The sequence below is a fragment of the Pongo abelii genome, chromosome 8, assembly GCF_028885655.2.
Source record: "Pongo abelii isolate AG06213 chromosome 8, NHGRI_mPonAbe1-v2.0_pri, whole genome shotgun sequence".
NCBI classification, from domain to species: domain Eukaryota; kingdom Metazoa; phylum Chordata; class Mammalia; order Primates; family Hominidae; genus Pongo; species Pongo abelii.
In genome coordinates, this window is record NC_071993.2 from 125,041,172 (window position 1) to 125,325,242 (window position 284,071).

Below are 284,071 nucleotides of genomic sequence, written 5' to 3' on the forward strand. Positions count from 1 at the left end.
CGGATGGATCACTTGAGTAAGGAGTTCGAGACCAGCCTGGCCAACATGGTGAAATCCTGTCTCTACCAAAAATACAAAAATTAGCCAGGTTTGGTGGTGGGCGCCTGTAATTCCAGCTACTCAGGAGGCTGAGGCAGAAGAATCGCTTGAACCTGGGAGGTGAAAGTTGTAGTGAGCTGAGATGGAGCCACTGCACTCCAGCCTGGGTGACAAGAGCAAAACTCCATCCCCCCCCCACCAAAAAAAAAAAAAAAAGAGATTGCAAACAGGTGGCCCTTAAATTTTTTTGGTTAAAAAGAAAATGAGTTAACTGCCAACATTTGGAGATCATATTTCACATAATCTGTATTATTTTCAGTTTCTCTAGAAAGATCAGGTTTAGCAATCTTGGACTTAACATTCATTTCCGAATGGCCACAATGAGCTGGAGCTGAACAGCTGTTGCTCCTTTTTAGTGGAAAAAAATGAGCTCTCCAGATTGCCACTGTCCTCAGTAATCCCTATTCTTTTCCACTCCACCTGCCCTATCATCCACTGTACCTTCCTGGCTCTGTAAATGTTTGAGTTTGCAATTCTTGCACTAAGAGTTGCAGCACAAATGAGAAAGTTTGCTGGGAACTGCACATACCCCCCCGTCTCACTCTCAATACACTTTTCCATCATTTGCCAGAGTATAACAGAATGTAACACTATCATAGCAATAATCTTTACATTGTTCTAATTTTTAAAAATTACGTGCAAACTTTGGTACTAATGTTAGTGACCAACCATACCATACCTTACATCTGACCACAACACACCATAATTGAAATCCTCTGACAGAGAAATTTGATTTTGTGCTTCCTAGCATAAATTCGGCTTTTCAGTATGCCTCAGAAATGATGAAACCACTGAACATTTAAGAATCAAATTTTAGGGTGTGAGGACTGTAAGCTCAACATTAAGCACTTTTAGTTCATGTAATTATAGGTACATAAATACAAAATTAAATATTGCTTATAAGTATTAACTGTATAATCATAAAAATACAAAAGTATGAAGTTGTGGTATCATGTAAAATTATTTGAGGAAAAATGTCAAATGTTGGGCATTTAGGTCACAAGCCCTACATGAAAAATGGCCACCTTAACAGACTCATAACAGCTCTCTACTTCCAAATTACTCCAAATATTTTTGTCTCAGCAGAGTAAGGAAAAAGAAACGTGTATGCTGTGGGCAGGTGGAAAGAAGAATCCAAAGGAGATGTGCTGGGAGAAGTAGAGGGACAGGTTCAACAGGCCTCCAGAAGGGACTACAATTCCAGAACAGAAAGGGGTTCTGGCCTGCTGAGAAGTTCCTTGTGCCAAATATGTATGATTTATGTCTAAGACTACACATGGTTCACGTCCCATAATCTAGAATACAACTGCCTAATACGCTGCCATAAAAATGTACCCATACATTGGATGGAGAGGCATGCACTTAGACTGTTGTGTTGAGGGGACTGGACTTCTGGTAGATGCTGGAGGATAAGAAGTGGTGAAAAATGCTACCAGGTTTACCAACCCTATTCTATTTTCTTCAGTACCACAAAGGGTTTTCTTACATTTCCTCTGAAAGCTTGTGCATTCCCTACCTTACAGGGTTGTTGTGAGAAATAAAATAAAGCATAAATAGGAAGTACTCAGCAGAGACCTTAGCCTATATATAAATACTCAAATATCATTTCTACTAAATCGTAAGCTCCAGCCCTATGAGAGGATGTCTTATACGTAGAGGGCATCCACACATTTGTTGAAGAATGTTCACTTGTACTTAAAAACTACTCTTTTGAATGGCTTTTCAGAACTATTTTCATAGTAAAATAAGTTTGTATGTCTTACAGAATATGTGCTACATTACACCAAACAAGAGGCATCCTAGGTATTTATTAAAAGACAAGGAGGACTCATATATAAATCCATTATGGTAACACCATTGTAACTGTAATAAATGTTGACAACTGAATTAAGTTTAAACACTTTAATCAACTATAAGTCACTAATCATATATTATATAAAAATTCTGATTCATGCATCAGATTACATAAATTATACAATTGTCACATTATACAATGCTTACATACTTTTGAATTTGTAGCTGCAAAAATGTATACAAGTTATGAGAGCATTTACTTAAGAAGATAAGTGTTATACTCTTCAGTTATAAATAACGCTTCTATCTTTCAAATACCCACTAAATATATGCATTTCTAGATCTGCATCATTTTTTTGTACCTCAAAACACAAACCATCTGGAAGCTTCGAAGATTAACAGGCCCACATGTATCATGTATTAGACTTCAACTCCACTGTGAGAGTGCAATTTTTGATGGATAAAATAAATGGAATGAAACATCAACTCTATTTTAATGCTTGAAGAGCTTCTACACCTCTTATTAAATATATCAGAAAATGCTTCATATGCAGATTAATTAGCTAAGGTGCTACCAATTGCATATTAAATACTTCCAATGATTGCATCTGGATTATTAAAGTTCTACATCTGTGCAAATGGGGGCTTTCCATGTGTGCTGACAGACCCTTCTACATACCATCATGGCCCAGCAGCACTGTGATCCTTTCCCTTACTTCAAAGGGACCAAGTGAATGAGCATGCATCATACTTCACTTACACATACACACAAGTGACATCTACCACCTACAAGACATATGAGTACATGAACATCAAAAAAGTTTCAGCTTGATTTATAAATCCAAGGTAAATTGCTTTTTCTGAAAAGCTACAGAGGAAAATAAAAGCTCTAGTGTAACATTTACTGTAGATATATTAGACAACAGTTTTTTTGTTTTGTTTTTTTTTTTTTAGATTCTCTTTGTTAAAGAATAAGCACCCTTCCGGGGATGGTAAGCAGGGAGGCGTGGTGGTGAGGGAGTTGCTGGAGGAATAACACGAAGAAAACAAGTCTGTCACTAATGAGCTTAGTTTTACTTAGGTTTCCATTCATGAAACCCTTTTAAATACAAGGCAACGTTTTCACAGCTGGAAAATTACAACTAAATCTTGATTTACCGCCAAAAGCAATAGATGTAGTTATGTATAATCTACGGATAATACTACATTCAGGGGACAATGGCAAAACTAGGCTCAATGCAGAACATAGCAGCAAAAAGCAATACTTAAACGTTTTTCATGAATGGGTTACATGTTGTTTTATCTACAATTCTAAGATATGACCCCGGTATTCAATAAATGAAACTTGACGCGTAAGTGGTAGGAAGGTATGTTCAATATTTTTAAAGCTGAATTTTAGAATTGGTTATAAAATAATACTGCTTTAAAAATAATAGCAGAAATAGTTTAATTATGTAACAGAAGTACATTAGCTTAAGATAGGCTTGAGATAAATATCAATTCTGTGATTTTAAAAAATCCCCTTGTTGGTAGAAGTGTTTTGGGCATGCATTCTTGAAAGCATAAAAGCAAAAATAAACTCTATAATCTAGTGTATTGTGCATTATTTAATAAGCACATATATTTTATTTCCATTTCTAAGCAACTAACAAAATATATTAGAATACCTAAAGTTACGTTTTGGAAAAATAAACTAAGGTGACCTTTTTGGCCTCTTTTTCTACAACGTGAGAAATTAAAACTACTTTGCACTTCTGCCCAAACACAGGAAACACTGATATATTTACTTGGGAACTCATTTTTACTTTTTGTTTTTAGTTTATTATTTTGACTGATTATGAAAATATGCAGTAAGTTTTTACTCTTGGTAATGAGTGAAAATCCACAAACATTAGAACAGCAAATTTTCAGGCAGTGATGAATGTATTAATAGATCCAGTTTTAAATATAATACTTGTCTCAGATTTAAAGATAAAAATTTTGATTGAGTTATAACCAAATCACTCATGTATGAATAAAGCTAAGCCTCAATAGCTTTTATATAGGAAAAGAATCGCTCCTTAAAAATCAATTTCCCCATAAAAAGAAGAGCAGTACTTGAACCATACTTTTAAATAAGTTCTATTTATGTAAAACATATCCCCAATACAAAACTGACATCTTGGTTCACTCTATAAACAGCAAATTTGGCCAAAGCATATTATTATTGTATCTGCAGATACTGTCATAATACTGAAAACATAGATTTTTGCATTTTAAGAAGTGTATGAAAAGACTTAATAATACTACCAGAGAAAAACAAATGCTGAGAATTTTGTAACATTTAGTTAATTAAAAGTGGCACCATGTTTAAAAAAAAAAAAAAAAAAAAACTACCAAGACCTCAAATGGGAAAATACCATTCTATACCAGATTTTGAGGTTTATTACAGAATCTTGAGGAGAAAAAAATTGATAAAAGCTATTTTTCCTTCTCCATTTCTTAAAGCATTTAATTTTTATGAAAAAAATGTTCATAATTTCAAAATGTATGTTCTTACAGTAAAACTGAAATGTAGAAGATACAAATAACAAGGGGTTTTAGTTTACAAATATGAGCTTGGCCAAGTATTCTCTGATTCAAAATACTAAAATAAGCAAAAAAAAACCCCAAACTATTATATCGGCTTTTTATTTAACTTTCAATGGAGTCTTAACAGAGATTAGGTATTAGAAAAAAATGCAATTCATGGAAAGACTGGGGAATATGTAAGTCTCCATATGGAGATGAATTTTCATTTTAAATTCAGAAAGACACAGATACTCTCGGTGTTTTATAGTATTTCAGACTTTTAAGGCTGAAAAATAAGCAGAAGATTAGCAATATTTTTGTAACATTGCTTGTCAATTTAAATTTCAGAAAAAATTTGTACAAATCATATAAAAATAATCCATGGAAGAAATCAACATTTTGGGGGAGTGGACTTTAAAATAGAACATAATTTTGTAATAAATCAATTCTTAAAGGGTGGATGTGGAGTAATGAATAATGTCATGCTAGTAAAGGTCTGTTCTAAAAACTCACTCTTCTTTTAGTAAGTCTTATTTTGGTTCAAGACCCAAAGGCAACCATCTGCTCTATTATTTATGTAACCTGAAACCAAGCCTAATTCTTCATTCCTGGAATCTGCCCGCTGCTTTGGGTTATCAGACACACCAGGCAATCACATACTTCCCACAATTATTTTCAGATATAACTTTATAATATTTGCTTTGCTAGTGATTTAAAGGCATGCAGAATTTCAACAAAACAAGCTATATTAGCTTATCCTCTGCTTATACTTTAAACAAACTCAAATGTTAAGATAATTAATTCAAATAAATTCATGCTGTTATGAAGTTAATGAAGTCTCCTAAAATTTGTCATTCTTTAAAAAAGGACTTGAGATCATCACTTTTGGGGAAAGAGAAAAACTTTGATGCTAGAATAATATATAGCAGCTCACTTTGAAACCAAGGTCCATGTAGTCAAGAGTGATTTGAAGCAACTTCTCTATAACAAACCATGACAGTAGGAATGATGACTTGTCTTGCATCAATAGAGCACACACATTTTCAAATCAAGAAATTGGTAGCCTAACTTTAGAGGCAATCAGTTGTTTCTAAATGTTCTAAAAACACATGTATATATGAGGTATATGCCTATATTTTATACACAAGATACATGAATATATATTCATGTACATATGTGTATATAAAATATAAACTGTTTTTTTCAGTAGTGTTTATAACGAGCAGTATTCCTGAAGCTAAATATTTCTACAAACTGATTTCTGAGAAACCAGCCACAGCATCAATTCTGCTTTATGAAAAATCTATTCCTGAGGAACAACTCACGTACTTCTGAAGATATTTCTGGGCCTATGGCAGATTAGTGGGTCAGTACCAGCACCTGAGTGAGTCCTAAGGAACCCCTTATTCATTGAGAATCTGGCCCATTTTCAATTTAAACATTTAAATGATTTAGCTTGCTTCAAAGGTCACTCTTGATAGTCTCTGCTCATATTTACAGGTAAAACTACTCTTCACAATAAAGGAGAATATGTAATGAAACCTGATAGTGTAGTCTCTTTCAGTAACAAGTTTTTCCTTCCTTCCTTCTTTCTTTCTCTCTCTTTGTCCAATTATCAATACAATACAATTGGCTTTATTAACTGTTAGAGAATTTGCCAGCTTTCCTGGATGGTTCATATGGCACTCTGAGAATACTGGGCGTTTCTTCCATTACCCTTACAAGGAGGTTGTCGATGTAGTCCTCAAGTTCCCGGATGTGGGTGTCTTTCCTCCTAAGGAGTTCTTTGTGTTTCACCAGCTCCTGCAGAACCTCTTCATAGGTCAGACTACGATACCCTGCAGTGGCATCAAAGGGGTTGCTGTCCTAGAACAAGATAAAGACTGTCACTTTCGTAGATATAACATCTGGGACAAACAGTAAGAATTATCTAGAGCTTCGACTTTTTGTTTTTCAAACCCTGATGAAGTTTTTCGCTAGCCTTGCTTAGAGTGAATGTGACAGTTCACAAATTGGCTAGCCAGTCCTGAGGCAAGAACTAGGGCAGATGCACCAAAGTTTTGACTATAACTCTAAATCCTAAAACCCTTTCTAACATTGTGGGCAATTTCCTAATATCTGAGACTGGTTATATCATGTAAGATTACATTAAGAGATGAAATGTTCTATAATAAATACAACTAAAATAGATGAAAACTAAAGATTTCTAAAAGTTAACTCAGAGGAACTGTAAGAAGCAACTGAAAACTATACACTCGGACTTGTGTCCTTATGAAACTGCTTCCACTGAGCTGTGATTTAATGTTATATGTTTGGCTTCTTAGTGAAGATGGTTACAGTGAAAATCTTTTCTAATTTGCTATGAAAATGGAAGCACTCAGAATTAAATCAAAGATTATCCTTACAGGAAGCCCCACGGGAGTAACTTCTGTTTTAATTTAGAAACAGGCAGAACTTTTCCTCCCCTGAGTAACTGGTCTATTTCTTTCTCCTATAATAATATCTAATTTATCTTCTTTCCCTTTTTGACCCTGGTTATCAGGAAACTCAAGAGTTCAACCATATTAATACTATGGTTAGTATATTTGCATTCTCTCCCATTTCATCTATTTACTTAACTTTATTCTATTGACAAAAATTATTTTTAGGCAAAAGCATAAATATAACCAAAAATATTTTTTAAAAGACACTTACTAATTCACTGTTATTACAAAGCATTCTAATATTAATGTTATAACAAAAGCGAAAGAAAAATATTTCTCAGGAATTTAATCGAGGCCCTGTAACATCATCTTTTATTTATAGTGTATAGCATTAAGAATTTTCATTCTGTAAAACATAATGCCCAATTACAACTAAGCAATTTTTTATTCTTTTTAAATCATAGTTCTCTCACTAAGCCCAACAATTTAAAATGATTTTCACCACTATCTTTTAAAACATTTCCATTTGGCTTTAAGGAAACTTAACTTAAATGTTGAGGAAATTGGTTTTCTTGCTCTTAAGGAATACTATCTAATCTATTCAGAGGAGGATGGGGAATGGGGACTGGTGAATGCAGAATGACCCCCACCCCCAATAAGAATTAAACTTGTCTTTCCCTGTTTTCAGGATCTACTTTAATAGTGCTATGTATTTGGGGGTGTTCAAGAGAAAAGCCAAAGTTTAACTTTTCACTGGCCCTCCCCACTTCCCCAGCCTCTCAGCCCAAGGAACCAGGACTTTACCAGACCAGAGAAAGAGAAGCTAGAGTACAGATACCAATTTGATGCTTGGGTCACTGAAGCACACCCACTTCTCCAGGATAAGTGGAAACATTCAGGACTGAAAAACTTTTCCAATTTCATAGAATCTCTCAGGCTTTGTGGAGAAGATACAGCTTGCGCTAGGCCTTCAAGATTTTGCAGGCAGAAATGCGTAATGGGGCATTTCAAGCAGTGAGCTCTGCTTGTTCAAAGAAGGAAACAAGGCTCAAGGCACAGTGGCCAACAGGTAATCCAATAACAGGTACTCTGTAGAGCATGGCTGGAAAATACTGTACAGGACAGCGAGCAGAGAGGGGCTGAAATGGAAGGTTTGAAATAGACCACCAAGGATGCTGAATGGTAGTATAAAGAATTTTTAGACTTTTGCTATGGAAAATAGGAAGCCACTGAAGGTTTCTAAACAGAGAAAGGATATGATTAAAGCTATGTTCCAGGAAAAGTAAAATGGCAACAGTGGAATCATTTGGAGGGGCTAAGATTAGGTATACGGCTATTGAAATATGAAAGACCAGAGTTAGTAAGAATGAATAGAGAGGATATTAAAGGGAAGTGAGTTTAAATTCTATAAAATATGTCTAAAACAACTTAGTTTATTTTAGCATTAGAAACTGGAAACAGATGTAAGTTTCAGTTATATTTCCCTCATCCTTAAAAACATTTCAAATATTGTTCTAAAACCATTGAAGGACAATTCTAGAGACAAGAGTTGTTTTACTTCTCTCTCCTCTCTCAGATCAATTAATCTTTTATAAGTCTACACACACACACACACGCATACACACACACACTCTCTCACGCACGTAGTTACTAGTTTAATTGGTCATGATATATAGTTTAGAGATACATAAATATTAATTACATTCTTATAAAAGATTATGTTAAGCCGTTTTCTACAGTAAAGAGAAGACATAGTGTAGATTTCGGTATACTTTTGAAATTTCTTAAAAATAAGCTAAAGTTTCTTACTTCAACTCAAGTAATTCTGCATAAATTTAAGAGAGAAAGCAACCTGGGTCTCATTTTCCTTATCTGATAGATGAGATGTTCTCCATGGTCCCTTTCAACTCTAAAATTGTCTGGTATACCAAGTGATTTTTCTAAACCACACTTTAAAAACTAATAAAGTCTAATTAATGTGATTTCACTTTTCTAATAAAACATTTACTGAGAAATTCATGTTCTTGTGAGAATTGAAGGGATTAATGAAAGGAAGCTAAATGGGATTCATTACTGATTAGTTGACTGCTTTATGCTTTTTCTTTATTTAACATAATAAAAGCATCTATTCAAGTCTCTCTAATCTTAATAAAATTACACATATATAAACTGATTTCTCCAAACTAATTAAGCAATGAAAAAGTTAAAAAAAAGTGCACTGTTATATTTACCACTATTACCAGTTAATGTAGTTAAAAATTTTTTGTAACATTTCTCTAAAGACACTGAAGATGAAAGACGTTTCAAAAATTTGTGTTTTGATATAAATTAATGCCATGATATAAATTAATAATCTTTCAAAATAATCAATTATTATTTCAGACTACTGGTCATACTTTATAGCCACACTCTAGAATATACAGATATGTTATTTGGATTATTTTTTTTTTCTTTACAACAATCTAACACTAACGTGTAGACAGATTTCCTGGAAATACATTTCTGTCCTTTTCAATAAATTTTCCGTTTGTCCTTTTATGTGAAAATTTTACCCCAAATTTTAGCATCAAGTTTCTAGGCAGGAAAACATCTTAGAAACATATGTACTATGAACTATATTCTGGAAAAGAATATAAAATAATTAAAAACAGTTTCATGCTGAGTTCCAGATTTTATCCGATATTTGAAAACAATGTAAACCTTCTAATTTTAGGCATGAGATTCTTAAATTGACTGATATACTCCACATATATATATATTTCTGTTTGTTGGTATAACTCCAAATAAAATAATGATTAAGTAATATAAACAATAGAAAATTAAAACATATGCTCGTTACAAAAATTATTTTTTTAAAGAGGAAAACTCTCAGGTAAATATAAAAATTATTTTTTCAAAAGATTATTATTCTTGCAAAAACTTGCAAAATTCAAAACTCTCTAAACTGGCAAAGACCAAATGCAACTTACAATGGTTACTCCAAAGTGCTCAACATTTTTTCTTACAGTACTCCATACAGACAGCACGTATGTTTTTAAGATGTTTTCTTATTTTGAAATTTAATGTAAATTTTTCTTCTCTCTTTCCCTTTTACAACCAACCCTTTCTCATTTCTACCCCACCTCTGTTAAAAATGTCCATATGAAGACGTAGAAGATGTGGACTGGTAAGAGAATATTAGAATTACTACATGAAGTTTTCTAACCCAGAATTTTAAATAATACAGTTTTGCATAAGATTTTGAGAACTGCTAGTCATCTATTTTTGCTTTACACAGTCTAGCCTTTTAAACTAGGAAATGTATATTTTTTACAATATTTAAATTTAAACAAAAGCAAATTATCAGGACTCAAAATAACTGAAGATTTAAAGAAAGGTTGTCCTGGTAACCAAATATTGGTGGGGTACTAACTGACATCCAAGGCAACTGGAGGAGAGAGAGAAAAAAAAATGAAGGCTTGGCATTCTCTGATCATCTCATTATTGTTCTAATGAGGAACTTTGCTCTGGGAATATCATCTCAGCTACTTTCACATCTTTTGTCCTACTCCCTTCATCTCCCTTTCAGTTCTTAATTAGGCCTTAAAGAGCTCACACTGCCCTTTCAACTGGCTACTGCTCCTGTTTAAACACTGTGCTTTCACAGACAGGTGTTGGCACTAGCATATAAGACATACAAACTTAATTACAAAATACTATGTCCAGAGGGAGAAAAAATAACTTGGTGGATGGCTATTATTGGAGAACTTAATGTAAATTACTTCAAACATCTTATAATCTTCAACATAAAAATTTTTGAATGCTTTTCTTCATCCATGATCAGTACGAAGATGCGCTTCCTCCTCTTAATTGTATCTTGCAGTAAATTAACAACACCTAGTAATCCTTTAACTGTCATTTAGAATAGTTAGTATTCCAGAGAAAAATAATCACACATCAAGGATTCTTTTATCACCTTTAAATCCTTTAACTAAAACAATTTTCACATTTTATTTCTTTAAAGAATTCTAAGGATGCTTTTACAGCAATAAATTACAAGATTTGGAAAAGTACATTTACAAGCAATCGAAATTGTAATTAAGGTTACTTAATAAACAATAGCTACACATTAAATCGACTTTTTTGATGTTGCATTTTGAGATTAAGTAACCGCCTGATAGAATTCATTTTACTATCTGATCAAAGGCTGACTTCATATTTTCTCACATTTCTCGCCAGACTGCCATATTATAAAGACTTGAGAATTTATAAAACATCAAAACTTACGAATCATTTAAATAAAACAGCAAAAACACAGTACAAAGTCCTGTGCTTCTGTAACAGTTTCCACAATTTTAAAGATAAACAACTGCGTTTAGAATGGTTTAGAAAATAAACCCTAAACCCACCTTAGCTTCTTCTAGCCATGTCACATCCTAAAAAATAGCGATATGTGATATGGGATTGCCTAAAAAAATTCTTACTATACATCTGGATCACACACATCAAGGACAGATGGTTGAAACAGCAACCACCAGTGTCTTGGAATAAAGCCTCTATTTCTGTTATTCAGTGAGAATTTAGTTTTCTACCAAGAACACTTGCCCATATTTTGGCAAAGTAATTTATTCTCTACGTTTAATACAGTTAGAATTGATTGCAGATACAATGGAACTCTGAACAGAGATTAAATATTGGACTTCAAATACTACAATAAAGTTCAGATTATCTGAATAATCCTTGCAAAATACGTGAGTTGATTTAAGTGGTCGCTACCAATCCTGTTAACATATTTGGTTTTGTTCTGACGAGAAAGATAAGTGTCCTAAAGTATTTGTTCTTTCAAATACTTTCCTGGTTATCTGGCTCTCCTGCCGGGATGCTTTTCCATTGTTGAATGTTAACAAGCAGCTTTATTCTTTCTTCAATCCTTGTCCCAATAACAACAAAAAATAGTCTTTTCTATGTGCTCTTATTTTATAACCACAAATTTGACCCTGACATACAGCTTGCATATTAATTTCAAAAGTCTGTAAATAAAATATGTATATTCTAAATTGGCTTCAGTTATAACCAATTTTGCTTGAACTTTCATAGATCATACGAGTCACACCCTATTGTATATTAAAGGCAAAGATTGTATTTTACTTTCTTTCTCCTAAAATTACTACGCTAAGCTACAATTCTTAGGTAAGTGAGGCAGAAGGCAAGAAGACAACGGCATTTTTAGAAATGTGTGGCAGAGAAAAAGACCGGCTTATTCTTTGACAACCCTCTAACCCCTTCAGCAACTTACCGGGATTTTCCTGAGGTCTTCATTGCTTGTTGGACTCATATGAAAACTAATAAAACACAAACAAATGTAAAAGTGTCATAACTCATGTGGGAGGAAACATAAAAATAGAAAAATTTTAACCAACATTGTAATACAAATTTCTAAAGCCCTACATTATTCAGATGAGTGAAATTTAATCCAAGAAGTAGAAAAAAATCCAGTATTTCCCCAACATTCTTAAAGCATCATTACAATTTCAAACTTCGAAGGAAAACTTTTTAGTTATCAGAACTGAAGAATGAAATAGGAAGTTTCTAAACAGCTTTAAACATAGCACTTTTATCCAGCAAGACATTTTGTAAAACTAATTTGTGTGAGAGATTTCCCATTATATTTACACACAGTCACTCACCTTAGGCCCTCTGATATAAAACTAGTGAGAATTAAGTAAATTTAGGTTGGAAAGATTATAGAATAAAAGAGTTAAAGCAATCTGTTTAAAAATGCCATAAGTGTTAGAAAACTCAGCTTTCAAACATTACCCTATCAATAAGAATAAATTCAGAATTGTGGGAAACATTTCTCTCGTTAATGTGATTTCTAAGTAGCTAGTCTTGAAAATTTAAATACTGAAACGAATCAAAACAACACAGATTTCTTCCATGCAGAGAAGAAAACATCACAGCTGAATGCTATAACTATTTTCTTCTTTGAAACATGTCTATTAGATGGGACTGCAACCAAAAGACGCTAAACTTCAAAGCCATCCGATGAGTAAATATTTCATCGGTGCTATTCAAGTTTAATTTTTACCCAGCACTTAAAGGCATTAGCCTTTAAAACCTTCACAAAGCATTAGTGTCCTAGGAACCTTTTTATTCCACACACAGAACAACAACTGTAAAATATGTATGTTTTCATTATCTGTCCCTTGCCAGTAAAATAACTGGCTTACTTTTAAAACTTTTGATTGTGTGACAAAAAGTCTGGACACTGGATATAATGTTGGTAAAGTATCTGTAATTACGTGTACAAATCCTACGCTCTAAGATGTACGGGGCACACATGTACAACCCCCTCCAGAGAGTTTCCCGTGTAACCAAGATTTCACTGGCTATGACTAAGATTTGAAGTACTAGCTTCCAGAAGTGATTGCTTGCCTTTTCTAACTAGAACTCCTGAGGATAAATTTAGTATTTCAGCAGAGCTGGGTTGCATGTAGAAAGAGTGAAACATGTTTTAAAAACCTACCAAGCACCAGTTAAAGGCCTGTGTGGCTGGCACATTTTTTTAACATCTTTATGGTATTCTGCATGGTCCTGTACTCAAGTCACTATACCAGCAAAGCATCAAGAGCCCACAAAGGAGTGGCTTAAAAGACAAAAACTAAATCCAAAAAGCATTCTCACATAGTCCACCTTAGCCTAGAGTGCCGTGGTAGCAGCTGCTAACACATGTGGTTTCCATCCTCTCTGATTTTCAATCCAAGGTAGCCAACAGGGGGTCCAGTGGGATTAATCTCTCCTACACCATTATCTCACAGCATGTTTTCTAATAGGTCAAGAAACACATTCTGCTACATCTCCCATCTGACTGGGATATTCTAAAAAACAAAATGATTTACACTCAGGCCCGACAGCATACAAGGTGCTTGCAAGCTGAGAAGTGGCTGGACCCAGGTGGTGTGAATTCAAATCCTGTTTCTGCCCTGTGACCTTGAGCAAGTTACCTAACTTTGATTGTGTCTTGGTTCCCTCATCTGTAAAATGGAGATGGCAACAGTATCTACCACATAAGACTCCTGTGAAGATTCAATAAGTTAACTACATGGAAAACACTTAGCACTGTGGCTACCAGATAGAACATTATTTTATTTCATAAATAAAATAATGAAATAATTATTTCATAAACTTTTACATAGCACTTAATGTGTGCCAGAAGCTGTTCTAAGCACTTTACCAAAATTAACTCATTTAATCTTCATGATCCTTACGGTAGTCTTACGGTCCAGTATCTTCCACATCTTCATTTTAAAGGTAAGGAAACAAGTCACAGAGAGGTTAGGTAACTTGCGTGTGGTCATTCTGTTAGTAGCTGCTGGAGCTGTCTGGCTCTAGACTGCGTCCTCCTGTGATACACAGCCCTAGCCCCATTCCCTGTATACAGATTTACTTAGTGAGCACTGGCTGCACTGCAGAACATATAGGCCACATAGATGAATCAGAGAATAACAATGTTGCATTTCAAGAAGGCACACGGTAGAGATGTACTTGTGGGAGGTGGGGGAGAGCACTCTGGATAATTAAATTTTTAGACCTCACAGAGAAATGAAATGTTCTATCACAGCAATTAGTCAAGGAATGCCTAATTCATGGAAAAAGCAGGATTTAAAATGACATCAAGGATATGTTTGGCAGGCTAGACCAGGAGGGCTCTGCAAACATATGGCGTGGCCTGGGGCTGTCAGACAGTAGTGTCGCTGCAGGACACGGAGGAGACTGGCAGCGAGGCAGCAGGGAGCAGGGTCGGCAGGAGCCCATAAAGGTTCTGATGACGCATTCCTCAGGCCCAATCTGTAGAGCAGGAGGTAAGCTTTGGACAATGTTAATCTTTTCTTGTAAATATTTAAACATTTTATATTTGGTGGCATAATCCATCCCATTGTATCCTTGAGATTGAACAGTATTATGACTATATAAATTTCAGTATATGTCTCAGGAAGAAATCACTGAACTAAGAAACAGAAATATCGGTATTATATTTATTGCAATAAGGGTTTTCAAGGAACAACATTTAGGACAAAGATTTTATCAAAATCACAAAACTAACAATATGTAGTAGCCAACGACAGCTTATAAAACTAAAATGCAACTCAATGGCTGCTCAAAAATGCCTGAGAATTCCTAAGAATGCTGAAAATGTCGCAACTCTAAGGGGAAGGGTTTGCAGTGCGGCAAGCCCGGCTACTTCCCATTCTACCTGAGTGATCTGAGCCACTCTCTCCCGCTCCCCACAGTGCAGATCTGAGTGAGAGGCTCTTGTACTGGGTATTGTCTGAAGTCTAAAAGCAGAACCCCTCCCTTGTGGTCTGCTTTATATTCACACACTGACGTGTCAAACACTTGACGAACTCAGTCATTCATGGCTGCCTTTTTTGATCTGTCCTTAAGGGGGAAAAAAGAGTTAACTGAACTGGATTGAATTAGCTTGGTGAAAAATAAAATGTCTCTATTTATTGAAGTGTGGCACCAATTTGTGATATCTTTCTCTTTGGACTGCCGTCCTCATGTCAGACAAGATATCGAATAATCCGGTCTGACTGCTCAGCCAAGCTGCTGACAGGTTAAGGAAAACGGTGTTTTTAATCAGGTGCAAAATAAACCTAGATACACTCACATGTAAAAAGGAGTCTATGTAAAATGAAACTACAGAATTTAAACATTTTAAATTAGTATTTTAAAAGTTATTTTAAATAAAATGACTTACCTTAACATTCTGAAGTTTTTACGCAAAAGCATCAATAGTTTTACTTTGTGATATTTCCAAATATTAAAGAATTTTCCCCAGTAAACTCTAATTCTAAAATTTGAAATGTTTTCAAATATTTCCAGGAATCACTAGTATCTCTTCTACAATATCACTTGTTAATTTACCTCAAAGTTAAAATAAATAATAAGTAAAGAGATAAGAAGTAAATCAGTGAGGTCCTAAAACTGTCCTTTAATTTGTGCTATGGACTAATCTTCCATATATCGGCCAGAAAATAACTCAATCATTAGAGCAAAAAAACTGATCACCACAGTAATCACTATGGCATTTGGCAGTGATCAAAGTGGGTTTTTTTGTTGTTTTTTTTTTGTTTGTTTCTCTGTCTTAAACATATATATTCTTTTGGAACAAGAATACCTAAGGAGGAGAAACTATTCAGAGTAAAAAGCATACAGTGCTTGCAAAGATTTAAAAAAAAAAAAAAACCCTACATAAGAACAAAGATCTATTAAAACTGGTTAACAGTGCTTTTATAAGACAATGCAAACCATAAATTCCTGGTTCTAGGATTTTAAATCTTTCAATGAGAAGTCACATAACAACAAGCTCTTTGGAGGGCATTTAAAAATAAGTATTTTTAAGTATTTAGAGTATTATTACACCTTCCATAATATCTCTTTCCAAACCCCATTACTGCTGGAATTATAAAGCAAAGTTCATTTTGGCCTACACCTTGACTCATTTTGTATTTAAGAAGTGAATTCAAATTAAATGTGAAATCCAGGAGGTGTGCCATCTGGCTGGGAGGAGGGAAGATGAGGAAGAGGGAAGGGGCAGGACAGGAGTAACTTTCTCAAACACCAGTCAACTCCTTAATGTGTATGGAAAATAAGTATAACTTCAAACTATCACAGAAGAACTGACATTAACTATTTTCAAAGGAGTGTGTCCTATTGATCTTAACCAAGTGGGCTTTAGAGACTTGGGGATTCATGGCTGGGCACGGTGGCTCATGCCTGTAATCCCAGCACTTTGGGAGGCAGAGATGGGCGGATCACGAGGTCAGGAGATCGAGACCATCCTGGCTAACACGGTGAAACCCCGTCTCTACTAAAAATACAAAAAAAAATTAGCCGGGCATGGTGGTGGGCGCCTGTAGTCCCAGCTACTCGGGAGGCTGAGGCAAGAGAATGGCATGAATCCGGGAGGCAGAGCTTGCAGTGAGCTGAGATCGCGCCACTGCACTCCAACCTGGGGGAAGAAGCGAGACTCTGCCTCAAAAAAAAAAAAAAAAAAAAAGAGACTTGGGGCTTCACTTTCACGACAAAGGTATATACTGAGAACCGTGACATAATATAATGTAACAAAAATCTTCAGTGAGTCTAAAAGGAGGAAAAGAGAAACACGCCGTGTATTTCATCGATAATGAAGCAAAGAATAACATCCTAAAAGCAACTGTATTTGTTGGACTTTAACCATGGTAACTTTCTGAGCACTTTACATGTTAACTCACTTAATCCTTGTAACAATCCTATGACCTGAGTGCTCTATTTATCTTCATTTACAGATGAGGAAATGGGCACAGAGATGGTAAGGCGCTTATCCAAAGTAACACAGTTAGTAAGTGGCCCAGTTAGGATGAAAGAAAGGCAGCCCCACTCCACAGTCCAAACTCTTTAGTCATAAACTCTACTTCTTCCACAGAGCTGCTCTAAACTGTCAGTTCTACTGTGAGCTCACTGTTGGCTGGTTTCAATGAGTCCAGGGCAATTTCATGAGGCTTCTTCCAATTAGAAATGATTCAGATAAGTCTTAGATTTAGTCTAAAAGAGATAGAATAATGGCTGAAATGCAACAGGTTTGGAAATAACTGTGCTCTTGACTTTGTTTGCCCCTCCTGCTCCACTCTGACCCTCCCTGCACCCCAGCACACTGACCTCTGGAGAGTGTATCACCTGGGCTTGCCCACTGGCTTATTATGTTCTGCCACTGGGAGGCACCTCCAAGAGGTTGGAGCACTGAAAGCATAGGAGGCAGGGTATTTACTCCCCTTCCCCCAGCCCCATCCCACCACCACTCCCCTCCCTCCCTGCTGGGCTGCAGTAGCATCTCCACCTACAGCCACAGCTGCAGCTAAGCATGCAATGCTGGTCTCTGGTGCTGTACTATTCCTTCTTGATGTCCTTAACCCTGCAGACACCTCTCCACTAAACTTCCCTCAATTATTCGTTTTGAGTGTGTCATTTGTTTCCTATTAGGTTCTTAAATGATACATGAATATAAAATAAATGCCATATACCATTCACTTAATAATGTAAAATAATTAAGGACAAAGGTTTGTTCTATTTCTCTATTAGAAAGAAAGAAAGAACCAAAGAAAAATAATTACTCATATGAATTACCTATACTTCCCTTTGCCCTTCAATTTCTGGCTTATGCTCCATAACTACTTATTTTAACTTTTTTTTTTTCAAAATATGCATAGCCTCTTCTTACTTTGTAAATGATAATTCACTGCTAACCTCCCCCCACCCACCCTGCCTACACATACACACACACACAAACTCCTGGCCTTCATTTAACAATATGTTTTTCCAATTCACAGAGCTAGAGTACTTGTGTTCAAAATTATTTTCCATTTAGGATTGCATTTTTAAAGATTCATTGCTCCTGCAGTATGTAAAATGGTATAATTACTCAAGTGACTTGGATTTGAATAATACCACCTTATATTTACATTTTGCCTTACAATTTATAATAATGCATTTTCACAAACTGAATTTCTCTGAACATGTTTCCAAAGGAACAGTAATCAATAAAATCTTATACCATAAAATCTCATACAATCAGAATCCCATCTGATCAATCTCACCTCTGACACCCCTCTCTCCTAGAGACCTGCTGGTGCACTCCCACTATCATCCCAGTTGTCTCCTAATCCACCTGTATTTACTCATCTCTCTCACCGGGACTTGTCGACAGTCCATTCTCTCTTGGACATTCTACCATTTTTATTTTGCCAATCTCTAAACCCTACCAAGTAGCCCTTGCTGACTTTGTTACCTTGACTCATTCATATTCTTTAATCTGAAACACAACTCCCACCATCAATACTCATTGCTTCTTTGACGAAGGCCACCAAAAAACTATTTTCACTAAAATCACTTCACTCTTTAACCTCTCAGCTCCATGTGATACCAAATGGCTGCTCCTTCTTTTTGAAACTCACTCTTCTTGCTATCTGGTAGCCTAAATTTTGTCCTATATTTCCAATCACTCCTTTTCCTTGTTATCTTCCTCTTCACCCTTAGGTGGGAAACACTGGATATTTCTTAAGGTTGTTTTCAGGCCTTTTCTGCTCTACCCTGGAGATTTCATATTCTCTCACCACCAACTACCATCCCTATATGGATGGAGGAGTAGTAAATCTTTTCAACCACCAATCCTTTATCCTTTATAATATCATGCTTACAAATGTCTGATCAAAATCTTAGATCGAATATCCTACCTGTCCCTGAAAGACCAATCATGTCTTTTAGAACAGTTCTGTCTGGTTTTCTTCCTACTCATACCACCAATCTCCTGCACACTGAAGGTGAAGCCTCAGAGACACCCTTCACTCCAGTCTTCAGCTTACATGCCTCACAAATAAACTGCCATGTTCTCACCATTCAGCCTCTGCCACAGAACTCTCATCGTTTACTCCCTGCTCATTTTTACTGCTACCTTTCTGACCATAAGACCAAACTGCCTTCTGTTGACCCTATTGCAACAGCCTCTTCACAGTCTCTACCCATCCCTCCTTGTCCAATCCAGCCTATGCATACTGAATATGGCGTTCTCAAGCTCAAGTCTAACCTCATTATTCATCTGTCAAAAAACTTTTGACCTCCAACCTCCTCCTGAATAATGACTAAATTTCTTAGACTGGCTTTCAAAGTCCACTGGATTTTATCCAATTTACCTTTCCAGACTTATTGCCCATCCCCTAAAGCCGAGGAACAATCTACTTCACTGCTCTAAATTTCATATTTAAGAAACAGAAATGCTACCATCTATTTCATAGAATTAAGAGGGTTAAAAGAAATGAGTATGAAAATGGTTTGTTTGACAAAGTGCTTTTCAAATATATGGTATGAAAGTTTGCTTCTGTGTATCTATCTTACCCCTGGATCCCCTCCCTTTCTACTGCAAGCCACTTAAAGGAAGGAACCATATCTCATTCCTCTTTTCATTCCCAGCATCTGACACAGTGCCAGCATGAAAGATTCCTAACAAAAGTATGCTGAATACATTAATAACCAGTACTTAATAAAAATGTGTAAAAACTGGGGTGAGTTGACTGAGTACATCTATGTTAGGGCAATATAAGTTCCACCAACAAGATACCAAGTCCCCAAAGAGTGGAAGAAATAATTTTCCTGAATAAGAAAGATTATTTATATCTATACCTGATGATACATTAGTGGAGTGTTTTTCAGTTCTTTTTAAGATAGGAAGAATTATTCTCATATTTAAGTCAATAGGAATTAAAGCACATTTTCAAACTGGTGGACTGCCAAAAGAATCAATTCAATTAGCCAGTTTATCCAGTATACCAACTAGGTCTACCAGGATAGGTATTTGACACAATACAGATTAATTAGAGATTTTTCTGGTAAATCCTGAAAACATTTATTCCACAGAGGTTACATGTTGAAGTTTTTTTTTTTAAATGTTCTTTAATAATGCTCTTTCCAAAGCTCTAAAAAACTGAAGTGCCCAAAGAGATTCCACTAGAGAGATTTCATGGGAATCTTTAGCACATTCCAATTACGATTATTATACATGCAAATAAGCCTTAAGAGGCAAGACGAAACTCAATATTTTTTCTTTCTTTTTAGAAAAAAGCAAAAAACTCAGTACCAAATCAAATTAATGATATTATAGATGAAAAGGCTACATTCTGTCTCCCGGGACTGGGCATGTACACCAAAACCTGGATGACAAAACAGAGCCTAATACATAAATGTCTATGGGGATTAACAGTAATTTACTTATTAATATTCTCATGGGGTATCTTTTATGAGCTCTCAGAGGCAAGACAATTAAAAATTGTGGTCAGTGACACCAAAGATCATGGACAGCAAATTCAGACCTAGCTGCTTTTCCATAATGAATAATAATGAATATGTTGTTGGTGAAAGTCCTAGAACTTGAGGATTTAAAGACATCAATGAAATTAAGGCTTGGTTTGACTATTATAATAGTCAATCAAGTCTAACTTACACATTTCTCCTGGTAAAGAACAGAAATAGTGGCTCATGCCTGTAATTTCAGCACTCTGGGAGGAGGCAGGCGGATCACTTGAGGTCAGGAGTTCAAGACCAGCCTGGCCAACATGGTGAAACCCTGTCTCTACTAAAAAATACAAAACTTAGCCGGATGTGGTGGCATGTGCCTATAATCCCAGCTACTCGGGAGGCTGAGGCAGGAGGATTGCCTGAACCTGGGAGACGGAGGCTGCAGTGAGCTGAGATCACGCCACTGCACTCCAGCCTGGGTAACAGAGTAAGACTCTGTCTTAAAAAAAAAAAAAAAAAAAAAGAATAGAATAGAATAGAAATAATTATTTCAAAGACAGTCAAACAACCCACAAATTTCAACATAAAGCCTATGGATTCCAGAAGTTCTCCATTCCTTTAAAACTAAGCTTCTCACCCTTTTTTTTCTCTTTAATATCCCTAATACATAAGAATAAATCCAACAACAAGTGTACAATTTGACATCTCAAGTTAAAAACGCAGATGAATTTTTGCATTTTACTAATATAATCATGTGTCTCTTGATATAAAATGAATATTTTTTTCTCCCTATATCTTTAGGAAACTTGTCACTTTGGGAAGCTGTGTTGTGTTTGGCCTGTTACCCTGAGAAGACCCTTGCCCGCCACCTGCTATGTATCCATTAGTCATCACCATCGTGTGTGTGTGTGTGTAATCAAGTCCTGTTCATTTTAGCAGCAAAACAGTGGGCAGGAGTGATGACAGCAAGGCACCCGCAGGGCCAAACCCAGCACAGGCTCCGCATGTCTACGTGATCAAGACAGACCCAGTGGTCTTGATCAAGCTTTTCCTGCAAGGAGAGAGTGTAAGGATAATCTGGAGAGGTGTGACTCTTCCATGAGGGTGCAAGTAAGGCATCCCTGGTCCCTGTGAACCAGGTGAAAAAAGACAGAAGGCCCACAACACCCTGGCCAAAAGCATCCCAAGCTGGCTCTGTGTGGGCCTACGACAAAGCTATGTTTTGGAGAAGTCACGGTGTCCTCTGGTTACCAGGAAGTCCTCAGGTGTTTAAGAACAGCCTGCAATGAAGCCCCTGGCCAGCAAGCACCCACTTTCCTAGCCCCAGACATCTCTGCAGAGCCTTCAAGGAGGGACATCAAGGCAGCCAGACTTCCAGGGGCCCACCAGTTGGCCACAGGCTCCTACACTTGCTTCTTAGAAGCAACTGCTGGCATGACTGGGGGATTTTCACCACTCTGCAACCCAAGCTGAGAAGCCCAGCCTTAAAACATTCTTGGCAGTCAAGAGTTTGTTTCAGTGGGGCTATTAAATTATAAAATTTTTGCCAGAAAAGAATATATTGTTTTGTGTAAAATACAATTTCCAGGGCCATCCCCCAACAGATGAATACAATGATCTTATTAGAAATTGTACATTATCCTATCCAACTTTCAGTCAGCTTTTAAAAATGTTTCTGCATGAAGAAAAAAATAAACTATTCAAAGAACAGCTAAAACAGGTACCCACTGATTTAAAGAGTGTACCTCTAATACACATTAATATCTGCAAATTTTTTATGCCACAATAATTTCACTATTGTCCTGCTTCTATAAGTTACATCATTAAAATGTTTCACTACAAGAAGTTTTTGTTTGGAATCTAAAATCACACTTAGAAATGCAGTTTTTCTGAGTTCATGTGCACCTCTTCCGATTCCGGCATTATTACGTATGTAACAGCGATGGCACTGTTCTCTGAGTTTTCCTAAAATAGTATTTTCATTACATCAGTCATATATGGAAAACTCTTCATACATTCTATAGAATTAGATGCAAATTCTTCATTCTGGTATGCTAAATTCATACTAATAAGGTCACATCTTTACTACTTCCAACCCTTAACAGTTTTAGGCAGGTTAGGTCCCTGAGAACCACTTCACACATTCATTTTTACCTCTCTACCTTTTCTCATTTATCTTCACCTCTCTGTCTTCACAGATCCATCCTTCGAGACTTTTAGTTCTACCTTTTCTGTAATGCCTAGACTGCCTAACCTTACCCATCTAATCTATAATTTTTATCTCCATCAGCACTTACCAACTGCACCACCCAGGACAGTTATTTACAACTAGGACAATTAATTACACATTCTATATCTACTGCTTATACTTTTAAAGACAGAGACTTTGCTTTGTGCATCCTTTGTATCAGAGTATCAACACAACCCTCACAGAGAAAGAACAGCAATAATACATCTAACAAAGGAAAAGCAAAAATTTCCATCCCTTATCAAATTCAAAAATAAACATCTGAATCTTAGAATGTCACCCTAATATACACTGTCCGGTAGTCTAAAGATGGGAGGCACAAAGAGTTGCCATGATAAGATCTTATCCATCTCTGTAAGTACAAGAGATATTATTCCATAAAATGACATGACGACAGTCTAACAATATTTAACATTCAAATTTTGGTTATATATTTTTTTCTGTTAAGTGAAGAATATTTATTTTTTAAAACCAGGATGACAAAATATTAAAAATACAATGAATATTATTTCTGATATATTAAAGAACCTTGAATTCAGAGACTACTAGAGTAGAATCTTACACTCTTGATGAAAAACAAAGAGGGCACCTGCTCTGACATAGAAATAAAAGAGCCAACCTCCGAATCTTGGTTGGAAGAGAGACACTAGTGCCTGTGTGAATTTCCTAAGGCAAGTGCCCTTTTCCCAAAGGGGACTGAAATGTTCTGAGGAGTTTTCAATAAGCAGCCTTTATCTTTCTTACTATCATAGTCTGAACTGCCTTCTTTAACAATCTAATTTGAGCTCAGCCACCTGAGTTTATGAAATTGTCACCATCCCTTAATGGAAAGCCACAGCTTAGATATCTACCCTGCAATATCCTTATTAGTACTATGAAAGAATTTCTGAACATAAGACTTTGTATCAATATTTACCATAATAGCTTTGCCTTATAAATTTTCTTAATTTATACAATTAATACTTAATTAATTGTATTAATACAGAGAATACTTTTATTTAATTTCAATGTGGTTTTAGTTTTATCTCATCAAAGATTATTGCTGAATATACGTCTTGAAAGATACCAGAAAAACTATCAAGTTTATTACTTCCTGCCAAATGTATGTCCTTTATCAGTTGGTGAAAACCAGAGGCTTCTAAATTCTACTTTTATTTAAGTTTTTTTTTAAGTTGAGAAGATATTATTACTTGGAAAAAAATTCCACCTAATTTATTTAAAGCGACTGTTAAGTATTCTCTAGATGCTGTATATTAAGATCCTAGCAAGGGCTATCGTTTCTGGATGCACCGTGCGTAAAACACTACCCTCAGCACTTTTTGTACAAGACATTATTTAATCTGTCCTACACCAAGGTTATTATCTCCATTTTGCAGTTGGAAAAACGAGGTGTAGAAAGGTTAAGTAAGGCCACACGGCTAACAGAGACTCAAACGCAGACCTGACTCCTAAATCTGAACTCTTAATACTTATCCTATACTCCCTTCAGAATATCCTATTATTAGTATTTCAATGTTTTCATGTTATACCGTAAAACCTTTCACTGAAAGAAGTGAATCAGATGTACTTTCTGAGTCAAATATTAAATTATGTTCAGTATGATTTTCATTTTTAATTATTTGCAGCATTTAATTTCTTTGAAGATAAAAAGTCTCTATGAAACAAATGCACTGTATACTTCTAGTAAACAAAATATGTGACTAACTGGAACACCCCCATTCCCATACCAGGCTCTGTAACAAAGAGTTCATTATACTTCACACAGTGCTGCTGCTGCAGCGCACCCACTAATTGGCTCCTTGGTAGCCTAAAGCAGCAAACATACTTCCTCAGGAACCTACCAGTCAGGGAATGACATAGAATATAGCTCCATGACTCCAACTAGAAAAGAAATGGTAAAATTACTAAGCTGTTAATAAACAGCTAATGATATAATAGTATTTAGTCACTTTTTATAAATTATCCCTTCAAAACTTATCTAATAATTTTCAAAAAGAGCTTTATTGCCATTTACTAAAACAGAGTTGTCTATCTACTCATGCCCCAACTTACAAAATGATGTTCCATGGTCAAGATCAAGCTCAAAGTTCTCCCCATTGAAGAAGCACTTCCCAATTTCCAGTAGAGTGAACTGCTCTCTTCATCTACCTTTCCACAGTAAACTCCATGTACTTCTGTTTAACACAGTTTATTCTGCTTTGATTATAGGTTATTTCTTACATATCCCTCTCCATAGCTGGTGTGGCTAGGACTGTCATCCCCCATACCTCCCCAGCCCTAGCAGAGCTTTACACACAACATTTGTGAAACATTTTTTTCTTAATAGCAATTTGAATTAAGGTATACTCTAAGAAGGCCAAGCTGATTCAACTAATTGCTTTTTAAGTGGTATCAGTACTTTTATCCAAGATTTCTAAGCTTAAATATATAAAATACATAAAGACATTTTATTTGGTGTATATTAAATATATAAGATTTTAATATTTATAAGTATTTATTACATAGCAATATATTATATTTAATATATCATGTCAAAGACCGAGAATTAATCCTTAAAATATAAGTTCAAAGAGACAAATGTCAAGTGTCTGGATCCTAATAGTCTTAGATACCAGTTACATGCAGGTAAGAAAAATCACTTCATAGTTAATTTGTATCACCAGCAGCTATTTAAAACACCTCCACTACAAGGTAACAGTACCACCATAAATTAAATATACAGGAATGCTATCTGTATTTCAAAAGTGAAAGCATTATTGTCATGGGAAAAAAGTAATCACAGATGATGTGATCATAGCGGCCCAACTGGAAATGTTCTAAGCATAGAAGCCTGGAAAAGTAGTGTCCACAGAAGTGAGGGCTAATTATGTAAGAAATAGAAGTTATCCTCTTAGTGAGAAACTAACAAAAAGTGTCCAACAGAGACAAGCTTTGGTCAAGCCAAAACCACCGGAGAGAAATATATTTAGTAATGTCAATGCTAAGGTGAAAGAAACACTTTAAATGCATACATCCACAACCAGTTACTGAAACTTCCACTCTTGTGTTCAAAGAAGCCAAAGTGTTTCGGTGCTGAAAAACAAACTTTCAAAAGCTGCTACTGTTTTCATGCTAACTTGCTAGTCTCAAACAATTCAAAACACCTAATTCCTAGTCTCTAAAAAAAAAAACTAAAACAATAGCACCTCATTAAAAAAACAAAAAGAAAAAATTCAAACCTTTCTATCAAGACTACAATCCCAAGTTTGATTCAAAGACTATAGACCTGACATTGCTGTACTAAATTAAATGGGTTTTAAAATGCTACATTTCATTAAACTTAAGACACCAGCTGAAAACATACCATTGGAATAGTTTTTATTGTCTCTTCTCCCTTACCAGTCCCCCCAGTGCCCCCCTACCCAAAAGCAGAATGGGTAAGTCCCATAATGGGTAAATATTTCTCAAAGATGTTCCCTTCTTCTCCCTCCTCACTGCCAAATGACCTCCATCAACTCTCACTAAAACAATTATATTAACTTCCTAACTAGTTTCCCTGTCTTAAGTCCTTCTTCCCTTTCCCATCCTCTGTCCTCAACAGCTACTTCATGATAGAAGACATTAATTCAATCATATCACAAACCAACTTAAACATTTTCATGGTTCCCCAGTGTCTATACAATGTCCAACCCTTAATATGAAATTCAGACCTAATATTTACACACCTTTTTCTACGAGCACAAAGAGCAGGATTTATATCTCAACAATATGATTTCCTTATATACAGCAAATATTCCAAAAATAATAATGAAAATATCATTTGATTTTCAGAGCTGAAATTCAGAAAAAAAATCATCCTGATGGGCTAGAGTAGCACCACTGAGACAGCAGGTAACAGAATGAATCAGGAGCCTCGCAAGGGCCTTCTTTATATGCTTAACCTTTAGAGTATAACATGTTCTTAATAAATGTTTGCTGAATGTGGGAATTTTCTGAGCCAAAACTCAAGATTCATACTTCAGCAATTTCAAATTTACACAGGAAATAACTGGACCAAATATTTGAAGTTGGGAATATAAAATCTCAGACTTGAAGGTAGCATAGGGGCATGACTGGAGGAACCTGGGCATAACATGTAAAAACCAAACTGGTGCCAGGACCGCGTCTCCTCGCTGGCCTAGATCCTGACTGTTTTAAAGTAGACAAGGAAAGCAAGGTTAATTTGCAATAGGCAATTTTAGCCGACAAGTCACAGGTAAAAAATAAGCTGAAAATAAATGTTTAAGACAATTTAGAATCATACAACTGATGTGTTTCCAATGCATTTTTCTCAAAATATACATGTTCATTAATGGCAATTAGCACAGATAATTAATCTACATGTAACAACAATTAAAAATAATTCTCTCAAATGCTACCTTAAAAGTTAAACCAAAAACCTTACATACTGATTTACAAAAGTCAGTGCACTGGGGTCACTGGAATACAATCTTAATACTTTCCTATCAGAAACCTCAAGAGGGCTTACATGCTGTATCTTATATTTGATTATATCATAACAACCTGTTTTCTTTAACTATTGGACTCGCTACGTGTTATCCGGTGTCCAGTGCCTAAGAGCTCGTTAATTACCTAAACTATATCTCCATAGGTCTTGTTAATTACCCGTCTCCTGTCTCAGAGGACCTTGTTAATAACTTGTACAGTCTCTCTAAAGAGGTCCTAACAACACATTAAAATTAAAGATGCTTTTCTTTTAGCACCTGTCAAGTGCTGTAAATTGAGAAATTTTCACATCAGTTTATTAGCCTACAGTAGTTTTTGTGAATTTTTTTGGCCTGTTTTCTTCTCTCTCAGAATCTTGCTATATCTCAATCTCTCTCTCAAGAAAAAAAAAAAAAAAAAAAAAAAAAACAGCAAAGTTTGTCTTTTTTGTTACAGAGCTTTTTTTGTTTTCAATTTTGAAGACTATAAATATCAATTTGCATTAGTGAGTTAGCACAAGGATGGCATGGCTGGTATCCGCAAATTAACCCACTGGGAGATGCACCAATTAATGAGAGCTATTATAATGAGCATTAGGATGACAAAGGGTAAAAAAGTTTCAAGTAGTATCTGGGGAGTTAAATATAAAAGTTCTAGTTAGTGTTAAGGGAACTAATCACGTTGCATACTTCGTGTTCATAGTCATTGTTTCATTGGATACATTCTGTAAATCTCTGGGCACTAATGGATTAATGGGTCTAAAAATCATCTCAAAAGTTTTTGTCTTCTGTCTCATAAATGAAGGCACAAATTTTCAAGTGTGTAAAAGATTTATAGCCTACCATGAATAACAGGCAAATTATCTTTAATACTAGACAAATATGAACAAAAAGTAAACATTGCTATTAAAACAAATCCTTTGCATGTTAAGGTTTATGATGCCAACGACTGAACTTTAAACTTATTCAGGAAAAAAAAGTCCATTGGGACATTATAAAAATGAAGGTTTAAAAACTATCAATAGGCTCTTTTTCTTTAGGATCATTTATTTACTATACTTTTTAAAAATCAAAATGTAAATTCTACAGTAAACAGTCTTTGACTTTTAATGAACATGTTATACAATTTCATAAAAATGGCTACATGCTTATAAGCTTATGGTGATTTGAAAATTAGAAAGACATTTAAATATACATTCTAGGTAACCAATTTTTTTGTACCTCCTAAGGAAGGTATGACACAAGCACAGACAGGAGTTGACTCATTAAGGAAGGAAAGAAGGAAGAGAGGGGGAGAATCAGGTAGACCCGACCTCAGAAGTGGAAGGCACACTGCCATGAAAAATCACTAAAACATTACAAGTCTGGATCTTAGATACTATTTCTGTACCATCCTAAAAAATAACTATTTGGTGTGAGATCATCTGCTAAAAAGGAGGCAGGCTCTTCCACCAAACATTAAAAATGGAAATACATGCTTTGGAAAATCAATTAATACTAGAAATAATATTATAGAACATACCATTTAGTTATCCAAGAGTAGTTAAGAATTTGCTACATGGCATTCACAACTACCACAGTACAGCAGAAAATAATGGAATGAAAGCATGTTCTTTCTATGAGTCACAAATAGAAGGTCAGTCCCCAAACAAAATTCTCTGGTAAAAATATCTCCCATTAAATTATTACTCTCAGAACAGCTGCCCCCCTAACATCAAACAACAGAAACTCATCACACAGAGTAGTAGGCTTACACTGATTTTTTTAAAAAAATTCAGAATAAGACATACATAAGCAATTTTCTCTAACAGAGAGAAAATCTTACTCTCTCAATCTTATTCTCTCAAGCAGAATTCCCTTCAGTAGGTGGAGTTCTGTGGTCCTGAACTTTTTCAAGGAACTTACACCTCCTTCAAAGAATACACATCATGGAATTTCTCCTCAATTTACCATGGGTAGCATATAAATAGAAGCATATTTTTAAGTGTCATTCATCACTATTGACTCTCAGGTTTTACCTCAATCCTGAGAAACAATTCATCCATAGATGCTATAAATATTTAATAGACTTTTCTGCCTGGTCTTCAATGCTCACTATAATTTAGGGTGCGTGTGTGTGCATTATGTGCGTGCGTGCGTGTGTGTGTGTTTAACCTATTCAGCCATATCTTTTACTCCTTTCCACCATATCTCTGTTTTAGCCAAGCTAACTTCCTTACTGTACCCTCTACCTTAGTTAGGGACCTGCAACCAGAGCTAATATGACTAAGTTGTCTAATTTCAGTACGCATTTGCCAGCACAACTCCTGATCTCCACTCACAATGAATACTTACTGAAAGCTTAGGAAATAAAGTAGTCCCATCCCCTTATCTGTGGTTTTGCTTTCCACGGTTTCAATTAACCACCATAGTCCAAAAATATTAAATGGAAAATTCCAGAAATAATTCCTAAGTTTTAATTTGCGTGTCCTTCTGAGTAGCCTCATGAAATGGTAGGCCATCTGATTCTGTACTGCCTGGGATGTGAATCATCCCTTTGTTCAGTCCCTTTGTTCAGTGTACCCACACTGTCTACACTGCCTGCCCTTTAATTACTTAGTAGCCATCTCGGCTATCAGGTTGCCTATTGCAGTATTACAGTGCTTGTGTTTGAGTAGCCCTTATTTTACTTAATAATGGCCCCACTGTGCAAGAGGAGTGATGCTGGCATATTGTTGTAATTGTTCTATTTCATTATTATTGTTACTCTCTTACTATGCCTAATTTATGAATTAAACTTTATCATAGGTATATATGTATAGAAAAAAAAACATAGGATATATAGGGTTCGGAACTGTGCCTGGTTTCAGAAATCCACTGGGGTTCTTGGAACGTATCCCATAGATTAGGGGGACCACTGTAGGTGATATAATATAGGTCAGCAATTTTTAAACCTGATAGTCAATGGGAAGTTATTAAAATGTTGATTTTCATTTCAGGGCCCACTCACTAAAGATTCTAATTCAGTCAGAGGGGAGGCCCAACAAATTGTAGCTAAAAAAAAAATAATATCCAGGAGCCCTTGATGATCAGCACTGAGGTCATGCACAAATCTAGGTGCTGTGGTGCACCCAAGAAAGAAGATTCTGCACAACTGTTATGAAGCTTACACAGCTTAATATAAGACCTAGTATAATAAACATTGTATAGTAATTACTTCTATATCAGCAGAAATCCAAAGGGAAACACGAGGTTATTACTCAAAAAAGAACACTCAGAGATGAGTTGAGAGTGCACCCCACAATTGAGCCCAGGAATGCAGACGGCATGGCTTACAAGGACCTCAGTGTAGAGACATGGCAGTAAGGAAATTAACTTACCTAGAACAGGTTGGTGAGGAACAGTAAAATAAAACTTGGAAGGTTAAGAAAAGCCTAAAATACAACAAGCCTTAGAACGTTAGAAAGAGGAGTTTGGATTTGGTGTTGCAAACCAGTGGTTCTTAAACTTTTTTGACTAGGGCTTTCTTAAACACAACAAAAGGTAGTATAGCCCATGTGCCCTCCTCAGTAGGATAAATAATGCTAAGTGCTGTAATAAACATATATATATATAAATCTCAGTAACTTATATCCTGTGAATTTATCATTTGGACAAGGGCCACTTGGCTACTCCTCGTCAGGTGGGCCTTCCACTTGCATGCAGAGACCCAGGCTGCTCCTACTTACAGCTCTGCCCATCTCAAAGATCCTCTCCATTCAGCTACTGCAGGGGTCGGCAAAGTATTTCTGTAAAGCCCAAACAATAAATAGTTTTAGCTTTGTGGGCCATATGGTCTCTGTCACAACTACTCAACGCTACCACTGTACACAATAATGACCATAATGCGGCTGTGTTTGAACAAAATTTTACAAAAACTGGCAGCAAGCCAGATTTGGCCTCCAAGCTTAGTTTGCCAATCCCTGGTCTGGGATATGGAGGAAGAGGCAAAATGGAGGATTGTGTTAAGAGTGTTAAGAGGACACTCCATGGGCCAGACCCGAAAGTGGTATACATCTCTTCCATGAACTCTTAAATAAGCCAGAACTTGCTATGTCCTAGTTAAAAAAAAAAAGAAAAGAAATGAACAAATTTGGCTTGGTGAAGACACACACCCATCATTTCCACTTTTAAGTGAAAAATAGCCTGGTGGTAACATTATTTACAATTTATTATTTGTGATATTATTTATAATATATTAAAAGATAATTCGTTGTGAACAAATTAAAAATGGTATAACAAACATTCAGGCATATTTGTTTTTGGCAAATGATATGCTGCAGATAAAAAGGATTACTTCGCAAATTGTGGGATAAACCACATGATAAATTAGTTGACAATTTATTTGATAAAGCATGAAAAAAATTAGTTGATACTGATGATGCTAAACAACCTGTGACTTACAATTAAAAAACAAGACTAGTAGCAATTTTAAAATACAAACAGCTTAGTACCAGTAATAAACTGAGAAAACATTCTCCTGAAGATTACGAGAACTCCAACTCTACTTACTGTATATGTGTCGTAGGAGTTTTGCAGCATGCCAGCGTTGGACAGCATCCCGACTTCTTAGTAGCAAGCTGATTTGGCATCAATGGCACACACAATATTGTAAGCTCACTAAACCCAATTCAGCTTCCTTCTGGGTATACAGCTAAGTCACAGTTCTTCACAGGGTGCAGTGAGGCTGGGGCACGGGTGAGCTCTGGCCAATGGGACATATGTGGAAGTAATGCATACTGCACTAGGCCTGGCACACAGAAATGACCCTCCTTTGATCCTCTCTCTCCTCCTGCGCTGCACTGATCTTGGAGGCCATGTGTTAAATAGTGGCATCACAAGAAGGAAGAAGCCTGCTTCCTGAGAGACTGTGCAGAGTCGGATGAATGCATAGAGCAAAGCACTCACTTTTCCTATCACCATCCCAGTGAACTCCTTTGTGACAACAGTGGGCAATAAACTTTTGCTATGATAAGCCACTGATACCTGTGGTTATTACAGCTGACAACCTACCATAATACGCAGTTCTTAATAGGCTCCAGAAATGTGTTATTTAGATTGAATATTAAATTTTAGTAATCCTTTAGAACTTAGATTTTTAACAATGTTTAGTTGTACATAAAAATGCATACATATGGCTTTATGGATCTGTTTTCAGTCTATTAGAAAGATCTTCACAGCCCACGCAAGCAGGGCTGGAAGTAGGAGGCTAACCGAATGAGAGTAGCATTTCAGGAAACTGCTATACTGTGTGCATTAGGAAACTGGTTTGCTACACTGTGTGCATTAAGAAACTGGTCTGCTATACTGCTTGCGTTTATTCAAAATATCTAATACCTACTACCTACCAAGCATCACGCTGGAGACTAAGGGCAAAAAGAGGAATGAAATGCAGACCCTGCTATCAAACTCTTCATGGTAGTGGGCAAGAAAAGTGAGACTAAGCTATTAGTGAACAATGCCATGCCCACAGAAGACAAGACTTACGTAAGAAAATGCTGCAGCACAGGGAACAACTACCCCTCCCTACAAGAACAGGAAACGCTTCAAAGAAATAGGGGCTTGTAAGAGACTGCAAATTAGTAACTTTGGGGAAAAGTGTTTCAAAGAGCCCTGCTCTTTGCTGAAGTAACCCAAGATAATGCCTAATTTCCTCTATCAGTTTTATGTAAAACTATGGGACCTATTCCAAGGACAGAATCAAAATGTGGTATTTTTTCTGGTTTCCAAAGTGCTTTCTTCAGGCGGACTTTACTTAACATTAAGGAATAAAAAGTCTAACTTCTAAAAAAAAGTGTGCCTTAGTACATTTTAAAATTTTGGGCATAAAGAAAATTCTCCAGTTTTAATCATATACATTATTCAACCAGAGGGTAACAATATGGTTCCTAGGTACCAGCAATCACAAGTGAGCCAGTTCGCTCACCAAGAAGAAAATGCAGTTCCATGGCTATGTATTTTACCCTTAACCTTGTTCAGCATTCTCACAAACACTGGCCACAAGAGTCCAGGAAACTGTAAATAGGTCTATTTAGCACTCCTGAAAAAAATTCACAGCACGTGTCTTAATGATGTGAGTCCATAGCTCCAAAAGTGCATTCGGTTAGGATGTTAATGTGAGAAATTTAAAATGTCCCAGATAGCTGAGGGTTGATAGTGGGAGGAAAAATAGAAATATACTGTTACATAAAGACAACGCTACCTTGGCAATATCCTCCCAAATTCCACTCAAGATAAAGCTGCTTGCCAAAAGTGTGAACTGCACACTCTTCTTGGGTCTATTTATATTCAATTCTTCTTTTTTATAAGATTAACTAGAACTACCCCTTTACTGCAAATGTTTTACATTTACCACACGGATGGTTTGTGATGCAAAAAGAATAACTTCCTAGGAATCCACAAATGTTCTGCCCTCATATCTGGCATCTCATAAATATGAAGAAGAGAAAGTCATAAAATGAAAAACAACTTTTTTTTTTTACATGCTTGCAATCATTTCATACATCACAAAACAGCTCTAATTTTGCTAGAAACAGCCAATAATAATAAAGTAACTGAAAACAAAGCCTAGATGTGTCAAAATGCCACAGGCACTTTTAAAACTGTAACAGCCCACATAAACAGCTCAAATACAGGGCAATTAAAGATTTGCGAATACTCAATAAGCTTTTTTTTTCCATATGCACCCATAATGTAAAAACATTATTTTCCTACCATTTTCCATTTTCTTGCTTTTCTTTTGACTCTAAAATTAGCTAAATTGCCCCATCTCCAAGTTATCTCGGACAGTTGTTTCCAACAACCTTCTGTAAAAAAAAGTTTAGTAAAGGGGGAAAGAAGCAAATATATTTCTATTTACCCATATAAGATTTAATGTAATATGTGAAGTACAGTATGTAAAATACAAAAATATTTTTGAATGGCATATCAAAACTATAAACTCTTCAATAAAATATTGATACCATACGATAAAAATGTTATTTTTCTGGAGAATGGTTTATAAACAAAACAGAATACTCTTTTAAACCATGGCAAATATCCATTTATAGGTAAAAGAAAACAAAAAAGTACACTTCACTTTGAAAACTTTAAATGCAAATTTTTAAAATATCATGGAAGATACATAAGAGAGGTGAGAGGGCATGGCCTAAAAGCGTGATTGATTGTTAATACTCTATTTGTTGTTTCTAGTGGGACAAAACAAAGCACTGTTTTTTAAGTAAAATATAACATGACAATACATCAAACATAATTGTAGTCACCATTTATGGATTCCCTATTTGGGGCCTGGCTTTGTATTATGTATTTTCATTTACCCTCACTGAATCCTATCAAGTGGGATTATTTTCCTTGTTGCAAAGATGGAGATACTGAGGTTTATGGAGGTCATAGCACTTCTAAGCCAGTATTCCCATTCAGGTCTGTACACTCTATATTATTGTCTTGAAGAAAATCTTCTATTACATAGTAAACACTCTAGCATGCTCTTCCAAGATAATTACAGTCATCTCTCAGTATCTGAGAGAGATTAGTTCCAGGATTCCAAGGATACCAAAATCCAGGGATATTCAAGTCCCCTATACAAAATGGTACAGTATTTGCACATATACGCAACCTCCCATATATTTTAAATTATCTCTAGATTACTTATAATACCTAATACAATGTAAATTTATGTAAACAGTTGTTACACTGTACTGTTTTTTAAATCTGCATTATTTTTTCATTACTATATTATTTCTTATTTATTTTTTAAATATTTTCACACCATGGTTGATTAAATCCAAAAATGCAGAACCTGCAAATATAGGGGGCCAACTATACATAAGATGGGAATCAATTTATCTTTTCTTTGCTTGAGGTTTCCTTAATCAGCTATTTCATCGTTTACTTCTGTAAAATCCATAACCATATTTAAATTTATTCCTTAGCATACCTACATTTATATCTATATATGTAGATATAAATTTATATAGATATAGATTTAAATTTAGATATATAGATAAAATTTAGATATACTAAGGAGTAAGAAAAGCACCATTATACATATAACTGAAAACTCAAAGTTGGAAAGTCCAATCTTTCTCATGAGTGATTATTTCTGACTATAAATCATCATATAGATCCCTTGGGTGTACCTACAGAACCCATGAGGGTTACTGAATTCCAATAACAAGCATTCTCATATAAAAACCACTTCTAAATAGCCATTTAATAAAGATAATTAACATCTATTAGGACAGCCATTAATACTGAAGCTGGTATTTTTTAAAGAATAGCACATGGGCTGCTGTTGGTCCTTTCCAGGTAGCCCATGAACGAATCCCTAGAAACGTTATCACCTAAATTTCTGGCTTGAACTAACACCCACTGGCAATTCACTCTCGCCATGTCTCATCACAAGCCGTGTTGTTTTCTCTCTGTTTTGGTGAATTTCTGGCTCACGTAAGTGGAAGTAGACCAGGATAGAGAGTAAGAGTCTTTTATCTTCTTAAGATTAAAAAGTGCAGTTCCAAAAATACATGCAACATTGCCTGGCTCTATAATTTAATTATAGAAATAAAAATGTTTTTCAAATAAAATAAAATGACTTGAAAATATTCTAGTATTTAAAAGAAATATTTGATACTTCCAAGATTTTCCCAAATAGTAGAACTTCCCCCATATTAAGCTTACCTTGAAGATGGCATTATATTTGAAGCCCTGAATTTTGCTGTAAATGGATTGGTTGACTCATAATCAAAATAGTCCTGGCGATTTTCACTAAATGCATTAGGTGATTTCAAGTCACAAGGGCTATCAGATCCCCCATTGTTAAGTTTATCAGATCTTCTGCTATCTTTTTTCCCAGTCACTCTTTCAAACAGGCTAACTTTCTCCCTTTTCTCTCTTTTATTTTCTTTTCTTATTTCAATTGGTTTTGAAAATAAATTCATGCTGCTGTCCCATGTTTCGCTGCTTTCTTCAAATGGATTTTTCTTCCTTGGCAGTGTTGCAAATTTTTGGGGTAATGAAGCAGTCACATTTGTAAATGGGTCATTTTGTCTTCCGAAACACAATTCACCTTCATCCACAATGCTGTCAGGTTGGTTCATTTTAGAAGTATCAAAGCTTAATGTTCTTCTGTGTGGAGATTTGAGACTTCCTACAAACAATTTTGTAGTTAGTACATAATCAGTGACACATTACATCACACTATTTGACACAGTCTGTGTGCATTCTGCTGCTTTTAGAATGAGAGCAATTAGCCACTTAAATGTATTAACCTTCAAAAAATCAAGGAAACAATCTTAAAATGCTAAGGTGTAGCAGTCTGAAGCATAGAGGCTGATAACAACTAGCATATTGCTAGACCATTAGTAATGTATTCAGCTCACAATCATATAAACTACGATGTCAAAACTAGAGGTTCTGGTTGGCACGATAATGTTAAAAATTCTCAGAGACTTTTTCATTAGCATTAAATTTACTTTCTTACTTCTGAACACAAAAGTTTTCTTCTAGGGACTTTATGATGAAATGGAACATTCATTTATGCTCAGGGTTTTGAGATAGTAGAAACAGCAGTAAAACAGGCAGCCAGGCCATAAAAGGAAACTGGCACTCATTTTATTATCATCTAATAATATAAATACAAATGCAGACAAGCTCTGCCTTCAAGGAACTTACCAATTTGAGGTATAGTAGGTACTCAATATTTGATGAATGACAAAATTTGGAAAATACTACAAAGCAACTGCTATTTTGATTTACTAAATTTAGAAATTAAACTTTAAAAACTAAAAGGGTAGTTCAGACCAATGAGGACACAAGAATGCGGCACTTACCACTTTCTGGAACTGTTCCAAAGGAATCTAACTGGTGTCCAAGAAGATGTGTTTGACCTATGGTGCCAGCCTTCAGTTTCTCAGAAGACATATGGGACCCAGATAAATCGGACATTGAATGCGCTGACGAGAGTCGCTGAGGACCCAAAAGAAAAGGCTTTTTTGGTTTGGATTTCATCTGTATTTCACCACTTGAAAATTCACTATTGGCGTCGGGCATGTGAGTACTTGGAATGATTGCAGAAGACGTATCAGAAAATGTTCCATCATTTTTTCTACCCTTCATCTTATCTTTTAACTTTGCAAAAGGAGATCTGGTTTTGTCCTTCATTGATAAGTCAAACATACTTGCGGTCATATTGTTCCTCATAAACTGAATATTGACCTTTATCTCACCCCTGTTTTTGATTCGTTTTCCTTGTTTGGATTCTAATCTAAACCACCTTAAAGAGAAGAAAAAAAAATTGGCTGTAACACATAATAGAGAGGGGATACTGAGTTCTGTTACATACAAATAGCCTTTTAGGTAAAGTAACTATACATCAAGGCAACCTAAGCTCTGAATAAGAATCTGTCAGCCACAGTATTTCGGGCTTTACTTATTGTTTAGTTTAAAAAACTGATCATTGTCTCTGTGATGTAACATATACTAAAGGAATGAATAGGTCTTTGGCAAGTTTGAAAATGTTTTTAGATAATCTTTTCTTTTGTGATTTGAAAATCACTCATCAAAAATTCTTATCAATGCTAGAAGTTTTCCATATGGGATTAAGTGTTGCTCATGGCCTAAGGATATATTTTTTTTAACATTAAAAGACATTGAGGCAGAGACTTTGAAAGAATTCACCAATACAAATTATTTTTGAGCATTATAAAATGAATACTGATGACATTTTAATACAATAATAAATATCTGGCCCCATCCCAAAATATTACTTATGTAAAAGTAGCAAAAGAATTTTGTTAACATTGGAGATCATTGCATATAGCTTGCTAATCATTAAAACAGCATATGATGTCATTTAGATTGATATAAAATGAATCAAAGCCTATTCCTGAATAAAATATGCAAAAAATAAGTAAAATGCAAGAAGTGACAAAAAATAAATCTTGTGAAGTTTTCAAAAGCAAAAAAAAACCTAAAATGCTTCCTGTTTGAATCTATTTGCTTCATTTTACTATTGCTACTGTGACAATACCAAATAAAAATTATTTTGTAAATGAAGCCAAATCTTATGTTTTAGTCCCTTCAATGTATGGCACTATCTGTATTTAAATGATATACAAGAACCAATATTTTGGTTTTATAGTATTTTTATCCATGAGAAATTCTCCAGTTGTCCATGTCACAAGTGGTCATTCCATGGGAAAACAGCCAAAAAAAACTACAAAATCAAGCCTGAAAGAGTTTCTACAATGTTTTCACGTAACTTAGCAATGAGGCATAATATCCATTCCTGCACACAGGTTATTATTTAAATATAGTTCTAATCGAGTGTAACAAATTTTCTTAGCTACAAAGGAACTCTGATCTAATTTTACATTAGTTCTTTCTCTCATTGTTACCAACCGGATATGCCAGAAGAAGATTACATTTACTGTATATCAAGTTGAAATACTGGCACATGATATAAATACTAGCTACATCTTTGCACGTAACATGGAAGAAAAATATTTTCTTGATTAACTAAATTGGAGCAATTCAATCAATTCAGATATAGTTGCATCAAAACTAGCCATTTCTTAGAATATCAATATTTTAAAATACCATTAGCCTGAGACCTTAAACAGAGAAACTCACTTATGTAAGGCAAATGGTAAAATCTGAAGAAACAGGGGCTAGATATAAGAAATGACAGCAATTTCTGTGAAATAGACAACCTTAAATAACATACAATTGAGCACTCAAAAAGCCTGGAAATGAAGCAGATTATACACCCAGTTAACTCAAAGTTTTGGAAAACAGAGCTATTTTCAATAGGGAAAGAAACGCATCTGACGAATAGTATCTCAGAAATACTCTGTAGTACCTCAGGCTTTATAGAATGTAGGTGAATATACTTTGCGAAAAATGTACCAAAAATTTGCAAACAAAAACGAGCATGTATGTAACAAATCAAAGCAAATATGAGTAAAAAAAAAAATCAATTACCCCCAAAATGGAAGGGGGTGGGGGTAGTGGAAATTCACAGACTTTTAGAGATAAGACCAATAAATCATCTACTTTAACATCTTTATTTCATAGATGAGGAAATTGAGGCACAAGGAATGATATGTAACTTCCCAATGTCAGATTAAAGTCAATAAAGAAAAAAATCTAAAGTTGATGAATAACATCTGCAGGAAAATACAAGCTTTCTTATTTGATGAACCACATATGTTAATAAGGTTAACCACATGGCTGGCACATACTGCAGGACACTGTATTTAATAAGGAGACATGAGAGCTGAAGAGAAAGACAATGCAAATTTTCTACTGCTAGAGTATAAGCTCCTGGAAGGCAGTCTGCCTTGCATTAAATGTTTATTCAATTTTTATTTCTAGAACTATATTCTTACAAGTAAGCTACAACTGTGTGTGTGTGTATGTGTTTACATTGTCTTGTTTTTTAGTAGGGAACTGTAAAGACCTATGTAAACCTGAATAAAGCAAATCAGTATTTGACTACTAACTGTAAATACACTATAATGTCCATTCCCCATCCCCCAAAAAAACTGCAAAGAACTTTTACAAATATACTCATTGAAAATGTAGCAATGACAAATAACTTTAGTTGCTTTGTTTTGAAAATGATATAATAGGGAAGTCTTAATGAGATCTTCAAGAATCATTTCGGAGATAGCATTTGTTTTTCCAGTTTTCAGAAAGATAAAACGAAGACACAGCATTTGGAGCTTACTGGATTAGCTGACTTTTTTCACCTCTGGAGTACTGGATTTAAACTGTACATGGCCTCTGTTCAATTTTTAGTGGGCACAGGTCCATGTTCAAAAACCAGCACACATGTGGGAACTATTCCCAAGCAATTGGTGCTGTGTGGTCAGAAATGGGACAAAATTGGCAGTAAGGGTGCCAGAGGCCAGGACACAGGTGCAACGCTGAGACACACACACGTCCTAAAATCTGCATATGTTTGAGTCACATCTAACTCTAGAGACTCTGGTTGTTATTACTTTTCATGAGCATTAAAAAAAAAGTCAACATCACCTATTTCTATTGTAAAAAATCAATGGATATTACACAACAGCATCAACGATTTTAACATTCTATTACTAAACATTGTATTATTTCTTTAAATCTCATGCCAGAACCAATGCAGACATCCTCTAAAGGAGGAGATACAGAAGTTCTCTTCCCAGGCCCGCTCAAAGGGTTCTGGCTCAGACCCTTTTTCCCCATTCCTTAAGAGAGAAAAAAGACATTTATTTTCAAGGTAAGAAAATAAGTAAAGTAATAATTTTAGTTGTCATACTTCTTTAACTATCATGACACAACTGGAAGACAAGCTGTAAATATATGTCTTCAGTGTCAAAATGTAAAAAGTGTCACACCCAGCGGTTTTATAGGATTTCTAAGTCAGCTGGTAGTCCTCATCACTCGAAACAGTTTTCTAAAAAGCACTTGGGAATATGCTGACAAAGTTTAGCAATGGGCAGAATATTAAATATCTTTCTTGCAATATACCAGCAGCTCAAGTCTGTCTCTTACTGGGCCACAGGTACAGCTGTGCTAGAAAAGGAAGCTATTAAATATATTAAAAAACTAGAAATATTACCAATAAAGATACCTCATCAAATACATGGTCCCCATTTATCCACAAATAAAATCTTAAGGGTTTAACAACATATGAAAATCACTTTGAATGCAATAACATCACAAACCCTGTTGATAACATTTAAAAGCATTTTACCCCTAAAGTTCTAATCAATTTTATATAATAGCCAGTAGAGAATTTCTATAAGGAGAGACCACAATATTAGAGTATTACTCATACCAAATGTATTGTAACTGTGATGTTGCCCAGGACTAGGAGTAAAACAAGAAGAAACTGTAAAAGGTTATTTCATCCTCAGACTCCTTGGGTTCACATTTGGGCCTACTTTCACTAGGAAAATTTATGTTTCAGAGAAGGCCTGAAATACATGATCCATGAATATTAAAGTACGATAAATGAAGTGAGGAGTTTGAAGGTGCAATATACGTAATAGTTTACATTCAAAACACGTTAAATATTTACTAAGTGTCACCCAAAATTGGCAATATGAAACAGATTATTTGGTAATTATCCATTTTTCACTTTCAATTTAATAAAGAATCCCTCGGAGGAAACTGAATGCCACTCTTTAGGTATCAAATAATTTTATTATTCAAATCATTGATATATATTAAACTTTACACTTAAAAACTTTTTCTCTCCTTCTAAAATATTTTCATCTCAATTAAATGGTACCATTTTTCCTCCTGCATTCCTATATTTCTGGTCTCTCTACACTTTTACTCCACATATATTAAATCTTAGGTTAAGACCTGATTTAAAATGAAACAAAAAAACTCCAATCAAGAGAAGCCTGAGAGTAGAAATGTACAGAAAAGAACAAGAGAGAGTCGTTTTAAAATGTAAATAATTAACATAAACTTCAAGAAAACTATCGTTATAAGAAAGTTTTTTAAAGAGTAAATAAATTCAGTTATAACTGAACAAAACATCAACACTATTTTGGAAATGGAAAGTCCTCTTAGAAGTTCAACCAGTATTTTTCTCCCACTAATTTCATTAATATAATGTCCTTTTAAGTTTATGGAAGGGGTGCGTATACCTATCTCTAAAAACATATTTTTTTTCCATTTAAGACACAATATCCTAGTGTTAATTTATATTATGGTTTTTTTAATTAAAATATATCTAACTCAAGCTCAAAAGTCATACTGAAAAGACCACTGAAGATGTCATCAAATCATTTCATCACAAAAATTTATCATTCTCTCCATCCTACAGCATTTAATATGGTCTAAACACAATAGCTTTGGAAAACCAATTCTGAATACAATAACTCTGATGTAATTGCAAATTCAAAGGAAAATGTTAGTGCATTCGAAGTTGAGGATGTTTGTACACACTTTTAAAACTTCTTTTTTTTCTAACAGGTATAGACTCCCATCAAGGCGCACTGACCCTGAAAAATGGCTGAGCTAAAATAAAGGCTGTGTTTATAACGTTGAAATGAAATACTGAGTTATAAATCTGGTAATTTATCTTTTGACAGCTACAAAGTGCGACACATCAACATTACGTTGCCAGATTTAATTTCTCATCTTCCATTTCATTGATAATTGCAAGGTTTAAAATCCATAGCAATTTATATGAAGTTCTAGTTGGTCAATACTGTGATCCAGTCCTCTTATACTGAAACAATGTTAACTTACTTAAAATCCACCGCAAAATATTCAATTATTTGACAGATGTTTAACAGAAAGAATAAGGGATCATTAATGATTCCATTTAAAAAAATTTCATCACGAGCGCTACTTTTACTTCAGATTCATGCAAATATGGTGCTTAAAACTGGATCATATTTCAATCCAAAAACCAACGCCCAAGTATACGGATAATTTCCAAGAACAGAAAAACCATAAATAAGACATAAACTCCCCCAAATTCAAAATAAATTACATAACTTACTCTGTTTTCCTTCTTTGTTTGTCCTCAAAGATGTCATTGAGATTGATTGCCACCTGCCCTAAAAATTTATCCAGACCCACCAGGGACCTGTGCATAACTATAAGGAAAAGAATGTATTTCTCTGGACTTCCCTGCATTAGCAATCCAGGTAGCTCGAAAGAGGCCTCCTCCTTCCAAACTGGCTCAAGGGTTTTCTCAGCTACAGAGGTGGAGTACTTTTCCTTGCCCAGCTGAATTATAGTGTATGTGTCATTGGTACCACTTTTGCCTTTTGGCTTCAGATCTTTGGCTTGGAGCACTGTGACCTGCACGTGGGTTGGAAACCACTTTTGGGCTTGCTCGGACAGCATCATCCTGTCCTGCTTTTCTGCACCCGAGTTCACAAGCACAGGCAGTGCCCCTCCCGGAGGGAGAGCCTAATTCCTTAATCACTGCATCCTAAGGACACTTAACGGAGACAGGCAGGCTCAGGGCTCCCCGACTTCCCTATGGCTGATGTCAAAACGCCTCGCGGGGGCAGCCCAGGGGCACGGCCGCTCCGGGGGTCCCCTTTCGTCTGGAGAAACACAGAGGCCCACCATCACCTGGCCGCGCCGTGCAGGCCTCTGCGCGGACCCCTGCTCCTGTCTCCACCTTCCCCAGGCCTGCGGGCACGTGAGGCCTGGCCACCCGGACCCAGGCGGAGGGCTGCGGGGGTGAAGGGAGCCCCCCGCCCCAATTCTGCACCCCTGGTCTCCCGCCTGCCTCCTTGCGGCCGAGCAGCCTCCGCTGCCTCCGCGCCTCCCGCCCGCCCAGCGTTCTTCCGCAGGCCCAGCCCGGCCCGGCTCCTCCTCCCGACCCCGGTAATACGAACCGCCGGCGGCTAACGCGGCCTCGCTCCCTCTCGCAAACCTCTCCCTCCCCCTCCTCCCCCTTGCCTCAGCTCCTCCTCTCGGGCGGGAGCAGGTAGCCAGGGGTGGAGTGGAGGAGGGCGGGGGACGCGGCCGCCCCGGCGCCGGCGGGACGCGGGGCGGGCCGCGGGCTGCAGGACGGCGGGCGCTTGGTTCGGCCTGGCCCGGCCGGCGGCTCCTAACACCCGGCTTGCGGCTGCGGCGGCACTTCCGGGTTGGCCTTCTCCATGTTGGTCTCGGGAACGTGAAGGGGCGGGGCCTCGAGGTCAGGGGTCAGCACCTCCCTGGTTGCCGTGGCGACTGGAGGCGCGCGACGCGGGCGCAATGGCGGGGACTCGGGGCTTGATGCTGCTTGGGCCTGGCCCAGTGGCGGGTCCTAGGACGTGGGTACCTGCAGAGGCCAGCAGGTGAGCCCTGGGGAGGGCTGGGGACCGCTCGTGAGAGGAGGTCATCAAAGACCCGGAGACGCCCCTAACTACGGCGTCTTTGAGGGCAGGGAATCTGTTTTCGCTGTGTCCTGGATGCCCAGTGCCCGGCACGAGCAGGTCCATAAATGGTGTTGGAACGAATCAGGCCTCTTCACTGACCGAAAGGAAACTTTTCTCCAATCTCCTATCCACCCTTCTCTTTCTGAAAAGTCCGTAAATTGACTGAAAATGACATCCCCCACCCAGACGAAGGGCGATAGGGAAGCAAATAGTTTTCCAAAACTAACACAGGGAGTAGAGATGTAGGTAGGCACTGAGCTGGCATCAGAAGACCTGGTTCCGGCCGCGCCTCTGCCGCTATCAGTGTGTGTGACCTTGGCCAAGTCATTTCACCTTCATGAGCCTCAGTGTTTTCACGAGTAAAAAAGCCAGTTCTACCTCATGTCTAAGACTCCATTACGACTCTATGGGCTCAGCGTCAAAAGGACCCACGTGGGGACTCACACTGTGGTAGACTGTGCAGATCATGTGGAGACCATGCCCCAAACATGGGTTTCGAGTTTTAGGAGATAATACATGTGCCTTTCCTAGCACAATACGGCGCATAAATCTCCTTTTGCCCCTCTATTTCTCAATTGGAAGAGACGCTTACGTACTAGCCCTATTGCCATTAATTCTGTTCGTGTCTTGCCTTCCCAAGGAAATTCTAAGTTTTGGGACTGCCTTGTCTATCATGCAGTCCCTTCATAGTGGCTAGCATGCAGCAGACAATTTATTGAATTACTTAATGCCTTTTTTCCCTTTACAAGACTAATTTTGAGAGTGAAACAATATGATACATGTAAATGCACGCTTTTTAACTTAAATGGTCATAAACATGTAAAGTATCGTGTTTATTATTTTCAAGCAAGGTTTAAAACTTCTCATTCAAGGCAGAATTTTTCATCCCTGGGAGACAGTGTATGAAAAGGCCATGTGTGGAAAACAGAACAAAATCATCATACTGCGAATATAGCATCTGGATCCCAGAGTGCACAGTTGTCAACTTTAAAGAGAAATATTCTTAGGGATTTTTAAACAGTACGTTGGAAGAGTCAATGGTGGAATTTCACCAGGATCTCTAAGGAGAAATAATTTGACACCTGAAACTTACAAAAACCAAATAAACATCATGAAATCAAATTTAATTAAGTTTAGAGTTCTTATACATTTTTAAAAGTCTTCATGTCTCTATTAAAGGTTGTAATTAAACAATAGAAAATTAATTATAATAGTGGATGTGTATTTCTGAAGAGCTTAAATTGTTTGGTAAGCTTTATTAATGATTATAAACTTGTTTACAAATATAATTTCACTCATCTCTGAAATATAGCCATCTCTAGGGTAGAAGTTGGCAGCAGTAGTTCACAGCAACGCAATAACATACTCCAACAGAATGCGGAGAATACTCTAAAGGCAAGAGCTGAACAATTGGAATTACTAACCTCTCTTTCTGTAGCACCTAAATTTCTTTTGCGTTTTCCCAACACCTGGCTAGAGCCAAAATTGTTTAGTTTTACTGGTGAAATCAGAAATTATGACTTAAAATTTTTTAAGCCAGAATAATAAAATAACATATTTTTGCCCCCGGGAAAAGCAAATAAACAAACAAACCAAATGAGCTAAATAGAATCTGGGATTGCATTATAATAAGGAAATGACTTCCTATAGAATGTTTTCCTTTTTTGATTATATTAGGAGAATAAAAACATGACAGTGGAGTCAAAGATATGGTTGGCTTATAGTGAAAAATAATGGCAATTACATAAGATCTGGGATCAAAGTGCTTCTCCCAAAATGTTTATTGTTTTACAGTTTTAAAAATTATTTTTACTAATTCTAAGATATACATGGACAACAATTTAAAAAGGAAAGGATTGCGTGTGTAAGGACAGCATACCAGAATTGAAGAGAGTCACTTTTTAAAAAATTATCCTATGACTAATGATACATCCGGAAATGTTTGGTACAATTCCAAAATCAAAGTCTTGGGAAAATAATATATTTTAGAAGGAAAATGCTGAACATTCTAATTTTAAACTGTTACAATGCCTACAGCAATGAATAAGAATGCTTTGACCAGAAAGTTAAAATAGTCAATATTTATTCCCCAGGAGTAGAGGATTTCACAGATGAAAATATTTACTACATGTTGCCCCTTTGAGTCCCATAAGGAGACTTATTCCAGACATTGGGGGAGATTTTCCCTTTGGACAAAGGCATCTCTAAAATCACATCTTGCAAATCTGTTGCAGAACAATGATAATGCTCTCATGTTTAAATAGCCCACCGGGTCAAGGGTGTTAATGCTCCCATGTACATTATGTAATGGATATTAATTATTTTCCAGATGGAGATTCAGAAACATAAGGACAACAAGAAACTTCCCCAAGGTATCATTACAGTCTTTAGACTTCAGACACACACCACACCTCAAATGTATACACAACTGAAATGTACGTAAAATTCATATATATGTACATATGACAAAGCCCCAGAGTTATATTGGAGATACATAGATAGATGATAGATAGATAGATAGATAGATAGATAGATAGATAGATAGATCAATCTCCGCATAACCGGTTGAAAAGTGAAAGAGTATTTGGCAAATTGACTTGAAATTGTTATGGCAATGAACTGGCATTTGGGGATTTTTGGTGATTGTTTTGTTTTGTTTTCATCGCTGGACTGATCAATTTCTCTTCTGGGATTGGGCAGTGTGTGGATACATTTTGTGATGCCCAAGAAGTAACATGGTATGTAGTGTAAAGAGCTCTAGTCAGCAGCCTGGGTCTTAATCCCAGGGCTGCCTATTGCTAGCTACTCTTTAGGGAAGTCATTTTTCTTCTTTGGGCCATCTTGTAAAATGAGACTTTTATAGCAGCCACCAAAGGATCCTCTAACATTTAAAGATGCTACATAGTATATCCACAACGCAAAGAAGCAAATTGCATTATAATTATCTAACTGAATTTGATCAATATACTAAAGCAGATTTCCTTTTTATGTAACATATTAATAAAGAATTCTCTAATTCAGGAGAAAAAAATTATTTTTCAAGATGTCCTGAGAGCTCTGTCTCCCAAATGAAGGTAATTAATGATCACAGAAAGCAAGTAAATATAAGTTTTATTAATAGGCTCTGCATGAGGCAATTGACACCAACAGCTCAAGATTTGGAAGAAATTACATGTATGTGCAAGTGGTTTTGAGCAGCCTTGAACTTTTTAATTGTAGTAATAAACATAACTTCTATCTGTAGTATTTGTAGCTTTTTTGAACTGTGAAAATATGCTGAGATTGGTAAGAATTTACGGAGCAAAATACACATTTGCATATAAGAAGATTTTGTATGGGAACATCTTTTGATTTCCTTTTCATAGTATCATAGTATTCTGTTGTATAATTTTTATTCCTACAACAAAATGCATATTAATGCATAGAACACGAATTGATTTACTTTAACTGGTATATGGCATTGGGTGAGATGAATAAGCCCCATTTGATCTTTTCTCCTTCCAAAGGACATTTAAGTTATTTCCACTTTTTCAATTATCATAAACAATGCGGCATAAACATCTATATGTGTCTCCTATGCACATATGCAGGGATTTTTTTTGATAATTGACGATGAAATTATTGGGAGTTTGTGAATGAGAGTATGGAACACCCATGGGCCTGAGTATTAGACTTGAATTCTAATCCTGGTTCTACAAACTAAGGAGTTATAGACCTGGCAAGCCATATTCTGTCTGTGCCTCAGGGACCCCTTCCAAATCCAGAATTCTCAAATTCCTTTTATTATATTTACTGAGAAGCAGAGATTATTGCTATTGGAAGAGGATTTTGTGACTACTTTGGTATTTGTCTTCAAATTTCAATTGTCTCATCATCATGAGTCTTTTGGAAATCTTCCAGAGCATCGCTGCTTCTACAGATTTAGGTGCGGGTTAGTAAGGGCTGAAGAATTTTGATTATTCCTGCAAGCAATGATGAGCAGAGTTATATAAACTTATCATATTTGTACTCTGTAAACATCTGCTAAATTTTTTATGTTCAGTTAAAATCCAAGACAGGGATATTTTTTAAACAAAGAATAGCAGATTCAAATTATAGTATTTAGGATAGCCTGGAATCCATAAAATTTCTGGGATAATATTTCTGGAAATACATTCATTTAGAGAGCATTAAACTGGTGGGCGGCTGGCAAAAACATTTGGTGGTGGTGGTTTTTTCCTACATGTGAGATCTAGTGTTCTCTGCCTTTCTACTTATTTGATCTATGTTAAAAAAAGTAAAGGACTTTTGTTGTGTTTTGTTTCATTTGTTATATTTTGTGTGTTTGATACAAAGCCTGGGGGAAAATGACATTTTGAGGGATAGATCCAACTCTTCTTGTTCCAGGGCCAGATTTTAAACATTTCTCCTAAAGCAGCTTTCAACTGACCTGAACAATATTTTAGTCCATCTGGATATCTGATCATAAAAGCACTTTGGGCTTAGAACTGTGTGCTTATCTTTTACACATTCTGGGTTAGGTCACCTTCAGTGCACCTATAGGTTGTAATATAGGGAAGAACTGTTGCCAGTATGTATTATAATCATTTTCTGGTTATTGGAATGATCATGGCTGATCTGCATAGCCAAAACTGAGCATGAGATGTTGCTTAGCAATGTATACCTAAAGGAGATACCTCCTTTCAGGAATTATGTAGTATAGTGGACAGAAATCTTCTGGCTTAAACTAATGTTGTATATGACCTTGAGCAACTTAAAGTCCTCTTCCAGAAAACAGTGAATTTTACATTTCTTCTCTCTCCAAACTTGGATCTTGGGTTATCCAGAGTGGCTTCCCGGTAAATTCAAATCAATGAGAAACTGCATTTTACTGTTTTTTTTAAATCAAGTTTATGCAAGATGAGAAGGTATATGGATTGTGCAATTTATGCCTATAACTGTGTTCTTTTAACACAGGAAAATTCAGGAAGTTTTTCAAAGAACCCTATTCCGAGTAAGAAGTGTGTTGCATGAATTTCTAAGGTAGGTTTTGCCCAGATCACCTTTATAATTTCGATGGTCTTCATTTTCCTTTCTGTCTACACTTGGAAATTGGAAAAAAAAAAATGGAGCAAGCTAGCTTTGTAAAAGTGAAGTCTTCTGAATTAGGCACCTCAGGAATTAAGGGCTTGTAACGCTTTCTGAAACAAGATTTGCTGCAAAGTTCCTTGGATGGAGACACTGAACACTGTTGAGTATTCACCCTGTGGTAGATTTTTGTCCCCGGGCACTAATAACAGTGTGACCTTGGGCAAATTGTGTAAACCTTCCAAATTTAGGTTTCCTCATCTGCAAAGTGGGTTGTTGGGAAGATTAAATAGGGGAATCAGGTAAAAGTGCAGAGAGGGCCTGATACATAGGAAGTACTCAAAAGGTGCTTGTTGCTGTTGGCTTGATGATGTGTCCCTTTTTTTCCAAGTACTTACTTTCCTCCTATCTGAAGGCAAAGGCTACACAGCAGTTGGTCTGGACTGTTCCTCACCAAATAATTAAGGATCCTGAGCTGAGGCAGATGCCCCTGTAACCCAGCAATGGAGACCCTGAGTTATTTTTGTTTCAAGCCAAACTCAATGTTATTGGACACTCTTTTTCTAAACAAAAGTAACATAGAATAAGCCCTTAATAGTATTTCAAACCTTCTTTTAAAATTCAATAATGACTTTCTAGATATCATTTTAACAACTTTATAAAAATGAATCAGATCCTCGAGTTGAAGAAAAATAGCTCCTTACATTATATACCTATAAGTAGCAAAATTAGAAATTTATGTAGTAGATCATATACCAGATAGTATTTTAATATTCTAGATTTTCACTTCAGAGAGAATTATGATAAATTTAAAAACAAAAATATAACGTCCTGTGAATCTTACAACAAACATTCTGCTAACCAGTGTATCCATACTCTCCTTCCCTTTCCTCTCCCTCTCCTCCTTTCCCCTCCCCTTTTCCCCTTTCCTCTCCCTTCCCTTCCCCTTCCCCTTCCCCTTCTTCTCCTTCTCCTCCTCCTTCTCCTTCTCCTCCTTTTCCTTCCTTCCTTCCTTCCAACAGAAATGTATTTCTCACAAGTCTGGAGATGGGAAGTCAAAGACCAAAGTACCAGCAGAATGGTTGTCTAGTGAGGGCTCTCTTCCTCCTAGATGACAGTCTGCACTGTGTCCTCAAGGGTAGAAGGAATGAGCCAGCTCTCTGGGGTCTCTTTTATAAAAGTGCTAATCCCAGTCAAGAGGGCTTTGCCAGGGGCCCTACCTCCCAATATTATCACCTTGGTGCTAACCAATATATTCTGACTTCCATTTGCTACTCTAATGTTAACTCTGTTATCTCAATTTTAATAATAATAATAGCTGACATTTGCTGATGACTTGCCTTACACTGCATTCATTAACATCTCAATCTCATTTAATTTGAAGGAGATAAAGCTACAGCCAATACACACATTACCACTTTTTTTCCTATCCTGTTACAAAGAAGGTGAGGTTGTGGGAGAACTCTCTTTAGGCATTGCTCACATCAGGACACTTGAAAAACAGATCCTTCATATCCTTTGGACAACTCTTGTACTTCAGTTGGCTTTAAGCATTATCAGAGCATCCTTGACATGATGCCAGGTCCTAACACTGCTTCAGTGAAAGCACAGAGACAAGCAAAAGATAATTGATCTATTTTGTGCCGCATGACATACTCGATGAGCAGCAACATATACTGTGGTGTTTGGCCTCCATAAACTGCAGAGAAATTGAAATATATTAATAAGCTTTATGCATGGACAAAGGGTGACCTAGGATATCACTGAACTCTTCTGCCTTCATAACCAAATGTCAAAATGCTAATAGTCTGATCCTTGTGGAAAAACGTTGAGTTTTCATTCAGGAGATCAAGACTTACCCACTAACTCAACCTACAGTAGACACTTGCTAGAGAATAAAACACAATAACACATGTAAAATCATTTTGTAAACTGTAAAGAATTTTACAAATATGAAATTTTATTATGGTTTTAGTCTTGTATCTATTAAATGTATACCTATTAGCATGCACACTTTTTTCTTCTAGCATCAAAAGTTACTTAAAATAACAGTGGAACATTTAAAAGCAAGAGAATTCTAATTTACCATCATTCAAATTACGTTAAATCCAACTCAACTTTATAAGCTAAGGAACATGTGAAGGATAAATAAAAATTTGATAGTTAAGATAAATATATGCAGATAAATTATGTGATGAGTCAAATTGATTATTACAGGACAATATACTGTATTAATAAAACAGACTAAATTTAAATGTATTGTGCAATGGCAAACCTAGTGCCTTCTTGGAAAAACATGCCTTAACAAGCTCATGTGGTTGCAAGGTTGATAATATCTTGATAATAACTTATGTTTTTCTTATTCCTAGTAATTGCTGGCCTACTTATGACCTTCTGCCTAGTTTCAGGCAGTAGCTAGGAGAGCTAGACTAACTGCTCCAGAGAAGCGAGGCCAAGGCATGCAACAGAGTCACTTCTCAGCTTTTCCATTTCAAAGTAGACAATAGGGGAAGATATAACAAAAGCCAAAATTTATGCAGTAAAGAAAAAATTGGGGAAGAATGCAATTAATGAAAGACCTACACTACACAAGGATTTCACTGGACAAAGTGAAGGATAGCGAGCTTGTAAAGAAGATCAAGATAGTTGGACAGGTGGAATGTCTCCAAGATCTTTCCACTCACCTCCCCACTTGTTGAGCATGGGAGCTGGGCAAATTGATGATAGACCATCCAGATAAATTTTGGCATCTAAAAGTAAATGTCACTTGCATCTTGTTTCTCAAGGACCTTGAAAGTAAGCAAAGTCCCAGAGCTCCCTAATCCCATGCACCACATTGGTTTGGAGCAGCAACAGTAGCAGTAGAATAGCAGAGCAGGGGGACTCAAGGCCAAGACGGTCTTGATACAGGCAACTCCCTGAGCCTCCTGCCATCAGAGAGGTACCTGAGAACCTCCAAAAATTTCATTTCCCCCTGGAAGGTGAGAAAATGACTGAGAGAGGGCTGATAGACTAGGGTCCTCCAGGTTGGGATTGGGAAAATTCAGAGTATACATGGATAAAGAACCAGGGACTGGCCATGATAGGACCTACACCTATTACTTCATATGACTTGCTAATAGGAGTCAATGCTGACAGCCATAGACCCTCCTGGGCTTCTCCCTGGGGCCTCAATTTCAGTCCAGCGTTTAGAACTTAGTTTTGGTCTCAGGGAGAAGGATAGGGAGATGGAAATTTTACCTGAGTTAAAAAACCTGAATTTATGCAGATATGACATTTTCTCGATACATTTTGACAAGAGTAGAACTAAGGGAATCAAAATAGAGATTATGTTGAGTAACAGGGAAATAGAGTTACAGTTCTTGCCTATCATCTGAGTATACGGCCTGAAATACTGTACCTGCTACCTACATTGTAAGCAAAGTGAGGTCATGGCCAGAGCCCAAGGGTTTGAGGAGCCTTCTATGATGTGATGAGATGGTCTTGGGTCCCCTTTATGGTTAGCTTGTGGTGGTACATTAGGACTAAATGTTCCAGATGCATTAACATAAACCTGAAGTGATGTCCTTAGTGAACTTGGTCTTAAAAATTAAGAGCATTTTGGTTGGGTGACCTACCAACAACATACAGGGAAAAGATACAGGATCTTGGTTGATTCTCACTGCAGTAGACATTGATTTTGTGGTGTAGCAGCTTGTAAAATTAATGCAAATTTGAGATGAACTAATAAAAATATAGTTCATGAAGGTGCCCCACTACTTGCCCTACCTCTCCTCTCCTGTTACAGTAGATCACCCATCTGTGTTCCCCTCTGAGGACTCAGGTAATGGACTTCATCTCTTCTTGTCTTCTCAAGGATTTTGCATCTGCCATTATCCTTTCTCCCTCCTGTATCTTCAGTCGTTTTCTTCTCTACTGGATCAATGTCATCAACAAACAGATATTATCTAGTATTTCTCATATTAAAAAAAAAACTTAACTTGCACATACACCCCTGTACCTCCTCCAGCTACCTTTCTGTTTCTTTTTAGAGCAAAACTTACTGAATGAAAGACTTGTTCATACTTACTTTCTCTTTCTGCTCTTTTTCTCTCGAACATACATCAATCATATTCTTGTTGTCACCCCTCTACGGCTACACATTGTCACAGTCCATATCTTATTTGGCCAATTAGCAGCACCTCACACAGTTCGTCGCTTATTTTTTTATGGATTAGGTAAAATGAGTGTTTACATTTATAAAGCAGGACATCTTAGGAGAACTCCAAGGTTTGGATTGATGGCCTGTTCTATTGTAATATTTGGTATATTATAGTTTAGCGTCATTATAATACATGGTGATAAGTAGTAAAGACTTAACCCCAAAGCTGGCTTACTATGCTTATTTAATGTATTTTTTTCAATTATATTTAAAATATATTTTCTATTCATTCAGTGCATCCACTATAAAATTTATTAGATAACTTGAATGAGCTGCTTCTCCAAAAAGCATGATCGCTAAAGAGCACTCCTAATTTAATAGCTGGAACAAGGGATTTGAAGCTGGGACTTCAGGCATAAATATTTGAGTCTTGGAACTTTTCTCTGGTTTTGTGATATATATAATAACCTAAAATTTTATACACATAATATGTAATATTAACATACTATATGTAATTTCTATGTTTAGTATTATAAACTTCTTAGAAACATAAATACATTGTGGTATACATTGTATACTATTATAAATATAATTCATAAATATATAACATAATCAAACACTATATACTAATTATTATGTTATAGGCATATATAGTTAATATGTTGAATTTTATACATATGTATATAATTTATATATTCTTTGGCTGCAGGAACCTGAGACTCATACCAGTTAATTTGCTTAGAATGGTTTTGTTATATTGATATATGTGGAGCAAAATTAGAGGTATGGAATTTCATGGATATTTAAGCCTAGGAGTCAGTCCTGGGCTAGGTGTCCTGGAGTTTAGCAGGAGTTTGAGGGGTCTTGGCAGCAGGAATTCACGGCTTATACAGGTAATCCACTCCTGACGCGCCTGGCTCCTTCTCCCTATGTCTCCATCTCCTCACTGTCACCTAGTACTCTGTATTTTGGTTCTCCCTCCCAGCCCCTGCCTACTCCTGTTCTGCTTCCTCCTCTTAAGGCTCCTTCTTCTTGCCAGGATTTCTTGTGGCACTGACTTACAGCTTTTAGCCTTAACTTCCATGATTGAGAGGAAGCATCAGCTTTTCTTGAGACAGGACATATCATAGCAGCTCTGGCTCTGTGACCTGTGGTTGGGTGGAGAGAGAGAGCTAGGGCTCTGAGATCTGCATAGGATTTCCCTTGACTTAGGGATGTGGGCGGGACCAGTTCATGTGAATGGAGCTGTGGTAGGCAGATGTGATGACTGACATATAAAACATATTAAAACACAGTCATTGAAAGCTTCTGATGTGGTTCAAATTTCAGGGTCAATCTTCATTTAAGAACAAAAATACATTCTACTTCTCAGTTTAAATGAAATATAGTGTTCAAAATCACTAAGTATAAGCTCTTATAACATAGATGTTGTATGATAGAAGCACATATCACTCCATTTTTTCTATATTAATGTTCGTAGATTTTTTTCTTTCAATTGTTGGACTAATAATGACCTTGCAAATTATAATTGCTAATATGCTCTAGAGTGGAAGGCTTTTCAAATCACCTTCCACATTAATACCTATTTAAATTTTAAAAAACTGAGTTGCATTTGGAATTTCTGGATTTTTCTGTTTGTCATGCAAACATTCAGCTCTGTTCTTTTTATGATAATATGAAATAAAGTAGTTTCTCACAGTAACATTGTAAATCATTTGCTTTCTATTACATGCAGCTGGTTTTGTTACTATAATGATTTTCTATGAGTGCATATTGCAGAACACATAAGATGCAATGTGATATTCCTTTATTCAGAATTTGTATGCAATTATTGTTTGCCTAAAAATAATGAGAAAATTTGGAAATATAGTAATTTATTGTAATACATTTCTTTTTAATATGTATCTACACTGAGGGAAAAAATCTAACTTAAAAAAATGACATGCCATCTTTTTTTGTTATATAGAGTTTTCATCTCATGGAAAATTCAGAATCAAAATCAAAAACAGCTGAGGTAGTTACTCGGGTGCCTTCCTTCAGTTTATTCAGAAGAATATAGGATGAACGGTAAGAATTAAGTAAACCACAAATTATTTTGGAGTGTCTGGTTTATGTTATAAATAAATTTTTCACTGCTGGTTATTTTTTCAAAAATGTTGCCTGTATTTTTGATATTCATTCCTGTGATCTAATGTAAACTCTGTCCTACCAGTTTGGTGTGTTGGTAGTTCATGATTAAACTTTTTTTATTACACTCATATGCTATAAATATTTCTCACTCTGCTCTTTTGAATCTCCCTAAATGGCAATAGTCTTTAAGACATGTCATGGAAAATGTTAAGAGAAATGTCCCACTTTTGTGTTGGTACATATTAATTTCACACCTTGAATGGAGCCTAGTTTCATCAATAATGAAGCATCTACTTTTCAGATGCTGAATTAAAAATTATTTTATTATTAAGAAGAAACAACAGCAACAACAAAAAGTAGAAGCAACAACAACAAAAACAGTCAAAATGAAGTGTCACTGTGACATCAATGTTTTGTTCCTTATTGGTCTTGTCTAGAATTTTAAAAGACTTGATGGTAAATCTACATTTGTTTGTAGTTTAATGAAATCACAGTACATTAGATTTTGGTTTTAAAGTATAAATGTTTGTGAACCTTTTCTTATATACTTAAAAAAAATACTCATATTTTCATTCCTAACTACAAAGGTACCATCACTAACACAGTGCATTGCATGTAATCGGGAAGAAAGAAGATTACTAGTTATTGCCTGTGTGCCACATATATTAGTAGTGTGTTTGATTCTCACTACAATGTTCCGTTATTAGTCTCATTTCCTCAGTAGTTCTTGTGGCTCCATAGAAAGGAGCACAGAGTTTATAAGAGGGGGCAGAGTGGGGCAACATTGCACCAAGAAAAGATTTTAGAGGCAAGAACTGATGGAGAGGGTGATCCCTTAGGAGTGAGACATCAGGTTGGGCGTGGTGGCCATCTGTAATCCCAGCACTTTGGGAGGCCCAGGCGGGCGGATCACTTGAGGTCAGAAGTTTGAGATCAGCCTGGCCAACATGGTGAAACCCATCTCTACTACTAAAAAAAAAAAAATACAAAAATTAGCTGGGCATGGTGGCGGGTGCCTGTAATCCCAGCTACTTAGGAGGCTGAAGCAGAAGAATCACTTGATCCTGGGAGGGGGAGGTTGCAGTTAGCCAAGATCATGCAACTGCACTTCAGCCTGGGTGACAGGGCAAGACTTCATCTTAAAAAAAAAAAAAGGAGTGAGCCATCAGTGATGGAGAGGCCAGCATGATGCTCACTATGACCTCAGAACATGTGGAACCAGCCAGAGCAGCAAAATGAAAAAGCAGCCCTCCACACTGCTGACAATTAAGTAACCAGTTACCCAAGAAGATCCTTTCTCCCTGGAAGTGTTAGGTCTCCAAAGGAAGTAGGGTCATCTCAAACCAAATATCCCCTCCACTTCCTGTCTCACTCCCATTTAAAGAGAAGACCAAGCTACCTCCCCATTCCAAGTCCCTTGAGCTACACATCGAGGGTGAAGTAAGATTGGGCGAGTACTTTCGAGAGGATATAAATTGAACTTTGTAAGCCTGAACAGATATGTATGTGTTTTAATTCCAGTGTGCTCAGAATATTATGAAACCTGTTGAAGATATTGTTAAGGGATGTGTCTACCATAAACCTTCTTAAAGAAAAAACAGAAAAATCTGTAGATCAAGTGAAGCGAAGTTTATTAGATCTGTGGAGTCTTAGTGGTACCTCAAAGTGGGGGAATGAGGAAAAGGTGCTGGGACCTTGGTTGGTTGTTTTAAGGTAGATATTGCAAGGCAGGGGCAGGAGTAACTGGATGAGCTTGGGCAGTGTGACATAATAGCTTTGATCAGTTTAAAGCAAGGTTAGGGGCTTGAAGTGAATCCTCTGAGGAAGTTGCTAGTCTTAATCTGTAAACTGTTTATTGACAGCTTACCTTGGAGAACTGGTTTATAGTACTCTCTTTCAGAACAGCTCTTTTCTGGATCAAGCAGCCATGTTATTTTACTTGGTCTCAGTGTTGTTGAACACAGGGAGAGAGAATTATTCCTGATCTCAGTACTGTTTTAACACGGGGACAAGAAATTATATGAGTTTTAGCTCTCAAATGAGAACGGCAGATTTGTGCAAATCAATGCTAAAAGTGGTGATTGGACAAAAATAAAGCTCTTTTACATTTATACCCCCACTTCACTTAGGCTTTGAGATAAATAAATTACATTATTACCTTTATTTGGAATTGGAAGCTCAAATAAGTTTAAAAAATTGTCCAAGATCACAAAATGAATGACTGGAGGAGTCAGAATTCAAACTCAGCTCTGTGTAAGGATAATCTGGATGAGATATTTGCTGCCCCATTGATTACCTGTGTTGATATGATCTAACTTTAAAGTCTTCCCTTCTCATCTTCCCCCATACCCGCTACTCCAAGGAAAACTTAACCTTTTTTCTTAGCAGAGCTTTGATACAATTTATTTTTTCGTTAAGGGCTTAAAACAAAAACATGCCCTTGGCATGAAGCGTGTTGGTATTTAATTACATACTCTCTTCCATAGTTCTTTGTCTCTTCTTTTCAAAAATATTGAGAAAAGCTAGAAGTGCTTCTTACACTTCTTTTGTATCTCCCAGCACTTAGAAATGCTAAGTACAGAGTAGAGGCCCAAATACTCCATTTAACTGGACTGAATGTTTGCCAGTCCTCCAGTAACAATGTCTCCACTACAGAATTTTAGCTACTATTTAAGGTACAGTTGCTCTGCCAAATATTTGTTGTGAGGAATAAGCAAATATTTCACAAAATGTTCAGGCAAGCATATTACCACTGCAAGCACATTTTACACTGCGAAGTTTTTCTCTTATTTTCATGTTTATGTGTGTGTGTGTGTGTGTGTGTGTGTGTGTGTATGTATATAGTGGTGTCTCAACTGCATCAGAAATAAAGATAAGACTACAGAAACAGAGCAACTGGCATTTCAGTTCTATGTGTTAAAGATGGTTGTTTCAATCCCCTGACCTGTAAAAACAAAGACAGCAACTCAGGAAATAGTGGAGGTTGTCCTCATATATGTTTTTATTTAAAAAAAAAATTCATCTCTTATATCACAGGGTATGGAATAGAAGTGGAGAAAAGTGGAGGGCATTTGCTTTCCTGAGAATGTTCTCTATAACCTTCCTGACCTCCACAGGCCACCTTCAGACCGCCCTTCTCTTATTCTTTAGCGCTACCACAAAGGGTCATGTAATTTGATTTTTCAGTTGGATAAAAATGTTAGCAAGTGGGGACCTTACACGATGTTATTTCCTTAGGTTCCCACATTCATCTAAGGAGAGCCAGAGCTACCACCATTTTGATTAAAATGATTTGCTTTCAATAAGATTCTAAATTGTTTTAAGATGGCGGAACTGAGCACAGGTGGCCAGTGGTCACTGAGTGCTTTCAGTGGTTTAGACGATTCGGGAAACAGTGACAGACTCTACTGTCACCAGTGGGGTGGGGATCATGGTCTGTGTTTTCTTTGGGAAGGCAGAGAAGCAGGTAGAGGTGGCTCTAACCACTAGTAGTCGGTGTGTTGTCCCTGGTAAATACATCGATACAAAAGGGGTATACACATTTCAGACTTGAAAAGCCATCTGTTCTATGCTTCCAGTGCAGATCAACTAGCAGAGTGAAATGGAAAACGAGGCAATTACTCTAGGCACAAATGCCTTGATTTGAAATTACCTAGATCATGTACGCTTGGTATTTTTGTGGTTGTCACTGAAACTAAAGCGATTCTCTGAATTATTTAGCAAACAACTTTATCCATTTGACCAAGTTAATAGACTCAATGTCAAACATCCAGGACATTCAGAAAATATCCAGCTTTGCACAAGGATAATTTTCAAACCTTTGAGCCTGCAATGGGAATAGATTCTTCTACCTTGTGAGTGAAGTGTGTAGCCCTGCTGCTCAGAGGGGACCCTTCACCCCTCCTCCCCACTACCTCTTAAGTCTTCTCTTTTCTTTAGTCTTTCTTTTCTCCACCCACCCGCTCCTTCCTACACAAACTTATTTTGCTTTTCCTAGTTCAGAATGCTCTGAGTTGTGTAGGCAAAACATTTTATCGTTTGATTAAAAAAACTTCTTTTATTCAAGGTCACATTCAAGTTACTGCCTCCAATGTTGTTGTAGTTTTTCCTTACATATTTATACTACCTTTGGAGCTTCTATGTCTAAACTATATCCTTTAAGGAAATAAATTAAAATGAATTTCCCTGAATGGGCTTTGAATGAGCAAGAACTTGTTATTGCAGAACCTCTAGGCCACTTGACTATCACAACCTCCTCAGGTGGGATGGCTAAGAATGTTTAAATACAGAAGCTCTGCAGAGAAATTTCCTCTAACCATTTGATGCCTAAGAAAGAACGAACACCTAGTGTCTAAAGAATGTTACCTGTCCTTCAGCTCTTATCTCTGTTTGGTTTTCAGGGAGTTGGCTTCTAGCCTGATAACAGATCTCGCCCTTACCTCGTGACCTAGCCTTCTGGTACCAGGTCCCGGTTTTGTGCCTTCTCAGTGCCCACTTTCTCCTTTTGTCTTCTTGTTTTGACCTTGGTTCATTAACCTCATTAACTCAAGCTACACAAACCTCTATCAGAGGCCAGGCACACCCCTCAGGCATGAGGCTGCCCCTCCTGGTCTGGCTGCTGGAGCCCTGCTAACTGGGAACAGACACCCTCCCTTGGTTCCATCTTCCTCCATAAGCCAGAGTTGAGTTCAAGTAGGTTAAAGCATTACATTTGTAAATTTGTAAAGGATCAAGTTGTGAAAAGAATGGCAATCTTGTTCTTGGAGACTTTATTAGCCAGTAAATGCAATATGATACATTTATAGGAGTGAAGACCCAAGCTTTCTGAACTTCATTGAGCCAGAAAGATGTGTTTTATTTCATGGAGTTTATGGAATGACTACAGCATAGGTGAGCTTTTACACAGCACCACATTGACTTGAGGTAATCATAAAATAAAAATGGGCAAGGAGACCCTTCAGGTCGAAGTATAATTTATATATACATTTACCCAATCCAATGCAAAGACCCCATACCATATGCTTTTAATTTTTGGTTTAATTTTTAAGCTCTTTTGTTTGCTTTTTTGATGTAAAAGAAGTATGATTAACCTTTTTTTTTAAAAAAAAAAAGATATTTGCTGCTCTCCATAAAACTTGTATTATAATAAAATGCACTGACTACTGTAACACTCATATCAGCAAAAAGTGACACAAGATAGCATTAAAAAGTCCTTCACTGTGATAAAATAAATCAGAATTGTGTGGTAAACCCTTTACAGCTTGTTATCATTTTGCTAAGAAAATAGAGCTACTGGCAGCTTTTATATGGCGAAGCTGAACATAGGCTAGAAAGGTTTTCCAGATGATGCTAAAATCCTCAGCTATATTGACGCAGGCCTTCTATTTCTTGTTATGTCATGAATTTTGGAAAATAAACCTTCGGAGAGGGAAAAGGTAAACATTTTAGGACCAGAATGAACTAGTATAAACTATCAAGAACAAATAGGGTGTATAAATAGCAGGGTTAGAGAATTGTTAGATTGATGATTGATAGATAGATAGAGAGAGAGAGAGAGAGAAGTTTCTTGTTAATTTTGAATCTTTTTTTACATTTATCATAAGCCAGAAAATTAGCTCAGTTAGTTAGTGGAAAGGAAGGGCACAAAGTAATTTAGGTGGTTGATTTTTTAAAAATATTTGTTAATTTTTTTGTTATTCAACTGCTTTTTCCATTTAGAGTGGCAAAGACAAAGATGATACCGCTTCATTTATTTCTATTCTCATTGTGCATTCTCAGCTCACATGAGCCAAACAAATCAAGTCACACACACACAGCATGACAGTCTCTCTGACTCCCTCCTATGTCTTGCCAAAGAAATGATGGTCAAGAGTTGGATGTGCATTCTTTCAGTCTTTTCTGTGGATTTCACGCATATGTTTACAAACCTGTACATATATTGTTTACATAAATAAGATCATAATTTATCTGTTGCGCTTCAGCCTGTTTTTCACTCAATATGCCATGAGCTCTTTTTAAACATGTCACCTTTTTCTTTTTTTTAAAGTGGCTACATAGAATTTCATAGCATGGTTATATCATATTTCAGTTTCCTATTTTACTACATTTATTTTCAGGGTTTCACTGTTATAAAAGTGCTACAATGAATATTCTTGTATATTACTTTTAAAAAAGTGACAGTGTTTCTCTGGGATAGCTTCCCAGAAATGGAATTGCTGAGTCAAATAGTAAGCCTTTTAAAAGTGTTATAGGTTTTACTAAATTGCCTTCCAAAAAGCTTATTTATCTTTTCATTAAATATATAAGCATACCTATTTTCTCACATCCTTGAAAGCTCCTGATATTATAAACATTTTTGTTTTATCTTTCCAGCTGTGGGAGTGGACATTTATATTTCATTATTTTTCTAATATTTATTTACTTAATTATATGGTCAATTGTGTGTTTATTTCTTTATTTACTAATTATGTTTTTTCCTGAATTGCCTATTCCATTTTTTGTACATTTTTCTTTGGGGTTGTTTGTTTTTTCTTTAGTGACTTGTTGACACTTTCTATGTATTTTGGATATTAAGTCTCTGTTAAATATGTGGCAAATATTTTCTTCCAGTCTGTTGCTTTTTTTTTGAGCTTTATTTCTGAATCCTGTTTTAGCATGTAACAACATTGCTAGCACTTAAAATTTCAAGAAAGCAGCTAGCTAACTATTCGTTCAGTTCACAAATTATTTAATTAGTTTTCATTTTACTTATTTATTCAGTTCCACATTAATTATTATTTAAATAATTTTAAAACATAAGCTTGAATTTTATTTATTTTATTCTGAGTTGACAAAAAGTACCTTATAACTTTTTTCTCTTTATTTTAAATGTTTCCCTCCCTTTAGAATGCTATTTCGCATTATCACCTTCATCTCTTAAATTATATCTTTCTGTTTTTTTTTAGAGATAGGGTCTCACTCTGTCACCTAGGCTGGAGTGCGGTGGTGCCATCACAACTCACTTTAACCTTGAACTCCTGGGCTCAAGCCATCCTCCCACCTCAGCCTCCAGAGTAGCTGGGACTACAAACACACACCACCATGCTGGCTAATTTTTGTGTTTTTAGTAGAGATGAGGTCTCACTATGTTGCCCAGGCTGCTCTCAAACTCCTAGCCTCAAGTGATCCTCACACCTCAGCTTCCCAAAGTGCTCCAATTATAGGCATAAGCCACTGTGCTTGCCCAAAATTATGTCTAAGTTTTATCTTCATATATTCAGAGGAAATTATGTCTATTTTTGGCATGTGAAAAGGTACCCCAAATATGAAAAGTTTACTTTAGCACCTGTGGCACACAGACCCTAAAGTGACCCCCAATGAACTCTGCTTTTTGGTGTCCACTCCCTTGTATAACGCCCTCCCTTTGAGTGTGGGCAGGTCCTATGACTTGTTTCTAACCATTAGGACACAGCAATGGTGATGGGCTGTCACTCCCATGATTACATCACATTATATAAGGCTCCAACTTGCTAGCTCTCACTCTCATGCTGCTCATGAAGAAATAAGCTGGCATGTTATGAGCTGCCCATGGAGAGGTCCATGTGGTAGGGAACAGTGGGTGGCCTCTACAACCTGAGGGCCTCAGTCCTGCAACCACAAGGGGATGAATTTTGCCAACAATCTGAAGGAGCTTGGAAGCAGATTTTTCCTCGGTCGGATCTCCAGATAAGAATGCAGCTTAGCCAATACCTTGATTGTAGCCTTGTGAAACTTTTAACAGAGGACCCACATAAGCTATGCACAGACCCCTGAACCACAGATGCTTTAAGGTAGTAAATGTGTGTTGTTTTAGCTGCTAAGTCTGCAGTAGTTTGTTACACAGCAATAGATAACTAATGTAGCACCCACATTTGAAATATACATAGACATCATTAGGAACAAAAATAGTAAGGACTAGAGATTGAATTATTAGTTCTTTGGCACTATAAATAATCATGTTAGAAAAATGTGCTATGGAGTAATACATATAATACTATATGATACAGAAAATGCTTATGTTTTTCTAGCTCTTAAAATGTAGTCTCAATATTTTGCTTTTATATTATTACTGTAATAGAGAAAATCATTAGAAACTGGGGAAAACTATTAGATCAAGCTTTAAAACTCCTGGAACTATATTGCATGAAACACCTAGCATAATTAATTATGAGTCTGGTTATTGGTATTTTACCTGTGCAGACACTGAAACAAATACAGCATCTACTCTAGAGCTTTTAAATGCACAATTACTTGTATGTTTCGTAAATGTAGATCTAAGTGACTTTAAAAAGTGAGAAAACAAAGATCAGATAGTTGTAGGTGTGTGATATTATTTCTGAGGGCTCTGTTCTGTTCCATTGGTCTATATCTCTGTTTTGGTACCAGTACCATGCTGTTTTGGTTACTGTAGCCTTGTAGTATAGTTTGAAGTCAGGTAGCATGATGCCTCCGGCTTTGTTCTTTTGGCTTAGGATTGACTTGGCAATGCGGGCTCTTTTTTGGTTCCATATGAACTTTAAAGTAGTTTTTCCAGTTCTGTGAAGAAAGACAAAAACAAGAAATGGGGAAAGGATTCCCTATTTAACAAATGGTGCTGGGAAAACTGGCTAGCCATATGTAGAAAGCTGAAACTGGATCCCTTCCTTACACCTTATGCAAAAATTAATTCAAGATGGATTAAAGACTTAAATGTTAGACATAAAACCATAAAAACCCTAGAAGAAAACCTAGGCAATACCATTCAGGACATAGGCATGGGCAAGGACTTCATGTCTAAAACACCAAAAGCAATGTCAGCAAAAGCGAAAATTGACAAATGGGATCTAATTAAACTAAAGAGCTTCTGCACAGCAAGAGAAACTACCATCAGAGTGAACAGGCAACCTACAGAATGGGAGAAAATTTTTGCAATCTGCTCATCTGACAAAGGGCTAATATCGAGAATCTACAAAGAACTCAAACAAATTTACAAGAAAAAAACAACCCCATCAACAAGTGGGTGAAGGATATGAACAGACACTTCTCAAAAGAAGACATTTATGCAGCCAACAGACACACGAAAAAATGCTCATCATCACTGGCCATCAGAGAAATGCAAATCAAAACCACAATGAGATATCATCTCACACCAGTTAGAATGGCGATCATTAAAAAGTCAGGAAACAACAAGTGCTGGAGAGGATGTGGAGAAATAGGAACACTTTTACACTGTTGGTAGGACTGTAAACTAGTTCAACCATTGTGGAAGATGGTGTGGCGATTCCTCAGGGATCTAGAACTAGAAATACCATTTAACCCAGCCATCCCATTACTGGAATATAAATCATGCTGCTATAAAGACACATGCACACATATGTTTACTGCTGCACTACTCACAATAGCAAAGACTTGGAACCAACCCAAATGTCGAACAATGATAGACTGGATTAAGAAAATGTGGCACATATACACCATGGAATACTGTGCAGCCATAAAAAATGATGAGTTCATGTCCTTTGTAGGGACATGGATGAACCTGGAAAGCATCATTCTTAGCAAACTATCACAAGGACAAAAAACAAACACCGCATGTTCTCACTCATAGGTGGGAATTGAACAATGAGAACACTTGGACACAGGAAGGGGAACATCACACACCGGGGCCTGTTGTGGGGTGGGGGTGGGGGGAGGGATAATATGTAACAAACCTGCACGTTGTGCACGTGTACCCTAGAACTTAAAGTATAATAAATACGTATGTGTATATATATATATATATATATAAAGCGAGAAAACAAAACCTTCTGTTCAGGAGGAATTTCTGAGTCTTCCATCACCATCCTTTCTCTGCCTTCACCCTATTTGCTGTGGTCACTTCTGTGATTGTCTTTTATTTCACATTGTCCTTCTTTCCCTTTCTTCACTTTTTCCTTTTGCTCATCGTTTATGTAATCCATACAATGAGGTACTGCTTTTTTTTTAGGGTATTGACTAAGGATTCAGCTTTAAAAAATGTATTATCAAATAATGATTTGGTCAGACTCAGTAGTTTTTCAGATTCAGCATGGTAAAAAGTTTGATTGCTAAACTGCTCAAAGATAAATGACTTTATTTCCTTCATGCTCTGCAGACTCCCCTGAGACATGTATTCTGGTTCCTGGCTGTGTCCCTTTACAGTTGCTTGAGTATAGTGCATGTTTATTTCAAGCTTAATAATCATTGCCTTTTCCCAGCCTCCATTCTTGTCAGTTTTGATATGAGGCTTCTTTTCTATAGAAAGGTCTAGCCAGTGACTCCCATGCCACTTGACATCTTGGTCCTCACCATTTCCCGCTTTACCCATGTTTGCAGGTATCTGAATAAATTTCCAGCTCATTTTCCAAACTTCACACAGCACTTTTCACTTTCTGCTTTGCTTCATATTCTGTACCTGTCTTATCTTCTATTATTAGAAGGCAGAATCCCATACTGCTGAGGACTGTGCTTTGCAAATAATAGGCCCTGGATAGATGACTAAGTGAATGAAAAATTATTAGAATTTTTAAAGCATAGTTAATATGCTTTAATATGGATTTTGGATTTCAGAAATTGGTGGAATTATAAGAAAAAATGGGGAGGGGTCTTAGAATTGCCAGTTTTAAATGTTGCTAAGTAAATTTAGACAATCATTTACTATCATCATTATTTCATAAAATGCAGTGCAAAACAAAAATAGGGTTTATAAATGAAGTTCAACGTGCACAAACAAAATTCGGAGGACATAATGTCAGGATGAAAGATTGATCTTTTCTTAAAATTGATAGATCAACTTTAAAATGACTAGTTTACTCTGTTGTCCTCTTCTAATTTTGCAGCAGACATCTGAAATCTTCGTATTATACTAGCAGAGTCTATTTGTTTTAAAAATCACTGAACTAGTCTAACCTTTCACTCGATACAATTATCCTCTTTAAACCACCGTAGATAAGATCTGCTTGTTGCATATCCAACTGTTGGAAAGCTTCCTGTCTTTTGCATGTGACTAGTAGTGGGTGGGAGAGAACCAGGTGGACAGATTCATGTAGCCATCATCATTGTTTGATACAGAGCTGTTGCATCACCACAGAGAAACTCGCTGAGGTACCTCTTTACATTCTACGTTTTACATCATTTATTTTATTTGAATAGAGTCATCGTAAACATATTCATTTAAACTCAGAAGGTGGTGGACGGGATTTTCTGAGAGATGGAAGACAGGCTTTGAGCCACAGAGAGCCACTGTAACGTTTGAAGATTCTGGTGATGGTGCTGACTGCCTGGCCACCTAAGAGGAAGAAAAGTTTACCAACCCATCTCTCGGGCTCACAGTCCATCTCCCATTACCTTTCCCCCTTTTAATACCCTTTCCCCAGCTTTTTTATCCAATAAACCTTTACTGGGCACTATTATGTCTCTATAAACTTAGAAGCTAGAAATGAAAAGATGGAAAATGAAATCCCTGCCATCCACGATTTTCAATTGAGTAACAAGACAGAGACCTACACAGTGAACCACATGTAAGGAAAGGGATGCAGTGCTACAGAAGCATTGAGAAAGCAACCGATTGCGACAGGACAATTTTTACACATGAAGTGACATCTGAGCTGTTCCTTGGAAGAAAAGGGAGAATCAGGAGAAAGGGCGTTTAAGCAGCAGAAACAAAGGCTATAAACACCGGGAGTCAGGAGCGTGCCCTGCAAGCATGGCCAGTGGTCTGCATCAGAACAGAGGGTTACGGGAGGGAACGTGGCTGGAGAGATAGGTGGGAGCTGGATCACAAAGGGCAACAAACGCCTTGCCAAGGAGTTGGGGCTAAGCAGCTGGAGGCCATCAAAAGATTTTAAGTAGGGATGTGATATAATCACATTTTTCCCCTAAAAATAAAGACAATAAAGACTATTCTGGAGTTAGTGTGGAGAATGGATTAGAAGGGTGAAAGACTGGATACTGGAAGATCACTTCAGAGGCTGACTTTCACAATAGCCTCTTCCCTCTAGGAAATAAACTCATCTACCTCCTGGTGAGGTTCAAATTAGGAATAAACGGGTGAGTTCTTTTTTTTTCTTATGAAAAACTAAAGATGAAAGTGGAGATGCCTCACTACAACTAGTGCTTTAATTGCAATTTCTTACAGAAAGGACAGTTCTAAAACCTGTAAGTAACTTAAATTTGATTTTTTTGTCAGATAACTTTTGCTGGGACCTCTTGTATTCAAGCATCTTCATGGGCACTTGGGAGAAAATACTCAAATGCAAAGTGAGAATCTAATAAAATTATTCTTTTTTTGCAGTAAAAATAGCACTTCACTAAAGTGCTGAATGATTATTTTTAAGCAGCAGAAAAAAAAATGGAGAAGGAATCCTTTAATTTCAGCTGGAAAACCTGACTGTTGTTGCTTTTCTACTACTCAATAGCATTGAGTTTTCTTGCATTTATTTGCATCTACCTCTCCAGCTGAGCCACAATAAAAAGCACCTACCTCAAATACCTAGCACTAATGCCTTAATTTGACAATTTGTATATGGTATTCTTTTATTACCCTTTAGGACCTTAATAATTAGTTTTTCTTTAGTGCAGTATTAAAGCATTAAAGGTCATAAATTCCACAGTCACCTGTATCCATTTATTGCTAATTTATTATAGAACATATCATAAAACTTTCCTTGACATATAGGCCTCTTCATAACTATAAATCTTTTTTCATCTGTTTAGATAACTTACGCTTAAGTTCAAGAAGAGACCTTTAGGAGCAAATATTTAAAACATCTATTTATTACACATTAATGGAGCAGGGTGGATAACCATGTGAAGTATTCATTTACATTCAGTATATTTATCACTTCAAACTCTTATAAAGATAAATTTGTTTTCAAGAGGGAAAAATGTTAAATGTCAAGTAGCTGTTTTCCTAAGTGCTTTAAAATGTCCAGCTGAATAAAGCCATCTTTCTAGTTAGGATAGAACACCAAAAAGGTTTCCAATGAGATTAAATTTGTCACTAGTAACCTCAGTTAAGCTTAAAAACTTTGCAAACTTGATAGTTGTCTCTTCAGATGGCAAATGTATCATCTTAGTTGATAGAGAGGCTGTTTCCTCTGTTTCAACTATGGAAATAACACGTTGTAAAAAACTCAGTTCCTGAATGCATTTACCTTACTGCTAAAACTTCTGTATGGATGCATATTTGTGGCACACATATATTCAAAAAGGGAGAGGAGAAAATCAACTTGCTGGAAAATCCATTTGTTGAATGAGTAATTTGCTGAAAATCACATTGCTTCCATTAATGTTGTCTAATATAATCAGTAACCATGATGCATGAGATAGTTGCAACACTCATAGGGACTCTTTTCTCGGAGCTTTCATTGAGCTTTAGTTTTCTGCAGCCCAGTGGTTAGCCAAGCTAGACTATCACAGGTTTTATCATACTCTCACTTTGGGAAATCAAAAATTTTAAAGTAAATATTTTCAACTACAAATATAATTGTATTGAATGTCTTATGATATATAAACAATGGGATGGGTTTTTTTCCAACATATTTTTAGTCCAGCCTTCTGCACTTTTCTTAATTTACCAATTAATCAACCCAATTCAATATGAACATTTGTACACATTTTAAACATTTGAGAAGTGCCCAATGTCTCAAATATTAAATGCACATGAACTTAACATTTTACTGAACTGACAAGTCCACTACAAATGACTAGAGTGAAAAGAATACAGCAGAACTAAAGCTGAACTAAAACCAACACTTTGATAACTATTGAACAGTTCAGCCACACAATTTGCTGAAATCTTGCTTTCTAACAGGGGCTATGTCTTCTTGATAGCATGTTCTACATGCAGCAGTGAAGTGAAGATTCTGAGAAGGGATTACCGTACCTATTGTAAATAGAACTTCAAATTTGAAATGCATTAGCCATAAAGAATTATGCAAGAAAGAGTAAAATTGTTGCAAATCCCTGAGGAATGCAATAAGGTGAATAAAGACACAAATGTAAAATAACTAGAAAGATACAGGAGCTACCATATTGCAAATTAAATTCTGGCCTCTAACTTATTAAAAACAATAAGTTGAAGTTGCTATACCACTTGGGAAATTGGTGAAATAATCTTAAAAAATGCTTCTTTAGCATTTTCAACAGACTCTTTGTCTGTTGAAATAGAAAATGGCATCAAAATCGTTTTGAAAAATTGGTAGTGTATTAGTCTGCTTAGGATGCCATAAGAGAATACTACAGACTGGGTGACTCAAACAACAATTTATTTTCTTATAGTTCCTGTAGGCTGGAAGTCCAAGTTCAAGGTGCCAGCAGGGTTGGTTCCTGGTGACACCTCCCATGCAGCCTTGTGAATGGTCTGCTTTCTCTGTCTCCTTACATGGTCTTTCCTCTCTGTGTGAGCATTTCTGATGTGTCTTCAACACCTTGTAAGGATACCAGTTCTAGTAAATTAGAGCCCCCCATCCTTTTGAGCTCATCTAACCTTAATTACCTTCTTAAAGGCCCAATCTTCAAATACAGTCACCTTGGGGATTGGAGCGTCAATGTACAAATTTGGAGGAGACACAGTTCAGTTCATAACAGTATGAACTACAAAATTCCTATGTAAATTAAAAGTCATAAATCCTGCAGTTACCTGTATCTGTGTACTGATTTATTATGAATTGCTGAAAATTTTGGTTCCTTTTCTGAACATTAAATATTATTCATAAGACTGAATAGTTTTATGATCTCTAGCTTTTGACAAATTTAACTCTCCTGTTAAGCTATAAAAAACATCTCTGATAAATCACCATCCCCGTGATTAATTTACATAAACTTTATGCTAGGCAAAATCATCAAATTTCAAGTAATTTTAGTAAATTTTATAAATTTGGTAAATTGGTGATTCAGAGACTTTTTATTATTTATAAATTATTCAGCCATAGAAAAACATGCTAGGAATAGTCATACTGTCACCAATGTCACAATTGGCAGTAGAAAGGTCTTGCGTATGGTGATGACAAGCTAGAAGAGGTCTCCAGAATTCTTTGGATATCATTTTAAATATCCCTAAGGGCTGGATGGTCCTAAGACTATAAAAGAATGCAAGATTTCATCAGGTCAGATAGAAAATACATTTGCAAATCTAAGGCCTTCATCGGAGCCAAAGGTCTTTAGAATTCGACACATCCTAAAAGTCAAAGAAACGCAAAATTCAAGCAAGGGTTCAAACTGGGTAAGAGTTACAGGTCTCTGTGAGTAAACAAAGAACTAGGCAATGTGAACTCTGAGACCAACTACTTTCACATTAAAAAACTTAATAGCCTTTTTGATATATAGTTCTCTTACCATACAATTCATCCATTTGAAATATACAATTTAGTGGTTGTTAGTATATTCACAGATATATGCTACCATCACTACTGTCAGTTTAGAACATTTTCACCTCAAAAAGAAATCCTATACCCTATAGCTACCTTTCCCCTATCACTGCATCTTTCTCCCCCCAGCCGTAAGTCACCACTAATCTACTTTCTGTCTCTATAAACTTTCCTGCTCTGGACCTTCAAATGAATGAAGTCATATAATATGTGGTCTTGTGTAACTAACTTATTTCACTAAGTGCGTTTTCAAGGTTCATCTATGTTGTAGCACATATCAATACTTCATTTTTATTCTGGCTCCTTTTAAGATTTATTTATCTGTGGTTTTCTGCAGTTTCAATATGATAAGCCTAGGTGTATTCTTTTTGGCATGTATTCTGCCTGGTGTACTTGGAACTCCCTGGGTCTGTAGTTTGGCGTCCGACATTAATTCAAGGAAATTCACAGTCATTATTGCCTCAAATATTTCTTCCATTCCTTCCTTTCTTCTCCTTCTGCTATTCCTGTCATGCACATCATGCACATCATGCACATGTTACATTGATAGTTGTCCTACCATCCTTTGATATTCTATTCCATTTTTTTCAGTCTTCTTTGCCTTTGCTCTTCAATTTTGAAAGTTTCTGTTGACACATCCTCAAGCTCAGAGACTCTGCTTAGCCATGTCCGGTCTACTAATGAGCCCATCAAAAGCAGTCTTCACTTCTGTCACGGTGTTTTGCTCTGTATCGTTTCTTTTTTATTCTTTCCTAGAACTTCCGTCTCTCTGATTACGTTATCCACATATTCTTGTGTGTTGTCTGCTTTTTCCATTAGAGCCCTTAGTATATTAATCATAATTGTCTTAAATTTCCAGGCTGATAATTCTGACATTCTTGCCATATTTGAGTCTGGTTTTGATGTTTGCTCTTTCTCTTCAAACTATGTTTTTGTTTTTTTTTTGCCTTTTAGTATGCCTTGCAATTTTTGAAAGCGAGAGGTAATGTACTGGGTACAAGGAACTGCAGTAAATAGGCCTTTAGTAATGTGATAATATGGTGTAGAGGGGAGATAAAACATTATATAGTACCATGTATGATTCAGCATTGGTCTTTTAGTGAGCCTGGGTCCCTGGGTTGTGAACTTCACAAATGCTTCCCAGTAACCCTGCCAAACTTCCACCGCCGTAGGTGCCATAGAGGGGGCTGGAGTTGAGCATTTCTTTACATCTAGGTTGGTTAGGCTCTGGTAAAATAGTTTCTTTTCAGGGCAGGTCTTATTAAGAAAAACAGAGTGCTCTGCATACTCCAAAATAGTTCCTTTTCTCCTCCCCCTGCCAGAAGCATGAGGGGGTTTTTTCTCGATCTCCACTGTTAGAACCTGGGAATCAGGTTCTTGTTAGAACCGGAAACCAGAAGTTTGTTCATGAGTTTTTAGAGCCAAATAATATTCCATTATATGCCACATTTTGTTTGTCCATTTGCCTATTGACAAGCATTTGGGTTGTTTCCACCTTTTGAATATTCTGAATAATACTGTTATAAACATTCATGTGTAAGTTTCTACATGAACACATGTGTTCATTTCTCTTGGGTGTATACCTAGTAGTGGAATTGCTAGGTCATATGATGACTCTACATCTAATCATTTAAGGAATGACTGAACTATTTTTCAAAGTGGCTGCACTATTTTACCTTCCCACCAGCAATGTATGAGAGAGTTCTAATTTCTACATATCCTCATCAATACTTGTTGTTACCAAACTTTTTGATTTTTTAAATTACTGTAATTGTGATAAACTACATGCCACATAAGTTTTACCATATTAAGCTTTTTTTTTTTTTTTGAGATGGAGTCTGGCTTTATCACCCAGACTGGAGTGCATTGGCATCATCTTGGTTCACTGCAACCTCCACCTCCCGGGCTCAAGCACTTCTCCTGCTTCACCTGCCCGAGTACCTGGGACTACAGGCACATGCCACCACACCTGGCTAATTTTTGTATTTTTAGTAGAGACGTGTTTCACCATGTTGACCGGGCTGGTCTTGAACTCCTGACCTCAGGTGATCCTGCCTCGGCCTCCCAAAGTGCTGGAATTACAGGCGTGAGCCATTGTGCCCGGCCCATATGAACCATTTTTAAGTGTAGTAGTGTTCAGTAGTGTTAAGCACACTCACACTGTTGTACAACCATTCTCCAGAACTCTTCATCTTACAACTCTAAAACTCTGTACCCATTAAAAAAAAATTCCACATTCCCCTGCATCCCTAGCCCCTGGCAACCACCATTTTGCTTTCTGTCTCCATGAATTTGACTCCTCTAGGTACTTCACATGAGTGGAATCATGCAGTATTTGTCTTTTTGTGAATGACGTTTCACTTAGCATAATGTCTCAAAGTTCACCTATGTTGTAGTATGTATCAGAATTTCCTTCCTTTTTATAGCCATTGAATGTATATCCTACATTTTGCTTATCCATTCATTCATCAGTGGACACATAAATTGCTTCTACCTTTTGGCTATTGTGAACATTGTTGCTATGAACATGGCTGTACAAATGTCTCTTGGAGATTCGGCTTTCCTCTTCTTTTTTTTTTTTTTTTTTCAGAGACAGGGTCTCTCTCTGTTTCCCAGCCTGGAGTGCAGGGGTGCAATCCTAGCACTTTGCAGCCTGAAACTCCTGGGCTCAAGTGATCCTCCTCCCTCAGCCTCCTGAGTAGCTAGGACTTCAGGCATGTGACACCACACCCAGCTAATTCCATTCTTTCGGGTATATTCCCAGAAGTGGAATTGCTGGATCATATGGTAATTATATTTTCTGAGGGACTGCTATACTATTTTCCATAGCAGCTGCACTATTTTGCATTCCCACCAACAGTGCATAGGGTTCCAATTTCTCTACATTCTTGCCAACATTTTCTGTTTTTTTAATAGTAGCCCTTTTAATCGGTATGAAGTGATATATCATTATGGTTTTGACTCGCGTTTCCCTAATGATTAGTGATGTTGAGCTCACCTTCATATTTAGAAGTCCATGACATTTCAACCATGAAACAAAGTTCAGTGAAACTCATCAGGGTCTTTAACAAGTCTAGTCCCTATGTGGGCCAAAATCTCTATGCACATGTGACCTAAATTACATGGCATGGTAACAGGTTTCCTTTAGTGGGAAAGAATCTTTTAGCTCTGGGGAGATTTAGAATTAAGTGTAGGAAGGATTGCAATAATTAAAATGGAAGTAATAATATTTGGGGGTTAAGAAGAAAGCTGTTCATATTTCTTATTTTACAAATTTGTCTTTTTGGAATGACAGTCTTACGACTTCAGTTGAAAATTTGTAATTGTGTGATTTTGACTTAGGGTGACCAATTTGTCCTGATTTGCTCAGAATTGTCTTCATTTTAAAATAGAAAGCTCTGTATACCAGACATCTCTTCAGTTAGGGATGGTTTATCACTTTATTTAGACTTGAGATTTTAAATTGAAATGTTACTAAGCTCATATACAATATTGGAGCATTTAAGAGAACTTCAATGTCTTTAAGTTTAATGTACAAGATATAAAACAGCTTCTTAAGTATCTGCTGTAATTTCTATAATTTAGATAATTGAAGTACTTAAAAATATAGAATTTATTAAATTTATAAACAAAGTTTAAATATTTGAAAGTGTTTAATTAATGAGACCAAACATTATTCAAAGCCCACTTAAAAATAATTATTAACATTTGCTATACTTATATACAGACTAAAGAGATTTGTGAGCTGAACTTAATGACTATTTATCTGGAAGACAAAAATCCCATTTCATTCTGTGTTGCCACAATCGAATCTTAAGTTTAAGGTTTTCCTTAGTTAAATTAAACACCCATTGTTTAAACCGAAAACAAATTGAGAAACAGTCTTTTGGGAATATTAAGCTACTCTATAGGACCAAAAATTGGCATCAGCTACAGCTCATGATATTCAAAAATACTTCCATTTAAGGAGTTTCAAAAGGACTCAGATTATCCTGGTAACATGGGGTACATTAATAGTTGTCAAGCAAATCAATAGAACACATTAATTATTGTAACCATATATATATTTGAAATGAAAACATCATTTTTGAGAGTCTGAAGATCAGTTTAAACTGCATTTTGTTGTTTTGAGGAGACAGCTCACCTTCATTGAGTGACATTTTCAGCTAAAAAATGGTCTCAGTACTTTCCTTCTCTTATTGGAGCACTGCCTCCATAATGTCGCTAAAGATTAAACAGGATTAATGCCCATTCTAATAATTTGTAAATATCACTACATTTAAATATTCTAAATTGCTTATACTTAACCAGGATTAAAAGGAATGACCTCTTAAGATTCACAATTTTTTTTTTTTTTTGCTTTATTTCTCTGACAAAAACTGTTTTTGGAAATAAGGTCTATCCTGCAAGCTTTACCAAAGTGGTAATTTCAATAGAAAGTCAAAGAAAACATGACGTCCAAAGAACCACCAAGCTGTAGTCAACAATATTTATAGGCACTCAGATTCATGCACATTCTTTTCTGGCTGCAAAAGGCCTGTTATCCCACTTGGGGTAAGCTAGTCTTGAATACTGATTTGAAGTATCACAACCAGTGACAATTGCTTCCTAGCTACTCCACTTTGTTACATGCTTATCTCTGGAGTATGTTCCATCTCAAGCATGGCTCATGGCTACTGGTCTATTTAGATTGAAAACAAGAGAAAGGCAGCATGTGTCTTCCACTGTAATCTGTGACACCACAGCAGTTTCCCTGGTAGGGATGTACAGAGTAACCCTGCAGAACTCACAGGTTATAGCAAACTGCTGCTCTGTTACCCCAGAGGAGATTAAGTGATGATCTGGAAGACAAAAATCCCATTTTATTTTGTTACCAAAACCCAATCTTAAGAATTAAATACTTCTGAGACTGGGCACGGTGGCTCACGCCTGTAATCCCAGCACTTTGGGAGGCCGAGGCGGGCGGATCACGAGGTCAGGAGATCAAGACCATCTTGGTTAACACGGTGAAACCCCGTCTCTACTAAAAATACAAAAAATTAGCCAGGCACCGTGGCAGGTGCCTGTAGTCCCAGCTACTTGGGAAGCTGAGGCAGGAGAATGGCGTGAACCCAGGAGGCGGAGCTTGCAGTGAGCCGAGATCGTGCCACTGCTCTCCAGCCTGGGCTACAGAGCGAGACTCCATCTCAAAAAAAAAAAAAAAAATTAAATACTTCTGGGGAAAAACCATTAACATTCCAAAAGACAATTTATTATAATAGATATGCTATTACATTTAAGACAATTGCAGCCTTCTAATTCATTCTTAGTTTAAATGTATCATGGTTGAGGGAAAAAGGCTAGGTTAATAATATGAACACATTTTTATCAACACGAATCTGAAATGTTTTTGAAAAGCTTGTTATATAGATTATTAGAAAGGTTAGATTTTCCAAAAGGTTAATATTTATTTTTAACAAGAATGATTTCTTGTATTATGGTTTTAAAACATTAATAATTGCCAGTGGTTTCAAATAGAGTTCCTTTTATCAAGGAGCTGGGATCTTTTGGTTCACTAGACCTCCTTGATCTTAGGCTGTATAAATTGTTTAGTTTTATTTGGTGCCATAGGGACTCCTTCAAACTTATCAGAAGCCTCAGTTTAATACAGAAAAAGAGAGGCTCAGACATGTCAATATAATACTGTTAATGTTTTCCACGTTTATGATTTCAAGGTCAAAGTCAAACCTCTTATTGTATTAATAATAGCAAAGCAAAAATAGGCTTTGTAGTTGTGAATTCATGGTTTTAAAGAATAATTTCCCTATGTTTTTATTAATTCAAGCCGTCCATTGAACCACTCAAGGAGTCCATTATGTATTTGAATGATGTATCTCATACTGTACCTTTAACTTTGGAAGACTATGAGAATGGATATGCGTGTGATTCTTTACAGTCATCAACATAAGATATTTCCTTTGTTCAAAAGTTATGTTAATTAATAACATTAAAAGTTATATTTAGTAAAACAAACTTTAGAGCTTAGCAGTAAAATAATTAAAAGCCAGTTTTCCTCTACTCATTATTTAAAAGAGCATGGTTTGCAAGTTAGTTCATATGCTATGCATTATAAAGCATGGCCATATATTCTGGATTCTTTTACTATCTGATTTGTAGACCCAGCAATAATCAGAATTTTAATAAAAAAGTTCCAAAGAAAACCCAGAAAGCCTCAGCTTACCAAGCCCTTTCCTTTTGAGAGTGTATTGAATCCATGTTCCATTCAGCACTGATTAATGGTAAAACTAAACCAAAGCTGTCGGCGTATTGCAAAAGGCCTTTGCTTGACCAAAGCTTTTGTTTAAAACAAAGCTGCCATTGATGTCCACCCCAGGTGACAGGGGGTGAGAATGGAGTGACTTGGCAGCTTCTTTTTCTACCTGTGGGTCTTGCCCTTCTGTCATTCCCACCTGACACCCTTCCCCACCTTAAACTTGATATTGGTGGATGGGAGCAGGAATTCACAGTGCAGCTAAAATAAAGATGCTCGAAGCTCCTTCTTCTGTATGGCAGACCTGGATTGTGTGCCTCTCAGAGGGGCAAGCTTGTCTTTCCTATTCCCTAAGAAATATATCCTTACCTAGCCAAACGTATTTCCCCTTCCTGAGGGCCTATGCAGGCATGCACAACACAGCAGTGTTCTATGTTAGATTTTGCACCAGGGTTCACTCAGGGTCTGCTGGTGGCTGTGAGAAGAACCTCTCAGCTGGAATGGTTCATGAGTGAATGGTAAAGCCTAGGTTTCAATTGCTTTGGAGAATGGAACATTTCTTAGCTTTCTTTCCTCATGAACTTCATGGTATCATTTGTCATGCCGTTTTGCCAGCTACACACTTTTTTACATAGTTTTGTTTGGTTTGCAACTCACGAATATCAATCAAAGAAGTTGTTTCATTTTTAAGAAATGGCAAAGAATGTCTTGCCTCCTTCTCTTGTTTCATAGGTGAGTTATATGGCATGTGGAAGCTGAGAATTCAAACTCAATTCATGCTAACTCTTTCCTAAAATTAGGAGAACATTTCTGATTATAACTCATCTCCCTATTTACAAGGTCAAACATTTTGACTTGTAAGGAACCAAACAGATATCATGCTTCTGTGTTTGCCAGATTATGTTCTAGAGATATTGATTGGTACATTGTGGTCAAATAATTTTGGGAACAGTGGGTTAAAGAGAGCTAGAGATGTTTCTTTACTGAGTCTTAGAGGCAGTATACCAAAGTGGTTAGGAGTGTGGACTCCAGAGACCCCACTGTGATCTAACTTTTGACTCCACCACTGACTAAGTGTGTGATCTTGGGCAAGTCAATATCTCTGCACCTCAATTTCCTCATCTGCAAAATGGAGTCAGAAATAGGGCATATCTCTCAGGGTAGTTGTGAGAATTACTTCCATTGATATATATCGTATATATATAAAGCCCTTAGAACAGAGCCTGACACAAGATAAGCACCATGTATGCCCTGTATTAGCTATTATTGCTATAATTATTAAGTTTCTAAAGGGGAGATAAAGCAGTCAGCCTTTCCCAATCTTACCTATTTGTCCATCCATCCATCCATCCATCCATCCATCCAATTCTCTTCTGACCAATATAAGCAGCCTAAAGTGAGAGAGAGAGAGAGTTTGAGAAGTAACTAAAAATTGCATCCTCGTTTGTATTATCTATTACTGCTGCCTGCTTTTATTGGGTATTTGCATATTCACTTTTTCTTGCTTTAAAGAATGGATCAGAACACAATTTGAGGGCTATTGCATAGAAAGATTGAAATATTACATTATTTATCAATTAATTCCTGCAGCCTTCCCCAAAGTCCTCTCTCTCACTCGAGAATGGACATTTTGCAAACAGAAATCACAAATATACTAATTTCCTTTATTTATTAACCAAATTTTGTTTGAGTGCCTGCTGTGTGTCAGGGACTGTTCTGGGCACTGGGGACACAGCAATGAGTGAAATAGACAAACATCCCATGTTTTGTGGAGCTTAGATTCTGTCAATAACCAATAAGCAGCTCTAGAAACCAATAATGAAGCCACAATCAAGTCATCAAGTCTGCTACATTTCTCAAGGCTTCTGAATACATAAAAAAAGAACAAAATTGCAAAATCAGATTTCCTAAATGTTAGTGTATTTTAAATGATATTTTATAAATTATTGCTTATAGCACAAAATAAATAGAATAACAGAATATTTCATCTCTTTTAGAAATAATCTCAAAAGTAAAAAAGTTTGAGACCTCAGGTGGGCCATAAGGGGCTCTTGTAGGCACCCCCCAACACCCGTACCTACTTACCTTATCCCACCCCGAACTTACGCTGGGTTTCAGTCTTGGTTAAAACTCAATGAACTAATCTGCCATTTTTCAGCTGAAATAATGAAGGTTTTTTTCCCTCTCAGCCTTTGTTCAGGGTAAATTTCTTAGACATATAGTTTGTTTTTTATCTAGACTAGTTTTTTTTTTTTTTTTTTAGTTTAAGGAGCCTATAAAATAGCATATCAACATTAAAGCCTTACATCAAATCAGAAAAAGACATACGTGCAATTTTTAAAAAATTTTAAAGAGATATAGAGCCATATATGTCTCTGTCTCAGACTAGAATCAAGCACTGAAATATGACACATACGATGACTACAATTCAACTCACTAATGTTTTGTTCCTGACATGCAATTTTGGTACATGATAACATTGAGTAGTTGTTTTATTTTTAATTACAAATATAAAAAATGACACTTAACCAGGCTGGATGTTGGACTTTTAGTTAATTTTAAGATAGGGAAATTGTGAATACACAAATATTTAGTGTGCTTGGTTAATAAACTCAGAAGTATATAATTTTTCTGATATTTTAACTTGTGTTTTCTTCTTTTTTTTTTTTTTTTTCTGACAGAGTTTTACTCTTGTTGCCCAGGCGGGAGTGCAATGGCGCCATCTCGGCTCACTGCAACCTCTGCCTCCTGGGTTCAAGCAATTCTCCTGCCTCAGCCTCCTGAGTAGCTGGGATTACAGGCATGCGCCACCACGTCCGGCTAATTTTGTTTTTTTAGTAGAGACAGGGTTTCTCCATGTTGGTCAGCCTGGTCTTGAACTCCCGACCTCAAGTGATCCGCCTGCCTCAGCCTCTCAAAGTGCTGGGATTACAGACGTGAGCCACCACGTCTGGCCTGAGCCACCGCACTCGGCCGTGTTTGCTTTAGTTATCTGATCGACACTAAGATAAAGCATTTTATATCTTTGGGAAATGCAGGATCTCAGAATTATAAATTTTTAGAGTTAGAAGGGGGGCTTGAAGACCCTCTCATTGGACCCACTCCTTTTACAAATGGGGAAACATAAGACCAGAGTGGGTAGGATCAGTTGTCTTTTGATTGAATCACAATTTTTGTCATGAGCAGAATATTTTATTTAGGTCTTACATAAAATAAGATCCTTGTATCCTACTAAAACCTTCTGTATTATGCATCAAATCATCAAAGTGTCAGTGAACCTGCCAAGCAGAAAGTAATGTTAAGTTTAAAAGTATTAAGTACTTTAAAACTGTTTGCTTTTGACATATCTTTTGGGTCAAATATTCATTTTAAAAATAAAATCAAAACGAAAAGTTTCTGTTTTCTATCACATAACCATTTCTAACTGAATTAAGAAAAAACACAGGGAATAAATGATACTCTTTTCTTTTTCTTTTTCTGCATTTGTACCTGAATTTCTAAATCTATGCTCAAATTAAATGAAATGGGAGGCTGAGCAGTTGCCCAGTGTATTAGACCATTCTTGCAGTGCTATAAAGAAATAGCTGAGGCTAGGCAATTTATGAAGAAAAGAGGTTTAATTGACTTATGGTTCCGCGATGTGTACAAACTTGGCTCCCAGGATCTGCTTGACTTCCAGGGAGGCCTCAGGGAGCTTTAACTCACGGTGGAAGGCGAAGTGGGAACAAGCACATCACATGGCAAAAGCAAGAGAGAGAGTTGAGAGGGAGGTACCATACATTTAAACAACCAGATCTCATGAGAACTTACTATCATGAGGACACTATCAAGCCACTGAGGGGTCTGCCCACATGACCTAAACACCTCCCGCCAGGCCCCACCTTCAATACGGGGGATTACAGTTCAACATGAGATTTGATGGGGACATTCAAACTATATTTTTCTGCCCCTGGCCCCGCTAACCTCATGTCCTTCTCACATTGGAAAATATAGTCATGCTTTTCCAACAGTCCCTCAAGGTCTTAACTCATTCTAGAATCAACTCAATCAAAAATCCCAAGTCTCATCTGGAAATGAGTTCCTTCCGTGTATGAGCCTGTAAAATTAAAACAAGTTATTTACTTCCGAGATACAATGGGGGCGTAGGCATTAGGTAAACATTCTCATTCCAAAAAAGAGAAATCTGTCAAAAGAAAGGGGCTACCGGCCCCATGCAATTTTGAAACCCAGCAGGGCAGTCATTAAATCTTAAAGCTCCAAAATAATCCCCTTTGACTTCATGTGCCACATCCAGGGCACACTGGTGCAAAAGGTAGGCTCCAAGGGCTTGGGCACCTCTGTACTATGGCTTTGCAGAGTTCAGCCCCCAAAACAACTCTCATAGGTTGTTGAGTGCATGCAGCTTTTCCAGGCACAGACGGCAAGCTGCTAGTAGATCTACCATTTTGGTGTCTGGAGGATGGTGGCCTCCTTTCCACAGCTCAACTAGGCAGTGCCCCAGTGGGGACTCTGTGTGGAGCTTCCAACCACACATTTCCCCTCTGCATTGCCCTAGTAGAGGTTCTCTATGAGGGCTCTAACCCTGCAACAAGCTTTTGCTTGGGTGCCCAGGGTTTTTCATACATCCTCTGAAATCTAGATGGAGGCTGCCAAGCCTCCTTCACTGTTGCACTCTGCATGCCCACAAGCTTAACATGGCATGGAAGCTGCCAAAGCTTGTGGCTTACACCCTCTGAAACAGCAGCCTGATCTGTATCAGGGGCCCTTTGAGCTGAGGATGGAGCCAGAGTGGCCAGGATGTGGGGAGCATTGCCCCAAGGTTGTGCAGAACAGTGTGAAGCTGGGGGGAGGGTGGGGGGGGGGTTGGGTAGGGGTGCAGGTGTGAGTGGGGAGGGTGTCCCTGGGCCTGGACCATGAAACTATTCAGTCTTCCTAGGTCTCTGGTCCTGTGATGAGAGGGGCTGCCTCCAAGATCTCTGAAATGCCTTTGAGGTCTTTTCCCCATCGTCTTGGCTATTAGCACATGGCTACTTTTTACTTGTGCAAATCTCTCTAAAAAGTGGTTGCTCCACAGTCTCCTTGAATTCATCTCCTAAAAAAGCTCTTTCTTTCTTTGCCACATGACCAGGCTGCAAATTTTCCAAACTTTTATGCTCTTATTCCTGTTTAGATATAAGTTCCAACTTTAAGTCATTTATTTGCTCCCACATCTGAATGTATGCTATTAGAAGCAACCATGTCATATGTTGACTGCTTTGTTACTTAGAAATGTCTTTGGCCAGATAGCCTAAATCATCACTCTGAAGTTCAAACTTCCACAGATCCAAAGGCATGAATAGAATGCAACCAAGTTCTTTTCTAAGACATAACACAGGTGACCTTTGCTCTGGTTCCCAATAAGTTCCTCATTTTCATCTGAGACCTTATCAGCCTGGACTTCACTGTCCATATCACCATCAGCATTTTGGTTACAATCATTTAACCAGTCTCTAAGAAATTCCAAACTTTATTTCATCTTTTCGTCTTTTTCTGAGCCCTCCAATCTCCTCCAAACCTCTACCTGTTACCCAGTTCCAAAGTCACATTCACATTTTCAGATATCTTTATAGCAATGCCTCATTCCTTGGTACCAACTTTCTGTATTAGACCGTTCTTGCATTCCTATAAAGAAATACTTGAGACTGGATAATTTATAAAGAATAGAGGTTTAATTGGCTCACATTTCTGCAGGCTGTACAAGCATGGCACCGCATCTGCTCAGCTTCTACAGAGGCCTCAGGGGACTTTTACTCATGGAAAAAGGCAAAGCAGGAGCAGGCATGTCACATGGCAAAAGCAGGAGCGAGAGAGAGAGAGTGTGTGTGTGTGTGTGTGTGTGTGTTGGGAGCAGGGGAAGGAACCATACACTTAAACAACCAGATCTTGTGAGAACTCTTTCACTATCATGAGGACAGCACCAAGCCACGAGGGATTCATGTCCATGACCCAAACACCTCCCACAAGGCCCCAACTCCAACACTGGGGATTAAAATTCACCATGAGATTTGGCAGGGACATATATTCAAATTAGATCACCCAGTCATAAAATATAGTCTTAGAATTTCTTTTTTTGTTGTTGTTAACAGGTGTATCTCCTATCATTCTTTAATAAAAACTGTGCCTCAATTCATTATTTCAGTTACTGTGTTAGAGTCTTTACTTTTAGAATAGGATCTCTTGCCTCCAATATTTTGGTGACCTCATATAATTAACGTGCAGTTTCATGGAGGAATGTGAAGTTAGGTAGGATGTGGGGACATCGGGGTCCCTTTCTCACAGTGAAACCACGCTTTTGTAGAACCAACTGCTTACTCTCCCTGGGAGACATGAATGTATTTTCCCCGCTTTGTTGGAAAACAAAGGTTATATGTAGTCTCTGTGGAGTGTGTCAAGGTAAGGGGTTGAAGGAGAGGAAAACATGACAGTGGGAAGGGATGCTGGAATAATTTAAAGCAGAAGGGAAGAGAAAAAGAGAAGAGAGTCACCAAGGAAAGAAAGGCAGCATCAGCTATATATACTCCTGACAAGTGGGTTTGTGCCATGTCAATGTCTGAGCCTCTCATCTTTGTTTGCAAAATCATTCAACTATGGGATACTTCAAACCAATGTTTCCAAAAGTGAGTGGCTTTTAGGTGGCAAATATTTTTCTAAATATAAATGTATCTCAGCCGGGAGCAGTGGCTCATGCCTGTAATCCCAGCTACTCGGGAGGCTGAGGCAGGAGGATCACTTGAACCAGGAGGCAGAGGTTGCAGTGAGCTGAGGTTGTGCCACTGCACTCTGGCCTAGATGACAGAGCAAGACTCTGTCTCAAAAAATAAAAAAAACAGGCCAGGTGTGGTGGCTCACGCCTATAATCCCAGCACTTTGGGAGGCCGAGGTGGGTGGATCACCTGAGGTCAGGAGTTCGAAACCAGCCTGGCCAACATGGTGAAACCCAATCTCTACTAAATACAAAAATAAGCCTGGTGTGGTGGCTCATGCGTGTAAGCCCAGCTACTCATGAGACTGGGGCGGGAGAATCACTTGAACCTGGGAGGCGGAGGGTGCAGTGAGCTGAGATCACACCACTGGGCTCCAGCCTGGGCAATGGAGCAAGACTCCATCTCAAAAATAAAATAAAAATAAAAAATAAATAAATAAATATATCTGTATACACTTAATACATATTATTTCAGAAAAATATATATTATATATAAATGTAATAATCATACATATAATATGCATACATTATATATTCACATTTCATAATATATACATAATATATAAATGTACTTTTAAAATAAATATATAAATATATATGTAACCAGCACATCTATGTATGATAGTGAAAGAAACTTCCCCTTAACAAAACAAATAAATTTAGATTTTTTTAGGAGTCAAATTTGCTAACAAGGATTAAGTAATTCATAGGTAGTGATCCTTGAATATGTCTAAAATCATGAAGATCATATGTGAATGACAAGTTTAGGAAATATATCTCTAAAAAGACCTTCTGTTTATAGGTTTATCTTTCAGCTTTTTAAAAGTTTACCAGTGTAAGGGAGTGATCCTGAAAAGGATAAGGGTGAATTCTTGCCAGAACTGACTTTTTCAAAGTGCGCATGTTCCCTGCTTACCTCCCCACTAACACATTCTAACAGGTCTCTATTTCCTTCCCGGCTCCCTCTGACTGTGCGTGGTGTGGAGGCAGAGGAAACGGCTGAGAACAACTAACTCCAGTAAGGCATTCCTAGTTCATTCAGGTCCAAAGAAGGGAGGGGGAAACAGCCACAACAAAGCAGCCCCCAATACACACACACCACACACACACACACACACACACACACAGAAACACACATACACGCTCACACTCACACAGTTTCTTTATCCACTGTATTGCAGGCCATTCAATATAGCAGAAAAAAAGATCTTGAGACAAAACTGTCTACTTGGAGACATTTTTGTTCAGTTGATTAATTCTGTGATTTTACATTTTTTGAACACGGAAACCCAGGGTGTGGTTCATAATATTTTCAGTCTAGGAACAGCTGAATGAAGTAACAGTCTTTTAAGAAGGGTCCTCAAAGCGAAGCAGGTTCATTTTCTAGAAGAACAAAATCCTTCTGGGCATTTTTGTGTGTTCCATTCAAGTCTGAGATAAATCCAGAGGGGCTTGACAGATGTGATTGTCATAGTGTACTGGGACCAAATTACTCTGGGTGCCAAGAACTAATGTTAAAATAAAATTGGAAAGTTATTTCTTTCCATGCTGCCCCCTTCTCTGAATCTCCAAAGCATTTGTTTTGTAAAATCCTAAGTGGAAACACATTTTGGTGCCATAATTTCAAACAAACCATCTCTTTTTGAACTCTGCAGCCTGGAACACAATAGCATATCAAGTTCACAAAATTTCAGATAAACCACGTTCAAGCTATAAAAATGACCCCCCACCAAAAGTCTTAATTTTTCCCACATCTCCTTTCTTTTTCCCACACTACTTTAAGGAAGCTCAGCTTTGCTGTCTCTTTGGTAAGGGTTGCTGCTGTGGAGACACATGCTGTTGCCCAATGGCTGAATCTATTCATAATTTAGTTTAAGTTATCTTCTCCTGGTGGAGTCATTTTGACCACATTTGCCGTTTTGTGAGGCACAAAGTAGGCATTAGTGAGCAACTGAACACTCAAAGAAATAAATAATTGGATTAAAATTGGAGTGCATTAACTATCATTCACACAATAACTGTTTTATCAACCTGTTTTTACAGCTCTGAGATAGAAAAAAAAGTATTATTGTTCTGAGCTCTGCATTTTGCTTAAACTAGTGTGCTTAAAGCAGTTAAATACTACCATATTGCTTTTTAAAGTCATTTAAAAATACTCTAAGTTCAATAATCCATTGAACATTCAAATGTCACTATTATTATCTATTTATTTGGATACATATGGCTGTCTTTGTTTAACTTGTTGAAAGTAGTACCACATGAAAATAACCTGAATAAATGACCAGAATAAATAAAATGACTTGAAAGTTGCTCAGAATAATTGCAAAGAGAAGCGAGAGAAGCCAGAATAATTTCTCTTCAATCAGGTACCCAAATATTTTATTATTGTACAAATGACTTATGCATATATTATAGTAGCCTAAAAGTTTTAAAAATACGGACATCCTTTAGGGCAAAAAGGTGTAAATCTCTAAGAGGTAGAGTAGAAAACATGATTTATTCTGTTTTCCTAGCATTGCTAGTTTCCAGGTGTTCACCTTTTGATCCAGCTACAGGCAATGATTTTCTGAAGTGGTTTCTGATGGTGTCTGACATCATTTATAGTACTCTTGAACAATCTTGTAATGTGCTAAACTACACCAAATTAAGTGGGTTAGTGGCCAAAAAAGAGTCCAATAGACCCATGGGTATCATGAGTGTTTTGCTACTTGCTGCCTCTTGTATTCACTGCTCAGAGGGAAGAAGTGAAGTTTTTTTGATCCTCTGATAATATCAAGTGGTGGATTTGGTGGAGAGCTATAGAGAATCTGGGACAAGTAGGAATGGACTGAACAGTCTTAAGCAAGTGGAAGTTTACAAGTTGCCAGACTGTGTCCTTTGTAATCATTCATTTATTTATTCATTCAGTCAGTCAATCACCAAATATCCACTGAAGTGCTGCTCTCTGTAACATATGGCAAAATATGTTGTGTGGGAAATAAAGATGAGAGAGATCACGATCTTGAGCTAAAGGAGTTTATAGTGAGAAAGAGAGATGGCACAGAGAAATGAGTTGACATGAAGGCACAATCATGTGTCAACATATAAAGCAATAGCATGTATATGTTCAGAGGTAGGAGAGATTCCTTTCAGCTGGAGTGATCAAGAAAATATTCACTCATTCATATGCCCATTGGTTTATCACATATACACAGTCAGGGACTATGGTAAGCACTGAATACACAACAGTGAAGGAGAGGGTAAGCAGGCAGTTAAAAGGCATTCATCTGATCACTCAAACAATATATATTGAGGGTCTACTGCATGACAAGCTTTGTTCCAGACTCTGGGGGTTGTTTGATGAATAGGCAAAGCACTTTCTCTCACAGAGCTTACATTCTAGTAGGGAAGATAATCAACAAGCAAGTAAATACATAATAATGCAATTTTAGATCATTAATGCTGCAAAGAAAGTAAATTGGTTTAGCAGGGTAGATGATGAAAAGACATGGAAGGCTATTTTAGATTGGATGGCTAGGGAAAGGCTCTGGAAGGGAAAGATCTAACTGATGAGAGAAGTTGGCCACAGAAGACCCAGATGTCATGGCAAATGCCAGTGAGAGGGAGGAGCGTAGGGATGTTGAGGAACAGATAGGCAGCCCAAGAGGTCACCATAAGGGAAGTAGTGGAGGGGAAGCTGGACAGTGGCTGGGGCTAGATCATTTGGGCCCTTGAGTCCATAGTCCAAGAACTTGGGAAGCTACTGGAAGGTTTTAATCAGAATTGTGATGGGATCTGAGTTTAAGAGTTGGCTGGAATTGTTAAGAATGGAAGAAGCAGGGAAACTACTTAGCATGTTGAAGCAACAGTCTAGAAGAAAGATGAGAAATAGCTTGAACTTGTGTAGTAATGGTGGATGCAATGAGGAATAATCAGGCTTTGGGTAACTTTTTTAAATAGAGAGGATAAAACTGATGCATGGCATGTGAAGTGGGAGAAAAAGAGAGGAACCAAGAATAACTCCTATGGTTTTAGGCCTGAAGAACTTGTGGATTTTTGCACACTTGACTGATATGAGGAAGACCAGGAAGAAAATGGCTTGGGAGAGGAAATTAAGAACTCCGTTTGAGCATTATATTGGTTTCCTAGGGCTAATGTAACAAATTACTATGACCTTGGTAGATTAAAACAATAGAAATTTATTCTCTCACAGTTCTAGGAGCCAGAAGTCCAGGTGTCATCAGGGCCACGCTCCCTCTGGAGGCTCTAGGGGAGAATCCGTCCTTGCCTCTTTCAGCTTCTAGTGGCTCCGGACATTCCTTAGTTTGTAGCTACACAGCTCTAATCTCTGCCTCCATCTTTACATGGCCTTCTCCTTTGTGTTTATGTCTTCTCCTGTTTCTTTTAAGGACATTTGTCATTAGATTTAGGGCCCACCTGGATAAACTAGGATGATTAATCTAGAGATCCCTAACTTAATTGCACCTGCTAAGACATTTTTTCTAAGTAAGTTAATGGTCATACTAACTTTATGCATGGCGTTAGGGTTAGGGCATGAACATATAATTTGGGGGCCACCAACTCAATCCCCTACTAGCATAGTAAGTCCAGAGGTCTTGTAAAAGAGCAGGAGTCACCTAAAAAGGAGGCAGGAAGAAAATTAAGACAGCATTGTGGTCCTGGAAGCCACAGAATTTCAAGGCAGAATTTGTGACCGACAGTGTCAGATGTTGCTGAGAAGTCCAGGAACATGAGAATAGTAGACTCATCACTGGGTGTGATAATATGGTGGCCTTTACATGTGTGGTGTCATTGGAATGGTGGGGCTGAAAGGCTTAGCAACATGGATTACAGATAGAATATGCGGTAAAGTAGGAGAGAGTGCCAGAAAGGACGTCTCAATCAAGGAGTACAGCATGCTATGAGAGAAGACAGGAGCAGCCAAGATTTGGGTGGGGAGGGAGCAAGAAAACATTTCAGGAGAACTGAAAAAAGTATTCACTTTTCCACCTAGGTATTCAATATGTCCTTCTCTGTCGAGTTTTTCCCATCCCGAAGCCACCAGAGAGTCTGACACAGACTGCCTTCCCAATTTATGAACCAAAGATGTGGAATCCACGAGCACAGGAAGCATTTCAACACGCTCAGGTCTTCCCCAGCTCCATGTTCCCTTCCAACTAATACTTCATTTCCCATCCCCTTCTTACCTTGAAAGAGCTTCCAACTTCACTGTTTCCATATTCTTACCTCTTCCTGTCACCTCCTTGCTGTCTGTCCTCTACCTCCACCACCACACTGAAACTTCTCTTGCCAAACGCATCAATGATGTTGTTGCTGCTCCACCCAAAGAATCTTTCCTTCCTTCTCTTTCTAGATCTCTTTGTGGCACAAGACTCCTTTGACCATTTCCTTCTTCCTGACACACTTTTTCCGTTTGCTTCTTTGACATTGAGTTCTCCTGGCTTCTGTCCTTCTTCTCTGCCCTCCTTTTCTCACTTCTTTGAAGCCTCTTCTTCCTCTGCTCCTGCATCAAGGGCTGGTGTTTCTATCCCTGGCCTTCTTTACTCCTGACTCTGTGGTTTTCCTCTGGTGCACTCCTTCCCTCTCCTGGCTTTCATTACTTGTCCACATGCTGATGATGCCCAAATCCATATTGCCAGCCCAGCCCTCTCCAAGGCCTAGTGGATATTTGCACTTACAGGTCTGGAACACTCCCTTTTTTGAGACAGGGTCTCACTCTGTTGCCCAGGCTTCTGGAGTGCAGTGGTGCAATCATGGCTCACTGCAGCCTGAACCTCCCAGGCTTTGGTGATCCTCTCACTTCAGCTTCCCAAGTAACTAGGACTACAATCGTGTGCCATGACACCCAGCTAATTTTTAAATTTTTTGTAAAGACGGGATTTTGCCATGTTGCCAATGCTAGGCTCAAGTGATCTGCCTGCTTTGGCCTCCCAAAGTGCTGGGATTACAGGTATGAGCCACCACACCTAGCCTGGACCATTCCTTGAATTCAGCTTGACCCAAATCGAACTTGAAACTTTGCCCACCTCCTCTCGGCAGACCTACTTGTCCTGCTGACCTCCTAAGTAATAAGGCAATCCATAAACAAATCTTGTCAACTATAACCTCTCAATTGCTCTAGGACCTATTCAGTCCTTCCTAAGTATACAAGCAGATTATATTCTGTGGTCCTGTGCCAGTACATTTACAGTAGTTGTTGGAGCTAGCATCCATTTTGATTGGCCAGTGACCCTAGAGCACTGATTGCTCAATATTATTAATATCACCCCTGTTTACCACCTCTTTCTCAGTAAAGGCTGCCACCAGGTATTGCTTGGGTTGGAGCAACACACCCTATGCTACTTACCTTTAGTCACTAATTCATTCACTACTCATCAGCCAGAGTCATGTTTCTGAAATGCGAATTTGTTTATATCTTTGTCCTATATAAAAACTATTGGTGGCTCCTTATATTCTAGATATCTAAAAAACTCTCTTCCTATTTTTTTTTTTTTTTTTTGGACTGGCTGCTGGCTAAATGGGACTCAGCCTTCCTCTAGGTGGAAAAGTGAATACTGAAGAGGCTGAAGATTCTGAGAAGTTGGGATAGGGCAGGATAGCCCTTAGATCCGTGTGAAGGAAACTGCCACCTCCCTTGAAACTAAAAGGAAAAACAAAGGATGATTGCCAAGATAGATTTGAAGGTTATGTGGCAGAAGTTGATGAGGTTACTATCTTGTGTTTTATGTTTTCATGGCCATTTGGAGGAGGAGTGAGACTAGGTGGATGAATCAGCCTTCGGCTCCCATCACTACAGAACTATTCTTGTCAAGGTCACCATGACCTCCAGTGTTGCTGATGGTCCTCATCTTATCAGCAGCATTGGATGCAATTGATTGTTCCTGTTCCTTAAAACACTTTCTTCTGTAGCTTTATCAGATATATTTCGTACATTACTTCAAATAATCTGGGCCCCACTTCTTACTCCAGCCACTGCTCTGGGGGAACTGTTAGATATAGGGTTCAGCTAGCTTTATCCATGTACAAGCTAACCATGTCTTCCTTCTCTTGCTTCCTGTCCTGGGGTTTCCAGGCCACCCCCTTCCTTAGCTACCTAGTGCTGGTGCAATGGGTCAATGAAAATGGGAGGTCAGGAGAGGAAGAGGAGAGGATGTGATGGCAGAGATGGATCTTCAACAGGGGAAGAATAACAGAGACTTCCTCTCACCTAGGCTTATCTAGCTACTGCCATTTAAAGTTGATATTATTCATCTCTTTCCAATAGAATAGAAGCTCCATGAGGGTAGGGATTTTTTATGTCTTGTTCATCGCCCACCATCTAGAACTGTACCTTGCACATAGTATACTTTCAATAAATATTTGTTGAATGAATAAATGATAGAATTAATAATGTGATTTGTTTATGCAGCCATGAATATCATCAAAAGAGCAGTCTGGGTGGAAGAAACAGCTTATTAAGCAAAGGGTGGAAGACAAGCATTTTCAGGTTATGTGTCAAGGGCAAGGATTAGTTGTCCCATGTTGAATAATTTGCTTACAAAACTACTTTTTATACAGAACTTTTGATACACTTCATTGTATAACAGTTCACTGTCCGAATGTTTTCAAACAAAAGCGAGTAGAATAAAACCTGGAGAAATTATATCTGGCACATACCAAAACTGTTGTCCAACGACCAATAACAAAGATGGCAAGGCTTCTAAAACAACTTTTTCCACTTTCTGACTGAAAAGATAATGTAGGATGAATAAATCAGACAAAGTAGCCTACTACTTAGAGAAGTGAATCTTTTACCTATAGCATCCAGATTAACTAACATTTCCCTAAACAACCAAACTTTTCCTCTCTCATATTGCCTGTGCTAACAATTTCTTACGATACTAATTATTGGACTTTAATAAGGATAATATAAATGTTTTTTTTAAGGCAGTTGTTTTTAAAATAAAAGAGAAAATCCAAGCTTCTCTAACTTCTAAGCTATTTTCCAGAAGCCCCTAGTTGTGTTTATTTTTGCTCAGGGACTATCTCAGCTTCGGTGTGGTTCAGAAGTACAAAGTCAGCTTACATGCCCCGCAGAGCTACATTTATGTAAAAAATGGAACACATTGCCTCCAGCTCCCTCACTGGATATGAGGAAGACTCTATGCACTGCTAGGCTAGGTGGCGCTCCTTGAGTTAGAGAACTTATTGGTCGTCTTGGAGGAGGACATGACTGCCTACTTGCATGGCGATGCCTCTGATGAAGGCAGTGCTTCCAAATTGCCCTCCCTCTTCCCTCCTCCCTCCCTCTACATGATGCTTCCCTATCTAACTAGTAATAGATCAATTAATTCTTGAAGGTGCCTGGGGATATTGACCATGCCTCTCAAGGAGGGAAGTACATATGGGTGTTGACTAGAGTTCATTAATCCTAGGGCTAATCTGGTACCTTCCAATGGACACATTGGAGTGGAAGCTCCTGAGGCCTTCAGCAGCCTAGTTGAGTTAGAGGTTATAGAAAAAAGAAAAGAACAAGGATGATGGATAAACTTTTAGCATTTCTGCAGTAGTAAGAAGCACATTGCATCATTTTTAGGGCATTTAACAGAAATTATTACAGCAGTAGCATATCTGTGTCCACCACACAAGTTCTTACGTACATTTAGTTCACAAGGAACATTTATTGCACTTTAAAGTGCTTCTTGGCTGGCATGGTTCTCTTTACTTTCTCTAAGGCCCTAAAGAACACAAGGATCTTCTTTTTGCAATAAGGAATTGAGTGTATGGATCACTCAGTTTGAATGCCAATCAGAGTGAGTCAAACATCTAGCATTTCTGTTCCCCGACCCCATATCTGGAAAATTGCCTCCATTATTCATTTAGTTTCTTTCTGTAGCTAGAGCATTTCTGTATATTTTCACTTGGTTATATAAACGACTTTGGAAGTATACAAGTAATTTTTCAAGGCAAACTGTCCATTTTTGTTGCAAAGGACCTTCCAGAGAAAGCACACAGCTCCCACTTCTTCCTGCCAGAGCTTTTTTAACAGGCAGCTCCAAGATCTTTATCATTTATGTCAACCTAATTTTGTTGATAGCTTTGGTTTGACTGAGAGATGGATACCTCACTTTTTCTGCTGTTCCATTCCTATACCCTACAAACTGAAGGCTTCTCTGAAACAATGAGATCTGCATAGTGTTTTGTTTATAATTCAAATGGACAAGTTGAAAATGTCATTGGTTACTCAGCTACTTATTGCTAGTTTTATTAGGCATGGAGAAAAGGCATTTATATGGAATTTTTATATAGAAAGAAATGAGGATATCTTAGTTTTGTGCAGACACACACACACACACACACACACACACACACACACACACAGAAACACTCATGCTCATTTTAAAGTACTAATGCCAGAGGTGGTTTTAGGGGTCCTTTAGTACAATCCGTTTATTTTGCAAAGGGGAAACTGAATCCAACAGAACTTAATTAGTTGCCCAATACTATAGAACTAATTGGTCATAAAGTCAGAATTAGGACCTAGACCTCCTGAAAGTTTTTTTTCCTTGCTATATAATCTGAAATCTATGAACAGTGGAAATAGAAATCATGACCTCAGATGACATGAGGTTTACTAATTCATTGATTAGCCTTTTTTTGAATGTATTGGATCAATAAAGACACAGATATTCATTCCAATAATTGCTCCTCTCTGTCCGTCTCTGGTTTTAGATGTATCTAAGTAAATGTCCTCTGCATCAATCAGATTGTGGCTCTCATTGTTTCTTGGGTAATAGTGCGACTAATATGCCTTGTTTAGAATGTAATATATATGATATCTGGAAAGACTTCTCTTTGGATTTTTTTTAAGAAAAGAATAATGACTTTTTTATACAATAACAGTTAACCTGGCTCTGTTTTCAAACAAAATGACATATTAGTATCATTTCTACTTAACCATATCATCCAAGTATTCAATTTTCTTTGCAGAATAAAGCACATTTACATCCATTTTGATCATATAAACAAACACATAAGTAATTCTGAATGTAACCATGCTCAGATTTCCTCAGACAGAGAGCTGATAAGTGTTTAATGGCTGGGGAATAATAGGGAAGGAAAGGGAGGGAGACCGTCCTCAAAACTCGGATATAAACTAAAGGGAGAGAGAACAGGTGCCAAAAATATAAAGAAGAGTGCCTGGGTGCACAGAAACTATCATCCTTGTGCAAACATCAGGTTGGATTTATTTATTGAAAGTAGAAGATAAGGGCCATTTTAATTCAGGGAATATCCTACTCTTCAGAAGATTCACCTCACGTCATAGAATACATGGGGATTATGAATTTAAAGATCATGGTAGCTCTTCTCTGATGATGTTAGTTTTGTTCATACTAGGCCATCTTTGTGATTGCTGGAAACTTTCCAGAAAATGTAGTATTTAGGAATTTCAGTAGGTCTTATCTGTATTCTTATGAAAGAGCAGATTATGGTTATTTCTTTAAGCATGTATGTTACATACTTTTAAAAATAAACCGGGGGATTTCCTGTTATGTAAAACATACATATTAAAAAAGGAGGGAACATCGTGTCTCCAGTTAATGTTTTTCCACTCATACTTCTTGTAATTTTTTCCTAGTCATTTATTCCTTTATTTATATGTGGATTAATTCCAAACAAACTGCCTACCATAAAACAATGCCCTTCTTTAGAAACAAATCAAGTCTATATTATACGAAAAACAAAACATATAATCAAAAACATAATAAAATGTAATAAACAAAAAAGACTGATATGGAGTGAAGTTTTGGAACTAGATTTGGAGATAGTTATATCAAAAAATCTGACACATATTTCACCACGACTCCTTTTCTAACTTTGTAAATGAAGAGGTGTAGTCCACATATCATTAAGTTTTCTGAAAGACATTTCTTATCCTAATGTTTTTATGTACCTTTTTGCTTTTCCCCCACAGGTCAAAGATGTTGATTCATTCATAGTGTGAGGCCCAGAAATCTGCATTTTTAAACAAGTACCCTGGACATTTCTAAAGCTGGCTAAAGTTTGAGAGACACTATCCAAGGGAAATTTCTCCCTAACTCTTTTTCTCAGAAGAAAAGTAAAATAAAAGTAAAAATAAGCAGTACCACTAAGTTTCAAGTGATCTTCTCCTAAAAGAAGAAAAGGCCTATATTCAGGCACAAGAAAAGTATATTCTCTTTTATCCATGCAGAAAACAGCTAGTGGTTGAAAATCAACACTTCAGACCTCTTGTCTACATAAAGCCAACTGCCCCTTTGTTTACTGATGTCTTCAATGATTTTACTTAGGTTTTTCTACGACATTTACTGAGTTAGATAAGCAGACACAGATCCAGTCCTTGGAGACTCTCTACTGAATCAGCACTCTTAGCTTCACTGACATAGTCTCTTGGTAGACCTGAAGGTGTATCTTTTCTGGAAAGACTGCACAAAAAGCATTATTTATCTGAACACTGAATTCTGACTTCCTTGCTATTTTAGGGAGTCACTTTAAAACATTTTCAACATTTGCTATTTTGTAGCAAGAAATCCTTCAGAAGGAGGTCAAGTGATGGCCTTTATCTGTTCCCAGCGTCTTGCCCTTGGGTCCTCAGGGCACCCCCTGGACAGCAGCCTTAGGAACCAGGTACAAAGCACAAGCACTGCTGGTCCGCATGGTACAGGAATCACTTCCAGACTGGGCCTTCCCATGGGCTTCCCTGAGCTTCCTGGACTCAAATCATAGTCCTTCTTTTCCTCTCCCCTTTGGACTTGATAACCGCAGTCCCATTCATTTAATCTCCAACTTAGAAATCCAGAGAATGTGAGTCCTGGGATTTACTTTCAGACATCCTCATCGATAACCTTGGCCACTTAGGTTGCTGCAGCCTGTCCCCAGGGAGGCAGTTAGACTGGAACAATGACACAAACAACACCAACAATAACAACAGCAGCAGAAGCAGAAGCAACAATAGTAGAACTAGAAATAATTTATAACATGCTTACTACATGCCAGGCACTAAGTGCTTACCCATATTAACTCAGTTAATCCTTATAACAACCAGATGAGGTAGATTTTCTTATTATCCACATTTTACAAATGAGCAAACAGAGGCACAAGCAGGTTAAGAAACCTGCCCAAGGTTAAACAGCGAGAAACAGAGCAAAGATTTGAACCCTAGGAATATTGCTCGGGAGTCCATGCTGTTACTCATTTCTTTATGCTGCCATAATCTAATATAAAATTGAATAACAATAAATGCATCTTATATTTGTATAGCTATACACATTAATTTACATGATCTTCATAAGAACTATGAAATGGCTATGATTATCCCCATTTTTAAAATGATACTATAAAGGCATAAAATGCTGTATTTATGGTATGCAACCCTTTGGTGAACAACCCGATAAATATTTAATTACTTATATTGATGTTCTTCCTACATCTGAGAAAAATGTTATTTCCATTCCCAAGATGTTAGTAGAGACAAAGATTTTTCAATTTGTCTCCTTGATTTTGTTGGATTATAGCATTAAAGTTAGTTTTACAAAGCCATCTACGGTAACCCAGTAGAAAGGGTAAGCCTGTTGGCTTAGGAAAACTGAATGGCATTCAGTTTCTTCAAAGAAATTTGGGACAGATGTGGGTTTTTACTTCTTCTTCTTCTTCAACAAACCCAGAAGACGAAAAATGTATTTTATTTCCTGTGAAATGCATTTTTCTGTTCATCTCAGTATGTGGGACTGTTGAAGTTTATAAGTTTGGCAGTGTTCTAACGTGGCCATCCTGTTCTCCTTTAGAGACTTATTAAATGTATTTTTTAAATGAAAACAGAACATAGTGGAAAACTTTTTTCATTTTTTGACATTTACTTATTGGTTAGTGTTTTCTACCAACAAGATCTCAAACCAGTATGACAAAACATCCACAACTCATTTCCAAAGGCATTGCGAATGATGGTGCCCGGCTCTTCTGTACAATGTTTGTTTATTTATTTATTTATTTATTTTATTATACTTTAAGTTCTGGAATACATGTGCAGAATGTGCAGGTTTGTTACATAGGTATACATGTGCCATGGTGGTTTGCTGCACCCATCAACCCATCATCTACATTAGGTTTTTCTCCTAATGCTATCCCTCCCCTACTCCCCACCCCCCAACAAACCCCAGTGTGTGATGTTCCCCTCCCTGTGTCCATGTGTTCTCATTGTTCAACTCCCATCTGAGAATCAGTGATGATTTTAGAGCTGTTAACTAATTCTTTTTAGGTCAATGTTGGTTTATTGGAAGGGAAAATTTTTCTCAAGGTTTCTTATACAACAATGCTACTAAATTGCAATGTGGATACTCCACGGGATTTTTAAAAAGTTTTGGTGTGGTCTTGCTTGGAGGCAGGTGGGCAGACAGAATGGCATTTTCCATTTCTTCCTGGATTTAGGATCCTAAGAGATTTTCCCAAGATATTTTCTGGAACTCACGAAGCTCCCTTGGCCTGCTGACTCCACCATCAATGAAACCATGAGACTCTTCCCTGGTGTTCCAATCTCCTTTGATTTTTTGGGCCTATTTAAGCTCTCATTTTCATATCCCAGCTTTGCCTCTACACTCAATATTTTAAAGAGCTTCAGAGTTGACCATAATTGTGTCCTAGTGCATGGAGAAGTTATTCCATTCTCTCCAAATTGTTATCCTGGATGATTGGATTTAACAATCTCTAGGAGGATTTGTGGAGGTTTTAGTTTGATTTCCCTGTGATCATTGATGGTATTTTTATTTTCATTTGCTAAGAAGCTTTCTGCAGTAGAGGGAATAGCTAATCTTGCCATTCCTATCTTTGGCTCATCTTAACTTCCTTCTTATTAAACATCCACCTTTAAATAGTATGATCTAAGAATCATAATTATTCCTATACAATGTGTTAACCAAATCACAGCACAAGTGATAGATGTGATTTAATAGGTAGTGCATGCCATCACATGAAATTCAGTGTTAGATATAACCATATCTAACGCTGTCTTGTTCCTGTCTTGTAGTTCACCTATTAAACCTGCTAGGCTGACGGGGCACAATCTTGGGGGAAGCATGGAAAGAGAAGAGAAAGAATTCTCCGTAGACATGCATGAACATTCATAGGATAGGGAAAAAAAAAGGAGTTCTATAAGCACTTTTCTATATTCCCTAAACTGTAATAGGCTGAACTTTTTGTGCCCCTTTATTTTCTGTTGGGTGCAGGAAAAAATAACTATTCTACAGATAGCTCACAGAAGAGTGGCCAACAACTACGGTTACATAGCCTGCTTTTACACAATTTTTTCCAGAACCCATAAGTTGAATGAAAAGCTCTTTTTTTTCTTTGCTCCACTTGTGATGAGAATAGTTTGTTTGACTCATACCAAACCAAATCAAGCATTTCTGTGGGCACAAAGAGGAATGTGGAGCAAAGAAAGATTTTCTTCCTAAAAAAGAATGTGTGCATGGAAAACAAAATTGCTTCAGATTTCACAACATCCTTTACCATTAAACACTGAAGGCGGTTTCGGGTCAGTCCAATTTCCTTTGCAGATATTTGACTTTAAAAATGACATATTCAACTTTTAAAAATGGATTTGTGTGAAATGATATATAAAAAAATCTCATGGTATATAAGTCATGATGAGTTTCAGCTTATGTTTAACCTCTGCCTCTTCATCTTTAAGAGATGCAAATTGCCTCCAGGCAATAGTGGAAATGTCTTGTATATCTTGTCCTACTTTCTCCAAATCAGCCCCTAAAGACGTTTACATTAGGAACTCAGAGTGATGCTGAAATAAATGAGTTTCTTCAAAAGGCTGACTGCCCCCTATCTAGGAAATTAAAAATCATTGGAGAGATTTTTTTAAAAAAGAGCAATAACAGATAAGTACATAGTTCTTGCTTTCTCAGCCAGCCGTATTAATGCTTTTTAGTATCTCAAATGACTGATCATGTTAACTAGGTGGCTAATTTTAAGACGGAGAGTAAAACTTTTTCTAAATGACTCAAGTATCATACTCTCTCAGTTGTTCCAAGATCTCAGATTTGTGACTGTACTTATTCAACGAATGTCATGCATTTGCTTTTCTCTTCAAGAATGTAACATTACAAATGTCTTTTAAATATGATTTGATGTGAAGCTACAATAATTCTTTGCATGCATTTGAGAACTACAGATTCTGGCAGTTGACTCAGAAGAGCTTCTCTGTTTCCTTAAAACAATGAAAACAATCTCACTTACCTTCTCCCAAGGCTGCTGTGAACACTAAAATTGCGAAAAATCAGATAACTGAGGTATAGAGTGAGTTCTGGATGGTTCTCCAGGGCCCATGGCCATGCTGAACCTGGCAATAACCTCTGGGAAGTGAGAACAACAGGTATCACCATGATTATTACAATTTTATAGACAAGGAAAGCAACACATCATGGAGAAATCACTTGTCTAACATCACTGGGCAGAGTTAGTACCTGAAAGAACCAAGATGCAAGTGCAATGCTTTTGATTCTAACCTCCACGCCCTTTTAATAAAGTTCCATGAGATTCCTTCATAAACTGTAAAGTGACCTATAAATAAGAGGTATTACATGATCAGACCCCTTTGACCTTACTCCTATCTGAGGCCAAACTAGGAAAAGTCAGAGAAATGTTGGAATGTTCCCATTCCTGACTTGTCACTGGATTTTTCACAGGACAGTTCAGAGAGAACCAAAGCAGAAATGGCAGTGAAATGCCAGATATTTGGAGCAGAAAACTCAGCCCTGGGACAAAGGCTGGTCATCCGCTGAGAAAAGAGGCAATAATTTGGGAGCTGGAAGAGCAAGGTCACAAGAAGGAAAGATAGCTAAAGGAATGAGAGACGCTGGGAGGAAAGGAAGGGTGGCCAAGCTGGGACATGGGCTGGTGCAGAAGAGTCTGACAGATGGTTTTCATCACTGAGTTCTTTTACATGATGGTTAGAATCCTTAAAGCGATGGCCTCCCAGGTGCTCTATCTGACCCCAGGTGTGCTGGGAGAGCCTGCACGGATCCCCTCTATCTCACCACTGGCCTTCATGCTCTTTGTCACCAACGCTGGCACCTCTCTACCTGAGGGTCTTCTCTGGTGGGCAGAATCCACTCTGTCTAAGCGTGGGTGGGTAGAAAGTGCCTGAGAATTAAAAACCCTCTCTTTCACTGGATGATGATGTGAGTTGGTGCATAAATACCCCAGTTCCCTCACCCATCAGGGCCGTAATGCTGAGCACATGCTCTCCATTGGCTTCCAGAGTTCCCTTTGGCATTAAGGTCCAGGTATTCACCATGGTCATGGTAGCCTGCTTGATAATGCTCCATGTTTTGGTTAAATTACCTCCCTGTCTGTTTTTTCTACTTCCCTTTTCCTGTTTCCTTCACCTCCCAAATAAACTACTTGCATTAGAGTCCTTGTTTCAAAGTCAGTGTCTGGAGGAAGCTGAACAAGATGCACCTTGCAGAAAGAATCATGGTCATCTTGGGGAATAGCAACATCCTGCAGGGGCAGGACCAGGGACCAAGGGAACTAAAGAAAGGACCAGGAAGATAAAAAGTGTTCAGACCCATGAAGTCTCACCATAGCCAAGAAATTCATTGCAAGTTGTAGGTCAGAGCTGCTGATTGACAGCAGATTGGGCCCAGAAGACATTGGTGACAGAGGCAGTTGAAGATCCATTGTCTGGTGAAGAGTCAGGAGCCACAGGCCAGGCAAGATATGTGAGGATGAGAGGCTCAGAACCTACAAGCAAATGCCACTGGCCCCTGGGGCTGAGGCCAGGAGTATTGAGGTGGGAGAAATTCACTGCTTATTAGAGCCAAACATGATCTTGGTCAGGATTTAATCCATCCTGTCCTGCAGATGAGGAACCGAGGTTAAGAGGACAGATGTCCTACCAGAGGCCAATCATACAACCATTTAGTTAAAGAACCAGGACTAGAATCTACCACTGGTACTTATCCACCACTCCATGCTATACTGAAAATGATCAAATCAGAATTTTGATCCTCAGACTTAACACTTACTTGGAAAAAAGTACCTAGTCCTCTAAAAATGGAAAAATACTAATTAAGTCTTCATTTCCTCCTGCATTTGACATCCACATAGAAGGGCAGACTACATGGTCTAAAGCCTACCTGTTTTAGAGAGTGTGTATAATAACTCTTCATCACCTAATGGGAATGCTGCTGTGAGTTTTAATTACTATTCATTAAGGGCACAGATGTGGTCTGTTAAATAGAATGCTCTAAGTGAATTTCACGATAGTTTTACCAGATTATAAAGAACTTTCAAACACTCAAGAGCCCAACAATTTTGGTCAATACTAATGCTGCATTGTTATAATTTATATTAAATATAACAGGCAATATTATAATAATAATGAATGCTATATTATACATCTGGCTTATCTTTAAATTCAAGTCAAAAAAATATTACTGTTGAACAAAAAAAAGTATCTTCCTGATAAGATCTAAAGCTTGTTTCAAAGATGAAGGCTACAAAGAATTGCCTTCTTGGAGAACTCCAAGGTAAAGATGTAGTAGTCTCATCAGTTTTGTCTCCTTCTTGTAAACAGCTACAAATGTTTAAGGAAACATTGTACCGCTGAGGCACTTTGCTCTGATAAGCTCAGAATTCCCCTCGTATACTCTTTAAGTATTTTACTAAGGCTAGCTCTAGAGAAGCAAGGATGGTCTTAGTAGAGCTAGTTTAGAGTGAGTAACTGTGGCTGAATATGTACACTGTATACACACACACAGCCTGATAGAATTATTTGGAGTATTTAACATACTCTTTAATAATATTATACTTTGTATCTTTAATATCTGTATATTGTGTTCTAAATAATAGTGTGTTTCTCTGTCTAGCTGAATACCTAGACATAAATAAATAGGCTAAGCAACCCAAAACTAGATCCCTGGAAACGGAAGACTGATTAATTTCAAAACATTAAATGTTGAAGGTGGAAGGAACTTGTGAAGATCACTTAGTTCAACTCTTTATGACTAAGGAGACTCAGAGCAGAAGGAAAGGACTTGCAAAGGCCACCCAGTTCATCACTGGGAAGCCAAGTGTCCTGGATCTTAGTCCAGGTCACTTTCCCCAAGACCTGAAGGATGGCTCACTTGTCCTCAGGAACAACAGTGGGTTACTGGCTCCTTCATGGCCATAGCACCTCTCCTAAACTAAACACATCAGAATGTCACTTACATCAAAATCCTCTTGTCTTTTGAAAAGAGGTACAAGTTCATCCATCCTTGTTGATACTACTCTGTGGAGATATTCAGGATCAAAATGAAACTTTGCCACATGGAAAGCTGAAACATTTGTAAAATTGTAGTAATGAAATGCAAGTGAAAGCATTTTGCAAATTATCCTTTACCCTTGTCAAGAGTTCCATTGAGTAGGATATGAATGTTGTCACATCTTTTCAACCAATGGAGAGACAGTCTGATTCCATGCCCAGAAAGCAGTTCACCCATTTCATCTCATTCTCAAAGGGTTTTCTAAGTGCAGGACAGGCAGATCAAATAGCACTGTGGCCTGTTGGGGTTGTTCTGTAAAATAAAGTAGTAGATAAACATCTTTCTCTGTTCACAAGGAGTGTACTACAGTCAGGGTAACCTTCAACACATGGAGGAGGCAGCCCCCTGAATAGCATAAATTCAGAACTCTGGGAAGACCCCATTCTATCTCTCTATATCCACAAACCTCTTGGCTGCCATCTAAGAGGCCACCATTTATATTTCATTTGTCCTAGTTTTATATCCCTATTAATGCACAAATATCTTTGGTAAGAATGACCCAAGATACTAACATTTTCTCCCTTAAACTAAATAAAGCTTTGGAGCATGAGTTTTGATGGGAAAGGAAAAAGAAAGCAAACACAGGAGGACTCTGAGTGGTACTAGCAGCTAAGGAGAAGGGAATATCACTCAGGGAGGGGACATGGTCAGGGAGAGGCAGCGCTGGTGTGGACTCATGAAAGCTGTACTTTTGGTGATTTTATAGCATGTCAGGAGCATGTTCTAACTGTTCTCCAAGCTTAATTCATGTAATCCTCCATCTTATAAAGTAGATGCTATTACAATTATCCCTATTAGAGATTAGGACATAGAGGTAGAGATATTAAGTAACCTGCCCAAGTTTACATAGCTGATAAATAGCAGATTTCAAATATATGCCTTCTGGCTCCAAATTCTGAGCCCTGAAGCACTGTAGTGACCATTCATCTACATTACAGTTTTGTCAGTGTAACAGCCTGGCTGATTTATCTTGTTTTCCTCACTACTGAAACAGCTCTAATAACTCTCCCCTGCCCCCTAGCTGTCTGATAAAATGAGTTTGCATTTAAAGCCCAAAAGCTGCTTAGTCTTGACGACCCTTCCAGTACACTGTTTGCCCTGGGGTGCTCCTTTGGGACCCTTCCTAAGAGAAGCTCTGAGGTTTTGGTAGTCCCTTGGCAAATGGACTTCTCAACAAAGAGCCTAGGAGGTGTAAGACAGGCATGGTGTTGGGTAAAAATGGAGGGCTACCTATTTATAATAGATGCTGGGAAAGGCTGGGCCATCTCTGCTATATGTACTCAGTCTCAGAATCATAACAAGTTTCTTGTCTCTGTGGATGAAAAAGCACCACCCTGGTAGTGAAGGAATGAGCTACTGGCCTTTAGGTTAGAAACACATTAATAATCCAGACTCCAGAATGGGCAGTGCCACTGCTCTGGCATCCTTCTCTCCACAGACAAATATTAAGACTGGGGTTTCTGGGCCATCCAAGGTATCACTTTTCACAAATATCAAACATAAATAATTGAAGAGGCAATGTTTAGAAATGGAAAATGCAAAATCCCAGGTGAATTTGCTGCTTCTGTCTCTTTCTTTGTGCCTGTGCCTCTCCTGAATCTCCATGGGCACATGGCAAGCAGCGTGAGTCATTCTGACACCTCATGTACATCCTTCTAGACATTTGTGGTTTTTGTCACTGTTTTGAAGATGATCAAATAATAGAATAATGAGTTTCAAAAGTCTTTCTTAAACTGCCTACTTTAATGAAAAGATGAAAACCAAAATCTCCATGGATTTAGGAAGAAAAGTCATCACTCTATTTTGTGCAGAATTTACTTATACCCCTGTTGAACCCCTACAAAAGTAGAGAAAAGTATAGCACAATATATGAGATAATTGTCACACGAACAATTTATTTTGATAGTGGTGTCATTTATTAAACTTCCTGAATACAGCCCCACACACAAAACTCTTTTCACATTTATGTGTCATACATAGAATTGAGAAACATTTCAATTTCGCTGATAACCTCAAGTTGGAAATTAGTGATAACGTTCCTTAGCCCCAGTCATAGCTGAACAGTTGGTTAATCAAATTAGGAGGATGAGCTCTGCCTTCACATTTGCCAGTTCATTAAGTTAGATCTGCCTGGTAACCATGATAGCCAGGCTGTGTCATGATTACCTGATGTACCACTGAAACCCAACACATTATACATGTGTTTACACAATTAATTGGTTATTCAATGTTTAAAATAAAAATTCTGAAGAGGTATAAATTATGCCATACCTACTAACATACCCTGGGTAACAGAGGCTCTTCTGCATTAAATATGCCCTAGAAAATCATATTTCATCAATGCAAATGGGGCAGAAAAATACATCATTTTAGTGAGGCCAAACCACTGTGTCAGATGAAATTTACCAAAATGAACAGGTTTTGGTCATCTTACAGCCAATGGGATTGAGAAATAGGATTCACACAACACCTTAAATCCTGAAATGATAGGAGAAATATGGTTGCGTCATGAAATTTATCAGATACATCCCTTTGCCAAGTAAATAAAAAATAAAAAAAGGACAGCAACATTCAACATCATGGGAAGAGAGGGAAGACAAGATGGCAGGGATTTTTTTTTTTTTTTTTTTTCCCAAACTCCACAACGTCAAGGGAAAACAAACTGGACTGTCAAAGCAAATTCTGACAATGCGGAGTGCTGTCCCTGGCAGAGGCGGCAGCTCCATCGCTCTGTTTGTTTGGGCCCAGCCGTGGCTTTTATTAGACTTTGAAGAGCACCCTAACGGTGGGTCATGGGGCGGTCACTACTTATCTCTGCTGTTGTTCCACGTGGCCTCCCTCGGCCGCTATGGGAAGAAGGGAATGGTTTCTTTAAGGAACGGGGCTATTTATAAAATAAATATAAAATCTAATATCCATTATGCACAAATGATAGTGTCAGACAGCTCCGGCGGCTGTGTATTTGCTGGACATCAGCCTTCTTTGAGTATAAATTGCCCCGTACTGAGGAGAAATACAATACAGTTCACCAGAGACTTGGCTGCAAGGTGTAGCCGCTTGTCTGTGGGCAAGTAATGACTTGCGTTTTCAGCTGCTTCTTGGTAAGAGCCTTAGTAATTGGAATCAGTTATTCAAAACATCGCTAAATGTGATTTAAATGGCAAGGATTTAATAACAGAGAAAGAAGCCATTAAAGGGGTTCAAGCAGAGGAGAAGGGAATTCCGTTTTTTAGAGCAGAGGGAGAAAAATAAAGCAATTACTTGATGTAAAGGCCAGAAACAGGACTCCTGCTGTCAGGGAGAAATCAAATCTGTCAGCAATTAGTGGGATCTTAGGAGGTAAAGAACTCTCCAGCGTTGAGCAGTGAATAAGGGGTTAGCAATTATATGAACTGATAAAAGTGTTCTGGTTTCCAAACAGCAGGTTAACAAGCCTTACTTTTTTCATAACTTGATGCAGATGTGATGGTCACACTTGAGGATATTTTTCAGTGGTTCGCCAGGAAAGTTCCTTAATAAGTACGTTGGGCAGCCTGTTTCCATCTCAAACTGTGTTTGTGCTACCTAGTGCAAAAGGATGTGTAGGAGAGCATTTTGATAGCAAGGCTCTTCTTTAATTAAAAAATGGAATAATAAATTCTCTGAATATGCAGTTAAAAAAAATCAAATGAGAAATTCACGTCCCCATGTCCATTCTTCGCATGGGATTGGCAGCTCCTGGTATTTTCAGCATGGAAGGAACGTCACCTGGTATAAAAGAGGCAAACTTTGTATTAAATAAATACATTAACTTTATTATGACATGCTCCTTGTTATCATGTAGTCTTAGGAATAAAAAAAACCTGTGACATATATTTATATACATATGTGGCCTACAGATGACTCCTATAGGGGGTCTTTAAAAATTATTTGGTATTGATGGATATGGGGTGTGAAACTCAGTCTGATATGTGAAGTTATATCAGAAGGAAAAAATCAATAGTTCCGTCACAAAAACAGTTGCAGGCTTTCAATTCAAGGAGCTACTCTGTCTGCTGAGAGAACACTAAGATGTCAATAAAAGCTGAGTATTTGAAATAAGGTCATTTAAAAGGACTGCCCTAGAATCAGTCCTCTTTGACTTGCTGTGAGTGACCTGTTTATGATTTCGTTGATGCGTATTCTGTTTTAAAGACAGAGGCAATTCTACCTGAGCAACAATACTGCAAAGAAATTGATCATCCAGCATATGCTACTGCTTTGTCAGTTAGCAGGAGACAATTAGGAATTTTTTTCTTCCTTTTTTTCCATTAAGAAATTCAATCAATATATTGGAGCATTGAGGACTACCTGCTTTCACTTTAAGCACTTGTATAAGCTAATTGTTAAAAAATATTAAAATTTCCTATCAGTGTATCTCAGGGGATTTCCCATTTTGAACAAAACTCCTCTGACCAGAAAAATCTTACCCCTCCTACCCAGGGCATCTGCTGTGGGTCGGCAGGGCTCCCATTGCTGAAACAACTAAGCGCCCTTAAAGGCCAACGATCATGAAACATCTGTGAACCCCAAAGTGATTCGGAAATGTAGGATCATCAGATTGTGGTTCTAAGGGTGGCTTTTAACCCAGCTCTAAAGTCAACATAAGTTCCATTGCTTTTCTCTTTTGCAACATGACGTTCTGTTTTATATTATTATTACATAGTATATGTATAATATTTACATTAAAATGTTATTGCTCAGTTTTCTTAAATATTATATTCATTTCATGAAAATTTACAAACAGCATCTAGCAGACCTTGTTAGCTAGGGATGAGCAAAAGACATGGTATGAAATTATTAGGTTGGTGCAAAAGTAATGGCAAAAACCGTAATTACTTTTGTACCAACCTAATAGAAGTGAAGGAACATCAGTGTGAGCAGCTACAACTCTGTTCAGAGAAAGAAAGATGTGCTCTTTTGTTGCTGTTGCCAAATACCCCAAATGCACACACCATGTAGACTTGCAAAGATCCTGTACCCTAAAATGAGATTCACTAAAACTACTTCCTGAGCACTAATATGTGCAAGACACTGTGCTGAGTACTGTGTATTCATTTGTGTTATGTTTCAATTACTAAGAAGCTACACAGATTTTTTAAAATACTGACTTGGTTTTTAATTAATATGTATATGTGTGTATAGATTTTGAGCACTGCAGTTTCTGGACTCATTAGTGAATTCCTGATTTTCTTACCATCTCCCATTGTCCAACTACAAAAGTCACTTATCTCAAAAAGACAATGAAAGCAACTGAGTTAAGGAAGTGATAAAGATGAGAAATGCCAGATCAAAGCATCTAGTATAGGGAGATGTTCCAGCAGAAGAGTTTGCTATTTCTGTAGAAGTGTATGGCTATGGTTTTTCTGTGAAATAATTGCCCTAAAATTCTTAGCCACCTACCAAATTCTCACTTTTGGGACAGGTTGATGGGATGCTGGGCTCTGGTCTCATCACAGTGAGGACAGACTCACATTGTATTGGGTTCTAATGATAAACGGATGGATCTTCACATGGTCTCACCCCAGCTGTGCTAGTGGCGGGCTGGGCTTCCTTTAACAAAAAGGTCCTCAGTTTCCTCATCTGGATGTAGTAATAATAACAATTTTTAGCCGGGCGCGGTGGCTCACGCCTGTAATCCCAGCACTTTGAGAGGCCGAGGCGGGTGGATCACAAGGTCAGGAGACCGAGACCATCCTGGCTAACACGGTGAAACCCCCTCTACTAAAAATACACACACACACAAAAATTAGCCAGGCGTGGTGGCGGGCACCTGTAGTCCCAGCTACTCGGGAGGTTGAGGCAGGAGAATGGCGTGAACCCGGGAGGCGGAGCTTGCAGTGAGCGGAGATCGTGCCACTGCACTCCAACCTGGGCAACAGAGCAGGACTCGGTCTCAAAAAATAATAATAATAACAATTTTTGGAATGTCCTTGGAGTTTTCTACATTCCTTGGAAATTATAAAGGATAATACAACCCTGCTAAAGAAAAAAATACTGGAGAAAATAAGCTCTTAAAGGTAGAGAAAACAAATATGATTTTTTTTCTGGATGTAGAATTATCAGGTAATTCCTCATAGGCTTTCTTTATCTAGTTTCTCTTTCAAAACAGGTAAAAAGTGATCAGAGCAAAGACACCTGTGGTGTATCTCAGTAGAATATAGTTGTGAGCAAAACATATTTTTAAAAAGTGCTTCCTGTAACATCACTGGGAAATTTTGAGGTCTTTGAGTCTATGAGGGACATAGTATTGTTCAGGGGAGCATATAAGAAAACTCAAGTGAATATTCTGCATGATTCATCAAGCCAAGCTCAGAATTGTTGCAATCATGTCTGTTCCAACAGTCATGAAAGAATCTTCACTAGCCAGACATAAATATATGGCGAAAAAGGTTCAGGATCCAACTCCCATCCTTTGAAAGCTGCTTGGGAACAAAGCAATTGCCTAAATTGCTTCACCGAGTCCTGGCCAAAGGACGCAGCTTCCAGAGGGTGTGAGCAGAGAGGCCTCTGCCAAAGAGTGATCCTCACATGGATTTCAAAGACACACTGCAGCGGAAGGCCCTCAGATGGGATGGAGACCAGTTGGTGCCCTGTCTTTATGATTATTCAATTTGGCTGTCCTGAAACTGAGGACCGCCCCGATGGGAGAGACTGTGTGAAGGTGTCCTTCTTCACTTTCACTGAACCGGGCAGCATTTGCGGAGCAGTCCTGTTTTCAGGAATCAGCTGTCAGTGTCAGGAAAGAGTGGAGACCATTGCCAAATTAGAAATCTGAAGTGTCCCTGCTAGGAGGCTCCGTGTGCATTTTGACATGTCTGGCTGGCAATTCTTAAAAAAAGTAAATCCTAGCAGTTTGCTGGCGTGACAGCCTTATTCGGCAGCACCAGGGAAGACTTGGTAAACTATTATTGTTTGGAGGTTTGGAGTAGAGAACCTTCTGGGCTTTGGCATAAAATGACTAAGTCACTTCCTCCAGGTTTGTGGAGGAGGGGTCATCTTGCCTTTTACACTCGCTTTATATCCTGTGTTGGGCACCATAGCCATTAGGACATTCCTTCTATTACATGATATGATTGAACTCTGTCTTTTAATTTTATGATTTTGATCTTGAATTACTGATTAATCAGCCTTCCAAACAGGTGCTCACCCACTTGACTGGGGGCAAATCATAAAGAATGCTGGTGCTGCCAGTCTGCATGCGGCCGCGCCTGCTCCTCTGGTTGGGACTGCTGGCCAGGATTGCAAAGTGGAATAACCTGGGCCATTTCTTTGCCAAATGAACTGTTTCATAATTTCTCAGTAGCCATACTGTGTAGAGGACTTGGCTTCCTTGATGCAATCTCAACCTTCGTTGGCGTGGGTGGACTGACAACCTGGTCAGGTGTGTGCATTGAGGTTGCTGCATTTTCTGTGCAGGGTGTTCATCTTTGTACTGTCAAACTCTCAACGACAACCCAGAGATGAATATCCAAAAACCATCTACATTGGTCAGGCACGGTGGCTCACGCACTTTGGGAAGCCGAGGCCAGTGGATCACCTGAGGTCAGGAGTTCGAGACCAGCCTGATCAACATGGTGAAACCCTGTCTCTACTAAAAATACAAAAATTAGCTGGGTGTGGTGGTGGGCACCTGTAATCTCAGCTACTCTGGAGGGTGAGACAGGAGAATCGCTTGAATCGAGGAGGCAGAGTTTGCAGTGAGCTGAGATCGCACCATTGCACTCCAGCCTGGGTGACAGAGACTCTGTCTCAAAAAAAAAAAAAAAAAAAAAAAAACACAAAACTACATCATGAACTTTCCCCTGCTTTAAGAAAGAAAGAATATCTTCAGCATAAGCATTTTTTCATAGTATTTTTCACTGATTTTATTTTAAAAATCTTTCCGTGGAACAAATCTTAACTACAGTATTGAATGGTCATGTGCAATCTTGCTTATTTTCACCTAAAACAAATGTTGATATGTATATGTGAGAATGGCAAAATCTGTGAGATTAAACCGATAATTAAATGTCATTAGTTTCAGCCATTCTTTTAACATGGAATCCAGATTTTTAATAGCTTGTTATCTTTCATTTAGGTTGAATTCTTCTTAGTGTAGTACCTATATTGTGTTTTTAATTGTCTTATGTTCATGTCCAGCCTAGTGATTCCCCCAATAGCCACAGAAATGACCCAAAAACAAATCATAGGAAGTACTTTTTGTTCTGAATTCAATGGTGGAAACTCTGAAAAGTAAATGAGAAAACTTTTATGCAAAACATTATTCATTTTATATGGTCACAAAAGCTTGTTGACACAATATCACATAGCAGTTAAGTAACTTAGTACTAAAAACTATAGAGGCTAATCTGCTCACTGTCTCTAGCTAATTTTATACTCCAGGAAGAGATAGAACATTTTAAAAATGAGTTGTCAAAGTTTCATACATTATGTTGTTATTTTGAACCATCATTGTGGTTTTCTTCTAGAATAAAGCTGTTCTGTAATTCCATATAATTCTCGTATCCAAAGTGTATTACCATTTCATCCCTCTCCACTTTTTCTTTCTCCTGCTAATAGAATCTGGCATCACTCAGAACTGAGTAGGTGAAATGCATATTGCTCAGAATCATCTTCAGGTCAAAGGAGCCCACAAAACGCAACCCAACGAAACAAAACCCACATGATGGAATTTGGGTGTGGCTTGTTAATTGATAGCCCTTAAAAATGTGTTTAGAAACATCATTTTTTATCAGAGGAAATAAACATGGAAATGCTTCTGCCCATCATTAACTAGTTTCTGGAACGTTTCTTTTTACTAAGCAAGTTTTTTAAAGGGTATTTTCAACAACAGGAAAATGCAAATTAGAGGCATTGGTCATTACACAGAAAATAAAAGAGCTGTCAAAGAAAAATGGAACAGGATGTCAATGGCACTGTGGACTAGAAATAGATGGAGTCTCACTATAATGTGAACTGTAAAATTAGGTCGTGGGTTCCTATCATTGTTGAAACTCTTAGAAGGAGAAAGTTCTAAACCACCTTACATGAGAACAAAGATAATTCTGCCTTATGTGAATTCCATTCTTTGGGTAGTGACGGTGCAAAGAACCAGAGTAACTGTAAGTTGGTGGATGTGTGAAGCACAAAATCTGGGTGGTAGCAGGTGGTGACTGTATTCTTGATGTGGTGTTCTGTCCTCTTATATGGGTAGAAAGGTTCAAATATAGTTATACGTTTGCTACCTTACGGTGATGTGATATCTTCCATTATGAAATTCATCACTGACCTATAAATAATCTAAAATTATCTTGATTTTTTAATCTTCCCCCATTTTTGATAAGGAGTCTTTGCTAGCGTATTTTTCTTCTTTCCCTATCTCAAATACTTTTACTCCTGAGTATATATTTGTGAAGTAACTCAAGAGTTAGGATGTGGTCTGTGGCCATGAAATGGAGCAAGATTAGTTTTTCCTTTTTACAGTTCAACCTACAGTTCCTATTATCTTTGCCTTATTAGCATTGTGTTCCAACCAGTTGGCCCAGTGACACCATAACTATATTTAGAGACTGTCAGAGTCGTTTAGAGACTTTGTGTTCCACGTTAAATTTGCTATGACATATTGATAAGTAAAATGGTCCAGCATGGGTTCTGCTACTACCCTATTCACACAGAGCACTTAATTCTCTACACTGCAGTTTTCCTGTTGCAGAATGGGGATAATAATACCTGCAAGATCTGCTTTACAAGTGTGTCCTGATGAACAGTAATTGAGATGATAGGCATTATTATCATAAATAAATTATTAGATGGTATTTTTCATATAGCTAAGAATTGAGTCAACAAAGTGACAACTCTATGTCCAATAAGACAAATTTCACTTAATAAAACCCTGTAATATGCTCTTCCCATTATGTGATATTAATGTGAAAGCTCTAGTGTTCTTACATCCTGAGAGCTTCCCCAAAGGGACACAGAATTATTCAATTGCCATCCATCCCTAATTTTTTTTTCAACACCTAGTTCTATCAAAAATTTGAAGTTGTCACACACAAAGTGCTTTGGGGGTCTGTTGCCCTGCACACTTGGCCCATCTCCATCCATGAACGCCATTCTGAAGTGGTGGTCTTTGTGCCGTTCTCATTGTTATTCCTGGGTGCCATAGTCACTTGAATACTTGAGCAGGGGAAGCAGCGGTCTCCGGCGTCAAGTCAGTTTCAGCTCTTGAGATCTGAAAGGCAGCCACTTGGAGTTCATTACACATTTCTACTCAACACTCCTGCCTTAACATTGTATCACACAAGAATTCTAAATTCATTTTGGCTGCGTTACAAGGCCTGTTTTCTGCCTGGATGCCCAGGTCTTCTTTCTTTCCATTGTCTCTGGTTGGTGTCCAGGAATAAAGGATACTTAACATTTAAAAAGGCAGAATTGTTTGCAATGAAAATACTTCCCGCTAACTGGCACTCTCCGAGAACATTAAAGACCCAAATGACGACAGTCACTTCCTTTGGAAGCATATTTATTTTCATGCATCTTTCCTGGAAAAAAGTTATTTTTTTGCACGTTTTGCTCTTTATAGTTTATGTTTGCAATCCATGAGAACCCTAAGAGAAAGAGAGAATTTCCTAATGCAAAATACCTTTTACTGAATAGGAATTTGAATGCTGATATACCAGGTGGACCCTCTTTTATGTATGAAAACAGAAATCATTTTCTCAAGCTCCTCATGACCTCTTAAGGCTCCCCACCGGAACATGAGTTAAACTATGATAAAATATGAATGCTTTAAAAATATATCCTGACACTTTTTGTTGATAAAGGACATCACCCAGGAATTAATTCACTGTCATAGCAGTGAGTGACAGTGTTGTAAGGTTTAATAAACCTTGGATCCCTCCACTTTTCTGCTTTAGCATGGCATATCTAGAGTGCTCTTTGCAGCAGTGCGCTATTTAGAGACATTTGTCTGTCAGCCTCCCAAAAAGAAAAGCCATTTAACTGCTTTTTTAAGAGGCTGAGCAGCAGTGATCGGTTTTTGGGAGGCAGGAGGGAACCAGGCCTGCATTACTGAGAGTGCATGTGTGCACATGCACACGTGTGTGTGTCTGTGTGTGTGCGCGTGAGTGTGCATGTTGTTTTCCACTGAGAGAAACTAATCTCTTGGCTTAGATCCACCTTGGTATTAGCCTCAGTGCTTTCTCTCCCTCCTTTACTCTAAATCATTATTAAGTTTATTACTTCTTTTTTCTTTTGCTGGGGAAGATTAATGGCTTTCCCTGGGCAGAGGGACCTCTGCCGAGCACAGTGGCTCTATAAATAGCACCTGCTGCTAATTCTCCAGTGCCCGGTATCTCCCCCAACACATCTTGGTCTTTAAACAATTTGTTCAGAAGAAGAAAGCTATGGGTCACTGTGCACTTTGGTGTTACTCAAAATTTGTTTTATGGATAGTGAGTTTTTCTCCAGGAAGTTTGGCCTGGCGGGGCCTTTAGAGAAACTGGCTGTCCCGGTACCTCCCCGAGGCAGCATGCCTCACTAACCAGGCTTGTAAGGATATCACAGAACCTGTTGGACCTGTGGGGGTGGTGCCATGTGAATAGCTTTTGCCATTAACTTCCCCTCTCCTCCTTTTCTAATTTCTTCTCTCTCAGTAGATTTCAGGCTCAGCTGAGCTCTGTGTTCCAATAGCCTGGGGGAGATGTGACTTCATAGAGTTATAAAACACAAAAAGGGAAAATGCTGGGAAAGTTGCAATGCTAAGGTTCAGTGACTTGTGGTGTCAGAAAATGGAATGCTTCTGGACAACACAGATGGCAGGAAGGACCAGTGATCAGCATTTTTAAATCATCTTCATCTTTAAGGGGTGATCATAGGAATAAGAGAACACAACCTATATGGCTCATAGCAAGTGTTCAATACATCTTTGCTGAATGAATGAAAGAATTAATGAAAGGGATGATATTTCTCATTATTAGAAACATGCTTATCTGATATGCTGAAGTCAATGCAGTTGCAAGCAGAGTTATATTACTTAATGAAGCTATGCAACCTGTCAAGGTAAAGGAGAAGGGGAACTAGGCTCTTACATGTAACCTTGAGAGAAATGAATTCTTTCTTCGTTTGGATGTTTAATGAGAACAATGAAAGATCCAAGGATGTTTCTCAGACCTTGAACTTGGTAGACTGGGAGGTCTTAATTTTTTATATGCCAGCTTACTACATGGATTCAAACTGGAAGTTCCCATTCTCTTTGGAAAGGACTCCCATCACCACTCCAACTAACCTTCAGGTCAAGGGTTTTATTTACCCTTGTGTGTGTAACACTTTCTCAGTCTGCTTATTTCATACAATTACACAATAGTGGACCCTGTGTGGTAATTACATAATAATTACATAAATAACAGCATCTTACAGCTGAGAGTGACCTCAGAAATGATCTAGAATAATCATTACCTTTTGCAGATGAAGAAACTGAGGCCTGGAGAGATAAAACTCCTTGCCCAAGGTCACTCAACTCAGCAGCAGCAGAGTTAAACTCCACTCAGCCTTCCCACCAGCCTGTGTCATATCCTTCCCACTATAATATGTTGTCCTTAAAACTCAAATCAATGTCATTCTTGATTTCTAACGTGGCAACGTGAATTCCTTAAACCAATACTTGAAAATTTTTTTAAAAAATATCTCTTAATGTGCTTCATTATAGACACACAGGTAAGAAGCAGAGCTGCTTTTTTTGAAGTGAGGTGGCAGAGGTGAGGATAGGAGACCTGGCATTCCACCTATTGGCATCCATTTCATCTTCTGCCCCTATCCTGGGCAGTGCTGAGGCCAATCCAAGGAGCCCAGGAGATCAGGAAATTTGTTTTAATATCGCTATTTTTGTTCAAGGAAAACCACTTTGTATCTATCGACATAAAGTTTCCAATCAAATGTGTTTAGAGAGCTTGACTTCCTCCACCTCTAAAATTACAAGTCAGGGACTCACAGAACAATATTATGACCAGATAGCACTAAGCATGGCACATTTTGGCTGTTTAATAAGTTTTATTGTATAAATAAATTAATTAATGGTAGCAATGCAATTCCTAAAAACACTCAACTTCTCATTGTCAACTTCTCTCTCCCTGGTCTGTGTTACTAAAATATGTCAGATATACCATTACTAATACATTTTCCTCTTTGTAATTGCCTCCATTCTTACCTGCTTCTCCTTGGAGACGGTGAGTTTCTCAAGAGCAGGACTCTGAACTCACAGTACCTGGGCCACATCAGACACACAGTAAGCTTTAGTAAATGTTGCTTGTTAAGTGAAGAATGATTGAAAGCACCTCAAGCATTTAGTGCTAAGGCAGGGTTCTCAACCTCAGCAATATTGACATAAAGGGGGGGATAATTCTTTGTTGTGGGGGCTGTTGTGTGCATAGTAGAATGTTTAGCATCTTCCCTGGCCTCTGCCCACTAGATACCAGGAGCAACCCCTCAAGCATGACAACCGAAATTGTCTCCAGATATTACCAAATGTCCCCTGGCGGATAAAATTGTCCCTGGTTGAAAACTGCAGTGCTAAAGGAAGTCTTGTTTTCCTTCTTCTGAGTTTTTGAGTGCAAAACAACAATTGCCTACTTTTAATAGGTAAAAATTAGGCAATTGTATTGTTTGAATCTAGGAATTTAATAGTTAATACTGTCAGCCATTAATTCATCCCACCCTGCATATGTTTTACTTTAAGGTAATTTTAGTGGAGAACACAGTGTTTGCTAGTTTGAGAATATCATATTCATTGAATCAAGGAATGTAATGCCATGATTCTGTTGAGCCAGTGGCCTGGGGTTAGCCAAGTACCATAGTTCTAGGATACAGAACAAACACGGCAGCTTCGTATATTCTGTCATTATGAAGAAGTTGGGTTGACAAATCAGCTGTTTTTTCCATGTTCTCCCCTTTTAGATGGTTTCATGGAATGCCCTTATGACTTTAAACAGATGCCCAACCAAATTCTCGTGACTCCAAGGCTATGAGATTTAATGACTCCTGTTTACCTTATCTTAGATGTCACATGATACCTTTTTTTTGTGTGTGATGACAACTTTTGTTTGAGAGGAATAAAATGTCATCAAGTATTTGTCCTTACTAATGGAAGTGGGACTCTCTCTTTTAAATGTAATTAAGAGTTTTTAAAAAAAATCTAAGAAAAATTTTCCTCATCTTCCTCCCAAAAACAAGTACGCAAAATGCAGAAATACAAAGCACAGTTTGCTAGAACAGGCATCACAACTTCTCATCCTTCTCGTCTTCAACCTTAAATCATCCTCAACTTCCTATTGACGATTTCCCAACATCTAGGTCTTAGCCATTTTTAGCCTGGATGTTCTCAAGTACTACAAGCTTCTAAGAGCATTCTTTTTATTAATATCCAAATAAATGGCTCAATACTTTCCCATCCTACAGGCTCTTGGAAGTCAAGCATTCCTGTCCCAAAGTTTCCAGGAATTCATTAATTCATGCATTCATTCATTCAATGAACATTTCTTGAGCATCCTATAGAACCACAATGCACTAGGTTTTCCCTCCAGATTCCTGCTCCCATTGAATTCTCATCTTGCTTCTTCTGGTTGCTATCTTCTTTCTACCCACCTAACCTCAAGTTTGGTCCCTGTCGCTTCTTTATTCTCCGAAGCACCACAAACTTAAGGGTGATGCATGAAGTAGATGTTTATAGAGGTTGAAAATATTAGAGGGGATTGCAATCCTATGCAAGAAACAGCTTAAAATTAAACTGCAGTCATCATTGTTTCTTAAAAGCCCCTATGCCATCCTGTTCCTAGGAATGTCTCCCTGGTCATCTTCCTTCTTGGGGTCTGCTTGGAAAATCACTACGTTGCCTGGGTGTTCCCTCTCCTCTCCTCCCAGATAAGAGAAATCACCTCTCCAGAGCTTCTTTGCTTTCCAGCTTCTGAGAAGCATCTCCGTGCTGCATTGTTTAAGCTTTATTATGTAATGTAATCTGGGCCTTTTGTATCAACTGTCTCCTTCTAAACTTTTAACCACCAAAGAAAGCCCAGAAAAGTGTTTTCCTATACAAAAGATCCCATACCTTTAGCAAGGCAAAACATTAACAGAAGTTTTATAATTTTATTGTCCATCTCATTTGCTCTAGTTTGTGTTCTTAGGCAATTTTTGACTAGTCTACCAACCTCCACAGGTAGAAGGAAGGCAGTCTGCAATTTATTCCTCTCTTATTCAAAGCAAAGGCCCTGGGGTAACTTTTTTAACTTTCCCATTACGTTATTACTCTAACACACTCATTTCTCCCTTTATCTCTGCCCCCAAATACAAATAAGCTACTAATTCTTATTATTAAATAGGTACCAGTTATAAAAACAAAATGGATAGAGCTGTTCCTCAAGTTAACTGGGTTTTTCCTTTTGAGTAACCTTAATATAAGTGTTTGTGCAAGTGGTAATTATGATGAATGGGTCAAAATGAAACTTGTTGATTTATTCATTCTATTTCTGTCCAAGGACCATGGGGAAGTAAAGATTAACTCACACTTGGGGATGTAGTTCTATCAAAAAAAAATAGCTAAAGCTATTGCATTGAACACTGAGGCTGTCTTCCACAAAACCCAAACTATGAAAATTAAAAAAAAAAACACGTTTTCTTCTAAGATAATTCTGAACTCTTTGCCAGGGTTTACAGTAAACGACAATGTAGGCTGACTTCTTTTTGGGTGTAAAATGGAAGAATGTCGGAGGAGAGCTCTATCAGGGTATTTTCACCTAACATTTGGATGAGTTTGGTTTCTCATGCAAAGAGCTAACAGGAAATTCCGCTGTGGCATGCGCGAAGGTGAGCGTGTGAGTCTCTCTTTCTGGATATGTACTTCTGTGTGGGTAGGAAATAAATACAGAAATGAAACAGACACTGAAACAGATCCTTGTAACTGTCAACAATGTGCACTAACACAAATAAAATAGAAACATAAAATAAACCTCAACATAAATAATAAAGATAGATGCTTTTCTTTCTTTAGATGCAAATATTGGTGCGATGCTTCCTTTAATGAAGCAACTTTGCTACCAATTCTTAATTTTATAAATTGACAACATTCATTGAGCACTTACTCTGTACCAGATACTCAGTAAGCCTAATCCTCAGCACGATTTTAATCTTCCCAGCAATCCTATGGAGCAGCCATTTTTATCTCCATTTACTGATGAGGAGAATAAGGCCCAGGAAGAAGTAACTTTTCTTTAGTCTTACCAGGGAGCAACAGACAGGACTCAAACCCAACTATGCCTGACTTCAAAGCCGTGCTCTTTGCTGTTTCAGATTGCCTCCTTTGAAATGAATTCAATTATTTATTTCCAATTTTGTGCTGTTTTGATTTTCTTACCTTGTTTAAAAACCATGCTGTATTTGTTTTTCACTATGTTAAGTTATGTAGTAGTCTTTAACCTGAGATTCTCATCTGATCCTGCAGCATTTTTATTAAATATATGGTGATCTTGCCCTTATTCTGTGGCAGGCAAAAGCAGGAACAATGACTTCCACAAAAGTCATGTGCTTGACAATTTTGTTAGTTATTCTATCCTTAAGTGGAACATCTAGGCACACTTACAACCCTCGCTTGTTTGGTTGAATAGCTCTCTGCCCTCGATATAATTTTAAAATTGGCACTTATAAGTCCCAGAGTATAATTCTTTGCACATGCTAAGCATTCAATGAAGTTTTGTTGAAATAAGCATGTTACATTTTTTTTGAAGAACAAATATGGCCCAAGAGTCCTTAAGACCTAGGAAGTTTTAAAATAATTTCAGTTCTAAAAATAGCCAGCCAAATTTTTATGATTTGGTAATAAGAAAATAGTCTGTTAAGATGAGTTGCCAAATATTTTGCCAAATCTGGCCTTAGGTTTCTTGTTTTCTCTAGATAAGCACACCTAACTTATTTACAAAGGACTTATTTTCCCCCTTCCATGTACCAACATAGGGATGATGATGCCATTGCTGGTCAAAGGCCTGCTACACGCCAGTCATCGTTCTTGGTGCTTTATGCATTTTTTATATTTGAGTCTTGGAGAAATGCACTGTGATTAATATTTTCCATTTGCAGAAGGTGTTCATCACTTTACTGGAGATCCACCATTGGAGTGGAGGAACCATAATTCAAGCCTATGCTGGTTTATTTCTAGAGCCCTCCATGCCCTTTTCTATGAAAACAATAAGCTCTGCTTCTCTGGACACATTTATTCTGTGGAATTGTTCACATCACTCTTAAGTACCACAGAGTGGGCTATCTGACCATTTTTCTTTTATTTGTCACCAATGATGAAGGGATGATAACAAGTGAAACAGCTTCAGACTTGTTTTGTTTCCCGTGGCTTTTCTCTTATAAGGTCACACTGTCACCCATGCAAACACGATGCAAGGATTAATTTTTCTGAACTACATGCACACATGTATACCACTGCTTCTGGGATTATTGCATGATATGACCCTCAAGTTCCCTGGACTGGATGCTTGGAGTGCTCTCTCTGGTTCCACCTGTACTATTGTATAACCTTTGGCAAGCCCCTGAACCTTCCTGGGCTCAGGCTTCTTCACCTGTTTTCTCAGTGGCTCATCAGCGCTAACATACAGTGGCCTTTACAATAACATTAACATCTTCCAAAATGAATAGGGTAAAATAAGTGTTACCTGATGTAGTAGGCTGAATGGTGCCCCCCCCCAAAAAAAAGATATGTCCATATCCTAAACCCTGGAACCTACGAATGTTACCTTACGTGGCAGAAGCATGAGTATTACCATGTATGGCCAAAAAAAAAAAATGTAATCAAGTTAAAGATCTTGAGAGACAGAATGTATCCTAAATTATCTGGGTAGACCTTAAATGCAATCAAATGTATCCTCATAGGAGAGAGGCAGAGGGAGTTTTGAGATGGAGGGAGGAGGAGGTGATGCAACCATGGAGACAGAGATTGGAGTGATGCAGCCACAAGCCAAGGAATGCTTGGAACCAGAAGTCAGAAGAGGCACAGAACAGGTTTTCCCCTAGAGCCTTCAGAGGGAATGTGGCCCAGCCAACATCTGGATTTCAGACTTTAAGCCACCAGAACTGTAAGAGAATACATTTCTGTTGTTTTAAGCCACCTAGTTTGTGATAATTTGTTATAGCAACCACAGAAAACTAATACACCTGGTTATGTCAAAAATGCTTCTTCTGCTGAAATTTCCTATAATACTTGTAGGAAAACATTTGTAAAGGAACATACTGACTTGACTTAGAGGCTTGACTATTAAGTAAACATTTTCAACATGCATTTTAATGTAGCTCTCAGAGACTGTGACCCGAAACATATTTAAACTCTTTTCTTAGAAGAGAGCTGGGGCTCTTACCTGGGTTCTGTATGCTGAGACCAGGCTTAGGTGTGTGTGGGGGAAATCAGTCCTTGATTGAAAAGTACAGAGCAAAGAGGAGTGAAACAGTGTCCCTGGCACCCACTTGCAGGAGAAAAAAGGACTGCCCTTATTGTCAAATCCAAATTGGTAATAAAAACTGATTATGAAGTGAAAGCTTTACAAGTGAGGCAGCAAGTGGGGAGATTCAGGCTCAGGTTCCGGAAGATCAGAGAAGGTTTCTGTGGCATTGGCTCATGATCACAAGGGGTGAGGGCTTCAATGTAAGAATGGAGGCTGCTCATGGCTAAGAAGGGTGCTGGCTTCTATAAAAGAGATCTTGAAAGTCTTATCATTCCAACCCCTTAGCTGTTACTTGAATTTCTTCACATCACAGCTGTGTGGGAATCACTCAGTCTTTAAACTAACGTCACTCATTCATTCATTCACTCACTCATACAGTCAATATTTGAGTGCCTTCTATATGCCAGGGCACAATGTGGATACAAATAGGTATTCACGGTCTTTTAACTTTTTTTTTAATTATTATATATTTAGGGGGTACAAGTGCGGATATCTTCCAGGCATATATTGCAGAGTGGTGAAGTCTGGGTGTTTAGTGCATCCATCACCTGAATGGTGAACTCTGTACCTGATACAGTTTGGATTTGTGTCCCTGCCCAAATCTCATGTTGAATTGGAGGAAGGGCCTGTTGGGAAGTGAGTAGATCATGGGGCAGATTTCCTCCTTGTTGTTCTTGTGACAGTGAGTGAGTCCTCACGAGATCTGGTGGTTTAAAAGTGTGTGGCACTTTCCCCTTTGCTCTCTCTCTCCTGCTGTCATGTGAAGAAGGTGCTTGCTTCCTCTTCCCCTGAGTGTAAGTTTCCTGAGGCCTCCCAGTCATGCTTCCTGTTAAGCCTGTAGAACTGTGAGTCAATTAAACCTCTTTTCTTCATAAATTACCCAGTCCCAGGTAGTTCTTTATAGCAGTGTGAGAACAGACTAATACTGTACCCAATAGGTAATTTTTCCACCCCTCAGCTGCTCTCCCATCCTCCCATCTTTGTAGTTTCCAACGTGTATTACTCCACTCTGTATGTCCGTTTGTACCTACTCTTTAGCTCCCACTTCTTGTAAGTGAGAACATGCAGTACTTGATTTTCTGTTTTGAGTTGTTTCACTTAGGATAAGGGCCTCCAGTTCCATCCATGTCACTACAAAAGACATGATTTCATTCTGTTTTATGGCTGCATAGTATTCATATATATATATATATAATGCCACATTTTCTTCATTCAGTCCTCCACTCATGGGCACTTAGGTTGACCTTAGGTTGATTCCATGTTCCTATTGTGAATAGTGCTGTGATAAACATACAAATGCAGATAACTTTTTGATATAGTGTTTTCTTTCCCTTTGGGTATATACCAGTTATGAGATTGCTGGATCAAAGAGTAGTTCTATTTTTTTTCTTCTTTGTGGATTCTCCACACTGTTTTCCATAAAGGTTGAACTCATATCCATTCCCACTAATAGTGTACAAGCATTCTCTTTTCCCCACATCCTTGCCAACTGTGTTGCTTTTTGACTTTTTAATAATAGCCATTCTGACTGGTGTAAAATGGTATCTTACTGTTGCTTTAATTTGTATTCTGTGATAATTAGTGCTGTTGAGCATTTTTTCCATATGTTTTTTGGCCGATGTATATCTTCTCTCTGCTTATGTCCTTTGCCCACTTTGTATTGGGGTTATTTGGTTTCTCTTTCCTTGTTGAGTTGTTTGAGTTTCTTGTAGTTTCTGAATATTAGCCGTTTGTCAGATGTGTAGTTTGCAAATATTTTTTCCCATCCTTAGGTTGTCTGTTTACCTTGCTGATTCTTTTGCTGTGCAAAAGCTTTTTAGTTTAATTAAGTCCCAATTTGTCTACTTTTGTTGTTGTGTTTGCTTTTGAGAACTTGATCATAAATTCTTTGCCTAGGCCAATGTCCAGAACAAGTTTTCCTGGGTTTTCTTCTAGGATTTTTATAGTTTCAGGTCTTTCCTTTAAGTCTTTAATCCACTTTGAGTCAATTTTTGTAGATGGTGACAAGTATGGGTCCAGTTTCATCCTTCTGCATATGGCTATCCAATTGTCCCAGCACCATGTATTGCATAGGATGTCCTTTCCCCAGTGAAGTTTTTTTTAACTTTGTCTAAGATCAGTTGGCTGTAAATATGTGGCTTTATTTCTGGGTTCTCTCATCTGTTCCACTGATCTATGTATTTTTATACCAGTACTGTGCTGTTTGGGTTACTATGGCCTTGTAGTGTACTTTGAAGTCAGGTAATGTGATGCCTCCAGCTTTGCTCTTTTTGCTTAGGATTGTTTTAGCTATTTGGGTTTTTGTTTTGTTTTGTTTTATATGAATTATAGAATAGTTTTTTCTAATTCTGTGAAAAATGACATTGGTAATTTGATAGGAATTGTGTTGAATCTGTAAATTATTTGGGCAGCATGGTCATTTTAATTGTATTGATTCTTCCAATTCTTGGCACGGGATGTTATTCCATTTGTTTGTGTCATCTATAATTTCTCATCAGTGTTTTGTAGTTCTCCTTATAGAGATCTTTCACCTCCTTGGTTAAATATATATTTTTTGGTATCTAATGTAATTGGGATTGCCTTCTCAATTTGGTCCTCGGCTGGATTTTTATTGGGGTATAGAAATGCTACTTATTTCTGTATGTAAATTCCCAAAACTTTACCGTATTCACAGTCTTTTGTAATAAGGTATAATAAGAGGAAGTGAGCATGATGGTGGAGGAATAAACAATGTGCAGGGGCAAGGAGAATGGAATGTTGAACTCTGCCTGGCGGACTCTGGGCTGGCATCTTAGGAGGTGATATTTGAGCTTAGTCCTTAGGAGTGAACAGCGCTTGCCCCTGAGGCAGCTCATTTCCTTTTTGAAAAGTCCTTCCTTACATTGAACAAAAATGTGTGCTTCATTAATTTTTACTTAAACTCTGAATGGTCATTGTAACCCAAACCAATGACTCTTGAGGACTTTGATCTCAATGGGTGGAAAGACACCAGGAATGTATAAAGCTTGCTTTCAGTAAGTCTCTGCCTTATGGAGGGTCCTTTGAAAGGAAAGTACAGAATATTCTCATTTCCTGGATAATAAATTCCTAAATAAGAATTTTTAGGGATCACCAGAGGAAACTACTAGCTAGTTAATATTTCAGCAAGCATGAATTCTTAGGCAAATGGCCCATCTTCCTGCTGCACGCTTCTGGGTGGCTCTCTCCTGCATGCAGGAGGAAGATGGAGAGATACACAAGCAATGAGATGACGTGCAAAGTGTGAAGAGCCAGTTCCTTGATCTAGAAATCTAGGAGGTATCAGGGACTCCTCTCCTGCATAATCTGTCATCACTTCCTGTTAACCCTAACCTTGCCTGGGCTCCAGCCACTTTTTCTGTCCCCTATGCCCCCAGTGTCTCTTCCATGAATGATTGCAACAGCCTCCTGCCTGCTCTCCATTGTTTCCATTCATTCACATCTTTCTAGCCATTCTCCTTTCAAATAGTCAAGGATGCTAAAAAATGCAAATTTGATCATGTCACCCCAGCCAGAAGCCCTTCAATGCCTTCCCATGACCTGAAAATCAAGCCCAACCCATTTTATATGGTTTATAATCCCTGTAGATGCTGGCCTCACCAACCTGTTCAAACACTTTCAAACCACTCACACCTTTGCTCTCTCACACCTACTGCCTCCATCACTAGACTTTTCTTAGACCTTTGAACACACTGGGGCTCTATCTCATGCTCGGGCCTTTGTACAGACTTTTCTCCTTGCCTGAAACACACAAAACCTCCCTTCCCCTTCCTCCATCTGCCACTTCTTCTGCCTCCAAACATCCAAACAGCTTCCTCTTGCATTCACCATGCTCTCTCTCTCTCTCTCACACAGGCGCGCGCGCACACACACACACACACACACACACACACACACCCCTCCTTAGTTTACTCATGTCTCAATTTTCCTCCATGGTTTAATTTAAATGGCACTTCCAGCAGGAAGCCAGTTCCTTCCTAACTTCCTTGGTCCCCCTCCCATCATAAGCTACCCCAGGGCCCCTGCATTTCTGCTTCCAAACAATCATCACTCTAGATTGTAATTCTTTGGTTAATGCTTGTATTCCCAGCTAGACCAAGAACTCAACAAGAGCAAGCACTGGGTCTCTCTTGCTTAATTTTGTGTCTCTAAACTGACCTATAGTAAGCCCTCAGTAAATATTTATTGAATGAAATAATAAGTGACCCAAATGATTGACACGAACTTGTAAACTATTTGGGAAAAAACAACTATTCAGGTAAACTCAAAGCATGATTAGATTATTCCATGAGAGAAACAGAAAGGTAGGAGAGTTTCTCCCTCTTTCAAGAAATTGAATCTAGGGGAAAAAAAGACTGTTAGAAGCCAGAGATGGAGCCTGTTCAGGGCACTGCAGTGAAACGCTTTGGAAACTGGGAAGAGACACCCCACCCAAAGGAGCTGTTGTTATTATTTACCAAGAGTAGATTTTTTTTTATCTGCTCCCTTTGTATGGAGGCAAAGAGTGATCTATAGAGAGGACAATTGAATGACAAAGCCAGGGCCTGAAAGGTGGCCTTTTGTCCAAACTCAGCTCCAGCATCTCTGAAGACTCCTTGTTTTCTAATCCCTCGACCTGGCTTTCAGAGCCCTCCAGAATCCGTTCTTATCTGACTTTTCCTTTCCCTCTGTATTGCTCTTCATCAAATATCCTTCACTTCAGTGAGTCAGCAAATCAATATATGGAAATATACCAGGCACCTTTTTGTATAAGACCCTATATTAACAGCTTTAGGAAAGTCAAAGAACCACTCAGCCAGTGAGACTACCAGCCCTGAAATTTGATGGCTTGGATTCGGCTTCCTGCTTTGTGTTTTTGTAGATAAGTGATCAGAGCAGGTTACTGAACCTCTTAGAGCTTATTTGGTATATGTCTCCTCATAGAGTTGTTGTGAAGACCAGATGAGATAATATATGTAAAGTGTTTGGCTGGCTCCACAGGTCATAGTAAGAGCTCAGTAAGTGTTAGCATTGTCGTCATCATCATCATCATCGTTCTGTACAATTCCTCCCTTCAGTTGGAGAGTCAAGTCATAGGCACATAGAAAATAGCTAACAGCATAAGAGAGTATGTATTAAGCTCCAAATGGCACATTATTTTTTCTCTCCACTTTCTCGCTTCCCTCTCTTCCTATTGTTTCCTTCTCTCTCCTTTCAAAGCCAAGAAACACAGCCTGATCAATTTGTTTCTTTTCGACGAAGCTCTCTCAACCTTTACATTGATAGCAGTCTCGCTCCCTCTCCTCTGAATTCATGGTCTGAGTCATCCATTTAATTTTTAATCATACGTTACCTTTTATATCTCCTTCAGATCTTGTTTCTCCCAAATGTGAGCTTACTGAGGGCATGGCAGGGTCTTGGTTTTGTTTGTATCCTCCACTAATCAGAAGCAAACATTTCTGGACACCTGTGTGAAAGCTGACAATGTGTGTTGTGGGCACACCAAATGCCAGGGCAGAGCTTAACTGGGTAGATATTCAGTATTTGGCAATAGATTGATCTAATATTGTTTTATAAGAGGGTATAAAGCTCATACCCACTTTTGCAAGGAATTAAATTATTTAAGCACCAAGACTATGTAGCTTAAAGCAAGTAGTCAATTAGGTTACTTAAATTAATTTTTGGCAGCAGCTAATTGGAGCCTGGAGTCTTTTGTCTTTAAACAGCTAATCCAACACAACAAAATAAAATGATTAAGTATTTCTTAAACAATATTATTCTAAGACTTAAAATATGGGATTTAATTAAATTTGAGTTGTTAATCTTTTTATAGAAATTAATTTCAAGTAGTTCATTTTGAAAAAAAACGGGGCCATGCATTCCTCAGGATTCTGACTGTGAACATTCCTCACTCGAGCCACCAATTCCTCTAATATCTGGGGACCAGAATAGGGGATGTCCTGGATACTTCTAAATTGCAAGATTTGGAATTCAGTCTTCTAACCTAGCCATGGTTTCATATTCCAGGTATGTCAACTTTTCAGACATAAATAAAACCCAGCCTCTTTCCCAGGATCACTGAATGGATCTAAAATTTGTAAATGATCAATGCTTTAAAGGAATAATGTTGATCCCATCATTTATTTCTAAGATAAGATGAAATTCATAATTCTGAATTGTACATGAGCATAAAGGCCAAATATAACCAAGCACATAAAAACCACAGGTTTGCCCACTCACCTCCACACCTCCGCTTACATACACATGTGCATGTGCCCACACAGAGTTCCCTCTAAAGTCTCCCTTCACCTTCCAAGATGACTCAATCTCTGTATTGGAAAGACCTCAGGTTTTGCAGTTAGATGGAGCTGGAATCGAAGACTTTTCTGCAATTAACCATTTGTGCTGAAATTACTTAATGCCCCTAAATAAACCTTGGTTTCCTCAGCTGTAAAAAGGATGTAACAATACTTGTCTCATAGGCATATTTGAAGATTAAATGTGATAATACAATTAAAATGCTAATATAGTGTCTGGTATATTATAAGTACTCAATAAATGTCACTTTTTTTCCCAGATCCCCCTAGACAGAATGAACCTCTCCTTCCAGTACAATCCTACTGCTCTTAGGATAAATTAAAATTCTTAAATTCTCTAATAGAGTTTAACATGTGGTATTTTAATTTTTTAATGCATTTGTCTTTTTCCTTAGCTAAGTTTTGGGCTTTACCTTATTATTCCCAATGTTTAGCACAGTGCCTGTCCCCCAGTTGAATGAATGGGTAGAAGATAAGATGAATGGGCAAAACTTCTCTTATAGCAAGCAGAGTCAAATTGCATAATTTTTTTTTTCACTTTTATTTGGAACTAGGAATGTCTGAAAGACGGCGAGTAAATAGAAATTGAAATGAAGAAAATGTCTAGAAAACCTCATCAACAGAATAATGAGCTATGCTAGAATATTCATATTGTAGTTTAAGTTTGTAGCAAACATGTCAGCTAATAGAAAACATAAAGGGAAGCAACAGTGGGGGAACCTGCATTCATTCTGACAGAGACACGTGCAATCAAAATGCTACAAGCTTCAAGGAACTTATGCTAGGCATAAAGTGAGGGACTAGAGAGAAGCAAGCTGCAAGTCACAACTCTCCTCTCAGAGGTGCTGCAGGCCAGAGGAAATCTTGGCAGATTGCCCTAATCTGTAGGAGGCAGAGCAGAATGTGAAGGTGGACGGGGAAAAGCGAGAGATTCTGCAACCTATAGTACTGTTCAGAGCCTAGAACATTCAGAGGTTTAATAAAAGTAAAGCTCTTTGAAGATCATGGAGAATCCGTATTTGTCTGGATGAATTACTTAATTTCAAAGATAAAGAAAGGGGAACTTCTCCACAGGATGGGAGTGGCACAGGGAAATCCAACCAGTCTCAGACTTGGCCACAGCAGCATTCACTGCCAGAGGAAGATGGAACGGTGTACAGCATGATCCAAGAGCAAGAAAGACCCATGAATACTGTACCCATCGAAACTGTCTGGAAACAGGCAGATATTGGAACACCAGAATCCCTCTTAAAAAAATACTTATGATGGGCCGGGCGCGGTGGTTCACGCCTGTAATCCCAGCACTTTGGGAGGCCGAGGCAGGCGGATCACGAGGTCAGGAGATCGAGACCATCCTGGCTAACGTGGAGGAACCCCGTCTCTACTAAAAATACAAAAAATTAGCCGGGCGTGGTGGCGGGCGCCTGTAGTCCCAGCTACTCAGGAGGCTGAGGCAGGAGAATGGCGTGAACCCGGTAGGAGGAGCTTGCAGTGAGCCGAGATTGCGCCACTGCACTCTAGCCTGGGCGACAGAGCGAGACTCCATCTAAAAAAAAAAAAAAAAAAAAAATTCATGATGAAATTTAGCCCACCAAGATGACTCAAAATAAAGATTTCAAGCACAGAGAATTGATGGTAAAAGATGGGCCAAGTCCCTTTAGAAACAGGAGTAAAACCAGATGCCAGGGTACAGATGGCCTCTTGTGCAGATGTCCCTAATGTATCTATGAAACCTTCCTGAAAAACCAAAAGCAAACCCAGAAGAATCCTCCCCAAACAAACAAACCAAGAACCTTAAAGATGTTCTACAGCTAAGAAAGGAACTTATAAATCACATAAATAAGAAAGTATTGGTATGAATTAACTGCATTAAAAGTAAATAACTTTGTGAATATAATTACAAATAAATGCAAATGTGATAATTTGTGAAAGGAAATATATATACTGTAAACAACGATTGGAGCAGAAAAAAGAAGTTAATTATATGCTGCTTTCCTAATTCTGCATAAAGATAGAAAATGAGGATACCCATGGATAGTGTTTAATTATTAAAATCCAGAAACAGGAAGTCAGTCAAGTTTTTTTTTATTTTAAAACAACTGCTGATACTGTTTAACATAAGCTCTATATATGTATTCCAGATTATTCGGGAAAAAAAAAGAAAGAAATCATGGTTCATACAGACAAAAAGACAACACAGATAAAACTTCCCTGGGTTTTGGAGTTGTCCCTCTCTGCTGGGGCCATTTTGGTCCCTCAGTGGACGTTGCTGTAAGACCCAAGTCCAGCTCCTTTCTGCATGTCCACATCTGGCTCTCAGGAACACACTGCCCATGTCTGTTCACTGCCCAAGTCTGGAGGTTTAGGATGTCCCCCTGACAGTACTGACCACAGGCTGTCCCCCCCGGTAAGGGCACCCTCAGCCACAGGCTCTTGACTTCGTGTTTCCTGGGCAGGAAGCACAGAGGGGTCCCAGTCAACCCTCTGAGTGATGGAGCAGCACTTCCCCGGAGGATGAGGGCAAACTGCACCCCCACCAACTCTCTCCAAAGAAGTCCTAACCCCTGACACATCACCTCGAGGACTTCTTAGCCCTTTCCTAAATAAGAACGGTCCTTAAAGTGTGGTCCTCGGACCAGCATCAGCATCACTTGGGGACTTGTTAAAATGGCAGTTCCTCAGGCCTCCCTGCAGATCTACTGAATCAAAAACTCTGGGGTGGTTCCCCAATCTGTGTTGTAAGAAGCCCTCCAGGGCCTTCTGATGCATGTGGAAGTTTGAGAACCACCGTTCCATCACAAGCATGGAAGCGGGAGAGAGGCACGTGTGGGAATTTTGTGTCCATTGTTCCTCACCTCTTTGCAAGTCCCATGCAGGAGGCTGAGCGACTTAATTTAGAATGTACAGATGCCAAAGCTCCGAAGTACCTAGAAGAGTCATGTAAAATAAAATTCAGTACAGACAAAACATTAAATAGGAGGGTACTTTTTTTGAAAAAAGAACTTAAAGTATATAAAAAAAGATATATAACACAGAACTTGTTAAATATAGGGAATATTGAACATAAATATATTAGTAGAGAAAATGTTTTGCATATTTTTTTCTCAATACTTTATATAAATAATAATTTAGGGATCTGAACAATGTAATTACATGATTGACTTAATAGCTATATGTATAACTTTAACCTAAAAGAATGACCTTTTTTGTGTGTGTACACCCATAAAACATTGACAGATATTGACTCTGTATTAGTCCCAAATGAAAACATCAATAAATTTCTAAAAGTTGAAGTAGTGTAGTCTACCTCCTCTGGCTACAATGCGATTAAATCAAAATGTTAATAGCAAATGCTTCAATCAAAATTCTTATAAACTCTTGAAATTAAAAGTTCTATACTAATAACTTATGAGGTGTAAAGAAAATCAAAACCTTAATTTCAGCAATATATTAAAAAATGATCAAGTGTAATTTATTCCAGGAATATATAATAGGTTTAATACTGAGAAATACATGACTATAATAGAGTGCATCAGTTGATCAAAGGATTAACATCACATGGCCATCTCAACAGATACCAAAAAATATCTGGCAAAGATCAATAGTTATACTTAATAACTCTTCTGAAACACTAGTCATCATCGTATTAATGGTACTATAGTAGAGACATTTCCATTGAAATAGGGGTGAAAACAAAGATAGCCGCTGGATGTTTTAGTTAGTGCAATAAAACAAAATTTAAAAAATGAGTTCATTAGAAAACAATTTTCATCATTTATAAATGACACATTTATAAATTCTAAAAGAATAGTCTGAAAAATCTGTTACAATTAAGTTCAGTAAGAGACCTGATTGTAAAACAAATATAAATATAGCTTTGCTTTATTTAGCAATATTTATTATGAAAGGATAATAAAAGAAGCTCATATTTTGTGTATATATATATATGTATATATATGTGTATATATATATGTATATATATATGTGTATATATATATGTGTATATATATGTGTATATATATATGTGTATATATATATATATATATATGAACAAATATTTACTCGTGCAGGATCTGTTTGGTGAAAAACCACCAAACTTGAAGGGAGGCCTAAAACAGACCTCAATAGATGGAGAGCAATGCCTTGTTCCTGGGTGGGATGGTGCAAGATTGTACAGATGAGGACACTTCTCAAGTTAATCAATAAATAAAACTCTATTCCAATTAAATCCCAACAGCATTTGGGGTGGGAGGACTTAACATATTGATTTAAAATTCATTAGAAGAATAAATGCGTAAGAATAAACAAAAACAACTGATAGAAAAAGAAGAGGAAGTTGACCTTCCAGCTATTAAAATACACTGTGAAGCTACAACAATTAGGAATGTGGTACCAAAATAGGCAAGACAGATAAATAAAACAGAATAGCTAACTCAGAAAGAGATTGTATATGGAACAGAGTACATGTGAAAAATTAGCACTATTTTAAAAATTGATATGAATGGTGCTGAATGAACTGCTAACTGTTGTTTGAAAAAATAAACTTAGATTCCTACCTTATGACATGTATCAACCTAAATTCTATCCATATTAAAGATTCTATCCAATAATAAATATCAATATAGTGATTATCATGTTTCAGATACTTAAATGTTTAAGTCCTAAAAACATGAGATGAGGATTTAGATGACTGTTTAGAAAGATCTTGTGAAAACAATTAAAAGGTTGATAGATGTGATTACATAAAATTTGTAAGTTTCTGAAAGTCAGTAAATAACCTAAATAAAAGTAAGAGCAAACAATAGACTGAAAAGATATTTTCAATCTGCATGACGGCCAAAGGGTTACCTTATCTAAAATAGAAAAAATATTATTTACAATCGACTTTAAAAAAAAAACCTGAAACAACTCCAGTAAAAGAGAGACCAAGGATATTAACAAACAATTCCATTGGAAAAAGTAGAAATGGCTGATAGCATATTTTAAAACTTTTCAGCTTTCTAATAAGCAAAGAAGTGCAATCAAAACAACATTCTATTTTGCTTATTTTAATTGTAAAATAAAAATAGAAATGTAAAAAGCATAATGTGAAAAATGTCTATGTATTTATCACCCAGAAATAACATTTTGTCATTTTTACTGTGTGTGTGTGTATGAAAAAGAACATTACAGATGAAACCAAAAGCCTCTCAGGTCTATAATCTTTGTCCCTTGCTCCTGAGATACAGCCATTGAAAAGAACTTGGTGCATATACTTTGAGTCTGTGTTTTAATACTATTACTATGCAGCTGCTATATATAAAAAATGATACATAGAATGTCAGCTTGATGTTTTCCAAACTTCATAAATAAGTGCTATCATACTATATCTGACATTATATAATCTTGTCTCTTTTTACTTATTGTTTTGTTTTTGAGATAAATTCATAATGGAGCATGTATTAGTCCATTTTCACACTGCTGATAAAGACATACCAAAGACTGGGCAATTTACAAAAGAAAGAGGTTTATTGAACTCACAGTCTCATATGGCTGGGGAGGCCTCACAACCATGGCAGAAAGTGAAAGGCACATCTCACATGGCAGCAGACAAGAGAAGAGAGCTTGTGTAGGGAAACTCCCCTTTTTAAAATTATCGGATCTCGTGAGACTAATTCACTATCACAAGAACAGCACAGGAAAGACGTACCCCTGTAATTCAATCACCTCCCACTGGGTTCCTCCCAGGCACCTGGGAATTGTGGGAATTTTAATTCAAGATGAGATTTGGGTGGGGACACAGCCAAACCATATCAGGGCATCTAGATACAGTTCATTTATTTTAGTTCTGATTTTATTTCAATGTATGACTACACCACAATTTATTTATTAATTACTTGTGAATATTTAGTCATTTCTAAGCTTTTACTGATAAACATACTGCAATGAACATTCTTTGTATGCATATACAAGAGTGTCTCTAAAAATTGGGTTGCTAGATCTTAGGGGATGGACCTCTTGAGTTTTACCTGATACTAACAAACTGCTCTCTAAAGTGATTTTTTAAATTTACATCAGCAGTATTTCTCAACATCCTCACCAGTGCTTAGATATGTCAAACTTTGACATTTTTGCTAATCTGAAATGGTGTCTAATTATTATTTTAATTTCATTTCTGTAATTACTAGTGAGTTAATGGAAAATTTTAAGTGTTTCTTGGCTATTTAAATTTTATCTTTCATGAATTGCCTGTTCATATTATTAAGCCATTTTTTCTATTGGAGGGTTTTTTTTTTTCTTGTTGATTGGTAGGTTATTCTGAACACTAAGGATTTTCTTGTCATATGTATAGAAAAGACTTCCTAGTCAAAAGCTGGCCTTCTAACTTTGTTTATGATGTCTTTAATCTTGTAGATGTTTTATTTTTTGATTTGGCCAAATTTATTATCCTATTCTTAATATATTGTGCTTTTTGTACTCGTCATTAAGAAATGCTTTCCTACTCTAAAGGCATTTGACTATATTTTATATTTGTGGTTTGTATAGTTTTGTAATTTTATGTTCATTCTTTATCTGGAATTTAGTTTTTCTGTATGGCATGAGGTAAAGATCATTTTTAATAACACAGACATGCAGCTATCCCTAACATTATTAACTGTACAGTCCATCATTTTCCTGATGTTTGCAATGTCACATTGGTCACATTCCAAGTTCTCATTTATGCTCTGCTCTGTTTCATGCTTTCCAATCTATCAATCTGTTTACAAGTCCCCTACCACCTCCAAACTGTTTTACTTACTATAACTTACAATAGACTTAATATTCAGTATAACAAATCTTTTCTTCTTGTTATTCCCACTTTCCCTCCCTCTTACACTTCTAGGAGTTTCTTCATTATTCTTGGATCTTTACTTTTTGAATGAACTTGGAGTGATTGCCCTAGTGGACTGAGATATCCCATTGGAGTTTTGATGAAGATCGGAAATTGTTATCTTTATAATATTGAGTCTGTGAATCTATTAACATGGATTTCACTTGATCACAGCTTTTCTATATTCTTCAGTGGTGCCTCCCCTTTTCTCTGTGACCTTATTATACATCTTTGTTTCATTTATTCCCAGGTTCCTTATAGATTTTACTGTCATTGTAAATGCCATGATTTTGTTCTATTTCATATTCCAATTGGTTAGTTGTTGTATATTGAAAAGTGACTTTTTTGTATATTTTGATCTTGTAGTCAACAACCCCACTAAGCTCTCTTATTTCTTTTAATCATTTGTCTATAGAGTACCTTGGATTTTGCTTGTAGAGTATGATATGTTCAAATACTTTGCATTCTTAAAGAAAATTACTTATTTTATCTATTTCTTTCTAATTTGTTGGCATACAGTTTTTGTAGTATCTTCATATAATTTTAAATATCTCCATCTGTAGATGCATACTCTTTTTGATTCTTAATATTATTTGTGCTTTCTTTTTGCTTTGAACAATCTTTATATATATTTGCCTATTTTATTAATACTTATTAAAGCAGCTAATGTTTTTTGTTGATAATCTTGATTCTTTTTCCTTGGTGTTCTATTTCATTAATTCTGCTTTTATTTTTTTTAATTTTTTTGGCTTTTTAAATGAAATCGCTCCTGCTTATCCCCATTCTTTCTTATTTTTCAATAAATATGCTTAAGACTACACATTTCACGTTAAGCATTTCTTTAAGTTGTATCCCACCTGTTTTTATAAGGAGAATTTTGCTATTATTTATATCTGAATATTTCATAATTTCCATTTTTTTTGTATAATATATGGATGATTTATGATTGACCTTTTTTTCATTTCCAATGTTTGAAACTATCTTTTTATACTGGATTTGTGACTCAATTGCTTTATAATCATATAACTGGTTTTTACACTATCAGTTTTCTGGATATGAGTTTTGGTATAGCTGTGGCTAATATATTTATCCTGTAAATTGAATGGGTTTGTTTTTGAAATTTCCATTTTGGTTATTTTCATTTTTATTTATTTCTTATTTATTTATTTATTTATTATTATTTATTTATTATTTTTTGAGACAGAGTCTCACTCTTTCACCCAGGCTGGAGTGCAGTGGCATGATTTCGGCTCACTACAACCTCTACCTCCTGGGTTCAAGCAATTCTCTGCCTCAGTCTCCCGAGTAGTTGTGATTACAGATGCCCGCCACCACTCCTGGCTAATTTTTTGTATTTTTAGTAGAGACGGGGTTTCACCATCTTGGCCAGGCTGGTCTTGAACTCCTGACCTCATGATCCACCTGCCTTGGCCTTCCAAAGTGCTGGGATTACAGGCATGAGCCGCCACGCCCGGCCCATTTTTGGTTATTTTCAAACCTGCCTTCTCTCTGTCTCTCTGTCTCTGACTCTCTGTCTCTCTCTCTCTCTCTCTCTCTTTGTCTCTCTCTGTCTCTCTCAATAGTGCTCTGCTTATATCTTATGGCTTCTTTGACTTCCTTAACTCCTTGAATATTCTCAAGATTATTTCAAATTATTATTTTATATCCAGTATTTGGAGTGCATAATTCCCATGGTTATGTGGTCTCATCTTCCTCCATCGTGGTTCATTTCCCCATGTGGTTTGTAATTTTCTGTTGTGAAATCATCTTTAGTAGTGTATGTTTGTTTGTTTGTTTGTTTTTGAGATGGAGTCTCGCTCTGTCACCCAGGCTGGAGTGCAGTGGCATGATCTTGGCTTACTGCAACCTCCACCTCCTGGGTTCAAGCGATTCTCCCACCTCAGCCTCCTGAGTAGCTGGGATTACAGGTACCCACCACTATGCCCAGCTAATTTTTGTATTTTTGTAGAGATGGGGTTGGCAAGGCTGGTCTCGAACTCCTGACCTCAGGTGATCCACCCACCTCAGCCTTCCAAAGTGCTGGGATTACAGGCGTGAGCCACTGCACCCAGCCAGTAGTGGTTGTTTTCCTGGAAGTCTCATTACTATTTTGTAAAAGTATCCTCACACAGTGGTTTAGCTTTTATTTCTGTAGGTACCCATAGAATTTGTTGCTCTAGAATCACTTTTTAAATTAATTTTTCAGTTTTGAATTATTGTACCAAATGAGTATATGGAGTCGGACACCACATTGGTATGTGGTATAGTCCTGTTCTAGTTCCTGGAGATGACTCATTTTCCCACTTACAGTCCCATATAGTTGACAAGGAACTGGCTACTCTTTCTTTCTCCTTGCTTTATGCACAGAGCATCATTCAATATCTGGGTGTGATAGGGGACTATACCCTACACTTGCCTCCTGGTGAGGACTCTGGAGCCCCTCCCCACCCAGGCCCATCTCCCATTCCCATGAGCTCCCCTGCTTCTGCTGTCACTCAGTGCTGCTATTTGGAGAAGTTGGCTTCCAGGTACTTTCCTTGACTAATTTCTGGCTTGGTTATGCATTTATTCGTTTTATGATGATATATTTTATGTGCTTTTAAACAATGGTCTTGGAGGGGCTGAGGTTTTCTCTGTCATCTGAGATATCTTAAAACTATTACTCTGTTATTCAATTGGTATAGATTAAACAAAGAAAAGATAATGCTAGTTGATGCTAATTGTTTAGGGATATGAATATTCACATACACCATTTGGTAGGAATATAGATTGCAGTAGAATTAGATAGTTCATATAAAAAGCCTTAGAAAAATGTGCATATCCCTAGAATAGACAATCCTATCCTGGTAATCTGTCCTTAATTATTTAAGTAAATAATATTTAATATCTAAGAAATAATTTTTTAATTAAATAAATTATCTATTTAAATAATTAAGAATGTGGGCAAAGACATAGCTACCATCATTGCAATATTATCAGAAGGTAGTAAATTGTGCTAATGGGAAATATTTTTAGTGAGCCTTGTATAGGGTTTTGGACAACTAAATATTTAGGATACATTGTCTTCTCAATCAAAACATGCTTTTGTGTCTCCTGGTTGTTAAAATCCTCTTTTGGGACAATTTTTAATATATTCATTTGCCTATTACTGCAAGGAAAGCATTGGTATTTCCATATTACTGGTTTCAGGCCCTATCAATGTATAATTACCAAGAAGTTAAAAACATTTATAATAAAATATATATAGTATAGAGTAAGCATATGTCAAGTATTTATTCAAATCATTAATGAGGGAACCAGTAGAATGACAAATCAGGTTCTAAGAGGGTATGAAAAAAGAATGCTGGCCTAAGAGTGCTAAATCAGATGTAAAATTGTTTAATGTCCCACAGGTCGATGTAATCATTACCTTTAGGTTTCTATTTTCTACTGGACAGAAATCCTCTGTGTCTGTACCATACAAAATTCATTTGCAACTTATAAAAGTCCATAAATTAACATAACCTTACTGATTCTGAGTCCTAGTCAACAGTAATAGTAAGGCAAACAAAGTTACATTTCCTTAGAGTCCAATATTGTGACACAATACTCCAATAGTACATTAAAAAGGCATGCAGTAATTTTTGAAGCTTATTTCCAAGATTTAGAAGCTTTTCCTTAGTAGCCTCAGTTATTCCAATTATTAAAGTTGATGATGGTTAAACCACCATTCTGGTTCCTGAAGTATAAAAGCTGGGGGTCATCTATGATCTCTTGTTCTCTAGCATCTAATGGGTCTCTCTAAGTTATCCATCCATCTTCTTCAAGGTTCTGAAACAGCTATTCCTTTTCTCCCGTGTTCTCTACTGCTGTATTAATTCAGGTCATTTTTAAAGTTTTACTTGGACCATTGCAATATCCTCTTAACTGGTCTCCAATGTGTTCTTCCTCTAACGCATTTCCCCGACTGTTGGCCAGAGCTATTGTCCTTAAGTGCAGATCTGGTCATGTAATTTTCATGCTTAAAAACCTTCAATGCCCATCTTCTGCCATCATCTAAAAAAACCTTCAAACCTCCTAATATGCTATTTCTGTCTCTTCAGAGTCTGACTCAAAGTTTCTTTCCAATTTTATCTTTCACTGCAACCTTCCTAAACCTACCTCCACAAGCCAACCACACAGCCTTCTTGCCATTCCTTGTACCTGCTGTAAATTTTCTTGTCTCTCTCAGCTTAGTTCTTTCTTCTCATTATATAGCCTTTCATTTTGGAGTGCACATCTCCTACCAGTCACCCTTCAAACCCTGGCCTGAGTGACTTCCCCCTCCTTCACTCCTCCTTCCATACTTAGAATTCATGTCTTCTTGAACTGCAATCCCATTTTTCTTTGTCACCTTATCAAGGCACTTACTACATATTGCCTTAATCAGATGAATTAGTTACATCTCTGTCTCCCTTAGTAAATCATAAACTCCTCAATGATTTAACTGTGTCTTATTTATAATCCGCCACGTTACCTAGAATAGCACTTTGTACCCAGTGGAGGCTTGCACATGTTGGTTAAATGGTATCGCCCTCAATAGAAGTGCTTGAATCTGGAAAGGTAGAGCAAATGCTCAAAGAGCCACAAAGGAAGGAAACATAACTTTGTGAACTGGTCTCCTTTTCTCCTTCTGTTGTCAAGGACGAAAACAATTTTACGAACATGAGGAATGACCTCTTTTGAGAACTTAACCCTGCAGCTTGTGGAATAATGTGGTGTGACAAGACAGAGTTGTCAATTTGTATTTTTTAAAAAATGATTTATATATTCAATGTATTGGGACTTTTAAAATTTCTCAAACTGAAAGGATGGTCAAACAAAAATGATGCTGAGTAAAAAAATAAAGAATCTAAATATTGTAAAGAAGGTATTTAAACTAGTCAAATGAAAAGCAGATGTCTTAAATTAAAACACATAAATTATTTGAGCTTAAAAATTTCATATATCTTTGTGATGAAAATCTATCATTCAGGACCTAATAAGAGATTTTGAAAGTTTACATATTTGTATGTTTACTTAGTGACATTCAATCAAATGTCTCTTTAAAGAGTTGTTTAAAATTATAGACAATGATTATGTTTTTATTGCATTATCTCCATTTCAATATTTTTCTTAATACTTGTTTAACTTTGGGAGATTTAGAAAACATAGAACAGTGCATGGAAGAAGAAAATGACAATTATCTATATTTTCTAAGAGCATGAACGTATTTGAAGCATTTGCAGCAATCTGGATGGGCCCTTTCTTTTTCTGGGGTCTACTGTCCCTCCTGGAATGGCCCAGCCAGTGGGTCTTTCTCAGTAAGATAACCCTTCTCACACAATTCTCTTCTTCCAGATAGAAAGATTCCTGAGAAGGTATCTGGAGACTTTCTACTCTTGGACCAAAATCTTGGGTAACCAAGGCATTTTCTCTTAAGTTCACCTAAGAAAAGAAAACACAACAATGGTATGAAAACGTTCCCACTTCCTCTTCCATGTGTGGGGAAGTGGATGAGATCAACTCTTTCTGGCATCCCGAGCTCTGACTCTGGGTCCTACACTTTGGTTGTATTGTACTTTTGTCTTTATTAACAATGTGCTTTATACCCTGACACAAAATGTTTTCACCTCCAAACACACATCCAGCTTGATGAAGGAGGGTCAAAGGGGACTATTTGGAGGGAAAATGCATCAGAGCTGGGCATGGTGGCTCACACCTGTAATCGTAGCACTTTTGGAGGCTGAGGTGGACAGATCACTTGAAGTCAGGAGTTTGAGACCAGCCTGGTCAACATGGTGAAACCCCATCTCTACTAAAAATACAAAAATTAGCCAGGCATGGTGGTGCACACCTGTAATCCCAGCTACTCAGGGGGCTGAGGCAGGAAAATCTCTTGAACCCAGGAGGCAGAGGTTGCAGTGAGCCGAGATTGTGCCACTGTATGCCAGCCTGGGCGACAGAGTGAGACCCTGTCTCAAAAAAAAAAAAAAAAAAGAAAAGAAAAAGAAAAGAGAGAGAAAGAAAGAAAAAAGAAAGAAAAGAAAATGAATCAGGCTGAAATTATGCATGGAGCATACAGGTGTCTGTCTGGGTGGAACTAGGAGAGGGGTTCCATTTGATGACTTAATCCCTACATGGCATGAGAGATAAGTGTTGCACAAATTCATAGTGAGCATAGAAAACCACGCTTCTGTACAAGAAATACCAGGGGAACATTGATTTTTTTCTGCCTTAAAAACTTCTTGTATGTTGCAGAATAACTCTCATCTTTACAGTTCTCAAAACTAGCAGATCTTCTAGACTCATCATGCTTCCTAGCCAGGAACCCTGGTAAGGCCACTGGTGAAAACCAAACGAGAAGTAACAGTCTTCGAATTTTCTAATACACCCAGATATTTGTGAGGAGCTTACATTATTGTCTCCACCGAATAGATGGAGGTCAGTGGCTTGTCCCAGGTCACACGGCTAGGAAGGGGCAGGAGTAATACTTCACCCCTTTCTCCTCTTCAACATTCTTCCTCTGACACCATCAGGCCTGGCCAATTTCAAGAATACATTATAATTCATGTGACAGAAAGAGACATGGCATTATAAGGTGACATTGTAAGAATCAATTTCATGAGAAACCCATCTGAAGAAACTTTTGGAAGAGTGAATTTTATCAACATTATTGTGGGATTCTAGTTTTAACAACTTAGTGATCTGAGCCAATGTGAAACTCTCCGTCTGTTACAATCCCCTTGAAATTCAGGGCAAAATGCAAACAAATTAAAACAATCTAACAAACTGGAAAATGTATAGCTGAGCTTGAAAGAAAGAAATGAAAATCTCCGCATGCCAGAAATTGATAGCAAACTCGCAAAGCAAGTGCAGAAGTTTGCCAGCTGTGGAGAGGCTGCTGTAGGGTCATGGACCCAGACAGAGGCCCTAACAGCTGGGGCCTTGGGTTTTAAGGCCCAAGCAGGGTCAGGAACTAGAAATTAAGACCTTTGGAAGGAATTTTAGAAGGGAAAGATCTTGTTCTTAGAAGAAAAGAAACAAGGACATGTCTTTTTATCTGGGGCACTGGATGGGGGTTGGAGGGAGTCCCCCATGAGAAGTCAAAATGAAGTCACATGTGGATTTATATGGCCCTCATGGTGTATACTTTTTACACCAGAAAATGAATATAAAAACGGGTCCCCAAACTGTGAAGCCCAGTAAATGCAAAATCAAGATATCTCCGTAGCAGTATTTTCAAAACCTAAAGCACGTGGGAAAAAGTCAGTCTTGTTGCTGGACACATTTTTCTTCTTTAATATGGCATTAAGACTGGTGACTGCTGCAAAAATTTTATTAAATAAATGATTTCCTTGGAACTTCAATCCCAAATCAAGTCATTGACCATTTTGGGGGATGTCTTTCCTTCTACTGAAAGAGTTGCAGAGTGATCAGTTTAATTCCTGTCTTTATTATTCATACTCTTGACTACTAGTTTATAATATTGAATTTAAAACAGAAAGAATAAAACCAAATGAAAGAAACCTTATTAAATGCATGAAAATCTTTTATTAATATAATTTTTAAAAATTAGTCGAGGAAAACAGAAAAAGTTATTGTGTAAGAATTCTGTAGACTAGAGTGTTGACTTACTTTGCAGAACCAATAGCACATAAGGACATATTTTTTTCTTTAACCCCTTTTGTAATTAGAGCAGTTTTCTTTTGATTTGGGTAGCTTTTTAATTGTCATTGTTCTCACACAAAACTTTCAATATTGATTGATGAGAGATTTGTCAGGTTTGAGTTTCCAAATGCTTAAAAATAGTTCAGTGATCTTGCAAATACACACAAGCGCACCTCTTTTCTCCTTGTTCGGGAGAAGCTTGAAGTCAGAAGAGCAGCTTGTTTACTTTCACTGTAGCCCCCGCCATTTGCAATCCCACTGAACCTGCCATGACCTCCTTTGACCAAGCCTCTTCATCCAAAAGGCAGCCAGAGAGCATCTTGTGGCCAGATGTGCGCCCCCACAGCCAGCGTTCCTGGGCTGAAATGCATAAATCCCCTGCTACCTGCACTGACTGCTTCTTCACTGTTAACAAATGCCTCTTTGGACGGCTGCTCCCTGACCCAATTCCAAGGCAGGGAGGCAATTGGCCATTTTCTGAAATGACACAAGATCAATGAGGTGTCATCATCCCCAAACCTAAGAAGATGACAGTTAGGCCTCATGCCCAAATCCTCCTTCTCCTTTCTTAGCAAGCACCAAGCTGATGAAGTTATCCTATATCACCACTGGGTCCAAGAGGTTTCTGGATCCCTGCAACACAAGATGAATTTCCATATTTCATCCACATAGGCCAAAACACCATCGTGAATGTCCAGTTCTCTTGTTGTTTGTCCAGGATCTAAGTGTTTCTGTCTGGCTTCTCTTACCTATTGATGCATTAAAAAATACTCAGTGGTGAAAAATATTGAATATAGTGCATTAGCTCCAGGGAAGCCAGCATTAGCCATTAATATTTCAGATTCATCTTTGCTAGAGAAAAACCATTTATCTTCTTCAGTGCATATTTTCTCCATCTTCATTCTTTTCCTTTCACTTCTGGAGCCGTAAACCAGTTGATGACACTGGTGTAGCACTTTACTAAGGATTTCCGTCTTGATTCTCTTATTTAATCCTCTCTACAACCCTGTGAGATAGGTTTTACTGGTATATTTTACAGATGGTACTTTCCACTGCCAAATCCTGCAAAATTTCTGCTACATCATTGCCAAGATTTTCGAGGGTATATGGTTCAGTTCTTTTCTTGCTTTGATGAGTGAACTGAGCCCCTTGACTTCCTGAAACCTGACTGCCAACAGACAATGGTAGAACCAGGAGCCACCAGGTCCAGTTTGTTCTTAGTCCGCACCTCCTTCTACTCCCCTCTGCTCCTCTCCACTGCCCTCTCTTCCACTTTCCACTCCACTGTTCCATGTGTCTCTACAGCATGCATGGTTGCTTGTGTCTCCATGGGTCTTAGAGAAAGCTGCTGCACTAAGCCCAGTATCCCAGGTACCCAAAACTGTTGACACTGCATCATCAAATGAATGCCCCAACCCCACTGCCATCTCTCATATCCTCTGAAGTTACTGGCCCCTCTCTTCCTGACTCCCAGATGCTTTCACAGGATAAATTAACAAGTTCAGAGCAAGGAATTCTTGCATGTAATGGATGTGGACCCTGGTCAATGGATAAACAAGATACTATTCAGGATAATAAATTTACTTTTTAAAATTTTACTTTTTCTCGTGAGCTATGATCTCTACTTGCCTCCTATACAGTCTCGAAAACTGGAAGCAGAACTGCAAACTAATTATTATCTCTGAAGTAATATTTGCCCATAGTTCATCCTCAGTTCACGTTGGCAACAAAAAGACCCCTAAGAGTCATGATGCACGAAGATCCCTGTTTCCACTCCTAACATTTCTTCATCATCATTCATGGGATACCTGGTGTCCAACACGGTTAAAGGACAGTGGTAGCCCCTTTCATTTCCATAGTTCTTTACAGTGTATAAAATCCTTGTAGGTCATTTTCTTACAATCCTCGTTTATAAATATAAAGCTAAATCTCAGAAACCTTAAGGAACTTGCCCAAAATAAAACAGCAAGTGGCAAAGCATGCAAAATCTCCCAGTTTCCACTGCTGTGTATAACACAAACTATTATTCATGAGCCACAAACAAGAGTGCCACAAAGACAAACCCCACACATCATCAGGAGAAATCGCACAGACCTTGATGAAGATCACAAGTGGTTTACTGATCACAGGTTCTGTAAGGGGCATTGATGGCCATCTGAAGAAGTTATTATACACAGTCTTTTTAGGAAACTTAAATTTTGTCAGAGAGGATGCTTGCTTTAAGCTACTCAGGGTCTTAGCCTTGAATGACTCCAAGAAGCACCATCCAACTGATAATTTTGGGCAAATGAGAGTTTTTCAATAATATAATGTGAGCCAAATGTTCACTGTGATTTTTCACTCAAATGAATAGAGTCAGAGAGATTTACAACTGAAAATAAGCCTCTCTTAGTCTTCTGTGATGCTGGAGCTGGAACTTGCTTTAAAGATCATCAACTCGTCCACCCCTATTTGCCCGCCAGTATCTCTAGCTAGTGGTTTTTCACCCCTTTCTGGAACAGAGTCTGTGAGAGAGAATCTCACCTTCTCAGAAAGCAGCTTGTTGAATTCTGCCCGAAGTTTATGTTCTTAGAAACTCCTTACACCAACAGAATAGTTCCACTTCTACCTGTCAGCCTTTGTTTTTAGTCAGATAAGGAAACAAGGGTCAGATAGGTGAAGTGTCCCACTCTTGCCTGGTCGCAGGGCTGATGGATCCGACAACAGTGTCCCCCAAGGGTCTTACTCCAGCACCCCAGAGAAGAGCAAGGGTTCAGATACTGCCACATGCTACCACCTGCCTTGTTATCCTTTCTATCTGGGTTGGATCTGGGCAGGACAAGACCACATGAGTGGTGTCTAGGTATTCCAGAGTGACCACTGTTGTGTACCACACTTTCTGAGCATTTATTTCACTTTGAGGCAATTACTTGTTTATTTGTCTTTGAGTTCCTCAAGGACAGGGACCATGTCTGGCGGGCTTAGCAGTGTATCTCCAGGGCCTGGCACGGTCCCTGGCATGTAAAGACTTTTATTCTGAATTAAAAAAAACATAAACTACAATTCCCGTCACCCTTGGGATCTTCATCTCATAACTCCACACCATGGAATTTCCCATCCATGCTCATGCAAACCTGCCCCAAAGTGATTGGCTTCTAGTTTTGGAAATCACAGGTTTCTGTGACCAATTTGGCCAGCCAAGCACAAGAAGCAAAGGAGTAATATCCATGCTTGAACTTTCCTCTTCGTGTTTTGAGGAGATCATTGTCAATTTTTTTAACTTGCAAAAGTCAGGAGGGGAATATTAAATGCAAATGGACTTTGGCAAGTTGAGTGATTGTCAGGCAGCTACGAGAACAAACTTCTGTGTCCACTCTGGAGGGGAAAAGGAGGCAAGGTTTCAGCTTTAAGCAGGAGATTTATTTTTTTAGATCAGGTGTTTTTTGAAGTTTGCAGATGGCAATTTCATTTGCATTTAATGTCCTTCAGATTATTTCCTTTCTGTTGTGCTAAACACCTCTCTCAGTTGGGTCTAATTTGATGAGGTCATGCTGTGACCCTTGACCCTTTGGATCTTAAATGAAACCATCTGACCAGAAAGGAGAGAGAGAGTTCTTAGTCTTGTTCACAGACATTTGATATTTGCAGATGTGCAGCCAACTTTGCTAACTACCCACTTGCCAGTTTAGCTCTTGATTAGAAGTAGAACTAGCAAATTCCCTGAGAGTCAAGTATTTGAAGAATAAATGGGTCCAATTAATCCTTTGTCACATTCTTGTCAAAATAAAAGGACTATGCCAAAGGAAGAAAAACAACCACCTGTACCTACAGAGGGTAATTTGGGATATTAGCAAACAATTAATCTTGGAAAACACCTAAACACTGCAGTGTACAAAATGTTTGCAACGTGCTCTGCCAGCGAATTGAGATTTACTATGGAAAATAGACAAAGACATTCTCCTGTTACAGAAAAAGCTGCCTACCCATTAGGTCCTCGTTGTTACACACTGGGGGAAAGGAATCCATTCTAACTCCTTAATTAAAACTCAAAACAAAAATTGGGAAAGCAGGTGCCTAAGTAGAAGGTGAGATTTTTCCCAGGAGAATAACATTTTTATGCTGGGTTAGGCATTTGAATTATAGTCTTGTAAACAGTTTTGCAAGAATGTTCACTTTTTTGCCCTAGAATTTTACCAAGCATCTGTCTTTCTAGATGTACAGAACTCAACTTTATTCTAACTTTACTTATATGTTACATAATATAACCTATAAAGTGTCACTCTGGGAAAAGATATTAGTACCCCAAATTTACTACTCAGAGAGAAAAATATCTGTTTCTGTCATACTGACACCCTACTCTCTTGGCTCATTAACCTTACTTGACGGGCCATGTAACTTCTGAGTTTGTGGCCCCTGATGAGGTAGAATAAATGTAACTTCAGAGTCTGATGGGCTGCTTTACATCTAGACTCTGTCCTGCATTACGTGTTGTCTCAGACAATATTCATTTCACCTTTTCTAATTCTAAATTAATACACATTAAATGAATGAAGATAAAGAAAAGTATGAAGCAGAAAGAAAGGAATCATTCAGTTTAATAACTATAATATGTAAGTATATTATCATTCAATTTTCCCTGATTTTTAAACTATGATTGAGGTAACGCTGCATTTATAATTTTGCACTTTGCTTTCCACTTAATGTCATTATATCAGCATTTTCCAGGCCTTCATAAACATCATATTAAACAGTTATATTAATATAATTGTACATTGTGTATAATATATTTAACCTTAGTTTGATATTGGCCGTTTACATGGTTGATTTTTTTGCTATTGTAAATAATACTGTGATGAACATCTTTTTGCATCAATCTTTATTTACATTTTGGATGATTTCCTTAAAATAGATTTTAATATGTTCAAATAATGTGCCAAACGGTATGAACATGAATTTCAAGCTCATGAATCACCTTGCCAAATTGCTCTCCAGAAAAGTTGTACAAGATTGCTTTCTTACCAGCACTTCACTCCAACCATACAAGCTGGAGTAATCTTATTCAAAAATGATAAGGAAAAAAATAGGTGTATGAAAAGTATTATCTCATTGGTAATTTATATACAGCTCATTGATTATTAGTAGGTTTAATTACATGTTCATTGACTATTTTTATGTCTTCTGTTATAAATTTTCATTGAATAGTTAATTTTTCTTAGGCTCATTTTCCTCGTCTGTAAAATGAGAATAATAATACTGTTGCCTGCCTAGCCTAATACTGTACCTTTCCTAGTTTTAGGAATTAACTGAGATTGCTCATGTAAAGTTATGTACACATTAAGAGGCATTTAATAAGTGTTACTGCTCTTCATTTCTTTGAGATTAAACATAAGGACAATCTACACTTTTTTTGCTTTTTCTCTAGTTGATAAGACATTGTTGGGTTGGATTCCCTTGGAAACTTTCTGATCACAACAGACATTCGTTGGCTCTCATTATCTGTTAGGCACTATGCATTATCTCATTTTTTATATTCACAGTAAGGATGAGATGGGCATTCTTGTTCTCAGTCCTCATATGAAGAGAAGGAGGGGTAGCGAGGCTTAGCCACCTGCTTGGAGCAGAAAAGCCAAGAGTCAAGGCTGGGCAATCTCAGTGTGGAGCCTACCCTCCCAACCACTAGGCCGCGCTGTCCAGTGATGGGCCCTGCTTGGCGCTCAGGGTCAGGAGTGGGGCTGCCCAGATTCCCATTTGCTCAGCTTTAATGCTATGATCTGATGTAGATCACACTCTAGTTCTGGGCCACAATGTCCTCCTTGGTAAAAGGAAAGGATTTGGTAGATGATTCTCAAGTCTCATGCACAAGTGCATGGATAACTTTAGACAGGTGTGTGTGCACATTCATAAACATAGAGACTCACACAGCAATAGACACACTGAGAAGTCAATCATGCACACTCTCTACATCTATCAATACCTATATCTATGTATCTATATCTACTCTATCTATTACAATTAGATAGATACACAAGTTGAGTGTCCCTTATCCAAAATGTTTGAGCCTCGAACCATTTCAGATTTTGGATTGGTTTAGATTTGGGAATATTTGCGTTACACTTACTGGCTGAGCATCCCTAATCTGAAATCCAAAATGCTCCAGTGAGCATTTCCTTTGAGCATTATGTTGGTGCTCAAAAGGTTTTGGGTTTGGAGCATTTCAAATTTTGAATTTTCAGAATAGGGATACTATGTGTGTGTGTGTGTGTGTGTGTGTGTGTGTGTGTGTGTGTGTGTGTGTGTACACATAGTATAACGCAACACTATGAGGTAGCTTGTATTTTCCCCATTTCCCAGTAGAGGAAGCTGAGAGACAGAGATGTTGGTGTTAGTTATTAAGTGCATGCTCACAATCACTCCCCTTTACCATCTTTCTTGGATAGAAATGTTGCATTAAACAAGATCAAATGAATTAAAAATAATTACCAAGGCTTGGGAGCATACATTTTTTCTCTCATACTAATAATATTGTGAAAGTTGCCAGTACCAAAATGAAGTCGCTTACGTCAAAACCCTAACAAAATGGAGTTAAGTGGGCATGAAAGGAGCCTGCCCAGTGAGGGGCCCTGCTTGATGCTTAGAGCCAGAAGTGGGGCTGCCTAGATTTCCATCTGCTCTCCTTTAACATTGATGTGGCTCGTACACCAATTCATATCCCCAGTTCACACACCTCACACACATGCCTGAGACTTTCCTTATCACAACAAATCCCTGCACATTCCACAAACCGCACATGTCCTGCATGCCCTACATGTACCATGTGACATAACTTACCACCATAAATTCCTCAAGATTATAGCATTCCAGATAAGCTGCCCTACTATCTACCAATGAGCTAATACCAACTCCAGCAATGAGCTTCTGTGACCAATGAACTTTGTTTCAAAGCAGCTTACGTGGATTTCTTCTCTTTGCCTTTAGAAGTTTCCTCTTGCTTCAACCTCTCCATATATGCCAATGATCCACCATAACATGCATGTCTCAAAATTGCAAAATTACTATCCCCTGCATATTCCCAAATATACTTTTTTGAGAGCCTCCCTCTCTGTCATTATTTTAGTTTGACAACATTAACAGAAACCTAATTTTAAAAAAAAGGATAAAGTCAGCAGCACTTGTACCATCCTCTGTGATATGGCATAAAATGTTTCCTTTAAATCTCCATCATATGAAATTGTGATTTTAATACATGTAATCGAGAATGGATTTTGCTTTACTTAATTTAGTTTTGCTTCAGTTAATATTTTTCCAAGCTGCTACATAGTCATTATAATCATATTTTTAAATTGTAGACTAACATTCTATCAAGTGACTAGTCCATAACTTACTTATCCCTTACTATTGTACATTTACATTATTTCCAATTTTCTTCACAATCTCAAGTAACATTGCAATAAACACATTTATTAGGATTATCTTAAAAATTAATTTAAACTAAGATAATTATCTTGAAGACTTCTGCAGTTGATTATTTTTGGTTTCAAAAGTTCATTTTATAATTTATTGTGCTGTCTTGGTAATTTAATTATGGCCAATGATTGCATTGGAAGATGATAGGGAAACAAAATGATGAATATGCATAGAATTTGGCACCTAAAATTTGTGGAAATAACACAAACATTATAGGAAAGAGATTTGATAATAGTTAATTTTCCTTTTTTTGTTTTCTTTCTTTCTTTTCTTTTTTTTTTTCTTTTTTTTGCAACAGAATTTCGCTCTTTTTGCCCAGGCTTTAGTGCAGTGGCACAATCTCGGCTCACTGCAACCTCCACCTCCCAGGTTCAAGTGATTCTCCTGTCTCAGCCTCCCGAGTAGCTGGGATTACAGGTGCACTCCACCACACCCCGGTTAATTTTGTATTTTTAGTAGAGAGGGGGTTTCACCATGTTGGTCAGGCTGGTCTTGAACTCCTGACCTCAGGTGATCTGCCCACCTCTGCCTCCCAAAGTGCTGGGATTACAGGCGTGAGCCACTGCTCCCGGAGGGTAATAGTTAATTTTCAAAGAAGAATCTCTTAAAATCAATTTTTTAAAAAGGAAGCTCTGCAAAGGCCAGTTTATTTTGTGATCATAATTCCTTTCTGACCTCGTAACCTAAGGGTTCAGTGCCATTCTAGGTTGGTTGATAGACCCAGTATTGCAGGACAACAGATCTAGGTGTTTCCCTAGAAATTTAAGGAACAGTGAATGCAATGAAGAAAAACATTTATACTTAGCCTGTGGAAGAAAATACCTAGGAGGGTGACATTATCCTAACTATCTCAGTTTGCCCAGGACTGAGGGGTTTTCTAGGACTTGGTATCTTGAGTACTAAAGTCAAGAAGGTCCTGAGCAAGTCAGATGAGTTAGTCACCTCAGCAGGGATTTGGCATTTTCTGTAAGGCCTCCAAGGACAGAAACTACACCAGGAGTGTACACATTACATAGAGGCAGTTTTTCAAATTTAGCTTCAAGTGGCACTTTGCAATTACAATGGGATAGGTGACTTTGACAGTCTCTGAATATATTTTTTAAAAGTCAGGCAACCACTTGTTGAATATGCTAAAGAAGCAAAGGCTTTCAAATTTTGTTGCATATTAGAATCCCCTGGGAAGCATTTGAAACTCCCTTTGCTCTCATCTCTGACCACAGTGCAATAAAAATGGAAATAAATACCAAGAGTATCAAAACCACACAAATACATGTAAACTAAGCAACCTATTCCTGAATGACTTTGGGGTAAACAATGAAATTAAGACAGAAATCAAAAAATATTTTAAACAAATGAAAATAGAGACAAAACATACCAAAACCTCTGGGATGTAGCAAAAGTAGTGTTAAAAGTTTATAGTGCTAAATGTTCACATCAAGAAGATAGAACAATCTCAAAATAGCCACCTAATCTCACACCTAAAGGAACTATTAAAACAAGAACAAATTACACCCAAAGCTAGCAGAAGAAAAGAAATAACTAAAATCAGAGCAGAACTAAGTGAAAATGAGTCTCAAAACAATCATACAAAAGATGAACAAAACGAAAATTTGGTTTTTTGAAAGAAAAAATTGAGAGACTACTAGCTACATTAACAAAGAAAAAAGGAAGAGATGCAAATAATCACAGTCGGAAATGACAAAGGTGACATTACAACCAGTCCCACAGGAATATAAAAGACCCTCAGACACTACTATGAACATCTCTATGCAAACAGACTAGAAAATCTAGAGGAACTGGATAAATTCTTGGAAATACACCATCTCCCAAGATTGGACTAGGAAGAAACATAAATCCTGAACAGGCCAATAACGTGTAATGAAATTGAATCAGTTTAAAAAAAAAAAAAATACCAACCAAAAAAAGAAAAAAAAGCCTTGAATCGGATGGATTTACAGCCAAATTCTACCAGACATACAAAGAAGAGCTGGTACTAGTGCTACTGAAATTATTTCAAAAATTGAGGAGAAAGCACTCCTTCCTACAATATTCTACAAAACCAGTATCATCCTGATACCAAAATCTGGCAAAGACACAACAAAAAAAGGAAACTACAGGCCAATATCACTGATGAACATAGTTGTAAAAATTTCCAGCAAAATGCTAGCAAACTGAATCCAGCAGCACGTCAAAAAGTTAATTCACCATGATCAAGTGGGCTTTATTCCTGGGATGCAAATATGGTTCCACATATGCAAATTAATAAATGTGTTTTACCACATAAACAGAATTAAAAACAAAAATCTTATGATCATCTCAATAGAAGCAGAAAGAGCATTTGATAAAATCCAACATTTCTTAATGATAAAAAAGAACTCAGCAAACTAGGCATCAAAGAAACATACCTCAAAATAATAAGAGCTATTTACAACAAACCCACAGCCAAAATCATATTGAATAGGCAAAAGCTGGAAGCATTCCCCTCTAAAAGCTGGAATAAGACAAGATGTCCACTCTCATCATTCCTATTCAACATAGTACTAGAAGTCCTAGTCAGAGCAATCAGGGAAGAGAAAGAAATAAAAGGCATCCAAATAGGAAATGAGAAAGTCAAATTATTTCTCTTCACTGACGATACGATCCTATGCCTAGAAAACCCTAAAGATTTTCTCAGAAGACTCCTCGACCTGATAAATGACTTCAACAAAGTCTCAGGATACACAATGAATGTATAAAAGTCAGTAGTATTTCTATACACCAATAGCATTCAAGCTGAGAACCAAATCAAGAACTCAATCCCATTAACAATAGCCACACAAAAAAAGTACCTAGAAATACATCTAACCAAGGAGATTAAACACGACTATGAGGAGAACTACCAGAGACTATTGAAAGAAATCATAGACAACACAAATGGAAAAGCATTCCCTACTCTAGGACTGAAAGAATAAATATTATGAAAATGTTCATACTGCCCAAAGCAATCTACAGATTCAATGCTTTTCCTGACAAATTACCAATGTCATTTTTCAGAGAATTAGAAAAAAAATTATTCTAAAATTCATATGGAACCAAAAAAGAGCTTGAATAGATGAAGGCAATTCTAAGCAAAAGAACAAAGCTGGAGGCATCACATTGCCTGACTTCAAATTATACCACAAGGCTACAGTAACCAAAACAGCATGGTACTGGTACAAAAATAGACATATAGACCAATGGAACAAAGTAGAGAACCCAGAAATAAAGCTGCACACCTACAACCAACTTATCTTCGACAAAATTAACAAAAATAAACAATGGGAAGAGGATAATACCCTTTTTAATAAATTGTGCTGGGAAAACTGGCTAACCATATGCAGAAGAATGAAACTGAACCCTTACCTGTCACCATATACAAGAATTAACTCAAGATGGATTAAAGACTTAAATGTAAGACCTCAAGCTGTAATAATCCTAGAAGTATACCTATGAAATACTTATCTAGACATTGGCCTAGGCAAAGAATTTATGATAACCCCAAAAGCAAATGCAACAAAATAAAAAATAGACAAATGGGACTTAATTAAAATAAAGAGCTTCTGCACAGCAAAAGAAATAATCAACATAGTGAACTGACAACGTACAGAATAGGAGAAAATATTTGCAACTATGCATCCAACAAAGGTCTAATATCCAGACTCGATAAGGAACTTAAATCAACAAGAAAAAAAACCTCATTAAAAGTAGGCAAATGACATGAATAGACACTTCTTGAAAGAAGACATATGAGCAGCCAACACATATATGAAGAAATGCTCAAAACACTAATTATTAGATAAATGAAAATCAAATCCACAATAAGATACCATCTCACACTAGCAAGAATGGCTATTACTAAAAAGTCAGAAAATAACAGATGTTGGTGAGGTTGTGGAGAAAAGGGAATGATTATACACTGTTGGTGGGAATGCAAATTAGCTCAGCCCCTGTGAAAAGCAGTTTGGAGATTTCATAAAGAACTAAGAATTACCATTTGATTCAGCAATCCCATTACTGGGTATATACCCAAAGGAAAATAAATTGTTTTAAAAAGACCTGCACTCATATGTTTATTGCAGCATCATTCACAATAGCAAAGACATGGAATCAGCCCAGAGGCCCATCAGTGGTGGTAAAGAAAATGTGCTCTATCTACAGCATGGAATACTACGCAGCCACAAAAAAGAATGAAAGTATGTTCTTTGCAGTAACATGTATGCAGCCGGAGCCCATTATCCTAAGCAAATTAATTCAGAAACAGAAAACCAAATACCTCATGTTCTCATTGATAAATGGGAGCTAAGCATTGGGTACACATGGACACACAGATGGGAGCAATAGAAACTGGAGACTCCAAAAGGAGAGAGGGTGGGAGGAGGGCAGGGGTTGAAAAACTACCTGTTGGGTACTGGGTTTGCTACTTGGGCAACAGGTCATTAGGAGCCCAAACCTTGGCATCACACAATATACCCATGTAATAAACCTGCACATGTACCCCTGAATCTGAAATAATAAATAAAACAATTAAATAAATAAATAAATAAAACTCCCCTTACTCAGATGCATCCTATAGTGATTAACCCATAATCACTGAAGGTGGGCTCATACTTCAGTAGTCTCTGAAAGCTTCTCTGGTGATTCAAATGTGTGATTAAGGCTGAGAAGCAGTGCGCTGCTTTAGCTCTCATGTATATATGAATTACCTAGGGACCTGATTGAATGCCGATTCTCAATCAGTAGGTCTGAGGTGGGGCCTAAGATTTCTAAAACACTCTTAAATGGAGACAATAATGCTTGTTCCTTGACTGGCTTGAAGAGTGAGGGAGTGCATAGGAGAAACTCAGGCATCATAAGGTGGGGGCAATATATGGGTGGGGAGGAACATTGAAGTTGATAAGCATTAGGGACCTTCCCAACTCTAAAAATTCTTGGATTTTTAAAACCACAATAAGTCTTCTTCAAAGACATTTTGAAATGTAACTTTTTCTTTGAAGATGAAAAATGACATCTAAAACCCTTTTCCAGATCATCTCACTTGTATCACAATATGTATGTTATGTTTTGGATTACTTCCTAAGAACTGTTACATGAACAAATTTAATAATTCAAAACCTAATCTCTTTAGTTAATATAAATGATCCTGCCTTCATAGGTTTTTTTCTGATAGCTTACATATAGCACAAAACTCTCCTTTCCACTTTGTACCCAGAACTTTTTGGTTGGCAGTGCACAGATACTGGTCTTCAAGTCAGAATTCAGGCGATGGGTGAGGCCCTCTGACAGATGAGTGTCCTTGGAATCTTTCTACACTTGACAGGTCTGCCCTAGGCAACAGGAAGACCCAGGTTTCCTGGTTGTAGTACTCTTTTCTTGAGCACTGGGTTCCATCACGGAGGAACAAACAGATAGGATGGGATTTTCCAATAGGTACCATCCAGCAAAGGGAAGCTTCTTTCTAGGGAATCCCAAGCTCACTCTAGAGCCTCAAAGGCAGCATGGCATAGTGGCTAAACTCAGGGAGCCAAACACTGGAATTTGATGCCTGATTCCATCACCACTAAGCTGTGTAACTGTGAATAAATTACTCTTACTCTCTAAGGCAGTAGTGGTCTTTCTTGCAGGCCTGGTGAAGCCATGATCAGTTCTGTTTCTTTTCACATGGATTTTTAGGAGCTCAGTTTGACAGGTAGAGAGACCTCTACTATACCACATGGATACAGGAATGATTCACTTTAAGTCTCCTTTAGCCATTTTATTATTTCTCTTTTCTGATGAAAGTACTTTTCAAAAGTATTGAATATGTCATAATTTGAGCTGGCAAAACCATAGATAATTTTTCTTCTTTCTTATAAAACCCTGGCTGGTTCTTGAACCTGTTGACCATTTGGGTCAAGGGAAAGAGGCTGGGGGCTGGTCAGGAGGAAGGTACAAGAATGGATGGGAGGGACCTCTCTGGAAGAGAGAATTTGAGGCTCCTCTGCTCTTAAGTGGGGCGGGGAGAGTGCTTCTCCCACTGGCCCTTCTAGTTTGTGTTTCGAATCTGCCCAGGCTGTTTCTTTGTTAACATTCAGCCAGGAACCCCAGGGTCACTCGCTTTCTAAGGACCTTCAGTAGCCAACATCTCAGTGATGCCATAAGACAAATCACACTTCTTCCTCTGTCAATTGACATGTCACTCTGTTGCTTAGGCCTCATTGAAAGTGGAGAATTGAATCCCAACGCCAAATTCCCAAGTACTGAAATCAGAGACAGAGAACAATACAGTAAAATCTTTCTAAAGCTGGAGTAAATTTAACTTAGAAATCTTGTCTGTCTAGCTGTTAGAAATTTTAGATATAGAGAGAAAACATATTGTGTGTTGAGCTCCAGCTCTTTACCAAACACTTACTCAAACCATCTCATTTAATCTTTCCAGCAATATTCAGAAGTAAGAATCATCCCTAATCTATCCACAAAGAAGGCAAGGTTCAGAGAGGTTGACCAGTTATCCAAGACACACAGCTAACAGTGGAAGTTGAATCCAAACGTTCATTTTAAGCTGTTTTTCTTCTATTGACTCCACATTTTTATACTTTGATAAACATATGTGTATACTGACATTTTTATCTTTCTGAAAATGTAAATGAAGAAAGGAACATGCTGCTATATTCCACAGAAACACCCTACGGTGGGATTTTGCTATGTTTTCAAAGCATTCCTAGCAAGCCCTGTATTCCTTTAAGCACACATCAAACATAAATAGATCCTGTCTGTATTGGGGCCCTTGTTTCCTCTGAGAAAGTGGTGTGATCAGCGGATTCTCTCCATAGAGAAATGCACGTATACACACGCACACAAACATTTGTGTAAGGTTCCTTGTGGTTCACAGGTGCTCTGAAGCCAGTGCTTAAAAATTTTAACAGATTAGAGGCATTCCCACTGCCCCAACACCCCTTCTTTGTAACTTGCCTAGAGCCCAGCCTCCAAGGACACAAACTTATGAATCAGTGGAATATTTATTAACCCTGTGTCAGGGACTGGGGTGGGCTTTGAGAATACAGCAGTGAAGGGACAGGGTTGTTGCCCTCAGGGAGCCTATGGGCTAATGAGTGCACAGGTAGGTAAGCAGATATTACAAAGCATCAAGATAGTGAGGGAATGAATGGTGGCTAACAGCGATGGATTGTTGAAGAACAAAATCAGCCCTGCAGAGAACCCCAGATTTAATGAAATGGTGACTGCAGTGAACATTTGTCATTATTGTTATCTACCCAGCATTTGAGCCTCTTCCTATCCCTGGAAAATACCATCCCCTTAAGCAGACATGCCCCATATGACACACAGCCTTCTTCCTTTTATAGAGGCCAAAAATGCTAGAGACTGGTTTGCCAGCTTCCCTTGCACTTAGGGCACAACACTTGGCTTAATCTCCACCATTAGGACTAGAGGGAGCCCTCAGTCTCCAATCAAAAGCTGGTGCGGGCCTGATGTGGTGGCTTACACCTGTAATCCCTGTAGTTTGGGAGCCCAAGGTGGGAGAATTCCTTGAGCCCAGGAGCTCAAGACTAGCCTGGGACACATAGCGAGAACATGTCTCTATGAATAATAATAATGATAACAATAATAATAAATAGCCAGGCACGGTGGCATGCACCTGTGGTCCCAGCTACTCGGGAAGCTGAAGCAGGAGGATTATTTGAGCCTGGGTGGTCGAGGCTGTGGTCAGCCATGATCGTGCCACACTGCACTCCAGCCTGGGCGTCAGAGCAAGACCCCGTCTCAAAACAAACAAACGAAAGCTCGTGCAGCACAGAAGCAGGTTCTACCCAGGGGCTACAATTTGGAAACAGCAACAACAGCTGCTCCTAACCTCCAGAGGTGGCCATGGCAGTGGTTCTGGGGATGGCATCTAACATCCAGTACTGGCAGCGGTGGCATTGTGGTGCAAATCATGGCATCTGTGCCCTGTGACAGCCACATCAGTGTCTACCAGACAAGTTCTGTAGCATCATCTGAAGCTTGTCCTTGGCTGCCTGACCTCCAACCGCATTTTCTGGGTCTCCCAGAGATACTGTGATTTGCCCAATACCCTTTGCAGGGTAATCATTAAATTATCTAGTGCCGGTTTCTGTGCCTTGCACCTAAGGGTCAGAATGATGCCATGCTTGTCTGTGGCCAGCACGGGGCAGAGTAGTGATGGTGATGTGTGCATCTGAACTCCTATGGGGTCACCCAGTTCTTCTGTAGAAATGATGATGTTCTTGTAGCTGACACTCAAGTGTACCAATAGGAAGAGACCCAGAGCTTACTGAGTATGAGGCTTTTTTTTTTTTTAGCAAAGTGATTTTGTTCAGCACTCACTTTCCTAAACAGTTTTTATATTTGTACATTATCTGACTGTGCTCTTTCCACTCTCATTTTAAACTTGGCTAGAGAGCTCAGTTGACACACATTTAGTGAGTGCTTAATACAATCTTTGTAACTGGTGAAGTGGGGATGCAAGGCAGCATCTAGCCTCTGCTCTGAGGGTTCTTAGGGTTTGGTTGAGAAGATTAGACATGTACACATGTCAACATAAAAATGCAGCTCCCCAATTACCTGTTCTGTGAGCAACATGACAAAAACAACTATTAAATAATTATATTATATAACCAGAGGGATGGAATTTGTAGATTCTAAACACTCTAAAATATTCGCATTTTATAGTCTCACCCAAGACTTAACAGCTAACTTAAGATGAACATGTTTTGACAGTTTGCTTTGACAATTAAACCATGCCTTGGTCAACCCATTATCTTTAAAAAAATTAACAGTCCATGGTAAGATTTTTGCACACCTTTTGCCCATAGTTGCAGCTCAATAAAATGCTCAGCGCGGATATGCAGAGGCAGTAAGGCAGACAGGCCAGAGTGAGAACGATTCGGGTTTTTATTTTGATGTAAAGTGCCTCAGAGGTCCTGTTCTAGTACAACCCTTAGTATGGTTATTATCTGGCCAGACAGCCTGGTTCCCTCAAAGTCTCACCTTCGCTGGTTCTCAGGAAAACTTAAGAACAGGAAGAGGATGAGAATCACAGACTAAATTAGAGGCGCATGAATTGAGCTCTTAAAGAGAAGCTGCTGCAAGTTTGTCCCTGGATGGTGCCATTAACGCACTTTTTTTTTTGTTCTTAGCACCAAATTTAAAATAAAAGTTTACAAAAAACACTAGTGGAAATAGATTATATGAGTCTTGCATTTAGAGGTGCCATCTGTTCAACTTTGCACCCTCGCAGTCAGAGTGTTAATATCTCCCATGCAGAGATACCATTTGTCAGCATTTTCCACTGTGTGGAGTTACCAAACAGTTCACTTTTTAATCCTTTGGCCTAAGTCAGCTAAAATTCTCTGAGTGCAGATGTCTTGAGCTTTGTGTGTCTTTTCTATCACCTTCTTGTTTAAGAAAATTTCCTTTCAAAACTCTATTAGGAGAAGTGACAGAATTTGGAACTAACTCTGCCTATGGCGGCCCAAGGCATTTGGGGGAAAGGGGAAGAACTCAGAGGAGCAGATTCCCCTGGAGAATGGCTAGTATCTATCTTTCTGATTAACTTCTGCAAGACTTAAATGAGTTTTAAAGGCCCTCATAAAAGAACAAGGGAAAGTCATTGGGGAAAGGAAGAATACAATATTTCTGTTTCAACTGCCAGTGATCTTTATAAACCCTAATTAAGCCCTGATGGGGTATAAAATATCCCAACTTTTATAAATGACTCTGTCAACTAGACAATATGCAATGCTTAAATTCCCACAAGATTCACGTTCATTTTCAATTGCATTTTGGTGAAGGGAAGAATATAAATACTCAGTTTGAATAGTATTTCACTGAAAAGAGAAATTAACCTATGACTTATTTCCGCACTAAACCAAATGGTTTCTTGGAGTTTGGCTTTTCCTCTTAGATTTGCAAAGACAAATCACACAGTATTACTGTGGATGTCATCGCTGTTGTTATTATTTTAAAACCAGCTGCTCTTTCTTCTGCATTTTCCCACCATCAAGTAGGTGTGAGGCTTTAAAATTAATAAAATTATTTTTCCCTTGGCCAGTGCACTCATTGTTTAGAAGCTTTTGATATAGGTTTTTACAAATACCATTGATTGGGGGTTTTAAAATAATAACACTCTGCCCATTTCCAAGTGTAAAAAGAAAGAATATGAAGCAACATATTATACAGTAAAAAACAGAAATACATAGGCACCTGATTGGACAGAAAGCAAAGATAAGGTGACACAAACACTGGTTGGAGGGAGGTTTATTTATTGACATTAAATGGATAAAATCAAAATGATTTTTAATGTCATCTCCCAGCCGAGAAAGGTGGCTCATGCCTGTAATCCTAGCAGTTTGCGAGGCCAAGGGGGGGGTGGATCATCTGAGGTCAGGAGTTCGAAACCAGCCTGGCCAACATGATGAAGCTCCGTCTCTACTAAAAATACAAAAATTAACCAGGTGTGGTGGTGCATGCCTGTAATCCAAGCTACTTAGGAGGCTGAGGCAGGAGAATCTCTTGAACTTGGGGGACAGAGGTTGCAGTGAGTGGAGATCACACCACTACACTCCAGCTCAGGCGAAAGAGTAAGACTCCATCTCAAAAAATAAAAATAAAAAAAAATAATAAAATAATAATCTCTCTTTAAAGTATGGCATGGGGCTACTCTGGGGACCTCCACCTCCAATCAGATCAGCCATGGCATTTGATTCTCATAGGAGCTGGAACCCTATTGTGAAACGCGCATCCCAGAGATCTAGGTTGTGCGCTTCTTACAAGAAGAATCTAATGCCTGATCCGAGGTGGAACGGTTTCATCCTGAAACTGCTCCATGCTCTGCCTGTGGAGTAGCCGTTCTTTATTCCTTTACTTTCTTAATGAACTTGCTTTCACAAAAAAAAAAAATAAAAGAAAGAAAAGAAAGCATGATACTTGAGGATATGTGACAACACTCTTGTCTTTGAATGTGATCGGGGAAAAGTTATGGAGCCAACATTCCTGAACCTCTTTCCCAGACAAGAGGAAATCTGTGCTGTGAAAGGACACCAGATCCTGGAGGGGTGAGTGACTCAGTCCACTGGGACTGTGCTGGCAGTGACTGTGCTTACCTTGCAGCCAAGGAAAGCTGCAGAGGCAACAAGGGCAGATGGAACCCATGTGCTGTGCTCCACGGGCCTCGTCCACTGGCCTGAAGCTCCCCATTCCTTCCTAGGAGGAAATAAATAACATGTCTAGATTGTGCACAGAACTGCTTTTTGATGAAATGCATTACCCTATTAAGTGCTGTTTGAGTAAGATGTGTACTATACACTCTGTTTAAGATTGAATACCAGCAAGTTTGCCCCTCCTGAAGAACTGATAAATTACTTTTCACCAGACCATGAGAGGTATGTGTCTTGCCGGATTTTCCTTTTCACCTTGGCTAACAGGAAGCTCAGAACTAGATTTAGCATGCAACTAAAATATGTATCTCATTACTGGCTAGGTGTGGTGGCTTATGCCTGTAATCCCAGCACTTTGGGAGGCCGAAGTGGGTAGATCATTTGAGGTCAGGAGTTCAAGACCAGCCTGGCCAATATGGTGAAACCCCATCTCTACTAAAAATACAAAAAAACTAGCCAAGAGGTAGTAGCACATGCCTGTAATGCCAGCTATTGAGGAGGCTGAGGCAGGAGAATCACTTGAGCCTGGGAGGCAGAGGCTGCAGTGAGCTGAGATCATGCCACCGCACTCCAGTCTGGGCAACAGAGAGAGACCCTGTCTCAAAAAATAATAATAATAAATAAATACATAAAATATGTGTCTCATTTATCTCATTACTGTCTCTGGGATAATTATTTCATCTTTTATATACTTTCTGATCTTGCTCAGCTTTCTTTCAGCTGTCTTGTTGATAGATTGTTGTAACTCAAAAACACTGAGATAAAGAAATGTCATGGACACCCTCCCCGTAGGAATATTACTTGTTCCTAGGAGGCTCCATTCTTCCACTGGCCTGAAGCGCCCCATTCCTTCTTAGGAATGGCGAGGTGTCTCAAGCTCGGAGAGCTGAGGACACTTTGTGAAGATATTTTACCTCCCTTGGTTTTGCATCCATCCTGGATCATGGATTACCCTGTTGATCGCAACTTGGGACTGGGTTTCACACAGGGGTTTTTCCTAGAGCTGCTATCACCACCTCCATGTGCACTCATCGGCACAACTGCCATGTTAGGCCCCTCCTCTGTGCTTGGCCCTGTGTTGAATGACTTGTATCCATCGTGTCCACACAAACCTGAGAAGTGGGCAGTCTAATTATCTTCATTTTACACATGAGGAGGCAGGCACAAAGCGTGAAGTCACTTATCCAAAGTCACGCATTGAGTAAGTAACAGAACTGGGTTTTGAAATCAGACCCAAGTCCAAACCCTATGCTTTCAACCACTATTCTGTACTGATTGTCTTAGCTGCTTGCCAGTAGGCGTATTTCTCAAAGTGGGTGACACTTATTATGATTTTTTTAGCACTCATTGCTGGTCTCTTCTAAATTTGGTTAACCTGGGACAGTCCCCAAAAGCCTGAGGAACTCTATTGTTCTAGGAAACATACATTTGGCTGCTTGCAGCCACACGTATTTCACAAAATTTTGTATTTCACAAAACATAAATTCAATAATGTTAGCTATTACTATCAAGATGATTAGCAGTATTAGCATTATTGGTCACTTATGAGTTTGGTTAGCTTGAGATAGTCTTCGAGAAGCCAGTTGTCTTTGGTTTATTGTTCTAAAAAGCATCCATTTTCTGGAGCAACCAGGCTGAAGTCTCTGCCTGAGCATATCCATGACACTTCTTTATCTTGGTGTTTTTGAGTTATAACCATCTGTAAACAAGACAGCTAAAACAAGGTTGAACAAGATCAGAAATTATATAGAAGATGAAATAATTATACTAGAGATAGTAACTAGATACATATATTAGTTGGATGCTAAATCTAGTTCTGAGCTTCCTGATAGCCAAGATGAGAAGGAAAATCTAGCAAGACACATATCTCTTATTGTCTGGTAAAAAAACTTGCTGGTACTCAATCTTAAACAGAGTGTATAGTACACATCTGCATCAAATAACACTTAATAGGGTAATGAGTTTCATCAAAAAGCAGTTCTATGCACAATCCAGACATGTTGTTTATATTGATGCTTTTAATTTCAATGGTTTAAAAGGTAGACAAGTTGTTGATTGGGAGGACTGTTTAGTGAAAGCACATCTACATTATAGCCCAGGGCTCTGACTTGCCATCAAGATAGAGCAGGGGTCCCAACCCCTTAGCCTCGAACCCATACTAGTTCTTGGCCTGTTAGGAACCAAGCCACACAGCAAGAGGTGAGCAGCAGGCCAGGGAGCATTACTACCTGAGCTCCGCCTCCCGTCAGATCAGCCACGGCATTCCATTCTCATAGGAGCTGAAACCCTATTGTGAAATGCGCATCTGAGGGATCTAGATTGTGGTTGTACGCTCCATATAAGAATCTAATGCCTGATCTGAGGTGTAACAGTTTCATCCCCAAACCATCTCCCATCCCGCCCCGTCTGTGGAAGAACTGTCTTCCACGAACCTGGTCCCTGGTGCCAAAAAGGTTGGGGACCACTGGAATCGAGCATAAAGGACATAGAGGAATATCCCTTAACAGTTCCATAAACATCTGTTATCCCTGTCCTGCATTTGATGGGCAATGCAGAGCAATGCGTTCAAAACGGAGCTGTTAGCAGAGAATTGATTGAAAAGAGCGCTATGCTGATTGAAAAGAGCGCTATGTCTTATGGTTGCCAATTTGGGGTTAAATAGCAAGACTGATTTTTGTTGTATTTATTAAGAAACCCCAACATGCATTTTTATCCCAGCAGAGGACCATGTTAATTATACAGTTGACCCTCCATATCTGTGGGTTCCGTGTCAGTGGATTCAACCAACCACAGATCAAAAATATTTTTTTAAAAAGATGATGGTGTCATGTACAGACTTTTTTCTTTCGTGATTCCCTAAACAACACAGTATAACAACTATTTACATGGCATTGACATTGTATTAGGTATTATAAGTTATCTAGAGATGATTTAAAGTATACAGGAGCATACTTTAAGTATACTTAAAGTATGTGCATAGGTGATATGCAAACACTACACCATTTCATATCAGGAACTTGGGCATATGTGGATTTTGCTTTCTGCAGGGGAGTCCTGGAACCAATTCCCCATAGACACTGAGGGACGACTATTGGTAATGAATGCCTGTGGGGGAAAGACACAGTAAGAAACTATCTCAATATCTCATGGGGCTAGCAACACATCATCATAAATTAAACTAGACCTATTACAATAACTCCTGGCATTGATGGACATCATTTCAATGTGAAAAATACAGGAGACCCTTGAACAACATGGCTTTGAACTGGGCCAAAGGTCAAAAAAAATTGGTGGGTCCAGTTTTTTTCAGTGAATATGGTCAGACCTCCGTCTCAGTGGGCTCTGCATCTGCAATCAGAATATATTGCCTTCAACTTTTAAAATGTGAATATAGGATCAGGGATCCTTCTGAATCCCAGTTGGGCCACCAGCCATTTATGTTCTCTTAAATATCTGTGCTTCCTGGTGTTAGAGGAACCAGCCACAAAAAGGGCAGGAGAGGACGGGCAAAGTGGCAGCAATTATATGAACTAAAATTAAATACTAACTTTCCTTTGGTCTCATAGTCAGCAATAATTCACTTTGCAGAATTAGTCCTTTCTTACTAAGAGCAATGCCCCTGACTCATGGATGTTTCTGTGAGCCAGATTTCATGGTCTGAGTCAGAAATCTCTCTAAATCCTTGTAAGTTGTGTTTTGTTCTGTTCGATGCATTTTTGAATGCTCATGGGGCTTATCCATAAAACTCCCTCAGATGGCTGATCTTTCTCTCTTCCCATCCCCAAGTTTGGAGAACACAGATCTCTTTAAATACTGGGTGAAATCCAAACCTTGGATCCAGAGCATAGAGCTCAGACTAACATCAGCTATCTCAGCAGGGGAATGCCATGACCCCGGCCCCATCTTCCTCCTGTTTGGCTTTATAATCACCCCATGACACTCTTCATGTCCTGCCTGACTTAAGTCTTTACCACTTTGGCCCTTTGCAGGAACCAGGCCCTGCTTCCATGATTGGTCCTCTTTCTTGGCTGTCTGAGCTCAGCTGGAGGAAATTCTCTCTCCTCTGAAGTCATGCAGGACCAGCCCCGTTTTTCCTCCTTCCCTGACTTTCTGTCACTGCCTTTTACCCCCTTGCTAGAGGGAAGGATTTCTACTGCTTGTCTCTGCTACTTGGTTCCCCTGGCCCATCTTTCCAAACACCTGCAGAAACTCTAACTGTCCTTGGCTAGACTCAAACTTCCCTTGACAGAGCTGATGAAGACGGAGACTTCTGAACAGTGATGCTCTGGACGGGTTAGTCCCTTCAGCAAGACAATGCCTCCCGTGCTTTAGAATTCTCAGTGCTGCCACCTTAATGCCCTCTGTCCTTATGCCACTTGTGTTTCATGTCTTACATTCTAGCAAGCTCCTAAAAGAAATCACAAGCCAGGCAACCAGCCAGCTCAAAATTAATTTAAAATCTTCTTTTCCCTCACACCATACACAAAAATAAACTCCAAATGGGTGAGAAATTTAAATGTAAAACATAAAACCGTACATGTACTGGAATAAAACACAGGTGAATTTCATTATATAAGTTGGATATGGGGAGAAGTTTTCCAACTATGACTCAAAATCCAGATGTAGCAAAGAAAACATTGAATTTTTTAAAAATTGTCAAAAAAGAATATAAGTAAAAACACAATTGTTAAACTGGAATAAAAGAGTTGCAACATATATCACAGAGAAAGAGTTAATATCCCTTATGTATTTTTAAAAACTCAAAAACTATAAGAGGAAAAAAGAAAACCTGACCGGAAAATGGGCAAAAGAGATAGAGAATTCACACACAAAAAATATAAGTGTATATACATATACACAATGTATATAAGTATAATACAGTTGACCCTTATATATTAAAATACATTTAATTTCACTTACTATAAGAAAAATGTCAGTTAAAATTGCACAGAGATACCAATTTTTATGAATCTGATAGGCAAAATGTTAAAAATTTGACAACATACCCTTGATGAAGCTTCGAGGAAATTGACACTCTTATACATTACTAGTCATCAATGTCTAACTACATATGCATTTACCTTTTGGCCCAGAAATCCAACTTGTAGGAATTTACTCTGAAGATATACTTCTAGGAATATAAAAAATTATGCAGAAAGTTATTCCAAGTTGTGATTTATAATAGCAAATTATTGGAAATAGTCTTATTGCCAATGCATAGGGGAATGGTTCAATAAACAATGATACAGCCACCCAGGGGAGCAGTATGCAGATGTTAAAAAAATTAAAGAAGAAAGAAGGTTTCTATGAACTGATAGATAATTTCAGGATATATTTTTAAGTTAAAAAAACAGCAAGATGAAACAGGAAAAAATATATATATAGTGATATATATATATATAGTTATTTGTGTGTAAGACAGAAAGAGAAATAAGATCTTTTTCCCCTAAAGAAATGCAGGAAGCATAAGCAAGAAGTGAATCCAACTGGCTAGTTTCAAGAGGTGGGTGGGAACATAGTGGAAGGGAAAGAGAGGAAGTAAGATTTCTATCAGTATATAGTTTTGACTTTTAAATCATGTTTATGTTTTTCAAACTTAGAAAGGATGAGGAGGAGCTAAATGTTAATACAAATGGAAACAAATTCATTTGTGTATGAAATTGTTAACATAACCACACAGAAGGAAAAAAAAGGAATGAATCTAAGTGAGCTTTGAGCATATTCCTCTGACTGTCCACCCTTAATGAGATATAGGTTAAGGAAATAAAAGAATTGCAAGAAATTCAACTTAACTCAATAGCCTTGTTGTTTGAAAGGAGTATTGATATTATTCTAAAATATTGTAATGTAGGACTGAGAATATAAGTAAATAATCCAATGTGTTTGGGGACCAAGTTCCTCACTGTGGATAAAAAGAGATAACAAAGGTAGAATGGAGAGAAATAATCATATAATTTTGGATTAGACTTGGAGGTATCAGGGGTGTGTGTGTGTATGTGTCCTGTTCACATACTCTTGAATGACACCTCGGGGCAGAGAGGCAGTGTTAGGCTTAGCCAGCCTTCTAGGGAATGGGATCCAATCCAGGTATTGAAGAAAATAGGATGAGAGGCCGGGGGGGGTGGCTCACACCTGTAATCCCAGCACTTTGGGAGGATGAGGCAGGTGGATCACAAGATCAAGAGATCAAGACCATCTTGGCCAACATGATGAAACCCCATGTCTACTACAACTTGGCTGGACATGGTGGCATGTGCCTGTAGTCCTAGCTACTCAGGAGGCTGAGACAGAAAAATTGCTTGAACCTGGGAGGCAGAGGTTGCAGTCAGGTGAGATCGTGCCACTGCACTCCAGCCTGGTGACACAGTGAGATTCTATCTCAAAAAAAAGAAAAGAAAAAAGAAAGAAAATAGGATGAGAGAGCAGGTTGTGCCATCTCCTGAGTAAAGGGCAGGTTGTAGTTTGTGAAATTTAAACATGGAGAGACATCAAGTCACAGGAAATGCAACCCTATTTTCAGCACATTGTGGAAAGTAGCTTGGTCAAGTGGAAAGAACATAGGCTCTAGAGATCTGTGAAATGAGTTCAAATTCCAGCATGCCTTGTTCTTTACTTTCTGACTCTGGGTAACCGAACCTCAGAGCTTCAGGTCCGTTGTTTGTATGGAAAAATGTTAGCAACCTTGCAGGGTGTTGCTGGAAGGTCTATATGAGGGATGTCGATAAACTACAGGGCATAGTGCAGAGGCCTGGAAAATGGAAATTAGCATGACTGTTAGTATTCATAAAACACAGTCATACAAGCCCACTGCTGGAGGGAAGTACTGGTACATGGTTTTTCTGGAAAATCTATACCAAAAGTTCTGAAACTGTTTCTGTCTCTTGAGTCAGCCATTCCACTTCTCAGCATTTATCTGGAGGAAATAGAAGAAATCTACACAGAGAGTTATGGATAGCAATATTCGTTTCAACATAATATGCTAAAGGTTGGCAATAATTGAACAAATTTAACAATTAAAAATTTTAGGCTGGGCACAGTGGCTCACACTTGTAATCCCAGCACTTTGGGAAGCCAAGGCGGGCGGATCACGAGGTCAGGAGATCACCTTGGCCAACATGGTGAAACCCCGTCTCTACTAAAATACAAAAAATTAGCTGGACTTGTTGGCACGTGCCTGTAATCCCAGCTACTTGAGAGGCTGAGGCAGGGAAATCGCTTGAACGCAGGAGGCAGAGGTTGCAATGAGCCGAGATTGCGCCACTGCACTCCAGCCTGGTGACAGACAGAGCAAGACTCCGTCTCAAAAATAAATAAACAAATAAAATTTAAACCTAGGCAATGAAATCTAGGCAAACATATGAAGGAGATACAAAAAATAAATTGTATAATAATAATTTTAAATTTTATTTCAGCTGGGGAATCTAAACATTCTTATATGAAATCCAAATGTACACAGATACATAGATAGGTGGTTGAGAGAGAGACTTGTAAATATATACATATAGCCAACTGAGGAATTCTCTAAATTGAAATCATGCAGGCAAACTGCAGGTACTATCGTATGACTCTAGTATTCCTTCTACATTATTAGTTGGCATTCTTTGGTAAAGAAAATCTTTCCCTTCCCCCGCTCCTTCTAGCACCCCAAGGTTTTTGGTTTTCATTTTGTTCTCAGCATCACTATAGACTCATGGATTCTTTGTGCTGTGATTCGTAACTGTCATTATTCTTCCTGCTGCTCAATTTGTCCCAAATTTTGCAACAGAAACTTTTTTAGCTGGCTCCTGTATTTTTTTTACATGTTCCCATTATTTTTTGAGCACTTTTAGGTTCATCCTCTTCCTTCTCTACTCCAGCATATTTCTCTAAAGAATCCTCGTTTCTTTCAGTGGAGATCTTGCTACTTAGGGACTTGGTACTTAGAGAACAAGACCTGGGTGCGAGGTGGGCTTATTGGTCCTGGAGTGTCACTGTTTCTAGATTCTTTCATTAGAGAGATATTCAGATATGTTATCTGACTTCTCATTTAAAAATGAGAATTTTTTACTTTTGCATTAGGATAAAAAAATACAAAAATGTAAAAATCTATAGTTTTACCCTTTTTATTCCTTTGAAATAAGGAATGGAAAGGTGAATTGAAAAGTAGAGACCAGATTGATTTATGTAAGGGCATAGCTTCTCTGTGGAACATGGGACTAGGGCATGTGAGAGAAGCAAGCTGGAGTTTCAGGGAGTCCAAAGAGATATTAGGGGAGCAGTTACAAAGATAAGTGGAGCTTCTTTCAGCAGGGAGATGCCTACAAAGGGCTTTTTAAAGTTTTGCTATTTATTTTGTGAAGAAATTCTAATTTCCTCCGTTTTTCAAGAGACTTCAGTGAAGATGTTAGTTTTCTAGCCCTTTAGAGTTAGATTTGTGTTTCTCTTAATGGTGACACCAAGCAAAAATGGTTCTAAAGGCAAGAGCAAGAAGATTCACGATTATTTACATTATAAGTACTAAGAGAACATTTCATGTAAGGAGCTACATGTCATCAATTCCTATTTTCAGAATGGTGGAATGAAAATAAATATGCTCTGGAGTTGGAAATAGTTTTGAAGTCCATTCCACCAACTCTGGAATCTTGGCCAAGGTACTTAACTTTTCTGAATCTCATTCTGCCTGGAAAAACTGTAGAAGACTGGAAATGGGCAGAATTTATTTGTGTCCTTTCAATGGAATACTGAGCATTATTTAAACCAGTGTCTCAACTCTGGATGATTTTCCTTCTAGGGGACATTTGGCAATTTCTGTAGACATTTTTGGTTGTCACATTTTGGATTGCTCCTGGAATCCGTGCTTAGAAGGTGGGGTTGGTGTGAAACACCTTATAATGCACAGGACAGCCTTCCACTGCAAAAAAAAAAAAAAAAATTATCTGGACTAAAATGAGATTGAGAAATCTGGTCTGAACAGATCCTCTAGCTAGGTTATCTGATTCTTTAGGGTTCTATACCTTTTGTGGTGTTTGAGCTATTTTACAGCTCTGTAAATTGCAGGAAACTAATAATGATGCTGGTGATTCTTGTCCATACAGATACAAACGATCTTTACCCTGGTAGAGATGCAACTGATTATTACCATGTGGATATTGACCAGTTTTATGTCTGTTAGCAAATTTATTTCAGCACTCTTGATTGCTTTTTTATGTTCCTGTTCAAAGGATCGTTCCTGTATCTGTTACATCTGACTCGTTCTCTCATTAACTAATGAGTTAAATAAAACCTTTAACAAGTGTATCTTTTGTACAAGTGCCATGATTTTATCCACTTAAAAATTATGCTTTCATATCAACAAAATAAAACGATAGCCTCTGAAGATTACAATTGTATTAAACAGGACCAGCTGTAGAATAGCACTGTCCCTGCATTTAGCTGTGCTCAGATAAAGTCACATTCTTTACCTTCCTTTACTTTCCTAAGTCATCTCAGGAAATCTGTGAAATAGGCTGATTGTTTTTGATACCCCAAGCCTCTCCTTTCTTGATATTTTACCCCATTCTCTACAAATTTTCTCCTCCTTCTAAGGGCTCTTAGAAGTGCCAGATCTCTGCCATCTGCTCCAGTAAAAAACTTTTCTCAGAAAGAGATCTAATAATGTTTACAACTTAGAGTAACTTTGATTCAATATGTCGCCTCTTCCAGGGACCCTCAATAAAAGAAGTATGCTATTAACACATACTTTTTTTGGAGAAGTGTCCTGCCCTATCTTTGAGCTAACATAGGGTCTTAGTTTTCTTTGGTAACCATTGGGATCAGCAGGGGATGACAAGTAATGTATCTGAATATAAAGGATGCATGAAACCTAAATTAAAAGGGTTTAGCAGAGCAAAGTATGCACATTATATTTTTTAAAGATCACATGCAATGACAGGGTAGTTAAAGATGAATGGAATGGGAAGAGATTTAGCTTTTAGGAATTCTGTGTCCTTTAGAAAACATTTGAAAATGTAATAGTTTCTAAAGGATTTCTTAATCATTCCTGTCTTGTCCACCATGAAAAAAAAAATGTGATGTTTGCATTTTTCTGGATTTCTGAATCTCTGCCATTTGGACTTATTTAGCAAACTCTCTCCTGAGATGTAATACAATGTGAATAAAACACAGCCCGATCCATAGCAAATACAAATCGTATTCATTTATCCTTTGGAGTACAAACTTCAACCGTAACTAAATACAATATGCTGGCTCTTTTTGTGCTTTTTATGAACTTTTGAAGCAGGTTTGTGATGAATAGATTTTATAGGATTATACAGTTATAGTTTGCTTTTAAATATTTCAGAAAGAAATCATAAACATGACCTCATATGTTAATAAATCAATTATGGAATGCTGTCTTATACATATGTTCAAAATATGACCCTGTCCAAAACTCCTTAAACGAGTACCAAGAAATAACTTTAAACTCTTATTTAGGAGGCTCTGGATTTCAAAACACAGTGTGTGGAATTCTGCTGTTCCATCTAAAGAAAATAAAACAGTTTCTTTAACTTCAGTTTATATTGTTTTCAATATAGTAAATATTAAAGCCATGTTGAGGGTGTGACATTTGCTCTTCATGAGGCCTCTTCTCTCCTTACTTTCTCATTCCAAGCTGAAGCTAAGAAGATAAGGGCAAGAGAGACAAGAAACCTGCCAAATAGATTGAACCTCAGACACAGACCTCTGGGGAGTTGCTGTTCTCAGTTCTGTGCTATTTTTCTTTTCATTTGCATTACTCTTGGATGGGAAAGATCAGAAACCATGGTCAGAAGTTCAATAATTGTGATTTACTAAATCAGGATGGATTTTTAGAAGTCCATTTTCTGCCTTCAAAATAGTTGAACTTTTAGAACTCGGATTTATCCATTTCTTAATGTGATGGTCAAAATGGCTCCAGACTTCTCCATATGTAGAAAACAAAGATTATTTTATTATCTGGAAATGTATTTTTAAATATCTTGTTTTATTTATTTGGGATTTTTAAAGAAATACATTTTAAGAATATGTAAATTAATGTTTACTCACTATTGATGTATGGGCCTCATCATTCAATACTTAATGGCATAATCAACCAAAATGATGGCTTAGCACACTCATCTCTGAAGGTGAAAATGTTACCACTTCCAACTGAGGCCAGGAAACATTACCTACTGCTAAATGCTACTTTTGAATCATTGTTATGAGCATGAATCCATGTTAGCAAGTATCAAAAAAAGACTAAAAATCCAAGGTGTGGTAATAACTTTCAGCTTAAAATCCTATGTTTAGAATTTTATAATTTTAAGACTGAAGTTGGGATTTAGTATGTAAAATTCAGAGCACTGAATGCTTAAGCCAGAGGCTTCAAATGTGTCTGCCCCCAGAGCCAACCGGGTAATTAAAATGACTACAGCAGACCTTGTAGCCAAAATATTTTAGACAGTAGACAGCAGGTGTATGGCAAGTAGGAGAATGTACCCCTTCCCCAGGCACCTGAGACATACAGGTGTCATTTTGTTTTCGAATGCTACCTTGCCAGATGAATAAAATATGTCTGTTGCCAAACGGAGACCATCATCTTCCAGTTTGCTGCCACTGTTCTGAGCTATTCAAGAGAACTGCTAAACAGTCTACAGAGTTGGAGAGCACCCAGCCTCCTTCAACCCCCTTTCCAGTGTTTTGTTGGTTGTTTTTGTTGTTTCTCCATTTGCTTTTGCACTAAGAGAGTTGGAATTCTCCCTACACTGAACCGAATCTTTTACTTTGATGTCAGTTAGCTTCTTCTTGTTTGTTCACCATAGTCAAAGAGAATTGAACTCTTAACCCATCAGAATTAGCAGAACCTGAATAGTTCATCCATTCAACTGTAACTGTTGCATGAATTTCTTCTTCATTGTTTCCAGCAAGTGCTCATTCTTGGATAAACTCCTTAGCATATTTTTAGAACACTCTCTGTATTTTTTATCAGATTATACGTTAGCCTTCTCCTCTTCAGGACAAAGCATCAAGATCCTTTGCTTTTACCTCATAAGACCAGTTTTCTATCTCTTGGTTCAGTTTTTTGAGAATGAGCATCCCAGACATTGCTTCTCATTTGCTCCTTTGAATTTAGATGAGTCAGTGTTGTCGGCACAAGATGAGCATGGAACCGAACTTTCTAAGGAACGTCCTCATATATTTTTTCTCATTCTCATTTCTTTTTGAGTCAATCATTTTGCAACTTTATCACAATCTCAGTCTAGAATACTATTACTGGTGTAGTCCATAAAATTTAGGTGATTCATACAAAGAAAACTATCAACCATTTTTGAGGAGGTATGTCAATAGTTATGAATATTTTATCAGAATGAGGCGATTGAATGTCATGGAAGATGTGAATTCTTTCCAAATTAAATTTAGCTTGAATACAATGCTAAAAAATCTTAAATAAAAATATCCTAAAGTTTATGGTATGATACATGTGAATAGTAAACAATAATGTAAGAAAACATTTATGAAGAAGAACTAACCCCAATGGTGTGCTGGTAAACTGACTTGTAAGAAAAACACAAACAAAAAACAACAAAAAGCCCCAATATGCAGTGTTTACCAATTTGTGTGGTGTAAATACTCCCAGCATGGATCAATTTCAAGCTACCAATGAGACATTACTGAACATAGAGTTGAGAAGAGACAGAATTAGCTTTTATGGACTAGTAAAAGCCAGCTCCACTATACCCTCCTTGAAGCACACAAAAACAATACTGTAAAACTATAACAATTAAGAGCACAAATTAACAAACACAAATTAACCAAAAAACTGTAATAATTAACAGCATAAATACTTACATTAGAAAAAAGAAAGGTCTTAAATCAATGGCTTCACATTCCACCCAAGAAACTAGAAAAGGAAGAGCAAATTAAACCCATAATAATGAGAAGAAAGGAAATAAGGAAGCCAAATTAAATCCATAATAATGAGAAGAAAGGAAATAAGGAAGCTCAGAACGGAAATGAATGGAATAAAAACAGAAAAAAATATTGAGACGATTAATAAAACAAATATTTGTCATTTGAGAGGATCAATAAGACTGAAAAATCTCTAGCCAGACTGATCAGCAAAAAAAGAGAGAAACCACAAACTACCAATGTCAGGAATGAGAGAGGTGACAGCACTACAGAATCTACAGATAGTAAAAGGATAGTAAGGTAATAATATGAAGAATTTTATGCCAATAAATGTCACAGCTTAAATGAAGTGAATACATTCCTTGAAGAATATTAACTGTCAAAGTTCACTTAAGAAGAATTAGATAATCTGTTTAGCCCTATACTTACTAAAGAAATTGAATTTGTAGCTAAAAACCTTCCCTCAAGGAAAACTTGTGGCTTGAATGGCTTCAACGGTGAATTCTGTATCAAAGAACAAATAATACAAATGCTATAAAAATTCTTCAAGAATATTATAAAGGATGTAATGCTTCCCAACTATGAGACCAGCATTACTCTCATACCAACCGAAACAAAGACACTATAAGAAAGGAACACTACAGACCAATCTCTTTCATAAACTTAGATGCAAAAATTCTAAACAAAATTTTAGCAAATTAAATCCAACAATATATTAAAAATATATCACATCATGATCACCATGTGAGACTGGTTTGACATTGGAAATCAATCACTATAATTCACCATATGACAAATTTGAAAAGAAAACTATCTGATTATTTTAATACATGCAGTAAAAGCATTTGACTAAATCCAACATTTATTCCTTTTCAGGAAGTCTCAGCTAACTAGAAACAGAGGGCATTTTCTCTGATTAAAAGGCATCTGAGAAAACCTACAACTAATATTATACTTAATGATGAAAGACTGAATCAGTTACGGTTCTCCAGAAAAACAGAACCAGTCAGAGATATCTATATCTATTTTATCTATATCTACAGCCAGGTATCTAGACATAGGTATCTCTATATCAGATGGATATATAGTAGATATATATCTACAGGGATTTATTTCAAGGAATTGGCTTATGTGATTTTGGGGACTGGCAAGTTTGAATAGGGCAGGCCAGCAGACTGGAAACTCTTAAGCAGAAGCTGATGCTACTACATTCTTGAGGCAGAATTTCTTCTTTGTTCGGGAAACTTCAGTCTTTCTCTTTAAGACCTTTCAACTTGGATTGCATTAGTCTCACTCATATTATCAAAGATAATCTCCTTTACTTAAAGTCAACTGCTTGCAGATGTTAACTACATCTATAAAATACCTCCACAGCAACACCTACATTAGACTTTGATTGACTAACTGGATACCATAGCCCAGCCAAGTTGACATATAAAACTAGCCATCACACCCTATGATTAGGAATAAAACAAAGATGTCTTACTGCTCATCACTTTGTCTCTCATAACTTTTAATCAACATTTTACTGGAGCTTCTAGACAATGAAATCAGACAAGAAAAAGAAATAAAAGGTATCCAGATTGTAAAGAAAGTGGTAAAATGCTCTTTATTCACAGATGTCACTATCGTCTATGTAGAAAATCCAGTGGAATGTTGTAAAAAGCTACTAAACTAGTAAGTGATTTTAGAAATCCTTGGGACATAAGATCAACATAGAGAAATTCATAGTATTTCTATAATTACTTGAAGAATTATATAATTCAAACAATAGCAATTATAATTAAAACAACTTGACACAAATAACTGGAAATTAAAATAATACTTATAATTGCATCAATATTATGAAATACATAAGAATAAATCTGACAGAAGATGTGGAAGACCTGACATTGAAAATTACAAAATATTGCTGAGAGAAATTATAGAAGACCTACATAAATGGAAAGATACAGAGTGCTTACGGGTTGAAACACTCAACAATTTTAAGCATGCAATTCTCTGCAAGTAATCTATAGATTTAATGTAATTCTAATTTAAATCCAAGTAGTCTTTTTGGGGTAGAAATTGACAAACTTATTCTAAAATTTATATGGAAATATGAAGAACCTAGAATAGCTAAAACAGCTTGGAAAAAAAGATTTTAAGACTTACTATATAGCTACAGCAATTAAGAGAATGTGTATTGGCATAAAGATAGATCAATAGAACAGAATAGAGTCCAGAAATGGACTCACACATATGTGAAGAACTGTGTGTTCATAAAGGTGCAAAGGCAATTTAATGGAAAGAACCACTAATTTCACCAAAAGTGGTGGGACAGTTGGATATACATAGGCAAAGAAATGAACTTCGATGCATACCTTTGTACCACCTAAAAAATTAACTCAAAATGGGTCATTGGTGCAAATTTAAAATCTGACCTATAAAACTCCTTAAAAACAGAAAACCCTTGTGGCTTTGGGTTAGGCAGAGTTCTCAGATATGCATCAAAAGCATGATCCATAAAAAAACAAATGAATAAATTGGACTTCATCAAAATTAAAAACTCTTGCTGTTAGAAAAACACTATTAAGAGAATAAAAACACAAACCATGGACTCAGAAAATATCTTTGCAAAATACATGTCTGATAAAGGGCATGTGTATATACAAAAACTGTTCAAAACTGTATAATAAGAAAATAAACAACCCAATTGAAAAGGGCAAAAAAATGTGGACAGACATTTTACAGAAGAAGATACATATACCCAAATAAACACATAAAAAGATGTTCAACATTATGTTTATGTACTATTGGTGGGAATGTAAGCTAGTTCAGTCACTGTGGAAAGCAGTTTAGAGATTGCTCAAATAACTTAAAACAGAACTACAATTCGACCCAGCAATCCCATTACTGGACATATAGCTAAAAGAAAACAAATCATTCTATCAAAAAGACACATGCACTCACATGTTCATTGCAGCACTAGTCACAGTAGCAAAGACCCAGAATGAACTTAGGTGCCCATTAGTGATGGATTGGCTAAAGAAAATGTGGTACATATATACCATGGAATACTACACAGCCATAAAAAGAATGAAATAATACCCTTTGCAGCAATATGGATGCAGCTGGAGGCCATTATCCTAAGCAAATTAATGCAGGAATGGAAAGCCAAGTGCTGCATGTTCTCACTTATAAGTAGGAGCTAAACATTGGGCACTTGTGGATGTAAAAATGGCAAAAATAGAAATGGGGGACTACTGGAGGGAAGAGGGATGGATAGAGGCAAGGGCTGAAAAACTATTTGGTACTATGATCAGTACCTGGATGATGGCATCATTTGTACCCTAGACCTCAGCATCATACAATATATCCAGGTAACAAACTTGCAAATGTACCCCCTGAATCTAAAAGAAAAGTTGAAAAAGAAGATGTTTGGTGTTAATAGTCATTAGTGAGATACAAATTAAAATCACAGTGAGATGCCACTGTACACCTATTACAATGGCTAAAGTAAAGACTGATTGTACACTACTGGTGGGAATGTAAAATGGTACTATCAATGTGGAAAACAGTTTGCAAGTTTCTGAAAACATTAAACATTTACCATATGATTTAGCTATTCCTATTTGCCTAAGAGAAATGAAAGCATATGTCCATAGAAAGGTGTATACATAAATGTTTATAGAAACTTTATTTGTAATAACCAATACTGGAAACAACCCAAGTGTGTCTATCAACATGTGAGTGGGTAAACAAACTGGTATATTCATATAAAGGAATACTACTCAGCAATGAAAAGGAGTGAACTAGTGATACACTCAATGACATGGATAAATCTTGAAATATTAATGCTGACTGAAAGAACCAGACAAATAAAGAAGACACACTGTATTTTTTAGTCAGTTGGAGGTGCTATAATAGAATATCATGGATTCGGTGGCTTAAACAACAGAAATTTATTTCTCACAGTTCTGGAGGCTGGAAAGTCCAAGATCAATGTGCCTGAAGATTCAGTGTGTGATGAGGACCTGCTTCCTTCCTAATTCATAGCCAGCCATATTCTAGCTGTGCCCCCACATGGCTAAAAGAGGGTGAGAGAGCTCTCTTGGATACCTTTTGTAAGAGTAAAAATCCCATTCACAAGGACTCCACCCTCATGATTTTTTTTTATTATTACACTGTAAGTTCTGGGGTACATGTCCACAAGTACCCAATGCTTAGCTCCCACTTATAAGTTACATAGGTATACATGTGCCATATTGGTTTGCTGCACCCATCAACTCGTCATTTACATCAGGTATTTCTCCTAACGCTCTTCCTCCTCCAGCACCCCACCCCACAACAGGCCCCGGTGTGTGATATTCCCCGCCCTGTGTCCAAGTGTTCTCAGTGTTCAATTCCCACCTATGAGTGAGAACATGTGACTACCCTCAAGATTACTCACCTTCCAAAAGCCCCACGTCCTAATAGCATCACGTTAGGGGTTAAGATCTCAACAAATGCATCTGGAAGGGACACAGACATTCACTCTGTCCATTGCACTGTACGATTTAATTTATATAAAGTTCTAGAAAATGCAGCTGATCTACTAGAAGATCAAAGGCCTGAAGAAACTTTTACAGGTCTATATTTATCTTAATTGTAGTGATCATTTCACAGGTGTATGTATATACGTCAAACTGTCCCATTGTACACTTTAAGTATGTGTGGTGTATTATATGCCAATTATATCTCAATAAAGCTGATTTTAATTGTCACTTAAAAAAGGGATTTAGGGCAGTTCTTCAAATCTTTGGAATGTACTGTTACATCCCAGCGTAATGTATGTACCAAGACATGTGATGACATGTGCCTCTGTAATCTATGTGCCTCATTTCAAGCCACAGAACTGCTTCATTTAGGAGACTTGATGACATCACTTATACCATCAACCTAACACCCAGCCCTGATTGCTGTCATTAACATCATTGTCATTACTACAGTGGGTACGTGCATCATGCCTCCACCTTCTTCTCTCTCAGAAAGAATCCTTGGTTGTCCCTAGTTGTCTGAACCATGGGTTGAAAAGTCTAGGATGATTGAATCTGACCACTGGGGTCTAGGTCAATATGCCACTTGCTAGTTTCAAGGGAGGCTGGGAAAATGAGTGTCTGACCTTTTCCCTTCTGATGTAGGAGTCAGACTGTCTTGCACCAAGACTCACATGTCATTATCTGTACCATATGCTGTATTTATGCCCTATAGATGAATGTCTTTCCTACCCTATGGATAGCAGAAAATGTGTCTTAATCATAGTGCAATCTCCACTCTGCCAGGAATCAACTAGGTACTCAGTCATTCCTTGTGGAACGGAATGGAATGGAATGGAATAGAATGGAATGGAATGGAATGGAATGGAATGGAATGGAATGGAACGGAACAGAACGGAACGGAGTGGAGAGATAACTGTCTCACCCATATCACTCCCTTTAGAAGTGCTGAGGGCCTTCTAAATCTCTTTTCAGGCTAGAAGACCTGGCTACTTCCTGAATCCATGTATGAGTTGGGTAAAAATAAAGCCTTATTTATATGGGATAGAATATAAAAGAAGATTGAAGAATATTCAAAACCTTCCTGCTTACAAACTTATGAAGTTTGCAAAGTTGCCAGAGCCTAAGAAACTCAACATACAATGCTTCTAGCTCTTCTTGGACAGATAGACCGAGATGATAAGCTGAATTCATCAGGACTGAGTACATATGGAAAACAGGGATTGTGGAGACAGCCGGGCCATGTGTCAAATGCTACTCTGCCCTTATTGCCTATGTGACCTTGAGCCTGCCCTCACCCTCCGCTCATGTGCTGCCAGCATCTTGGTACCTGGCTCAGTATGAAGCATGTGGCCTGGGCCTAATCTCTCACCACATCACATTACCCTGAACATGTGTAATAAAGCCGCTGACTCCATGATTGGCATTTGGCCACTGACAACCTCCCCAGGTTCACTCTCTGCGTGTGCCCCTTCCCCAATCACCTGTGTGACCCAGTAAGAGAAATGCCTGGACGCTCTGTGGATTTCAAATAGCACAGCCTCTAGACAGTGCTGAGGGAACTCCACCCTAGTGACACCCTCAAATCGCCCATGTGGTTCACTCTTGCTTCATTCCATACTGGACCTGAGCCTTTCTCCTCGGGGAATCCTTTTACTGTTAACTATGTAATACATTTACTTCATATTCATCAGTGCTCATGTGTCATTTATCCTGATACTTACATAAATAACTGGTTGGGGGATGTTTTATATCCCCAAATTCTAGCACAGAGGTTGGCTCAAGGCTTGTCTCAAATGACAGATGGATGGATGGATGGATGGATGGATGAATGGATGGGTGGATGGATGGATGGATGGATGGATGGATGGATGGGTTAGTGGATGGATTAGTAGGTGGATGGATGGATGGATGGATGGACGGATGGATGGATGGATGGATGGATGAATTGATTCAATGAATGATTCTTCATCCTGATTAGTACCTTCACATTTGGAAAATGTCACTCATCATCACAGAAAAATGACAGCCCAGGCCTGAACACTTCAGTTGAGACATCTGCCGAGATGAGAGACATGACATGTTAAACCAGCTCCTTTCAGGAGCTAACCATGCTTTAAGATTCCAATTTAAATCTACTCTTTTCCTTTTCCTAAGTCACCATGAGAATGTTAATTCCCCCCAATTTAGTTCTAACTCCTTCTAGTGAGAAGAGAATGTGATGCTAAATTAAAGAGTTCAACCCCTTAGCTAAGAATAATCCTTACAAAATGTATTTTTACCTCATTACTTGTTGACCAAAACCACAGCCTTGTATGTATGATCTGAAAGAGCCCATAAAAAAGGCTGTGTCTAAAAACCACTATTTGCTTTTGGCTGCACACAGCAAAATTTGATTTGTGATGATAGAAATGTCAGTCTGACAATGCAACTGCAATTTCTCTAGCTGTTTACCTTTAAATCTCAGTATTATACTTGCTATAGATGATATATGAAAGTAAAATATTTGCACAGTTATGTGATTTAGTCGAGAGTAGATACAGTACTGCACCTGAGGGAGAAGAAGGTGCTTTGGCTGACCTTACCAGGACCGACATTTTTGTAGTAAAGAAGCAAACTTTAGTATTGTTCTGTGGATATGCCCTGGGTTAGGTCACTGCCCCACTGATAGCTATTGACAAACTCTGCTGAGGTATGATATAATCAAAATCTCAGCTTCTGTGTGTTAGGGGGTGGGAGGTGTGCATGTTTCATGTTGTTATAGATGCCAACTTTAGCAAGTCATTTTCCTAAACCCTTGGAATTCTTAGGTTCTTTTTTATAATCCCAAATCTGCTTTCCTTTGCAAACATGGCTAATGCCCCTTGGAGAACTCTAGCCTTCCTCTCCTTGCCTCACTCCCTAGGGTGAGGGCACGGGGATTGCAATGAGGCACGCGAAACACCATATGTGTCTAAGAAAGGCCCTACCTCTCAGATTGTGATCATTTAAAACAGCTTGTTAAAAAAAAAAATTAATTTACCCCTAAGTAAAGCTCATTTTGTTGCTAATTTAATTTTAGTGAAAGGCCTTATGTAGAATGCGCCCCAGGAATTTCTATAAGATCTATTTATCCAACCCAGGAGGATTATCTGACTCTTACAAGCTAATCCTCTTGAAAAGTATGTCTCAGTGCCATAAGGAAGCATGTGATATTCTTTACATTATGAGTATTTGAGTTGGATCTGGAATAAATGAGGTAGGTTGCACTCTCAGCCACCTATGCCTCCGTCATTGGAGACACGTGAGCTGTTCCAGGGAGGTCTGTAGTAACTGATATTTCTTTTTATTGCCAAAAAATCAAACAATAAACTTAATGTGATTGCCAAGTTGGCACATAGAAATTGTTTGCACCAAATTCAATCAATAAATATTTATGGAGTTGCTACCATGTATCAGGCACTGTTGTAGATTCTGAGGTGAGGATACTGAGGTAAGATGCTGAGGTTGAGCCCAGCTCAGATGCCGAGGTTGTCCTCAGGAGCGCATATGCAAAACGTGTGGGGAAGACAGACATGGGGCAATTGAACAAAGTGACATGGAATAGGATCAGGTAGTGATTAAAGTTATGAAGAAATATCAAGCAGTGTAGAGGAATAGAGAGTTTGGAAGGAGGTTATATTTTAAGTTTTGTGACCAAGGATGGGCTCTCTGTGGAAGTGACTTTTGACCAAAGACTAGAATGAAGCAACAGAAAGTCATGCAAGAGGAGGAGAGCTTTCCAGGCAAGTGCAAAGGCCCTGAAGCAGCAACCAGGAGGCCAGCGTGGCAGGGAGGGAGTGGTGGGGAAGAAGACTGGAGAGGTAGCCTGGGACCAGCTCACACAGGGCTTCTTCAGGACTGGTAAGAACTTAGGGATTGATTCTAACTAAAGGGCCAGTCAATGGCCTAGGATAGGGAAAAATTGGCTCCAGTTTATATTTTAGGTGGTGCTTTTTTCTTTGGTCTTGTCATCTTTCTTCCATTCTGATTCATGTGACTGTTCCTTGAGTCAGATGAACTCTCACTGTTTCCATGTCTTTGCAAGCTTCAGTCAATGGTTATTCATGTACCTGGGCTGTAAGACAAAAGCAAACAAATTCTATTCTCTTCAAACTCATTAAAACCCTGGTACCAAAGACACAGTCTGCTCAATCCTCAGGTACATGTGGAGGTTTGGTTGTTTTATTTTTTCCTTCTTTTTCTTTTCTGGTTCTTCGGAAATAATCTCTTTGGGAGAAGAATTTTTTTGAAGAGAGGTGCCTAGAAAAAAATTTATTATTAAATACATCTTATTTGAACCATGATATGGGCAAGCCTCTTTTTAAAATACACTTTATGTTTTAATTAATATGCTTTATTTTTAGAGAAGTTTTAGGATTCCAGCAAAATTGAGCAGATAGTACAGAAAGGGCCCTTATACTCTCTGCCTCCACATATATCTCCCCAACTGTTGCTATCTCACACCACACTGGTACCCTCTGTTACAAGTGATGAACCTACATTGATATATCATTATCACCCAAAGTCCATAGTTTACATTAGGGTGCACTCTTAGTATTGCACATTCTATAGTTTTGACCAATTGTAAAATAATGTGTACCCACCATTATGGTATCATACAGAATGGTGTCACTGCCCTACAAATCATCTGTGCTCTGCCTATTCATTTCTTCTTTCCCCAGCCTCTGGCAAGCACTGATCTTTTTATTGTTTCCATAGTGTTGCCTTTTCCAGGATGTCATATAGTTGTAATCATAGAGTATGTGGCCTTTTGTGTTGGCTAATTTCACTAGTAAATGCATTTACATTTCTTCCCTGTTTCTTCATGGCTTCACAGCTCATTTCTTTTTAGTGGTGAATAATATTCCATTGTCTGGACATACCACCGTTTATCCATCCAAATACTGAAGGACATGTGGTTGCTTCCAAGTTTTGGCAGTTATGAGAAAGCTGCTATAAACATCCATATGCAGGTTTCTGTATGGACATAAGTTTTCATTTGAGTAAATGCCAAGGAGCATGCTAGATGGATCATATAATAAGGGTATGTTTAGTTTTGTAAGAAATTGCCAAACTGCATAACTGGCTGTCCATTTTGCATTCCCATCAGCAACGAATGAGTATTCCTGCTGCTCCATATCCTCATCAGCATTTGATGTTGTCAGTGTTTGGGACTTTGTTCAAAGGTGTGTAGTTTAATTTCCAACAATGAGATACTTCATTGTTATTTTAATTTGCAACTTCCTAATGACATATAATGTTGGACTCCTTCTAATATGCTTACTCACCATTTTAATATCTTCTTTGGTCAGCAAGCCTCTTTTTAGACAAGATATGTGATATGGTTTGGCTGTGTCCCCACCCAAATTTCATCTTGAATAGTAGCTCCCATAATTCCCACGTGTTGTGGGAGGGACCCAGTGGGAGATAATTGAATCATAGGTGCGGTTTCCCCCATACTGTTCTCATGGTAGTGAATAAGTCTCACGAGATCTGATGGTTTTATGAGAGGTTTCCCCTTTCACTTGATCTCATTCTCTTTTGCCTGCCACCATGTAAGACGTGCCTTTCATCTTCTGCCATGATTGGGAGGCCTACCCAGCCACTTGGAACAGTGAGTCCATTAAACCTCTTTTTCTTTATAAATTACCCAGTCTCGGGTATGTCTTTATCAGCAGCATGAAAACGAACAAATACAGTATACATTCCTGAAATTGTGGCTAAAACCAATTTTTGTAATTTGCATTTCCTTTTCATGGTGCCTTGTAGTACATATTAAGATGATCACTCCACTTTGATTGCTCACCAACTGACAATAATGTCAAAACTTTCCATAATCAAAATCATAAATGGGGCAAGGTGTGTGATAAAGGCATATTATGATAAACAGTGCTTCATAAAATATATGTATTTGCTCATGAGAATAGTTATTTATTTAACAAACATGAGTGGTTTCTGTGTGCAATATACAGTTAGGCACCTTTATGTATATTTTTAAATGCTAACAATAGCCCTTCAAGTTATGTTTTATTATCTCCACTGTACAAATGAGAACATATCAGATATTATGCATATTTTTCCACTGCAAGCCACAGAAAATGTTAATTAAAATGTGTTTAATAAAATGAGAATATGTTGACTCATGAAACTTTAGAATCAAGAGCTAGAAGGCCAGGCATGGTGGCTCACATCTGTAATCCCAGCACTTTGGGAGTCCAAGGTGGGTGGATCACCTGAGGTCAGGAGTTCAAAACCAATTTGGCCAACATGGCAAAACCTCATCTCTACTAAAAATACAAAAATTAGCTGGGTGTGGTGGTGTGTGACTGTAATCCCAGCTAACTGGGAGTCTGAGGCAGGAGAATCGCTTGAACCCAGGAGGCAGAGGTTGCAGTGAGCTGACATCGCACCGCCACACTCCAGCCTGGGAGACAGAGTGAGACTCTGTCTCAAAAAAAAAAAAAAAAAAAAAAAAAAAAAAAAAAAAGAACTAGATAGATTAAGTCAGATAGGGCTTGATCTAGGTCCTGAATGATATAGCAATAATCCAGTTAGTTTCTCTTAATTTCTCAGACCTACTTCTCAGTGCTGGTTCCATTCTCAGTTTCTACTGATGCCAAGATCGTTGGAGCAGCTCAGCTTTTCCATACACTCAAGTTATTGTCTTCTATAGGAAAGAATAAAGGCCCCTTTCCCATTGCTCAAGCTAAAGACTTAGGATAAAGCCTGACTGGGCAAACTAGCTTGGCTTAAGTCACTGTTTTATCTGGGTGTCTATTGTCCCTGCTGGAGGCTGCAAGGCAGGTTTGATCTGTCTTCATGAAAAAGAAGTCCAGGGAGCAAAGACAGGCATTAACCCATAATCATGGAGATACAATTACTTACTTACTTATTGTTATAAATAGTACAATGCAAAGAGATAGAATGTTCTAGGCATGGATTGGCAAATTATGGTTTCTGGTCTCAATCTGGCCCACTGTTTGGTTTTGTAAATGAAGTTTTATTGGAACACAGTCATGCTTATTCATGTACATATTGTCTATGCCTGCTTTCTGCTACAATTGCAGAGTTGAGTAGTTGCTGCAGAGACCGTATGGCCAGCAAAGCCAAAAATATTTTTCCTCTGACCCTTTATAGAAAAGGTTTACTGCCCCTCCTCTAGATACATCTAACAGAAAGAATCTAATCTCAGTGTTCAGGGTGGTATTTCTGAGGAACCAGCATTTAAGGTAAGATCAGTGATTGAAAATGGGGTATCCAGGAAAGTTTGTGGAGGGGTGGAGGCTTGAGGCAAAGTAGCAGGATCTATATAGTTCCAGGTAGAAAGAACGGCATAAATGCAAGTCCTGAATTGGCAGAGTCTTGGCATATTGAGGAATACGGCGAAAGTTTGCATGGCTAAGGCATAGGTAGAGTGAATGCATGGTACGTGATACAGAGCGAGAGAGGGGCCAGAAAATGCTGGGCCTTGGGGGCCATGCTAAAGTATCACAGAGGAATCCACTGATGGGTGAAAAGCAGAGGTAAGACACAGTAAGATTGGTGTCCTAAAATATAGCCTAGGCTGCTGTATGTAGAATGGAAGTTAAAGGAAGAGGAAGAAGAGAAAAAAATGAGGACAGCAACTGGGATGCCATGGCTGTAGTCTAGGGTAGAGATGATGGTGCTTGGACTATGAATGGGAGTGAGAAGGGAGACATGGGTGCAAGATACAGTTCTACTGGGGGTTTGGTTAGGTGAATGTTGAGGACCACATGCTGGCAATGGGATAAAGGCAGGCCACTTACTGAGCTGAAGACACTGGAAGAAGAGCAGATTCAAGTGACAATGTGAAGACATGAGGAAAGATGATCAGGAGGAGCCCTACTGGACCTGAAGTGCCATCATCACAATTCAAGTTTCTAATTGGGTTGGTCAATGAGAGGCACTCTCAGTAAAGATCAGTTTAGTACCACAAACAGGCAATATCATCTTGAAAACAATGTCTTATTGAGGCTTTTGTGAAGACTCTGGGATAGTCTTTCCCGAAATGGTCTAGGACATGAAGTACAGTTCATCTAAATTTCTTTACACTGTGTCATTGCTCTTCAATATGTCATGGAAAGTTGGGCAAAACTGTACATTGCATTTATTTTCTACCATACCCAAGATGTTCTTGTAGCACTACACATATGAATGAGTAACGCCAACGCCAAGCTAAAATGTCCTTGAAAGGAAATTCAGTTTGTAATTTTTAAAAGGCCAATTGCTCAATAAAATAGTTTCTGACACATAGCAGAATTTTTAGGTTTCCTTCCAAATTCAGTGTTCTGTGACATGCAAGGCACTAGACGAGATGAGACAAAACCAAGTGATGTGTTCAAAAGTCATGGTGATGTTCTGCCTGTCCCCAGATCACTCGCATTCCACTTCACTTTAACAAAGATATATTCCAAAGTCAACCAATTTCATGAGCTAGTATAAATAAAATTATTAATAACCTTGCAGTCTTCAAATCAGATAACACAATTCAATTCATGGAAGCATGGCATGCTTTGAATTTTCCATGTCTCCTCTAATTTTCCTGTAAGAATTTAAAGAGTCTGAAAGAAAATATGCCTTTTCAGTTGCTCAATTTGCCTGAAACATGTCTTCTCAATCTGAAACAGGAAAGGCTTTGTTCTCTCTGTCTTTCTCCCCCATATTCTCTATGGATGCCATTTTCTTTCAGCAGCTCCACCGAGCCCCAGAGCAATGAACACCAGAGCCTCAGCAGCCTGGTGCTGTTCGCCCCTGTGCTTGGCGTCAGAGAGACACACGCAAGGGAAGCTGTGAGACACTGAGCCTTCACCTGCGTGTGAAGTGAACTGGAAGACCACTGCCAATTGGCATAGATTATAAGAACTCATTTACCCAGCTCTATTTACATTTCAAGGTACAATTGAGCCTGTAACATTTCTGTGCCATCGGTTTATTTTTATCCCCTAAAATCATCACTTTTAGCTGTTTACAAGATCAAAGCTGGCCAGTATAATACTACTGGGTAGAGTTCTCTGAAACTTGTAAAAAAGGAATACCTCTGTTTCTTCAAAATAAAGGAAACAAGAAGAGATAATCACACAATCACAGAGCTAGCCAAGGAGGCAGAGAGAACATAATGTGCCCCAGGCACCCCAGCTGTTAATAATTCAATATGCATCCACCAAGGCTTTGCTGAGAACCTACCACGTGTAAGACACTGTGAGGGGCCCTTTGGGACCCACAAATGAATGAAGACCTCATCCAGAGCTCACACACGGTACTATCTGATACACAGTGCCAGAGAAGGATAAAGGGCTGTGGGAGAGAAGAAGTAAGAAGGATCATTCCTTTTGGCCTGGGATGGGAGGGCAAAGATGCTGGAAGACTTTGTGGAGAAAGCAGTATTTGCACAACATCATCTTGAGAGGTGAGTGAGATTTGGCAATAAGAACAAGAAGGGCAAGGGTATGAAGAACACTCTTTGACAGTTAACAAGGACCATAGCCAATTCTGGGTAGCTTCAGCAGTGAGGAATTTATTGAAAGGATTTTGAAAGGCCCCACCAATAGGAAGGAACCAAGGCAGCGTGGAGGCTGGAGGGCAGGCTCTGCCCCAATTGCGAGCTCAGACACAGGCAGCCATGGCCAGGATGCAATTCTAGTTGGATCCAGCTGTTTGTCCCTCTGCTCAAGGTTCAAATTCCCAAGAGTGAAGCTTCGAGGGAGCTGGTGGCCTCATGGCTCAGAGAGGGTGGAGCTCCCAGTGACAGCCTCAGCCAGCTGTCCAATAGGGGAGAGGAAAAGGAAACCACATGCTCTTAGAAAGGGGCAAAGCATGTTGGGCATGTCTTGGCTGGAAAAGGGTCTGACACTTTATTCATCAGAAACTGGGGACATCCCTTTTTTCTTTCTTTTGTAGCTGAGGGGCGTGAGTCAAGTTATATTCTCATATGATCTGGGTACTCTGAAGGCACAGCATTGCAAAGGCTCTAGGGTGGGAGGGAGCAGCTTGTGGCATTTCCCAGGAACAGAAAGAGGAGCCAGGGAGGCTGGAGTGCAGGAGGTGAGAAGCTGTGGGCAGTCTCAGGCCGGGCTGTCTCAGTCAGGGTGAGAGAAGCAGGACCATTAAGATGGTGTAGAGCAAGCAATCGTAGGAGCGGGAGAAATAAACTCAAGACGCAGTTTCTTCTTAAGCTGAGCCTGAAGTTATAGGGCAGATGATCAGGACCTTGAAGTAGGGGAGAGCCCAAGAGGGATGAGCTAGAACCTGCCTCCATCTCTCACTGAAACCTGCATTGACCTTTCCCATCTCCCAGTTAGAAATAGCCTCTGCCAGTTGATTGTCATACCTAAGATATGCATTAATGTTTGCCATAGGAACGGTGCCTCCCTACATGCAGCCCTTTTGCAGTTCGCAACCTGCATAACCATGCATAGTGACGCTAACACACACACACACATGCACGCATGCACACACACTCTGTGTCTGAGAGTAATTATTGAACCACTTTTAAAAGCTGCACTGCTTTCTCAGCATAATAGATATTGTGCTAAGTGTCCTGGACTTAGCATGAATTTCTCAAGGCAGTAGTTTCCTGGATATCCATCGCTAAGCCTGACATGAAGGATCCTAAGCAGTGGCCCTTACACTGTTTCCATGGTTCCAAAATTCTTCCCCACTCTAATCTACTTCAGAGCCTAAAAGGCCAACTTTGCTTCCCATTTTAGCTCAAAGCACTCAGAGCCCCTGTTAAATACCAAAGTGTCCGTAGAGAAGGTGTCACTTATTTACAAGCTATTGTACTTTAACTTCAGCCCCTAAAAGGGCCCTGAGAGATTGGTACCCAGGATATATAGGTTTTGTTGGGAGAAGGGGAAGGAGAGAGAGAAGTGTTTGGTGTTCCTTGCATACTACAAGCAGCTCAGGTACAGGATGTTTGTCAGATGAGAGGTAGAGAGATGCTGAAGACAAATGTCCCACTTGACCCATTTTGCCATCAGTGGGTCCTGGCCAGAATGTACCCTTTAGATGGATTTATCACTGCAGAGATTCTGACACTCCTGGCTGGAATGGAAATTTAGAAAGGATAGAAAAATGATATCCAAAGAATGTGTCAATGACAAAAGCGAGTCTGTTCATACAAAAAAGAGGTGCCCCTGGTCCCAGTGTGAAGGACAGACAGGGGTAAGTGGAAAGGGTCTAGCGGGGAGACTGCAAACCAGACTCAGAGAAACACATGACATCGTTATAGTGGAGAGAAGAACATTGAGAAAGCATTGAGCCTCTTAAGGGGAGGCAGTGTGGTCACCAACATGTACGTAGCCTGTGGTCTTGCACAAAATTGACTGTTTCACTGGCTGAAAATGTAACCTTTGGATGAATTTGTCATTCCTGGCTAGAATGGAAAACCCCCATGCCTGAAGGATCTTCCCTGGGCAAGAGAAGTAGCCACAGAGGCCCTTTAGTGTCCCCCTGGCTGTGTCTTGTTCTCTGATGTGCTTCCTCCCATCTCCAGGACCTCTCAAAGGCCATCCCATTTAGAATTGCAGTCCCTGACACCCATGCCTGTGGAACCTAGGACATTAGCACTGGGTGTCTTTCAATTTTATTCTTTGCTTTTCTTGGCAAAGCTCCTTCCAACAGCCTTAGACAAAAACAGTCGAGATTAAAGCATCTCGGAAGCACTTACACAATAATCCTGTCACTTGCGGACTTAGAAAAGGGAACAGCTTTTCCTGAGAAAGTGATAAGCCATAGTGTGACCCATTGGCTATCATCAAACCCTTCCCTGGAGCCTGGAGGGCCCTCCAACTCAAGCCAGGTCCCTTGAAAACCGACCATCAAAACCCTTGTCTAGAAGAAGCAGCTGCAGCTGCCTTGGGCACGACAATTTCTCATTTATTATGTGCTTTTCAGAAGACATTGCCAACCAGCACCCTGTAATGGATCCTACTTGTGAGTCAATGAACACAATTTCAATCAGTTTCTGCAGATGAAAATGTTAATAACTTTGCACTTTCTCCATACATGGAAACACGTATACACACACACTCACCTCCCTCAAACCTAGTGCACATTAGATAATGAAAACAAACAGAAAATTCCTAGCAATATATTCTTGATACATTCTACATCTTCGCAGAAACTATCATTGCAAGTCAGTACTTGCTTACATACATCTAATAATTTTCTTTTTGAATTGCACAAGGAGCCATCAGCAAATGATCACTTTTTGCTTACAGAAGAAAGTCAAAATAGATTCTTTTCTTAGGCTTACATCAGAAGCATAATGTTAATTCGGGCTAAAGGCAGCTAGCACATTTTTCCTGATGAGTGTGTGAAGCAGTCAGCTTCCTCTGGAACCATCAAAGTTCACGTCAGGATGGAAAAGAGGCAGGAGTAGAAGTAGGGAAGGTGTGTTCTGAAGTCAAGGTGTTTGCTGGAGCAATGTAACCTTCCGTGAAAGTAGAGCTTGTGACCCATTCCGCTAATATAAAACCCCCAGTCTTTGGGATCAAGTAAACTTGGTTATAAACACATTATAAGTTCCTGGCATCTAGGGTGAATCCACACACACACACATATTTCACTGTCACTTTGCCTTTTTGTCTCTCTAACCTATTCCCTCACACTGCCATCTCTTTCTCCAGGGAAGCACCTCCACACTCTTGCTTCTCTCTGAGATGCTGGTGGATGCATTATCTGGACTCTAAGAAATGCTACACTTTATTTTTGTCTGATCTTTAAAAAATTTTTCCTCCCAACTTATTTGTCCTTTTGGCTTAGAGGTGGACATGCCCAGCAGGGTGCATTTACCCTGCTGATCAGTGGGCTATTTTCACCCTTCTGGGTGAGTGCTTTTTTTCTACTCTGATGCTAGTCTCATCCCCTGAGGATAGCCCATGGAAAATCACCCCTTCTCAGAAACCTGCTTTTCACATGAGCTGTCTAGTGGGAATCTTGGACTGGGAGCTTCGTAGTTTCTCCAGCTGCCCATACTCCCATCTTGAAGGCCCTGCCCAGAGCAGATGTTCTGGAAATATGTGATGCAGGAATGTATAAACCCAGTTCAATTCTCTCATTGAGAAGATGAAGAAACTTAGATTAAAAAAAAAAAAAAAAAAAAAAAAAAAACCTTGTCACACAGAGAGTTGGTGACAAAGATGAGAAATGACAAAAAATGGGAAATGGGAAACAGATCAATATTGATTCTTTCCAGTATCAATTTGTGAGTAGAAACAGCCTATATTGAACAGTCTCCAAATAACTAGGAAGAAAAACGTAATTAAAGCTTTTATTCTCAAATTATAAAATCTGTGAAGAACTGGTCAGACTTTCTGCTTCTTTTTTAAAAAGATTTATTTTCCTCTTAATACAAAAGTTCAATAGCCACATAAAAATTGGAAATATGAGAGTAACATAAAGAAGGAAAACAAATTCAGCTATACGTTTAGAATCCCAAAGAAAACTATTGTCAACATCTTGCTACATTCAGATGTAATCTTTATTTAATGTTTTTTCTTGTAAAAACACTTTTTAACAAAACAGTTGTAATCATACTGTGACTTTGTGTACTTTTTGTTTTTTATTTTTAATATTATAATATTTTCCCCTGGTTCTCCAAGTTATTATGAAATCTTTATAAATAGAATTTATATGGTTGTATAATTTTTCAGGAAATTGATAGAACAATAACATAAAGATCCCTTGTGGTTCAATTTTACATTGTTTCCAAGACTACCTTATTATAAGTATTATTGCCATGAATATCTTTGTGGGAAAGAAGGTGGATTTCCATTTTTGGAACTTTTTTCCTTAGGGTGGATTCCCAGTCGTAGAATTACTGCATCAATATCAGGTCCATTTTCAAGGCTCAGGTTGTTTGTTATTTGAAATCCACATTGCCAAATTGTTGTCCAAAAGAATAATATAAATTTATATGCTCACTAGCAATATGTGAGAGACTATTTTATCATACCTTAATGAACATTGTTATTATCATTTAAAAATATTTCCAGCCACGAACCTGTAGTCCCAGCTACTCAGGAGACTGAAGTGGGAGAATGGCTTGAGGCCAGGAGGTCAAGACTATGGTATGCCATGATACCACCAGTGAATAGCTACTGCACCAGTAGGTTGTCCACCCTGGGCAACACAGTGAGACCCTGTCTCTAAAAAAAAAATTTAATGTTTCCTAATTTGTAAAGTAAAAATTGATATATTTGAGTTGCTTTAATTTCCATTTTCTCAGTTCTCCATGAGGATGAACATTTTCTCATTTAAAATACTGGTCATATTTTTATTATTTTTATTTTTGAAGTGGAGTCTCACTTTGTTACCCAGGCTGGAGTGCAGTGGCATGATCTCAGCTCACTGCAACCTCCACCTCCCGGGTTCAAGCGATTCTCTTGCCTTGACTGACCGAGTAGCTGGGATTACCGGTGCAGGTGCCACCATGCCTGGCTAATTTTTGTATTTTCAGTAGAGACAGGGTTTCACCATGTTGGCCAGGCTGGTCTCAAACTCTTGACCTCAAGTGATCTGCCCGCCTTGGCCTCTCAAAGTGCTGGGATTACATGCATAAGCCACCTTACCCAGTCTATATTTTTATTATTTTTAAAATTTGTGTGTGACCTTGCCTGTTTATCTGTTAGAATATCAGTGTTTTTGTGTCAATTTATATTAACTTTTTATCTATTATAGATATAATTTTTATATCTGTTGCAAATATACTTTTCCAGATTTTGTTTGGCTTTTTAAAAGCTTCATGAAAATACAATAAATTGCACACAAAGTGCAAAATTAGACAAAGTTGAACCTACACCATCAACACAATCAAGACAATGAACTTATTCATCGCCCCCAAAAGTTTTCTTTGACTTGTTCATTCCCCATCCCCAGGTGACCACCGATCTGCTTTCTGACACTAAGTTTCTCTAGAATTTATGTTAGTGAAATCACATAATGTGTACTCTTATTTTGTTGATACTCTTTCACCTAGCATTATTAATTTTGGGTTCAATCACGTTGTTGTGTCTAACAATAGTTCATTCTCTTTTTCATTACTGAGTAATATTCCATTGTATGGTTTTGCCAATTTATTTATTCATTCCCCTGTTAATGGACATTTTGTTTCCAGATCTTTGCTATTGCAAATGAATATGCTATGAGCATATTATATAAGTCATGTACAAATCTTCCTGTGGACATGTGCTTTTGTTGCTCTTGGATAAATGATACCTAGTAGTGGAATGGCTGGATCATATAGTAAGTGGATATTTAATGTTTTCAGAAACTGGCAAACTGTTTTCCACATCAATTATACCATTGTATGAGAGTTCTAATTTCTTCACCTCCTCACTCACGTTGGGTATAGTCAGCCTTTTAATTAATTTAATTTGATAGATTTGTAGTGGTATCTCATCACAGCTTTAATTTGCATTTTTCTATTGTATAATGATGTCAGCCTTTTTTCATGTGCTTATTTGTCACTATATTTCTTCTTTAATGAAGTATCCTTCAAATCTTTTGCCCATTTTTTGTTTTTTTAATTATTGAGTTTTGAGGGTTATTTATATATTCTGTATACGAGTACTTTATTAGATATATAATTTGCAAATGTATTCTTCCTGTCTGTGGCTTCTTTTTTCCATATTCTTGGTAGTGTCTTTTGAACAGCAGAAGTTTTAAATTTTGATGAAGTCCAATTTATCAATTGGCTCTTTTCTGAATTAAGCTTGGCATTGTATGTATTTTTTGCCTAACCCAAGGTTACAAAGTTTTCTCCTGTGTTATTTTCTCAAAGTTTTACATATCTTTGCAAATACTTATCCAATTGCTCTGACCCATTTAAAAAAGAAATTATCCTTTTGTCACAGTATTGCCTTTGCACTTTTGTTGAAAATTAGTAGTCTGGATATGTGAAGGTCTAGCTCTGTACTGTATTCTATTCTATTTGTCTCTTTTTCAATCTTTATGTCAATACCACTGTGTCTTAACTACTGTAATTTTATATGTCCTAAGTCAGGCAGTGTTAGTACTCCAAAGTTGTTTTGCTTTTTCATAGCTCTTTTGGCTATTCCAGATCCTTCATGTTTTTATATGAACTTCTAGGATAAGTTGGTCAATTGCTACAAAATCATCTGCTGGAATTTTGATTAGGATTGCATTGAATTTGTAGATGAACTAAGGAAACAAGTGAAAATATACTTTCACTTCTTGACTAATGAGCGTATGATATCCATTTATTTAAGTCTTTTAATATCTTTCAGTCATGTTTTCATAGTTTTCAGTATGCAGGTCTTTCACATCTGCATTAGTCAGGCTTCTCTTTAGGGACAGATCTTTAGCCAGATCTCTCTGTAAGTATTTCATGTTATATAATGCTATTATAAATGGTATTGTTTTTATAATTTTAATTCCTGTTTGTTGCTAGGGTATATGTGTGTATATATATTTATATTGATATATAAATATATATTTATATTGATATTTATAAATTTATATTGATATATAAATATATTTATATTGATATATATATTTATATATCAATATATATTTATATTATATTATATATAATATCGATATATTATATTATATTATATTATATATAATATCGATATATTATATTATATTATATTATATCGATATATAAATATATTTATATAATATAAATATATATATAAATATATAATATTTATATAATATAAATATATGTAAATATATAATATTTATATAATATAAATATATGTAAATATATAATATTTATATAATATAAATATATGTAAATATATAATATTTATATAATATAAATATATGTAAATATATAATATTTATATAATATAAATATATATAAATATATAAATATATAATATTTATATTATATAAATATATAAATATATAATATTTATATAATATAAATATATAAATATATAATATTTATATAATATAAATATATAAATATATAATATTTATATAATATAAATATATAAATATATAATATTTATATAATATAAATATATTATATAAATATATAAGTATATTATATTATATCGATATATAATATAATATATTATATCGATATATAAATATATATTTATATTGATATATAAATATATATTTTTATATATTCATATATATATTTATTTATATATATGAATATATATATTCATATATATATTTATTTATATATATGAATATATATATTCATATATATATTTATTTATATATATGAATATATATATTCATATATATTTATTTATATATATGAATATATATATTCATATATATTTATTTATATATATGAATATATATATTCATATATATATTCAAAATTGATTTTTTGCATATTGATCTTGTATCCTGCAAGCTTACTAAACTCATTTATTAGTTGTAGTAATGTTTAGGTAGATTTCATCACATTTTCTGCTCAGATCATTATGTCTTCTGCAAATAAAGACAGTTTTACTTGTTTTCAATCTGGATGACTTTTATATCATATATTGACTTATTACACTTGCTAGAAATTCCAATAAATGTTGAATAGAAGTGGGGAGAGTACACATTCCTGTCTCATTCCTGTTCTTGGAGGGAAAATATTCAGTCTTTCACCACTAAGTATAATGTTAGCTGTAGGTTTTCAGCAAATGCTTTTGAACAGTGTGAGGAAGTTCCCTTTTATTCCTAGTTTAAGAAGGATCAAATGTTTATGGAGAAAGAAACAGGAATGCTGTAGAATTTTGTCAAATGCTGATTCTGCATGTGTTGTCATCATCACATGATCTTTGTTTTGGGTTTATTTGTATGGTGAATTATGATTGCTTTTTTAATGTTACATTAAAAACCTTACATAATAGGCATGATGTATTACCCCTTTCAATATATTATTGGATTCAATTTGCTGAAATTTGTTTAGAATGTTTACATCCATGTTAACAACAGTATTAGTTTGCAGTTCTCTTTTTTCATAATGTCTTTGTTTGGTTTAGCTATCAGGGTAAGACTGGTCTCATAGAATGAGTTAGGAAGCATTCCCTCATTTTCAATTTTCTGGAAGACTTTGTTTACCATTGTTGTTATTAATTTCTTTAATGTAGAATTCTCCAGTGAAGCCACCTGGGCCTGGAGTTTTCTTTGTGGGAAGATTTTTACCTACAAATTCAATTTAGACATAGGGCTACTTAGGTTATCTATTTCTTTGTGAGTGGGTTTTGATAGTTTGTATCTTTCAAGGAATTTGTTTCTTTTGTCTAAGCTGTTGAATTTATTGACATAAAATTGTTCATAAAATCTCCTTATTATTCTTTTAACATCTGTAGATTTTGTAGTGATATCACCAAACTCTCTCATTTCTAATACTGGTAATTTGTGTTTTCTACTTTTTTCTTGATCAGCATAGCTAGAGATTTTTCAATCTTATTGACGCCTTCAAATAACTAATTTTTGGGTTCATTAATTTTCTCTACTGTTTTTCTGGTTTTTATTCTATTAGTTTCTGCTCTGATCTTGATGATTTCTTCCTTCTTCTTACTGTGTGTTTTATTTGCTCTTTTTTGCTACTTTTCCAAGGTGAAAAATTAGGTCATTTATTTGAGGTATTTCTTCTTTTTTCACGTATGCATTTAATGATAACTGTATCTCTAGTACTGTTTAATGGCATCTCACTAAGTTTGATATGTTGTATTTAGATTTTCATTCAGTTGAAACTATTTTCTAATTTCCCTTTTTGATTTCTTTTTGACCAGGGGTTTATTTAGAAGTGTGTTATTTCTAAATATTTGGTGATTTGCCAAATATTTTTCTGTCATTGTTTTCTAATTTAATTTCATTTTGGTCAAATAATATACTTTGTGTCGACTTGAATTCTTTTAGATTTTTTGAGCACTTTCTGTGGCCCAAAATATAGTCCTTGGTAAATGTAATTTATGTCCTTAAAAAATAATGTGTATTATGCTGTTGTTAGGTGGTGTGTTCCATAAATGCCAATCAAATCAAGTTGGTTGATAATATTTAGATATTCTATATTATATTCTTATTGATTGTCTACTTCTTTGACCAATTAATAATAGAGGTGTATTCAAATCTGTGGCTATCATTTTGGATTTTTAAATTTCTCTTTCCAGTACCGTCAGTTTTGCTCATATAATTTGAAGCTCTGTTATTGAGTACATAAATATTTAGAGTCATTATGTCCCTTAATGAACTAACCCTTTTAAAATTATAAAATGGCCTTCATTATTTCTGGTAATATTCTTTGATCTGAAATCTACCTTGTCTAATATTAATATAGCCACTTTAACGTTCTTTTGTTTAGTGTGGCATGGTATATATTGTCCATCCTTTTACTTTTAACCTTTTTGTGTCTTTATGTATAAAGTGTGCTTCTTATAGGCAGCATACCCCATCTTATCATTTCTGCTTTTAGTTAAGGTGTTTCCATCACTTACATTTAATGTGCTTATTGATATAGTTATGTTTAAGTCTCTCATCTCACTATTTGTTTTCTATTTATCCCTTCAGTTATTTGCTCCCTTTTCCTCTCTTTTTTTCTGTCTTCTCTTGGATTAATTGAATATTTTTTATTATTCAATGTTTATGTCCTTTGTTGGTTTCTTAGCCATAACTCTTTGTTGTCATCTTTATGATTGGGTTTATACTATACATATTTAATTTATTTAGGGTTTACAGTATATATATTTAATTTATTATGCTATTCCTTCAAGTGATATTATATGACTTCACATATGTTATAAGATTTTTTTTTATTGGATGCTTCCGTTTCTCCCTTCTTAGGCCTTGGCTATTGCTACAAATTTTACTTTCACATATGTTACAAATCCATACTACATTGTAACTATTTTTGTTTAAATAGTCAATGATTGTTTAAAAATATTTTAAAACCAGAAAAAAAATATTTAACTATGTAGATACCATATCCTCTTCTTTTCATTCCTTGATGAAAATCTATATTTTCTGAAAACTCTGAAGAAGGCTTTATTTTACCTTTGTCTGTGAAGATATTTTTATGGTACAGAACTCTGGGTTCACAGATTTGTTTTCCAGCCCTATAAACATGTTGCTCCACTGTCTTCTCACATTGTTTCTGACAAGAAATCTGTTAGAATCCATATCTTTATTCCTCTGTATGCAGCATAATTTTATTTTTCCTATGACTACTTTTGAGAATTTTTTTACTTTTTAGAAAAGTTTATAAAACAATTTTACTTTTGAACAATGTGATTATGATGTGTCTGGGTGTGGTTTTCTTCATGTTTCACGTGCTTGTGTTTTGTCTAGCTTTTTGGCTCTCCGGATTTACAGTTTCCATGAAAACTTTTCAGACATTATTTCTTCAAATTTTTTTTCTTTTCCCCATCCCTCCTGCTCTTTGAAAATTCCAGTTCTAGTTATATTAAGCCTTGAAAGTCCCAGAGCTCACTAATGCTGTTTTCATTTAAAAAATTTTTTTTTCCTTCTGTGCTTCATCTTGAAAGTTTCTGTGGGTATATCTTCAAGTTCACTGATCTTTCCTTCTGCAAGTTCTAATCTTCTGTTAATCCCATACAATGTATTTGACATCTCATACATTGTAGATTTTCTTTTTAGGACCTCAATTTGAGTATTTTAAAAATATCTTCCATGTATGTCTCTGCCTAATTTTTTAAACATATGGAATACATACAATAATTGGGTATTCTTGTTTGCTGCTTGTCATCTATGTCAGTCCAGGTTGCTTTTGATTGATTTTTTTTTTTCATTGCAGGTCATATTTTCCCATTTTTCTGCATACCTAGTTATTTCTACTTGAATGCCAGACAGTATAAGTTTCCTTATTGGGTGCTTGATATTTTTGTATTCCTGTAAATATTTTTGAGCTGTTTTGTGACAGAGTTGAGTTATTTGAAAACAGTTTGGACTGTTGGGTCTTACTTTTAAGATTTGTTATGTGGTAGCAGAGCTGTACTCAGCCTAAAGACATTAATTTCCCACCACTATCAATGCACTATGAACTAATGCTGTATGAACCAGGAAGTTGTCCAGTCTGGCTGGTGGGAACACACCACTTTCCAGATCCTGTGTTATGCTGGACGCTGTGGCCTCTAATCCTTTCAGTTGTTTTTTACCTGAGTTTGGATAGTTTCTTCACACACCTGCAATGAACAATCATCAGCTAAATACTTGCAGGGGGTCCTCGGCAGATTTCTGGAATTCTCCTTGTGTGCCTTCTCTCCTCCCTGGCACCCTGTGTCTTGTGAACTCCAGCTCCTTTGGTCTCCCCAGATTCTCAGTTCCACCTCTTCAATCAGAGAGTCTGCCAGGTTGTCTGGTCCTGCACCATCACCTGGAAACTCATTCCAGGCAGTAAGCTGGGGCAATCCTAGGGTCACCTCGTTAATAAACCTGTCTCTCAGGGATCAGTGTTCTCCATTGTTCGATAATCAGTATCTCAAAAACTGTTTTGAAGATATTCTGTTGGCTTTTTCAGGAGAATAAAATCAATCTCTCTTATTCCAATTTGATTGAAAGAAAAAGGCCCTGCCCAATATCTTTTTACATAAGTACCTTCTGTGCATATATCTTCTAGAGTCAAGCTCTACTGCTTGTAAGTAAGAACCTATATGTTACATCCTGTTTGAATCCATCAGTCCTTCCAAAGGGCAGAATCAGACTTCACATATTTTCCTGTTTTGAAGGGTTCCCTTCTCTCCTGAGCTGCCCATTAAGATCCTGTCACCTGGGGCAGGTGGCTTCATCTGTCAGGTGATTTGCAGAGCATGGATACATGACTTTCGCTCTCTGCCCTCCCTCCAAGACTCCCTTAAGCTCACTAACTATGCCTCATCCTTTAGGGCTCTGCTTAAATGCCAGCTCTTCGGGAAGCATCTTTCCCTGACCCTTAGATTGGATTGGGACTCCCCTGCTAAGTATTCTCACCACTTTCTGTACCTACTTACATTTTTATTCTTTTCACTCTATTGTAATTACTTATGCTTTAAAATCAGCATCCTCCATTCAATCATGAGCTTCAGAAGGACAGGGACTCCTCTGTCCTGTTCTTTGCTTTATCCTCTTTGTAGTGACAGGCCCATAGCGAGTACTTAGTAAATATTTGTTGAAAAAGTGAATAAACAAATAAATAAACCAATGAATCAATAAGTGTACTTTACTTATAAGATGATAAACCAGGACCTTCTGGATGAATTGATTGATCAGGTGGCTCTTGCTTGATGATCTTTTATCTTAGTAATTTTAAAATGCAAAAGCACTATCAACTTAAGCTGAGAGGAAGTTGTGATTCCCACTGCAGGGAGAAGAGGGCAGTTTACTCGCTGAGAGTGATTTCCTCAGACCACCACCCGGAGGGAATAACCCTTGTTTCTCCAGAGGGGAAAGAACATAATGTCCAAACAAGTAAGACCTGGAAGGAAGCTTTAGAAATCAGTGAGTTCAATTCTTTCTTCCACAAAGACGGAACAAGGAGGAGACCTGCTGAGGTTATGGAGCTGTTTGGTGGCAGAACCTGGACTGGAAACTTAATCTCCTGATTATTCCATGGTCTTTCCACCCCGTAACTTCCATATAGCCCCACACCAATTTGAAATAGAGCCTGGGGAAGTGGAGCCCCATAGATAATTTCTGGCTATAATAATGTCACTGATTTGTTGGACTTGCTTTTCTGCAAAAGAGAAATACAATAGCAAGCCATATCTTCCATACAGAAGAGCATTTTCTAATAAATCCATGCAGCTGGAACTCTGAAAACAATCACTTCTAGATCTTTTGGGTAAGGTCAAGTGTGGAACTCTGAAATATCCCAAATGTTATATGTTGTTAATACTAGTGGTCACGAACAAGTATACATGTAAGTATCTGTATATCTGTATATAACTATACATGTAAGTACATATAAGTATGAACAAGTATACATATAAGTATCTGCAGGTACAAGCTGAAGCCAACCTATTTTAAAAATAGCAGTGAGCTTTATAATATATATATCCTGAACTCATTTCAACTGCATGTGTAAATCACCACCTGTATCTGCAGAGAAAGTGTTTTAACCCAGCATGCTGCCCCCAACCAACATCATTGCCAGCTTTGAATTTATCCTGGGACTGCTTTTGCTAGCCAACCACTCTGCAGCTAAAGTGCTATTGTTCCCTTTAATAATAGCCTAAGCAACTGTTCCTTTTTAATGCAAAGTCCTGGAACTTAACAAGTTGATTACAAGATAGTGACTCACTTTTTGTCTCTTTCTGTGCCTCCACCCCACCAGATATTTCTGCTCCTGCAAATTTTAGTGAGTGGGTTACCTAGAACACCAGTCCAATAAAGGTTGGACTGGATGGAATACCAGACAAGAAAAGGATGAGCTCATTTCCCCTCTATGCTGTCAGTCTTTGAACACAGTGAGACCTATTGTGAGTCTTCCTGCTGGGGAGGGTCGTGCGGTGCCTCCCACACACTGGCTGTGAACTTGTTCCCAACAAATGAGTCTGTGGGTTGGGAATGTCATCTATCTGAGCAGATATCTGCCCATATACTATCTCATTACCAGTAAAACTCTGAGCCTAAAGGTGACACATGGCCAAGAGCTGCTCTGCTATTAACCATGCACAATCGATGGCAGCAAAGGTTGAAGTGAGCATAATCTGCAACCTTTCCATGGAAGTCTTAAACCTTTCTCACAGTGGTTCTGCCCATTGTCAGACAATTATATTAGAGAAAGGTTTTCATTTTCATAGCACGTTCAGATTTTGGAGGGAAATGCAAAGAGCAGTGAAGGAGGAAAGGCAAACCCTTCCTCCCAGGCTTCAACAGAGTCTACCCGGGAATCAATGAGATGACAGATGTTGGAGACAGATGCCTGAATATCCACTCAATAGTCAGGCTTAATGAACTAACACAGGAAGAGCAATTAGAGAATTCATTAATTATACTCTAAGTTCACTTTCATTGTTAATTCTAATCCTTTATTTGGGCTAATGACTTCAGCTTTTCTTATAATAATTTGTGCCTATCAGTGAATGATAACATCTTCAAATTTCCATAATTGTGTAAAATTCAAACTATATGTGTAGCTCTAAATTGGACCTAAAGTAGCTTCTAAGGGTACATAAGACACTTCAAGATAACATAAATGAGGAGAAAAACAAAAGTAAGAACATAACATGGAGTAAAGAATAAGGCTAATATAAAAATACAAACTACAAAGTCTTACACACTTGCTTCAGGTTCTATTTTATAAGCAGGAATAGCTCAGATAGCTCAGCCAATATGTTCACCCATTAACAATGCACAGGCGTTTGTTTAGTCCTACAATTATACATGCACCACAGTAGATCCACTCTAACTCAATAGATTGCTAATTGTTTGTCTTTGTTATTCTTGCATAACATGCTGTCCTGTATTCTTTAATCATCTATTACAAAAAAAAACAAAAAAAGACAGAAATTCCTTCAGTGAATAAAACATAATGAAAAACGCATTTTTATTCCCTTTATGAACTCTGGCCAGCTTCTAAGAAAGGGTAATGAGATTTTGCACCGCTCAACTCTAAGTCTTGCTCCTGAACCAATAAATATGCACTCATTTGCATACTCTCTTTCCATCCTTCTTGAGCAAGCCACACTGACACAAGAGCCTCCTTGCTAGGCACGGAAACTGTTTCAAGATGTTTCAAGCCGAGAAAGGGCCACCTGCATGCATTATGGTTAAGACTTTAAGTCATCTTACCACTCAAGTCCTCGTGAAAAAAGTTCAAAAGGTGTTCATCTGAATCATTCATGCTTTTGTTATCCGTGACCTAAAGCAATATGGTAGCTTTTTTGTGTGGGGGCTGGTGGCGGGGCAGAGGTTGAACTTTTATTTTAAAAACATCTGTATGCTCCAATATTTCAATAATATATGGATTTTTATTATATTCTAAAGTTGTACTTGATATTACATATGGGCTAAGTTCTAACATGAAGTATTATAAGAATTATACAATTTATTTTAAAAATCTACCATTTTGATCAAAAAGAAACCCATATATGAAAATATAATTTCACATAAATGTAAGATTTTTATCTTGTGCATTTTTGTTTGATTACGTAAAGTAGGAAAAGATACAGCTTAATTTACTTCTAAGCTGATATAAAATACCTAACTAAACTAGAAAACAATTACAGTAGCATAATTTTATTTGCATCTATGAGTATGATTTTTGTGATTGCAGAGCCAGAAAATGCATGACACAGGAGAAGATGCACCCTCATCTGTTCAGTGAGAGATGTGCAAATCAACATCAACACAGAACTGCTGAAGAAAAAAATATGTGTGCGTATGTGTATATATATGTATAAGTATATATATATATATATTTACATATATAGTATGGGCTATTTCACCTTTGCAAGCTGGGAGCCATTAAGTAATGGCTCCCACCACTCCCCCACCCCCTTCAGTAAAACACATCCTGAACATTGGGCCCATGTTTTCAAGAAGAATGTGCCCCACTGCCCCTTGGAAACTCCATTTCATTTACTTGGTTCAGTTAGTTAATGACGGTCCATTTTGACTCAAATATCCAGTTCCCTTTCATCAATCATGTCTTTCTGGACTGTCAGTTTTAGGGAAAGGATTACAAAGCCCTTCCATGCAGATATCCACAGAGAAAGACCCAGACCCACATCCCCATTTAGGATTGCTTAGGGACTCATTTCTTCAGCTTCCTTCCAAATGAAAAGAATGAGCTATGTGAAAGGGGAAAACCCCACTGGAAAATGAATGTTGGTGACTCAAGTGTTAATCTAGAAAGTCTTATGATTTGGTGCTGGAAAAGGGCATTGTAATAAGATGGTTCTTTATACCATGCAAACCAGGGGAATACAAAACACTGTCAACCATGAAAATAAGATTTAATTTGGAATCACAACACATAGGGTTTTTTCCACTTTAAATTCTTTTTATTCAATCATATTTGTTATAAATATTCAATAGAAATGCAGTTTTTCAAGACTGAAATGGTCTTTAATGAAGCAAGCCATGTGTGGCTTTTCAGGCAAGCATTTTCATGCTTGGTTATCTGTAAGGATGTTCATGTTCCTTTCCCAAAAAATATTATTTGTGATTCTGCTTAGGTCTCTGAAAAGCAACTTATTCACTGGAGATGTGAGGAGCCATCCACACATCACATTTCTATAGACATCAAATGCATGAAGCATTTCGGATCTGCTTTAAGACTGAGGCAGACTTTCCATCTGGACACAGCCGACCATCCATGTGTCATTACAAGGAATTCAGCACTTCCCTGGAAGCTGGAAGGGTCAAATTCAACTTCAGCTCTGCCGCTTGCTGCTTAACTTGCTGTTTAACCTTGGGCAAGCTGCCATCCCACACGAGGCCAAAGGTGTCGGTTTTTAAAATACAGAAATTGGGTTCCATGAGAGATTATCAATATACTGCTGGTGGGCCAAATTCCATCTGCCACTTGCCTTTGTAAATAAAGTTTTATTGAAACACAAACATGCCCATTAGTTTACTCTTGTCTATGACTACAAGGGCAAAGTTGAATAGTTGTTACAGAGACCATCAGGCTCACAAAGCCTAGGTTATTTACTATCTGCCCATTTACAGAGTAAGTTTGCCAGCCCTGGACTGGATAATTTTTTGAGTTCTTTCTAATTCTAGAATTCTTTATATATTTTATGAAACCCCTAATGTTTATATATTAATTATTTCAATACCTGTGTCTTTACTGAGTTCCTCCTATGAAGCATACATCAAGATATATGTGTGATACATTAACTAAACTTTTAACAGTATCTTAAATAGGATTTCAATGACTAACAGCTCTTGGAAATATCCAAGGTAACATTTGGGGGCAAATGTCTTATGATTTGATTATCATCGGTAAATAGAGCATATCTTTTTTTCTACTAACAATGTTTAAGAGGTTAAAAAAAAATCAAGAAAACCCCGTATGGCACTAGAGACTTATTGCATTAAGACATCATCTTAACAGATTGTTTAGTTTTGGTAATATAATTTGACATCTAAACATAAGCTGAGAGGGATCTCCCTCAAAACCTTTGATAATATGATTCATTGTCAAATGTTTGTTTTGCCTATCTGGCACTCATTAATTAATTCTTTTTAATATAGCTTGGATTTACTGATTTTGAAAAAGAGAATTATTCTTATTGATGTTGCTAAAATATCCAGGTGGCTTGAATTTCACCAACTAGATAGTTTAATCTAGCACATTTGTGTAGCCCTAATCAAATCTTTACTAACAGATGTGAGAAGCCCAGTACTGGAGCTAATGTTTGTGTCTCAGTGATAATTAAATTAGCTTAATAAGGAAAATAAATGAACAATAATCACCAAAATTTTTCCCTAAACCTGTGTTATAGTCTTAAAAACATTTTTTCCCCTATGGAGGCTTTTGGTAATAAAACACAAATTGAGGGATTTTAATTAAAAGAAATTTTTTTTTCAAGAACTGGTCGTGTACTAAATTGCTTATAATCAAATAATCAAGTAGCATTTCTTTTATTATAAGAGCAAAACCTATAATTAAGCCAAAATTCAAATTTGTTTTCAAAGGTTGAATAATATTTTCTTTTGGCCAATAGTATGTGGATTTTTTTTTTTAAGTATTATCTCTTCGTAGTATTTTCTCATGGATAGGAAATGCCTTTCTCAGGTTGAATGATTATTTCCACATAGAATTAGTTCCTGCTTACAACAGTGCTCCACTAATGTAATGGCTCAGTGAATTGGCTTTACAATTCATTAATCATAGCTCACATTGAGCTTTTGGCTCCAGGTGACAGTGCCCACCACAGGCCAAATAACTTCTCATTTAAAGGCAATTTGTACAAATAGGGAAGGTGAGAATTCTCACAGTCCCAGAGAGATTGAAGAGTTTTAAAAAACCAAGATAAGGCATTTTATGGAAGGCAGGTTGATGGAAGAAAGGTGGCCATTGGAGGATGAGGCAGATGGCTTTCGAGGGAGGCCCTGGAGCTGCCGCCATGGGGAAGGCCATGTTGCAGCTGCTGATCAGAGCACATTGGATGGTGTTTCCGTGTGAACATGAAGACAATGCTGCCTCTGTTCCTGTGACGCTGTGCTCTGACCTTGCTGAAGGCAAAATGGTGTCAGCTGTGCTTACAGGACAGTCAGTGGTGGTGGAAAAGAGGCCAGTGTGACCTGTGAAGGACTGGGCCCCTCTCACTCAACCTGAGTGCCTGCAGGTGTGGCCACCTTTATTTGTGTATTCTACTGTATTTATTTATTTGCCTGGCTAATTAGCTCTGTGCCACATTCCTAAGCTAGATGTGTCCCTTTGTGAAAGAAAGTGAGAGGGAGAGAGAAAGAAAGACTGAGGTGGGGGGTAGGAGAAAGAGAGGAAAGCAAGCAAGCAAGAAGAAAGAGAAAGAGAGAAAGAGAAAGGAAGAGGAAAGAAAGAGAGAGAAAGAGAAGGAAGGAAGGAAGGAGAAAGAAAGAGAAGGAAAGAAGGAGGCTTCTATTTCATTTCTCCAATAAATGCTCCTATATTAAGACTTTAGACAAAGATTAGAAATATGATCTGACAGAAAGTGTATGGATGTGTTGTTCTATTGCATTGTAAGTAAAATATCCATGGCAATATACAAATAATACAGCTCCTACCCCTATTCTCTGTTCTTACTTTCATGTGTTGTCTTAACTTTTTAAATTTCAAGATAATATTGTGGTTATTTATTCTTCCATGAGGAGGCCTAGGATTTAGCTTGATTAGAAAAGCTGTGGAAAATGAATGTGCTAATTACTTTAAATCAAATTGAAAATAAATTTTATCCTGTTTCATGCAAAACATAGTGTATTTGACTGTTAGTTCATTCAACTAATAAAACCAATTATGTCTGTAAGTGATTGGGCACTTAATAAGCCAGCCCCTGTCTTAATGCTTTCTTTATCTCATGTAATTCACATCATGAAGCGATGGGAAGATCTCAAGTGACCCATTAGCCAGAAGAGGAAATCAAGCCTGCTATCAAGACTGACACTGGGAGAATTTCTCCAGGGCACTTAGGTGAGGGTCTATGGTTAACTTTCCATGGCTATGGACCCCACCTCCACAAAGCACAAGCACTCAGGCAAGTTTGCAGTTTTAGCATGAAACACACTCTGGGGGCATGATCACATGACTCATATTGAGTCACTAGAAGTTATGTTAACATGTCTGGTATACATATTTAAACATGAATATTCCTTCAATCTGAGCAATTTATATAACTAATTAATTTGAAATATTTGAACTATTTGTATGGGAACAAGAGCTTCTGGCTTACAGAATTCCCAATGTATAGGGCAGTGCAATGCATTTAGAAGATGACATGAAGTATCAAAAGTATTGCAAACCAAATCAGTGGGACAATTGGGAAAAACTGAATAAGGTCTATAGATTAGGTAACAGTGCTATACTGATTCTAAGTTCCTGATTTTGATTTTTGTACTGCAGCTATGAAAGACAATGTCCTTATATGGGGGAACTACAACACTAAAATATTTAGGGGTAAAATGTTATAATGCCTACAATTTATTCTCAGATGGTTCAAGAAAAAAAAATGTACCCACTGATCTATTAGTCTTTTGAGAGAAGGAGAGTGCGCTAAAGCTACTGTGGTAAAATGTGGACATTTTGGAAATTTGGATGAAGGGTATATGGAAGCTCTTTGTCTTATTTTTGCAGCTTTTTCATATGCCTGAAATTATTTCAAAATTAAAATGTAATGATAAAAAAAAGAAACTTTAAAATAAGCGTGCCTCTGGGCTGGCCTGATTTTGGAAGGCATAGTGCCAGAGGTATCAGTAAAATGCCAGGGTGTTTTGAGACTGCCATGGCAGAGAATGTTTCTCTCAACATGTTTGGAGTTTGGTTTCTGGAGGCCAACATGATCATTGAAACTTGATGGCTAAAATATTGCTCATTTGCCAGCAATTTATTTGACTGGCTGCTGGAAAATGTTTCACTAAACAAGGAGTACCAACAACAACAAAAAAAGGCACACTACCTTCGCATTAAATACTTCAAGTGTAATAATATGTGTCAACATGTATATTGTTTTCCTTATAGACAAGTGTTTTTGTATGCTGAATTTTCAGTTATCAATACCAAATATTAAAATATTCCTATGCGCGGTGGCTCACACCTGTAATCCCAGCACTTTGGGAGGCCGAGGTGGGCAGATCACCTGAGGTCAGGAGTTCCAGACCAGCCTGCCCAACATGGTGAAACCTCGTCTCTACTGAAAATACAAAAAATTAGCCAGGCATGGTGGTGGGCACCTGTAATCCCAGCTACTCAGGAGGCTGACGCAGGAGAATCGTTTGAAACCGGGAGGCAGAGGTTGCAGTGAGCTGAGATCACACCACTGCCCTCCAGCCTGGGCGACAAGAGTGAAACTCCATCTCATAAAGAAAAAAATACATATTCCTATAAATGTAGATGGTTCACAAGCACCCTGGATAAGATTAAGAAGCATCTTCGTGAAAGTATATTTTATACTCAAGGGGAGATAACAGAAACAGGGAAAGTAACTTCAGAACTAAACTAAGAATATAGAAGAACCATAAAATTTAAGAACAGATAAGAATATGAGACTGGAAGAAGGTAATATATTTCAATTCTTAATGTACTGAGTGCTTAATGCTTTTTAAGGTTGCCCACTGTGCTTGACACAGGATTTTCACTAGCACCAGTAAATTAAAAAAATAAATAAATAAACAGAGGGAATTTAAATGTCAAATGTTTCTCCTGACTTTGCTTGGACACTAAGTACTTGACATTTAGGAAGTAGGAGAGGCCCTGGACTTAGTCTATGGACCCAAAGCCAGTTCTAGTTCCAGATCTACAACATATGGGGAGTCACCAAATGGCTGCCCTTCTCCAGTTATGTTTCCCTATCTATAAAATGAGGAGGTTAGTGTACATTTATGATAACTTATGGCGATTATACTCTGACCAAAAACACTATATGAGCTCCCCTTGTTAGACAGAGGACATAAATTCCAAGGGGGAACATTCAGATTATTCTGGAAAAGCAATTAAATGCAAATTTATTGCATGTAATATTGCTTGAAAATATTGAGCCTACAGGCTAGGACTCAGTTTTGGATTATGTGGACAGTGTTGTTTTCATGAGTTTTTTTTTAATAAGAGAAGTTGGCATGCAAGCAAATCATATGTATATTTTTCTTTTTAGGTTGAGTGTTTAACTAAAAGGTAACCCATTTATCTACATTTTAAAATAATTTTTTTTGTGCTAGAGACATCTCTTTTCCCTTCCTCCCAAGAGGGTTCCATCTCTTTTCCCTTCCTCCCAAGAAGAATTTATATCTGGAGAAGTCACCCAAATGTCAATCTTTTGCACACTACTTTCAATATTTTTCCACCTGTACTATTATTTATTTAACTTTTTTTTCACACTGACTCATTTTTTTAAACCTTAAGTGCCTACCCCAACCTCATGCATACCAGTGGTATATGCATTTCACCCTTCGGGAAAATATGCCATAAGGGTTGGCAGTGATAATGAAATATTTCTAATTTGCCAAATGCGTCCACATATATTAGTTTATCTAATCCTTACAACCTCCAATTTTACAGATGAGAAAATGGAGACTGAAAGAGATTAAATGATTTGTTCTAATTACACAGCTAATTCGTGATTAACTAGATTCATGTTCAAATCTAACTCCACATCCCATGATCTCCTTGCCACATCAACAACATTATGGATTGTAAGTTTCATGTTTCTTTTCCCTTCTTGAAAGTATTTTCCATTTTGACTGTGTTCCCTGTCCCTAGTTTGGGGAAATGGGGACTGTGTGGATTTCAAATAAAATATCCAAGGTTATATACTATATGTTTATCATATATTATTCTATAACTATGCTATATACTCTATGATAAGTAGTATGTATTATATAATATATATTATTTGATTTAAAGACAGAAAGTTCTGATATCTTGGTTTGATTTTTGCTACCCAAACACTCACAAGCAGAAGAGTTGTTCTTTAGCTGTTATAAATTGAGCTTATTTCCTTGTGAATTCAAGCAAACATGAAATCCTCTGCTTTTAGTGAAAGAAATCAGATAAGTTGCTGATTGGAATGAGCTACTCCAGTTTTCATTTATTTATTTTTAGCGTTCATTGTCTCGGTTGGTGAGTGCATCTTGGTTGAAAGGAGTTAAAAATACAGTCAAAGAGATTTTCTTTCCTCCTTTCTTCCTGTGGATCATGACCTTTGCTTTTTTCAACTTCCTCAATTTAGATTCAGTAAATTGTCATAGAGTGCCACAACACCTGCTTCGGTACTTGAGAAATTGACTTTTCCTGCAAATTACCCTGACCAGTGACCTTGTCTTGGCTACCAAAGAGTTTGGAGAAGGAGGGAGGCTGTATGTGTGGCCGTGCCCCAGCCCATGATTGGTATTTAGCTCTTTGAAGTTCAGTTATCTATTTAATGTACAGGCATTCTGAAACAAATGCCACATTATAATCATCAACCAGAAAACCCAACTATCACCTTTTAGAGAAATAACATTTGATCTTATGAGGGATGGACTGTGGTATAATTTAAGAGCTTCCAATGATAATTTTCTTCAAGAAGGGGACATTTGGTAGATTTGTCTTTTTGCTGTGAGGGACTATCTCGGTTAGGTGTCAGTGTAATTATGCGAGAGTGATAGGACGGAGGATAGAGACAGTCAGCAGTCAGCGTTTGGTGTTTGGTGTCTTTCAAAGGTGCTTCTTTTGCAGGAAAATTTAAGATCCATGCCTCCTGCCACACAAGCATTGGAAGAGATCAAAGGCCACCCCTGGAAGCTCAAGAGGTAAAATTATATTTTTATCCTCTAGCTTTGATTTTTGGCAGCTTACCGCATTTTTAAAAAAATTAATTGCTCTGTCCAGCCAGCAGGTGTTAGCCCTCAAGTGTGGGCCCAAGGGTTGGCTGCTGGGCAGGCAACTTAAAGACCCCATAACTCACCACAACCTTGAGCTCCCTCAGATTGGTCCAGGAGAAAGTTCTAAAAGTACTTCAAGGCCAGATGACACGGGAACCTGTGTCCCTGTCAAATATCAAAGAAAAACAGTTAGACTGTAAAAATGTAAACTTATAAAGCATGCACTTAATTTTGACAAGCTTTTAGTATCGAGTTGCAGATTTTAGGCAATAAGGCAGCTTAGGCTAAAATTGGCCGTAGGAAGCAGAACCTGAAAGCTCGTTTAGAATTATATGGGGAGACCCTGACTCATTTTTTTCCACATCTGTTCAGTTTAATTTAGACAAGACGAAAAGTTTGATGTGCAACTTAAGGAGGCAAATCTCCTCTTTCACCTGTGATTCTCAAAACTCCCAAGATTTTTCTTGCTTTTCATAAAGTCGCATGAAGGTTAACTTTCATTTTGTAATTGATTAGAACATTGTTAAAATAGTGCTTCAAAATTGTCATGCTGTAAATGAAAACACAAGGGTTGGGTTTTTTTTCTTTTTTTCCTCTTTAAACATCTGAAAGAGCAGGGCTTAATAAAATATTTGACCTCATACTGAGTCAGCTTAGAATGTCTCTAGAAAGACTTGTTTCATCAGGGCCATCTGTGCCCTGTACATGGATGTGGAGTTATGAAAGCTATGGCACAGAGAACGTCCAACAGTCATTGTCATGATGAAGAGACTGGTATTGAAGGATCTTGTATAGCTTTAGTGTGTCTCTGGGTGTATAGATGCCTTGTGAATGTGTCAGCTTGTTAGGTTACAACAAAGTACTAATGAGTTTGCAATAGTTGGTATGCCAGGCAGTTACTTTTAATTTGTCTCACCAATGACTGCTCTCTCATTTCAATCCATCAGGGAAGGACCACGAGAGTCTATGGGGGGCATGGGCAAATATCAAAACCTAAGTTTTCTACTCAGTAAATACCTCTGATTCACATCTCACTGGTTCTGGGGAAGCAGAGCGACCACTCTGTATAAAACAGCAAACTGAGAAAGAGATCGATAGGTCATCAAAGCCACCTGCTTGCTTGGTGGCCCCTCAAGTTGTCTTCTGCTCAGAAGTTCTGAGAGTTGATGAAAGTGATCATCAGAAGTACCCAGTCCAGCTCAGGCCAGTCCATATTGCTGCCAAGTAAACTATTTTTAAAGTTCTTGGGGTTTTGAAAAATATTCTGACTGGTGGCTGGGCGTGGTGGCTCACACCTGCAATCCCAGCACTTTGGGAGGCCAAGGCAGGCAGATCACCTGAGGTCAGGAGTTTGAGATCAGCCTGGCCTACACAGTGAAACCCCATCTCTACTAAAAATACAAAAATTAGGCAGGTGTAGTGGCACACGCCTGTAATCCCAGCTACTTGGGAGGCTGAGGCAGGAGAACCGCTTGAACCCAGGAGGCGGAGGATGCAGTGAGCCGAGATCACGCCACTGCACTCCAGCCTGGGTGATAGAGCGAAACTCCATCTCAAAGGAAAAAAAGAAAAGAAAAGAAAAGAAAAAAGAAAAATATTTGACTGGAGGGTTAGCTGTCTTCCTTACTTTCTCTTTATTCCCACCCCACCACTCCAAAACACTGGCTCAGTGACCAGGCCGCTGACAGCACAGTGTGCTTTCTCACATAGAGAGGAGGTGAAGCTTCAGCATGTGAATTGTATTCTCCACAACATATGGTGGAGAAAACAGTGGGAAGGGGAGTGATTTGTGACTGTTCATCCCAAAGCGCGTTCTATTGTGTTGCCAAAAATGATAGAATTAAATAAATTGCTCTTTTTGGAATTTACACTCGTGCCTTATTCTCATTTTTTAAAAACGAAGAAGAAAATCCTCATGTCCATGTAGAAATTCCCATTTATTTATGTGGTTCCCTGGCCTGCCCCCTCCTCCGCCTGACTTCCTTACCCCAGCAGAAGGCATTTTGAACATGGAAACTGCGTGTCCCCTTGCAGTGAAGATGAACAAGAAAAGGAGGTGACGTAAAAGGGGAGAGAAAGCAATTAGTGTGGAATCCTAAACTCCAGATTCTTCTCAGAAATTTTTATGGCTTTTCTTAGGCAGCCGAGGAGAGGCTGATTTACTTAGAGAAACTATTAAGCCTGGTGCAAATTAATTTTTGTTGGTCTACATCTTCTCTTTAAATTTGGCAATTGCAGCGCCTATTGTTGTGAAAAAGTTAGTACCTTAAAGCTGTCTAAACATAAATCTCATCTTCAATTTGTTAGCATTCAGCTGTGGTAAGAATAATTAGACGAAGTGTTTTTTAAGTATTATTTACAAATATGCTTGCAAAAGAATGATTGAAACAGGCATTTTCTTTAATACGTTTAAAGACAGACAAATGAAATTAATCAGGAGAGTCTTGCCGTTCTTAATTTGATGGTTTATGGCTGGGGGAGAGCAGCTTGCCACATCTCTGATACAGAGCAGTACTATGTGAGCGCATCGTAGTGCCCTGCAAAGAAGGAAGAGGCGAATTAGGTCAGGATAAGATTTAGAATGCCTGTGGATCCCAGAGACAGCATGGAAATGATCCAGGGGTCACGGTGGACCAGACACAGAGTCACATATATAACCCTGGGTATAGATAAAGAAGTGAGGGGGTGGAGAGACACACAGTACAAGATTGTAAAACTCCAAGTTTGGAATAAAACATCTGAGTTAAGTGTAAAACCCTAACAGTGGGCAGTTCTGTTTCTACCAATGAGGAGTGGTGTGAGATACATCAAAGCAGAACCACAAAATTTACAACAGGTTGAAAACCACCAGACAGAAGGAGGAACAGCAGCGGAGCAGTGCAGAGATGCAGGGCATAGGCTGGTTTAGGCTTCTCTAGAGACCAGGGAATGTCCCTCTTCCTGGGAGAGCCATTGCCAATGCAGATGTCAGAACTTGGGCAGAGGACATGATCGCTTGTGCCAATTGGGTTAGCCTCTTCACCCTGATGTCCACAGGTGGGCTTTGCCCATCTTTCCAATTAGTCCCACACACTTCCTCTCTGTTTTCTATGCTCCAGCCAAACTAGACTGGTCCCTGTTCCCCCAAAACCAGACTGGCTGGAAAAAGCATCTTCCCACCCACCTCCAAGTGTACAAATTGTTCTAATAGCCACTCCTCGCGCGAAGCCTTTTCTAAACTCCCTAGCCAGATTTTATCATTCATTTGAAATTCCCTCCCACACCATAACTTTGAAGCTTCCTTTACTTTTTGCCTTCTAGACGTTGCATACCAAACATTTCCATGGCAAGAACTGACTTGTGACAAGTGCTTTGCATGCATTATTTAATTTTATTCCCCCAGCCATTATTCCTATCTTAACAGATGAAGAAATTGAGGCACAGGGAAGTTAAGTAATTCTCTCCAAATAACACTGGTGAAATCAGCCAGGATTCAAACCATAAGCAAGTCAGCAGATGGCCGAGCTCTTAATCATAGCAACTTTACTATGTAAGAAATTGCCATGACAAATTTGCAGCCTACCTTCTAATCGCGTGTGGAATACCCTGTGGCAGGCATCTTGAGTATCAACCTTCTCCTTTGTCATAGTCCATTCAACATGCTACAATAAATACCTTAGACTGGGTAATTTATGAACAATAAAAATGTATTGCTCGCAGTTCTTGAGTCTGGAAAGTTCCAAATCAAGGCTCTAGCAGATTCAGTGTCTGGTGAGAGGCCGTCCCTCATAGACAGTGTCTTCTATGTGTCCTCGAATGATGGAAGGGACAAGGTTCTCTGGGGCTTCTTTTATAAAAGCGTTAGTCCCATTCACAGGGTACAGCCCTTATGACCTTATTACCTCCAAAGGCCCCACCTTTTAACACCATCACCTTGGTGATTAGGTTTCAACATATAAATTTCAGGAAGACACATTTAGACCATAGCACCTTTGTTTTTTAATTTATTTTTATTTTTATTTATTAGTTTATTTATTTATTTAGACAGAGTCTCACTCTGTCTCTCAGGTTGGAGTGCAGTGGTGTGGTCTCAGCTCACTGCAACTTCTGCCTCCCAGGTTCAAGCAATTCTCCTGCCTCAGTCTCCCAAGTACCTGGGACTACAGGCACCTAGCACCATGCCCGGCTGATTTTTGTATTTTTAGTAGAGACAGGGTTTCACCATGTTGGCCAGGCTGGTCTCAAACCCCTGATTTCCAGTTATCCGCCTGCATCAGCCTCCCAAAGTGCTGGGATTACAGGCGTGAGCCACTGCGCCCGGCCGCACCCTTGGTTTTATTTGGCAAGCTCTTTTCCTTGTCCTGTTCCTGATGTTCTTGTTTACTGTAGTGAACTGAATACCATCCCCCTCAAAATGTTTGTTCGCATGGAACATCAGAATGTGATGGGAATGGGTCTTTGAAGATGGAATTAGATACGATGAGGTCATACAAGTTGGGGTGGGCCCTATGACTAGGAGAGGCCACACAGAGAGACAGAGGGAGAAGGCCTTGTGACAACAGAGGCAGAGATTGGAATGGGGCAGCCACATGCCTAGGGATGCCAAGGATTGCCAGGAACCCTCAAAAACTAGGAAGGGGCAAGCAAGGATTCTTCCCTAGAGCCTTCAGAGGGAGCTCGGCTGTGCTGATGTCTTGGTCTCTAACTTTCACCTCCAGAACTAGAAGACAATAAATTTCCATTGTCTTATGCCACCCAATTTGTGGTATTTTGTTATGGCAGCCCTAGGAAAGGTATACACTTGCTTTTTAACTTTGTGATCCCGTTGAATCATTGTTAGTTGCCTTAATCTTCTTTCTCAAAGAAATAGAACAAACATTTATTGAAATAAAATTAAATTTCTACAAAAGCATCACAAGAAAATGGCTAGAGAGATTTTTCACTTAATTTAGATTTCATTTTTCACCTAATTTAGATTTTTCACTTAATTTTGACTTGAACCACGGAGCATGTGACCTATGTGAGACTCACTGTAGTGAAGCCTGGGATGGGACTCGACCAGTGTCTTTACTCTTCAGAGTAACCCAAACTGGGTGCCACGAGAGGCCAGTGTGACTGCCAGTGGGGAGTGCTGTGGCTTGCATTTCAAGAACAAACAGACAGTGGTTTCAAAAACCTTGAACCCAAAAGTTATAGGTGTAAAGTGCCCCAGATTCATGCTGGTTTGTAATCAGTTGCTTCTCGCCAGGGCAACTCTACCTGGTGCTATGGGCCTGCATCAGCCTGGGTTAGCATTTCTCCCATATTTGACTCTCTGCCTAGGATGGTAAGAGCTTTGTACTTGTCTCCTCCCCTTTCCACTGTTTTCAGGGCAGCTGGGCCCTTCTCACTTACCTCTTCAGCACTTAGCATGATTCTTCCCACACAGTAGCCTCTCAAAAAACTTTGTTAAATCAGATTTCCAGGAGGAAGGAAAAAAGATATTCCTCTTCTGTCCTGGAAAATATGTAATGCATTTGAGATGGAAGATATTTAGAATAAACATGCATCCTAGGGAACATCAAAGGGAAGTTGTGGGCTGTGTCCAGCACAGTCCTGCCTGGCCACTCATCAGACAGGTGACAGGCCCTGAAACCCCTCTGGTCTTCAACATCCTCTCCTATAAAGTGAAAGTTTGTAAAATGTGCTCTCAAAGGGTATTCCTAGTTCTGAATGCTAAGACAAAACTAACCAACCTTTTTCTAATAGAATCTTACATAAACTTTTCAGTTGGATGTGGGTTTTTTTGTTTTGTTTTGTTTTGTTTTTACCATTTGAATTATTTAACTTTTCCTGTCAAGCATAGGCAGCTGATGCCCCAAAGGATCTGAATCATGTTTACACAAACATGAAGCAAATTTTTATTATTTTGGGTAAATGTAGCACTTCAAAATTGGGAAATATTTTCGTTTTGGTGCGTAAAAAGATTTTTGTTCTCAGTCCTGCATCATAAATTAGATGATGAGTATAATCCAGTGCAGAGATTCAGAAGATGCTCAGAGGATGTTGAATAATAGCTTTTCAATTACATTAGGGAAATCCCCAGGGTTGAGAAAACTTGAACTTGGCTGAGTTTGGATTTTGGACATTTATTTGACCATATTTATTGTAAACAAATCAAGATAATGCAAATTAATTATTCCCTTATGAAGTTTTGTTGTTTAAACAAAAAGGAAACATTTCTTTCTAAATAAATGACCTGTCACCACTTTGTACAAGTCTCTTCTTTGCAACCCATCCTATATTCCGTTGCAGGATTCATCTTTCTAAAGTACTTCCTTCTGTGAGTTACTTCTTCCCCCACTGACCATTAGGAGCTTTCCCTCCTTGCCAACTAAAGTCCCGGTCTCACCTGTCCTTTCTCTTGGGCCCTCTTTTTCACCATGTCCTTCTAAAGCCCTCTTATTAGTGGTGATCCTAGAGGCATTTCCATTCATTGTCCCTCAAAATAAAGTGGAGACCCACCTGCTTTTCCTCCTTTCTCCTCCTTGGCTGAAATCTCTTTCCCCTTCTACATCTCTGGCCTACTTCATAGGGCCAACTGAGTCCAAAAATAACTGAAGCAGTAGCATGTCTTTACCACCCACTTAGTACCTCCTCATCTTCTCACCTCTAGGTCTGGCCTCCTCAACTGGATTGGAAGCTTCTTGAAGGCAGAGGCTGAGTCTTCTTGACCCCAGCAGTTGCCTTAGTCAGAGGTGATGGGCAACAGATAATTCCTGAGAATGAACAGGAAAGCCAGACCTTGACTTAGGTGGGGAAATGGTTTCTCCATGCCATGTCTTGGATCTGTTGGGCATTTCCCCATACCGTTTCCCCAACTAGGCCAAGGTCTGGCTTTCCTATTCATTCTCAGGAATTACCTGTTGCCCATCACCTCTGAATAAGGCAACTTTTGGGGTCAAGAAGACTCATCCTCTGCCTTCAAGAAGCTTCCAATCCAGTTGAGGAGGCCAGATCTAGTGATGAGAATATGAGGAGGTGCTAAGTGGGTGGTAAAGACATGTTACTGCTTCAGTTATTTTGGGAGTCATTACTGAGCACCTCAATTAACTCAGGATCACACTCTGCCATGCTTCAACTCCTTACTCTCAACATTTCCTTTCTTACCATGATTTTATAAAAGATATCTCCTATTTTAATGTATTATTTTCTTCACTCTCCTCTTTAGTAGATTCTGTATTTGAATCTCTTAAATCTGCACAACAACGTAACTAAACTGCCGCATCTCCAAGAGAAGGCCCTATGACTAGTTAGTTCCTCTATGCTCTCTGCCACTTGTGGAACTATTGAGGCAGATGGTTGAGATTCAGGTCCAAGGAATTTTTCCATCATGTGAGACATTTTTGTGCCTGAGGAAAATTCAGCTATGAAGTACTTTGTCTATAATTTAGGGTCAGAAGAGGTATCATCTCATTTCATTATGACATGTTCCTCAAAATGGTTCCCATGTTTCAGCATGCTACACATGTGAAGGCAGGTAGGGAAAACACTGCAGGGCTTGGCCTCCATTGCACAGAAGGAATCTGAAATTCAAAGAAGATGCCATTTCTCCAGCTTGGGTCCAGATGAGGATTCAGAATATAACTCAAGGCTTTCAAAAGATGATTCATGGGTTGGAGGAATTACAGTGTGGTATTTTTGAAGTGGGTGGAGAAGCAGTAAATTCCCATCATCTCATTGATTCCAAACTAGTATTCTCATGGTTGGAACCTAGAAACATGATAGCAGGTAAATTATTCTCTTTTTAGATGATAGGGAAGAAAGCCTTCTGAAAATATTAGTTTTCAATATTTTCAATAAAAGACAATTATTTATTTCAGAGTAGGAAAACAAATATAGCAATTGCTCGGTATAAATTTTTAGTAGAGCCTATGTTATACTCTGATTTTTATAGTACCATTTCCCTTTCTGTAAAACTGGAATAAGGTTATTTGCCTTACCTCCTTTACAAGATTCCTAGTAGGATCAAATAGGATAACAAATGAGAAATTACTTAAGAAACTATGAAGAACTCTAAATATAAGGGAGCATTGTTTTTATTTAATAAGGGTTTTAAACAGTCTTAATGATTGAAGAGCTCTTTAAAAGAATTTGCTGAGTATTTATCTCCACCCCCACATCTAAGTTTGCTTTATTTTGGCTGTATTTGTTTTCCTTCTGTGCAACCTGCATCTTTGAAATTATTATTGAAAGCAAAATATTTATTCTCTTTAAAAATAAAGATAAGTGAGAACTTCAGCTTCTAGAAAAATGAAGCAGATATACTTTTCCCTATTTTTTCTTCTAAATACAACTAAAAATCCTGAGCATTATATACAAAACAAATATCAGAAGGCTCTGAAAGGTAGATGGGGAGGGAGGAAGATGGGCCAGGAGCCAGGAGACCTGAAGAACAACACAATGATGAGCTATATGGATTTTCTTTTTGACTCATGTATCCCAGACTGAGTGCTGGAAAAGCCAGCAACCTAGAAATGCAAATGGGTACAGACAAAAAAGCCTTTGCAAAAACCTGCTCTCTCTAGCAAACGGACAAGGTAAGGGGTGGCCTACCAAGAAAGAACACTTTTGGTGAACAATCACTCTGCTACAGCATCACAGAAAACATGGAAGTCCAGGTTTACCACTTGGCCTTTGCTGTCATGGATGGGGATGGGGCCCATTCCCACCAGGCTGTAAGGAAACACCCAAAATCCACCCCCATCCCCACTGGAGTGGTGTTAGAGATGGCTATGTAGCTGGGACTTTCATCCCTGCCAGGTGATAAGGAGCTCCCCCGACCATGTCCATGTGAAATCAGTGAAGGCCATATGGGAAGCCTGAATTTTAGCCCCCACTTAAGAGTAATGAAATGCCCCTGTTCCCTGACTCCATTGGAGTGGTATCAGAGGGGACCTGAAGAATCAGGAATTGGAGACCACCCCACCCTGGGGTGTCAATAGTGGCCTAATGAGGAATGAGAACTCTCACACACTAGCACTAACAAGGAACCTCTCCCCTCCAAGTTGGGTATCAACAGAGGCCAAGTGGGAACTGGATTTCCACCCCTACCTGGCCAATAGGAGGTGAGGCCCTCTCTTCAAAATGGTTCATCATTCCAAGAATCAGGATGATCTCAAACTGAGTGAAAAAAGTCAATTAAATGCCTACACTGAGATGCCAAAGATATTCAAAGTATCTGACTAAGATTTTAAAGCAGCCATGATGAGAATGTTTTGCTGAGCAATTATGAACAACATGAAATGAATAAAAAAATAGAGTCTTGGCCAAGCAATACAAAATAAATATAAAGGAAAACCAGATGGGAATTTCATAACTAAAAATATAATAACAAATTTAAAACTCTATAGGTAAGCACAAAAGCAAAATGAAGGGAAGAGAGGAAAGAATCAATGGATTTGAAGATAGAACAATAGGATTACCTGACCTGAACAAAGGATAAAAATTAGACAGAAAATAAATGAGCATAGCTTCAGAGTCCCATGGAGCACTGATAAAAGATCTAATATTTATGCCACTGGAATTCCAGAAAGACAGGAAAAAGAGAGTGAAGTTAAAAAAAAAAAGGACTGGCAGATTGACTGACTGAAAACATCCCAAATTTGGCTAAACACATAAATTTTATGATCAAGAAACAGAGTGAACTCAAAACAGAAGGGGCCCAAAGAAATCTACATCAAGACACATCATAGTCACATTTCTTAAAACTAAAGATAGATTTTAAAATCCTGAAAGCAATGAGAGAGAAACAACACCTTACATACAGGAGGAAAACAATGCTAGTGGCAATGAAATTCTTAACAGAGACCAAGGAGACCAGAAGGAAGTGGCATAACCTTGTTCAACTGCTGAAAGAAAATAACTGTCAACACAGAATCCTATATCCAGAAAAAATATTCCTTGGGAATGAAGGGAAAATCAAAACGTTTTCAGATGGAGAAAACTAAGAGAATTTGTTGCCAGCAGACCTACCCTAAAAGAATAGCTAACAGAAGTTTTCTAAACAGAAAGAAAATGATAAAGGACTCTTAGACTATCAGCGAGAAGGAAAGATTATGAAAAGCAAAAATATGGGAGACTTCATTTCTCTTTTTGAGTCTTTTAAATTATGTTTGATTACTGGAGCAAAAATTGTAATACTGTCTAATGTGGTCCCAAATATACTAAAGAAAATATTTAACACAATTTTATTATATGGGGAAGGATAAATGGACATAAAGGGAAATAATGTTTCTACATGTCACTTAAACTAGTAAAAAGATCACACAGGTGGACTGATAAGTTATGTGTATATAATATAATATCTGGAGCGACCACTTAAACAGCCATAAAAAGAGATATATTAAAAACACTTCAGGAAAATCAAAATGGAATTCCAAAAAATGTTCAAGTGAAACACAGGAAGTCAGGAAACAGAAAACAAAAATGAAAAACAGTGGGAGAATCAGAAATAAAATAAAATAAAGTGGCAAATGTAATGCCTAATAAGCCAATAATAATTTTAAATGTAAATGGTGTACATACACCAATTAAAAGACCCAGACATTGGCAAAGTAGATTAAAAAATATCACCCAAGTATATTTTGTCTATAAGAAATTTACTTCAAATATAACAAAGTACGTAAGTTGAAAGTAAAGGATGGGAAAAGGTATCTTATGCAAATATTAATCAAAGAAAATCAGAGTGAAGAAAATTACCAGTGACAGAGAGCAACATTGTATAACAATGAAAAAGTCAGTCTACTAAAAAGACATAGTAATCCTAAATGCATAGGCAGCAAACAATAGAGCTGCAATATGTAAAGTACAAGTTTATAGAACTGAAAGGAGAACTAGGCAAATCCACAATTGTCATTGGACATTAACACCTCTCTCAATAATTTATGAAACAACTAGGCAGAAAATTAGCAAGGATATAGAAGAATTCAACAACACCATCATCTGTCAGGATCTAATAAATATTTAAAAAAACATTTCACCAAACATTAGCAGAATTCCCATTCTTTTCAAGTGCCCATGAAACATATGCCAAAATAGACTACATTCTGGACCATAAAACAAACAAATTTAAAAGATTGAAATCAAACAGAGGGTGTTCTCTGACCAGTAGAGATCAATAACAGAGAAATGAGAAGAAAAATCTCTAAATACGTGGAAACAAAATACACATTTCCAAATCATCCATGGGTCAAAATGGATATCTTATGGGAAGTCAGCAAATACATAGGACTAAATAACAGAAAAATACAGTGTATCAAAATTTGTGGGACACAGATGAAGTAGAACTGAGAGGGAAATTTCTAGTACTAAATGCCTACTTTAGAAGAGTCTCAAATCACACTTTGGGAGGCTGAGGCAAACGGATCACCTGAGGTCAGGAGTTTGAGACCAGCCTGACCAATATGGTGAAACACCATCTCTATTAAAAATACAAAAATTAGCTGGGCATAGTGGCGTGAGACTGTAGTCCCAGTTACTCAGGGAGCTGAGACAGGAGAATTGCTTGAACCCAGGAAGTGGAGGTTGCAGTGAGCCAAGATAGTATCAACCACTGCACTCCATCCTGGGCAACAGAGTGAGACTCTGTCTCAAAAAAAAAGAAGAGTCTCAAATCAATAATCTAAGCTTCCATCTCAAGGACCTAGAAGAAGAGCAAAATAAACCCAAAGCAAGCAAAGACAAGAATAGAAATCAATGAAATTGAAAACAGAAAAAAATAGAGAAAAATCAATGAGACAAGGAGCTGACTCTCTAAGAGATAAATAAAACTGACAAACTTATAGTAAGGTTGACAAAGAGAAAGAGAAGACATAAATTACCAGTATCAGGAATGAAACATGGAATATAGCTCTACAGATCCTGAAAACATCTAAAGGGTAGTAAGGGAATACAGCAATAACATTGCATACATAAATGTCACAATTCAGATGAAACAGACCAATTACTTGAAAAAACAAACATACTACAACTTGCCCAATATGAAATAGATAATTTAAACAGCCCTGTAACTATTAAGGAAATTGAACTCATAATTTTAAAATTCCCAAAAGAGAAATCTCCAACCCAGATGGTTTCACTGGAAAATTCTGCCAAATGTTGTAAGTATTAACATCAATTCTACACAATATCTTTTAAATAATAGAAAAGAATGAAATGCTTCCCAATTTATTTTACAAAGCTAATATTAATCTTATAGCAAAACCAAAGACAGTACAAAAACTGAAAACTATAGACTAATATTCTTCATGAGTAGAGGTGCAAAAATCCTTAATAAAATATCAACAAATAGAATTCAGCAACATATAAAAAGAATTGTACACCATGATCAAATGGAAATAATTTCAAGGACACAAGGCAGGTTCACTATTTGAATGTCAATCAATGTAATTTATTATGACAGAAAAATCAATTGATTATATTAGTTGAGGCAGAAAAAGCATTTCACAAAATTCAACACCCATTAATGATAAAAACAAAAATCACAGGAAAATAGAAATCAAGGAGACATCTTCAACTTGATAAATAGCATCAGTCAAAAAAAAACTTACAGCTATTATATTTAATGGTGAATGACTGAATGCAAGTCAAGGATGTCCACTTTCACTGCTCTTATTCAACATAGTGTTGGAATTGCTAGCCAGTGGAATAAGGCAAGAAAAGAAAAACAAAAGGCATACAAATAAAATAAAACGGTCCCTGTTTGCAGGTGACATAATTGTCTACATAGAAAATTTCAAGGAATCTACAAAAAAAACCTCCTAGAACTAATAAAGGAGTGCAGCAAGTTTACAGGATACCAGATAAATATGGAAAAATCCATTATAGTTCTATATATCAGCAATGAACAACAGCAAAATTAAAAATACAATGCCATTTACTTCCATTTCAAAAAATAAAATACTGAATTGTTAATGTAATAAAACATGTACAGGACTTGTATACTTAAAGCTACACAATGCTGATGAAAAACATCAAAAGTCTAAATAAATGGTATAACATATTCCATGCATGAATTGAAAGACTCACCACAACAAAGATGCCAATTCTACCCAAATTGATATACAGGTTTATCATAATTCATATTAAAATCTCAGCAGGACTTTTATAGATATAGAAAAGATTATTCTAAAATCTATATGGAAAGGCATAGGGGCTACAACAGCTAACAAATTTGAAAGAGAAAAAATAATTTGGAAGAATCAATGTACTAGACATCAAGACTGTTTATCTAGTTACCATAATCAAGACTGTCATACATGCACAGGGATAGATGCATAAATCAATGGAACACTATGGAGAACCAAGAAATAGGCCCACACAAATATGCTCAATTGATTTTTGACAAAGGTGAAAAAGCCAGTTCAATGGATGAAAGACAGCCTTTTCAATGAAGGGTACTACAGCAACTGGATAACCATAAGGGGAAAGTAATCTTGAGCTAACCCTCACACCTTATCCAAAAGTTAACTCAAAATGGATCACTAACTTAAGTATAAAAGATAAAACCAGGTCAGACATGGTAGCTCATGCCTATAATCTTGACACTTTGGGAGGCCAAGGCGGGAGAATTTCTTGAGCCCAGAAGTTTGAGACCAGCCTGGACAACATAGGGAAACACCACTTTTACCCCCCCAAAAATCTAAAAAAATTAGCTGTATGTGGTGCTGCACACCTATGGTCCCAGCTACTCAGGAGGCTGAGGTGGGAGAATTGCTTGAGCCCAGGAGGTTGAGGCTGCAGTGGGCTGTGATCATGCCACTGCACTCCAGCCTAGGCAACAGAGCAAGACCCTGCCTCAAAAATTAAAAACGTAAAACTAAAAATCAAAATGGATTTTGAGGGGTTTTTTCTTAGGGAAAAAATTGAGAAAATCTTCATAATTTAGGGTAGGTAAAGTTATTAGATTTGTCACTAAAATCACATTCCATAAAAGAAAAATTTGATAAATTATACTTCATCAAACTAAAAACTTTTGCTCTGCAAAAGATCATGTTCAAAGAATAAAAGACAAGCTACAGAGTGGGAGAAAATATTTGCAAACCACATATCTGACAAAGGACTAATATCTAGAATATATAAAGTACTCTCAAAACTCAACAGTGGGAAAGCTAGCAATCAAAATAGAAAATGGGCAAAAGGCATGAATAGACTTCACTGAAGAGGATATAGAGATGGAAAATGCTAAAATTAAAATATGACAACACCAAATGCTGGAGATGATGTGGAGAAACTGGGTACTCATACATTGCTGATGGGAATGCTAAATGGTACAACCATTCAACCATTCTGAAAAACCATTTGGTAGTTTCTTAAGAAAGGAAACACGCACTACAATCTTCAGCAATTACGGTCCTGAGAATTTACACCAGAGAAATAAAAACTTAGATTCACACTAAAACCTGTCAGTGAATGTTTATAGCAGTTTTATTTGTAATAGCCAAAAACTGAAAATGACCCGGATATTCTTCAACAGGTAAACTGTGGTTCATCCATTTCATGGACTATTACTTGGCAATAAAAAGTAATGAACTCATGAAACACAACAATCCAGATGAATTGCCAGAGAATTGTGTTTAGTGAAAAAATCCAGTCCCAAGAGATTACATACTCTATGATTTTCCTTGGGTAACACTCTTGATGACAAAATTATAAAAATAGTGACCAGTTGAGTAGTTCCCAAGGGTTAAGGAGGGGTGGAATTCGAGGGAGATGGGTGTGGCTATAGAAGTGCAACGTGAGGGACCCTTGCGGTGATAAAAATGTCCTGTATCTTGACTTTATCAATGTCAATATCCTGTTTGTGAAATGGTACTATAGTTTTGCAAACTGTTCTCATTGGGAGGAACTGGGTGAAGTGTACAAGATATCTATATGAATTTTTACAATTTCATTTGAATCTAGAATTATCTCAAAATTAAAAGTTTAATTTTTAAAAATACAGGAAAGGGCTGATAAAGCTGTAAGACAAAAGAATGATATTTGAGTAATAAACCAATTAAAACCCAACAACTTTAAAAAATGAAAAGAAGCATCAGAGAAGAAATCATGAAAACAGAGGAGATCGAAACACTAATAATAATATTCCATTTCAGATGTTCTTTGAGTGTCCACGACTTGCTGGGAGTCATTATATTTTAGCTATTAGGACTCATTCATCACAAAGTATTGCTACCCCTTCTGTTCTTTTTACTTTACCTCCCATCTCAATGGCCTGCTGTGATTGCTATAAACACTTCTGAGTTATTAAATCTATAGATGTTATTGTAAGAATGTGAAGACTTGTACAGTACAATGATCAATTATAGTTATAGGCAGTATTTACCCTAAATAGAAATAAAATCTGAGGAAAAACATACTTCAAAGTGGCTGGGCATGGTGGCTCACACCTGTAATCCCAGCACTTTGGAAGGCCAAGGCAGGCAGATCATGAGGTCAGGAGATCGAGACCATCCTGGCTAACAGGGTGAAACCCCATCTCTACTAAAAATACAAAAAAAAATCAGCTGGGCATGGTGGCACGTGCCTGTAGTCCCAGTTACTTCGGAGGCTGAGGCAGGAGAATCACTTGAACCCTGGAGGCAGAGGTTGCAGTGAGCCGAGATTGCGCCACTGCACTCTGGCCTGGGCGATAGAGCGAGACTTTGTCTCAATACATACATACATACATACATACATACATACATAAAAATAAAAATACTTCAAAGCATTGAAAGATAATAATTCTGATGTAGCTGATTATGACACATTGAAGTGAAGCTTTTATCCCCCTCCTCACATCCAGAAGTAGAATTACTGTTCCCTTCTGTTAAATCCATATGGCCTCTATGACTGCTTCAACCAACAAAGGGATGCCATGCCATCGTTTATCTGCATTGGTATTCCTTCCAACTGATGAAGTTCTGGGAGCTGTCTAATGAACTAAAGCTGCATTTGCCTGAAGAAGACAACAAAGTTACTAACTGGTTGGAAAATAATTATGTGTTTGGTAGGATAAGAAGTGACTTTCCCAATGACGTTGCTGTCCCATTACCTGCATTGTTTCTGCCAGATCTGTGGCCTGTATACAAGAACATGGGGAATGGATTTCCACATGCGTGGATACATACATACAAAACAACATAGAAGCATAGAACAAAAAATGGGAAAATGTAATAAGGAAGTTTCATGTCAGTGTATATCGAATCACAGAAGAATTTCAAAAAGAGCAGTGCTACATAGAAAATGGATGGGAACATATTTTCTGAGGACCTATGCCCTAAAAAGGAAAAAGCAGCTATTCATCAAGATATAAGGCTTCAAAATATTGTCAATGATCATGAACGTCAGCCAGCTTTTATGGACTACCTCTGAAATTAATTGCCCATAACCTATCCCTGTAATGCACTTTTGCATATGTCAAATTTTCTTTTTAGTTTTTTGGGGAAAGGGGTTGTGTTATTTTCTTGTTCCCCCCCACCACTATTTTAAATTGTTGGCATTATATTTTACAATTCACTATGCTATGTATTTCATCCTGGCATTATTTCCAATACTGGAGGTATAAACTCTCTAAAGACTTTTAGAGTTCTACTTTGCTTTACGCAATTTTTGCAAATTTGACTCCATGAAAGTGCATCATCATGATACTGACTTTGTGTGTAAGCATTATGTATGTGCGCAAAAACATTGAAACTTCCTCAACAAACGAAGAGTTGTCTTTTTTGTACATCCGCATTTGTGAAAGATGAAATTTCTCCATGTCTCAGCTCTTTAGACGACTGCATATGCGGTAGTGATTCCTTGTGGTTTTTGATCTTGTCAAAGACTTAGGTTGTTTGTCAAAGTATTTCAGATGACTGCAGTTACAAAGCTGGGTGTAAATGGGTTTTTACATTTTCCTTTTGACCTATTCCTTTATGAATATGGTTCATCTGCTCGCAACTGTTATATCCATGTGACTGTGTTTAGTACTCGAGTATTTATGCTTGCAAAAATATATATGTTATTATTGACTATTTTACTGTTTAAAGTGGTGTATAAAGTATTGTCATGTTTTATATTTTTCTCAAATAAATCACCTTTTAAAAATGTAAATGAATGTCTTTTAAAGAAATTTTTATTTTTCTGAATTATATTTCCGGAATTTTGATCTTTCAGGATTCCAATATCTGGGATTATGGAGTTTGGAGTGATATCTTCCAGGATTATGGCCCAAACTTGGTGTAAAGAGATTGAGAGAGTAATGTCCCGAGAACAGTGGTCCCCAGTTCAAACTCATTAATTCACTCATTCAACAAATGCTCATCTATCTTAAGAAAGAGACAGGTCCTGAGAGTTGAAGCAGAGAGCAAGGCAGGTACACGCCCTGATTGCTTGGAACATACAACTTGGGAGACCAACATCAACCCATCAACCCCAGGTGTAAATGTAAAATCCTACCTGTGGGAAGTGTCTCTGACTAGAGATAGCCTGTGCCACACAAGCCACAGTGTCTGAGGCAGCCAGAGAGGCAGAAACACTGAAGACTTCCCTCAAAATAACCATTGCATGTGGCCCATGGGTGCATGAGCAGACAGCTCAGACCAGAAACTGGATTGCAGTAGACCGAGGACTAAGTGGAAAGGGGAAAAATGGAGACAATGAGTTGGAATGTCTCTTTTTTTCTTTTTTTGAGACAGAGTTTTTTGCTCTTGTTGCCCAGGCTGGAGTGCAGTGGCGTGATCTCAGCTCACTGCAACCTCCGCCTCCCAAGTTCAAGTGATTCTCCTGCCTCAGCCTCCTGAGTTGCTGGGATTACAGGCACCCGCCACCATGCCCAGCTAATTTTTTTGTATTTTTAATAGAGATAGGTTTTCATTATGTTGGCCAGGCTGGTCTCAAACTCCTGACCTCCTGGCGGTGATCCACCCGCCTCAGCCTCCCAAGGGACATCTCTTAAAGAGGTTTGGTTGTTGAGAGAGAGGGGTTGGTAGCTGGTTGGGGGGTGGGAACTCAGGAAGCATTATTTTTATTCCGTGAGATTTGCACATATTTAAAACCCAGTAGACAGGATCCATTTGAGAAAATGTCGAATATATGAGAGGAAATGGATGTTAGTCAATAGTGTGCATTTGCTCAGAGGACAGGAGGAAGAGGGACTCAAAAGCATATGGGTAGGACAGCCTTTTAAACAGGAGGAGAGACGGCTTTAATTATTGTAAAACAGAAAAGGAGGTGAGAGGAGAGAACAGATGTGGGTACATTTATATGTGTGGATTGTGAGAAATGGGTAATTCTCAGCTGAAGGTGTCTACTTTTTCTGTGAAGTAAAAGAAGTAGCATGGTGAGGGTTGAGGGGTATTTGCAGTTGGAAATTTGCAATCTTACCTGAGTGACAGAAGTCACTCCAGCTATTTAAACAGAGATAATTTATATAAAGAATTGTTAATAAGACCAAAGCTTATTAACTAGATAACTGAGAGATATAAAAAGATCATTCTAAGGCATTACACAGCCATGAACTATTCCTTTGAAGGGATAGACCATAATTTTTCCAACCATTATTTAATGGTTGAACATTTTGGTGATTTCTTATTTCTCACTGTTCTACATGAGAGCTTCTGTACACATCTTTGTGTATACTAGCTCTTCTGTACTCAGAATATTTCCCTAGAAAAAAATGACTCAGATAGAATTATTGGGTCAACAGGCATAACTTAAGAAAAAGTATGACAGTCTCTGGAGTTGGAAAATGACTGCAAGAAGCACAACTGAATTCATATCTGGTTGTCTGGTGGATGGGGTCACTGAGAGTGCAAAGCAGGAGGGAATTTTGCTCTTGATCCTTGGTAGGGGAGGACAATGGGCAGGGCTTCATCTGTCCCAAGTTTTAGCACCTTGGCTAAGCCCCATGACTGGTGTCTGAGTCTCACAGATGGGTGCTGAGGGTCAGGGGTCTTCCCCATGTGTATTAGTCCATTTTCACACTGCTGATAAAGACACACCCAAGACTGGGTAAATGACAGAGAAACAGAAGTTTAATGGACTTACAGTTTCACATGGCTGGGGAGGAATCACAATCATGGCAGAAGACAAGGAGGAACAAGTCACATCTCACATGGATGGCAGCAGGCAGGCAAAAAGAGAGCTTCTGCAGGGAAACTCCCATTTTTAAAACCATCAGATCTAGTGAGACTCATTTACTATCAGAACGGTGCAGGAAAGACCCGCCCCCATAATTCAATCACCTCCTACCGGGTGCCTCCCACAACACGTGGGAATTGTGGGAGTTACAATTCAAGATGAGATTTGGGTGGATACACAGCCAAACCATATCACCATGTGTCAGCAAGACTTGGACCCGTGTTGTCAGCATTTGGAGGAGCCAGAGAATCACAGCTCTGCTGCAGCCTCTGGGTTGGCCACTTAGGAACCATCTAGAATAAACGCTCTAGCCTGGAAATCCATGTTGTCACTATGAGTCCTGGCAGTGGAGGACAGTGATGAATTTCCCCTTCAGAGTGACCCCTGGGGAGGGGAGCCAGAGTGGACTGCCTGTGTCTGTTTGTGGGAGCTCGTTCAAAAACCCTCTGAGGTCCCCCAGATGGAGCTGCACACTGAGGGGCCCCAGGTATTATGTAGGTGGGGCAGGAGCAAGGTCGTGTGTGGTTTATTCATTAGTGTGGGGCCATTTGCCCCCTCAAGCTGGTAAAGCCTGAGAAAATTAAGGCTCGTGTTTTTTTTTTAATTATTATTAAAAAGTATTTATTGCCTAAGGATATAAAACAATGAAACTGTTTTCTAAAACCCCTTTTTAAATGACCTTCCTGAGGCCAGAAGATGAAGGGAGAAGTAGAAATGGAAAATGGGTTGGGAGTCTTTTCTGACTATTTTTTGAGGAGAGGATATCCGCATGCCAAGCCCGTGGGTGAGAAAAGAGGCGAAAGGCAGAGTAATTTCACATCCATGTGACTGAAAACAGGATGGAGGTAGGCTCTGCTCTACAATCCTTGGGGGGTGGGAGGACTCCAGCCACCAGCTTTAGAGATGAATAGATGGAAATTTCTAGCAAGAGAAAACACAGAGGGTATTTGCTACTTCCATTTCTCCTGGGAGAAATTCTGCAGAATTCTTCAGCAGACCTTAGGACCTTTCCTGAGCCTGCGCAACGCAATTGGGAATTAGATTTGGCCATGAAGGACTGAGGCCTCAGAGTCCTCAGCAAGTGCTTAGCAGGTTGCTGTGTGGACTTCCCATTGGAGATTTTGCTGAACGGAATGACTTGAAAATGATCCAGTCAATGACAAAGCACTGTTGGCAACAGAGCCTTTGCAAGTCAGTGGAAAACGGACTCTTCGTCCTCTGAGACAAACCCTTGGCCACCTGGGTCAATAATTATGGAGTTGTTTGGGCTGGAAGGAACTTCGCCTGGGTCATTTAGTTCATTCCCAGGCATTGCGGTGGGATAGAGTTCATTACTCTGAACAACCTGTAATAAAGAGGTCCCTCCTCCCACTCAAAATAGCTCCAGGGATGGAAATTCCACTTTCTTTGGAAGTTCGTTCCCTTAATTTGCTAGTTCTTTTTTTCTGCACAATCCCTGATTTTTGTTGTTGCTGGTTTTTGTTTTGTTTTGTTTTGTTTTAACTTCTTCAGGCTCTGAGCCCATGTTTTCCCTCCTGTAACTTAAGCCATTGAAAGCGATTCCTTCGATAACATCTTCTCACCTATTGTGAAACTGCGAGGGGGCCCTGTCTGTCTTCCCTTGTCTTCCTGAGACAGAACATGGTTCAAGCTCTTAACTGTTCAGTCTTCCAAATCCTGAGTGGCTCGCTTTTGTTTGTTTGAAGTTTTCAACATCCTTTAGCCAAACTCTCTAAAATCACTGCATCTCATGAAAAAAATAAACTCACAAAAGCATCTGCTGGGTGTGACGTGGATGCCCCAAGTTCTTCACCTTCTGTCTCCCAGGGAGTTTTAATGGTGGTCCTTAAAGGATGCGTGCAAGAAAGGATTTCAGACGGAATTACCATGAAACAATTTCTCTGCATGGATATTCAAGGGATGATCAGGGTGAGTTTACTATTCAGTGCTGATTAAAACACAAAAGTGAAAGACAATCCCAAGTATAGCCACCTCATCTCGTAAATAAAGCCCAAATTCAAGGCTGTTAATTTCCTCCCGGAATCTCAGTCTCTCTCTCTCTCTCTCTTCTCCAGTATTTTCCTCAGCTCCCCTTGGCGCCCCACCCACCCACACATCCACAGCTGCCCTTGGGTAAACCCCATGCTTCCTTTGAAGTTCAGCTGTTTGCATCCAGGCAGCTGGACACAAAGCTGACTGAGGCGCCCCTCAGCCTCCTCCTGGCTAGTCAGGGCCCTGAGCTGCACTCTGGGGGCCTCAGAGCTAATCTGAAGCTTGTTTCATCTTCCCAAGCATGGATTCCCAAGGTAGGATGCATGACTTGGTCTTGTCTCTGCTTCCCCTTCCAGGCACCCGGTCCTGAAGAAGTACAGGGCCCCCAGGGGGGTAAATGGTCCCAGTTGTGATAAAGGTCAGGGCCCACTCAACACCTCCCCCTCCTCTAGGCAGCCCCTGCCGACAGCACCCTGGTCCACTCGGATCTCTGTCTCCTCTAGGTCTTTGTTCCTCAGCAGGTCTGTGGGCCCCCAAGGTCGCCTGGGAAACTTGGTAAAAATACAAATTCCCTGGCCTACTCCAGACACACCAAAGCGACATATCTGGGGATAGGGCTCAGATGTCTGCGTCTTTATCCACCTCCCTCAGGTGCTCCTTGGGCCAGGCAAGGTGGAGAAACGCTGCTGGCAGCTGAGTGTGGGAGGCAGATGTCCTGGGCAGAGGCTCTGTGCTTCTCGTCCTCATACTTTGTGCCACTCTGCATCTCCTCCCCTCATCCTCAAAGATAGCTTCTCAAGGGCAAGGGGTAGTCCATCCACACTTTCAAGACCCCCATCAGCTGACTTGGCAAACCTTTACGTGCCCAACATAGCATGCCAGGTGTAGCCTCGCCTACAAACCCAGCATCCCCGTGTTTTCCACAAGGACATGGAATAGGTGCTCAGTGGACGAGTGTGGATTAATCACTCCTTAGCACCTAGAAGGCCGTAGAGCTTCCTCTTTTCCCTTTCAAGGGGCTGTTCCCATGCAAGTGCTGTGCACAGAATGCCGCCGTGACTGCCCTTCCTGCAGCTCTTATTATGCGCCAACTGCTGCTCCAACCAGAGCTTGGGGTGAACACGGTGCTTACTTCATAGGGCGATGGGGAGTTCTAAATGGCATAATGCCGGTGACTTACTCCCGTTAGCTTCTACCACCATGATGATGAAGACCGTGATGATGACGGCAACTACTCAATGAGTTTTTAGAAGATGTAAATTTGAGGTCTTCATGAAGGTGTGCCTGACTGCAGCAGAACCAGAAACTCAAATCAGGAGAGTTTTGGCTCCTTCCAATTCAGTTGCAGAGCCACAGGCATCCCTTTGTTCCTGTAGGATCCTGGAGAGACCAGGAAAGTGTGTGGGTCACATGGGTACAGAGAGTGGCTCACATGTGCCTTTGACTCCACCCCATATCCAACTCTCCCCACCCCAACCCCCACCTTGGTCAGTTCTGTCTTATCTCCTCATGAAGCCCTGATCAGCTTTGCTTTTGATTGGCTGCTAAGTAATTTCCTGTCCTTTCCAGACTCTGGGCCCCCAGCTTCCACTCTGGCCAGTAGCTGATAAAGAAAGGTTTCAGGTGATAACCTCCCCAAGCACGTTCTTTTCTCATAGAGTGATGAGAATACCTTCAAATCTCCAAAGAGTGCATCCCTAAAGGTGGAATTTCAGTAGATGCTACTTACACTTTTTTATATACAAGTGTTAAATGTATATATTTATGGCCCATTTTCTTTCCAAAGACTGAAAGAGGCTTACATTAGGACATATTCAACGAACCTTAAAGGTTAAAGAGAAAAGCTTAAGATCATATTGTGATCGGGTGGGGAAGGTGGGAGGGAGCAACACTATTCCCTAATCTGCCAATGTGATTGGTGCAGCTAAGCATTCCATTGAACCCCGACCTGCCTGGTAAACGGGGCAAATCATCTGGGAAGGAGACCCATCCTTCAATTCCTGAACACATAGCCATTGCTACCTGGAAGAGATGGCTCTGAGAATTTTAATTAGGCATGAGGTAGAGTGAGATCAATAGCTTGTACCTTCTCTTGGAGGATGATGCTGGGGAAACAAGGCTCTGCAATAACTGGTCAGTTTCCAGAGAAGTGCTTAGTGCCATGAGGACAAATGTGGAAGCACTGATGTGATATAGTTCAGTGGACACACGGAGCAGCTTAGATGAATGGGGAGAGGGGTCTTACCTCAAAGAGAATGAGAGCAGACAATTCCTTCATGGGGAGAATGTGTGTGTGTGTGTGTGTGTGTGTGTATGTATGTGTGTGTGTGTGTCTGTGTGTTGTGTGTGTGTCTGTGTGTGTTGTGTGTATATGTGTGTGTCTGTGTGTGTCTGTGTGTTGTGTGTGTGTGTCTGTGTGTGTTGTGTGTGTATGTGCATGTGTATGTGTGTTGTGTGTGTGTATGTGTGTTGTGTGTGTGTATGTGTGTGTGCACACATACCGACTCATGTCCAGGGTGTTCTTTCTGCTATTAAAGCAAGAAACGATTTCCATTCTAAAGGTGACCCTTGCCCTCACTTGGAGCCTGGCCCTGGCCCTGGGTGCAAGCCACAGTCACCGCAGTGATGCTGTCCTCTCCCTTGCAGACATCTAAGACAAAGAAGACACACAGCTGAGGAAGGCGAGATGCCTTTTTAAAATTAGACAACATCTTAGAGGGTTTATTTCCTTTATCTCTAGACCTACATCCATTAACCCACACTCAGAGACAATCGCTGCCACTGTTCAGGAAGCCAGCTCAAATGGGTCGAAACTGCCATTGTATATCCAGGAAAGATAGACACACGACAGAGATTTTTTTTTAATGCCAATTTCCAGGGAACCAGCTTCTGCTGAATGCAGCCTGATAGAAATTCAAGATAAAACTCTCATGGATTCTGCCCATCCATAAAGTGCCACTTAACAGACAATTTGCACCGTCTGTGAACCACTCCCATCCGCTAAGCTTCTTTTTTAGCTGTTGTAAACTCTATCTCATCAAACTCTTATCTTTTACCTATACAGAGCCTTATTTTAATTGATAAATTTCGGGAAAACGGAGGAGGGACAGCGTTTCAGGAATAACCGGGACCAGGGAGATCAGTGTCTTAGGAAGATGAAGATCTGAATCCTGAACCGTGACTCACGGGAGCCTGGCTGATCTCCTTCGCTTTCATAGGACTTCTCGCTGCTATGACACATTTGCATGGTGACTCCTGGTTCTTTTCCAGGCATCAATGTGAATGTCCATTTTCTTTTGGAATGGCTGTCTCTTTAAACTGTTACAATACACATAGGTTTTCTTTTCTGGCTTTTCTTGTAAGTTGCTGCCTATCAAAAAAGAGGGAGGAGAGAGAGAGAGAGAGAGATTGTCTTCCAAAGGTTGTTTTCTTACCCTCTGTTGCTTAAACAATCATCTTCTGTGTTATTGAGGAAAACCCAAAGCTGTCAGCTTCCCTGGACTTCAGGTCTCCAGCAAACTCACCTCCCCACTCCCTTGGTTTCACCCCCATCTGCTTATAATTTAATGTTCTGTATGTTTTAATCATTTGATTAGGCATGTCCTTATTTTGAAATGCAACTAATTCTTCAGTTCAAACAAAAAGCCAGTAATTCTAAAAATGAGACCATTCTTTTCTTTCAGTTAGAGATTGCCTTAGAAGAAATATCACACCTCTTTTGAGAAGGGTGAAATAACTCAAATGCCACTAGTTTTTTTAAAACCGCTGACTTTTAAAAGTGGAAATGATCTTAGAGATTGCTTCATTTTCTCCACAGATATGGAACTAACTTTTGGGGATGTTTTCTCATGTCTTTCTGAACACTTTGTGATAAAGTCATTCTTATTAAGGTTTGTCTTAATACGGATTTGTAAAAATTATGTAATAAAATACCTCATATCTATACTTGGTGACAATGGACACGAAAGAAAAAGTGATTCCACTATAGGACTTGTATGTTTTATTAATTTATTTTCTTTATAGGAATTTACATTTATTAAGGCAAGGAGAATCATATTTTGCTATAAGGGGAAATATAATTTGCAAGGTGTTTCATGTGATTTTTCCCCCTGACATTCAGATTTATTCTATATCAAGAAACGAAGCTTCTGGGCCGGGTGCAGTGGCTCACGCCTGTAATCCCAGCACTTTGGGAGGCCAAGGCGGGCAGATCACCTGAGGTTGGGAGTTCGAGACCAACCTGATCAACATGGAGAAACCCCGTCTCTATTAAAAATACAAAAATAGCCGGGCTTTGTGGCACATGCCTGTAATCACAGCTACTCGGGAGGCTGAGGCAGGAGAATCTCTTGAACCTGGGAGGCGGAGGTTGCAGTGAGCCAAGATCGCACCATTGCACTCCAGCCTGGGCAAAAAGAGTGAAACTCTGTCTCAAAAAAAAAAAAAGAAGCTTATGAAATTCCAGGAGCATACAACTGCCCCCCTTATCTATGGGGGATATATTCTTCCAAGACCCCCAGTGGATGCCTGAAACTGCAATAGTACCAAACCCTACATACACTATGCATGAATTTCTTTTTTTCCTTACCATTCATGGGTAAGCTGGTCCAAGTGCAGTGGTGTTTACAACTAATTGATCACAATTCATGGGTGGAAGGTTTATTCTTACTGTAGATCTTAACAATGTCAGCATACAATTCTTTTCTTTCCTGATTAAGTTGATAACTTTCACCTTTTCACTTCAAAGATGCATTTTATGGCTTCTTTTTTGGCATATGTAAATTGCCAGCATCCTTACTCTCATGCTTTGAGGCCATTATGTAACAAAATAAGGGTTACTTGAACACAGCACTGGGAAACGGTGACAGTCGATGTGATAACTGAGATGGCTACCATGTGACTGACGGGAAGGTAGCTTAGACAGTGTGGATATGCTGGACAAAGGGAAGATTCCCCTCCCAGGTGGGACAGAGGATGAGATATTTCAGCGTGCAACTGAGAACGGCATGCAATTTAAAACTTATGAATTATTTCTGAAATTTTCCATTTAATATTTTGGGGCCACAACTGACCACAGGTAAATGAAACCACAGAAAACAAAACCTCAGATAAGGAGGAGCTAATGTATTTAATTTTAACATTATATCAATGACCCAACTGTGCAACATAAAATGTCTTTATTTTCTGATGCTTGTATTACTTTCTGGTAATAAAATGTCCTTTCAGTATTTTAGAAGAACCAGTCACATTTCGCACATAGTAGTAGACACTTAATAGACGTTTGTTGAAACATTCGTAGATAAGTGGGTAGATACACACTGACATTTAACGATGTGCCTTAATTCAGCTTTAAGTGCTAATGTCTATTAACGGTGATGCATAAATACAACAGCACACATTCTGATTTAGGCTCGCCCACTGAAAATTTCCCCCTACTTCCAAAACGTAAACCAGTACCATTTAAGTTTCCATATAAGGATCGAAATGAAAACAACGTAATAGTGAAGTTGTCTTGGAGGAATTGCTGGAGGACGCCTTTGATACCTTTATGGAGAATGAATGGGAAGCCTTTGCGTGTGGCTGACACAAATGGTTGTCATACGCCATCTAGTGGCCATCCGTGAAACTGTGCATATGCCGTGGGAAACGCTTTTGGAACAAGTTTGATTGCTCCGAATTTCAGTGCTTATCGGGCAGCCAGTGAACATTTGTCTATCTTTAAGGCATTAAACTGAGAAGAACCACTGAGGAAAGCATGCCACAGTCTTTCCCAAAATCCCTGTGTCTTAAGGAACAACCAAGAAGTTAACTGGTCAGGGAAAAGATTTCTTTTGGAACGCAGGTAAGCAAAACCAAGACGCCATCGGAGACACCCTTGCCTGCAACAGTTGTGGTATAAAGCAAGGTAAGTAGCGTGATATTCACTGCTTTTTGTCCCACAGAAGCCATCGCTGTGTGCAGAAGAAATCCATGACCTGGCCATGACTTCTACAACCCGGAGGACTTGCCCGGCATTACTGAAAAGCACAGGGGAAAGATTCTGTGGCAGGTGCCGCATTTTATCCAGCTCACTCCGTGCTAGTTCCTAAGACATCTTAATTCTTACACACATGCATAATCGTGATATTTTGCCATGAATTACAATATATTTCACAATTATCAACCATTTTAATTTTTAGCTTTCTAACCTAGGGCTACTATAATAAAAAGAATTAATAAATCCAAAAGTAATAGTGAAAAAATAAATATCTCCAGGTTTATTCTTGTAAAGTTACTTAGTTCAAAACAGAGTGAGGACTCTAAGAGTTTGGGGTTTTTTTTGTTTTTGTTTTTGTTTTTTTTTTGGGGGGTTAAGTATCAGCATTAAGTATTTTCAAGACAATTCAAAGTAAGATGATAAGTCACTAGGTTGTAAATTTCACAAAAATCATTAAATACACTGTGTCGGACTACAGCGGAACAGTGGGAAGAACATTCAGTATTTGAGAGTAAACAACTCAAATTAAGATAAGTTGTTTAGGAATCTCACAGACAGGAAAATTTTTCCTCTCTGGTTTTCCATGGTAGCATGTTTACAGTACTTGAAAAATGTTGCTTTCAAGTCATGTTAACTGCTTCTTAAGACCATCAAATAAGAAATGATATAGCTTATTAGTTCCAAAATAGAAAATCCTATAACATCATTTCCTCTTCATGTTAAGGTTAATTTCCATTATAACTATATGCTTTCAGTATAAAATGCTCAACCTCAAAAAATACCAGCTTTTGCCTTTTGAACTATAATCCTGATCCATAAATGGTGATAGAGCTTCAGCTACATCTCAAACATTTATGTTCCACTCTCTTTATCAAAGAGCAATTTATTTTAAGAGAAACATTTATCAATTTAAGGTGTCTGAAATGTTCATTTTTTAAAAAGGACTATAAACAAGTAGCAAGATGAAGAATCTGGTTTTCTGTGGGTTAAGTTACATATCAAAAAATCCTAAAATTTTTCATCATTTTGATGCACTATTCTTAATTTTTAAAAACTCATTGTCTGACAGCAAGACAGATATTTTAATGCTAATATGTAGAAATAAACCAGATTTACGGTCTTGGGTCTCTGTCGTTGCCTACATATTTAGATGTCTACAAAAAAATTTCAGATTTTCTGCTTTTCTTAATCTCAAATGTTCAAAATGAATACATTTTCTAGAATATTTACCTATTAGCTGATGTTATTGTTAAAAAGGAAATCAGACTAATTTGGGCAGTATTGTGCCTTACTACAAATCCTGTTTGTACTATAAGAGTGGAGAAAAATAAAATTTGCAGAATTCCAGTCTCTAGCCATTGGCATTTTCCGGGCTTTCTTGTTTTCTATATATTGAGTCCCCTGTGCATATGGGAAGCTCAGCTGAGGACTAATGCAAACTATTTTCCCCACAAGCCAACATGTCGCCACTACAAATATACCTAAAAATAAAAATAAATAACATGTAAAAGTGCTCTGTCCTCAACAAAGCAGAAGGGTGAGATTTTGATCAAGCTATCTGTGGTTGCCGTGACATTCTGAACAGTCCAGTAGAAATTGCATGATTCTTTAGAATATCTAACTCTCTCCTCTGTCCACTTTGTAGCGATATTGCTGGGATAGCCTGAGACAATTTCAGAGAGGTTTGGGGCTCAGGAAGACATAAATGCAATGCATTGTTTTGCAAGATCTGGCTGGAAGGGTGTAGTGTGAAGTAAAATTAAGACCTCCTCCTTTATTGTGAGGCACAGTTGGGCTGTTTGATCTCTAAGTCCTCGGATAATTGGAGTCTACACAGCCTGTGGAATTGGGTCCTGAGCAGCTCACCCTCATGCCCAAAGCCCACCGCCGACCTGCCTGGGGCACCATTTATCCCCACCCCGCCCCCACCAAACACACACACACCAGATTCAGCTTGTATTCAGGGTTCTGCCTTGAACACAGGCATTGTTTCTAAGCTGAGAAAATGATGATGTGGAAATTCTAATGGAAGACATACTGTTTGTTATCAGGTACACAAAAGTAAACAGAAATGATCCTGGGGTATAAGCAGCCCCCCTGCATTTTGGTGATTCCCTCATCACATTCCATAACCCTCCTTTCAATAATGGTGGTTTTCTGATCCAACTTCACCATCACAAGCTTATTTTTTCATGTTAAATTTCCATGAAATCTACCTGTCCACCTTAGATCACTGTATACTCGTCCTCCTCTGAGCCCGTGAGGTACCAATGGTTGGTTTACACTCCATTCATTTAACAAATATTTACTGGGCACCTACCACGTGCCAAGCACTCAGCTAGCCAGGAGCCCTGTGGTGAATAGTAGTGACATGCTTCTTAACAAGGATGGTGATAAACTGACCCAGCTTGCCCAGAACGGAAGAGATTTTCAAGACATGGTGCTTTCAGCTTTTAAACTAGTATAGTCCTGGACAAACAGGGACAAGTTGGTCACCCTATAATGAGTCTAGCACATACTGTCTTCTATGGCTTCTCATCTTCTTAGAAGTTTGTGCCCCTATTCACAAAGCAGAGACCTTTACACGTGTTTTCAGATCTACTATCTAGAAGCTCTGCACATTTGAGCTAGGCAGAGCTGTAGTGGTTAGCCCAGCCATGTGCTTCCTTGCCTTAATCACCATGGGGTAGATCCAGGTTTGAGGAGCCTGAAGCTTATACAATCCGAGGGATGGTGGGGAGCAATGCTCTCCTTAAGAAAAAGAAGACAAAATTATCGATACAGAATACAGAGACTTGAGGAAGTGAACTTGCAAGACAGGGCCCTGAAGCTTAAGCTTCCTTAGCTTCTCAGACAATCCTCCTTTGTTTAAAATAACGATAATTAGCAGTTAACATTAACTCGTTTAATCCTCACAGGTAGGGTCATTATTTCCATTTTACAGATGAGAAATCTGAGGTCCCAGGAGTTTGGGTAACTTGTCTTCGGTCATCCAGCAAAGTTGGAATTTTTTTTTTGAGACGGAGTCTCGCTGTGTCGCCCAGTCTGGAGTGCAGTGGCGCAATCTCGGCTCACTGCAAACTCCGCCTCCCAGGTTGATGCCATTCTCCTGCCTCTGCCTCCCGAGTAGCTGGGACTGCAGGTGCCTGCCACCACGCCCGGCTAATTTTTTTTTTTCCCCAGTAGAGACGGGGTTTCACCGTGTTAGCCAAGATGGTCTCGATCTCCTGACCTCGTGATCCACCCCTCTTGGCCTCCCAAAGTGCTGGGATTACAGGCGTGAGCCACCGCGCCCGGCCTGGAAATGTTGACTGGATGGGGGAAGACCCAGGCTGCTGGGGGAAGTGGAACTTGCAAAACACAATCACCTGCTAGCAATTCAACCAACTCTATTGGTTTAAAACGCTTTCAGGAACCAGCCAGTCAAAGTGTGTGGGCCCTGACAGGTTTTGGGTGGAAGGAAGCTTAGAAGAAGCCTGTGTGTGTGTGGCTCTCAGCAAATGAATTTACCCTGTCCACGTCATGCATTTCTCTAGAGAATGATGGGAGTTGTGATCTGTATCTCCGTGTGCATAATGGTTGTACCTGGGTCTCTCCCTGTCCCTGCTCCAGGAAGGCGCTGGATCCTCCCAAGTCCATGGGTAAGCCTGTGAGAGATCGTCTTCTGGCCTTGCTTTTTTTTTTTTTTTTTTTAGCACAATGCTTTTTCTTCTTCTTCACTTCCCTTCTTGGTGCTCAGCCAGTTCCAGCCACAGTGTCAACATACCTTGGTCCATAGCTCTGGAAGGCACCCACCAAGCAGGAGCAGTGAACAGAAGATGAGGAGGGTACATTTTGACACCAAACTGCCTGGGTTGGAAACCCGGCTCTGTGACCTAGGACCAGTCACTTAACTTCTGTGCCTCGGTTTCCCCATCTGTCGACTGGGGATGATGAGAGTATCTATCTCACTGGATTGTTGTGAGGAATGGATGCGGAAGTACAAATGCCATGCCTAAAGCAGGGCCTGGTGCACACTGATAAGATTTATTATTATCATCATCCAATTATCATGATTTCGGGCAAGTGGGAACTTTCGTTCAGAAATCTCAATGAGGAGACAGGGCCATCTGCCTTACAAGAATGCAGGCTGCGCGTTTGAATGGCCATTTCCATTGAGAATCAACGGTGACTTATTTGCAAGTCCCCATCCCCTCAATTGTCTCCCATCGAAATGGGCTTACGGCTTGGTCTGTCTGTCCGTGGGCCCCATGCTTAGCCTAGAAATGACGCATGAAATAGCACCTCTTAGGCTCACATCAGTTGCTAATTAAAATGGCATTACCCCTTAATGGGTTGCAAAGCAGGACTCTCATTTCCCCATTGTGCATTTCTGCAGGCTGGACCCGGGCATCGACCCACCTGGGGTGACTGAGGCTCTCGGGAGAGGGAAGCTGGGCGCAGGACAATAAGTTAGGCGACTTCAGAATCTGCACATTGTTTCTGACAAATAACAATGTAATAAAGCCAGAAACGTGCTTGTACCCATCAGTCACAGGTGCTGATAATAGTTCACCTAATTACTTCATTATTTTTTGCCACTCCATGGAGCAGTTTGTATTTACAATCCTGTATATGGTTCTATTACTGCCACTTATTGTGACGATTCCAGCAATTCCGAGGAGTCTTGAAGGGCCTGGACAAGTAGAATCTTGTTTTCTTGATTTCCCCCAGGGGGTGGGAGGTGGGAGGAGGTAGAGAGAGGAGGGGTTCAGAGGAAAAGCATCCAGCCAGCATCAACCCACAATTGCTCATCTCAGATGAGTGATAAATGATGGGTGATTTTTGAAACGCTAGAATTTTCAAACAAAACAAACATATCCTATCCTATTAGTTACCAGGCCAGCCTATAACACAGTGAGAAAGGGAGAAAGACAGGGTTGGGCTGCCGTGGGCCGGCACCCATGCTGGAGAAGTGATCAGGACCCTGGCTTGGCGTCATTACGTTGGAAGCCGAGCTGGAAATCATCCCCAGGGAATTGTCCTAATGAACACAGGCCACAAATTAACAAAGTTAGGTGGGAAAAACATTGTGAATTTTAGTCACTGAAGCATCAGTAAATCTGCTAGAAGTCAGGGCTGATTGCTTTTAGCTTGTTAAGATGTTGATTGTTTACAAATTACATTTCCCTTTAAAAAGCAGGCACCTCTCAGCGGCTCCTTGCCACTGGTCCCTTGCTGGATGCTTCCCACCAGGGACAAAGGCTGCCTGCTGTTCGCTGATCTAATTGCACTCTGCAGCCCCCTTGCTGCACTCTGCCCCTTCTCTCCCTTCTCCTACATTTTGAAATCTTTCTTAAACTGAGTCCTCCTACGAGCGGTGTTGTCAGACGGGCACTGGACTGTGCACATGCTGCGTTTTCTCATGATTTGCAGCTACCTGGAGGAGTGAAAGCTGAGTGCAAAATTGCCTTGTGAGAGCTGCTTTCCAGTTTAAATCACTTCCCAGTTTAAATTCATTCATTCATTCATTTATTCAATTCATTCCTTCATTCATTCATTCATTCATTCGACTTGTAACTTGAATGAATGAATGAACCAGCACCCATCTGGTTGTCCATGCCAGGCAGCTGCTGGAGCTGCAGAGACAGATTTCAGAGAGTTAGGGGCTCACAAGTGCAGGCTTGGCTTGCAGGCACATCATTCCAATCTCTGCCTTCATCTCACATGGTGCTATGGGCTGAACTGTGTCCTAGTCCCCATTTCATATGTTGAAGTCCTAAAACCTAATACCTCAGAATGTGGCTGCATTTGGAGACAGGGCCTTTAAAGAGGTAATTAATTTATAATGGCATTATTAGGGTGAACCCTAATCCAATATGATTGATGTCCTTGTAGGAAGAGATTAGGACACAAAAAAACAGACAGAAGGTGACCACAGGAGGACATAGTGAGAAGCTGGCCATCTGCAAGCCAAGGAGAGAGGCCTCAGGAGAAACCAAACCTGCCAGCACCTTGATCTTAGACTTCTAGCCCTCAGAACAGTGAGGAAATAAATCTCTGTTGTTCATGCCACCCAGTCTGTGGTGTTTTGTTGTGGCCACTCTAGCAGACTAATACACATGGCACTGTCCCTGTGTGTCTGTGTATCTCTTCTTATAAGACCCACCCTTGGCTGGGCATGGTGGCTCATGCCTGTAATCCCAACACTTTGGGAGGCTGAGGAGGGCAGATCTCTTCAGATGAGGAGTTTGAGACCAGCCTGGCCAACATGGTGAAACCTCATCTCTACTAAAAAATACAAAAATTAGCCAGGCGTGGTAGCATGTGCCTGTAATCCCAGCTACTTGGGAGGCTGAGGCAGGAGAATTGCTTGAACCTGGGAGGTGGAAGTTGCAGTGAGCCAAGATCATGCTATTATACTCAGCCTGGGCAACAGAGCAAGACTCCATCTCAAAAAAAAAAAAAGAAAGAAAGAAAAAGACCCACCCTCCTCCAGTGTGACTTCACCTTAACCAATTGCCTCTGCAATAACCCTATTTCAAAGTAAGATCACATTCTGAGATTCTGGGAAAAACGTGAATTTGGGGGAGGACACTCTTCAACCCAGGGCAGTTTTCTAAAAGAGCTCCCCTTAATCTATTTTTCACACTGACTATTTTTTGGGGTCTCAGTTTTCTCCCTCATCCCTATTCCCTTGGAGAGAGGTCAAGCGCCTATGTACACTATGATAGCTGCTTTGCAGACAGCACGTGGTTGGTAGGCACTGCTTGTGTCTCAGTGCAGGCTGGGAGCACCAGTCAAAGAAGCAAGAAGCTCTGGGTGCTCCACAATGACCCATACCTTACACACCAGCTTGGGAGGGCCCCATGCAGCTTTCTCCAGGTCTGTCCACCAGCAAGCCCAGGGGGCAGCTGCAGGACTTTGTGATGTTTGCTGTCTCCACTTGTTATCTGTCACTGATTTCAATTTGTTCTGAGCTGTTTTCCAGGAAATGGAGTGAGAGATTGCACAACTCCTTTGATCCCTCCCCATCTTCTCAAGGATGGCAGGGAAATGTCCCTGGTTCCTGTTTATTGGGAAGAACGAGAGCTTGGTGGTCCTCGATCCTGGCAACATGTTGGGATCACCCTGAGGGATCTTGACTGAATTGGTCCAGATGCACCCTAGGTATTAGGATATTTAAAAGGTCCCTACGTAATTCTAATGTGCACTTGTGGCTGTGAAGCAGCTGCTGAAGGTGTCTTCAGTGCTGAGTTGTCAAGTACTAAATGGAATTGTGATAAATTTCGATCACGTGCTCCAACTCTCTCAAGAAAGAGACAAGGAAATTGGTGCCCAGAACACCCAAGATCACCCAAGGTCACCAAGCAGAGAACCCTGGGCTGGCACTTCCATTGGCTACAGGCTTCTCCCAGAGTTTTCATTTCCTTTTTGCAAATTAAAGCATTTCATGGGGTTGGTCCATCCCACTGATCTGCCTTTTCATGATGTCTGCAGGCTTTTATTGACCTAGTATTTCCTGACCCTGGTACCTATTTCATCTACACTTGAAAATGTGCTGCAACCTCCTTATCATTTTGATGTCTAATCTAATTGGCCTCACCTGGAGAAAAATTCTGTCCCACAACCACATAAACCAAGCCCCAGCCAGCCTTCAGCCTGTGCCATCCCTCACCACCCGGAGGCCAAGGAGAGAACATGCACAAGTTCTCAGCCAGTTCTCCCACTCCACAAACCTGACCATGAAAAGCCTACATCCTCCCCAGGACCTCCAGGGGCAATCTATTCACAGGTTAAGGACTCCACTTGCTAACATTTATGGCCATAAGCTGTCTCATTTGCCTACCAGCCTTTCCACTTGTCTACTTTACCTTTGCAGACTGAACAGTTCGGTTTGCAATCATAAAGATTACAACCTGTTGCTTTATGTCCTTTATGATGGTTTCATCTTGGAAAGTGAGGAAATGGGAAGAATAATTAAATGGGTTGATGTTCAGTTCACTAAAGATGAGAGAGTTAAGGGCCAGTGTTTTTTTTGGTTGTTGTTGTTGTTTGTTTGTTTTGTTTTTAATTTAGAAATAAAAGACGCCTTTGTGTCCCTTCAAAATATCAGCTCAAGAAATGTCTTTATAATAAGACAATTCCACAAAGTGTATTTTTTCTTATATCTATTATGGCTTCTTTATTTTTTGGGCCTTTTAGACTGTCCTCTTGTTGTTGTTGCTTTTAAATCAGATTCTCTCTCCTTTCTCTTCACCCCTGACTCTGCCCAACCCTTTCTCTCCCCTCTGTCCAGGAAGCGCATGTATTCCTTGAAGGATAATGACTCTTGAAAGTTAAGTTTTGAGTGAATTTCATGCAATTTATTACCATGTCTTTAAGGGTGATTTTAAAAAGTTATACTTTTGCTTTAGTGGCCAAAGGAGTTTCATGGAGATCTTTGGTTGCAAATCACTCACGTAAAGTAATAAAAGCACCATCTAAGTGTTTACCCGCTGAGGGTGCAATAGTCCTCTGTTTTAGAAGGCCTGGGGCACTCAGGGTGCTGGGACCTGCCTGTTGGGATAGGAGGAGTTAATTAAATTACTTTATATTTAGTGTTAATTTGGTCCTAGGCTTGTCAGGTAATAGACAACAAGCCCGGACTTGACTGGGAGCAGCAGCTTGGGTATGAGCAGCTTCTCCTGAGTATTTCTATTGTCAGATTAATTGAGTTGACATCTTGATTGCAATTAGTTACAAACGTGGTTCCAATATTATTTCAACAGGTGTCAACTTGGGGGCTGTGGTCAGAATCACACTACCTGTTAAATGAAGTTGGTAGGGCTCGGTTCAGGTCAGCCATTCAGGTGCTGATATGCCTGTGTCTTGTCAAGCTTTAGGAAGTGAAAGGAGGTTTGGGGATGTTTCTAAAGAACGATCACTTGCAAGAGAATTCAAGACTTAACTATGTTAAGATGCCAATTTGGCATGTACTTTCACTGGGTCCAGCTTGGTGTAGAAAGTATTTTGTTGACGTAAGAGTATTGGGAAATTCTTCCTGTATTGGTAGTGACCACTTTTGATTATGGATTAAAATTTGCAACACTAATGCAAATCTGAATTTTTCAGAAAGTAGGTTGTGAGAAGTCCTAAACAGTGTGAAATTATATTTCCCAGAAATATTATAGCCCCAATCCATACAGACATTTAGGACTGTAATTCCCCAGGTAAGGAAGGTGTTCAGATGGCCCAGGTGCAATGACTACATGGACTTGGACTCAATATTATTTCCCACCTTCACCCCCAAGCCCTGAAAAGCACTTTCACATCATTACTCAGATGAGAAAGACTTTCAAGGCTTTTCCCTCCTTGTTTTAGAGAGCTCAACAGAAGGCACTGTCTAATGAAAGTACTTTATCAAGCCACTTCCTTGTGGACCTGGTACTCTGTCTACACTCTTTTGCCCACTAAAAGAGATCTTTAGTGGATCTTCAGCGGTTGCCAAGCCACAGCCACTCCGGAGGGTCACCCAGTGCTCTGGAATAATGTCTGCCATTTAAAGATACCACTGAACCAAACAATACAACCTCCTGATCAGTGAGAAAAGGAACAGGTAGTCCTCCGCCCTTTGGAAATTCAATGTGAACTTATTATTTTCACACACTGTTTGGTATAGTTTCCACATGTTAATTGTCCAACTAGAAAGTGCCTGAACAAAGATCCTTTTTCCTCCTGATCATCCAAAACTGGTGCCAGTTCTCTGAATATGTACAAACAAAAGCATGTTGCCTATTACTTGATAAGACTAGGACAGAATTAACATAAAATGCAATGAGGTTAACTCTTCCTATATCACAGGTCAAGCAAATCTATGATGCCAGTGGTTGAATACCTTAGTAGAGAAAAATCTTGAATAATCGACCAGAGGTTCAGGAGACAGCTGGGTATTTGAGAGCCTATGAGTCACATAAGCAACCTCAGAGCCAAGTTGTATTCTCAGAGCCAAAGTCTCGAGCACATGCAGCCAGACTGCCGGCAGAGAAGATGTGGAGCTGGCATTCTGGCTTAGGCCTGAGCAAGGTCGTGGAAGCCCCAGGTCCCTGACCATGGCCCACACAGAGCCATGCTCCAGCCCTGGGTCTCAGCAGGCAGCCAGGGGAAGCTGTGGTGAGTAAATTACTGTCCAGCCCCCGCTCCCCATGGATGTGTCAGCCATCAAATCCACCAACGAGCCAACAATTATGGTCGAACACCTGGCTTCGCTATAACGTTACATACCTGCCACAGGCACTTTGGACACGTAAAATCACATGTTGGGTGGCGGATGGAAAACCAGCTGATGTATCTATTCATCATAGCAAGATAGGGCGGAGTCAGGATACGGTCCCTAACATTTGGAAGAGCTAAACTCAGGCCCAGGTTTTCAAAAACAAAATGCCATTAAACACAAAAGACTGAAGGGTCTTTTCCTAATGGAAATAATTCACAAAGCTTCATTTCTGATAATTACTTGGAGACTGAAATATAATGATCCCATTTATTCCATCAGCAAGAGTTGTCATGGTCTTGCTGCAAGAGGAATGAGCCTCCGCCCTTTGGAAATTCAATGTGAACTTACCATTTTCACATTCTGTTTGGTATAGTTTCCACATGTTAATCGCCCAATAAGTAACTTCCTGAACAAAGATTCTTTCCCTCCCAAGCACTGAAGCTGGTGTCAGGTCTCTGACTATGTGCAAATCAAACAAGACAAATGCTTGTTGTCTATTACCTGATAAGCCTCGGATAAAATTAATATAAAAAATAATGAGGCTGTTCTACTCTTCCTGTCTCATAGATCAAATAACTGTATGATGGAAATAGGATCACCACAGAGTGCACTGGTAGAGAAAAATCTTGAAGTAATAATGTATGTCTTCCTACATGGCTAATACCTTTGGAATTAACATCATCTCATATGTAACATGCATATTATTTATATATAATTAACACATTTATATTATAAACGTGATATCCCTGTATATGCTGCATACAGAGAAAATGAAATATTAACATTGTATTCTTAAATATTCTGAAGTCAGATCTTTATAACTAAATTTTTCTGGCTTTTTATTATAAAATTTATTGTTTGGGTAAGATTTTAATTCTTTTTAATATTCCATTGTACACCATTGACTCCCTAGCCCATTTGGAATTAATAAGAAAACAAATGAGTGAGTGGGTGAGTGAATGAATGAACAATAGGTGCTTCCCACTGTTGGTTTCTCTCCTTAGAGTGGCAAGGCTCAATCTTGAGGAGCCTTTTAGAGCTGAGCCCACACCCCACATAGGCCTCCTTCCACCTCTGCTTTCTAAGTGGATCTGTAGACATTTTCCAAGAGCAGAATATGGCTTAAAGAAAGCACTATTTGAAAAGTATTTAATGATATTCCCTGAAGTTACTTGGCCAGATACGACTGAATCTTTATAACACAGAGAGAAAACAAAATTATTTACTCATTCAGTATTTATGAGTTTGGAAAGGGGGACACAGCACCTAGCACACAAAGAGCTGCTGTTTGCTTTACCCCAGTACCTGCCTTGTGAGCCTTCAGAAGACTTGAGAAAGAGACTTACAGTTCCCGAGCTAATGTTGACTTTTTGTAGCACAATTCTTTATATTTTAAGGAGCAATTAATTCTGATAACTGATGTTAGTACAACATGGACCTTAAATGATTTATGAAAGAGTTTTCTGCCTCAAGACAGGCATCTCTGAAAGTAACCTCGCCTGTTGCTGCCATGCCCTGGGGAATTCGAGGAATGAAGGAGACCAGAAGGCGGGTGAAGACAGGGACAGCACATGCTAGCCCCCAGCCACCCAGGCCTTGTGCATCATCCAGAACTGGAAGTGCAGATGCTAGGCAGGCTGGAGATGGAGTTTGAGGCACCAGGCTGAGAGTGAGACCCTGGAGCCTGAAAGGGGGCTTCTGGCTGAGTGAGTCTACGATCATGTGGTTCTGTGGCTACCCATGCCAAGGGGATGTCTGCATGTGCCAAATACCAACCCCACTGGCCATCACTGCGCTGCTTCTTGGGATTTTCAGTGCTTTAGGATTTGCCTTCCAAAAGGCAAAGACCACTAGTACAGGTAAGCTTTGAGCTGTTGCACTTTGTTTATGAAGTAAGACCTTAGTCCCAGTTAATTGGACACGACTGAGGATTAAGAATGGCACACTGGGGAGGGGAGGGGAGGTGGGCAATGAAAGGGAAACTAATAGGGAAGGACAAGGCACCTAAAATGGATTGAGCACCTCCTATTTATTAGGCATTAGGCATCGTGCTAGTCCCTTTATATATTTGTCGTTTCTAAGTCCCCATAAGAACATTGAAAGATGGATGTAATTATCCCCATCTATAGATGAAGAAACTGAGGCTAAAGAGGTTGAGTAACTTGTTGTTGGTCACATTTCTAGGAAGTGGCAGTGCTGGCATTTCCATACAGCATTGCCTGGCTCCATGTGCACGCCTTCCACGGTGCCACGAGGACACTCCAAAGACAGACGCACCTCATGTTTCTGCCTGTGGTCTAGCCTCTCGCTTGGGGGAGCCAGGACTGGGATTGTGGCGACTGTTGACTGGCTCCAAGGGAGTGTCCATAGAGGGGCTGGGTGTTTCATTTCCTCCCTCAAGTCCCCATTCACCACTCCAAAGAAACACCATGTAGGTTCAACATCAGGAAAAATAGCGTATGTTTGCTGAGCAAGCACAGCCTCCAAGCTCTAAACACGCCTTCTAACTAGACTGCCAATGCTTAGCCCCTTCTCAATGGAAAACTGGGAGCCTCCTTCAATTTACAAAGTTTTATGTTAATGTCTCTCAGACCAAATGCTCCTTGAGTGTAGGAATTGTGTCTGCTCAACTTTGGGCTGCATCTGGTTGACTACACATGGTCTGTGACCTATAATAACTTCTCAATAAATATCAGTGAAATGAATGAATGAAGACAAATCTGTGCCTTCTTCAGTTTCCAACAGAAAAAGCCTGAATTATTACTCAGGGGGCTTCTGGGATCCTCCCCTCAGGACTTCCTTTCTCCAAAGAGAGAAATGTCCTTGCATCTCTCGATAGCTTCCAGGGCATCTGTACACGCCTGAGCCAAGCAAGGCTTCTGACATCCTCAGGACACCAGTGAACTGCCATCACATGCCAAGTTTAATGCTCCCCCAGCAAAGAGAGAAAGAGAGAGCGAGAGAGAGAAGTATAGGCCCAAAGAGAGATAATGGCAAATGTATTTGTAAAAAAAAAAAAATACTGAATTGGTATGTTCTTGAAGCGTGGTGAGAGAGTGTCTTTCATTTTCAAGAAAGGTCTGGGTAAAAGAACTCAGAGGATCCCCAAAGGCCTGGGACTGAAGGGGGGCTGTCCATAATTTATCGCTTATCTGACTAAGAGCTGTCTTGGACAGATTGAAGTCATTAGCCGGGCAGGCTTAGGCGGGAGGAATCTCTAAGGTGCCTGGCACAGCGAGCCCAGAAGGAGCAAGCATCAGCATGGTCAGATCCTAAATCTCTGAAATAAAATTACCAGGGAAGAAAAATTCAGCACATCCAGTGCCGTCCTTCCCTCCCACCTCCTTGGAGCAACATGTGCCCTTTTTAAAAAAATGGCACTGATAAAAATCACATCCATTTACTGCAATGTCTTTTCCATAGTCGCAAAAGAAAGGCCTTTATCATCCCCTGAATTAGATCTGTGATTTTTTTGAATGACGTGTATAATAATTAGACTGTAAAGATGTGCAGTTAATCCATTTAAAGGTGTAAAGAAGTCCATTTAATGAACATTATAGTCACATTAGACTTGGAAACATCCAACTCTTTTGTTGAATAAAAAGAAGTTCAATGAGATTAACTTCTCTTAGTTGGTTTTAAAGAATAATCAAACATGTCTTCTTCTGATAGTGTACTGCGCCTTCTCGCATGGATTCTGCATACCAATGTCTTCTAGCCCAGAAGGGTAAGAATAAGGCCGCTGGACCTCACATTGCAGTTAAATAATTACAAATTAAAGAGGATCACTCCTACTTTCTATGCTCACTATAAAGTGATAAGAGGCTGAACTCCTTGAACTTGTAATTATATAAGAGAAATGTTAATCTTCTGGTTGGGTATTCTCTCCTGCTACATTAAATGTATTCTTACAATTATCAAGTTTACCACTTGACACATAGATATCCCTACTGGGATTCCTATTACTTGATCCTATCAGATTTTGACCACAAATGGGGTAATGGAGTCTGTTTTGAAATCTCGCGCTCTTTCGCGTCTCTGTGTGAGGCTTCCCGTGAAGGCTGCTGAACTAGAACAAGTGCCCAGTATAGACAGTATCTGCTCTGACATAGAATGTGTTAGAACCCAGATATCCTGGCTCACTCCTGATGCTACTTAAAACAACCAGAGTTTAAGGCAGACGTGGACAAATTGGGAATAATCCCACCTGACTTAACTAGAGTTTAAGACAGACACAGACACATTTGGAGTCATCCCACATATGATGGAAAAGAAAATGCTAAATACAAGTTGCTAGACCGGCTGTACCTCGCCACTGAGAATTCCCATTTTGTGCATGGAGTTTACCCAAGTCAGCCCCAAGAGATAGGAATGGTCAGATTCAATCCATTAGTCTCCATCTTCTCCCTCAGATCTCTGACTTTACTACCCTCGTTTTAGCTGAGGAATATATATTTTAATTTTCTTTATGCATTTACTCCCTCTCCTTTCTATAGTTACAAAGAATTTAAGACCAAGCAAGCAAACAACTTACGAGTATAGATTTCCTTTTCCAAAAATAAGCAAGGGAAAGAAAGCTTCCGTAGTAAGGAAGGGCGAGCCTAGGAAGAGCTGGCGTAAATGTGGAATTAGCCTGGGAAGAGAATGTCAGCTCTGCATCCTGTCTCTTAGCTTTGTGCCTAATGCCTCCTGCTAACTGGTGACAGTGATGGATGACGATAGAGATTGTCTAAGCCAAACTGCTAACCAGTACTGTGTTAGATCTTTTTGTAGTTTAGGAAACAAAGCTGATAAGATCAAGAGGCAACATAATCCTGGCTAATGTAGTGTGATCTGTCTTGTATAGCATAATTGGGCATTAAGCAGACATCAAACCTTAAACCAGCCATGATATTTGTAGGAGCGGAAAGGAAAACTTACTTCAGCTAAAAAGAAGTTTGATTTTTAAAATAATAATAATGTGATGTGCCTTCCAGAGGGAGGAGGCTAGCCATGGCAGTGTCTAATCCTGGTCAACTTAGCCTAGAGACCCATTTCATGATTTCACTTCTGTTTTGCTCTGGCTGATTAAAATCCTCAGAGATGAATGTCCAAGAAGGATGAAACTGGGAGAACTTGTTCCAAAATTTAACAATTAGATTACCGCCTTTTGAAACTCCCAAACATGAGCCCTCAAAAAGGACCAAGGGGACTAACGCCTTGGGCCTTCAAATGCCCTCGGTAAGGAGGTAGAGGAACATTATGTTTTGTTATTTGTGGTTATCACTTTTCTTTTTCCTGAGGTTATTTTTGTTATGTGTTTATAGCACATAGACCTTTACTAGGTAAGACCAGCAAGCAATGTGTTCATGGTATGCTAGTGAGCTAAAAGGGCAAAAGCGGAGGAAACCTTCCCTGTGATTCTGGAACAGATGTCTGAGTGCAAAAGACAACGTGTTCTTTCTGATATCTGTCTAGGTTTCTTTGTGTAGAAACTGATTTAGAGGTCAGGGCAGCTCTGGGATATTCATCCTGGGTAAAGTTTGCTAATATCACCAAGTTCACTGCTATTCAGTAACTGCTTTTAATCAACTTGAAATTTAAAATTACAGGTCAGTAAGGAATATCTATAAGATCCTTTTTAAAATGCATACACAGTAGAATCTATTCATATGCAGAAAATGTGTCAAATGGTTTTATCTTAGACAGCTACTAAGCAACAAGTCTTTTCCCCTTGTCGCTGAAAGGATCATTTAAATGTGAATACATTTTTGGGTTACGTTATTAAATTTTGTTCAGATTGCACAGATAATTACAATACGTGGTTCAGATTGGAAACTGCTCTAGATGTTCCTCTATGGGATAAAAAACTTATGAAAATTAAGCAAATGCAGAGGAAAGTAAAAATAGTTTGTCAATATGCTGTCCCTAACTTGCCCAGAGATAACTATCATTGCCTATAAATACATGTTTGAGGTTTGCTTGAATACGTTTTTGTAAAAAAGAGAAAAGTTATTATCTTGAAAGGAACTAAGTAGCACCTAGAAATCACTATCATGGTCTGGAGTGAACTAATCACTTTATCCTCATCCCTGAACACATTTATCCACCTCCTAATTCTTCAACTAATTAGAGGGAAATGCAGAGCTGTCCTGGTCAGGGAGGTAGGGATTAAGGTTAAGAAAACACTTGTATTTGGAACCCCCCACCTCCCCTGGTCAGTGTGAAAGATTCTCAAAGAATCTCCCAGCCTAGCTAATCCATGACCCTCAGCGGGGAGGAAGTGTTAACAATTTAGTTTAAAACTCACACTCTCAGACAAATGCATCAAAAACAGCTTTTCTCCTTTGATTTGTAGGTATTAGTTGTTTTTCCAGGCCCCATTAAGGACTCTTCATCCTGTACTGCAAGGGGCATTAAGCCCTAGCAAGTTAAAGTTGTTCCCAGCTCTGTGTTATTCAAAGGCAATTTACACTAATTATTCGAGTCCACAGCGTTACCCATATTAGCGGAATGAACCATCTCAGCAGGTAAAAGTACTTTTGAAATGTTAATTTATTACTAAGGTATAAAAACGTCCTTAAATTAAAATACAGTTTAAAAATTAACAGAAATCTTAAAGGATGGGACTGAGACATTCTGTACTCCTTTTTTATTTGTACCAGTGCTTTCATAATTACAGCCAAATAGCCGTGTAGTCTCCATTCTCTGACACTGTGGTTAATCAAAAGATCTCGCCTAGTTTGGTGCACTTTTCTGTCCAGCTTGCCAGTGGAACGTCCAGCTGCATTCAGGAGCTGTGTGGTTTTATGCCCCTCAAAATCCGCTCATAGCTGCTGGTTGCAGTTTCTCAGCCACTGACATTTTCAAAAGCCTCTTTATGTACTGTTGCTTGTTCCAGAATAGCTCTCTGGTCTAGAAGAAGCAAGGTAGCATCAACAATTTCCCCAGCAACATTTGTGAGTCTATCCAGCAACATGTTCATCCTGGGGGCTCTTGGGGAACCCCTGGCACACAAAGTTTTATTATGAAGTCAGAGGCTGTGTCCTGTCTTCTAGGCTCAGCCTCTGTCCCCTTTTCAAGAAAGTGGGTGAGGAAGGGTGAGGGAAGGAGGTAATAAGTTAGACTCTGCTATATTGGGAGAGAACCTACTGCTCAGAAAAGAGCCGCCAGCCAGGCGCTGGCCATTACAGGAAGTGCCAACAGCGACCCCTCCTGGTGACCCAAACAAGTCTCAGGGTGCAAACCCTACAGCTAGTCATCAATGAAGGCCAGGTCTGTTAACTTCATTCTTTCGTTCATTCTACAGACGTTTATACACAAATGTAAAAGAACAAGCTTTATCTTTCAGCTGCTCCAAAGATAAAAGGGTGACAAACTTGTAAAGCAATAACAGAGTTATGAGGAGAGAGTAATAGGGCTGACAGAGAGATATCCATGTTGTCCAGCAAGTACAGGAAACTGTTTACAGAAGTAAAAAAAGGTTTACTAAGCAGAGGGAAAGAGATCCAAAGTTGAAAATGGCAGGTGCAAAGGCCCAACGGCACACAACAGCAGAGCACATTCAGAGAGCTGGGGGCTGTTTGGAATATCCAGACTGTCCAGGAATACAGGAAAATGAGTGGGAAGGAGCTGGAGCAGCTCTGGGAGGGTGGGCAAGGGCTCTACTCAGCTGCCCTGGAAAACACTGTGCGTCTTCCCATAGACTAGAGGTTGTCAAATTTTTTTAATCATGTATCCCCATCCCTAAATTATTTGATCATCCCTGGTATATGAATAGTCATGATTAAATTGTATACATGTATTGATTTCAAGCTATATATACTAAGTACTAGTCATGCTTCTTTTAATTTCTTACCTTTTCTGACCTTTTTGACCAAAATATATTCAGAGAAGTTCTAGTATCTTCTTCTCATCCCAGTGGATTGTTGACAGTGCAAACACCCCAAAGTTGATGGGCCCATGGAAGCCCAAGTTCTGTCCCAGAGATTCTTCCTGTCCATCTCAGTAAGGCATCTATCTGTGTTTGCACTCCCACATGCAAGCAAAAGCCTGACCACTTTCCAAGAGTTCAGACCTAATTAGGTCAGAAACAAGTGAAATGCAATTTCAGCAAGAGCCAAAGCAGTCCCAACCAGTGGGTCAGCAGACGTGTCCTCCACAGACTCTGCCCACAGGGGAAACTTGTCCTGCATCTTCTAACATCTTCTCCTCTCTTGAAGTGAATGCATTCATGACCCGAAAGTCAACACCCCTGAGAGTACATACAATAGTTTCTAGAGCCTAGAACACAGCCATAAATAAAATACCAATACCCATAGGTCACATTAATACAGTATATAGGTCAATTAATATAAAATGAAAAGAATAATAAGAACATACATGTCGCAATGGAACGAGAAACTAATTTGTACTTGCCAATTGTCTACTAAATGCACTTTTCCATAAGTCCTTTATGTATTTTCCCAACACACACACACACCCTTAACTTTACTACCCAAGGTCTACTGACAATTCTAGAGTGATCAGGAACCCATATTGGGTGCCCACAAGATACAGGATAGATCCACACCTGCTAGAAGCCATGAATTATAGTGACACTTCTCTTTGCAAACTTTGCCCTAGGACTATAATCTATACTTAGGTCATTGGCAACAGTGCATTCTTTGAGATTTTAGAAATGGCTAAGATAGTCAAGATGCCTCACACTGCCACAACCCACCCACCCGCCCATCCATCCATCCATCCACCCATCTATCCACTCATCCATCCATCCAACAAATAGTTACTGTAACCGAATGAATGCCTTCTGTGTGTCAGGCTTCATACACAGAATTTATAGTCACAATTGGATGGGACACATTTTCATTTGGTATTAAAATGTTACTTGCATGACAGTAGCAGGAGACGGAATCTAAAGTGATTGCAAAAATTAAGTGTACTTCAGATAGAAACCTAATCCTTGATCAGTGCTCTTTTTACAGCAGGTGTTTAAATGTCTTTTTGAATCAAATTGTCACATTATGTTCATTTCTACTTGGATGATATGGTAAAAATCTTACTTATTTGGAAATGATCCTAACCCAGATGCTATTTGAGCTAGCTCCCTCTTTTTTTTAAAGAAGTACTTTTTATTTTATAGATCATGTAAATGAATCGTGTATAAATTAGATGTTGAAAATACTCAGAGAACAAATTGCTTCCAATAGTTTCATAAAATACCTTTGCCTACAAATAATGGATATGAAATCACAAACCAATTGATTTAATCATGTATCCTAAAGACCTTTAGAGTCACAGCTCAGCTTTAATTATAGAACATCCATGTCAGTAACAATAGTACATTCCCATAAAAAATTTCTATGGTTCAAAGTATTCCCTAGTTAATCTGGCTGCCCCTTCACCACTACCACCATTCAGTTTGAATTAATGAGGATAGATTCACTAATGAAAGCCAAGAATTTTCTTCATTCTGATGAGACAATACAGTCATGGGGAGTAGCTCTATAAAATAATTTCCATGGCATATGCTGAGAAGCTGGAAGTGCTGAAAGTGGTGGTGCCTGGCTCAAGGCTTGTGATCAGAAGGGGGTGAAATTAAGTTAGAACTGAGAATTTTTTACTTTAAAAAGCACAAAGAAGCAGCCCTCTTTTTTCATATTGAAAGAAGTATTGAAAAATGTACCATGAAATTAAAGCCCTGAAAATCTCTAAGGAATCTGTCATTATCTTTGAACCAATGCAAAAGTAAAAACTTTGCATATGCAGGAATCAAAACACATGTACACAAAATATAATGTTTGGTGATAAATATTGTATAGATAGTATGCATCTTGTATGTGCAATGCATATGTGTACACCTTTAAAATGATGGCTTTAACTGGTAACTACACAAATTTCCTAAGAAATTGTATAAAATCAGTTTACTTGCTGCTGTAAATGTCTTCAAACTTCACTCATAGAGAGAAGCAGCACAGCTCAGTCAAAAGAGCACTAGTCTTGGAGTCCAGAGGCCCAGACCCAGACATGGCTACTCAGGCAAATGCCCAGACCCAGACCACTAACCACTTAGGCGAATGCGGGCAATTTGTTTAACCCAGTCAGGCTTCAGTGAGGAAAATAAAGGTTCAATTGGCTTGACTCTCAAGGGTTGGGACAGCTCTGAAATTGTCAATCTCTGTGTAGGAAGCATTTGATGTAGCCATCAGGGGAAAGCTATGTGTGAAAGCAAGTGTTTCCAAAAATACACATATGAAGGATTGTTTTAAAAATTGGAAGTGAAGAGTGGAAAACATAGTTTTCTTTAAAGAGTGCACAGCTGTATGCACACACACACACACTGCACGCAAGCCTATGCAGAGTACATTTTATAAGACTCAGCAGTTGTATCTTTTCCCCAGTTGAAAAAAATGTGGCTTTGCAGGCATGCAGATTACATTGCATTTGTGCATTCTGCACAAGACTGCTGGCTCCAGACAGCCTTAATTCTAATTAATACAAGTTCAGCTGCATCAGTGGGTGGAGGAAGAAAGACTAGAAATGAAGGAAGAAAATGAGATGTTAGCACAAATGCCTGTCACATCGTGAATATCTATTCATCTGCATCATATTAATGATACCAAATATGCAAACAGATGTTTCTCTCATTAAATTGTATATGCAAATACTACTGGTAGGAGTGGTAATGTTGTCTGGGGGTTGAGAGATCACTGAGGGTAATTAAAGATTAATCCAGTTTTCAGTTCACAGGCTATATGACAAGAGTGGTTGTAAAGAGAAATTGTTATTTAACCTTAATTCATTATCAATGGCACATGGATATTCTACTAAAATAACAAAAACATATATGTGCTAATCAATCCCCCAGCCCCTACAGTAGTTGATCACTAGCAACCATCAACAAAGACTTATTGTAAGTTGAGCAAAGTTGAGTGTTGCTATGCAAAGCATTGATAAGAAAAATTACATTTCCTCAAAAAGTGTGTAGAACCCATCTACAGTCATAATCTCTAAATTCAAATAGAAAAAAATCTGAAGTACCTACATCACTACTCCCCATATGTAATTAAAAGCATTGTTTTAGATGATGAATGTGAGATATTAGGGGCTGCAATGACTTGACCCAGATTGCACTGTTTTTCTTATTGGGTGAATTGAAAATAGTAAATGGTTTGGAATATTTTTTGATGACAAAGTTTAACTCACCAGCTGGGGTGTTTCCACTTGCCATTTTCCTGGGGTGGGGTGGGGGGTGGAATTAAGCAATTGAGGTCATAAATGTTCAGAATTAGCAGGTCTGTAAGAAGAAATGCAAAGTCAGTATAAACTATGTATTTGTAGAAAGAGTTGGGAAATAGCAGAAGGAGAAAAGGTTTTCCTGCATCTGTGGAATAATAAAAGGGGATTTATTTCCTGATCAATAGTTACAAAGAACTTACCTTTGGTTTAGTGGGAATTGGGGTTCTGAAAGGGTAATCTCCTCTCCCCTTTACTTCTTTAGTCCTTGATTCTACAACAAATGCACAGTTATTCACTCAGCGTAAAGACCCACGCAAAGCTAGTGAGCAGAATACCTGAAGTCTCCGTGCTCCTGTAAATGTAAAGCGTGCCTTCTGTTCCGAACATTCAGAGATGCTGAGCAGAATGAAATCGAAAGTCTCGTGGGCAGACTGGTCCCTAACATTTAATCCTCATTACACATTGAGTTATTTTTTTTTTTACTTTTAGTTAACCCAAATTTAATTTTAGTTCTCATGCCAGCAGAAAAACCGAAGCTCCTTTCAAAGTTGCAATTCTACATTACATTTAATCAAATCTTGGAAATAAACCTAAAGGTCTATTTTCACTCCTACTTTCTCATAGGAAACAATGCTGGTTTAAGATGCTAAAAAAATTGTCTTGGGAAAGAATGTATTTTTCAAGAAAATGGACTATGTTTAACTCACCCAAAACATCTTTTTCATAGAATTTTAACAATATTGACTTATGAGAAACCCCCAAATAGAAGATAGTCACTATAGTTCCAAAGGGGATAGGGAGATGGCTTACAACCCAGGGTGGTGGGTTTTGTCTGCACAATACCAACCCATTTAACTTGTTTTTTTTTTCCCCACTACTTAATTTAATGATTTTTTTCTTCTCATTTTTTTACATCTCTACCAAACTGCTATTTGATCTCCAGCCAAGAAGTGAGTCTACTAAGTTTGAGAGGAAGACAGCCCATCCACCCCCACTGCTAGTGACCGAAGGGACCTGATGAATCCTCTTACTTACTATTTAACTAACTATTTCTTAGCAGGAAGAGAAGGAGGAGGGTGTTTCCCAGGTCTACGCTTAAAGTAAGAGGGTGAGGAATAGTTAAGGCGCTGCCTGAGTTATTAGTACATAATATGTGCATTTTCCCCTGGGTAGATATTAAAAGATCTGATCACCTGCCCTCTCCTAGCTAATTCCGGGTAACATTTGGAGATCTCCAGCCCTACTCTCAGGAGGCTCTTTTGAAATAACATGGCCCTGTGCTTCTCTATTTGTTAAGTAATTGAGAGGTAATAGTGATTATTCCATATTAAGAAGAAGTCAAATTCCCCTAGCAGCAAGCAGCCCCCATTAGCGGTGTGCTGCTCACACTAGAAGATAGGTGGTGTTGAGGCTGAATTTGGGGAGCTAGACTTTAGTTAGAAAACTTGAGACAGGATCCACTCATTTTACGAAAGGCAACAGAAACACATGTCCCACAGAGTAGAAGCCCTTGATTTTGAGTGATTCCTGGCTCCTTTCCCCACTGTCCTAAAATACAAGGGTCTGTTTGTGGTTGATTTAGGCCATGTCAGTGACCTGAACCTCCTTCTGACTCATTCTTGCTGGCCATCTCGGGTAAGCTTTGGTGCTGGCTTGCTAAAGTCTGATGAATCTGATACACCTGGGGCTCACCTGACTGCACAAGATCATGCAGACAAGCAATAAAGCTCGAACGACCCAAAGGAGAGGTCCAGCCGAGACATCTCAGGCAAAGTGCCCCAGGAGACTGTGTGAGGAGTGGCCACTCTGACTTCAGGAAAACCACTCGACTGCACTGAGCTTCAACATCTTCTGCTGCAAGGCAGGAAAATAATAGTACTATCCTCATATGACAGTTGAGATGATTCGATGTTTTAAATACACATTTAAAGTATTTTAAGAAAATGTTTTAACTGAACTGCTAAGCATCCAATATTAAGGAAGCTAAAATGATGGTGATAATTAAGATTAGTAACATCAGCTTGAAACAGGTATGCTAGGGCCCTGTGAACAGTTTCACTTAGAGGATGTCTCTGGATGTTCCCATTGTGGCAGCTGCATTATCCCTGCACAGTGGGGTTGGGTTTCCATCCATTCAAAGACAGCAGCTGGGCACCTCATCAGATTTTAGGGGCAGCCCCAACACATCTCTTGTAACAACATCCTATGGTCCTTATAATGGTCTCCTTGGAGTCCCTGAGTTGCATGAAGAGATTGTGCTTAGCAGCTAAGTTCGATCTCTAAGTGGCAACGTGGTAGATCACTTTCAAGCCAGTACTGAGGTAGGCCCCAGGCAGTTTATATTTGAAATTCAAAAAGTGTGCATATGCCCACAACCAAACCAAGTGCCATCTGCAAAACAGGTGTTCTCTAGGGTGATGTGGGGACTCTGGTGTTTCAGAGCTTACATGCAAATGTCCCTTACTAGCTCTGAGTTGGCACACCACTTCACATCTCTAAGCTTCTAAGTGTCCTCATCTGTAAAATGGCAAAGGATTAACATATGGACCACACAGCAATGCAGGGTAAACACTTTGCCAAGTGTCCAGTAGCATTAGAAATAGAGGGATTTGTAGTGTTGCATTCACCATGGCATCCTGGTGTCCGGCATCAGTAATTGGAACACTGTGTCCACAGTCACACCACTATTCTTAAGCCTAATGGTTTGTTAATTTAACTCATTAGGGGCTTTAACACTTGAAAGGGTGTTTAAAAACACAAACCAACAATTAGTCTTTGGGGACTAAAGAATAAATGCAAGCATAATGTATCACTTTTCCTGACTCAACAAGCACCATTTTGATGTGCTAATGGACCCTAGTGAAGGCAGTAATTTTCATTTAACAAAGCAAGCCACCAATCCAAATGCAAACTCCTCTACCCAGCTACAATCTCTCCCTCCCGTGAGTCAGCCAGGAATCAACATAACATAGAAACAGGGTAATATATGTAATATAAAATGCACTCTATAAAGAAATCTGTGTCATGTAAAATGAAGTTAAAAGCACTGATCCAGGCCAGGCGCAGTGGTTCACGCCTGTAATCCCAGCACTCTGGGACACTGAGGTGGGTGGATTGCTTGAGTCCAGGAGTTCGAGACCAGCCTGGCCAACATGGTGAAACGCCATCTGTAATGAAAATATAATAATTAGCCAGGCGTAGTGGCACACACTTGTAATCCAAGCTACCGGGGAGGCTGAGGCATGAGAATCGCTTGAGCCCAGGAGGCAGAGGTTGCAGTGAGCTGAGACAGTGCCACTGCACTCCAGCCTGGCTGGGTGACAGGGTGAGACTCTGTCTCAAAAAAAAAAAAAAAAAGCATTTCTAACAACCACGACTGATCTTAACTTCTCTGCACCTGAAGGTTCTCATCTACAAAATAGGCACAATGTCACTTGCTACCCACCTCACAGGATGCTGAGGAATATGGTTTAATGTGGGTATAAAGGATAAAGCACTATTCAAAATTCAAAATCGTCGTATTCTGATACATTAACCTTTCGAGTAAGTGATACAGAAATTTATCCTGCCTCTATGAATTCAAGGAAAATAATGTGATCTCGAAGAAAAGAGGCAATCAGAGAAATATATGTATGAAGTGGGTCTGCTTTGCACAATTTTTGAAAGTTGTGGCAAAATACACATAACATACAATTTACCATTTTAACCATTTTAAAGTATTCTATTCAACAGCATTTAATACATTCACAGTGTTGTGGAACCATCACCTCTATCTCATTTCAGAAATGTTCCTCACCCCCCAGAAGGAAACCCTGTACCCATCAAGCAGTCATTCCTCATTCTCCTCTCCCCCAGCTGCTGGAGACCTTTAATCTGCTTTCTGTCTCTACAGATTTGCCTACACTGGACATTTCATATTACTGGAAGCATATAATATGTGGTCTTTTGTGTTTGACTTGTTTTAGTCTAATGTTTTCAAGGTTCGCCATGTAGCATGTACACTTTACACAATTTTAAGCCTAATATTCTTTAAGCCATATATTCAAAATAAACAGCTTACAAAAATGATAATCTAGCATTTATTCAGCACTTACTATGTGCCAGGCACTGAGTACTTTATCTATGTGATCTCACATAATCCTTGCCAGATAAGTAGTCTTATTATCTCCATTTTACAGATGAGAACGCTAAAATTCAGAAATGTTAAGTGACTTGTCCAAGATCACAAGGCAATTAAGTGGCTAAGAATCAAACCTGGTTTTCCAGAATCCAGAGCTCTTGCTGTTAATCATCACATTTGGTATTCACACAGCCCAAGAGGACCAGGCCATAAAACACTGGAGTGTGGCCAGGTAGCAATTCTGGAGACCCCAGGGGGCTCTGAGAAGGTTTACAGGAGAGGGCATCATACAGAAACCTGGATCACCTCAAATCTTGCAAGTTGTATTCTGGCTGTCAGAGGCAACCAACTGGGGCCTGACTGGGGCAGAAATGCCCCAGGCATGGATGCCAGGACTGCCAGGCGGTGCCCCACATTCCCGCACGTCACTGTCCTCTCATTGAACAAGGCAAGATAGAGTGCAACCACTGGACAACGTAAATGCTCTGGTCCCATTTCCGGTTGTCCTCTGATATCCAGGCTTGGCTGAGCATATAACAACTTGGCCCTGGAAAAGTGTCGTGTCTTTGGCTAAGTACCCCGTCAGCTTCCTCTTGCATGTTGCTCAAACACAGACACTAAAAAAACAGAAGACTAGGGCACTACACCCAACGATGTGACCTAAAGAAATGTTTAAAGCCCTAATAGAATTTTAGGGGCTGCAAGTGGGGACTCAGCCAGTGTTCAACAGGACTGTTGGGTACAAAAGAAGGAATTGATGTTTTGATCCGTGAGAAATGGATACTAAATCTTCAGTGTTAAGTGACGATCTGCAAACATCTTCCTTTTCCTCTGCTGGTGCTGGATTCATAGGAGAGATACCCCTCATTTTCAGCCATAGTCTTGTTATTCTTTAATCCACCTGACTGTAATGAATTTAAATGATATTGACAGAAACATGGTACAGATTGAGTATCCCTTAACTGAAATGCCTGGGACCAGAAGTGTTTCAGATTTTAGACTGTTTTTGAATTTTAGAACATTTGCATATACTTAGTGAGATATCTTGAGAATGGGACCCAAGTCTAAACACGAAATTCATTTATGTTTCATATACATCTTATACACATAGCCCAAAGGTAATCTTATAAAATATATTAAATAATTTTGTATATGAAACAAAGTTTTGACCATGACCTGTCACATGAGGTCAGATGTGGAATTTTCCACTTGTGACAGGGCTCAGAAACTTTTGAAGTTTGGAGCATTTCGGATTTTGGATTTTTGAATCTGAGATGCTCAATCTGTATTATGTGTAAAGAGCATGGAATGAAAGAAAAGGGACCACTGTGTGAATTCTGCCTTCTCTACTAAGGAAATGTAGAGAGACCTTGGGTATATCACTTGCCTTTTTGCAGATTTCCCACCCGCAAAACAGGCTTGACAAAGGGATTAGTGACTACTGATCACAGTGCCTGTCTTCCAAGATTGTAGCAGCCAAGCTTCTCTCGAGAACATTTTGTTCAAGCACCTCATTGCATGCACTTGTTGATTTGCTGGTAAGGTGGCTGTGTGGAAGGCTGGAAGGGCACGACAGACAGTCCTGCATTCATTCACTCTGTGCCCTCAGAACATTAATTTCTTAACTTTCTGGAGACTGGACTTGTGCATCCATGAAATAGGAATCACGATTCCTCCCACCCAGCACTGTTGGGAAGATTGAGTACTGTAACTCAGTACACAGTGCCTGATGTGGAGAAGGCCCAAGCGATGTCAGTTCCTCTCCCTTCCCCCTGAGGGTTCCAAGACAAAAAGCACATCTTGATGTGATTTGATGCAGTCTGGCCAAAGTATCATGATTTAAAGAACTGGCGCAAAAACAAAGCAAATTATATGCCATGGGCACCAGTTTCTGAACCGGTAGCAGGAAGGTTGGGGAGGGGGGATTGGCACAATGTGAAGTGGGAAGAAAGGCACAAAGATGTGCCAGTTTCAATGACATTGCCCTAAGTAAGCTACCTTCTTTAAGTGGGGAAAAAAGACCTCAGCGGCTAGCATGTTTAGCTCACCTGATTATGGCTTACTCCCAGGGTTTATTTCTAAAAGCATAATTGATTGAAGGGCATTGATTTATGAGAAACTAATGTCCTAATTCTGTGAGCATTAAGCAAAAATGAAGTATTTAACTTTAAAGCATTACCTGTAATTAATTATCTTCCATTCCGTATATTGATCTTTGAGTTGCAAGGTCCAACTTTCATTCTCATTTCCATGAAATCTGCAGGAAGTCAGGAGAACTGGTGGAAAGAGGTTGGGATTTGGATTGAAACCATCTGCGTTTGAATTCAGGCTCCAGCATTTACTCTCTGTGTGACTTGAGTAAACCACTTAAGTGCCATAGTGGTTTACTCTGAGCCACAGTTTATTCATCTGTGAAGTGGGGGCAATAATAATACCTCTCAGGGTTATTTTAGGGCTCAAATGAGGGAAGAGATGCCCGCATTCTGTCTTTAAAGCAGCATTCACCCTGAGGAGTCCCTGAGCCCATCTCTCACTTTGGGGCCCAGCAGCCAGGGCAGCTAGGGGTGGTGGGTAGGAGAAGATACTGGGGGGCATGGGAAAAAGCAGAACTTGGTGCAGTCATTTTTCAATTGTCCAAAAATACATTCTTTTCAGAATTGTTCCCTGGCACTGTGTGCGTGTGTGTACGTGTGTGTGTGTGTGTGTGTTCTGAAGTGGATGAAATTTGTCAACAAAATCTTTACTAAAAATGGAACTTCTGCACATCTAATTGCAGAATTTTGCTAAATAAAACCGAAGATATCTTGCCTGTCTCCAGGCATATCCGAGGGGATTAATTTGTCACTCTTCAAAAACAATTCTTTGGAGGAATACCCTCTTTGATTCTCTATTCTCACATTAATTGGTAGTGGAAGGAACACCGCACACACTTGGTGGAGGAGGAACTAAGAGAAACACATTTGCCACCCCTCTCAAAGGGGAGAAACAACAAGGAGAGAGCATGGGGTACGAGGTTCAGCACCATCTGGAGGCGGGAGGAGTACAGCAACGGCCAAAGTCACCGGCACTTGTCACTGGCTGCACAAGGCCAACCAGGCATCGTTATTTGCTAGAGAAGCTTTGTAGGCTGTATTTAGTAAAAAATATTTTTTAAGCCTAAGTTCCAAGGGCAAATGCTTTTGAGAATAAAATGAAGACATAGTTGATTTATTTATTTTTAGTGACTATGGGGGAAGTTGATATTGGAACCAAACTCCAAATCAGAATTTGAGATTATTATTGAGGTCAAACATTGAATACTACTTGTACTTTTGATAATTGTCTGATTTTTTTCTGATCCAAGTATTTATCCAAAGATATTTTTGATTCCGATTTGTGTTTACTGTGATGAGTTTGTAATAGAACATTTTTTGAAAAATTAGAGGAGTTACCCCTGTCATTTTGTGTTGGTCAAATACAAATTATTTTCTTTTAAACATTTCCTTTTTTTTCTTCTCTCTCTCTCTTTTTTTTTTTTTTTTTTTTGAGACAGGGCTTTTCTCTGCCAGCTAGCCTGATGTGGCAAAATCATAGCTCACTGCAACCTCGAACTCCTGAGCTGGGACTACAGGCATGGGCCACCATGCCAGCTAATTTTTAAATTTTTGTAGAGATAGGGGCCTTGCTATGTTGCCCAGGCTGGTCTGGAACTCCTGGCCTCAAGTGATCCTCCCTTCTCAGCCTCCCAAAGTGCTGGGATCTTATTTCATCTTTAAAAATAACCCAAGTAACACCCAATTAATAGGATGTGTTTTGCTGGTTGGGCATAGGCCGCCTTTGCAAGGCAGTCCCTCCTTTATTGTCCAAGTGAGCAGAGATACAGAAGGCTGGGTGTAGACCCAACAGCCTGGTGTCCCCCACCTCCTCTGGGGCCCCCTCCACGCAGTTCCAGAAGCCGTCTCCATGGCCTGCTTGTTTAAGGTAATTACAACGTGTACTTCCTCCCTGCTGCTTCTGCTGAGGCAGAAAATACTTCATCATTTACTTCAGTCATGAGAATAAAGCCAAAAAATCTGGAACATAAACACCATTTTTTTCTTTGCATTCAAAGGCCAAGCTCAGGGTGAGTTTGTGAATAATAAACCCAAGTTGGCAATCAAGCTAATAAGTATGAAGTTGCTGGGGAGAGAAGTCCTCCGGGAGCTGGGAGCTGAGGGTGTACCCAGGGCTTTTTGTTCCCCTGTTGGTAAATAACAGCCCTTTATTTACACACAGTTGTTTCGGCTTCAAAAGATATTCAAAGCCCAGCTAGTTTCTGCAGTTGCTTTACATGGAAAGGAATATATATGTGAATTTTTAAAGAGATTGAGCCCCAATTAAATCTATGCTGCCCGGAGAGAGTTGCAGGCGAGTCAGCCTGAGATCCAAGGGGGGAAAAGAGGTGCATGTGATTAGCAGGCAAGCCAGGGTTGTAAACATAGGCGCTTTCTTTCTGAAATGGGAATTGCCCGCAAGAAAGTATTCATCTGCAGCCTTGAGCTTAGAGAAATTCCAGGGCCAGGCGCCTTTTGGTTTAAGAACAGAACTTTGAACTCTCCATTTCAAAAACTGAATTTCTCCTCCCCCTGGTTAGGAAAAGCATCCGATGCTGAGCGTCTCCATTCAAGCTCTCCAAACTTTCAGCATTTTTTCATTTTAAGCTTGTAGCCATACAAACCTCTGGTAATGAGTTCCCTGCCCGAGACAAGTTCTGCATCCAATTTGTGCGCCGGCCCAGTGAAACAGTTCATAAGTCTGAGAGTCCAAGGGAGCGGAATCCAAAGGAAATCTCCAGAAAGGAATGAAGAGCTATCATGGAAATCTTTATTTATGTGAAGAGAAAGAGCTAAAACATTACCTCAGAATGCAAGATTACAACATCAGTCGGATAGAAAGTAAATCTATTCTAGTGGTGAGACATCAGAAACCCATAATCCTTTCTCAAAGCCCTTTTGTTATTTTAATGTCCGACAAATTATGCTTTTTTTTTTTTTAAGAAGAAAAACACTTAGATTTGAGAGGTTTCCTTTGCTTCCGTAAAAGTAATTTCACTACCTAAAAGTTTTAATTTTCTGTAACCCGGTCTTTACTGTGCTGGCCGAGCATACGTACAAGACCATGGTAATTTTCAGCTTCAATAGAATTGGGCACAAAGTGACCACCAGGATCGGCCTCAAGTTGCTATGGCAACAGTATTTCTAAAAAGCGCTTAAGTTATGTGGGGCATTTTTGTTTGCTAATTTTAAATTTTGCCTTTATAGTTTTTTTAAACAGATACATATGGGTGAGTAAATTGCAATACCAACTCTTTTCTTCCTCTTTATGTCACTCATGTCATAGGGATCCTGACTATCTTGTAAATGACTTTGTAAAGAATTCACTAAGAAATAGAAAAAGAGTCAAAGAAAATTGGACAAATGACAAAAAAAATAAAAGCCAAATTCAACCTGTTTCTTTCTAGAAGCTTTTCAGTGGGAAATTCTCTCAAGAGATCCTTGAGAAGGGGCCAGGCCACAGAGATGTAAAGATGAGAGAGTTCACGTCATGCTCAGGCCACGGGCTCTTTCAGGCAAAAAAAAAAAAAATCCTCGCCCTCATGGAGCAAAAATGTGAGGGAGCCACACAAAAGCCACAGTAAATGATTAGATAGATAGATAGATAGATAGATAGATAGATAGATAGATAGATGACAGATATACAGATGATAGACAGATAGATGATCGATAGATAGATAGGTGATGGATCCATAGATAGGTACATAGATAGATAGATACATGGGTGGATGAATGGATAGACGGATGGATGAATGAATAGATAGATAGACAGACAGATAGATAGATAGATAGATAGATAGATAGATAGATAGATGACAGATAGATAGATAGATACATGGGTGGAGGAATGGATAGATGGATGGATAAATAGATAATAGATGAATGGGTAGATAGAAACATGGATGGATGAAAGCATAGATAGATGGATAAATAGATGGATGGATGGATAGATAGATAGATGACAGATATATAGAAGATAGATAAATAGATAGATGATGGATAGATAGATAGATGATGGATAGATAGATACATAGATAGATACATGGGTGGATGAATGGATAGATGGATGGATGAATGGATAGATAGATAGATAGATAGATAGATAGATAGATAGATAGATAGATAGATAGATAGATAAATACATGGGTGGATGAATGGATAGACAGAGGGATAAATAGATAATAGATGGATGGGTAGATAGAAAGATAGAAACATGGATGGATGAAAGCATAGATAGATGGATAAATAGATGGATGGATGGATGGATGGATAGATAGATAGATAGATAGATAGATAGATAGTTAGATAGATGATAGATAGATATAGATAGATCCATAGATACATAGATAGACACATAGATAGGTGGATGGATGGATAGATAGATTGATAGATGATAGATGGATAGAGAGATGGATGATAGGCAGACAGATGGTAGGAGAGATAGACAGAGCTGGATAGATGGATGATGGATAGATAGATAGATAGATAGGTAGGTAGATAGATAGATAGATAGATAGATGATAGATAACAATAGTGTGTCAGAAGATAACAAGTGCTATGAAAAAAAAAAAAAAAAACAGAGGAGGTGCTCCTAGAGCCAGAGTGGGGTGCAATATAGAACAAGGTGGTCAGAGTTTGGGCCTCGCTGAGATTGGGGTCATTTGAGTACAGGCCTGAAGCAGAGGAGGAGTCGGGCTGACAGAGAGAAAACCAAGTGCAAAGCCCTCGATTCAGGAGATCGTTATGAATATGGGTTATTTGTTACTATAATCTGAAAAGCTGCAAACCTTGGGGCCTATGAAATTTGCAAGTTTTTGTGCGAGTTTTGTGCCCCTGCACTAAATGACCCCAGACTTCAATGCACAAAGTCCAGACTCTTTGTTTACTTATCTCTTTCCTCCAAGTCAGCCATCTTCTCTAGCAGGGCAGTTTTGCCTTGCCCCAGAAACAGCCTCTTCCTCCTCCTCATGTGTTAGCTGTGAAGTCATGTGATTTAGAAAAACAGGTGACCAAACCTGTTAGATTTGGGTCTGGCTAGGGTGTACCGTGAAGAAGCAAGTCACTTTTATACGCTGCATTTGTGTTTTACACGTTGTGAATCTCTCCAAGTGGGAGGCCACAGGGGATCCTAGTTGTATTCCTTACACCCAGCCAGCACCTGGCACACAACGTGGCAGGATAAGATGCCCCAGGAATGCATGGGTCAACTTGAATATATCTATTTTGTCTATCCAAATGCCTTTTTCCTTCCTTCATGGGTCTCATCACTTGTGGATGCCAGATAACTGAATGTCAGAGTGAATAAGAACTTGCATTCTTAGGGCAGTGTTTATTACCCAAGCATTTTCAAATCTATGATCTCACCTGGATTCTAACAGCAACCCTCAGCAGTACGCAGGAAAAGCACAATCAGCCTCAATTTATAGATGGGTTGGCAGATTGGAAGAAGCTAATTGCCTCAGGCCACAGTGAGAGGCAGCCTCTGCGGTGTCGAGAGGTCCTGATTCCAAGGTCAGTGCCCCACTCCCATCACGCATGGCCGGGGGCTATCTGCAGAATGGGTGGTGACAGCCAGGACAGCAGGGGCTTATAATTCCTCTGGAAATGTGGGATCCCGAGGGCAAGCTGACGTGGCAAAGCCAGAGTCAAGATGTGGGAGATGAGTTAACCCTACAAGGTGAGTAACCTCGTAGGTGAGGCCTGTGTGAAAATGTCTACAAATGGGTGTGGGGGGCAATAAGGCTTGGGAGTCAGGGCCATGAGTGCTGGTCTTGGCTTGGCCACTAGCATGCTCTTGGGCATAGCAGTTCCCCTCTCTGAGCCTGTTTTCTTGGTGATGAGAAGAGAGCACTGGCTTCACCCAGCTTCCTCACAATGTCAGAGGCAAGCAAGGCAGTTGCAAAGTCCCAGAGAGAGCACAGGACACCATGGAATCAAGTCTGCAAGTGCTATGCCCTTTTCTGTTCTCTTTCATCCCTCCTTCTAGGAGCCCAGGGCTTTGGGACATGGGTGAGCAACAGGATCTAGAAAACATTTAATAGCATTATTCTCACTGAATTTGTTTTGACTTTTCCTTTCTATTTATGGCAAATGCTGATTTTTCATTTCTAGCAGGAATATCAAGACTCCTTTTAAAATAAATGAATTCAAGTAAACATAGTGAATTATTAAAAGAAAAAATTTAAGTAAATAACATTAGAGGTGGAACTACAGATATTGCAGAGATTATTAAGGTGGTTTAGAAGAGAGTGGCCTTGGAGAAATGCTGAGTGAGATGACCGCAAGGGTGCTTCTGCTCTGCGGAGTGTTGGAGAGTGGTGGTTATGAGCATGGACTCTAGATCCACATGTTGGATTCTTTCACTTATATAGCTGGATACATGCGGGCAGGTTACTTAATCTCTCTGTGCCTCAGTTTCCTTACCTGTAAAATGGGAATAGTAGCACATCTTCCTCAAAAGATTGCTGTGTGTTGCCCTGAGAAGAGCGCCTGGCTCAGAGAAAGTGCTGTGGGAGTGTTATCTGTTACAATGACCTTCAGAGAGTCCTTAATCAGACCCAAGCTGAGGGCTTTTGGAAGAGTGGCGATTGGGGGGCGGTAACCATGTCTACACTCATTGGCTTACCAGAACCCGCGTGCTTGTGCACATTGTTTTCTGTCCCTGAACACTTAATCCCAGTGTTTCCTGCTTCTTCCTGTTGGAAAGTAAGTGAAGCCTTCCATAAATAATGGGGGAGGAGGAGAGAGGCCATCTGGCCCCAACCTCTATCCACACAGAATGATAAAAAGTTGCCCAGGTGTTACCTGTCTTCTCATCATTTATCTGAGATCCTGCAAGAGTCAGCTGTGAGCCACATGTGCAATCATCTCCTGAGCTAAAAGGAGAGAAAGCAAAGCAGGGTTCTGAAGCCAGAGCAGCCCAAATGGCAGCTCTCCCACTCACTGTCCTCTCCAGGCCCTTCCCTCCACACTTGCTCCCTGCTCTGAGTCACACTTTATATTTCTTTGTGACAAGCCCATTTGGTTTTCTCCTCAAAGGTTGGTAATGCAGCATCTTCTGAGACACCAAAACCTGAGCAAGGTCCCAGGAAGAGGTGGCCTGACTTTGTAGGTGACCTCGTGCAGGACTTCAAGTGTGTGTGTGTGTGTGTGTGTATATGTGTGTGTGAATCTACAACTGGTCTACCCCAGCCCAGCTCTCCATCTGCCTGCACTCCCTGGAGCAGACAGCAGATAACCATTTAATAGATTGGCTTGAAAAGTTTATTTAAAGGGAAAAAGTAATTGCATTCTATTCCAGGGAGGTGTGAAGATGTTCCAGCGGCTTGGTCATGGCATATGCACACTGTCAGAAGTCATCCTGAGGACGTTACTGCACATTGATGGGAGCCAGGGAGCCAGCTGTCATTACAGGGATGTACAACAGGAGTCATTGTGTAGATCATCATCTTACTGGTAGAGCAGGAGCTTCTGGACTCTTACATGTGCTATTCACAGTTGCAAACAAGACCTTGGCTCTCTTCTATCCTTGAGATTTCCTTTCCCACCCCCACAAAACAATTGCAAACCAAGCCATGGTGGCAGAGTTTAATATGGCCAAAAGGCAGGATATACGGGGCTTACAAGTATGGCTTCCAAAGTCAGTCTACCTAAGTTTCAGTCCTGGGTTTTCTATATACTAAGTAAATAATGTTAGGAAACTTACTTAAACTCTTGGTACCTCAGTTTCCTCATTTATAAAATGAGGATAGTAGTACCTACCTCATAGAGTTGTTGGGAAGATTGAATGAATTAACACATGTAAGCACTTTCAACAGGCACATAGCAAATACAGGATATGTGTTAGCAACTATTGTTTACTCAAAAAATTCTTACACTAGGCAAGTATCTCATACCCTAAGTTAACTAGGCCATTCTTGCAGTGCTGTAAAGAAAAACCTGAGACTGAGTAATTTATAAAGAAAAGAGGTTTATTTGGGCTCACATTCTGCAATCTGTACAGGAAGCATGGTGCTAACATCTGCTTGGCTTCTGGGGAGGCCTCAGGAAGCTTACAATCATGGTGAAAAGTGAAGGGGGAGCAGGCACATCACATTATGGAAGCAGAGCAAGAGAAGGAGAGAGGAGGTGCCACACACTTTTAAATGACTAGATCTCATAAGAACTCACTATCACAAAGACAGCACCAAGCCATGAGGGATTCACCCCCATGATCCAGATACCTCCCACCAGGCCCCATGTCCAGCACTGGGGATTACAATTCAACAAGAGTTTTAACCAGGGACAAATATCCAAACTATATCACTAAGTATAGTAGCCAGCCTCCAATATGGCCCCCAGTGTTTCTCATCTCCTGTCATTCATGCGCTTGCATAGTTCCTTCCACACTGAAAAGGGCTATTATGCAACCAATAGCACATTGAGGAAATGATAGGGTGTGACTTCTGAGGGTAGGTTGCAAAGTCACTGCAGCTTCCACCTTGTGCTCTCTGGGATCACTTACTTTGGTTCACTTGCCAGGTGCCATGCTGTGAGGAGACTCAAGCAGCACTGTGGAGTGGCCCATGTAGGGAGGAACTGAAACTGCCTACAAATAACCACAGTTAATTTACTATCCATGTGGCTAAGACACCTTGAAAGTGGATCCTCCAGCCCCAGTCAAGCCTTCAGACGACTGCAGCCCCAGCCAACATTTTGATTGCAACCTGATGACAGACCCTGAGCCAGAACCATCAAGCTAATAGCAATAGATACATTGGGCTTTGCACATTTAGAGGTGGAGGAGCAGGGCCAGAGTCAGCAGGGGTGGCTTTATAAAGCAGACACTCATGTGTTCACTGCCACCCACAGGTATGCAGAGAGATGTCCAAGTGTGCATCCCAGTGGGGTTCTGAGGTGCCCCAGTGGGCTGTGGGAGACAGAAAGAAATTCAAGGAAAATCCATGCCAGAGGCTTTCTGTAGTTTTGCACCTCACCCTTCCCATACCTTTTCTCCTCATCTCCCCAGGCATCCACTGTGAACAGACCTTAGGAGGGTCAAGCAGGGAAGATGTATATAAGCACCAAAGGCCAGCACTGTGTCCTAGTGGGCATGGCCTCTTCCAGACTTAGATGAGTTCTTAGGGGGACCAAAAAAGAGAGACTTGCTGAGGTTGCAAAGGCATCTGCTGGGCAATAGCATAATCAGGGATGAGGGTGGAGGGATGGGATTGATCATGAGAAAGGCCTGATCATATTCTCCAAAAGTGGTACTTTTTTCAACAATTGTTCAAAGGCTGTATGTTTACTTACTAGTGGTTAGAACCATGCAGGAGGATATGAAAAAAGTGACTCATTAATGTGCAATTGAAACATCAGCAGCCAGACCAGGAGACACATTAAGAAGGTAAGCAAATGCTGGCTGCTTTTCTTGTGCCTCCCTCCTTGCCCCTGCTCCTGATTTTAGAACACGGCTCTTTCTGCAGCTGGGAGCCCCTGGCACATCCTCCTACTGAATCCTACTGCCATTTTGCAGGCACTCTGAAAGCTTCATCTAAACACCCATGTGAGAAACCAGCCATGATGAGGACTCCCCAAGGCCACCCAGGGAAACTTCATTCAGAGAAAACAGGAGACATTCCAAGTGTTGGACTGGAACAATAAACCTCTCAATGTCAAAGAAGCCCTGCTTCCCTTTGTACTCTCCATAGGCTTGGGAAAGCCCTCTCTCCCTCCCCAGGGAGGGTTATTGTGACAGATTGTTGGATCAGTGATGACTGACAGCACCAAGAGAGGAATCATTGCCTTGTACCCGTGGCCAGGTGCTTTTGTCTCCGGCTCACCAGCTCTCAACAACATCACTCAGGATAGAGCAAAGACCAAAGCTGTGCTGCATCCCCATCTCCACTCTACATTTTCTCTATGCTAGTGATAGGAGCATCCTGTTTCTGGGTGTCAGTCATTTTAGTACTAAAAGGGGGCTTTCAGTGTGTTTCTGCTGGGTGCCCAGTCTCTCTTGTCATGGCAGATCAGAGGAGGAATTTCACTACTTACAGGCCTTCCTTCAAAAAGGTCACAACATCCCAGGAACTCACCCACCATAATAGAACACAGCAGGTACTACTTGACTGACTTTAGCAGGGGAACAAGGTTCTTTACGGGTAGAGGGACAGGAGGGATCGATTCTGCTTGGAGATAAGAGAGAAAGGGAAGTGTTTTCAAAACGTAACCTGGATCGTATTGTGAACACTGTTGTTTTATCTTACATTTAATTTCTTAATTTTGTAAGCCCATATTCTCTTAAATTTTATTGAAAGTATCAAGCAGAAGCTATCCAAAAACTTTTGTTTCCTTAGATAAACGTTTTTCAAAATATTGATTTTTTTTCTGCATCTTCAGTTATGTTCTCTTAAGCTACAGGCCCATCTTTTCTTTTTACTCAATCAATTGCTCCATATTCTCTCTCTCTCTCTCTCTGCTTCACTTCCTTCCCCTCTTTTTCTCTTTTTTTCTCCCTTCCACCTCCTTATTCTCCTTCTTTATCCATGAATAAAGAAGGACTCTATCCATGTCTAGTGTTTGCCTAGACCATTGGTAAATCCATGCCAATCCATGCATTGGTAATCCATTGGTAGACTTTCCCTGGCCCCTTCATGTAATAGTTATCTTGCTTTGTGATAAACCATTTTTTCCAGAGCTTGTGGGAGGTTGGTATCAGTTAGCTTTGCTGTGTTACAAATCACCCAGATCTCAGTGGCTTAAGATATCAATGACTTATTGTTGCTCATATCTTTGGTCTACTGGGATTTGGCTGATGTAGGCTGGGCTCAGCTGAGGGTTTTGCATCAGGTATCTTGGCAGCTGTTTCCCACTGCAGCTCTGATGGTTGGTCAAGGCAACCCTACATCATACAGGTTTCAGCCTTCATTGACCAGTGCACTGACCTTGTCATGTTTATCACATCATAGTGATTATAGAGGTACCAACTAACAAGTGAAAACATGAGTCCAGGCGCAGAGTAGCTTACTATCACTTCCACCCATATATCATTATCCAAAACAAGTCACATGGCCAAGCCCAAATTCAAGAAGCATGAAACTCCATTCTGCCATTCTGCCCATGGAGATACTGGGAGAGCTATAGAACCACTAGGAGAGGATGCATACAGGATAGGATAAGAAATTAAGGACAATAATGCAATCACCCACAGTGGTTCCAAGATAAATAAGAGGTCTAGTGACTTGGAGTCTGCCTTCAATGGGTCAAGAGAAAAGATTCAGAAGGGATTCTCCGAGAGAAGGAAGGGTACAAGACCAGAGTGAAATGCAGTTCAGCCTAGCATTGCTTGTTTTTCTCCTTGCTCCAGGCTTCACCGATCCTCCCAGGAACTGCTCAGAGCCTGCTTCTCTCAGACTTTCCTGGGGTAAGCCCAGTTCCAGTCTACTGATTCTTGCTTTCTTCTGGAGTCTTGCAAAGAAAACCCCATACAGAATGGATGACTTCTGAGCTAGCCTAACAAGCCAAGTAGACCCCTCAGTTTGCATGTGGATCAGCTCTTACACGACTGAGTGCATTTGTCAACTGTGACTCTCTGGAAGTGTCCATTTTAATTGCAAGTACCTGCTCACCAACCGGTACTCGTAAACAATTCCCTAATGGGTTCATCAAGTCAATGAGCAGAAATTTTTGTACAGAATAAAAAATAGTCTCCTCAAGGAACAGAGCCGAGCCTCCATTCTGTATTCCAAGGACTTGGTCTCCAGTCCCCATTGTCTCAGAAAATGCCACTCACTATTTGCTTGGGACACAAAGACTTTCTTTAAAGAAAACCACATTTCATGCAAACTGTGTTCTACCTGCTTAGGAAGTCATGGAGGTATTGTGATGAAAGGAAAAGTAGAGATTATCTAGTCAAAAGGTTGGCAAACCTTTCTGTAAAGAGCAAGAGAGTAAAAATTGTAGGCTTTGTGGGCCATACAATCTCTGTTGCAGTGACTCAACTCTTGCCATTATAGCGTAAAAACAGCTCTAGACAATATGTAAACAAATGAGCATGGCTGTGCTCAATAAAACTTTGTTTACAAAAATGACTGGCAGGTCAAATTTGATCCACTGGCAGGGCTATAATTGACTAAACTCTGCTCTGATCTAACTTCCCATTTTACAGATTTGGCAACTGAGAACATTGAGGCATCTTGTCCTGCGGTTACTGAACCTGACGCACACATGCACCATGGCAATGGTCTTTTGGTACTGACTGTGCTTCTTTGCAGGACTCTACCAGGCTGCGAGGCCCCAGGATGAGTGTGCTGAGAGGCTGGTGTCTAGGCCTTGATGATTGTGAAACAATTAAAATATCACCCTTACTTGTTTATATTCACGACTTCCTACAAGACAGATCTTCTTGACCTTGGAGACCTTGAATCATCCATCTTGTAACCCCAGTGACTTCCCAGCTCAGCCTCTGGTGCATAGCAAGGCCCAGTCAAAATGAATGAATGAGGCCCAGAGGGCAGGAGTGACTTGACCAAGGTGTCACCGTCTGATTAGCAGCAGCACAGGGACCAGAATCCAGGATATGATGTTGCAGGGTAATCTGTGCTTATGCAGGGTAATCTGCTATTGGTTAGATATAAGCTTGGATAAGGGGTTGAATAATTGCAAAAATATCAGTTAATTCATCAACAAATACCTACCAAAAGCACCTGCAAGTTGGGAGGCCCTAAGCCAAATGCTGCAAGCAGGGAAGGGCTAACCTGCAAGGAGGCTGCAGTACCAGAGGAGACACATGCAAATAGCTCTAAGCCTAGTGCTCATTTCTAGCTATAGAATAGATTCTGGAAGACTATGATTAACTTTTATTTTCTACTTCTCTCTGCCTCGTGCTCCACTGTATGTACACAGTAAGTCCTCGCTTCACATTGTCAATAGGTTGTTGGAAACTGCAACTTTAAGGAAAACTATGTACAGTAGATCTTCAAATAACATCATTTCTTGTTTTTATTGTAATGTTGGTGAGGAAAAAATTGGTTTTGTTATATGTTGTTTCACTTGAAGTTTCCATTTTCAATAATCTATTGATGATGTTAAATGAGCATTTACTGTAATTACACATACACACTGCACCCACCACACACACACACTGCACACACACACCACACACACCGAACCCACACACCACACACACTGAACACACACACCACACACACTGAACCCACACACCACACACAACACACACCAAACACACACCACACACAACACACACCAAACACACACCGCACACACACACACCACACATACACCACACACACATCACACACTACACACACTGCACACACACACACCACATGCACACACCATACACACTACACACACCATGCACACACACACTGTACACCACACACACAACCACCCCCCCACACACACCACATATCACGCACACCACACACCACACACACTGTACACCACACAACCACACCACACACACACACCACACATACCACACACACTGTACACCACACATACACACACACCACATACACCACACACACACACCATACACCACATACACCACACACACACACCATACACCACACACACCACACACACACCCCACACACACTGTACACCACACACCATACACCACATACACCACACACACACACCATACACCACACACACCATACACACACCCCACACACACTGTACACCACACATACACACACACACCACACCACACACACAGCAGACACATTGTACACCACACACACCCCAAACACACCACATACACACACCACACACACACACCACACACCACGCATGCACACACACACACACACACACACACACACACACACACACACACACGGAGCAAGATTGTCATTGAAGAGTCTAGCATCCAGTTCAGGGTTCTTGACCTAGAGTTTTGGGAATAACTCCCCAAACTCCAAGGCTTTCTGGTCTTCCTTAAATTGTATATAAGTTTTTGTGCATTTTATTTTTAAAGAGGGACTATACATTTTTTTTTTCAGATTCTTAAAGGAATCCCTGATTCCCAAGTGCTTGACCATATGTAGTGGGTGACTTGGGACCCACGTCTTGATCTGTGGTACCAGAATAGCTAGGGACTGTTTTAACCCCAATGTGACAGGCAACAAACCTCACATAAATCATACAAGGGGGGTGACAGGAGGAAAACCCTTTCTTTGACAGTATTTTCTGACCACTAATCAAAGCTTGCTTGTTTTACATCAAATCTTGGGTATTCAAACTCGAATTTGCAGACCGACCTCTAGTCGGCTTCAGTCATCAGGGTTGAAAATTTCTGCAATGTGGTGGAGAAAGCATGACCTTGGAATCTGAAGAGTCTGAGGTCTGATCCTAGCACTCCAGCTCCCAACCATGTGCTATTCTGTAACTTAACCTCTGTTGCTCCCCTTCTCCCTGACATCTTAGCATCTCAGCTCACCTGTCTATAAAACAGGATAAAAATACCTACCTCACAGACTTATTGCAAACACTAAAGAAATTAGATACTTTAAATGTCTAGGCCGGTCACGGTGGCTCATGCCTGTAATCCCAGCACTTTGGGAGGCTGAGGCGGGTAGATCACCTGAGGTCAGGAGTTCAAGATCACCCTGGCCAACATCATGAAACCCCATCTCTACTAAAAATACAAAATTAGCTGGGCATGGTGGCACATGCCTGTAATCCCAGCTACTTGGGAGGCTGAGGCAGGAGAATCGCCTCAACCGGGAGGCGGAAGTTGCAGTGAGTCGAGAACCTGCCATTGCACTCCAGCCTGGGCGACAGAGTGAGACTCTGTTTCAAAAAAGAAAAAAAAAAAAGTCTAGAACAGCACTTGGTAAGTGCTTAGACTGCCTTGCACATAGTAGGTATTCAGCAGACATTTGTTCAGGTTTCTCTATCCCCACCCAGTCCCCTTTGTTTTTTCATATATGTGGCACCCAGAGAGAATACTTTGTAATTCATTCCTAAGGTTGTTTTCCTTCCCTTGTTTTTTCTGAAAATAAACAAAAAACAAAAAAACAAAAACCCACCTCAAGATTGATAAAAGCAAAGAGTTGCTCAATGGCAAATCTGTCACATACTTCTTTATTCCTCTAGCCTTTGGATAAAGCAAGAAGAGGCAACTACAAAACAAAATGCAGAATAAAACTGCAGGGCAAAAAACTGCCCTGGTGTTTCATGAGTTGTCATTGTGTGAGGTTTGGCTAATTCAACAAGACCCCTTTGTTTTTGTTTTTAAACTATCATATTAAAGCATATTTATTCAAAGGAGCGCAATCCCACTCAGAGACCCAATTAGCTTGGGAGGTTTATTCAATTTTGTGGCTCAACCATCTTACAAGTTTCTCTTTTGGAAGTGGCTTTGAAGCCAGCCTGTGAGTTAAGCACTACCATTAACAGTCACACTTCAAACTCACCTGTGTGCAGACTTGGATGGCGTAGTAATTCCTTCAGTGACACTTTGGACACACATCTACAGAGCACTGCCTTGGCACCCTGCCTCCAACCAGGTGCTGGAGATACAGCCATGAACAAAACAGAGGTGCAGTCCTCTGTTTCATGGAGCTTGCAGCCCAGTGGAGGAGACACAGTGCAAGGACTCACAGCAGAATATGCTAAGGTTTGTGATAGAGGAGGTACAGGCCCACGTGGTGCATAGGAGAGGGGCACCCTGTCAGGATAGAGAGAGTCAGGGAAGGCTTCCTGGGGGAAGGGACATCTAATGTGAGGCCTAAAGGTTGAGTTGGAGTTAGCTAAATCCTGTGATTCCTGGACCTCTCATTAAGAAGGAGAGTAAAGAGATGTTCAGCAGGCAATTGGATAACAGGGTCTGAGCTCAGAAGGTTGAGATCTGGGCTGAAGGCAGTGAGTTGGGCATTGTATTAGTCTGTTTTCACATTGCTATAGAGCTTCCCAAAACTGGGTAATTTATAAAGGAAAGAGGTTTGACTCATAGTTCTGCATGGCTGGGGAGGCCTCAGGAAACCTACAATCATGGCAGAAGGCAAAGGGGGAGCTAGAACCTTCTTCGCATGGTGGTAGGAGAGGGAAGAGTGAGTGTAGGAACTTGCCAAATACTTGTAAAACCATCAGATCTCACTTACTATCATGAGAACAGCACGGAGGAAACCGCCCCCATGATCCAATCACCTCTCACCAGGATCCTCTTTCAATACCTGGAGATTATAATTCAAGATGAGATTTGGGTGGGGACACAAAGCCAAACCATATCAGACATCCAAGCATAGAATAGGTAAACTAGGAAAACCTCTCTGGGAAGGAAGCCTTTCCCAAGGGAGACTCACACCCTGGATCTCCCTAACCCACAGGGGCAGCCCTTATGGTCTGGAGGCTGGGGCTACTCTCTCCAAGGCTGGTTGGGCAGACTCTTGAACAGAAAGCTGCTGTTGTCCCTCAACTGCCTTCCTCCCCTATCCAGAGAGGATCTGGTTCTCTCAACCCATTCCATGTAGTGTCCCAGCAAGTGTATCCAAGAGCTTTGAGGCCAGAGGACAGCCATTCTAAGTGGCCCACAGCCTTGGCATCAGCCCAGGGAGCCCCAGTGAGAATCAGGGTCACCTGCAGACACCTGCACAGTCATCTCTGCAGCATGCTGCACTTTCTGGGGTTTCAGGTCCATGACATGATGCTATCTTCTGGGTCACAGGCAAGCAAACACCATGAAGTCAGAGGTACACACAGCTCTCAGGCCTGAGTGGAGGGAAGTACATGCCCTCACTGTAACAACAGGCACTGAGCAGAGTCAGCTCTGACCAGGTTCTAGAAACCTTTGCAATCTTGAGATCCTATTCCCACTCTTTAACAGGAAGCATCCTTATAAAGAGCTTTTGTCTTGGGGGGAAAGAGGAACAGCTCTCCGCACACCTCCCGACATTCCAAGGTTGGAGAATTAGCCTCCCACAGCTGCGGTCGGTCGGTCACAGGAAGCCGGTCGGCCACATCCATGTGTAAACAATGGCAGTGAGACCCCTTTCCTTAGGGCAAAGCCGGCTTCAAGAGACACAGAATTGAAGTGAGAGCAGGTGGAAAATACTGGCCCAGCACGGGAAGGGAAAGGAAATGCTTTGCTGAGCCATTTCTAGCAAATGTGCTACAATCCTAATAAATATGTATTTTAAAAATCACTCTGGGATCAAAATAGGAGAACTCTTAATGTAGTTTATTTTTTAACAAGAGGAGAAGGAGCTCTGATATTAGACCACACTTCAGGACTTCACTTTTTAAAAGTTAGCCATGAGCACATGTTGCTAGAAAATCGGGATCCCCCACCAGGGGCACTAAGTCGTTTCGCATTAGCACCTATTCAGGAAATCTCCAGGTCCCGAGGCCAGTCTTTGACCAGGGATCACAGCTTTGATTTTGCGCTCCCTTTTGCCTTGGCCCCCTGCTCGAGGCTGTGCACAGCCCAACATGACGTCCTTGTCCATAATAATGACTTCTGAACTGCTTGGCTGGGGCGCTTTTCCGAAATGGAATCAGGGGATCTCCAACCCCACAGCCTGCTGAGCGCTGCTGTCCTCTGCTCAAGAGTTCACCAGATCCTCCCTTCAAAATTGGGCCACCACTTTCCATGTCTATCTAATGAGACGCTGTGCCACAAAGAAGAAATTGCAAGTGTATAGCAAAAGGCACCGGGGAAAGAAAAATGTTTTGGAGCTGTCTCTCTCTATGAGCCACCTATCTTAATTTAAAACTTTTCAAACAAGTATTTTTTTTTCTAGAGTATCCAAGTTTATCAGTTAGAAAATCCAGGCAACACTGTCTCCGACAGTTGAGGATTGGTTCGCCTCCTGCAGCAAGAGCTTGCAAAAGGAATTACTGGTGTAGCTGTTTGAGGAGTGCACCAGGGACCCAGATCCTCTGTCTTCCTGCTCCTTGGGTCCTGAGTGTGACAAAACAGCCATCACTGTCATGAGACAGCTACAACAATTTCCGCATTTGGTCCAGACGTGCAGGAGGAGAAAGATGGAAGATAAAGAACCAAAATCCTTTTCCACAGGAGCTTTGTTTCCCAACATTTTATTTTGCAAATGTTGTATAGATATAGCAAAGTTGAAAGTATTTTACACGAAATATTTTTTTTACCCAATGCCAAGGTTCTACTATTAGCATTTTACCATTCTTGCTTTATCGCATATCTATCCATATCTAAGAGTTTGATCAGTCCATGCAGTTGAACAAAACCTATTCTCTTTACCCTACAGGCCGTTACACTGGTAATTATGAATAACATAAGGCAGGAACCAGGCACTGTGCAGTAAGAAATGATAGCCTAAGGGAGAAAGGAAATACTAGTACATAAGTATAGCTGTAGGGGGTCATTAGTGAAGGGGTAAAAGCTCTACACACACAACTGCCCATGGACATCCCTATACTATGGCACATACCTATAAATGGCGATTACAGTGATCACTCTGACCTCTTAAAAGGTCTAAATTGGCTGGGCGCAGTGGCTTACGCCCATAATCCCAGCACTTTGGGAGGCCAAGGCGGGTGGATCACGAGGTCAGAAGATCGAGACCCTCCCGGCCAACATGGTGAAACGCCGTCTCTACTAAAATACAAAAAATTAGCCAGGTGTGGCTGCATGCACCTATAATCCCAGATACTCGGTAGGCTGAGGCAGGGGAATTACTTGAACCCGGGAGGCAGAGGTTGCAG

General features: G+C 38.7%; 2 protein-coding genes and 2 long non-coding RNA genes across 21 annotated transcripts; 3 read left to right on the forward strand and 1 right to left on the reverse strand.

Annotated features, from left to right (window-relative positions):
• Window positions 1-1,986: 1,986 nt before the first annotated feature.
• On the reverse strand, window positions 1,987-44,045 carry RAB11FIP2 (RAB11 family interacting protein 2). Of its 10 annotated transcripts, XM_024253888.3 has the most exons (7): window positions 42,910-43,707; window positions 37,229-37,671; window positions 36,078-36,546; window positions 31,091-31,150; window positions 24,762-24,801; window positions 12,142-12,187; window positions 6,246-6,309 (listed from the first exon to the last, which is right to left on the reverse strand). In XM_024253888.3, the coding sequence occupies exons 1-5, from the start codon at window positions 43,260-43,262 to the stop codon at window positions 24,765-24,767; spliced, it is 1,362 nt and encodes a 453-aa protein (XP_024109656.1). In that variant the 5' UTR covers window positions 43,263-43,707; the 3' UTR covers window positions 6,246-6,309; window positions 12,142-12,187; window positions 24,762-24,764. The 10 variants fall into 10 exon arrangements, 8 of the variants coding, with proteins under 8 accessions (XP_002821230.1, XP_003777688.1, XP_024109656.1 ...); XM_002821184.6 differs by lacking the exon at window positions 24,762-24,801 and having other exon boundaries at window positions 1,987-6,309; window positions 42,910-44,045; XM_054522947.2 differs by lacking the exon at window positions 31,091-31,150 and having other exon boundaries at window positions 6,247-6,309.
• On the forward strand, window positions 43,833-206,582 carry LOC100449428 (protein CASC2). 9 transcript variants are annotated; one of them, XR_008510657.2, is made up of 7 exons: window positions 43,833-44,206; window positions 46,617-46,659; window positions 49,244-49,309; window positions 55,462-55,562; window positions 88,991-89,124; window positions 90,526-90,703; window positions 94,952-110,133. XR_008510657.2 is itself a non-coding variant. In XM_063727781.1 (6 exons), exons 5-6 carry the CDS (start codon window positions 202,934-202,936, stop codon window positions 204,044-204,046), a joined length of 318 nt encoding a protein of 105 aa, XP_063583851.1. In that variant the 5' UTR covers window positions 43,833-44,206; window positions 46,617-46,659; window positions 49,244-49,309; window positions 55,462-55,562; window positions 202,921-202,933; the 3' UTR covers window positions 204,047-206,582. The 9 variants fall into 9 exon arrangements, 1 of the variants encoding a protein (XP_063583851.1); XR_008510656.2 differs by lacking the exon at window positions 94,952-110,133 and adding an exon at window positions 91,070-94,944 and having other exon boundaries at window positions 43,910-44,206; XR_010141629.1 differs by lacking the exons at window positions 88,991-89,124; window positions 90,526-90,703; window positions 94,952-110,133 and adding exons at window positions 202,921-203,021; window positions 203,825-206,582.
• Window positions 206,583-254,656: 48,074 nt separating this feature from the next.
• On the forward strand, window positions 254,657-261,224 carry LOC129048365 (uncharacterized). The gene is made up of 3 exons (XR_008510661.2): window positions 254,657-255,226; window positions 260,133-260,297; window positions 260,772-261,224. It is a non-coding gene; the product is annotated as an uncharacterized LOC129048365 (long non-coding RNA).
• A 12,052-nt stretch (window positions 261,225-273,276) lies between these two features.
• On the forward strand, window positions 273,277-275,492 carry LOC129048128 (uncharacterized). The gene is made up of 3 exons (XR_008510223.2): window positions 273,277-274,231; window positions 274,676-274,766; window positions 274,896-275,492. It is a non-coding gene; the product is annotated as an uncharacterized LOC129048128 (long non-coding RNA).
• The last annotated feature ends 8,579 nt before the right edge of the window (window positions 275,493-284,071 follow it).

Bases quoted from the DNA above. Each gene is read 5' to 3' on its own strand.
- RAB11FIP2 (XM_002821184.6), bottom strand. From the start codon at position 43,262: ATGATGCTGTCCGAGCAAGCCCAAAAGTGGTTTCCAACCCACGTGCAG. The intron at 36,547-37,228 runs GTAAGTGCCGCA...AATTGTTTGTAG, and splicing joins TGGAACAGTTCCAGAAAGTG to GAAGTCTCAAATCTCCACAC. The intron at 12,188-31,090 runs GTAAGTAGGAGC...GTGTTTTATTAG, and splicing joins TCTTTGAGATGGGCAGAGCT to TTTTCATATGAGTCCAACAA.
- LOC100449428 (XM_063727781.1), top strand. From the start codon at position 202,934: ATGACACAGGAGAAGATGCACCCTCATCTGTTCAGTGAGAGATGTGCA. The intron at 203,030-203,824 runs GTGTATATATAT...GATTCTGCTTAG, and splicing joins AAAAAAATATGTGTGCGTAT to GTCTCTGAAAAGCAACTTAT.